Below are 252,248 nucleotides of genomic sequence, written 5' to 3'. Positions count from 1 at the left end.
CCAGGTCTCTCATGTGAGTGGCAGGGACCCAAATACCTGGGCCGTCTTCTGCTCTTTTTCCCAGGCCATTAGCAGGGAGCTGGATCAGGAGTGGAGCGTCTGGGACTCGAACCAGTGCCCATATGGGATGGTGGAGTCGCAGGCAGCAGTGTTACCTGCTGTGCCACAGTGCTGGCTTCTATTGACACATGTTTATGGAAATATTCTCTAGTTGCTATTAGTCATTGCCTCAGGTCAGTTTACATATTTAAAATAGCAGAATATAGCTGTTAATTCTCTGTAACATGTAGTAGGGAATGTTGGAGTAGAAGAGGTTCAAAGAATTAGTTTTTTTTTTAAGATTCTATTTATTTGAAAGAGTTACACAGAGAGAAGAGAGGCAGAGAGAGAGAGAGAGAGAGAGGTCTTCCATCCGATGGTTCACTCCCCAGTTGGCTGCAGTGCCCAGAGCTGCAAAGATCCAAAGCCTGGAGCCAGGAGCTTCTAGGTCTCCCACACGGGTGCAGGGGCCCAAGGACTTGGGCCATCCTCTGCTGCTTTCCCAGGCCTAGCAGAGAGCCGGATCAGAAATGGAGCAGCCCGGTCTCGAACCAGCACCTATATGGGATGCCAGCACTGCAGGCCAGGACATTAACCCACTGCACCACAGCACCGGCCCCAGATTTTTTTCTTTTAAGTTTTACTTACTTTATTTGAAATGCAGAGTTATACAGAGGAAGAGACACAGAGCCAGGAGCCAAGAGTTTCATCCAGGTCTCCTGTGTGGGTGCAGGGGTCCAAGCACTTGGGCTGTCCTCTGCTACTTTCCCAGGAGCACCAGCAGGGAGCTGGATCAGAAGTGGAGCAGCCAGGACTTGAACTGGTTCCCACATGGGATGCCAGCACTGCAGGCAGCAGGTTAACCCACTGTGCCACCGTGCCGGCTCTAAGAATCACTTGAGGCCTGAGCTTGGATTGTTTCGTGTAAGATGAAGTGGCTTAGCCCAAAGGTGGACATACAGGGCCTGCTCGTGACCAGCACTGTGTTGAGTACCAAGGGAGAAAGAAATTCGCTGAGCCTCAGTCGTTGCTGATAAGGTTTTAAAGCGGTAGGCGTTGTGGCAGAGCAGGCTAAGCTGCCGTCTAGGGCACCTGCGTTCCGTGCAGAGTGCCTGGTTCAAGTCCTGGCTACTCCGCTTCTGACCCGGCTTGCTGCTGATATACCTCCAGGAGGCAGTGGACGATGGCCCAAGTGCTGGACTTCCTGCCACTCGTGGGAGATCAGGAGCCAGTTCCATGTTCCTGGCATCTGTCTGGCCTAACCTTGGCTGTTGCAGGCATTTGGAGAATGAATCAGCAAGTAGAAGCTACCCCCTGCCATCTTCCTCTCTTCCCCCGCCATCACTCTGCATTTCAAATAAAATAAGCCTTTCGAAAATAGTAATAAGATAACACATGCTTGAGGTGCGATTTAGGGCGATGGAAGTCTCCTTTCTGTGTCTCAACTGTGGTCTGAATAGGAGACAGAAACCAGGCGGGTTAATTTGTCAGTATCATAAAGAATTGCTGATACAGTAACTGACTAGAGAACAGAAGCACTGGAGAATCAAGGCGGTGGCCATTCATGAAGAGCTGTGAGGTCGCCGTTGTCTATGGGGCACTGGTGTCAGGCTGCGTGGAAGCCGGCTCTGAACCGGTTGGAAGCGGCCTCTCAGGTCAGCTGCAGCTGTGGGAGCAGACTGTCCCGATGAGGGCAGGAAGGCCCAGGCCACATCTTCCTTGTTGCACGGAAGCCCCTCTGCAGTGCCCCCATTGGAAAAAGCCAGCAGCGTGCCGGCCGGTGTCTTCAAGGCAGAGTGGGTGGGTGTGGGGCAGGCGGGCAGCAGGAAAGTTGGTGCCTGGGCCCTGCGGCCCACATCGGAGCCCCTCTGCACTTCCATGCAGCTTCGGCTGATCACCGGGAGGAGTGCGCCGTGGCCCACATGCTCAGCTTCCTGCCACCCGTGTGGGAGACCCGGCTGGCTTCCTGGCTCCCACCTGTACCAGCCCCAGATGTCGGCAGAGGGAAGATGGCTCCTCTCTCCCTCTCTTAAGTTCGGCCTCTCACATAAATAAACGTTTGTTTGGTTGTTTAAGTGTGGGGCTGGAGACGGCACTTGGTGATCGCTGCAGCCCTCACTTTGCCCCTGTGCGTCCTGCCACACACGTGTGCGACAGAGCAGCACCAATTCTGCCTGGCAAGACCTCGCTGGTGGGAAGAGCTCACCCTCCCCCAGAAGGAGGAGGTGGGAAGCCAGCAGGCATGTGGTCGTTGTTGGCCTGCGCTGGCTCCTAACTCCATTACAGCCCATCTGAGTAGCCTGTGGAGTAACTGAATGTGAAGACAAGGTTAGCCTCCAGGGCGGCACGGGCATCCCATGCGATGCTGGTTTGAGTCCCAGCTGCTCCACTTCCCATCCAGCTCCTTGCTAATGCGCCTGGCAGTGCAGCAGAGGACGGCCCAAGTCCTTGAACCCCTGCACCCACATGGGGAAACTCGATGTTCCTGGCTTCGGCCCGGCCCAGCACTGGCCGTTGCAGCCATTTGGAGAGTGAACCGGTCGGTGGATGGAGGATCTCTCTCTAAATTTGTTTCTCCCTCCTCCCCTCCCTCCCTCCCTCCCTCCCTCCTTCTCTTCATAACTCTGCCTTTCAAATATATAAAATAAATCTTAAAGAAAAAATAAACAAGTTAGCTTCCAACAAGACTTGCACGAAATAAGAAGAAAATTTCCAGGCCCACAGAGCAATGAAGAAAGTCTGCGCGGGGCCTGTTGGGAGGTGGCGGTTGTTGTTCTCAACTCCCTGTTCCACTGCCTGCTCTCTTTCCTTTGCCCTCGGCCAGGATCTTAGCTGGTCAGATCAGGATTCTTTTTTTGGTATGGTTGACTCAACCTTCTATTCCCAAAGGGTGTGAAGTGATTGTCCTGCTGTCTTAGTTTCCATTTCTGCTGTTTCTAAAAGGGAGCCCAGGAACCCAGGTTCTAGACAGTTCTCCCTGTCCCTGTTACATAGCAGCAACTCACTTCCTCTTGGTGACCCCCAGCCCACCCCACCCATCAGCAGAACAGTCCCTTTATTCGCTGTTGTTGGTCAGCGCCCTGAAGAATCCAGGATCAGCAGATGCACCCCGGCTTGCCCTCCAGCCCGGCTGCACTGTGTCCTCGCTGGTCCTCCGAAACCAGTACAACTGCGAGTTGAGGGGAGGAGGACGAGGAAGGACTCCCATCTCCATCCTTTCAACTCTGGTCATGGGAGAAACAGTTCACGCAAGGCACAACCTTCGGGACGAACCCTTGGAGCTGCCTTGTGGCACCGTGCATATGCCGGCACCCTGTATGGGCGCCAGTCAAGTGGCTGCCCCAGCTCCCTGCTAATGCACCTGGGAAAGCAGTGGGAAATGGCCCAAGTGCTTAGACCCTTGCCAGCCACCCATGTGGGAGTCCCGGATGAATTCCAGGCTCCTGGCTTCAGTCTGGCTCAGCCCTCGCTGTTTTGGCCATTTGGGAAGTGAACCAGTGGATCAGAGTGTCTCTCTCTCTCTCTCTGCCTTTCAAATAAGTCAATACATCTTTAAAAAGAAAAATAAATAAATAAAAATGAACTCTGTCCTTTCAGGGGCTGTGGCTGAGCCGTCAGCCGGGTCCACTCCGCCCTGCCCTTGTCCAGCTGCCTGTCCTGGTGAGGTGTGTGCTAACGCCGGTGTCCCAGGACGCTGGCGGTGAGACCCGTGGCCCTGTGCTGCAGCTGACACTGGTGTTGTGTAGAAACGGTACAGGTCGTTGAAAACACTCTGTGCTGGGGCTCTTTCTTTCTTTTAAATTTCACAGCAGCCCAAGGGGCGCACTGTTGTCCCCATTTCACAGATAAAAACAGAGCGGGACAGGTGTGGGACCTGGCGGTTAAAATGCCGCTTGGTACGCCACATCCCAGATCAGAGTGCCTGATTCAGCTCCTAGCTCCGCTCCTCATTCCAGCTTCCTGCTGACGTGCACCTTGGGAGGTGATGGTGATGACTCGAGTAGTCGGGTCCCTGCCACCCACATGGGAGACCCAGGGAGAGCTGGCTTCAGCCTGGCCCTGCTCGGGCCGTTGTGGGCATTTGGGGAGTGAGCCAGCAGCTCTGTCTCTGTCTCTGACTCTCTCTGTCTTTCAAATTAAAGAAATTTTTAAGGCAGAAACAGGGTAAGTAGTTTGCAGAGGGTCACTCATTGTGTAAGGGCAAAGATGGGGCTTGACCTTGAATTCCAGAGTTCCTAAACCTAGTACAGGTAGGTTCCAGCCCACGCCATCGACAGATGCTCCTCCGCCTGCAGGGGGTTACCTTGTCCCCATAGACCCACCGTGAATTGGAAACGTGGTAAGTGGGAGTGCGTGGAACGCCCTCGCTCTGCGATGCAGCGCATCGTGGAGCCTCTGTGGCTTCCGCTGGGGACCCCTGGGCCGACTGCTGCCCGGTCACTCTCCTGGGAGAGATCCGGACTCAGAGTTCCCGGCTGCTTGTGTGCCATCGTAAGGTTGAAAACATCGGCTGAGCCAGCGTGAGCTTGGATTTGGGGGCAGAGGTCTCTGGATCAGGCCACGAATGACTCCTACTCTGCCGGGTGGTCTCAGTAGACAAGACCCCACACACACACCTGGCCGACCCCAGACGCAGGAGCCGGCAGGCAGGAGCTTCCCCTGCCGCCCTGGGTTGCCAGCAGGGTGGCATTTTAGATGCCTGCCCCACACCCCCTTCCCAACTCCAGGAAATCCGAGGTCTGACCTCACCACAGACAGCAACACATGGGTTCCAGGCATCTCTGTTCCATTTACACCGCTACGGAAAACCCCCTTTTTTAAGATTTATTTATTTATTTGAAAATCAGAATTCCAGAGAGAGAGATCTTCCATCCTGCTGGTTCACTCCCCAAATGGCCACCACAGCCAGGGCTGGGCAAGGCCGAAGCCAGGAACGACCTCCCACGTGGGTTCAGGGCAGGCCCAAGCACTATGGCCATCCTCCACTGCTTCCCCAGGCACACCAGCAGGGAGCTGGAAGTGGAGCAGCCGGGATACGAACTCATGCCCATGTGGATGTTGGCATCACAGGCAGTGGCTTAACCTACTGCACCACGGCGCCAGCCCTGTACCACAGGCATTTCTGTCCAGTCCCCTGCCCTCATCGTTCTCCATGGCAGCCCACGCTCCTTTCAGGCTCCCCACCGACTGTAGGAAGCAAAATGCCCACCCTGAGGGCAGTACTTGCCGTGTTCCCCTCTGCACGCCTCCCCCAAAGTGAACGTGGCCCTCCACGCTGACCCCTGGGCGGGGAAGTGTTGGTTCAGACCCCCCCCTCGTAACCAGGCCCCCAGTCAGGAACCAGCATGGACAGAGGGGCATGCAACAGGGAGATCCCCTCCCCTGTGAGCCCAGGAAGGCAGGCGGACCCTCCAGGGGATGGCAAGGGGACAGTCCATGTCCGTGCCCTTGGGGACAGCGGCCTCAGCTGCGACTTTCCAGGGTTCCTGCTCAGGACGGCTCCCAAGACACGGCCAGGGTCCCTGTGTGGATGGCCTGGCCTGGCACCGCCGGGCATGGTCTCTGGGAGGTCTGGCCTCCCGGCTCCGTGCTGTCGTCTCTGCCTCTGGCTCACGGCCTCATGACGCCCCAGCTCCAGCCACCCTGGCCGCAGTCCTGGCCAGCCCACTGCCAGGCCCCTGCTGTCGCTAACTCCTCTGCTCACTCCCGCCCCGCTGTGAGTACCACGCGCAGGCTCTTCTTGTGCTTGGCCGCTTGAGCCTGTAAGACCCTCGAGGAGGCAGGCGGCCGCTCCCTCCTGCATGATAGAATGGCCACAGGTCCTCACCTGGGAGCAGCACTCCTCGGAAGGTTCTAGTGGGCGGCCCAGGTTGGGACCACATCCTTGGAGGGACCCTCCTTCCTCACTGCCCCTGGCCTCCCTGGACGACTTAGCACACCCCTTAGTCTGTTTTCTTCTGGGTAGTTTACAGAGAACAGAAGTGTTCCCTGCGGTTCTGGCTGGGAAGTCCAAGGTCAAGCCCACATCTAGCAGAGACCTTGCTGCGTCAGCCCATGGCAAGGCAGCACTCGCGTGTGTGCACAAGCAAGACAGAGGGAGCTGAACTCCTCCTCTCATGGGCACTAACCCACTCAGGGGGTCAGGTGTGCAGCCCGTGACCTTTCCCCTCAGCTCACCCGTGTTCCCGCGCTCAGCCTGGCCCTGTGGGAGGGCTTCCCACCCTTCTTCAGTTACAGCCCTGCCACGCGGTGCTGTGGCCCCTCTGAGCTCCCGCGTGCTCTTCCTGCACCTGTGGGTTCCTCTTGTGCTGCAGAAAGCCGCCTGCCGCCATCAGGTGCTGCCCCTCGCCGGGGCCTCTCCTCCCCTTGTTCCTGCAGCACTGAGCCCACGTGACCGGAACCGCCGGAGTCCGTGCCTGTCCGTGCGGCTGGGACAGGTTCTGGGAAGGCAGGGGTGCACCTTCTCCGTCCCGGGGCAGGCCTGGTGTGGGCGCTTACAGGCTGCCCAGGAAGCTCCAGCTTGCACAACACCTACAGCGTCCCGTGGGGCTCCACGCTGCGGGGCTCCTGACCACAGGATACATTTTACTGCAAATGAAGGGCAGCAGTGGGCCTGTGCTCCTGGGTTCCCCGGAGGGGGTGTCCCATCATCCTGCAATAACACGGTAAGAGCTGTTGATTTCCACAATTGAAAGTTTGTAATGAATTCATTTATTTCAAAGACACCATGAGAGAGAGACAGGAGGAGACAGAGATCTTCCATCTGCAGGTCCACCCCCCGAATGCCTGTAACTTCCACCACTGGGCCAGGCTGAAGCCAGGAGCCCAGAACTCCATCTGGGGTCCCACGTGGTGGCAGGGACCCCAGTACTGGAGCCTTCGGAAGCCGGGTTGGAAGCAGAGCACCTGGAGCTTTAACCCGCACTCCCTTATGGAGCAGGTGTGCCAAGTGGCTGCGCGACCCACTGCACCGCAAGACTATGCCCTGCAATTCCTGCAATTCAGTGTTTTTTTGTGTTGTTTTTTTTTTTTTTTTTTTTTTTGACAGGCAGAGTGGACACTCAGAGAGAGAGACAGAGAGAAAGGTCTTCCTTTTGCCGTTGGTTCACCCTCCAATGGCCGCCGCGGCCGGCGCACCGCGCTGATCCGAAGGCAGGAGCCAGGTGCTTCTCCTGGTCTCCCATGAGGTGCAGGGCCCAAGCACTTGGGCCATCCTCCACTGCACTCCCGGGCCACAGCAGAGAGCTGGACAGGAAGAGGGGCAACCGGGACAGAATCCGGCGCCCCGACCGGGACTAGAACCCGGGGTGCTGGCGCCGCAAGGCGGAGGATTAGCCTAGTGAGCCGCGGTGCTGGCCTTGCAATTCAGTTTTTATCCTCTAGGAATTCATACATTTGTAGAGTTTCCAGATAATTTGCTTGTGTTTTCTGGATATATAGTCTTTTTTTTTTTTAAGATTTATTTATTTATTTGAAAGAGTTACACGGAGAGAGGAGAGGCGGGGGGGGGGGGGTGTCTTCCATCCGCTGGTTCACTCCCCAGATGGCCGCAACTGTGCCTATCCGAAGCCAGGAGCCAGGAGCTTCTTTTGGGTCTTCCACATGGGTGCAGGGGCCCAAGAACTTGGGCCATCTTCTACTGTTTTCCCAGACCATAGCAGAGAGCTGGATCGGAAGTGGAACAGCTGGGTCCTGAACCAGCGCCCATATGGGATGCCAGCACTTCAGGCCAGGGTGTTAACCTGCTGTGCCACAGTGCCGGCCCCTGGATATACAGTCTTATTTCCAAATTTTGCAATCATTATTTTCTCCTGTCCATTTTTATACCTCTATTTTCTGTTTGTGTTGGCCGATGACTGCAGTACATTGTTAAATCATACCCGTAGCAGTGAGCGTGCTGTCTTGTTCCTGACGCCGTGGGAATAGCTCTAGGAGTCTCCATTAAATTGAAGCTGGCTCTGGAGCTGGCTATTAAAAAGATGAGAAGGTGTTGTTAAAGAGTTGATTAGGGTGCAGTGGATTAAGCTGCCACTTGCAACCCTGGCTGCCTATATCAGAGTGCCATTTGAGTCCTGACTCCTCCATTTTTTTTTTTAAGATTTATTTTATTTGTTTGAATGGCAGGGTCACGGAGAGATGGAGTGAGAAGTCTTCCATCCTCTGGTTCACTCCCCAGGTGGCTGCATTGACCATAGCTGGGCTAGGCAGAAACCAGGAATCAGGAGCTTCACCCAGGTTCCCACGTGGGTGCAGGGTTCCAAGCACTGGGGCCGTCTCCTGCTGCTTTTTCAGGTGCATAAGCAGGGAGCTGGATTGGAAGAGGAGCAGCCGGGACTCAAACCTGCGTCTCTATGGGATGCCAGCATTGCAAGTGGTAGCTTAACTAATCCTTATGCCACAACTCTGGTTCGCTCCTCACTTAGGATCCAGCTTCCTGCTTCTGTGTCTGGGAGGCAGCAGATGATGGCCCAAGTACTTGAGCTCCTGCCACTCGTGTTAGAGACCACGGTGGGGTTCCTGGCTCCTGGCTCTGGCCTGGCTCAGACCTGGATGTTGAGGCCACTTAGGGAGTGAACGCAGTGGTAAACCTCTCTCCCTCTCACTCTGTCACTCTGCCTTTCAAATAAATAATTAAATAAATAAATCTTTTTTTTAAAAAAAAGGAGTTGATTGGGAGAGTATATGGATACATCATCTTTTTTAAAAAGATTTATTTTATTTATTTATTTATTTTAAAGGCAGTACAGAGAGGCAGAGGCATAGAGAGCAGAGAGGTCTTCCATCCACCAGTTCACTCTCTAATTGGCCAAAATGGCTGGAGCTGCACCAATCCAAAGCCAGGAGCCAGGAGCCTCTTCCAGGTCTCCCACGTGGGTGCAGGGGTCCAAGGACTTGGGCCATCTTCTACTGCTTTCCCAGGCCATAGCAGAGAGCTGGATCAGAAGTGGAACAGCCGGGTCTCGAACCAGCGCCCATATGAGATGCCAGCACTGCAGGCAGCGGCTTTACCGGCTACACCATAGCATCGGCTCTAGTTACGTTATCTTTAGTCCAAGGCTTTAACCCACTGTGTCACAACACCAGCCCCTGGATACATCATCTTTAAAAAAAAAATGTTACTTATTTGGGGGCAGGCCTTGTGCCACGGTGGGTTAAGCCAGTGCTTGGGACACCCGCATCCCATACCCGATGGTTTGTGCCTCAGCTACTCCGTGCTTATAGTCCAGCTTGCTGGTCGTGCACCTCGGAGGCAGCAGACGATGGCCCAAGTATTTGAGTTCCTGTCATCTGTGTGGGAGACCCGGATGGCGTTCCTGACTACTGGCGTTGGCCTGGCCTAGCCCAGGCTCTTGCAAGCTTTTGGGGAATAAACCAGTGGATGGAAGATCTATCTCTCTTGCCTCCGTGTGTGTGTGTGTGTGTGTGTGAGTGTGTGTGTGTGTCGCTCTGGTTTTCAAATAAATAATTTAAGAATAAGTGGTTGTTTGAGAAGCAGAGAGACAGAGAGTTCCTGTGTGCTTGTTCACTCCCTAGTGCGTGCAACAATTCCTGCGGAGTCTGAAGCTGGGAACCCAGAACTCAGTCCAGGAATCCAGGTCTCACCCGTGGGTGGCAGGACCCAGGAAGCTGAGCCATGGGCACTGCCTCCGGTGGTCTGTGTTAGCAAGAAGCTGGAGAGAGAAGCAGGAACCGGTGTCCTGCAGACCCAGGTGTTCTGATACGGGGTGCTGACACCTAGCCAGCATCCGAGCTGCGGGCCAAACACCCGCCCCGGCCACCTCGTTTTTGACCAGTGCCCCCGTTTAATGAAGACTTTGCTAACTGACAGAGTGGATACTGTGTATGCAGCCATAGCTCTGCACATCTGGAGGAGAAGCCCCAGTACTGGGGTGCTGGCTGTGCGGTGCTGACCTGGCCCGGGAAGCAGGCCCAGCAGTGGGTGTTTCCGGAAGAGGTTGGCCTCTGAATCCGCACACTGACCGGGCGGGCGGGCAGCAGTCACAGCGGATTCGCTGTCGGTTGGTGCTGTGCCCTCAAGGCCCTGAGCTCCCCGGACTGCAGGCTCCCCTGACATTCCCAGAGGCCTGGGGCGATGCTGTCTCTGCTCCAGTCACGTGAGCCAGGCCCCGCCCTGCATGTCCTCGTATCTGCACGTGTGTGTGCGCGGCCTCTGCTCCCTGCCTGGGAGACCTGGATGAAGCGGCTGGCTCCTGGCTTCAGACTGGCCCAGCCCCAGCCAGTGGCAGCTGTTTAGAAAGATCTTTGTCCGTCTGTCTCTCCCTCTCTCCCCCTATAACTCTGCTTTCAAATAAATAAATTTTTGAATTAAAAAGAGAGAGGGATCATTATAAAACTTGCCAATTTTTGCTAATTTGGTAGGTCAAAAATACTATCTCAATGTCATTCTTTTTTTTTTTTTTTTTTTTTTTTTTTTTTGACAGGCAGAGTTAGTGAGAGAGAAAGACAGAGGGAAAGGTCTTCCTTCCGTTGGTTCACTCCCCAAATGGCCACCACGGCTGGCGCGCTGCACCGATCTGAAGCCAGGAGCCAGGTGCTTCCTCCTGGTCTCCCATGCAGGTGCAGGGCCCAAGCACTTGGGTCATCCTCCACTGCTTTCCCGGGCCACAGCAGAGAGCTGGACTGGAAGAAGAGCAACCGGGACAGAACCTGGTGCCCTGACTGGGGCTAGAACCCGGGGTACTGGCGCCACAGGCGGAGGATTAGCCTAGCGAGCCGCGGCGCCGGCCCTCAACGTCATTCTTATTATGAGTGATATTGAGTCTGTTTTCATATATATAGGAACTATTTGTATTTGCTTTTCTGTTCATATCTTCACAGTTTTTGTTTGTTTGTTTTGTTTGTTTTGTTGTTCTGGGTCGTTTTCTCAGTTGGGTTGCTAATCTTTTTCTTGCTGATTTCCAGGCATTCATCCATCCAGGAGATGACGGGGCTCGGGCAGCGTGGGAACCGGGAGTCTAGAGGGGAGGTGGTACCCGGCGTGGCAGCAGAGGGCTTGGCTCGCCGGTGGCTGCCTGTACCGGCTACTGTGGAATCTCCAGAGACCGGGAGCTCATGACCCAGAGGGTGCCGCGAGTGGTTCTCTCTCCTCCCTGCGAAGGGGCAGCCGCTGCCTCCTGCCTTGTGGTGCGTGGTGACCGGTCCAGTGTCCGGCTCCACCACCTGCCTCCCGTCCCTCTGGTTTGCTTCGCTTCCTCCCGTTCCTCTGGGGACGATGCTCTGACCTGTGGTGGCGTCCTGTCTGTCCTTGAGATCACTGAGCAGGGGCCGGCGCTGTGGCATAGTGTGGGGGTGGGCGGAGCCCCCGCCCGCGGGGCCGGCATCCCGTCAGCATTATTCTGAAGTGGGGTGCATGAACGAGACAGGAGCAAGAGACCGTGTGCGCTCACCTGCAGCCCACGCACCTGGATTTCCTGACCCTCTCCTGGCTTCCGCGCGATCAGAGAGAAGCAGCCCCAGGCCAGGGCGGACCTGACTTCCCAGCCCCAGCCCTGCTGCAGCCACAGGGCAGATCCAGGAATGAGCCTGGACGCACAGCAGACGCTGCGGCGTGTGAGTGAGCTCATCTCCCGAGTCCAGGGTCAGGTCCAACGTGTTTGCCAGGTCCCGGGCGCCCCGCAGTCACGGGATAATTGCAGCTTCCCACGGCCTGCACGGCCAAGCCTGGTAAAGTTGCAGGGGAGACGAGAATCACCCCGCTGTGTGTGGAGTACCGTGGGAGAGCAGCCTCAAACCGCGCATCCTAATACACACACAGCGCACGGAGACACACGCGGTCGTGGGGTCCGTGCTCGGCTCTGCCCTCTAAGAGGGTCCCAGCCCAGCGACACCCGCAGCAAGGGGCCACCTCACACCCACATCGTGTGTTCTCAGTGGTGTGATCCCCACGATGAGAGGGCTGGGTGGGGACCGCAAGGGCGGCTGTTTAGTTTCCGTAGTTGGGGGGAGTAAAGAAGCGGTCCCGCAAATGAAAACACCCGCTGCCAGCCGCAAGAGCGCTCAGCGACAGGAGCTGCGAGGATTGGAGCAACGCAGCAGGTGGCACTGGACTGTGATCCGAGTGTGCGCACGTGTCTACAACAGGGAGCAGACGAATCGCCGCAGGAGACTCCCCGGGGGTGGCCCCACGTGTGGCCTGCAAAGCCCTCCCAGAGAGGATGGGATGGGGAGACGCCCAGCGGACGCTGGCTCGGCAGGTGAGCCAGGTCAGCATTGCCAGAGCGGACAAGTGTTACTTCGGATCCTTTTTGAAAACTTATTTTTAAAAAACTTACTTACTTTAAGTATTATTTATTTATTTGGAAGGCAGAGAGAGAGAGGAATCTTCTATCTGCTGGCTCACTCCCCAAATGCCCACACAGCCCGGGCTGGGCCAGGCAGAAGCCAGGAGCCAGCAGCTCCGTCTGGGCCTCCCACATAGGTGGCAGGGGCCACATACTCGGGCCATCGTCTGCTTCCCAGGCACAAGAACAGGAACTGAATTGGGAGCAGAGCGGCGGGATTTGAAATGCCACCGCATCCCATATAGGATGCCAGCGTAGCAAGGGGTAGCTTAACCCGCTGCACCCCGACGCCTGCCCCAGCAGGCGTCCTGGACGTGAGGGGACAAGCACGGCACTTGGCTTCTGCAATCTCCCTCCCCAGACTCCCAAGCCGCAGTCTAATCCTTGGAAAAGATGAGACTTCCAATAGAGAGGCATTCCACAAAACGCTGACCATGCCCTCGAAACTCGAGCATCAACAAGGAAAGTCTGGGGTGCAGGCTGGCACAGAGGGTAAGCCGCTGCTTGGGACGGCCGCCGGCTCCCTGCCAGTGCCGCCCCGCGAGGTGCTTGTGAAAGACAGGGAAAGAGCTAGAAACAGGTGACCGAGCAGCCCCCATGACTGCATGTGGACCCACTGGGGTTCTGGACAGGCCGCCCGTGGAGACCCCCGGAAGTCCACAGAGTGTCTGATATTTACGGGATGGGGTGTTCGGGTGTGGCCCGTGCGCCGTGTCTGGGCGCAGAGAACAGCAGGGAGGTTGTGCACTGCATCTGCAGGTCTCGCGCAAACCTAAAACTATTTCAAAATAAAAAGCTCCAAACTCCCACCCGGGGGATTCTTGGTGTAGGCGCCAGGCTCTTGCTCCAGGGCAGGCCCTGGTTCCCGCTCTCCGGAGGACAGCAGGGCATTGGCTAGCAGGCCTGTTACTCAGGAACGCTTTGCCCGTTGTCCCACCCCCGAGCTCCACCCTCCCCCAAGCTGGTCCTGGATCCGCACAGAGCCAGGTGCCCAGCTCTGGCCTGCTGTGAATGGTACGAGGGAAGCATACCAGGAGCTCGGGTCAGAAGGGGCCGTGCCCCTGAGGCTGAGTGGGACCCTGACCCCACCTTGAGCTGGGGCAAGTGCACACCAAGCAGCAGACGTGAGGGGACCCCCAGAGAGGGCAGGGCGCGCATGCAGCCCAGGTGTGGGAGGGAGGGTCTGCTTTGCCCATCACCAAGGCAGCACTGGCACCAGCTGTGGGTCACTGTTGCGGAGACTGGCCCCTGCCAGTTCAAGTGGTCACAGGCCAGCCCGGTCACGGGCAACAGGCAGCCCACAGCAGGCCCGGAGCCACAGCTTGCACAGTAGTCTAATCGATGATCAGAGGACGAGCTAACTGCCTCCTCACTTCCCACCCAGGATGCCATCGTGGGAAGGGCAGCTGGGCACCAGGGGTCCAACAGGAGCCTGGGAGATGGCGGATCCCCAGCACCAAGCATGCAGGTCATGGGTGCAGGGAAGGAGAGGGGGAGGGGCAGTGCAGGGCACCCTGCACAGGGCTGCTTAGTGCCCCCCCGGGGGTGGGGACCACCACAGCGGCAGCCCGACACCGTCCAGCCTGGAGGGGGCACAGTGCCAATGGCTGGCCTCAAACACCCAAACACCGGATCTTGGAAGATGGCCCTCCGTGTTGGTCGGGCATCTCCGGGCAAATGTTATGGGTGGACAGGCTTGGGTTTCAGAAAAGCTTCCTGACCGTTTGAGCCGTCTAAATACAGGGCACCGCAGGAACAAACAGGGGCCGGAAAGCCACTTGTTGGGGATTTGCTGAGAGGTCCCGGGGGCAGGTGGGCGGGCGGGTAGACCAGATGGCCTTTACAGCGCATTCAGCCATGAGATCTGAGGGTCTTGGAGTGAGGCTGGAGCCCGGCAGTGATGTCAGATGGGCTGTCACTGGCTAGCAAGTTGGGCCTGGCACTGGCATCACTTGGCAGATGTGAGGTTGGCCGGGAAGGTGCTAAATGGCCGGGCTCTGAGCCCCTGGCCTCCCAGGGAATTTGAGCAGCGTGTTTGTAAGAGCATGGCTCCATGGCCAGCTCTTCGAGACAGCAGCTGCCAGGAAGGGCTAGGAAGGGGTGTCTGAAACCCCCACGAGCTGGACGGGAAGTTCCTGAAGCCACAGGTCGGCATGCAGCAGCACCAGATCCCAGCGACTGCTGCACCTGTCACGCCGCGGCCCCCCCCAGGGAGGGCAGCCCCAGCTCAGCACCCCCGGCTGTCGCCTGTCTTCCCTCCGCACCCCGCTCCCGTCCAGGCAGCTGGCACCGCGCGCTCTCCCTAGCAATGCCCAGCTCTGCTCAAGTCCCTTCCTCACCAGGCCGCCCTGGCATGGGCACCCCACCTCCTCTCCCCACCCCGCCCCATGCACACTTTTCCCTTTGCCCTGTCTAAATGGAAAGGCTTCCCCCCCTTAATTTTTTTTATTTTTTAATTAATTAATTAATTACTTTTGACAGGCAGAGTGGACAGTGAGAGAGAGAGACAGAGAGAAAGGTCTTCCTTTGCCATTAGTTCACCCTCCAATGGCCGCCACGGCCGGTGTGCTGTGGCCGGCACACCGCGCTGATCCGAAGGCAGGAGCCAGGTGCTTTTCCTGGTCTCCCATGGGGTGCAGGGCCCAAGCACCTGGGCCATCCTCCACTGCACTCCCTGGCCACAGCAGAGAGCTGGCCTGGAAGAGGGGCAACCGGGACAGAATCTGGTGCCCCGACCGGGACTAGAACCCAGTGTGCTGGCGCCGCAAGGCAGAGGATTAGCCTAGTGAGCCGCGGCACCGGCCTCCCCCACCCTTAATTTAAAAACCAGATGGGGCTGGCATTGAGGCGCCGTGAGCTAAGCAGCAACCTGCAGATGCTGTCAGAGCGTGGGTTCGATTCCCGGCTACTCTGCGTCCAGTCCAGCTCCCTCTAATGCACCCGGGAAGCATCGGGGGGGGGGGGGCAAGGACTTGGGCCCCTGACACCATGTGGGAGACCCAGATGGAGCCCCAAGCTCCTAGCTTTGGCCTGGACAAGCCCTAGCCATTGCAGCCATTTGGTGAATGAACCAGTGGATGAGAGATCTCTCTCCCTCTTTCTCTATAACTCTCTCTGCCTTTTAAATAAATACATAGATCTAGCCGGCGCCGCGGCTCACTAGGCTAATCCTCCGCCTAGCGGCGCCGGCACACCGGGTTCTAGTCCCGGTCGGGGCGCCGGATTCTGTCCCGGTTGCCCCTCTTCCAGGCCAGCCCTCTGCTGTGGCCCGGGAGTGCAGTGGAGGATGGCCCAGGTGCTTGGGCCCTGCACCCCATGGGAGACCAGGAAAAGCACCTGGCTCCTGGCTCCTGCCATCGGATCAGCGCGGTGCGCCGGCCACATCGCGCTGGCCGCGGCGGCCATTGGAGGGTGAACCAACGGCAAAGGAAGACCTTTCTCTCTGTCTCTCTCTCTCTCACTGTCCACCCTGCCTGTCAAAAAAAATAAAAAAAAAAAAATAAATAAAAAAAAAAATAAATACATAGATCTGTGGGGGGAGGGGAGACAAAACTTAGACCAGTAAAAATTAGAAAACCTGTGATATGTCCATGTAATTCAATTCGGATATCTCAAAAAGCTCACGGAAAATAAAAGGTAATTAGGGGTGGGAGTTTGGCGTAGCAGCTAAGCTGTTGGTCAGGTGCCCACAACCCCGTCAGGGCGCCTGGCTTGGTGCCTGGCTGGATTCTGACTCCAGCGTCCCGCAAATGCAGACCCTGGGGGGGGGCATGATGGCTCGCATGGTTGGGTGGTTGGGTTCTGCCACCCCCACCCCCACCCCAACCCCCCAGAGACCTGGGCTGGGTTCCTGGCTCCCAGCCTCAACTCCAGCCAGAAGGCATGGTGGCCATGGGGGGAGGGAACAAGTGGATGGGACCTGCCTGTCACTTTCTCTGCCTCTCAAATAAATGAACCTTTTGGTGCTCAGTAATTTTGAAATTTAAGGATTTTTTCCCTATTATGTACTTTCCAGGAACTTATTGAGCCCCTCCTCTCCCTTCCCGTGTTACTCAGTGGTAAAAATAAAAGCTGCTGAGTCGTGGTGGCTGGAGACTTGAAGGAAGGGTCGGGAGACTTTTCAGCAACGAGCCATTTTTTTTTTTTAATTTCTTTTTTTATTTGAGATGCTGGATGTGTGGGGGGGGCAGGTCTTCCATCTACTGGTTCGCGCCCCCAAATGGCTGTGACAGCCAGGACTGTTGCAGGCCCAGGTCGCGAGGCAGGAGCTCCACCCGTCCAGGTCCCCCGCGTAGGCAGGGACCAAGTCCGCGGGCGCCCGGGCGCACTAGCCGAGCCAGAGCTGGACCGGGCGCTCTGATGCGCTTGGCGTGCGGCTGGCTCCGCGGGGAGCCGTTCTCTCTGTGTTTGGCGGTCACCAAGCCCCTGTCCAAGCCCACCGCGCAGCACCACCAGGGAGCCCCACTGTGACGATGGCTTTGTCATTTGTGCAACACACGCCCCACGTAGTAGCCGGCAAGAAAGGGGCGCCTGGGCACCGCGCAGTCTTCGCGCCGGTTCTCTGCTCCTTCGGACTGCGCGGGTAGCGGGGGAGGGGGGGGTCCTCAGCGCCTCGGAGGACCCCTCCCGCTCGCCCTGGCACACAGGGAGAGCTCCACAGGCGGCGGCGTTGTCACTTCTTAGTTCGAAATAATCGCAGACTCACAGGCAGCTGCAGCCGAGCAGCGGGAGAGCAATGTCTGCAGCTCCCAGGGGGACATTTCACACGGCCAGGGCCCAGCCCGCCCCCTGCCCCCTGCCCCCGGGGCGCTGGGACCCTGCCACCCCCTGCCGGGCGCGGCTCGGACCCTCCCCTGTCCTCAGGTGGGGGTCGCCGGGAGTCGGGGCTCCCGGGGCGCTGGGACCCCGCCATCCCCTGCCGGGTGCGGCTCGGGTCCTCCCCAGGTGGCGTTCGCCGGGGTGTCCGGGCCCCTTTCTCCTCCCTGCCCACCTGCCCCCTGGACAGGAGGTTCCAGGTCCGAAACGGGGCTCCCCTCCCCCTCCCTGCCAGCCTCCCGCCACACAGGACTTGGGGCCCGGGTGGCGCCCTCTGACCCCACGGGCCCCTCTCCCTGGTCCTTCCTGGCATCCCACTGCCCCGTCCCCTCAGCGCCGCACGTTCCTCCTCAGCCGGGAATGGAGCCAGACACCCCCTCAGCCCCAGCCCCCGGGCCTGCTGCGATGCCAGAGAATCAGGGACCACGCCCTCGGGGCTGTCTGCTCTGTGGTCCGCAGGGGGCCGCGCGCCGCTTCACGACAGGGACGGCTCCCCCACGACCCAGAGAGAGACGTCGCCAAGAGGGAAGTCTGCCACAGGGGCTCCGGGTGCAGGGCAGGTGCAGGTGGGCGGGCACAACCGAGCGGCCTCGGGCGGCCCCTGCGCCCCTCGGAGGCCGCGCCCCCCGTGGCTCCCTCCGCGCGGCAGCGCCCCCTGGCGGTCGCTCCTCTGCTTCGCCGAGTTCCCGCCCGCTCGGGGCTGAGGGCCGGGGTGAAGGGGGATTCGTCCGGGGGCGCTCGGGGCTGCTGCGGGGCTGGGCACCGCGCGGTTGCACGGCGTCACGGGGTGGCCGGCCCGGTCTGTTCTTCCTCTCCTGCTCCCCGGCCACGGCCTTGCGACAGACAGCAGCTGCGGGCGGTGTCGGTGGGGCGGGCGGCATGGCCCCGGACCGCCCGGACTCCGGTCACAAGGCCCGGGCTAGCGTCTCGGCTCCGTCTGAAGCCGTGGTCGTTAGTGTGCACGCAGGAGCAGCGAGGGGTGTAGACAGCAGAATTGGAAATGGAGCAGTCGGGAATCGAACCTGCGGTGCGCGTGTGTGCAGACGCAGTTCCTAGCTGTGTCCTCTGGGGGCACAACACGCCTGCGCAGCGAGCAGGCCCACCACAGGGTCCTGGCCTCTGTGCAGTCCAGGGTCGGGGGCCTCCAGATGCTGAACGCAGGGGCTTCCTGGAGGGGGCAGGGCAGGTCAGCGCCGTCCCCCCACACCTGTCCCAGGTGTCCGTCTGTAGCAGAGGCATCAACTGCTCCAGCAAATTGACCGAACCTGAAGAAGGCGTCCTGGGAACCCTAACTCGTACCCTGTCACGGGAAAAGCAGCCTGGGGCCTGTGATTGGCTCCTGGTGCCGTCCCCAGCTGGACAGTGTGGGGGACAGGTTGTCAGAGTCGCTGCGGAGCTGATGGCCTGTGGGTGGGGAGAGGGCACCCCCCACCCTGCGTTTTGGAGAGCCGAGGTTGGAGACGCCTCCTGGGTCGGGCCAGTGCAGCAGGAGACACAGAGGCCCCAGCCCACGTCCTCAGCCACCGGGCACTGCCCTCCACGCAAGGAAATATGGGCTTTTGGAGAAATGGCCAATCCCGGGACAGAGCAAGGACAGGATGAGTGACAGGGGCATGTTTAACCATAACAGAAAAGCCAGCTTCCTGGCGCTTCCAGGAGCCAAAGCTGAGACCCAGCAACAACAGAGCGACCGCTGCTAACAGCTGAGAACCCAGGACGCCAGCAACCAGGCGTCCATCCTTACCCAAGAATGAATGGAAGGTGCAGGGTCTGCCCCAGAGGGAAGCTGTGCAGTAGGACGCCCCTGGTTGGGGCCAGGATAGTGTTCATTGCCGCAAGAAACATTAAGGAGAGCCAGGAAAACAAATTTAAAAAAAATTGTTTTATTCTTGGAAAGAGTTACAGAGAGAGGTAGAGACAGAGAGAGAATCTTCCAACCGCTGGTTCACTCCCCAAATGGCTGCAACCACCAGAGCTGTGCCGATCTGAAGTCAGGAGCCAGGAGCTTCTTCCGGGTCTCCCACGTGGGTGCAGGAGCCCAAGCACTTGGTCCATCTTCCACTGCTTTCCCAGGAGCATTATCAGGGAGCTGCATGGGGAAGTGGAGCAGCCGGGTGTCGCTCCCCCTCTTCATGGAGGAATGACACTAAACCCTGCCTAGGCTTCATATCCGAGTCACGGCACCATTATGTCGCTCCCCGTCTTCGTGGAGGAACGACACAGGACCCTGCGCTGTTCTTTTGTCTGCTCGGCCCTTCCCGGGTTTGCTGCTGGTCCTTCCCGGGTTGGCTACCGACCCTTCCACCTCCGTGGAAGGGCGGTTCCCCCTAGCCACTTTCCCCACTTCCGCGGGGGAGCCGCACACCGCCGGCCGGCTCTCTCGGGGGCTGCACAGGTGTTCCTTCAGATAGATGTTCCTGGTGCATGTTGTCTCTCTCCTCCTTTATAGTCCTCTTCCACCAATCCCAACTCTGCTACCCACACGCCGAGCACGCTGCTCTCCTCCAATCAGGAGCAGGTCCTACAGTTTATTGGTTGAACTGGAGGCAGCTGTGTAGAAGCTTACTCCTCCTCTCCCAGCGCCATATTGTGGGAGAGCAGATGCATAGAATAAGTCTTAATTCCAGTAACTTAGTCTAGTCCGAGTTGCTCCCAGTTGCTCCCCACAGCCGGGACTCGAACAGGTGCCCCTAAGGGATGCTGGCGCTGCAGACAGCGGGTTTACCGGCTACACCACAGCGCCGGCCCCAGGAAAACAAGTTCTAAAACGCACGCGAAGACGAGTAGTGAAGAGGGTGACGAGTAGGCTGCTGCAGGTCTCAACGCCTCTGCCCGCAGCACAGCGACCAAACACAAAGGGAGAAACGGAAACTGCAGGCGAGAACCTGGCGCCGCCACCAAGAACAGGGCTCGTCCCCACCGGGCGCGGGACAGAGCTGGCAGGTGCCACGCGGGGGCTAGCCGGGGAAAGGCACCGCGTGTGTGCCGAGGGAGACCCGACGCAGGGCTGCTCTGCAGTCTCCGGCGATGCTAGATCCTGGAAGCCAAGGAGAGATGGAGGTCAGAAGGGACAGGAGAGGGGTGGGCGTTTGCTCAGACTCCTGCACCCCGTATCAAAGTGCCCGCCCGGTTCAAAGCCTGGCCCCTCCACTTCTGATCCGGCTTCCTGCTGATGGCTCCGGTGCCTGGGTCCCTCACGCCCACTTGGAAGACCCGGATGGCATTCCTAGCCCCTGCCTTCAGTCTAGCCTGGCCCCGACCACTGTAGGTATCTGGGGTATGAGTCAGTGGGTGTGAGCTCTTGCTACCTGTTAAATAAATTTTAAAAATTTTTTAAACTTTAAAAAGGGACTGGAGGGGGCCAGCACTAGGCAGATCGGAAGCAGGAGCTTCTCCCAGGTCTCCCACGTGGGTGCAGGGGCCGTTCTGTCTGTCCTCCCAGTCCAAGAACCACATCGGACCACAGGGACTCCCCTGAGGCCGCAAGTGTCCCAGCGTGGGGCTGACCAGCAGGAAGGAGGGCAGGTGGCAGGCGGGCAGGCCGTCCCAGGGGTCCCACTCACCTGCTGAGCGGCTCCACCAACGGCCGCGTGGCTCCCTGGAGTGGCCAGCAGGGGGCAGCCGTTCTGAGGCATCCTCCACCAGGTTCCCTCAACTTGGTGCAGGTTTTCAATAGAAAAGAGCTGGCGGCCAGCAGGGGTCAGGCAGCCGGCATGAAACCAGCCTGCTGTGCCAGGCCCCTTGTCCACCTGGCCCTGAGTGTGGGCACCTTCGCACCAGCCAGCAGCAGCGGAGGCACGGTCCGTATCACTCAGCTGGGTTTTATCCTAATGTTCAGGTGACAGCCTGTCATCTGGGCTTCCTCCCACTTTTGAGTATTTTATTGACAAAACCAAAACTGAACTTCAAAATAGCCCAGTAAGAAAATTGGAAGACAATTTGCAGACCTGGAGGAAATATCTACATATATCCGGCAAAGGACTTGTGTCTAGAGCGCATGTCGCACCTTAACACCTCAGGAAGAAGACACACAAGGCAGCAGAGACTGGCACAGGATTTTACCGCGGATGGCAGCCGTCCCACAATGCCGGCACCATGGGCAAGACTCGAACATTTCACCAAAGAAAATATATGGATGGTCCATGGAGACGTGAAACCCTGACCAGGGACAGGCAGTTTTTTTTTTTTTTTTTTTTTTTTTTTTTTTAGATATATCTTATTTATTTTGAAAGGCAGAGTTACAGAAAGAGAGAGAGAGAGAGAGAGAGAGAGAGAGAGAGAGAGGTCTTCTATCCGCTGGTTCACTCCCAAATGGTCTCAATGGCCAGGGTTGGGCCAGACTGAAGCCAGGATCCAGGAGCTTCTTCTGGGTCTCCCCCGTGGGCGCAGGGCCCCAAGCACTTGGACCATCTTCCACTGTTTTCCCTGGCGCATTAGCAGGGAGCTGGATCAGAAGTGGAGCAGCCAGGACTTGAACTACAGGTGGCAGCTTAACCCACGCTGCCACAGTGCAAGTCCCAAGACAGGCAATGAAGATGGCACTTAGTGGGTAGGCGGTGTGGTGCAGTGGGTTAAACCTCTGCTTGGGATGCCCACACACCATACTGGAGTACAGGTTCAAGTCTCAGACCTCTGCATCCAGCATTCCTGCTAATGTACCCTGGGAAGCGGAGGATGATAGTCCAAGAACCTGGGCCCCTGCCGCCCACCTTGGAGACCCGGGTGAGGTTCTTTCCTCCTGGCTTCAGCCCGGTCAGCTCTGGCTGCTGTGGTCATTTGATGAACCAGCAGACAGAAGATCAATCTTGCATGCTCTTTCCCTCTCTTTGCCTTTCAAATAAATAGAAATAAATAAACATTGAGTGATACTGTATCATTAGTCAATGCATTTAAAAACTGAATCAGAAACACAGAGTAGCCAGGGCTTGAACCAGGCTTTCCGATATGCGATGCAGATGTTCCAAGCGGTGTCTAACCCTGCTGCCTCTCTCTCTCTCTCTCTCTCTCTCTCTCTCTCTCTCTCTCTCTCACACACACACACACACACACACACACACACACACCTGCCTCTTTCTCTCTCTGACCATGAATTGTTCATTTACTGCATCCTGAGTCCTGGGCGGGCAGCCCGGGGATGTGGGACACTGAACCTCTGCAGGCTGCTGGTGGCCATGTCTGCGAGGTTAATTTTGTAGTCAACTGGAAGGTCACCGAGAGCCGGGTCCAACATTGCTTCTGGGTGTGTCTGTGAGGCTGCAGATCAGATCAGCATGTGAGGTGGTGTCTTCCCCTGAGGGCCAGACGGAGCACAGCAGGTAAAGTCACAGCGTCCCACAGGGGAGGGGTCGCAGTCCTGGCTGCTCCGCTCCCGATCCAGCTCCCTAATGGCCTGGGAAAACGCTGGAAGATGACCCAAGTGCGTGGGCCCCTGCACCCACATGGGAGACCCGGAAGAAGCTCCTGGATCCTGGCTGCAGATCAGCTTAGCTCCGGCTGTTGCAGCCATCTGGGTAGTGAAACAGAGGATGGAAGATCTCTCTCTCTCTCTCTCTCTAACTCTGCCTTTCAAATGAATAATCTTAAAAAAAAAAAAAAAGGGGGACAGAGGGGAGGAATTCTTCCTGGCTTTACTCTCTCGGAGGAAGCTGGGACACCCCGTCTCCCCTTCAGTCCTCCGGCTGGGATCTGTTCTGGGTCCCCGGCCCGCAGAGAGCACACCTCGGGCATTCTCCACTCTGTCAACACATGAGTCCGCTCCTCCTCGCCAGTTTCCAAATGTCTGCCCGCCCGTGGAGAGTACCTGCGTGATGTGGATGCATAGAGAGCGAGATCTGATGGATACGACAGGTGACAGTGTCTCCACGGAGATTTATATGGAGGCGGGGCGTATCTACAGCTCTCTACAGATGCACATCTCTCTCTAAATATATACCATCTACCCCTACTGGATCTGATTCTCTGGAGGACTCTAACGCAGTTCCTGCAGCACAGAATTCCTGTACTACCCAAGCAGTTCAGCTCCACGCCTGGGTACCCAGGCAAGGTGAGAGAAAGCAGACGTTCACACAGAAGTGCGTGGCTGAATGCTCACGGCAGACGTTCACACAGAAGTGCGTGGCTGAATGCTCACGGCAGCGCCGTCCCTAGCAGCTGAAGGGTGGGGGTGTCCCACCTGCCCCCGAAGGAGTGTGGGATACAAAAGAGCGGCCGCTGTGCAGGCTGCAGCTTGGGTGGACCTCAGGAGCGCCGGGGGACGGGGAGGAAGCCAGGCACACGCTCAGCTCTGTCCAGCAGGAAGCCCTTTGTGTGGAGTGTCCGGGCTGGCAGATGGGCTGCTGCCGGGGGCGGAGGAGGTGGGCGCTGGAGAGTGCCTTACAGATGTGCAGGTGTCTCTCTGGGATGGCGAAAAGGTATTTTAAAAAAAGGTTTATTTTCTTTTATTCAAAAGGCAGAGTTACAGAGAGAGAGGGAGAGACTGAGAGAGAGAGTCCTTCCAACCACTGGTTCACTCCCCAAATGGCCCCGATGGCCAGGGCTGGGCCAGGCAGAAGCCAGGGGCCAGGAGCTTCTTCCAGGTCTCCGATGTGGGTGCAGGGGCCCAAGCACTTGAGCCATCCTCTGCTGCTTTTCGAGGCCATAGCAGAGAGCTGGATCAGAAGTGGAGCAGCTGGGACTTGGACCAGCGCACATATGGGATGCCGGCGCTATGCCACAGTGCTGGCTGATGAAGAAGGTTTTTTTTTTTTTTTTTTTTTTTTTTTTAAGATTTATTTTAAAGTCAGAGTTACACAGAGAGAGGAGAGGCAGAGAGAGAGAAAGAGAGAGAGAGAGAGAGAGAGAGTCTTGCATCCGCTGGTTCACTCCCCAGTTGGCCACAATGGCTGGAGCTGCACTGATCTGAAGCCAGGAGCCAGGAGCCTCCTCCAGGTCTCTCACATGGTACAGGGCCCAAGGACTTGAGCCACCTTCCACTGCTTTCCCAGGCCACAGCAGAGAGTTGAATCGGAAGTGGAGCAGCTGGGTCTCGAACCGGCGCCCATATGGGTTGCTGGCGCTTCAGGCCAGGGCATTAACCCACTGCACCACAGTGCCGGCCCAGATAAAAAGGTTTTGAAACTAAAAAGAGGGGATAGTTGCAGAACACTGTAAGTGTGCTGAAGGTCACTAAATTATAACCTTGATTGATTGATCAATTTGAAAGGCAGAGAGACAGACAAAATTTCCATCTGAGGGGTCACTAACCAAATGCCTGCAACAGCTGGGGCTGGCCAGGCTGCAGCCAGGAGCCAGGAGCGCCCACACAGGTGGCAGGGACCTGAGAATTAGAGCCATCAAGTGCTGCCTCCCGCGGTGCACATTGCAAGAAGCTAGGATCAGAAGTGGAGCTGGGAGTGAAATCAGGCACTCTGATGTGGGCTGTTAACCACTGCACAAACGCCCGCCCCTCTGCCTCCACTTTTACAAAAGAACACAGTGCAGGGCATCAGCCAGCTCATCGGAAGTCTGCCTGTGATCACATCTTGGTCCCTATGCAAACTTGCTCTGCTAATTAGCATAATGACGTCAGAATATGCCTTATTGGTGGTGAATATGGTGGTCCATTGGCTAAACTGATGAATGTTAAAAATGGGGAGGCCGGCTCTGTGGCACCGTGGGTTAACGCCTTGGCCTGAAGCACCAGCATCCCATATGGGCACCAGTTCGAGACCCGGCTGCTCCACTTCCTATCAAGCTCTCTGCTGTGGCCTGGGAAAGCAGTAGGAGAGGGCCCAAGTCCTTGGGCCCCTGCACCCGTGTGAGAGACCCAGAGGAAGCTCCTGGCTCCTGGCTTTGGATCTGCTCAGCTCCAGCCATTGTGGCCAATTGGGGAGTGAACTGTCAGATAGAAGACTTGATCTCTGTGTGTGTGTGTGTGTGTGTGTGTAACCCTGACTTTCAAGTAAAAAAAATGGGTGCTCATTATTGAAATTCAATGTATTCTTCCAGACTTGAGGGCTGCCTACCGTTGAAAGTCCACGGAGCAGAGCCTGAAAACCCCTGGGCCTGCTCATCCCTGGTGGAGCGGTAGCAGCCGTTGCTTCAGAGGATCTCCCGTTCGATGCTGAGCGTGGAGATCACAGGGAACTCGTCTGCCTCTCCCTAAGGGTGTGATCAGATCTCCCAGAAGGGCCAGGGCCTGACTTCGCAGAACCTACAGAAGGGGCTGTGTGCTTCCTGTCTGCTTGCTGGGAGCGCTGGTTTAACGATTGTGCACTTGATCTGCACTTGATCTGAGAGTGGTTCTCCCAGTGGGGTGATCCCCGGTGGCTGCCTAGAAACTTAGGATTGTGCCGGATCTGGCTGGCCGAGGCAAGGTTGCAGCAGCGTCCTTGGAACAGCGTCACTGTTACCCAGTGATTTCTGTTAGTTTGCAACTCTTGATAGCAGCTTTGTAGGAGCCCTCCCCTGGTTCTGGATACTAGATCATTTGCTTGAAGATCTGTACTCTGAGGTTAGAATGGATCACTCTTAAATTGGAACTATAAATAGATCTTTTGTATGCTGGTGATTCTGAAAGAACCAAACCACCCCCTTCACCTCCAGACCCACAAGGCCTTTGAGCATGTGCCAACCCTTGGAAACGCGAGACTGCGTCCCAGATTGGAGACTGGATGAGGACTACAGGTTCTCCCTGGGCCTGGGCTCCTCTGTGAGGGAGGGGCCAGGACGGAGAGGAGGAAAGGGGACAAGGAGCTGAGCCTCAGAGAATTTGGAGTGCTCAGAGCAGTCGCTAAGATCATGACTTTGTAAACACCAAAATGAGAGGCAGGGGGCCGGCACTGTGATGTAAAGCCACCAACTGCGGTGCCAGCATCCCATATGGGCACCGGTTTGAGTCCTAGCTACTCCACCTCTGATCCAGCTCTCTGCTATGGCTGGGGAAAGCAGTAGGAAATGGCCCAAGTCCTTGGGACCCTGCACCCACATGGGAGACCCGGGGGAAGCTCCTGGCTCCTGGCTTTGGATCAGCCCAGCTCCAGCTATTGTGGCCATCTGGGAGTGAATCAACGGATGGAGGATCTCTCTCTCTGCCTCTGCCTCTCTGAAACTCTGCCTTTCAAATATATAAATAAATCTTAAAAAAAAAAAATCAGAGGCAGGCTTTTGGCACTCACCATATCCCACATCAGAGTGCCTGGGTTTCAGTCTTGGCTCTCTTCCCAGATGTGAGCTGTGCCATGAGCCCCCCCACCACCCCCGCCACCATGTGGCTCCTGAGCCCTTGCAATGTGGTCAGTCTGATATGAGATGAGCCGCAAGTATCAAACACCCCCCGAATTTCAAAGCCTAAACACAAAGTAAACGGATGTGAAGAGTCTTAACGTCTTTCATAGTGATGACATGTTGAGATGAAAATATCTGGCTCACCCTGAGTGAAACAAGATATGATTCAAGTTAATGTCACTTGTTTTATGTTTTTAAAACTGTGGCTTCTGGAGGCGGATGATTGGCACAGCACTTGAGAGGCCACTTGGGGGCACCTGGGCCCCCGTGAGTGCCTCCTGGAGAATCCCAGCTCCCTGCTAGTGCACACCCTGGAGGCAGAGTGAGCTCCAGTAGCTGTGCCCCGCCTCCGTGGGAGACTTGAGGTTCAGGTTTTCAGGTTCTGGGTTTCAGCCTGGCCCAGCCCAGCCCTTGTGGGCATTTGGGGAGGGGGAGGGGGAGGGGGAGGGAAAGGCTGATAGAAGAGTCTCTCTCTCTCTCTCTCTCTCTCTCTCTCTCTCTCTCTCTCTCTCTGTCTCAAGGGTTTGATGACTACATCCCTTACTGGAGTACTGGTTCCAGCCCCACCTACTCTGCTTCTGATCTAGCTTCCTGCTAATGCACCCTGGGAGGCAGCAGATGTGCCTGGGCCCCTGCCTCCCACATGGGAGACCCAGATGGAGTTCTCCACTACTGATTTCAGCCTGACCCAGTCCTGGTTGTTGGGGGCACTTGGGAGGTGAGCTAGTGGGTGGGAGATCTCTTTGTCTTCATCTCTCTCTGTCACTCTTTCAAGTAAGATGAAAAAATAAACATCACGAAAATGACATGGGGGCCAGCGAGTGCCTGCATCCCATGTGAACACCGGTTCAAGTCCTGGCTGCTCCACTTCTGATCCAGCTCTCTGCTGTGGCCTGGGAAAGCAGTGGACGATGGCCCAAGTCCTTGGGCTCCTGTACCCACGTGGGAGACCCGGAGGAAGCTCCTGGCTCCTGGCTTCAGATCAGCCCAGCTCTAGCTGTTGTGGCCATTTGGGGAGTGAACCAGCAGATGGAAGACCTTTCTCTCTCTTTCTCTCGGTCTCTCCATCTCTGTAACTCTGCCTTCAAATGAAATAAAATAAATAAATCTTTAAGAAAAATGAAAGGGGGGCAGGTATTGAGACCTAATGGGTAAGGCTGCTGCCTGGGACGCCAGCATCCCATATGGGCACTGGTCTGTGTCCTGGCTGTTCCACGTGTGATCCAGCTCCCGCTAAAGCACTTGGAAAAAGCAGAGGATGGCCCAGTGCTTGGGCCCCTGCCATCCACATGGGAGATCTGGAGGAAGCTCCTGGCTCCTAGCTTTGGCCTGGTTCAGGCCTGGCGATTTGTAGTCATTTGGGGGAGTGAACCAGCAGATCTCCCCTCCCCCCCATAACTCTAATTTTCAAATTAATAAATCTTAAAAAAAAAGAAAATAAATTTAAAAATCTCACTTTACAAAGCAACGTGGCATGTAGAAAACTCAGAACACAAACTGCAGCTGATGGTGTGCGTGTGCTCTGTCACAGAGCCCTGCGTGGGACGGCGCCTCCTGCCTGTGCGAGTGGATACAGGATGGTGCGCAGAGGGTTCTGCCACCTGCTGCCACCCCCAGGGACCTGCCCTGGCCTGAGGCAGGGAAGGAGTGGCGAGAGCTGAGCCAGGAGGGAGGGTGGAGCTCCTTAGGGCTGGGGTGGAGGACAGAGGTGGGGCCCTGTGAGCCGTCTGCTGAAGGCCAGGCCCAGAGAGTGCTCCGCCCCCTCCAAGCCGGGAGGAGTCCCTTTCACTCCGGAGCTCTGCGGCTGCTTTAATGGAGCCCTGCTCCGAGGCTGTGCGCTCCCTGAGCCTGCAGGGAGCTGAGGTCATCCAGGGAGCCCAGATCGGAGCTAAGCAGTCTCCAGCGGTGGAGGGGGGGGGGGCTCCTGCAAGTCCCTGAGCGCCCCAGCTCCCACCTCCCCAGATCATAGACCACGGATGTCAGGAATCAAAAGGGGCCCTGGGGACCTTGCCTGTGTGGGGCTGGCGGCTTCCAGACCTGGCCTGGAGCCTGGAGTCCCAGGTTTCAGAGCTCCCGCAGCTGCGCCAGTGGAGGGTCTCAGGGCCTATGCCGGGGCTCCGTGGGCACAGGGCGTGGTTAGCCGGGGAGGGGGCACTCAGTGAAAGTCATGCACTGGGAGGGAAGCACAAACCAGGAGTGCAGTGCCAGTCCCCACCGCCTTCAGGGTTTAACATAAACAAAGATCAGAAACTCGCCCCTGGGGAGCCATCCCTGCGGAACCACAGTCAGTGAGGGCCACCTGGGACCAGCCATGGGGGAAGGGGTGGGGGAGGATGCCACGGACTGTGCAGAAGTGGATTCTGGGTATGCGGCCCCACGATTCCTGCTGCCCAGAGCTCAAAGGGCACCTCCCCACCAGCACCTCCAAAAATGCCATTCATTCTCTCTCAAGTTTGCCCACACTCACCCCTGAGTGTGTACTTTTTTAAAAATAAATTTTTTCTCTGTTAATATATATATATATCTTTATTTTTATCTACTTTGAAGGCAGAGTGACAGAGAGACAGACAGACAAGAATGAGAGATCTTCCATCCTCTGGTTCACTCCCCAGTGCCTGCAACAGCCAGGGCTGGGCCAGGCCAAAGCCAGGAGCCAGAAACTCATTCTGGGTCTCCCATGTGCATGGCAGATCAGTTACTTGAGCCATCACCTGCTCTCTCCAAGGCACACATTAGCAGGAAGCTGGAGTTGGAGACGGAGCTGGGGCTCGAACCCAAGCCCTCCAACATGGGATGCAGCGTCCCGAGTGACAACTTAACCCCCAAGCCAAATGCCCACGCCTGTCCTTCCGTTTCTGGGGCTTAGTTCCCTTCTGGCTTCTTTGTGTCGTGGTGGTCTGCCCTTCCTTGAGGAGCTGGGGATGCTTAAGGACACAGCCGGGCTGAGAGACGCACCTGCTCTTGTCCAGACACTGCTGGTGTGGAGCAGACTCAGCTCAAAGGGCCTTTCAGAGTGATGGGCAGATGGTGTTGGGAGAAGACCACACAGTGTATACCCCCTCTCACTGTGCAGTGGGGCCACTCCCCCAGCAGGAGGCAGGGATCCGTGCCCCCGTCACTGAACTGTACGACTTCCCTGTGGTGACCACCTTGCCCCACAGAGTTCAGGACTTCTGAAGCTGCATGATCAAAGTGTATCCGGCTGCTTTCTGCCCTCCTCCCGAGCCTCCTCTCGCCCGTGGAACCCAGTGCCGGTGTTGCGAGGGAGGCAGACCCCAGGCAGAGACGTCCAGCCAGCCCAAGGCCAGAGGACAGCCTTGTGAGGGAGGAGCCGTCCCCTGATTTCTATCTCCTGCCTGCAGGCAGCCTCTGCTTCTGCAAAGTGGGCTGGAGAACCCCCCAAGAAGTTCTTCCCCCGTCACATGTTTGTGTACGAAATAAATGTCGTTTGGAGCCACTACGTTGGGGGTAGCTTGTTACCCGGCGGTAGAACTGGGAGGAAGTCTTGGAGTTAGAACAATGGTTTGGTTTCCTCATGAAAACCCAGAACCTCCTAACCGCCGCTGAGAATGTTCATGAAATAAATGAGCTCATGAGATGGCACAGGACCCGGCACTTCCGGCTACTGCAACCCCCACCCCCCCTCCCATACTCATTCATCACGAACAATTACATTTATTTTCTGAAACTGTAGACTAAGATTTAAAAAAAAAAGAATGGTAGTCATCTGGACTCAGCATTAAAAATGGTCAATAATTTGATTCTTTAGTTCTTTGCTTATTGGATTTTTAAAAAGATTGGTTTATTATTTGAAAGAGTTACAGAAGGAGAGAGAGAGAGAGAGAGAGAGAGAGAGAGAGAGAGAGATCGTCCATCCTCTAGTTCACTCCCCAATGGCCACAATGCCTGGGGCTGGGCCATGCTGAAGCCAGGAGCCTGGAACTCCATCCGGGTCCCCAACATAGGTGGCAGGGGCCCAAATAATCAAGCCATCTTCGGCTGCTTTCCCGGGCGCATTAGCAAGGAGCTGGTTCTGAAATGGAGCAGCCGGGACTCCAATGGGCGCCCATACTGGATGCTGGCAGGGCAGGCAGCGGCTGGAACACCAGCCCCTGCTCCCTGGTTGTACACACAGCAGTGCATCTGTTGAAGCGCGGGTCTGACGTCACAGTGATCCGTGCCCATCCTGCACAATGGGTTTGTCTTCTGTCGGGCAGCAGCTGGCCACTGAGGAGGGGGCTCTTCCAGCTGTGACTTCTGATGGGCGTGGTCTCTAGGCAGACACCCAGGGTGGCCAGGTACTCTCTGCGGAAGACCGCAGTCACCTGTTTTGCCGGCAGGGTGGGCTTAGGTAGAGGGGCACGCTATCTCCCAGCCCTTCCTCAGGGGCTGGGAGGCTGGGGGAGGCGAGTGGCCAGCGGAGCCCCCAGCCTCTGCCCCTTGCAGCTCCTGTGCCTTTTGAGTGACCTCTAGTGACACACGCACATTTTGCAAAAGTGCTTCCTCAATTGGAAACAGCTAAAAAGAAATGGGATTGTGTTCAAAATCTCTCATTAAGAATTTCCAACATTACATTCCCAAGTGAAAGGGAATAACTTGGATTCTTTGAATTTAAGGTGTACTGTTGTAAATCATAGCATGTAAAAAATGGCTTAAAATCTTTACGAAACACACCTGCCGTGTTTCTTATCCCTGGCGAGGGTTTTGTCCGTGTGTGTGTGTGTGTGTGCGTGTGCGTGAAATGCATTGCAGAAAACGCTGGAGGCAGACTCAGGACAACCCGGCCACTGCCACCAGGTCCCGGGCAGCGCCAGGTGCCGCTTCGTGCGTGCGTAAAACCTGTTTTCAGTAGCGATGTTAAAGAGATTTTTATTTCCTAAAAAAAAAAAAAAAGGCATTGTTTTTCCTAATCGGTTTGTAAAAAAAAGCATTTCCACCGGCAGGCACTAGCAGGTGCCCGGAGGTCCCTGGGTTTCTCGCGCGCTGCAGGCGCAGGCCGAGGGCGGGTCCCGGGCGCGCCCCAGCCCGCAGCCCCCAGGCCGAGTCTCCGTTACGCGGGGGACGAAGCCGCCATCTCCTGGGGGAGAACGCGGCCGCGCGTGTTTTTAATTCTCCTGCTAACGACACTGATTCCTGTGTTGGTTTTCGACTTATCGTCTTGTTTCACGAAAAAACGCCGGAGCCCCCGGGGCTGCACCCCCAGGGGTTTCGGGATCCGTCCACAACCCGCGGGCTTATCTGCGGGCCGTATTTTGGAAACAATCTCTTCAGTGCGTGTCTGCGCAGCGACCGCCCCTCCCTGCGCTCCCCGCCTGCCTCTCCCACTCCGGGACCTCGAGGGGCGCAGGGGCGCCCCCCTGCCTCGGGGTGGGGGCGCGCGGGGCCGCGGCGGCGTTGTCCCGGCTCAGCGCAGGCCATCGCGAGCCGCGAGCGCACACCAGAAAGCGCTCGCCCAACGGTCGCCCAACTTCCCCGCTCCCGTTTCCCGGCGACCGCAGGGCCCCCAGGGCCCCCGGGAACGGACGCCGGCGGCCGGGTCAGAGCCGCTCCGGGGTCCAGGCCAGGTGCGGGGGCGCGGTCAGCCTCCGGTGGCGAGCCGCGGGCGGGGGCAGCGGACAGCGGGCGGCGGGACGCGGACGCCCCGAGCCCGGGCGCCTCCTGCAAGCCGCGGCTCCGCCCCGCCGCCCCGCCCTCCCGCGTTCCTCCTAACTGCCCGGCCCGCGGCTCGCGGAGCGCGCAGAGCCACGAGCCCGCGAGGAGCGCGCCGCCAGCCGGGTGCCAGGTCCCCCCGAGCCGCCGCCATGGCCAGCGAGGAGCTGGCGTGCAAACTTCAGCGCCGGCTGCGGCGCGAGGAGGCCGAGGCGGGGGACCCCCAGCCCGCGCCCCTCGCCGCCCGGGTCCCGGAGCCTCCCGCCCCGGTGCTCCCGGCCAGCGCCGACGCCGAGCTGAGCGCCCAGCTGAGCCGCCGGCTGGACATCAACGAGGGCGCGGTGCGGCCCCGCCGCTGCAAGGTCTTCAACCCCTACACCGAGTTCCCCGAGTTCAGCCGCCGCCTCATCAAGGACCTGGAGAGCAAGTTCAAGCTGTGAGCGCCAGGCGGGCGGGGAAGGGGAAGGGGAAGGGGAAGGGGAAGGGGGCCGGGCGGGGAGAGGGCGCAGGGTTCGGGGGGTTGCGCTCGGCGTTGGACGAGGGGCCGCCGGATCCCGCGCGCCCGCGTCCGTTCCGCGCGGCGCGTGCGGCGTGGGGGACCCGCCCCAAGTGTCCCTGCGCGCGGCTAGGCTGGGGCCGCCCGTGCGGTCCCCTGCGCCCGCCCGTTCGTTGCGCGCCTCGCTTTGGAGCGCGACTTCGAGGAAAGGCAGCCCCCGCCGCGCCGCGCCCGCCCGCCGGTTCGAACTCGATTCCCCCAGGGGAGAAATTAGCCCCTGTCGCCCTTTTATCTTTTAAAACAAAAGGAGAAAGTTGATCCTTGGCTGCCGCGCGTTGTCTGCTACGCACGCGGAGGCTGGGAACCGAGACTCGGGTACACCCGGTGGAAAGCAGCCGGGTAGTCTCGCTGCTCGTGGGGCCCGAGGCGCGCGTTGGAACCGGCCCTGGCTGCCGGCTCGGGTCCCGCCGGGGCTCGTGCCCCCAGGGAGCGGCCGGAAGAGGCAGGCGCGCCGGGACCCCCGTCGGCCTTGTGGCCTGCCCGGCCTCCGGCCTCAGTCGCCCGCTCTGGAGAGTGGAGCAGTAACAGCGCCTGCCTTTTAAGGCCATCCAGTCCTTTGCCCACCGCGAGCTCCTAACCGAGCTATTAATATTATTTCCAGAATTGGGCCGAGACCGGAAAAATGCCCCGGGGAGCCGAGGCTGCCGGCCAGGTCACGCTTGGGGCGTTTTGAAAAGCGCCTGGAATGCGTGTCTGCCCTCGGCCAGGACGTTCTATTTAAAGGCGGCGTGGCGGGCGCCGCCCCCTGCCCTGGGGTCCACAAGGGCCGGCACCTGGGAACCCTGGGCTTGCCAACACCCTGGTTTCTCCAGCCCGGTTCTCTGCAGTTATTTCGGTTGGGGCCGCCAATGGGAACGCAGGCGTGGGGCAGTGGCTGGTGCGAGTTGCTGTGGCTCACCTGGGGTCCCTGGACTGCCCGGGCCGCCCCCTCCCCCATTCTCCCCCCAGCAGCTCCTCACAGTCCAGCTGGAATGGTGGTGGGGGCTTCATCTTCAGGCTGCTTTGTGGCGGCTCCGGATCCTTGTGTTTTTTCTGCAGAGCAAGCTTCGGGAAGAGAAGTTTGCTAGTTGGCCTGCAAGTTACAAAGGGATTCTGAGCAGCCAGAGGGCTTTGGGAGGCCCCGCCGGGTGCTGGCTGCCAGGGAGCAGGGGCTGGCCGAGTCAGCCAAGGGGGGAGCTACCTGTGGTTGGGCACCGCCACAGAGCTCCAGCCTGGCCCGTCCTGTGTGTGATCTCTCTCTCTCTCCCCCACCCCTTTCTTTCTGAAGATTTATCTTAATAGTTTGAAAGGCAGAGTTACAGAGAGAGAGATCTTCCATCCATTGGTTCACTTCCCAAATGGCCACCACAGTCAGGAATGAGCCAGGCTGGAGCCAGGAGCCAGGAGCTTCTTCTGGGTCTCCCACGTGGGTGCAGGGGCCCAAGGACTTGGGCCATCTTCTGCTGCTTTCCCAGGAGCATTAGCAGGAAGTTGGATCAGAAGTGGAGCAGCTGGGACTCGAACCGGCACACATATGGGATGCTGGTGTCACAGGTGGGGACCTTACCCGGGTCTCACATGTTTCTTTCTCCCAAGCTACGATGTTGGTCAGCATTTGGTGTTGGGTTTTCGACACTTGCAACCACGATCAGCTTACACCAAAAGGGAATGATTTTGCTCATGGAATTAGCAAGCATCGCCGGCTCCAGCTACGGCCAGGCCCATGTGGGCTTAGTTTCTCCTTACCTGAGGCCAGCTTGTGCTCCAAGTCATCCACATGTCCCAGTGGCTCACCCCTGGAGGTGGCAGTGTGGCCCAGCAGCTCCCGGAAGCCCCGTGGGAAAGAGAAAGAGCAGCCACAGAGAGGCCGGGACTCGAACTGGCACCCATATGGGATGCCAACACCGCAGGCAGTGGCTTTACCCGCTACACTGCAGCGCCGGCCCCCTTACCATTAGTTCTTAACCTGCCTCGCCGCAACACCAGCCCCATCCTTTTTGGTTCTTGCTGATTCTTCAACAGTTCCTGCCATCTGGGGAGTTCACTGTTCCGATGGGCCAGGCCTGAGCTTTGTGCCCTGCCCCCTGGAGTGAGGCGGGGCCGTGCCCTCCCAGACCCTGAACCCCACCTTCAGACCAGCCCCATCCTGTAAAAATGGGTGCCGTGGCCCTGACGTCTCTCCAAGCCCCCGTCAGAGGCGGCGTCCCCAAGCTGTGCTCCGTGCTTCCCCCTTCAGGGTGCTTCTGCCCACCTTCCTACCCCAGGAGACAGGTCTCCCACGTGAGTGCAAGAGTCCGAGCACTGTGCCGTCCTCTGCTGCATTAGCAGGGAGCTGCATGGGAAGTGGAGCAGCCGGGACACAAAACTGGAGCTCGTGTGGGATGCCGCCATCACAGGCAGCGGCCAAACCCACTGTGCCACCGCGCCGGCCGCGAGAAGCAGTCTTGTGAGGCCCTGAAGGACACGACCTTGGCGGGAGCCAGGCTTCCTGGGCTCAGACCCCGCCCCTGCCGCTTGCTCCCTGGAATGGTGCTCGGGTCAGTCTGTGCCTCGGTTTCCCCTCCTGTCGGGTAGCTGTAGAACAGGACCTGCCCTCCTGGGGTTACTGCGCAGATTACACGAGCGCGTGTGACGCGGGTAGATTGGAGCTGGCCCGGGGCGAGCTGGGTTCTGGTCGCTGACCGTTTAGATTTTCGTGTCGCTGGCACGCTAGTGGAGGTGCAGTTTCTGTGTTGCCCTCTTTTGTTCTGACACCGGTAACCCCTTTGCCGAGTCCGAGGTAACCTTGGACATCATTGACCCTGCAGTAATGCGCAGGGTTGTGGGTCCCCTTGGCACTGTGGGTTTTGTCCCTCTGGGTTCTGTTGAAGGGACGCGGATCAGTGGCCGCTCTGCTGGGTGAGTGTAAGACCACCATGACAAATAGCTCAGACAGGGTGGCGTAAGACCCCGGGGGTGGTGTGGTGCAGTGGGTAACGCTGCCGCTTGCTTGGTGTACCCACCTCCCACCTGGAAGCGCCGCTTGGTCCTGGCTGCTCCACTTCAGGTCTGCGTCACTGCTTATGTGCTAGGGAGGCGGCAGATGGTGATGGCTCAAGTCCTTGGGTCCCTGCCACCCCCGCGGGAGACTTGGATGCAGTTTTTGGCTCCTGGCTTCAGCTTGGCCCAGCCTTGGCTGTTGGAGGAATTTGGGGAATGAACCAGTGGATGGGAGACTTTTCTGTGTCTGTGTTTTTCCCTTTCTCTCTGTTATTCTGCCTTTCAAATAATAAATCTTTCAAAAGAAAAGCACAGGGGCTGGAGTTTCGGTGTGGTGGTTAGGCCACCTCCTGAGAGGCTGGCTTCCCATGTGAGCACTGGTTGGAGTCCCAGCTGCTCCACTTCCACTCCAGCTCCCTGCTAATGCACCTGGGAACGCAGCAGAAGGTGGCCCACGTGTTTGGGTCCCTGCCACCCACGTCTGGAAGGTGTTCCAGGCTTCTACCTTGGCCTGGCCCAGCCCTGGCCATTGCAGCCATTGGGGAGTGGCCCGATGGATGGAGGACCTCTTCCTCTGTCTCTTCCTCCCTCTATGTCCTCTGCACACACCACCACAACAGAAAGGGGTGGGTGTTTGGTGTAGTCATTGTCACTCCTTGGGACACCAGCATCCTGTATTGGAGCTCCTGGTTTGAATCCTGGCTTCGCAGCTTCCCATCCAGCTCCCTGCTAACAGATACCCCGGGAGCTGGCAGCTGATGGCTCAGGTATTTGGGGAGTGAAACAGCAGTGGAAGATCTGTCTGTCTCTGTCTTTCAAATAAGATGAAAATGAATTTAAAAAAAAAAAAAAAATGGAGGCCGGCGCCGTGTCTTAATAGGCTAATCCTCCGCCTTGCGGCGCCGGCACACCGGGTTCTAGTCCCAGTCGGGGTGCCGGATTCTGTCCCGGTTGCCCTCTTCCAGGCCAGCTCTCTGCTGTGGCCAGGGAGTGCAGTGGAGGATGGCCCAAGTGCTTGGGCCCTGCACCCCATGGGAGACCAGGAGAAGCACCTGGCTCCTGCCTTTGGATCAGTGTGATGGCGCCGGCCGCGGCGGCCATTGGAGGGTGAACTAATGGCAAAGGAAGACCTTTCTCTCTGTCTCTCTCTCTCACTGTCCACTCTGCCTGTCAAAAAAAAAAAAAAAAAATCGGGAAAGAAGAGATTCATTCTCTCGGAGTCCAGATGTCGGCAGGGCCCTGCCCACTCTGAAGCTCCAGGGACGACTCCATCCTCGTCCCTCCCGGCTTCGGGTGGCCGCTGGCTGTCCTCGGCGATCCTTGGCTAACAGACGCCAGCACTGTAATCTCGCCTCTGTGGCCAGCCCGTGTTCTTCCTGGGGGTGTGTCTGCGTCTTCCCACAGCCTTCTCGTAAGAATACCAGCCGCTGGACTTGGGGCCCAACCCCGTGGCCTCATCTTTAACACGTGTGTCCCCAGGGACCCAAGTGCGGTCGCGTTGTGAGGTTTGAGGTGGATGTGGGTTCTGGGGGCCACCGTTCGCCCCAGTGTAGGGAGCGAGAGGAGCTGCCCAGTCCTTGCCCAGGCCCCTCTGAGAAGGCCCAAGGCCAACCCTGATTCAGACGCATCTACCCCCCCAACCACAGGAGCAGCCACGGCGCCCCTCCCCCTCCCATGCTGGCGAGCCCTTGACTTTGGGCAGGGGTTCTACATGGAGCAGTTTCTAGATTTATATCCTGATGTCGCTTCATTCCACGCGGCCCCTCGCAGGGGAAACCTGATTAGACCAGGTACGAAGCAAGCCCATTCATTCCTTTTGTGCTGGCCTAGACAGATTCACTGATACAGGGAAGCCTGCTCTGAGCTTTGAAGTCTGACTTTGCTACTTGCAAGCAGTGGGCTCAGGGGTCGCTTGCATTTCCCAGGTGTTGGGTTCCTGGAGGCAGAACCCTGCCTTTGCGGGCGGGGGCCCTGTTAGGGAAGGGCCTGGCCCCGGCTGGGCTGCCGTGGGCCTGGTCGCGAGCGTGGGAAGCGTGCGGCGTTCTCGCTGTTTCCAGGCGCGTTACTGGATAGCCTGGGCCAGGAGAAGCGTGGCCTGATTTTGAGAGCAGTGTGAGGAGGCCAGAAGTAACCGAGTCCGCGGTGTGTGTCGGGGCTGTAACGCGAGCTGGCCGAGGCGAGGCGAGGCGAGGTGGGAACCTTTGCTTACTCCGGACCCGGGCAGGGGCCCCTCTGAAGGGGGCCTGAATGCAGCTGGGGTGTTTATGCAGAAGCCTGCGTGTCAGCTCCCCAAAGAGAGGGTGGGAAGAGGAGCCTTCGGCCACGGGGAGGCTGCCTCTGTTGTTTAGAATCCAAAATGGTGATGTCACTACACCCTGACACCGCGCCAGCGTGAGGAGGCGAGGTTGTCGTCTTGCTGGGACTCTTCGTTTCCCTCCCCGGCTTCTCCTTCTGGCCCCTTGGCCGAGGGGTGCTGGGGGGGGGGGGTGGAGGGAAGGCGCCCACCCTGGGCGGATCCACTTGAAAGACGGCAGAGGCGGGCGGAAGTCCATGGAAGTTCCGTGCTTTGCTTGCCCCTGGAGAAGACCAGGAGCCCCTTCTGAGGGTGGCTGCAGCCCGCAGTGTCACCTGGGAGGTCAAAGTCCCTCACCCGCCTGGGTTTTGTCCCTTTGAGAGGCGGACAAGGTGACGGGGGCTGGTCTGGATCCTTGGGGAGGCGTGGCTCCTGCTGGTGAGAGGTGGACAAGGTGACCGGGGCTGGTCTGGATCCCTGGGGAGGCGTGGCTCCTGCTGGTGAGAGGCGGACAAGGTGACCGGGGCTGGTCTGGATCCTTGGGGAGGCGTGGCTCCCGCTGGTGAGAGGTGGACAAGGTGACCGGGGCTGGTCTGGATCCCTGGGGAGGCGTGGCTCCCGCTGGTGAGAGGTGGACAAGGTGACCGGGGCTGGTCTGGATCCTTGGGGAGGCGTGGCTCCTGCTGGTGAGAGGCGGACAAGGTGACCGGGGCTGGTCTGGATCCTTGGGGAGGCGTGGCTCCTGCTGGTGAGAGGCGGACAAGGTGACCGGGGCTGGTCTGGATCCTTGGGGAGGGGTGGCTCCCGCTGGCCCTGTCTGGGTCCTGCTTCTCAGGTCGAGGCCATCACCTTTGGCGCTCCCGTGTCACGGGGTGCTGGAGGAGCTGAGAGGGGGCTCCCCAGCGGCTGACAGTTTAGTCCTTGTCGGGAGGTTTTCTCTTCCTCCTCCTTCATTGCTCCCCGCCTCCCCCTCTCTGGGACGTCGGCTCCGCCCCCGTGTTACGGAGCCATCGCGCTTTGGGAGAATTTGAATGACGCGGATTTGAAATCGCGTGATGGAATCGTTGGTCTTCCAGCTGGGAAACAGAAGAGCTGCTGCTGCCTTGTGAGATTCGCTGGAAGCCCCCTGATTTCAAAGCTCTGGTCCAGCGGCCCCAAACTTTACCATCCGAGCCCTGTGGCACCGCCCCCACCCCCTCCCCGGTCCAACTGGCCAATAAGAATACCTCTTCCATTGATTGACATGTGGCTTTGGCATGTGTGGCTGAGCTGGTGCATCTCCAAAGTCGTGCCGGATGACCCAAGCATCCAAGGGTCAGGTCTTGGGAGCTTGGGGAGGCCAGGCTGTCCATGACGGTCACGGAGAAGCCCAGGGCACTCTCGAACACACACCCTTGCACTCGCACACACATGGCCTGCACGTGTGCTCACAAGCGTGCACGTTCCGTCTCACACGTGCCTAGTGCCTGGCTTCCTCCACGTCTGACTCCCCTCCTGGGACAAGCCTCCACGGCCTCCTGCCTCTGTGTCCCTAGCGCTGGTGACCAGCGGACACCGTGGGGCTGAATCTTAGCTGCTCCTTGGAGGGCCTGCGCGTGAGGAGCTGGGTAAGCTGCTGGGGTGTGGAGCAGGCTCCTCTCCTGCAGGAGGAAAGCTGGCCTGTGGTCAGTCACTTGCCAGGGCACAGACCTGAAGCCTCTCGGCACCTTGGTGGTGCCAAGGCCGCATGGACCTTCTGTTGTGTGGCTGGGAGCCCTGCGATCCCATGACCAGCGTTGTCTGTCCGGTTTCTGGAGTCTGCTCCCGTGGTCCAAGGTGGTGAGGGTGGGGACAGGGACGAGGAGCCTCTTTCTCATCTGCTGGCTGGCCATTGGTTCACTGACCCATTTGTTTTTCATTCTCTCAACCTGCCAGGTCCTGGGTTATGCGGGAGGGTGCAGAAGGTTCTCTCTCAGCTTCTGAGCTGGACTGAACCTGATGCTGCGTGTCAGGAAGAGTGCAGCTCCCCTAACCCCCCCTCCCCACATTCAGGACGCTGCAGGGAGCTTAGCAGACCCTGTGAGATGCCAGGGCTGGGTCGAGGCAGAATGACTCCAGGCTGCTGCGCCCAAGGCGGGGCTCCCGGCCACCCTGCACACAGCCAGGCCAGGTTGCAAAGGGACTCGGGCCTCAGCTGGAGACAGCTGTGAAGTCCCTGGGGAGGACCCTTTGGAGACAGGGGTTGGGGATGAGCTGCCTTCCCAGGCCATAGTAGAGAGCTGGAGCTGGATCAGAAATGGGGCAGCCGGGACTCAAACCCCTGCCTAGACGGGATGTCGGCACTGCAGGCAGCAGCTTTACCCAGTACACCACCGTGCTGGCCCAGGCCCCATCTCTTAAATGTTCCACACCATCTCCCAGCATCATTGCCCTGAGGACCAAGCTGCCAGCACGTGACCCCTTGGGAGACACACTGGCAGCACAGCCAGATGCTAGCAGGCGGCCTTGCTGTTACTCGGCCTAGAGGTGGCCCAGGTGTGCTGCAGCTTAGAAACTCCTGTTGAAAAAGAAAATGAAAACTAATTCAGTGGCTCATAGGCCGTGGCGCGGGGGATCTGTGTCCTGGCGCCCGTGGTCAGAGCTGGAGCGTTTGGCTTCTTGCCTTTGAACCCTGGGGAATCCGGGGTGAACTTTCACTTGCACGTCTGCTGGGAGACCTGGTGTCTTATATGGATTTGTGGCTCCTTGCCACAGGAAAAGCTGGGATATGCTGGTTTGGAGGGAAGCAGGAGACGCTGCGTAGGTCACACTCATCCCTTATCAGGTGGTCTGGTTTGAGTCCTGGCTCCGCTTCCAACGCAGCTTCCTATTAACGCGCCTCCTGGGAAGGCAGCAGATGATGGCTCAAGTCCTTGGGTCCCTGCCGACCATTTGGGGGACCTGGTTTGAGTTCCTGGCTTCACTTGGCTCAGCCCCGTCTGATGCAGGCATTTGAAGAGAGAACCAGTGGATGGGAGATCCATCTCTTTCTGTCTCTCTGCCTTGCAAGTTAAAATGAAAATAAACGAAATTTTCAAAAGCTGTTTAAGACTTTGAGAGGGGCCCTTGTTGCAGTCCCGTGCCTGAGGGGTTGTCTCATGCCGGTTTGGTGCCTGGAGGTTGGGACATGTTGGGAGGCCTTTGGCCCAGGTAATGGAAAACTCTGCCCCAAACTCACTCATCAATAAAGAAATATAGCATCTCATGTAACAGGGTGTCCAGAGGACAAGGGTGGCCACAGGGCCAGCTTGGGTGCTGCTGTCATTAACACGTCCCACAGCAGCCTCTGTGTGGTGCTGGCGTCACCCTCGGGTGGCAAGACCCTCGGGTTTCCAGGCCACAGCCAGTGCAGCAAAACCCAGAGGCAGCAGAGAACTCGGTGTGGGTAGATAACAGGGAAACTGCGCCAGACTGTCCCGGTGTCAGTGCCGGCATCCCACGGAGCAGCCCAGCACAAGGGCGCGGGCCCCCAGGCCGGTGCTGCCCCAGGGAAGGCCCACTGACCCTGCTTGTGTTTGCCTGGGCTGGCAGCTGGCCAGGATGGGGCTTCTGTCGCTCAGGAGGGAGGGATGAGCCCCAGTGCTGTTCCTCTTGGGCCTTTTAACCAGAATTTTTTTTTTAAGAAGTGTTGTTTTGGTTTGCTTGTTTCAATGTGTGAGACAGACAGGGATGCATGAGCTACCATGTACTGGCCCGCTCCCCGAATGCCAGAGGCCGGGCACTCCATCCTGGTCTCCCACATGGAGGCAGGAGCTCAGGCCTCCCAGGGTCCACACTGGCAGGAAGCTGGAGTCAGGAGCTGGGGCTGGGAATCAAACCCAGGCACTCCGGTGCCGGAGGCAGGCGTTGTAACCGTTGGGCGGAATGCCCGCCCCGGTCTGGAGCTCCTTGGTGGAGTCGTTACCGTGGCTCTCACGTCCTCCTGTGTTTTGTGTGCCTCGGCCAGCAGCCCTGGGTTGTGGAGCCCAGGCAGCGCGCAGCCCATTACCGGGGGCTGTCGAAGGCCTGGATGTGGCAGTCCTTGTTCCGGGGACTATCACTTCTGTCTCTTTACTCCAGATCCTCCGTGGGTGTGGCTCGCAGGCTGCTGGGAGGGCTGGTGGGGATGTCCCTGTCACTTGTCTCCAGGCCACCTTTCAGTTAAACCCCCGCTCGGGCCTCCGGTGCCCTCCTACCTCCACGGCAGCCCCACACACTGCACCTGCCTCTGGCTCTGACAGCCGATCGCTGATGCTGCCCCATCTCCTCCCAGAGGGATGCAGGGGCAGGGACCTGCTCCCATTTCCTTCCCCTCTTAGCCTAGCAACCTAGCTGGGTTGCTGAACCAAAGGGAAATTTGATTTTGCAGATGAGACCCGGGTCACCATTCCTGGTTCAAGGGCAGGCAGAGCCCTGGGGCAGGGGACCGGATGGGGAGCAGTGGGCTGGGTTGAGCCCAGAGTGGCGGCCCCGTCCCTGGCTGGCAGTGTGGCTGCCTGGCCTCTCCCTCCCAGGCCGCCTCTGGGCCGCACTGGTAGCCCCGGCCCTCTGCCAGCTCGGATCAGGTTTGCAGGAAGTGAGAGGACGTTGTTCAGGACTGCTATGTGCCCAGGGCCGGCCCCTCTGCCCCTTCCTGGGGGAGAAACAACAGAGGCTCGCCTCCCACCCCTGTCCCCTCCAAGGCTGCTGTGGGCCCCAGCCCTGGGGTTGGCCGCCTGCACCCACCTCCACCCACCTCCGCTCACTGAGCACCCATTGTGCCTCTGTCCAGCCCTTGCCAAAAACACGCAGCCTCTGACAGCCCCAGCACTTTGCCCACAGGGACTGGGACAGTGCGGTGGCCTTGGAGAAGTGCTGGCCCCGGATCCTGCATGACTTGGCCTTGGTGGGGGTCTCTTCCCCTCCCTAAATGCCTCGTGCCCCCCTCCCCTAAAGAGCAGCTGGCTTCAGTGAGCCCCTGGCTTCCCTGGTGACACCTGACCGCCTCCATGTGCTGACCCTGTGCTTCGAGGTTCACACCTGTCCTGGGAACTCGCTCCTCATAGCTCTGGCACACAGGCGAGGCAGGTGAGGCACAGGGAAGCTAGGTAACTTACCTCAGGGCACACAGCTTTATATGTGTAAGGTTCCTTTATTTGAAAGGCAGAGTTACAGAGAGAGAGGGAGAGACAGAGATCTTCCATCTGCTGGTTCACTCCGCAAATGGCCCCAGTGGGTCTCCCAAGCAGGTGGCAGGAGTGACAGAGATGGAGAAACACACAGAAGAAGAGAGAGAGCTTTTCCATCTACTGGTTCATTTGCCAAATGGCAGCAACAGCCAGGGCTGGGCCAGGCTGAAGCCAGGAGCCAGGAACTCCATCCAGGTCTCTCACGTGGGTGGCAGGGGCCCAAGCACTTGATCCATCATCTGTGCCTCCCAGGCTCATTAGCAGGGAACCAGATCAGAAGCGGAGGAGCTGTGATGGGGGATGTGCGTGACCCAAGCCCAGCTTAACCCTACTGCACTACAACACCCGCCCCAACACCACACATCTCACAGTGATGCAGGTGCATCCTGAACCACGTGCCACCTGTACCCTTGTGCCCCGGGGCGGGAGCCTCTTTCAGGAGCGTCCTTCCTACCCCCCAGCCTCTCAAGCTCCAGATCTCAGCCACCCTTTTTTTTTTTTTTTTAACATTGATTTATGTATTTGAAAGGCAGAGGTACAGAGAGAGAGAGAAAGAGAGAGAGAGAGAGATCCTCCATCTGCTGTTTCACTCCCCCAAATGGCCATAATAGCTGGAGTTAGGTCTTTCTGAAGTCGGGCCCCCTCCTGGTCTCCATGTGGTGTAGGGGCCCAAGCACTGGGGCCGTCTCCCATTGCTGTCCCAGGCGCATTAGCAGGGAGCTGGATTGGAAGTGGAGCAGCTGGGACTCAGACTGGCATCCATGTGGGATGCTGGCACCGCAGGCTTTGCTGGCTACGTCACAGCGCCGGCCCCTCAGCCATCCTTGACGCTGCCCCTTGCATGGCCTCTGCCGGCTGCCTGGCCCCAGCCCTGGGTCGCCCCCTTGTCCCTGGCCTACCCTGTGCACCCTCCATGTAGTAGCCAGAGGCACCTCATTATGCTGCTTCCTCCTCAGACCCCCTTGTGGGTTAACTGCAGCATAGAACATGCAGTGGCTCCCTAATGCCCATGCACTAAGTGCAGACTCCCCATGCTGACCGGCTGCTGCTCTCCTGCTCTTGCTGGGCTGATGGCCTGCACAGCCTCTCTGCTGTATCCCCCAGTTTCCAGTCAGGTACACTGAGGCCAGTCCTCATCCCCCTTCCAGAGTTAGCCCTGGGAGAGCAGAGACAGGGTCTCCACGACTAAGTGTGGCTGACTCCTCCCTACAGTCCCTACGCCCACACTGGGGCTGGGCCCAGGGCCATGGGCAGGGCAGCACCTTGACCTCCAGAGGTGTCAGAGCTCTGCCACTGCACCCCGACCCTGATTACCCCCGGGAGGGCGCCTCCCAGCTCTCCGTGGCCAGCGGAAATAAGGTGGGCCTCCAGCAGGGTGAGAGAGGTGGAAAAAGGCAAGTGGCCACCGTCTCAGGTTGTCCCCAAGATCGCGTGACCACTGGGTGTGCAGTCACAGCCTCAATTAGGTCACTGGGCTCCAGCCGGCAGGCTGCGGGCTTCAGGGTAATGCAAGCCTGGGGAGCAACATGGGGAGGGGTCTGCTCTCAGGGGGCCCAGGGCTCTGCGGCTAGAGCAGGCGGCGGCCCAGTGTGCATTTCCTTCTCCTTTGGGACCACAGCCGAAATCCCTCATCCTCCTGGGGGGGCATGAGCCCTTGGCCACCGCCCCGCCCCCCAGACCTGTGCTCCCAGGGTGATTTCCTTCCCAGACTTCCGTGATGTGGGAGTGGTTGGGGGCCCTGCTGGGACGACGTGGAAACCCCATGGTGTTTGGCTGACCCCTGCCCTGGGGTCCACGAGGCCCCTGGAGAGTCCTGGAGAGCCAGGTTTACCCCAGTCCTATCTCCTGGTCCCAGGACCCTCCCACCAGAATTTTCTTTTTCTTTTTTTTTTTTTTAAGGCAGAGTGATAGGGAGAGAGGTCTTCATCTGTTGGTTGATTCCCCAAACGCCTGCAACAGCCGGAGCTGGTCCGGTCCTTAGCCAGGAGCCAGGAACTCCCTCCGGGGCTCCCACGTGGGTGGCGGGGGCCCAAGCTGCCTCCCACGATGCACTGGCAGGAAGCTGGATCGGAAGCAGAGCAGCTGGGACGTGATCCCAAGCACTCCGGTGTGGGCCGTGAGCCTCCCGGCTGCGCCACTTGCCGCCCCGCCTGTCAGGGCTTCTACTTCTCAGGGCAGCGCAGCGTCCAGGTCTCTAGGGCCACGTCCCCTTGCCAACACTCCCAGGCTCGTTAAGGTGGCCCGACGAGAAGAGCACTGTGCGCCTTGCTCCCGGCCTCACTGGCAGAGACTGCCCAGGGCAGGACAGCATTGCCCGTGACCTCTGCACCTGGCCCATCCTCTTCCCATCCATTCCGGTGAATTGCCCGGAACTCTGCCTGCATCTCCCTCACCATTCCGTTCCCAGACCTCATCCCCGGCCTCCTGCATTTCCCAACAAGGGTCCCGCATCTCCAGAGGCCAGGCGGAGACCCCAGGCTGAGGGCCTTTCTCTTCGTGAGATGCTGGCAGAGCTGGGTGCAGAGCCAGGGCTTACCCTGTTCCCTGTTACTTCGGGCTAATATCTTGGGCTTCCCACAGATCCACGGCTTCCGCATCTGTAGGTTCAAAGCAGCCATGGGTTGAAGATATTTGAAAACTATCATTTAAAAATTTTTTTTAAAGATTTATTTATTTACTTGAAAGACATAGTTACAGACAGAGAGAGAGAGGTCTTCTCTCTACTGGTTCACTCCTCCAGTGGCTGCAACAGCTGGAGCTGAGCCGATCCAAAGCCAGGAGCCAGGAGCTTCTTCTGGGTCTCCCACGTGGGTGCAGGGGCCCAGGCACTGGGGCATCTTCTGCTTTCCCAGGCCGTCAGCAGGGAGCTGGATTGGAAGTAGAGCAGCTGGGACCCGAACCAGTGCCCAAATGGGATCCCGGCACTGCAGGCGCATGCTTGACCTACTGTGCCACAGCACTGGCCCCTTGAAAGCTCTCAGAGCTAACAGGGCTGGTGCTGTGGTGTAGTAGGTAAAGCTTCCACCTGCAGTGCCGGCATCCCATATGGGCACCAGTTCGAGTCCCAGCTGTTCCACTTCCAATCCAGCTCCCTGCTGTGGCCTGAGAAAGCAGTAGAAGATGCCCCAAGTCCTTAGGTCTCTGCACCCACGTGGGAGACCTGGAGGAAGCTCCAGGCTCCTGGGTTTGGATCAGCTCAGCTCTGGCCATTGCGGCCACCTGGGGAGTGAACCATCCATGGAAGACCTCTTTCTTTCTCTGCCTCTGCCTCTGTAACTCCACCTTTCAAATAAATAAATAAATCTTTAAAAAAAAAAAAAAAACAGCTAACAGCGTTGGCATCAGCTGGGCAGAGGAGGAACTGAAGGCCCAGAGAGTTCAAGGTTCAAGTAACTCACCCAGAGACGCACAGCACAGCCCACGGTGGTGCCTCCCCACATAACAGGGTCTGCAAAGGCGGGGTTACGTGGGCAGGGCAGAGAACTGTAGGATCTGTGGACGGCTACAGGCGTGTGCTCAGGGGCTGAGCGGAGAGGGAGAGCCTTACCCAAGCCCCTTGGGCACCAAGCTGCTTGGTCTGGGAGACCCGAGGCAGGGGTCCGAGCACAGCGGGGCGCGCCCAGCCTGGCTGCCCTCACTCACCTTCCTCGGGGGGGGGAGCCTGTGGCACCCGTGGGAGGATTCGTGTGCAGCGGCCCCTCCCTGTTTGGGCTGCCAGGCAGCTGGTTTGGGAGCTTGAAGCTGGGGGAGGCTGGTGCAGTGAGTGGCCACCCTGTGTGGTCACCACTGCCCGCCCTCCTTCTGAGTCCACGTGACAGTCCCTGGCAGGGCAGTACACTCCCACTGCGAGCACTCGGGACAAAGCGTGTCTGTCTTGGAGGCCTGGGGAGCGGCCATGGCTCTGCCTTCCCTCTGCTGAGCACACAGTGGGTGGCCCTCCAGCTCTGCCCTGCCTCTCACCTTTTTTAAAATATAGTTTTTAAAAACTTTTTTTATTTGAAGAGAGAGAGCGAAAGAGATCTTCTGTCCACTGGTTCGCTCCCCAAAATGTCTGCAACAGCAAGGGCTGGGCCAGGCCAAAGCCGGGAGCCCAGAACGCAGTCTGGGTGAGCGGGAAGAACTTGAGCCATCATCTGCCACCTCCCAGGGTGTGCGTTAGCAGGAAGCTGGAGCAGAAGCAGAGGGGCTGACACTCAAACCAGGCTCTCCCAAGCAGTGAGCTAACTGCTGTGCCAAGCCCCGCCCCTCCCAGCTTTTTTTTTATGAACTTCCACACCTGCACAGTCAGCTCTTGGGACCCTCGGGGGCTGGGTTCTGAGACCCCAACCCATGCATGCTCAGGTCCCTTAGTAAAATGGCTTAGCATTTGCATGTCACCGGCATAACCCTCCCATACGCTTTAAATCACTTCTAGATTATTGAATACTTAGTACAAGGTAAATGCTGTGCTAATAGTTGTTATACTGTGTTGTCTAGGAAATAACGACAAGAACAAAGGATGCAGTTTTCCCCCCAAATATCTTCAGTGATTGGTTGAATCCGCAGGTGCCGACTCTGTGAACACAGTGGGGCTGGCTGTATGTGGGGGGCTGGCTATACCGGGGCTGACGGGGAGGGGTGTTGCAGCCGCCACTGGTTCCTGTGGCCTGCCAGAGTGTTGGGCTCTTACCAGGAAAGGGAGTTAGCCGGACGTGCGCCCGGGAGCACGGGCTCCGCCCAGAGCAGATGGAGCTGGAGTGGGGGGCTGCTCTGCAGCCACCCCCAGCCCCGCAGCGCCCCCTGTGGCTGCCGCCGTGGTACACGCGCAGCGAGATGCGCTCAGCCCCTTCAGGGAGTTCCAGTGCTGCCTCCCTGCTGCCCGGCCACATCTCCCCCAGACCGCCTTGAGCGGCCAGCCCTCCCTCCTTCTGGGACATTTCTGCAACCCTGGACGGGTGGCCGTGGCCCCTCCCCGGCGCTGTCCCTCTGCTGCTCTCCAGCTAGTCCGTGTCTTTGTCATCTGCCTGCCCCCTGGGACTGGTCTTTGTCCTTGCCTTCTGCTGGGGAGAGGCCCCAGGTAGCTGTGAGCCAGGTGGCGGAGGAGGGGATGAGTGGATCAAGTATTTGGAGCAGAACAGAGGGCTAGGGGCTCACGGGGCAGGAATGGCTGTGAGCCGTCTCCTGGGAAACCGAAGGCCTGGACTGCAGGTTTTGTCCCTGTCCTTGCTCTGAGCCTGCTTCCCCTATGCACACAGGCCTTCCCCAGCCTGCAGCAAAGGGGAGAGGGAGGAGCGGGGGGTTGCCGCGAGGGAAGGCCTGCACAGATGACGGGGAGCCAGGCACCCCCGAGAAGTGGGCAGGCAGGGAGGGTGACCGTGGGGAGTCCCTGGGACTCATCTAGAGAGAGACCATTGGAGACGGGCACGGGTGCCCCCGGGGGGGCTCCTACAGAGACCACCTGTTGCTGGGTGCAGCCTACACTGCTCTTCTCTGTCTTGAAACTGCTGGGCGTGCCCTTGGCTTTCGGCACAGCGGTTAAGGCATAGCTTGGGACACCGCATTCCCTATTGGAGGGCCTGGGTTTGACTCTTGGTCCCGCTCCCCCTTCCAGCTTCCAGCTAAGGCACCTGGGAGGCAGCAGGCGATGACCCGAGTACTTGGGTCCCTGCCACCCACATGGGAGACCTGGATTGAGCTTCAGGTGCCTGGCTCAGTCCTGACTGTTCCAGGCATTTGAGGAAATGGACGGAATATCTTTGTCTCTTTCTCTGTGTCTTTCACACACACGCACACACACACACACACACACTTTAAGAATGTGCCTGGGAGTCACGGAGGAGCTTGCACAGATGCAGGTTCTGAGTCAGCAGGGCCGGCCCAAGTCTCTGCATTTCCAGCACCGTTGGGCGATCGGCTGCTCTGGTCTGGGAGGCGCGCCGGGAGTGGCCAGCACCAGCTGTTTGAATAGGCAGCCCCTGGTTTTCCTACAAGGCCCTTCCGTGGAAAGAGCAGGGTCCTGGTGGTCTCTGGGGTGTTGGTGCCCCTTCTCCCCATCCCCCACCCCACCGCGGACTACTAGGCGGCTTCTGGGGCACCGCCCCATCCTGAGAGCCCGGGGTGAGGGAGGCTGGACCCCAGGCAGACAAAGGCAGGCTGGCCTCTTTCTTCCTTAGTGCAGGACGGCTCCGGGGAGCTGAAAACCAAGAAAACCCAGGGGCCCTACGCAGCCGCAGCCAAGAGAATGAGCGATTCATGGGCTGGGGAGGCCCCAAGCTGGCGACACTGGAAACTGGCCCTTGTCCCTTTCGGTGGGGTGGGGGCCGGGGATCCCGGTGGTGCCCCTCACTCTGCCATTTAGTGATGGCCCCAACCAGGGACCTTTGCCAGGGGGCCCTAGGGCTGGCCAGAGAAGCCCTCAGTAAGTGCTGGGTGGAGATCCAGCGCGAGGGGCCAGGGCGGGTCCCCCAGAGTGAGCTGGGGATGGGCAGTTGTTCCGAGCGGGAGCCCTGGACGCCGTGTGCTTCCTCTTGTGCCTGCAGACAAGTCTGACTTTGTCCAAAGAGCCTCCTCCCTGCCCGCTGCCTGGCGCCAGCCCCGCATGCGGGGTCACCTCCTCTGGGCCCCTGCCCAACTCTGCGAGGCACACAGGGCCCAGGCCGCCCCGCCCAGTACACAGGTGGGGTCGCGTCTGTGCTGGGTCTGAGCCCGCTCTGTGTCTGCAGGGCCACCCCGGGGGCCAGGGGGCCGGAGCCTCTCCCTGGCAGCGCCTGGGAGGACAGAAGGGACTTTACATTGTAGGCTCCGAGCGAATGGAAAGGGAGCAGAAAGCGCTCCAGTCCAGGAGGAAGCCCCGGGAAAGACACGGGCAGGGCCTTGGGATTATGGGAGGGTTTTCTTTACTAGGTTGGGTAGCTTTTCATTTAAAAAAAAAAAAAATCTGGTTTAAATTTTCGTTAGAAGAAAAGAAAAGGAGCTAAGATGTTGGCAGGGGCTCAGGGAAGCTGCGACAGGCGTTTGGAAGACGTGAAGGCGGGGAGAGAAGGAAGTAGTGTTTTGGTGATTTGAAATGTGGAGAAGGGGACTTAGGCCCAGCTTAGGGGGAGAAAGGAAGCCACAGCGAGTGGAGTGTCAGGGCCGGGGCCACCTCTGGGGTCTGTGCCCTGGTACCCGCCCCAGGCCCTAGGTCAGGATAGCCAGGGCTGTGACCACATCTGCCTCAGGGGAGGAGGCGAGGATGTTTCCAGAATGATGGAAACACGTCTGCCTGCCCAGGCCTCCCCTAGAGGTCAGGTCTGCTGTGACGTCACCTGTGTGCAGAGGGCTGGGAGGGACCCTCGGCACGGTAAAGACGGTTGCGCCAGAGGCCAGCTTTGTGGCACAAGCAGGTAAAAATCATGTGGGCACCATTTGTGTCCCGGCTGCTCTACTCCTGATGCAGCTCCCTGCTAATGGCCTGGAAAACAGCGGAAGATGGCTCAAGTGCTTGGGCCCCTGCACCCACATGGAGACCTGGAAGAAGCTCCTGGCTCCTGGCTTTGGCCTGGCCCAGCCGTGGCCATTGCATCCATCTGGGGAGTGAACCAGCAGATGGGAGATCTCTCTCTTCCTCTCTCCCCTCCTCTTCTCTGAAACTCTGACTTTCAAATACACAAATAAATCTTAAAAAAAAAAAAAAAAAGACATTTGCCCCCAGCCCCTTCCATAGGCCTCTGCTGGGTCCTTGTCCGGCCGTGGAAACAGCCAGGGGTGAGACGCGGGCTCTGATGTTGTCCTAAAGCCTCGGGAAGGCTTTATCTCGTTTCCTTTGCTGTGTCTCCTGAACACCTCCCTGCGCGGTTCCTGTGCTCGCCGCCGGGGCAGCCTTGGCCGTCTGGGGCTCATCGGGATTTCTCTCTTCCCTGAAGCCTGCTGCGCAGCGCGGCCCTGGGCCACAGCTGGGGGTTGGGGAATCAGGCTGGGACCACCTGCTCCACCCCAGGGGGGCCTCCAGGGGCCCCCACCCGTCCTCGGAGGAGTGTGGAAGCCTTGAGTGAGGTCCGAGCTTGCCGGCAGGCTGGCAGTGCGGGCCCTCCCTGGGCAGCGTGAGTGCTGTGCCTCTGTCCGGGCACCGTGCTCCGAGGCCGAACTTGGAGTCCGTGGGTGCCGACGACCCGGAATGATGACTCCTGTCCTTTCTGCTGAGGGCTCCAGGTGTGAACCCCAAGAAACATCCATAGTGATGCGTTTATCGGGACGTTGAGGGTGCTCTGCTCCTCCCCTCCCCGTCCCCATCCCGTATCGCAGCACTAGTCGGAGTCCCAGCTGCTTTGTTCCTCCTCCCCCTCCCCCCTCCTCTCCTTCCCCTCCCCCTCCCCCTCCTCTCCTCCCCTTTCTCATCCTTTTTTTTTTAATTTAAAGATTTATTTGTTTATTTGAAAGGCAGAGTTACAGAGAGGCAGAGGCAGAGACAGAGAAAGGTCTTCCATCTGCTGGTTCACTCCCCAAATGGCAGCGACAGCCAAAACTGGGCCAGGCTAAAGCCAGGAGCTTCCTCTGGGTCTCCCACATGGGTACAGGGGCCCAAGCGCTTGGGCCATCTTCCCCTGCTTTCCCAGGCACATTAGCAGGGAGCTGGATCAGAGGTGGGGCAGCTGGGACCTGAACCGGAGCCCACATGGGATGCCGGAGCGGCAGGCCACGGCTCTAACCCACTGAGCCACAGCACCAGCCCCCTGCTTCACTTCTTATCTGGCCTCTTACTAATGTACCTGGGAGGGCAGCAACAGATGACCCAAGCGCCTGAGCCCCTGCCACCATGTGGGAGACCCAGATGGAGTCCTGGGCTCCTACCTTTGGCTTAGCCCAGCCCTTTGGGGGAATGAACCAGGGAATGGCAGCTCTCTGTTTCTCCCTCTCTTTTGGTCACTTTGCCTGTCAAATAAACATATATTTGAAGGGAAAAAAAAAAAAAAAAGAGGGCTGGCACTGTGGTGCAGTGGGTTAAGCCTCCCCGGCACCTGTGGCACCAGCATCCAGTGAATGCTGGTTGGAGTCCTGGCTGCCCCACCTCCGATCCAGCTCCTTGCTAACGGCCTGGGAAGAGCAGTGGAAGATGGCCCAAGTGTTTGGACCCCTGCACCCATGTGTGAGACTCAGGTGGAGTTCCAGGCTCCTGGCTTCAGCCCGGCCCAGCCCCAGCCATTGCAGCCGTTTGGGAAGTGAACCAGCGAATGGAGTCTACCTCTTTCTTTCTCTGTCTCTCTCTCTGAAAATCTGAGGTTAGTTCAGATCCACAGGAATGGACTTCACACCCTTCTGTGTGCCCCTCCCACTGTGCAGGAGATAGCGCGCGGCGCCCAGCTGTTGGTGAACTGTCAGCAAACACCAAAGGCGGGCGGCTGTAATTAATTCCTCGCAGGACGGCGGTCAAGATCACAAGGGTGCATGTATGAGGCGATGCCCCGGGAGCCACACAGCCGGCCAGCTGGAGTCACCACCCCTGTGTGAGCCCTATTGTGTAGCTGGCCAGCGGGTGCCGTGAGAGGAGCGGGGGAGATGGCACGGTGGCAGACGGGGACGGCTGAGGTCGAACCCTGCCGGGCTCCCACCTGCACAACCGAAGGAAGGCAGTGACCGCAGACAAAGCCTCGCCAGGGGTCGCTTTGGGGAGAGCAGGATGCGCTTCTGGGTGATGGATCCAGCTCGCTCCCCGGGGAGGGAGGGGCGTCTGCCAGGACCTCAGTGAGTGGCACTTGGCCCATGCTTCCTGCAGGAACGTGAGAAGTGACCTCTAGGAGGCACCTGGGAGGGCAGGGGGCAGCTGGCCCCATTCCCTTCTGTCCTGCCCTCCAGCTCGGAGACGCCCCTCCACCCTTGCACACTCAGCCCGCGCGCCGGCTTTATTCCCGGGCCCACCCCGGGGATCGCAGCGTCTTCTGTCTTTTCCATTTGCTCCTTGGGCTCGGCTGCTTCCCACCCACTGAGAGAAACTGGAATTCCTGTAGCTTGTTGCCCGGAGCCTGCTGAGGTCCTTCCTGACATACATACATACATACATTTATTTGTTATTTATTTATTTATGGCCTTTTGAAGGCCTAAAAGAGAGGTTTTCCAAATCCTCCGGAGCACTGTGGACAGGAGCAAGAGGACACCAGTGCCTGCATCCGAGGGCGGCTCTCGCCCGGCCTGACCCCAGATCTGACGCCCCTTTGTGTCCGGGAGCCCCCGTCCGCTCCTCCCCTCCTGTCCACCCGGCCTAGGGCGAGAACAGATCCCTGCCTTGTTCCCTGACCTTTGCTTATCGCCCCTCCTCCTGGGCCGCCTCTCTCCTGTTCCTGAGCGTTCACCTGAGCCTCCTGACTGCTCCCTCGTCCTTCCCTTCTCTGCTAACCGGCAGGAGCCAGGCCTTCAGTGCGCGCCCTGCCTGGCTTCAGCCCTCCCCGCTGCAGAGCATGCTGGGATGCCCACCCACCGTGCGCCGTTTTCCCAGGATCTCAGTGTTGCCGGGACCCCAGGGTCGTTTAACTGGGCCACCTGCATCTTCTAACGCAGAATCACCCAGGTGTCTCCTGGGACGCTCCGTGGCCAGGATGCGCCTTCTCTGGTGACAAATCCCCACCCCAGAGCCCCGTGTGGCTGTGTCTGTGTGCTCTGTTCCCCTCTTGTCCGTTGTGGACACATGAGCATGGTTCTGGAAAGTTCCGCGCCGCTGAATCCGGTGTACCTCGTGTAACAGAGACTCGCGGCCTGTGCGTCAGAGCTCTCTCTACTTTTTGGGTCTCGTTCACGTTGGCCACTTTGCAATAAGCTTCCGCCCGTCTGTCATTCCCAGGCGTAGAGGGCAGCTCTTGGCCAGACTCTGGGCGCCCCCAGAGTGGAGCAGAGTGTGGGGTGGGTGTTGGGGGGGACTGCGGTGCCCTTTGCTTGGGGTTTGCAACTATTCATCCTTGCCAGTGTGATTTCATTTCTTTCTTTCTTCTTCATCTTTTCTTTTTTTTTTTTTTTAAGGTTTTATTTATTTATTTGAGAGGCAGAGCTACAGAGAGAGGAGAGACAGAAAGAAAGGTCTTCCATCCACTGATTTACTCCTCAAATGGCCACAATGGCCCGAGCTGGGCTGATCTGAAGCCAGGAGAAAGGAGCTTCCTCCAGGTCTCCTACGCGGGTACAGGAGTTCAAGGACTTGGGCCATCTTCTACTGCATTCCCAGGCCACAGCAGAGAGCTGGATCGGAAGTGGAGCAGCCGGGACTTGAACTGGCACTCATATGGGATGCCGGCACTGTAGGTGGCGGCTTTTACTTGCTACGCCACAGCGCTGGCCCCTCACCTGCTGTCGAGCCCCAAACCCTACATAAAACTCCGTACTCACAGAGCAATGACCACTGTCCCCTCCCCCGTCCCCTGAACGTGAGCACTCTGGGGTCCTCACACAGGTGGGATCACGCGGTGTGTGAATTCTCGCAGCCTTGCGTTCGCTGCAGGGCTCATCCGAGCTGTGACGTGGGTCAGACTTCCTTCCTCTCTCTGGCTGGTCGTGGTCTCTGTGGGCTCACCGTGCCGTGTGCCCCGTGGTGTTGGCTCCGTTCTGTGGCGGTCGTGAGCAGCGCAGCTCTGACCACTGGTGGAAAAGGCTGAATGGAGACCGTCCTTCCAGGCCTTCAGGGTCGACGTCCAGTGGAACTGTGGGATGCCCTGGCCAAGCTGTGCTCGGGGCCTGGCCGTCTTCCTCGCTGCATTCCATCCCTAGCATGCTGCCTGAATTGTGCCTCAACTCTGAGTGGCCAGCAGGTCTGCGGGGTGGTCCTGCTCCTGGGCGGCTAACTGACAGCTAATCCACCTGAACGTACCTGCACCTGTTATTCGGCCTCCCGTTGGGCCTTGCAAAAGTCAGCGGGCAGTTGGGGGCAGCGGATTAAGCCGCCACGTGTGATGCAGGCATCCCGCACTGGAGCGCTGATTGAGTCCCGGCTGCTCTGCTTCTGGTCCAGCTCCCTGCTGATGCACCTGGGAAGGCAGTGGAAGGTGGCCTGGGTCCTCGGGCCCCTGCCACCCATGCGGGAGACTAGGAGGGAATTCCTGGCTCCTGGCTTCGGCCTGGTCCACACCAGGCATTTGGGGAGTACACCAGTGAATGGAAGAGTTCTGCCCTTGTCTCTGTCTCTCTCCAATCTCTCTCTCTTTCTCTCCCATTTTGTTTGTTGCTCTGCCTTTTAAATAAACGAATAAATCTTCAAAAATAAAAAAGTAAGTGGCTGTGGACCCGGCAGTTCCACTCTGGGGTAAGTGCCAAGAGACCAGAAAACACGTGTCCATGGACACTTGTACGTTCAAAGACGAGAAATGGGAGCAACTCAGACGTGCATTGCGTGATGAATGAAAAAGCAAAATGTGGTGTATTTGTTCAACAGGATGACCTTGACAACAGGAGGTAGTAAATACCCACGGTCCCACGCTACAAATGAGTCAACGTTGACGCCATGACGCTGAGTGAAAAGGCCTTCTGTTTTGTGAGTCCAGTGTAGGGAGCGACCCAAAGAGGCAAATCTATCCCCACAGAAAGGCTGCCCACTGCCACGCGCCGGAGTGGGCACAGGTTCCTTTTGGAGAGGTGAAGTGTGCTGTAACTAGACAGTGGTGATGGCTGCACAACTTTGTGAATATACCAGAAGCTTGGGAACTGTACAGTTGTTTAAAAAGCCCTGGCCTGCGGCACCAGCATCCCATATGGGTGCTGGTTCGAGGTCCCAGCTGCTCCACTCCCTTTCTAGCTCCCTGCTAATTCTCCTGGGAAAGCAGTAGAAGATGGCCCAAGTGCTTGGGCCCCTGCACCCACATGGGAGACCCAAAAGAAGCTAATAAATTTTTTTTATTAAAAAAGATTTATGAGCCGGCGCCGCGGCTCACTAGGCTAATCCTCCGCCTAGCGGCGCCGGCACACCGGGTTCTAGTCCCGGTCGGGGCGCCGGATTCTGTCCCGGTTGCCCCTCTTCCAGGCCAGCTCCCTGCTATGGCCAGGGAGTGCAGTGGAGGATGGCCCAGGTGCTTGGGCCCTGCACCCCATGGGAGACCAGGAAAAGCACCTGGCTCCTGGCTCCTGCCATCGGATCAGCGCGGTGCGCCGGCCGCAGCGCGCTGGCCGCGGTGGCCATTGGAGGGTGAACCAACGGCAAAGGAAGACCTTTCTCTCTGTCTCTCTCTCTCACTGTCCACTCTGCCTGTCAAAAAAAAAAAAAAAAAAAGATTTATGAATTAGTTTGAAAGGCAGAGAGAGAGAGAGAGAGAGAGAGAGAGAGAAACCTTCCATCCACTGGTACTCCCCAAATGATTGCAACAATCAGGCCTGGAACCCCATCCAGGTCTCCTATGTGGGTGGCCGGGTCCCAAGCACTTCCCCTGCTTTCCTGGGTGAATTAGCAGGGAGCTAGGACAGAAATGGAGCAGCTGGGTCTCCAGTCAGCGCTCATGTGGGATGCAGGCAATGCCTTACCCTGCTGTGCTAGCCCCTGGAAATATACAATTTATTTATTTTTTTCTTAATATTTATTTATTTATTTGAAAGGCAAAGTTACAGAGAGGCAGAGAGACAGAGAGAGGTGTTCCACCCTCTGGTTCACTCCCCAGATGGCTGCAATGGCCAGAGGAGCTGTTCCGAAGCCAGGAGCTAGGAGCTTCTTCCGGGTCTCCCACGCAGGTGCAGGGGCTCAAGGACTTGGGCCATCTTCTACTGCTTTCCCAGGCCATAGCAGAGAGCTGGATGGGAAGTGGAGCAGGCAGGACTTGAACCAGCACCCATATGGGATACCGGCACTGCAGGCAACTACTTTACCCACTACACTACAGTTCCAGCCCCTGGAAATATACAATTTAAAAGAAGGAATTTTATGACATGTAAATTCTATCCCAATGAAATTACTTTTTTTAAGATTTATTTATTTGGGCCGGCACCGCAGCTCAATAGGCTAATCCTCTGCCTTGTGGCGCCGGCACACCGGGTTCTGGTCCTGGTCGGGGTGCTGGATTCTGTCCCGGTTGCCCCTCTTCCAGGCCAGCTCTCTGCTATGGCCCGGGAGTGCAGTGGAGGATGGCCCAAGTGCTTGGGCCCTGCACCCCATGGGAGACAAGGAGAAGCACCTGGCTCCTGCCATCGGATCAGCGTGGTGCGCCGGCCGCGGCGGCCATTGGAGGGTGAACCAATGGCAAAAGGAAGACCTTTCTCTCTGTCTCTCTCTCTCACTGTCCACTCTGCCTGTCAAAAATAAATAAATAAAATAAAACAAAACAAACAAAAAAAGATTTATTTATTTGAAAGAGAGAGAATTTCCACCCACTGATTCACCCCCCAAATGCGTGCAGCAGCCAGGGCTAGGCCAGGCCAAAGCCAGAAGCCAGGAACTTCCACCCAGGTCTCCCGCGTGGTGGCAGGAACCCAAGCACTTGGGCCTCCATCCCCTGCCTCCCAGACTCATTAGCAGGAAGCTGGATTGGAACACAGAATAACCAGGACTCGAACCAGGCACTGCAGTATGGGATGTGGGCGTCCCAAGCGGCAGCTTAGCCTGCGGCACCACGACGCCCATCCCTGTTATTTTTAGATGTGATCCATCACCGAGTCATTTTAGTAAACCCGTGGGAACCGCTCTTCCGCTTTCAAAGGCGCTTGCAGAGCCTGCCTTGAGCCCAGCAGCTCCTGGCCAGGTCCAGCTGCCGTTCACATGGGGGACTTCAGAAAGGCGGCAGGGAATGGGGCCACAAGATAAGTTTAGGGGCCAGCGCTGTGATGTAGCAGGTAAAGCTGCACGCTTGCAGTGCCGGCATCCCATATGGTTGCTGGTTTGAGTCCCGGCTGCTCCACTTCTGATCCAGCTCTCTGCTGTGGCCTGGGAAAGCAGTGGAAGATGGCCCAAGTGCTTGGGCCCCTGCACCCACATGGGAGACCCAGAGGAAGCTCCTGGCTCCTGGCATCGGATCGGTGCAGCTCCAGCCATTGCAGCCAATTGGGGAGTGAACCAGTGGATGGAAGACCTCTCTCTCTCTCTCTCCTTTTCCCTCTCTCTCTCTCCCTCTCCTTCTGCCTCTGCCTTTCAAGTAAATAAATAAATCTTAAAAAAGAGAAGTTTATGTTGGTGCAAAAGCTTGTGGTGCCCGTGCATAGTTTCTGAGAGCACACATTTTCTGCCGCTTTCTGAGTACCTTGTCTACCTCTCAGAGACCCAGGAGCACCTGGCTCATCTGCAGGCCCGGGACACCCATCTCATCTATCAGGGCTCTTCTGGGAGCTGGTCTGTGCCCTCCAGCACCTTGCCGTGGGACCCTTCCAGTGAGGCGGCCCCAGCAGAAGAGGCTGCTGCACGCTGGGTACCAGGCGGGATGGACAATGGGAGCTACTGGAGAGCGCAGAGGAAGTGGGCGGCTGCCGGGCCCACAGGCAGCGGGAAAGCCCTAGAGGAGGGCAGGCGGGGCACGCGGCTGGGAGGGAGGGAGGGAGGCTGTGAGGGGGTCGGGGTTACTGGGCCTCCTGCAGCCGGTCCGCGTGGGCCTGGAATGCCACAGCCCACGGAGCCCGCTGGCCACGTCTCTCTGTGGGAGGTGGGTGGGTAGTGGGGATTGTTCCCAGCAATCATGGGCCTTTGTTTTGGGGCTGGTAGGGAGTTGAGGTTTGCTGATTATTAAGTTAAAAAAAATCTGGGTTAAACACACGTGACCTGAATCCAAGCGCTGTAGCTGTGGAAGGGCAGTTAGCACGCTCAGATGCATGCAGCCTCGTGGCAGCGTGGAGCCGTTACAGCAGCACCGCTGGCGCCCGGGCCTTCCTTGTCTCAAACTGGACCTCTCCCCGCCATCGCCCCGGCCCCGACCCCGGCCCCGGCCCCGGACCCCTGGGAGCTGCTCTGCTCCTCTGGCTCCGTGAGTTTGCCCACTCCAGGAGTCTGACACGAGTGGAGTCGCGCGGCGTTGTCCCTCTGTGCCCGGCCTGCTCCCCTTAGCATAGTGTCCCCAGGGATTTCCCGAGCACGCTTCAGAATCCCCGCCTCCTTATTGCCGAGTGACACTCCAGCGTACCAATACACGTCGTTCCCTTGTGAGTACCTCGTTTGCTTATCTGCCCATGGACACTTGGGCAGTTGCCACCTTTTGACAATTGGGGAAAAATTTTTTTTTTTTTTTTAGTTTTGAAGCAAGATGTTCAGACTCGAGCAACCAAGGGTCTCTGGGTAGCAGAAAATAAGGGAGGGAGTTGGCTGGCGCCGTGGCTCAACAGGCTAATCCTCTGCCTGTGGCGCTGGCACACCGGGTTCTAGTCCCGGTCGGGGCGCTGGATTCTGTCCCGGTTGCCCCTCTTCCAGGCCAGCTGTCTGCTGTGACCCAGGAGTACAGTGGAGGATGGCCCAAGTGCTTGGGCCCTGCACCCACATGGGAGACCAGGAGAAGCACCTGGCTCCTGGCTTCAGATCAGCACGGTGTGCCGGCTGCAGCGGCCATTGCGGGGTGAACCAATGGAAAAGGAAGACCTTTCTCTCTGTCTCTCTCTCTCACTGTCCATTCTGCCTGTCAGAAAAAAATAAAAATAAAAATAAAAAAATAAGGGAGTGATGGGGGCAGAGCCAGGGAGCCTGTGGGGAAACCGTGGACGGCCAGGTATGCAGAGAAAAGGATGAGGGAGAGTGGCCAGCAGAGACAGGGAGGGGAGGCCACAGGCGGCTGACCCAGGGCCAGAAGCCCCCACCTGTTCAGGCTGGGGTGAGATGGAGGGACAGGCCCTGGCATGGCTGTGACTGTTCAGTCCTGGTGGGTGGTGCAAAAGCCAGAGGCAGGACCACGGGTGGGAAGCAGCTGCCAGAGACCTGCAGAGCAGGTGAGGGAGGGAACCTGTTGAAACAGGTGTGGGCAGAGGCGAGGGGACAGGGGCCCAGGTGAAGTAGAGTGGGGGAGGGGTGCTCCCCCACCCCCACCCTGTGTCCAGCACTGGGAGGGGCTCTGCTGGAAGCTGTTGATGGAAACTGGAGGAGATAAGGGTGAACAGGTGGGGCTTTTGTCCTGGAGACCTGAAGGCTAGCGAGGGTGGAACCCCGCGTGAAAGTCGCATCCGCCCCAGGGGTTTGCAGGAGGGAACAGTCCCTGCAGATGGGTGGCCGAGTGCCCTGCAAAGCAGATGGAAGGAGTTCTGGCTTGGGGGAGTAATGGCAGTTTGGTGCCTTCCTGTGACCCCGGCAGGTACGACGCCGGGCGGGACGGCTTCATTGACCTCATGGAGCTGAAGCTGATGATGGAGAAGCTGGGGGCCCCCCAGACCCACCTGGGCCTGAAGAGCATGATCAAGGAGGTGGACGAGGACTTCGACGGCAAACTCAGCTTCCGGGAGGTACCGTGGCCGTGGGGCGGGAGCCCCCCCAGGGGAGCCCCAGGCTACATTGCCCCCCAGAGCACACAGGAGAGCCCTGGCCTCCAGTCCTGTATCTTTGAGGCGAGAGCTGATGTCAGCGCTGGCCGTGGAAGATGTTCGGGAAGTAGACTGAAAATCAAACGGGCAGTGTAGCCTTGATTGGGTGACATGGGAAGGAATCTGGAAGGCTGGTCGGCAAAATATTCAAAGTGCATTTATGGGTGCATAGTTGGCCTGTTTTTTTTTAATTGCGTACTTTTCTATATGGTGAAACTTGCAATTTTTATGATAGGCCTTCACAAACAGGAAAACGGGGTGGGCGTTGGCCTAAGAGTTCAGATGTGCACATCCCGGGTCGAGCGTATGGGTTTGCTGCCTGCCTCCAGCTTCCTGCTAACACAGACCCTGGGAGGCCGCGGTGGAGGCTCAGGTAATGGGGTTCCTGCCACCATGTGGGAGAGCTGGGTTGTGTTTCTGGCTCCTGACTTCAGCCCCAACTAGGGGCTGTTAACGGGCATTTGGAGAGTGAGCCAATGGATGGAAGCTCTGTGTTTCTGTCTGTCTCTCTGCCTGTCAAATGAAAATACATTTTTTTGAAAGATTTATTTTATTTATTTGAGAGGCAGGGTTACGGGGGTTGCGGGAGAGGTCTTCTATCCATTCATTCACTTCCCTGTTGGCCGAAATGCTCGGGGCTGGGCCAGGCTGAAGCCAGGAGCCAGGAGCTTCTTCTGGGTCTCTCATATGAGTGCAGGGGCCCAAGCACTTGGGCCGTCCTCTGTTGCTTTCCCAGGCACGTTAGCGGGGAGCTGGCTTGGAACTGGAGTGGCCAGGACGTGAACTGTCACCCACATGGGATACTGGCATTGCAGGCAGCGGCTTTACCTGCTATGTCCCAAGGCCAGCCCCATCGAATAAAAAATAACTTCAAAAATTAAAAATAGTAAAACAGTTAAACAAAGGATCTTATTCTACCCGTGGAGCCCTCAAACAGTCCAAGAATGGGCTTCTTGGTCTTTGAACCCCGGAAATCCCAGGCAAAATTGCGTGTGCCTGAGCATCTTCCCAGGGAGTGCATGCGTGGCCGTCACAGCCTGGGCCCAGGTGGCTGAGCTCGGTGAAAACCCAGCTCTGTGTTCTGCAGAGCATGGAGCAAGGACGCGGCCCCACCGGGGGGGTGGGAGGTTGATGCCTTGGGTGTGTTTTGTGAGTTTTATTGCAAGGCCTGTGGACGTGGCAGTTCCTAGCCTCATGGGGGTTGAGTGCCCAGCCATTGCACCAGGTGTGCAGGGGTTGGAAGTGGAAAGACAGGTTGGCAGCCCGTCTTCTGCCTGCTGCTGGCACTCTGCAGGCTCACGCGTCCTGTGCTGGGAGCTGAGGCTGTGTTTATGGGAGGGTGTGGGCCCGTGGGCAGCCGCACAGAGTGACTCACGCGAGCAGGTTCTTTAACTCTGAGCCTCAGTTGTTCTACCTGTAGAATAGGGGCGTTGCCAGCTTCCCCCAGGACAGCCCGTGAGAACCAGACACCAAAGTTGCTAACGCCTTGGTCCTGGAATTGAAACCTGAGGTTATTTTTGGTGCAAAAAGTTTTTGAAATCCGTTGCATAAGTGAGGCCTTCAAAATACTCATTGTGTTTTATGAAAAAAAAACAGGGATGGATTTCAAAAACTTTTTGCCCCCAAATAAATTTATGTGTTGATTTCATTTTCCATGAACTTTTTGAAGTCCCCTTGTAGACATCTGTTCTTCAAAAGGCCCACACTGGGTATTTTGTTGGAGCAGCCAAAGTAGACGAATACTGACTGTGTGGATCCCGGCAGCCCTGGCTGTGCCAGTCACGGTTGATGGGACCGTGGGTGCAACCCTGGGTAGGCCAGTGAAATTCTGTCTCCTGGAATTTTTTTAAAAAGATTTATTTATTTATTTGAGAGGAAGAGGGAGAGAGAGAAAGAGAGGGAGAGCGAGAAAGAGGGAGGGAGGGAGGGAGAAGTCTTCTATCCTCTGGTTTACTCCCCAAATGGTTACAACAGCTGGAGCTGGGCCAGTCCCAGACAGGAGCCAGGAACCTCATCCAGGTCTCCCACACAGGTGCAGGGGTCCAAGGACTTGGGCCATCTCCACTGCTTTCCCAGGCCATAGCAGAGAGCTGGATCGGAAGAGGAGCAGCTGGGATAGGAACCAGTGCCCCTGTGGGATGCCGGCGCTGCAGAAGACAGCTTTACCTGCTACGCCACAGTGCCAGCCCCTCTTCTGGAATTTTGAAAAGGGGGCTGAAGTGATGCAAATTTTATTCTAGGTGGGGTGGCTGTTTTTCTGGCAGGTGCAGCAGATGTGAGAGGGGGGAGGGTGCTGCCTCCAGAGTGGAGAACTGTGCCTCTACAAGACAGTGCATCTCACCCTCGGGTTTTTTGGTTTTTTTTTTAAATACTATAGGGCTTCATTACCTGAGGTCTTTTTTTTTTTTTTTTTAAGATTTATTTATTGAAAGTCAGAGTTACACAAAAAGAGGAGAGAAAGAGTGAGAGTGAGAGAGAGAGAGGGAGGTCTTCCATTCGCTGGTTCACTCCTCAGTTGGCTGCAACTGGCCAGAGCTGTGCCAATCCAAAGCCAGGGGGCATAAGCTTCTTCTGGGTCTTCTACGTGGGTGCAGGGAACCAAGGACCTGGGCCATCTCCCACTGCTTTCCCAGGCCAGAGCAGAGAGCTGGATCGGAAGTGGAGCAGCCGGGACTTGAACCATCTCATATGAGATGCTAGCACTGCAGGTGGTGGCTTTACCCATAGGCCGCAGCGCTGGCCCCTACACTCCAGTCTTTGTAGACACAAATAGGAAGACGAACATGGCCAGGCAGTTGAAGAAGCTGTTGCTCGGGTGGAGAGAGATGGGAGTGAAATCAAACAGGAATGCTTGGTGTTCTTTTTTTTATTATTTTAATTTTTAAATTTATTTTAATTTTTTATTTAAAGATTTATTTTATTTTTTTGAAAGGTGAGTTACAGAGGTGGGGGGAGGGCGGTTGGGGAAAGAAAGAGATAGAATTCTTCCACTCACCGGTTCACTCCCCAAATGGCTACAGTGGTCAGGGATGTGCCAGGCCAAAGCTAGGAACCCAGAGCTTCTTCTGGGTCTCCTACGTGGGTGCAGGGGCCCAAGGACTTGGGCCATCATCCACTGCTTTCCCAGGCCATAGCAGAGAGCTGGATGCCGGGAGCAGGAACACTGTGCCCTGCACTGTAGGTGCAGGCTGAGCATGGGTGGTCTTCCTGTCCTCTGAGCTATCCCCACCCCCCACCCCCTTGCACTCTGGGAGCTTTGCTGGGTGACAGGCAGGGCCCCTGTAAAGGGAGTGCCTGCAGGATAGGAGGGGCCTGTCTGTTTCTGTTGCTAACCCCGTGGGAGCCTGAGTGAGAAGAGGAGAAGAGGTTCTTTCCGGCTCACGCTGGTGCTGATGGGGCAGGCCTGTGCTCGGCTTCCGGCTTCCAGGGGAGGCCTTCGCGGCTCCAACTCCTGCGGCACGTGCGAGGGCGGGCAGGCAGAACCTGCAGAAGCGAGAGCCTGTGGCGGCGGGACGGGACGGTCACCCAGTCCCAGGACCGAGGCGCTGGTCCTTTGGGGACCTGGTCACCTCTTTAGGGCTGCCACCTCTGCACCCTGGCCATGGGTGACCGAGCCCCCCACCCACACCACAGCGATGGGGGCCGAGGGACGGCCTGGCGCTCCTGGCTGCTCTGCTGTCTCCTGGGGGAGCTCAGTGCTGCTGTCGTCCTTTCTCCTGCCTCCCCCCCACCTGTTCTGGGGCCTGGCCACCTGTGACAGCCCTTGCTGGTGCAGGAAGATGGAGGGGCCGCCCCGGCCACCCCAGACCCACCTCACGTCCTTGGGCCCTCTGACCTCCTGGGTCTGTGCTTAGCAGGGTCCAGCAGGCAGAGCATCGAGGCCCCTGGGCTGATGAGCAGCACGGTGGCCCTGGGTGGTGTTGGAGGTCCAGGGTCCCCTGCAGGGAGACCAGGGCCCTGGCGGGAAGAGCCTCGTGCAGCATGTAGCCCGTCGCTCTACTGTAGGTCACATTCCTCTCCCTTTGCAAAGGCCCTTTTTCTGGGAAGATAAACATGCAAAACAGACCTAGAAACCGGACATTTCCTGCCGGCACCCATGCCTTAGGTAGCACCTGGAAGGCTGCAAGATGATTGACGTGCATCCGGAGGTTGGTTCTTTCCAATGGCACTTGATAGGAGTTGGTTTTTAAAAAGCTACGTATTTTCATTTTATTCCAAAGGCAGAGAGACAGAGAGAGCTCTTCCATCCCCCGTTCACTCTCTGGAAAGTCCACGGTAGCCAGGGCTGGGGCTCCGTCTGGGTTTCCCTGTGGATGGCAGAGACCCAAATTCTTGCCGTCACCCGCTGCCTCCTGGGGTGCACGTTAGCATCCTGCTGGATCGGAGCCAAGGCCAGAACTCGAACCCAGGCGCTCTGAAACGGGCTGTGGGCGTCCCACGCAGTGACTTGAGCGCTGCCCCAGACACCCACTGCGGGTGTCGTCCGTGGGAGTTGTTTGAGGACGAGAAGGAGGAAGCCGCAGAATGGCCTTGGGAGAGGCAGGAGGCTGGGAGAGCGCGTGTGTGACTCGGGCCAGCACGTGGGTTGGAGCAGTTAAGCCTGTGGAGGCCTCCGTCCAGCCTGCCTTCAAAGATTAGCTCGTTCAGGTCACGTTTTGGGTCTGGAGGAGGAGGGTGGGTTATTCAATACATGATGCAGAAATTCTACCGAAGCGTTGGGAAGAAAATGAGGTTAATGATTCACCTCACTGATGGGTCGGAATAAATTTCGGAGATTAAATATTGACATGTTTTTAAAAAAGAGGCCATAAACGAGGTAGACAGAAACAAAGGTGATTGTTTATATAACTTTGGCCGTGAGAAAGTTTTTTTCCAAGAATAAAACTGATGCAAGAGAAAAAGAGAGTGATGGAATTGATGTAGAACCTTCAAAAGTTAAAAATTACTGTAAGCACAGTTAAAAGGCAAGGAGTAGGGGCCAGCATTGTGGCGTAGTGGGCTAAGCCTCTGCCTGCGGCTCTGGCACCCCATATGGTCGCTGGTTCGAGTCCTAGATGCTCCACTTCTGGTCCAGCTCTCTGCTGTAGCCTGGGAAAGCAGTGGAGGATGGCCCAAGTCCTTGGGCTCCTGCACCCGTGTGGGAGACGTGGAAGAAGCTCCTGGTTCCTGGCTTCAGATCAGTGCAGCTCCGGCTGTTGCAGCCAACTTGGGGAGTGAACCAGCAGATGGAAGACCTTTCTCTCTTTCTCTCTCTTTCTCTCTGTAACTTTGCCTTTCAAATACATAAATATATCTTTAAAAAAAAGCAAGGGGTGAGCTAAAGTATTTGAAGCATCCCAGGTTCTATGAAGGAAGATCTCTTAGCAAACAGCAAGAAAGTTAAACAATCTAGTGCAAAAATGGAATACACAATCAAAATATAAGTGGTTTTTTAAAATGTCAAAAAATATTAAGTTTGTCATTTTTAAAAATACGTGCAAGGTCTATTTTTTTTCCACAGCTGTAGAGTAGGACATTGCCAGTTTTTCGTTTTTGTAGATAATACTTAAGCTGTCGTGTGAATTTTTAAAAAATATTTATGTGAAAGGCTGAGTGAGAGAGAGAGAGAGAGAGAGAATCTTCCATCTGCTGGTTCACTCCCAAAATGGCCACAACAGTCAGGGCTGGGCCAGGCTGAAGCCAGGAGCCCGAGACTCCATCTGCATCTCCCATGTGGGTGCAGGGGCCCAAACACTTGGTCCGTCTTCCACTGCTTTCCCAGGCATATTAGCAGGGAGCTGGATCGGAAGTGGGGCAGCCAGGACTCGAACCTGTGCTCATATGGGATGCTGGCGCCGCAGACAGTGGCTTACCCCACGGTGCCACAGTGCCAGCCCTCTGGGAGCGTTTCTGAGGGCTAGATCCCCAGCGGTGGGAGAGCATCCTGCACTTTGTTTTTGGTAGATATTCCCAGAGAGCCCACTAAAGGTTTGCCTCAGTTTACCCTCCCCTCATCTCGGCAGGCTGGTGCCCATTTCCCGACATCCTTGTGACAAACGGGCATGCTTTCATTTTCAACCCTCTAAGAAGGGACAAAACAACTCGCCACGTGCAAACACAAGCACCCTTTTGAGTGCTTGGCAGGAGGGACTGACTTGGGTGCGGGGGGTTGTTGGAGTCTCTGTGGCGTGGACCCCGACTCCATTCCCGTTCCCTGCCTCCTTCTGCAGTTCCTGCTCATCTTCCACAAGGCCGCGGCGGGGGAGCTGCAGGAAGACAGCGGGCTGATGGCGCTGGCCAAGCTCTCCGAGATCAACGTCGCCCTGGAGGGCGTCAAAGGTGCCAAGGACTTCTTTGAGGCCAAGGTCAGTGCTCAGCCCTTCTTGTCCTCTGCAGAAGGAGCGATCCCCCCACCCCACCCCATCACCTGCCTGTCTGGGGCGATCCTGTTAACTCAGCCAGGACGGGTGGCACAGCGCAAGGCTGTCACCTTCACGTACAGTCACAGACACTAGGGACCGGGGCTGAAAATCAAACACCACGCTGAAAAGCAGCCAGGTGGTAAACACGCGTGGTCGGCGTGTGCTGCTGCTCCAGGGTTCCGAGACCGGCTCCCGGTCCTGGAGGATTCTTCCTGCCCCGGACCACGGCGGATCTCCTCCCTCAGCTGCTGCCCCACTGCGTCCTGGGCCAGGGGAGGGGGAGGGGCAGCTTACCCCCAGTGGGTATGTGCTCCATTGCCGATGGTTGGGGTTTGGGGTGCCTGCTCCCCTGGGACACCAAGGAAGCTACCCTCAGCTGGGCGCTGTCGTCCGGCCTCTGCAGAGCTCACCTGCAGGTGCCCTTGTGTGCCCCCACCAACCGGAGCAGGGGTGCGCTGGGTAAGGGGACCAGAGCTGCAGCCGGGCAGCCTGACTTCAGAGCCTCCTCCTCCCTTCCCTGCCTCAGTTTCTCCATCTGCACAGTGGGTGTGAGGATCACGTCGCAGATTCTGTGGGTTTCCATGACTGAAGTGTGTAGCAAGCACCTGGGTCGCCCTGAGCACTCGGTGGGAGGCGTGAGCTGTTGGGACTCCTGACTGCTCCAGGCAGGAGCAGCCTCCAGGGGGTTTTAGTTTATTTCAGGAGCTCACCCAGAGACAGAGTGAACTTGGTGACAGATCCCAGCCTGCTCAGACCCCCAAGGCTGACTCATTTCACTTCCCTGTGACGCTGCTTGTGAGCAGGTTCCGTAGCCTTTCTACCATTCCTCAGCCTCCCTTCTCCTTCATCTTTTAAGGTTTATTTATTTATTTGAAAGGCAGAGTGATGGTGGTTGTGAGAGCAGAGAGAGAGAGAGAGAGAGAGAGAGAGAGAGAGAGAGAGAGAATCTTCTGTCTGCTGGTTCATTCCCCAAATGGTTCCAACAGCCAGGGCTGGGCTGGACCAAAGCCAGGAGCCTGGAACTCCATCCTGGCCTCCACGTGGGTAGCAGGGGCCCAAGCACGTGGGCCATCTGCTTCTCCATGCCTGTTGGCAGGAAAACGGATTGGAGGTGGAGTGGCTGGGACAAGAACTGGTGCTCATGTGGGATGTGGGCTTCACAGGTACCACACGCCAGCCCCAAGCCTAACTTCTTAGTGCTGTCATCTGCCAGGATCAGGGCAGGCTGACCCAGTGGCACCCTGAGTGCTGGCACAGTGCCCAGTCCTGAAGGTGCTGTGGCCTTCCCATCCTGATGTCACACGGATACATCTGAAATGCGAAGCCTCTGCCTTCCCCAGGCGCACACAGTCCAGGGAGGAAAGCAAACCCTGCATTGTCGGGGAGGGAGGAAAGAAGACGGAGGGGCTCATTCCGCTGGGACGGCTCCTCTCTGCTCATTGATGGGGTCTCATTGCGGATGCCTTGGCTGCCTTGCAAAGGCCCGTGGGTGGAGACTGTTAGCAGGTGATTAGCAGGACTGTTTGCAGTGGGTGCGCTAACTGTAGCAGGGCAGGTATGCGTGAGTCTTACCTGGTCACCCAGGATCTGTTGTAACCTGGCTCTGCTCCTGGCTGCACAGTCAGCCACCAACTTCAAATGCTGCCCTCAGTGCCTGCTGTCCCCTTGCCTGGCTGCCCACCCGGGTGCCCCTGCCTGGGCAGCTCTGCCCTTTGAGACCTGCCTGAGAGAGTCGCCCCCTCCGTGCGGCTTTGCCTGGCCTCCCTCCGCGCACCCTCTGCCCCGTGGAAGAGGGGGGTCCTGATTTCCTCAAGCAGCCCTGGGCACTCCTGGTAAGAGGATTAACTGAGCAGCGTGCTCGCAGAGCGCTTCGGGTCTGGCTTAGCGTTTTGTGCCTTTCGTCTCTGAGGTTCTGCCCCTGGAGTTTCATCTTTCAGGGGCGCTCATGCAAATGCACACACAAGGCTGCTTCAGAAAGCGTGTGGAAGGGGACAGGCGTTTCGCCTGCTGGTTAAGCCCCTGGTAGAGGCACCTCGGTCTCACAGGGTGGTCCCTGGGTTCGAGTCCCGGTTCTGCTCCCTGTTCCAGCTTCCTGCTAACACCCATCCTGGGAGGCAGCAGTGATGGCTCAAGTGACTGGGTCCTTGCCACCCATGTGGACACCCGGGTGGCGTTCCTGTCTCCCAGCTTTGTCCTGGCCCAGCCTTGGCTGTTGCAGGCATTGGTGGGAGTGAACCAGCAGATAGGATATATGTCTCTGTCTCTTTCTGTCTATCTCTTCCTATCTCTCTGCCTCTCAAAAAAAAAAAAAAAAAGTTCAAGGAAAAAATGGAATTAACTTAAGTATACCATTTAAGAAGATGGAGATGCTAACTAGCCTGATTTTATCATCATCTGTTGAATATCAAATTATCCTCCTGCACCCCATAAATAGGTATAGCTATAATAATTTTTAAAAAGATTTAATTTATTTATATGAGAGGTAGAGTTACAGAGAGAGGCTGAGACAGAGAAAGAAGTCATTCATCCACTGGTTCACTCCCCAGAGGGCCTCATCGGCTGGAGCTGAGCTGATCCAAAGTCAGGAGCCAGGAGCTTCTTCTGGGTCTCCCACGGGAGTGCAGGGGCCCAAACATTTGGGCCATCTTCTACTGCTTTCCCAGGCCACAGCAGAGAGCTGGATCGGGAGAGGAGCATCCGGGACACAAACTGGCGCCCATATGGGATTCTGACGCTGCAGGCGGAGTCTTAGCCCACTACGCCACAGTGCTGGCCCCTACAATAATAATTTTTAAAGTGTGTTTATTTTTGTGCAAAAAATTTTAAAACCATAAATACAAGAGATCTTCCAAAAATTTCATGGAAAATGTATATCATGAAAAAACTACACATGGATTTCAAAATTTTTTACACCAAAGTAAACATTTTTATTCCATTTTTCTACATACTTTTTTAAAAAAAGATTTATTTATGTGAAGGGGAGCGTGACAGACAAGGAGAAAAAGAGAGAGAGAGAGCTCTTAACCTCCACTGATTTTCCCCCAAATGGATGCGACAGCCCTAGTTGAAGCAGACAGAAGCCAAGAAGTCCATGTGGGTCTCCCTCCTGGGTGGCGGGGCTCAGGTGCCTGGGCCATCATCCACTGCCTTCTCAGGCACATTAGCAGGGAGCTGGACTGGAAACAGAGCAGCTAGAACTCAATCCCGTATTCCGGTATGGGATGCCAACGTGGCAAGTGGCAGCTTAGTTTGCTGTGCCAGCCTCTTTTCTTTCTTTTTTTATTTTTAGTTTTTCACTTATCTGAAAGAAAAGAGAGAAAGAAGCAGAAAAAAGATCTTCCGTTTGCTACTTCATTCCCCAAATGCCTACACCAGGCAGGAGTGGCCAGCCTGAATCCAGGAGCCCAAAACTCAGTCTGGGTCTCCCACAGGGGTAGCAGGGGCCCGAGTGCTTGAGCCATCACCTGCTGCTGCCCAGGGCTGGATTGGAAGCAGAGGAGCCCGGGCTCAGACTGGGTGCTCCGATGTGGGATGCGCCAAATGCCCACCGCCTGCTTTTTTTTTTTTTTTTTTTTTTTTTTTTTTTTTTTTTTAAGATTTATTTATTTGGGCCGGCGCCGTGGCTCAACAGGCTAATCCTCCTTTTGCGGCGCTGGCACACCGGGTTCTAGTCCCGGTCGGGGCGCCGGATTCTGTCCCGGTTGCCCCTCTTCCAGGCCAGCTCTCTGCTGTGGCCCGAGAGTGCAGCAGAGGATGGCCCAATTCCTTGGGCCCTGTACCCCATGGGAGACCAGGAGAAGCACCTGGCTCCTGCCATCGGATCAGCGCGGTGCGCCGGCCGCAGCAGCCATTGGAGGGTGAACCAACGGCAAAGGAAGACCCTTCTCTCTGTCTCTCTTACTGTCCACTCTGCCTGTCAAAAAAAAAAAAAAAAAAGATTTATTTATTTGAAAGAGTTAACACAGAGAGAAGAGAGGCAGAGAGAGAGAGAGATCCTCCGTCTGATGGTTCACTCCCCAGATGGCTGCAACGGCCAGAGCTGTGCCGATCTGATTTTTTTTTTAAGTTTATTTAATTTTTTTAAAAGATTTATTATTTATTTGAAAGGCAGAGCTATAGAGAGGCAGAGAGAGGGAGGGAGGGAGGGAGGGAGAGAGAGGGAGGTCTTCCAATGTTGGTTCATTCCCCAAATGGCTGCAATGGTTGGAACTAGGCCGATCTGAAGCCAGGAGCCAGGAGCTTCTTCCAGGTCTCTCACGTAGGTGCAGGGGCCCAAGCACCTGGGCCATCTTCCACTGCTTTCCCAGGCCACAGCAGAGAGCTGGGTCAGAAGCAGAGCAGCCAGGACTGAAACAGGCACCCATGTGGGGTGCTGGCACCACAGGGGAGGCTTCACCTGCTACCCACAGTGCTATTTCATACAGCGCTTTAGCAACAGGAAAAAAACTGGAGACAACCAAACCTTCCATTGTGGAATTGCGTTCATCAGGGTCTCTTCACACACGTGCACAGTGCACAGCCTTCAAAGAGTGAGGGCAGCAGTGTGCGGTGTGCACAGAGTCTAAAATAACAGAACAGGCATGGGAGCCCGGCCCAGGTACGATGCCTGCATCACTCATCAGAGCACCTGGGTCCGTGCCTGGCTCCAGCTCCTGACTCCAGCTTCCTGCTAAAGCAGACCCGGGGAGACTTGGATTGCGTTCCTGGTTCCTAGCTTCCGCACGGCCCAGTCCAGGCCATTTCAGGCATTTGGAAAGTGACCCAGCTAATAGGAGTTCTTTCTTTTTATTCCGTCTCTGCCTCTGTCTCTACTGCTTGTCAATTAGGAAAAAAAAAATTAAAACAATACACTTGAAATGTGGTCTTGTTAAATATGCAGCACAGCCTGGATATTTATGTGCAGAGGTTTTAGTAATAGTTCCGTCCGGGGTGTGTATTTTATATTTCTGTGATGTTTCAGACCGAGCTGCGTTCCTTATGTAGCCAGGAGAAAAGACGAAAGGAAAGGAAGAGCAATAAATTCTTTTTCCCACCTCGTCATGTTCTTACGTCTGCCTCCTCAGCCACACTCAAAGGCAGAGGCAGTGTGTCACCGTCGTAATTGCAGCGCCGGCCGTCCTCGCGAGTGACGCCGGCCGGCATCACCGCCTCCCTGTGGGAGAGGCCACTGAGCTGGCGCTGGTGACGCTGGGCCGACTTGAATGGGGACTCGGCTTGTAATCCAGGAAGGGAGGGCGTTCCGGCGAGGGAGGGCCCGCGGTGGCGGTGGCGGCGGCGCGGGAGGGTGGGGTGTGGGGAAGCGGCGGAGGTGTCCTGATGTGGTGAGAACAGGGGGCCAGCGCCGAGTGAGGGGCAGGGCGGGAGTGGACGCCCAGATCAAAGCGTGGAGCGCAGGGGACGGGCAACGCGGCGCGCGTGGCCCAGCCCCTGAGGTCAGGCGGCGCCTGGACGCTGACACACGCAGACACGAGGCTCCAGCCTCGGCTCGGCTGCAGCGAGTCCTTCTCTGGACAGCCCTTGAGGCGGCCCCTTGAGCACCAGCACCACCTCCACCCGGATCTTCCTGGGATTTCTCCAGGGTCAGGTGTAGGATGGTGGAATGGCTGCAGCTGGGCAGGTGGTGCCAGTGCCCAGCCAGGCTCTGCCAGCGCAGCTGCAGGTGCAGGGGGTGTTGCATGCTTGTGTGTGCATGTATGTGTGTGTACATACATGTGTTTTGTGTATGCATGCATGTGTGTGCGTGCATACATGTGTGTGTGCATGTGTGTGCGTGTGTGTGCATGTGTGTGCGTGTGTATGTATGTGCGAGCAGGGCCTTCATGTGATCAGGGTAGGCACTGTGGGGGTGGACAGGGGAGGCTCCCACAGGTGTCTGGAGTGAGGGTCTGTGGGGGTTGTACTCTTGGGCGCCTAGTGAGGCCTGTGCAGCTGTGAGGGGAGAAATTGATGACATTTTCAATCGGGGCAGGATCTCCTCCCTGCCTCCAGGATGGCAGTGGTTTGAGGAGAATAAAGTTAGAAAGGGGGTTTTGGGCCGGTGCTGCGGCTCACTAGGCTAATCCTTCGCCTTGCAGCGCTGGCACACCGGGTTCTAGTCCCGGTCGGGGCACCGGATTCTGTCCCGGTTGCCCCTCTTCCAGGCCAGCTCTCTGCTGTGGCCCAGGAGTGCAGTGGAGGATGGCCCAAGTGCTTGGGCCCTGCACCCCATGGGAGACCAGGATAAGTACCTGGCTCCTGCAATCGGATCAGTGCGGTGCGCCGGCTGCGGCAGCCATTGGAGGGTGAACCAACGTCAAAGGAAGACCTTTCTCTCTGTCTCTCTCTCTCACTGTCCACTCTGCCTTCAAAAAAAAAAAAAAAAAAACAAACAAAAAAACAAAAAGAAAGAAAGAAAAGAAAAGAAAGGGGGTTTTGATGCCAAGTCTGAGGGACCGGAGGCCAGTGCTGTGGTGCCGTGGGTTAACGCCCTGGCCTGAAGCACCAGCATCCCATATGGGCGCCAGTTCTAGTCCTGGCTGCTCCACTTCCGATCCAGCTCTCTGCTATGGCCTGGGAAAGCAGTAGAAGATGGCCCAAGTCCTTGGGCCCCTGCACCTGCATGGGAGACCTGGAGGAGGCTCCTGGCTTCTGGCTTCCGATCAGTGCAGCTCCGGCCATTGCAGCCAACTAGGGAGTGAACAATCTGGTGGAAGACCTTTCTCTCTCTCTCTCTCTCTCCCTCTCCTCTCTCTGTGTAACTCTGACTTTCAAATAGATAAATATTTTTTTAAAAAAAGTCTGAGTGACTCCAGGCACAACAGGGCACACCCCTTCATCCGGTGGGCGCTGTGTCCCTCCCTAGCAGCACCCGATGGCGTCCTGACGGACAGAACCGGGTCACCGAGCCTCGTGGACAGCTCTCTTCCTGCTACCGACTGTGTTCCTGGGGATCCTCGCGCCAGCTGTAAGCATGCTGCGGGGGAAGATGGAGGCAGCAGATAGCGACAGTCACACAGTGGTGTGTCTTCCACACCGCTGGCCAGGGCTGGAATCGGTCACTCCCCTGCCTGTGCTCTCCTGGAGGCAGGGGTGGGGTCAGTCTCCCCTGGACCCTCAGATGATGTGCCAAGTATTTTTTTTTTTTAAGATTTATTTATTTATTCAAAAGGCAGAGTTACAGAGAGAGAAGGAGAGATCTTCCATGCACTGGTTCACTTCCCAAATGGCTACAATGGCTTAGGCTGGGCTGGGCCAAAGCCTGGAGTCTAGAACTCCACCTGGGTCTCCTGTATAGGTAGCAGGGGCCCAAGCACTTGGGCCATCTTCTGCTGGTTTCCCAGGTGCACTAGCAGGGAGCTGCATTGAAAACAGAGCAGCTGGGACTCAATTCAGGGCTGACATGGGATGCTGGTGTCACAGGCAGCAGCCTAACCCATTGTGCCACAGCACCAGCCCCCAGGTATTTTTTTTTCTTTTTAAGATTTATTGGCCGGCTCCGCGGCTCACTAGGCTAATCCTCCACCTGCGGCGCCAGTACTCCGGTGCTAGTCCTGGTTGGGGCTCTGGATTCTGTCCCGGTTGCTCCTCTTCCAGTCCAGCTCTCTGCTGTGGCCCGGGAGTGCAGTGGAGGATGGCCCAAGTGCTTAGGCCCTGCATCCGAATGGGAGACCAGGAGGAAGCACCTGGCTCCTGGCTTCGGATCGGTGCAGCGTCGGCTGTAGTAGCCATTTGGGGGGTGAACCAAGTAAGGAAGACCTTTCTCTCTGTCTCTCTCTCTCTCACTGTCTAACTCTGCCTGTCAAAAAATAAATAAGTAAATAAATAAATAAAAATAAAAATAAAAGATTTATTTATTTGAAAGGCAGAGAGAGAATCTTTCATCTATGGGTTTACTCCCCAAATGGCCTCACCAGCCACGTCTAGGCCAGATTGAAGCCAAGAGTCAGGAACTCCATCCCACTCTCCCACGAGGGTGGCAGGGACCCAAGCACGAGGGCCATCCTCTGCTGCCTTCCAAGGTGCATTAACGGGACTCGAACTGGTGCCCCAGCATGGGGTACTGGCTTTATAAGCAGCAGTTTAATGTACTGCACCACAAAGTATATTTCTCATAGGAAAAATGAAAGGAGGAAACAGACATCCGCTAACTCTGACCAGAGGAGGCGTCTGGGTACCAGCTGGCACTCACGGACCCTGGTGACTGGACTGTGGCTGCTGTCCCGGCCTTAGAGGAGCAGCAAGCATGCTGCAAGGAAACGCTGGGGAAGATGCTCTTTTGGAGAACAGGGGCTGGTGCTGGGGCACAGAGGGTTAAAGCCCTGGCCTCCGGCGCCAGCAAATATAGGGGCGCTGGTTTGAGTCCTGGCTGTTCCACTTCCAATCCAGTTCCCTGCTAATATGCCTGGGAAAGCAGCAGAGGATGGCCCAAGTCTTTTGAGCCCCTATACCCTTGTGGGAGACCCAGAAGAAGTTCCTGGTTCCTGGCTGTGGGTTGGCCCAGCTCTGGCCATTGCGGCCATTTGGGGAGTGAACCAGTGAACAGAAGACCTTTCTCTTTCTATCCCTACCTCTCTCTGTAATTCTGTCTTTCAAATACATAAAATAAATCTTTTAAAAAAGAGAGAGAGATAAGGCCAGGGAGAGGGTGTTTGGCCTGGTGGTTAAGACGCCTGCGGTCCAGTGAGTACCTGGTATTCAAGTCCCGGCTCTGGCTCCTGACTCCCATTTCCTGCTGAGGTGCACCCTGGGGTGCAGCAGATGATGGCCCAGGTGAGTTCCTGGCTCTCCTGGCTTCAGTGCCAGCTCTGCCCCAGCTGTTGCAGGCCTCTGGGGAGTGAACCTACAGATGGGAGTGCTCGCTCTGTCCCTGAAATAAAGAAAATGTAAAATGATGATGAAGCCAGAGCAGAAGTCAGAGGCCCACCAGATGCATCAATAGAGTTTTGTTTGGGTTTGGGTTTTTTTTTTTTTTTTTTTTAAGATTTATTTTATTTATTTGAAAACAGAGTTACGGAGAGAGGTAGAGACAGAGAGAGAGAGGTCTTCCATCCGCTGGTTCACTCCCCAGATGGCCACAACGGCCAGAGCTGTGCTGATCTGGAGCCAGGAGCCAGGAGCTTCTTCCAGGTCTCCCATGTGGGTGCAGGGGCCCAAGGACCTGGACCATCTTCTACCGCTTTCCCAGACCACAGCTGAGAGCTGGATCAGAAGAGGAGCAGCTGGGACTAGAACCTGCACCCATATAGGATGCCAGCACTGCAGGCCAGGGCTTTAACCCACTGCGCCACAGCGCTGGCCCCATTTGTTTTTGTTTTTGAGACAGAGAGAAAGAGACGGGTACAAGGAGATGGTTTGAAGCCCAGAGTAGGAACTCAATCTAAATACGCATCAGCAGGAAGCCAGAGTCGGGAGTGGGGCCGGGCATGGAACTCCGGCTTGCCCATGTCATATGTCATGCCCACGTGGAATGCGGGTGCTTCCTCAGCTTGGCCAGATGCCCACCCCCAGCAGATATTTTCAAGGGAGGCAGTTCAGCAGGGAGGTCAGAGGGCGGTAGGACGAGCAGTGACCATGCACCAGGGAGGTGCGGCACCTCCCGTCTTGAGAAGCCCTGGGCAGGGGGGGGGGGCACCCCTCTAGTTCATCTGTCAGCCTGGTCCCAGGTCACAGAGAATTGTTCCGGGGGGAAGAAAACGTGGAGGTGAAGGAAGACTGTAGGCTCGTTGGTGGGACAAGGCCGTGGAGGTCAGAGTCCAGAGGCAAGATGGGCTGTGGGAAAGCAGACAGACCCCAGGGAAGTGACTGCGAGGCCCCAGTGTGAACTGCCAGGAATGGTGGCGGTCGGGGGTGATCACATCTGAGTGTCGCTCACTGGCCAGCCCCTCCGTGGAGCACTGTGGTTTTGTCTGATGCTTGCTCGCACCCCGGAGGTCGGTGTTGGTCCGCTTTGCAGATGAGGAGTTTGAAGCTTAGACAATGATTTGTTGGTAGCATTTTAGCCCCTGGCGCTTGGAACAAAGCATGCATGACTGCGAGTATAGGTGCGTGGGTCTATCACACATTTTATAAGGGGTGTGCCGCACTTGATGTATGACCAGTGAGATGGACGCTGCTTTTAGGGTAGATCCGAGACACCCCACTGCCCTCAGAGAATGCCCTGCCTAGTTTAAGCAGGACTTGCGCACCTGTGGCCGGCCCGGCACAGGTGCATCTTGGCTGACAGCATTGTCTAAATTCATTTCTAGGACAAAAGTGAGAGGCCGCGTGTCGGAGTGTTATTCCCCAGTGTTTTTGAGTGTTGGAAGAATTTTCTCTCCACCCTTTGGCACAATTCACCTCGAGGTCACGGACCACAGGCTTTTATGTGTAATCTGCGTTTTTGTTTTTTTTTTGACATTTTTCCTGCCGCTTTCTTAAGGAAACACTTTCTAGACAGTGAATCAGCAACACATCCAGCCCGAATTTGTAGCATCTGCTGGCTTATGTGATGCAAATGCGCCCATCCCAGGCTGCTCACGGGCTCCTGGTGGGGGTGGGTGAGTGTGGAGCAGGGAGGAGATTCGTAGTAACACGTCGCCGCCGTCCAGGATTCCCAAGTAGACGTAGATAACCCCTAGAGCACAGAGCAGTAAAATGTAAACTAATCAGGAGGTGATGTCTCTTTAGTACCTAGGACTTCGATCACAGAACGTACCGCGTGACGGTTTTGTGTAATTTCGTTGTTGATGGCTGGACACCCCAGTTTGGGCTTGATCTCTCCAACCAGCTCCCGGACTTCCTGTGAACAGAACAGCTGGCTTCCGAGCTGCGCAGGCTCCTGGGCCTGGAGATGGAAGTGAGCTTCCCAGCGCCTCGCTTCTCTGTGCGCCCTGAGCCCAGGGAAGGGGGAGAGGGTAAAGCAGGCAGGAGGAACCGGTGTGCAAGGACCAGCTTCCTCTGCCTCTGGCCACAGCCCAGAGAGAGCGGGAGGTGTGCCGGGGGTGGGGCAGGATGGCTGAGCTCTGTGGAAGGCCCAGCCCAAGCTGGAAGCCCTGACACCCCACGGGTGCAGACACCATCCTCGTCTTTAGAAAGTGTATCTTCTCAGCCTGGAGGCGCGGATGCAACATCATCCACGTGAAGGTAGGGGGCAAGGTGGCCGTGTGTTAGACAGATGCACAGCTCCTGGGGACCTCAAGGGACTGTTCGCCCTTTGGTGTCCTTGGGGGCTTGGTTCCAGGACCCCCTTGGATACCAAAACCCAGGATGTGGGCTGGCGTTTGGAGCAGTCGTTAAGTTGCCACCGAGGACTCCTGCCTCCCCTACAGAGTGCCTGGCCTGAGTCCGGGCTACTCCACCTCCCATCCCCGTCCTGGGAGGCAGCGGACGATGGCTGGAGTTCCCGGACCCCTGCCACCCACGGGAGATCGGGATGCAGTTCCGGGCTCCTGGCTTCAGCCTGACCCAGACATTTGGGGAGTGAACCAGCAGCTGGAAGGTTCTCTTCTCTCTGTCACTCTGCCTTTCAAGTGAATAAACAAACCTTTAGGATATTTAGGATATTTAGTGCCATCCGAAGTATCAGATCGCTCTGCAGAGCAGTAATGTTAATAATGCAGTATGGGTATAAGAATAAGTCAGCCCTAAATCTGTATATATGAAATACATGAAACTTGTATAACTTGAATAAAGTTTTTTTAAAAGATTTTTTAATTTGTTTGAAAGTAGTTACATAGAGCAAGAGGGAGGGGCAAAGACAGAGGTTTTCTATCCGCTGGTTCACTCCCCAGTTGGCTGCAATGGCCAGAGCTGTGCCAATCCGAAGCCAGGAGCCAGGAGCTTCTTCCAGGCCTCCCACATGAGTGCAGGGGCCCAAGGACTTGGGCCATCTTCTACTGCTTTCCCAGGCCATAGCAGAGAGCTGAAACGGAAGAGGAGCAGCCAGGACTAGAACCGGCGGCACCCATATGGGATGCCGGCACTTCAAGCCAGGGGGTTAACCCGCTGCGCCACAACACTGGCCCCAACAATTTAATACTCTTTATGAAAATAACCTTGGGGGGCCGGCGCTGTGGTGCACCAAGTTAACACCCTGGCCAGAAGCACCTGCATCCCATATGGACACCAGTTTGAGGCCTGGCTGTTCCTCTTCCAATCCAGCTCTCCGCTATGGCCTGGGAAAGCAGTGGAGGAAGGCCCAAGTGCTTGGGCCCCTGCACCCACATGGGAGAACCGGAAGAAGCTCCTGGCTCCTGGCTTTGGATCAGTGCAGCTCTGGCTGTTGTGACCAACTGTGGAGTGAACCAGTGGATGGAAGACCTCTCTCTCTGCCTTTTCCTCTCTCTGTGTGACTCTTACTTTCAAATTAATAAATCAATCTTTAATAAAAAAAAGAAAATAACCTTGGGGCCAGCATCATAGTGTAGCAGGTAAAAGCACTACTTGAGATGCCAGCATCCTATATGGGTGCCAGTTCGAGGCCTGGCTACTCCTCTTCCAATCCAGCTCTCTGCTATGGCCTGGAAAAGCGGTGGAGGAAGGCCCAAGTGCTTGGGCCCCTGCGTGGGAGACCTGGGAATCCTTCACTCTGTGTGTGTGTGTGTGTGTGTGTGTGTGTGTGTGTCCCTCTCTCTCTGTAACCCTGCCTTTCAAATAAATAACTCCTTTTTTAAAATTGTATTTATTTGAAAGTCAGACTTACAGAGAAAGAGAGGCAGAGGCAGATTCTCCCTTTCTCTGTAAACTCTGCCCTTCAAATAAATAGATAAATTTTTTAAAAAAGAAAAAGTCCTGGCAGGGCGTCATTTTGTCTGTCTTTTCCTCAAGACCTAAATATATCAAAGTGACATTGAAAGGATGTAAATGTGGGTAGAGGGGGCCGGGGCTGTGGTTCAGCAGGTTAGAGCCATACCTTGCAGTGCCGGCATCCCACATGGGCACTGGTTCGAGTCCTGGCTGCTCCACTTCTGATCCAGCTCCTTGCTAATGTGCCTGGGAAAGCAGTGGAAGATGGCCCAAGTGCTTGGGCCCCTGCACCGATGTGGGAGACTCAAATGAAGCTCCTGGCTTCGGCCTGGCCCAGCCCTGGTCATTGTAGCCATTTGGGGAGTAGGCCAGCAGATAGAAGCCCTCTCTCTGTCTCTCCTCCTCTCTCTGTGTGTAACTCTGCTTCTCAAATAAATAAATTTAAAAGAAAGAAAGAAGAGAGAAACATGGCTGATTAATCACGGATGGCGCGGGGGTGGGGGGAGGAAGTGGGTATGCGAAGATGAGGAGAGCCGGACGACCTGGCCGTGCAGGTGGAGACAGGTGGAACCCAGCTGCCGGGCAGGTGAAGGCGCCCGTGCCGGTGCCGCCAGACCCCAGGGAAGGAGTGTCGGCTGGGGTCCCGCCTCAGCGGCACCAGGCGGGGCCGGCTAGGCTGGCCGCACATTCACGTTTCTCTCCCTGCCCGTCCTCTGCTTCTCTGCAGGCCCAGGCCTTGTCATCTGCCAGTAAGTTTGAAGCTGAGCTGAAAGCTGAGCAGGACGAGCGGAAGCGCGAGGAGGAGGAGAGGAGGCTCCGCCAGGCGGCCTTCCGGGAACTGAAGGCCACGTTCAGTACCTAGTCCAGCCGACCTTGACCTCCGTCCACAGCTGTGCCTCACACATTCCCCTGGGAGACATGGCCGGGCGTGTCCACCCCGAACCAGCCACCACCCCCACCGCCCCATGCCAGCTCCTAGTCCTGGGGGTGGCAAGGGGCTGCCTTCCTCCTCCCCAGCGCCCTGGGATGGCCAAGTGCCCCGTTCCCCTCCCTGCCCTCCCTCCTGACCCTTCCTGGGGGCCAGACGCGGCAGCCTCCTTGCTTCCCGTCGTTGACCGTTCCCGGGCGGCCGGCACTGTCACGTGCGTCCACTCAGCTGCTTCTGTCTCCTGTGGTCCTCCAGCAAATGCCGCCCGTTTCCCTGGCGATGCCTCTCTGTGCGTCCCGCCCCACTGCCCTGTCCTCATCCCTGCTCCGCTTCTGCTGCTGCAGGGATGGGGAGGGGTGGAGAGGAGAGGCCAGGATGGACCCCTCCCCAGCCCCTCCCCAGCGGGGTCGAAGCACGCAGCCAAGGTGACCTCGAACAAAGACAGGAAGTTCTGGTCCTCCCAAGTGCCTCTGCCCTGGCCCCTTGGCCTCCTCCCAGCCCCGTCCCCGTGCCCGTCCCCGTTCATGTCTTCTCCTTTCAGCCTCTTTCCTACTCCTCACACCACGCTGCTTAACTGTAAGAATGAAAGAATCATTAGAAGTAATAATAATGAGTAGAAGAATGTCAATGCCGACTCTATGCAGATTCTACACCAGGCCCCTGGCATCCCTGCGGAACAGGTCCAGGCTTTTTAAGCCCCGGCTCGCTCCCAGGTGTCCGGGTGAAGGGGGCCTTCCCCTGGGACAGACTTTTACATCTTGCGATTTCTTGGGCTCGCTCTCAGATGCCAGGGGCTTGCTATATTTTTACAAAATATATTTCCTAATATCATATTTATTACTTCTCTTTTGTAACTGCTTTCTTCACAATAAAGCAAACGCCTGTCTTTCTCCCTTACAGCTAGCCATTTCTTTTTAAATAAACTATGCAAACGAACTTGGCCATCACACCAAGGAGCCTCTGGTCTTCTTCCGAGCAGGGGAGAGAGGGGTGATTTCCACGGGGGCCACGGCCAGCCCTGAGCTGCTCTTTGCCACCAGTCCCTGCCGTGCAGTTAAGAATGGGACCTAGAGGTTGTTTTTTACGCTGTGGCATCCGAAGCCACTGCCTGCTCCACTCCATCCAAGGATGCTTCCAGCTGCAGGCGGAATCCCTACCTTGAGTTCTGTTGCTTCCAGAGCTGTTGAAACCCTGACAAGGGCCAATGCCACTCCCTCCCCGTAGAGTCCACGACATCTGGGGACCTGTGGAAGGACCCCAGTGTCACCACACGGATTGGGCTCCCGCGTGTTTACCCCAGGGAGATGAGGACTCACACCCACACACAAAGCTGCACTCGGATGTTGCTAAGAGCTTTATTCATGATTGCCAAAACGCAGAAGCAGTGAAGCCACCCTCGGGCCAGCCTTGTGGCGCACAGTTAAGCCAGCACTTGCGACACTGGCAACCCAAGTCAGAGTGTCAGCTCAAGTCCCAGCTGCTCTGCTTCTGATCCAGCTCCCTGCTAAAGCGCGTGAGAAAGTAACGAACACTTGGGCCCCCGCCACCCATGTGGGAGAGCCAGATGGAGTTCCTGGTTCCTGGCTTCAGCCTGGCCCAGCACTGGATATTGTGGCCATTTGGGGAGTGGACCAGTGGATGGAAGATCTATCTCTCTCCCTGTCTCTCTCTGTCAGTCTGTCTTTCATATAAATAATAAGTGAACACATCTTATGGCCAGCGCTGAGGCCCACTAGGCTAATCCTCTGCCTGTGGCTCTGGCACCCTGGGTTCTAGTCCCGGTTGCCCCTCTTCCTGTCCAGCTCTCTGCTGTGGCCCGGGAAGGCAGTGGAGGATGGCCCAAGTGCTTGGGCCCTGCACCTGCATGGGAGACCAAGAGGAAGCACCTGGCTCCTGGCTCCGGATCGGTGCAGCGCGCCAGCTGTAGCAGCCATTTGGGGGTGAACTGATGGAAGGAAGACCTTTCTCTGTCTCACTGTCCAACTCTGCCTGTCCAAAGAAACCCCACATCTTTAAGAAAGAAGCACATTGGGGCCAGCCCAATGGCGTAGCAGGCTAAACCTCCACCTGTGGTGCCAGCATCCCATGTGGATGCCAGTTCGTATCCTGGCTGCTCCCCTTCCTCTTTAATTTATTGCATTTTTTTAAACATTGTTTTTCAAGATTTATTTTTATTTGAAAGGCAGAGTTACAGAGAGGCAGAGGCAGAGAGAGAGAGAGGTCTTCCATCCACTGGTTCGCTCCTCAAATGGCCGCAACAGCCAAAGCTGGATTGATCTGAAGCCAGGAGCCAGGAACTTCTTCCAGGTCTCCCACGTGAGTGCAGGGGCCCAAGGACTTGGGCCACCTGCTTTCCCAGGCCATAGCAGAGAGCTGGATCCAAAGTGGAACAGCCGGGACCTGAACTGGCGCCCATATGGGATGGCGGCACTGCAGGAGGCAACTTTTACCGGCTGTGCCCCGCCCCCCGCCGCCCCCGACTGCTCCTCTTCTGGTCCAGCTCTCTGCTATGGCCTGGGAAAGCAGAAGATGGCTCAAGTCCTTGGGCCCCTGCACCCATCACCACGTGGGAGAATCTGAAGAAGCTCCTGGCTCCTGGCCTTGGATCAGCCCAGCTCTGGCCGTTGTGGCCATTTGAGGAGTGAACCAGTGGATGGAAGACCTCTCTCTCAGTCTCTCCCTCTGTCTGTAACTCCGCCTCTCAAATAAATGAAATCTTAAAAAAATAAAACATGTCCCTCACTAGGTGAGTGGATAAACAAATTCTGGTGCATCCACTCCCTGGGTATTATTAAGCAGCAAGAAGAAATACTCGGCAATACAAATAAGTGAGCTACCAAGTCAGGAGAAGGTGTGCAGGAGATAAAGTGCATGTTGCTAAATGCAAGAAGTCAATCAGGATCAGGGTAAGACGCCACTTGATCCATCCACAGCCCGTATCAGAGTCGGTCGAGTCCTGGCTCCTCTGCTTCTGATCCAGCTCCCGGCTCGTGCACACCCTGGGAGGCAGAAAATGATGGCTCAGTGCTTGGGTCCCTGCCGCCCACATGGGAGACCCAGATGGAGTTCCAGGTTCTTGTCTTTGGTGCTAACATAAACCATGGACTTGAGTTAATAGTGTGTCCTTGGGAGTGTGTCAGTTTAATGAATCGACTACGCCAGCACAAGGCAGTGTTGAGGGGTCTGGGAGGGTCTCGAGAGATGCATGGAAGGACAGTGTGGTTTCAGCTTGGTTTTTCTGAAAACCTAAAACTTTGCTAAGAAATAAAATCATAGGGCCAGCGTTGTGGTGCAGCGGGTTAAGCCGCCACCTGCAACACCTGCATCTTACATGTGTGCCGGTTCGAGTCCTGGCTGCTTTACTTCCGATCCAGCTCCCTGCTAATGCACCTGAGCCCAAGTCTGGGCTCCTGCCACCCACGTGGGAGACCCAGATGAAGCTCCCAGCTCCTGGCTTCTGTCTGGCCAGCCCTGACTGTTGCAGCCATTTGGGGGTGAGCCAGTGGATGGAAGGTGTCTCTGTCCCCCCGCCCCTTGGTAACTCTACCTTTCAAATTAACAAAATATTTAAAAATATAAAATTGTGAAGAGAGGGACAGCAGTGTAATGACTTGAAACACATGTTTGCCTCTGGACAAGGAGACCCTGTGAGAGCTAAAACTGAATTGCAAGTGACAGTGTAGCAGGAAAGGGCTTAGGACAAAAAAAGGACACACATTGGGCCAGGTACCTTGCCAGACTGGGGGGCGTTGTCTTTGCCCCCTCGGCCACGGCGTCCTGCAGAGAGATGTTGCTTCCTCTAAGTCCAGGGCCAAGGCCATGGTCAGACCATCCGGACCATCACTAGTCCTTTCCCGGGTCCCTTAACTGGTTTTTTTTTTTTTTTTTTTTTTTTTTTGACAGGCAGAGTGGACAGTGAGAGAGACAGAGAGAAAGGTCTTCCTTTTGCAGTTGGTTCACCCTCCAATGGCCGCTGCGGCCACCGGGCTGCGGCCGGCGTACCGCACTGATCCGATGGCAGGAGCCAGGTGCTTTTCCTGGTCTCCCATGGGGTGCAGGGCCCAAGCACCTGGGCCATCCTCCACTGCACTCCCTGGCCACAGCAGAGAGCTGGCCTGGAAGAGGGGCAACCGGGACAGAATCCGGCACCCCGACCGGGACTAGAACCCGGTGTGCCGGTGCCGCTAGGCGGAGGATTAGCCTAGTGAGCTGCGGCGCCGGCCTTAACTGTTTTTTCTGCCCTTGCTGTGCCCTGCGTGATCTACCTTGGAGCTGGGACAATGCGTATGAAGTGCAAACCTGTCCGTCACGTCTCCCACCCACCCTTAAGGGTGTGGCCCCTGCTCTCGTGTCGCCCCTCCTCTTGCCGGTGCTCTCTCCTCTCTCCTTACACACTGCACAGCCCAGGTGTGCGCGATGCCTGGCAGCTGTCGGGAGGTGCCACAGCTCCAGGTTTGCACCAGGTTCCTCTGCCTGGTGCTCTCTCCCCTCGCCCATGGCAGACTTCTCATGGTTGCTGCTGCAACCCAGGGACCATCTTCACGGAGGCTAGGGCAGGGTCCCCACCCCAGGCTTCCATTTCACCCCAAGATTTTCTCTATTAGAACCTGACAGCGTTAGATGGCAGCCGTCTCTGTCCTTCTCTGCCTCTCTCTTTGGACCATGGACTCAGAAGGGCAGGGGCTCAGCCTGGCCGCTAACAGGCAGCCGCTGGGTGTTGGTTTACGAGGATGTGCCAAGTCTGTTGGAGCAGAGAGGTGAGGCACAGTCGCTACCCCAGGTGTCAGGGTTGGGATGGCTCTGAGAGTGAGGCCAGCAGAGACTGTGGGGACATCTTTCTCACTGGTCTATTCCCCGGAGGCTCTCCCCGGACTGAATTACAGGGAAAACAAACAAACCACAGCATTCCCTCGGGCCTGGAGGCCATGTGATGTGTCGGGATTCGGACTCGGACATTAGGCAAGGGCATCAACCTCCCCGAGCCTCGGTTTCCTGCCCTGTAGGGTGGGGAAGAAAATGATCCACCTGGCACATTCTGTGCCTGGCCTATGTTTAGTGCTCAGGACACATGGCGCCCTGTCCACCCTCCACCCTCTGTGACTGCAGCCCCGTCTCCTCCAAGGTCCAAGGAATTCCAGACCATGGAGGCCCAGAAATGTCCAGCTCTGGCTGCTGCTTTGCGAGTCCCACTCACCCAGCTTCTCCGTTCTTTCGAGGTCCCTTCCTCACGCCGCCCAGAGAGCCCCCTGTCTCTCTGCCTGCTCTCCTGCTAAGCCCCTCGCAGCCCGCAGTAGCCAGGAGCCCAGAACTCCATCTGGGTCTCCCAGGTAGCTGTCGGGGGCCCAAGCATGTGAGCCATCAGCTGCTGTCATCAGAGTGCACGTTGGCAGGGAGTTCGGCTGGGGAACAGAGCCAGGACTTGAACCCACGCACTCTGATGTGGGACGTAGGTGTCCCAACCTGCAGCTTGACTCCCGCACCACCCGCTCTCCCTGCTGTTGTCCTCTTGACGTGCACTTTGGCAGACTATTAAGATTGGAGGGGCCAGCGCTGTGGTGTGGCAGGTGAGGCCGCGACATCTCATATGGGTGCCGGTTCTAGTCCCGGCTGCTCCACTTGCAATCCAGCTCTCTGCTGTGGCCTGGGAAAGCAGTAGAGGATGGTCTAAGACTTGGGCACCCATGCGGGAGACCCAGAGGAGGCTCCTGGCTCCTGGCTTCAGACTGGTGTGGCTCCAGATGTTGTGGCTATCTGGGTAGTGAACCAACAGATGGAAGACCTCTCTCTCTCTCTCTCTCTCTCTCTCTCTCTCTCTGCCTCTGTCCCTCTGTAGCTCTGCCTTTCAAACAAACTAATTAATTTAAAACAATTAAGAATGAGAGTGGACGTTTGGAGTCGTGGTTAAGATGCTACTAGGGAAACCCACATGCCATATTGAAGTGCCTGGGTTCACGTTCCAGCTCTACTTCTGATGCCAGCTGTCTGCTGTTGGGTACCTAGGAGGCAGTGGGTGATGGCTCACGTGTTTGAGTCCCTGTCACCCACACGGGGAGCTCAGGTTGAGTCCTGCTTTGGCCTGGCCCAGCCTCAACTACCGTGAGCACTGGGGGGAGTGACTCAGCAGACAGAACTCTATTTGTCTCTCTGCCTTTCAAATAGACTAAATAAATAATGTTTAAAATTAAAAAATTGTACATATATTGGTTATTTGTCGTTATGCAAACAGAACATCACCTATGACTGAGCGGCTTTTTATAAGAAAGATTTCATTATTTATTTGAAAGTCAGAGTTACACAGGAGAGAAGGAGAGGCAGAGAGAGAGAGAGAGAAAGGGAGAGAGAGAGAGAGAGGGAGGGAGAGAGAGAGAGGGAGGGAGAGAGAGAGGGAGGGAGGGAAGGGTCAGCCACAATGTGCTTTAGGGTGCAGTCTCGGAGGTTGCTCCGTCACTTCCTCAATGCCCTACTGATTCCTGGTGAGACTCGCTGGAAGCAGCTGGAAACCACACAACCAGGGTCTTCATGGCAAGTAGAATCAACACCGAACTGAGTCCAGCGGAAAAGGAATGCCCTGGAAACAGGGGGGAGCTCCCCGAAACTCTTTGGGAAGTGAACCACCAGATGGGAGATTTCTCTCTCTCTCTCTGCATACACAAGTAAATGAATCTTAAGTAGTTGGTGGATCAGGAATTCAGTCTGAACGCTTGTCCCCGCTTCCGGTTCTCTCCGGCTTTATGCTGGCGAGGACTGGACTGCTCAGGCTGGAATCACCCGGAGCTTTGTTCACTCAGAGGTCGGGCTGCTGACCCTGACTGTTGACTGGGAGTTCACCTGGCGGGGAGGCGGGGCTGTTGAAGCAGCCATGACCCACAGAGCCTCTCCTATTGGCTGGGCTTCAGGCAGCCTCGGGTCATTTGGACTCACTGAGTGAGAGCCTCTGCTTCTGCAAGCCTGGTGACAGCTCACCTCCCAGGATCCTGCACTGGGCCGGAAGTCGATCATTCCACTTCTCTCAGCTTCCAGGAGTTCTAAGGGCCCAGGGGGTGGGGAAGTAGCCCCCTCTGCTAGGAAAGATGGGGAAGATTCTAGAAGGTCAAATGGAAGGTGACTTTAGAAAAACACCGTCTGCCACAGGTAAGGAACCTGCAATTATTACAAATTAGAGTCAAATTAAACTCCTTACCCTCCCATCCCCAAATGATCATTCGTCTCCACTTCTGTGTTTCCATGAATGATTCCATAAGGCTGACACTTGTTCTTTTTTTTTTTTTTTTTGACAGGCAGGAGTGGACAGTGAGAGAGAGAGACAGAGAGAAAGGTCTTCCTTTGCTGTTGGTTCACCCTCCAATGGCAGCTGCAGCCGGCACATCGCGCTGATCCGAAGCCAGGATCCAGGTGTTTCCTCCTGGTCTCCCATGGGGTGCAGGGCCCAAGCACTTGGGCCATCCTCCACTGCCCTCCCCGGCCACAGCAGAGAGCTGGCCTGGAAGAGGGGCAACTGGGACAGAATCCGGCGCCCCGACCCGGACTAGAACTCGGTGTGATGGCGCCGCAGGCGGAGGATTAGCCTAGTGAGCCGCGCTGCCTGCCTGACACTTGTTCTTTACCCTGACTTAAGGCACGCGCCTGTCCACTGTGTATCCTCTCACTATTCTGTGAGCTGTTGGAGAGGCAAGTGACCAAGAGGGAAAAAAAAATCCTTCCTAATGAGTAGAGATGGAGAACCTTTTTTTTTTTTTTTTAATTTATTTGACAGGTAGAGTTACATGCAGTGAGAGAGAGAGAGACAGAGAAAGGTCTTCCTTTTCTGTTGGTTCACCCTCCAATGGCGCGCTGCAGCCGGCACGCTGTACCATCCGAAGCCAGGAGCCAGGTGTTTCTCCTGGTCTCCCATGTGGGTGCAGGGCCCAAGGACCTGGGCCATCCTCCACTGCCTTCCCAGGCCACAGCAGATTGCTGGACTGGAAGAGGAGCAACTGGGACTAGAACCCAGCGCCCATATGGGATGCCGGTGCCACAGGAGGAGGATTAAGCAAGTGAGCCATGTCGCCGGCCCTGAACCTATTGGTTTTATTGGTGTTTATTGGACATTTACTGTACACCTGCGTCATGCTAGCGGCTGAGGATGAAAAGCCGACTAATGCCGTTACGTAGAATGGTTGGAAAGTATGAAATTTTGCCAGCTCTGCTCATCACCATCTCTTAGATTTGGTTTCTGCTCTCTGGAAACCTGTAGTTGAAGGGTAAAACATATGGCCGTGGCACTTGGAAAAACAGTGCGGCAGTTTCTGATAAAGTTACAGACACGATTGCCCGCCAGTGCCATTTGAAGGTGTTTACCCAGTGACATAAAAGCCTGTGTTCACACAAATACCAGTGCAGGGGCTTTATCAAGGAGCTCTCATCTCCTGGAACTGGGAACAACAAACATGCCCCAGGGAACGGACGACCAATCAGCGGACAAAATGGTGCTGAGCGCCAGAAAGGAGACAGCACTGAGACAGGCACCAAGGTGGACGGATCTCACGCGTGCGCTGTGTGAAAGGAGCCAGGCTCCAGAGGCCACGCGTGAGGCCCTTCTCTTCTGCAACACCAGAAAACAAGCCTGGAGCTGCAGGGACAGGGAGCCGGGCTGAGGGCCTGCCAAGGGCCACACGGGGAGTTTTGTGGTGTTAGGACCATTCTGTATCTAATTTCCATGGTAGGAATATCTACCTGTATACTTTCATCAAAAGTTGCCCGACTATACACTAAGATGCTGAATTTTTCGGCGGGTGGATTAGACCTTACTTAAACATACGGGTAATGTGCAGTGACAAGCTGGTTAGGGCCACAGGCTCTGCCATCAGCAAGCCTGGGCTCCGAAGCCCCAGTGAGGCTCAGAGAAGGGAAACACTGCTCTCGGATGTCAGTTTGGCTTTCTTAGTGCTGCACAGCGCGTCACCGTCACCATGGTTACAGGAGAAGATGCAAGTCAAGCACTTAATGAGGCTTTTTTCTTTTTAAAATGATTTATTTAGGGCCCTGGCACTGTGACATAGCAGGCAAAGCTGCTGCCTGTTACGCCAGCATCCCACATAGTGCTGGTTCGAGTCCCAACAGCTCCACTTCCAATCCAGCTCTCTGCTATGGCCTGGGAAAGCAGTAGAAGATGGCCCAGGTCCTTGGGCCCCTGCACCCACATGGGAGACCTGGATGAAGCTCCTAGCTCCTGACTTTGGCCTGGTCCATCCCTGGCCATTCTGGCCACTTGAACCAATGCATGGAAGACTTCTCTCTCTGTCTCTCCATCTCTGTCATTTTGCTTTTCAAATAAATACATACTTTTAAAATTTTTGTATTTAGTTATTTGAAAGGCAGTGTGACAGAGAAAAAGGGAGAGACAGAGCGATCCTCTGTCCGGTGGCTCACTCCCCAGACACCCACAGCCTGCTGCACAGCAATACCTGCCCCTCAGCGAGGTTCTTGACACCTAAGTATTAAGATTACTCTTATTTTTTAAGATTCATTTATTTATTTGAAAGTCAGAGTTACACAGAGAGAGAAGGAGAGGCAGAGAGAGAGAGAGAGAGAGAGAGAGAGAGAGAGGTCTTCCATCTGCTGGTTCACTTCCCAGATGATTGCAACAGCTGGAGTTATGTTGATCCGAAGCCAGGAGCCAGGAGCTTCTTCCGGGACCCCCACACGGGTGCAGGGGCCCAAGGACTTGGGTTATCTTCTACTGCTTTCCCAGGCCATAGCAGAGAGCTGGATCAGAAGAGGAGCAGCCAGGACTTGAACCGGCACGCATATGGGATGCCAGCACTGCAGGTGGTGGCTTTACCCACTACACCACAGTGCCTGCCCCTACTCTTTTCTTTTAAAGATTGTGCTCACGGGGACTGGTGTTGTGGCACAGAGTGCTAAGCCACTGCTTGAGACACTGGCTGGCATCCCACAGCGGAGTGCTGGCTCCAGTCCTGGCTGCTGTGGCAGACCTCTCTCTTTGTCTCTACCACTCTCTGTAACCCTTTCAAATAAATAAATCTTTAAAAAATTATTTTAAATAAAAAAATTGCTTCAAAGGCAAAGCAACAGAGAGACAGAGAGATCTTCCATCTTCTGGCTTGTTCCTGAAATGCCCCCAACAGCTGGTACTGGGCTTCTTGGGAGCTAGGAGCCCAAAACTCCACACTGGCCTCCGATGTGGGTGGCCGGGATCAAGTACCCGCTGCCTCCCAGGGGGGACATTAGCAGGAAGCTGCATGGGAAGCAGAGCGGGGACTTAAACCCAGGTCCCTCCAATGTGGACGCGGGCTTCTCCTGTGGTGTCTTCCCTGCCGCACCAAACGCTGACCCCAAGCCTCCGCATTTCTACCAAGCTCCCCGGCCCTGCTGAGGTTGTCCGGCCACTCACTCTGGGCATCAAGGGAATGAAGGTGAAGGGAAGGCAGTGTTTCAGAGAGCAGGAAGTGGTCAACATGTTGAAGACAGGGAAGCACCAGCCGGAGGTGAGAACTGCAGCAGGCACCTCGTGGGCTGCAGCGTCCTCAGGGCGAGGGTAGGGAGGTAGGTAGTTAAGGAGGAAGGGGGGGGGGTGTGTGGGTGGGGGTGTGAGGATTGCATTCCAGCCCTGGGAATTGAGAAACTGCATCTAAACAGCTCTTTGGGGTCAGTTTGGCTTTCAAAGGTAACGGAGAGGCAGGGAGGAAAGTGAAGGAGGAATTGGGGTTTTTAACATAAATGTTTAAGGTGGGAGACATTTGAGTATTTTTTTTTTAAGAGTTTATGTATTCGAAAGGCAGAGTTACCCGGAGAGAGCTCTTCCAACCTTCGGCCAGCTCACTCCCCAGATGGCCCCTGGCTGGGGCTGGGCCAGGAGGAAGCCAGGAGCCTGAACCTCCGTCCCGGGCTCCCAGGTGGGTGGCAGGGGCCCGAGCCCTGGGGCCATCAGCGGGGAGCTGCAGAGGGTGGCCGGCTGACCTGACGCGAAGGGAGAGGGTGCAGGCCCGGGAGGGAACGGGATGGCCTGAGAGGGGCAGAGTTGCCAGATTTGGCAAGTGAAATTCAGGGCGCCCAGCTAGGAACGGGGATTTCAGAAAAAGAACGACCGGCCGGCCAGCCTCAGCGGATCCCAGATACTGCTAGGTGTGCCGCAGCGGGAGACTTTCGCGTCAGCTCTGGGGAGGATCCCCCGTTCTGCCAGAGCTGTCACCCCGATGAGAAACTGGATCATCGGATCTCGGCGCTCTCCCGTGCGCTCCAGGACAGCAAACGCGCAGGGAAATGCTGCGCGCAAAGCGGTGGGAAAGTTCTGGTTCGGAAAGCCAGCTCGTCAGTGATGGAGAGGCTTCTGCGCTGCAGCTGGGCCGTGGCTTGGGTGTGCAGGACAGTGAGTCACAGGCCCCGGCCCGGGTCCAAGTCCGCACGCCAGCTCCACTCAACCCAAGGGCAGGCGCGGAGCGGCCGCCACGGGCCCCCCAGGCGCCTGCGCGCTGCCGCCGCCCCGCCCTCGCCCGGCCTCGCATCCGGGTCTCGGGAGGGGGCGTGTCCGGGCAAAGGGGCGGGAGGCGGCGGAAAGGGAAAGATGTCGTGGGAGGCTGGGGAGCGGGGAGGGGAGCGGGGCGGGCCGGGGGCGGGGCCGGAGCGGGGCGCGGTCACGTGATGTGCGTGGCGACGTGTCGGCCATCTTGTGTTGTTGAGGCTGAGGACTGACTTGGGTTCTGAGAGACTCCCTGTCCCGGACCGCAGGTAACCAGCGACTCCGTCCCGCTCCCCTGTCCGGCTCCGCTCTGCGCCCTGGCCCTGCCGCCGCGCCTCGGGCCGCCTGGCCTTGCGTCCGCACTCACGTCCTCCCGCTCCGGCCAGACCCGGCCCGGCCGCATGGGGACACCCACAGGCCGCCCCGGCGGCGGCCGCGGCCGGCTGGGACGTCAGGCGAGGGGGGACAGGTCAGGTGCGGGGCCGGAGGGAGCCTCCGCCCGGGCGAGAGGCACGGCGGGCCCGTGCGCGGCTCGGCCGCGGGACCCCCCCCCCCCGCCGGGCCCCCGTGGCACTGCGGGGCGAGCCGAGGAAGGGGGCAGGGTGGTGGGGTGGGCAGTGTCAGACCGGTCGCTCGGGGCCGGAGGGCTCGCCTTGCGGGGCCTGCCCACCCGCCCGGCCCCGGTGCCCCGGGGAGCAGCCGCTGCCGGCAGACAGCTGCCCACACCTGGCCCCCGGCGGGTGCGCCCCGGTGGTGCCCGCCGAGCATCTGGCCGGGGGAGGCTCCTTCCGCGGCGAGAGGACTGGGTCTGGACCAGGCCCGAGGCGAGGTGGAGCCATGATCCGAGGCTGGGCCAGGGGAGCCCGCGGCAGCTTTGGGGACTGGAAGGCGCACCTCCGGTGGAAGCGGGCACGGTGGCCGTAAGTGTCAGCAGTTTCCCACGAAGCACTCCGAACACTTCAGCGTGGTGGCCGACACATGAGGCCGCCGGGCAGGCCAGGAGGGTGTGAAGGCGGGTTGGTGACCGTGTGCGGAGAGCAGGAGCGTGGCTTTGCGCGCACCCCCCGCCGCCCCCGTTTTCCTGAAAGTCAAAGCACCTAGGCACACCTAGTCTCTGTAGGCAGGTAAGTATTGCAGTGGACCTCGCAGCCCAGTGCTGAGCCCTGGCTCCTAGGCGGCTTGATCCCCAGTGCTGTGTTCAGGGGAGATACTTTTTCCATATGTACTATTTCCTTTTTGGAAGCTGGTGACTTCCTAGGATAGAAGAAAAGATTTTTTTTTTTTTGGTCCTTCTGTACACGAACTTCCAACCTTCTGGCCGCATCGCTGGCCTTCCACGTTGGCCCGTTTTGCTGAGCGCACAGACGCCTTCTCTCGTTTATTGGTGTTTTCGTGTGTTTTCCCCGCCGGAGTAGCAGACTGGAGCGCTCGAGCTGGAATATGCACTTTGCTGTTCCGTCAGCCGTTGACGTCCGAAGAGGATCCTAGGAAGAACACGTAAATGTGGCATGTATTTGGAAAAAGGACACATGACCCTTCCTTGAACATCTCACGCTGAGGAATGCACTGGCGATGGTGGTGATTCACCGGGAAGGAAAAGCCTTCACACCCTCTTGACGCTTCAGAGAACATTTTAGGATTTTGAGGCTGGGAGGGAGAAGGGACAACCTGCTTATTTATTTACTCATTTATTTCTGCATTCATTTACTTGACAGTTCTTGAGCACTTAACTACAGTGTTGGGTGCTGGAAGCAAAACAGACCAATTCCTGTCTCAGTAGAACTCACTGGTAGACAGAAAATAAATTCTTAGGTAGAATATGAAGACGCTCCTTGCTTACTGTGAAGCTACAGCTCCATAAACTCATCACTAGTTGAAGATGCATTGACCCCACCTGGCCTTTACATATCACAGCTTGAGCACACAGAGCACTGTGAAGTGGGTTGTGTCCCTGTGATCTTGAGGTGACTGGAGTTTCTGCTTGTATAGTGAGAGAGAGTCGGACTGTGTTGCCAGCCCAGGAGAGGATCCACATTCAGGTTCCCAGTACGGTCTCTACTGAATGCATATTTCTTTCCCATCTTTGCAAGGTAGAAAAACTGTAAGTTGAACCATCGTCAGTCGGAGACTGTATATTGTGTAAGTGATGTGAAAAAATGACACAGGGAGGCAGGACGTTATTAAGAGGGCTGGAGAAGGCTTCGTGGGAAAGCCAGTATCCGAGGGGAGGCCTGGCAGGTAGAGGTGCTGTTCCTTTAGCAGTGTGCTGGAAGAGCGCTCCAAGCTGGGGGCAGCGAGCACAAAGACCCTGAGCCTGACGACCGAGGTGACCGAGGTGGGAGGTGACCGGTGACCAGCCAGGCCAGCCTACGCCCAGCGGCCAGGGTTCGAGGGAGGCTCGGAGCAGCAGGGTGGGTCTGCCCCTGCTAAGGGGAAAGGATTGCTCATGAGACTCGGAAAGGGAAATCGAGGTTCTGGAGTTCTGGGCCAGCAGCTCCACCCCCTTCCGCACGCTCTCCTCCTGCCACCTTCCCCTCCCCCCCAATTTGGAAAATTCAGATAATGAATATATGCCAGGCAGCTGTGGTGAATTTCCCCACTAAAAGTAAAACTTAAAAAATAAACAGTGTATTTTTCAGAAGGAATTTTTTTTCTAAAAAGAGGATCTTTGGACATTTCAGGATATTTGAAAATGTGGGGAAAGGAGGGACTTCCTGTAAAGTTTAGATGCAGATGATTAAGGAATGTAATTAGGAGGAATCATTGTAAACTCAAGTCTGCCATAATCTGGTCAGTAAAGAATTTTTCTGAATTCTCTGCTGTCCAGTCTAGGTTCTAGTATCCAGGGACCTCTATGAATTCGTATATCCTTTGTCGCATTTTACATGCATAGAACTTTGCTGGTTTTTATTCCTCCATTTGCCTCCTTTACCTTTCAGACTAGTTTTCTGACCAACCTGATACTTAATAGACTAGGAAATTTTTTTTTCCTAAATCCTTTTAGTTCTTTTCCCTTATTCTTATTGGTGAACTTTCATAAATGTCCCCTTTACCTGAGGGGTTTAATATTTTTGTCTTGAAATGTTTTACTGGTGGGTTGCACGTGTGAAAGGTAGTTTGTAGTAGGCTTGCCTCAAAATCGCGGAAAGAGGGATTATGGGGTCAGGTTGTGGATGGAGCGTCTTAGCTAAATGGGGACATGGTGATGAAGTAGTGTTTTAATGAATTGCTTTTCTCCTTTTGGTTCATTTGTTGGATTTGTGAAATACCTCCAAATTATAATGTCTTTGATGTTGTATCAGCTCATTTGTTCTTATGACTCTACATTTTAATACTCATGTCTAGTCTCTGTTGACCTTCACTCTGGAAGATGACACTGTTGATAGTGTTATCTGGGAGAACCTTTCTGGATGGAGAGATTCCTGCTGTCCCCTCTACTCTTTGCCTTTTGAAGGATCCTTGATTTGAGCCATTTTGAAAGACTGACTTTGCAGTTCTCTGTTAGTCCCTGCTGATTAAATCTTCCATACTTTCTTTTTTATTCTGTTTCTTTTATAGTGGGACCAGTCTCAAATAGGTTGCATCTACAGCCTATGTTGGTGTTGATCCAGGTATTTTAGAGGCAAGTTAAATGTCCATATTTCTTCAACAGTTTGAATTGCCTTCATTCTTTGGTTGTTGTGAAAGTGTGAATCCAGGCCTTTTTCCCCTCCCCTGGCCCTAACCAGGATTTTATAGTAATAAAGATACAGGGTTTCGATTTTTTTTGTGTTAACTTATTTTATTTTTATTTGTTAGAGAGGAGGGAGGAAGAGAGAGAGGTCGATTGCATCTGCTGGTTCACTCCCCAGATGCCTGCAGTGGCCCTTGGCTAGGGCTGAAGCTGAGACCAGGAACTCAATCCAGGTCATGTGAGTGGCAGGGACGCAAGTACTTGAGCCGTCCTCTGCGCCCTTTAGGGTGTGGGTTACCAGGAAGCTGGAATTAGTGTGGAGCTGGGACCAAGTGGTGTCTCAGCTGCTAGGCCGCGACTTTCCCAGGCAAACAGCTGCCACTCCATTTTTAATGCTATGAAGAATTACATACCTGTAAAAATATAAGGAGATTTTTATTTCATGAGTAAGTTCACCTGTAATTAGAATCCCAGCATTTCTTCAACATATTATTGTTTTCTCATGATGTGAATGAGAAATACACTAGATTAATTTTGTGGGAATGTAAAATGATACCTTTGTAGAATTGCCCATATTTTGTGTGAGGTTGAGGGAGAGAAGAGTAGAGATTTGAAAAAAAAAAAAAAAAAAAAAAAAAAACTTCTTTAAGTTACCAAACTTTATTTTATGAAAGTATTTTCACATACTTCTTTAAGTAGTTAAAATGAAGGAACACAGTTTTATATTTTCTTGTTAACTGCAGGGTTTCATTAACTTCAATTTAATTTATACTTAAAGTGGGAGATAGGCTGGAGCTTGTTCTGAGTGAGGCCCAGAGAAGCTTTGTTACCTGTCTCCCTTCCTTTCACAGCACAGCAGAGTGCTTAGGTAAAGTCAGGTGACCTTTGGGACAGACTCTAGCATGGCTCTTTTTCTGCAAAATTAAAGGCAGAAGTGACTTTCTCAAGCTTTCTTGCTGTTAATAAAATTGTCAGCCTTAATTGTTTTTGTAATACCATGAAATTTTGCACATTGTTCATTTAAGCATTTTTATTTTTTATTTCATTTATTTGAAAGAAAGAATGTCAGCTAGATAGTGTGCCGACAAAAATCTCCTATTTGCTGGTTTACTCCCCAAATAGCTATAAGCCAGGGCTGGTTCAGGCCAAAGCCAGGAACCTGGAACTTAATCCTGGTTTCCCGTGTGTGTGGTAGAGATCCAACTACCTGCTGCCTTCCAGGGTGTACGTTAATAGGAAGCTGGAATTGAGCATGGAGTGGGACTGGAACCCAGGCACTCCCGTTCGGGATGTGCGCATCCCAAGTAGTGTCCTGGCCACTGCATGCCCGATACCTGCCCTCTTAATTTTTAATTGTTTTTGACTTGATAGTAGCAGCATTCTTTAGAGCATCATTTGGTTTTAGCTAAGAAGCCACTTGAAGCAATTATACTTTGATTCACTCCTTGTTGTCACTTGAAATACCACTATCCTATGGATTTTTTATTTTTAAGATTTATTTGAAAGGCACAGTTACAGAGAGAAGGAGAGACAGAGATCTTCCATCTGCTGGTTTACTCCCCAAATACCCTCAATAGCCAGAGCTGGGCCAGGCTGAAACCAGGAGCTAGGAGCTTCTTCTGGGTCTCCCATGTGGGTGGCAAGGACTCAAGCAATTGGGCCATCTTCCTTTATTTTTCCAGGCACATTAGTAGGGAGCTGGATCAGAAGTGGAGCAGTTGGGACTTGAACTGGTGCCCATATGGGATTCTTGCATTGCAGGCAGCAGTTTAACCCGCTATATCAAAGTCAGCCTTATCCTGTGGATTTTTTTTTTAAGATTTATTTTTTGCTTTACATTTTTTTTTAAGATTTATTCATTTTACTTGAAAGGTGTAGGCACAGAGAGGGAAAAGCAGAGAGAGAGAGAGTCTTCCATCCACTAGTTTATTCTCCAAATGGCAGCAATGACCGGGGCTGGGCCATGGCAAAGCCAGGAGCTTCTTCCAGGTCTCTCATGTGGGTGCAGGGACCCAAGGACTTGGGCCATCTTCCACTGCTTTCCCAGGCACATTAGCAGGGGGCTGGATTGGAAGTGGAGCAGCTGGGACTCAAACCTGAGGACATATGGGACGCCAGCGTTGCTGGCAGCAGCTTAACCTGCTGCGCCACTGTAGTGGCTCCCATCCTGTGTGGTTTTTTTTTTTTTTTTTTTTTTTTTAAGGATTTATTTATTTATTTGAGAAGCAGAGGCAGAGGCAGCGGAGAGTAGTCTTCCATTTGCTGGTTCACTCCCCAGATGGCCTCAGTGACATGAGCTGCGCCGATCCGAAGCCAAGAGCCAGGAGATTCTTCCGGGTCTCCCACGTGAGTGCAGTGACCCAAGATCCTAGGCCATCTTCTGCTGCTTTTCCAGGCCATAGCAGAGAGCTGGATCAGAAGTGGAGCAGCTGGGACTTGAACTGGCGCCCATATGGGATGTTGGCATTGCAGGCGGTGGCTTTACCTGCTATGCCACAGCGCCAGCCCCTCCTGTGGATTTTTAAGATACTGTCTCCACACAGCATTAAAAGCAACTTGTGTTTTTGCAACTGAAAACACCTGGAGTTTTGCTTTGTGGTTATTTTGGCAGTGGTCATATATTTGGGACTCACTGCTTATTAGCATAGGATGCATGTTGCTGTGATGTGCTTTAAAAGTTAGTATCAAAGCCCTGTACTGTGGTTTTGAATGAAAACTTCAAATAATCACTTTGCTAAAAAGCTGTAGTGGTGTTCATTTGTGAGCTTCATCAGAATCATTTAGGACTTTGGTTAGAAGTGGGTGTTTCAGTCTTACTCTAGTGCTACTGAGATTCTCTAGATGTTAGAAGATATTAGTTTGTATATGCACCATGATTTCTAATATTTTGATCTTAAGACATTTATTTATTTAGGGGCTGGTGCTGAGGCACAGCGGGTTAAAGCCCTGGCTTGCAGTGCCCACATCACATATGGGCGCTTGTTTGAGTCCCAGCTGCTCCACTTCCAATCCAGCTCCCTGCTAATGTACCTGGGAAAGCAGTGGAAGATGGCCCAAGCGTGGGAGACCCGGAAGAAGCTCCTGGCTCCATTGCGGGTATTTGAGGAGTGAACCAGCAGATGGAAGATATCTTTCTTTCTCTCTGCCTCTCAAATAAATAAATAAGAACCTTTAAAGATTTTTATTTTACTTATTTATAAAGATTTATTTATTTGAAAGGCAGAGATTTGGGGGGGCCGTGGAGAGAGAGAAAGATCGATTGATTTACCATCCACTGGTTCACTCCCTGGATAGCTGCAACCGCCAGGGCTGGGCCAGGCCGAAGCCAGGAGCTTCTTCAGAGTCTCCCATGTGGGTGCAGTGGCCCAAGCACTTGGACCATCTTTCTCTGTTTCGCAGGTCATTGGCAGGGAGCTAGATTGGAAGTGGAGCACCCAGGACTTGAACTGTTGCCCATATGGGATGCTGGCGCTGCAGGCTGAGACCTAAACTTCTGTGCCACAGCGCTGCCCCCGCCCCTTAAAGATTTATTTATTTATTTGAAAAGCAGAGATAGAAGGAGGGGGCGGCGGGGGGGAGAAAGAGATTGAAGATCTTGCATCCACTGGTTTACTCCCCAAATGGCTGCAAAGGCTGAGGCTGGACCAGGTAGAAGCCATGAGCCAGGATCTTCATCCATGTCTCCACACGGGTAATAGGTGTCCAGGTACTTGGACCATCTTCCATTGCTTTCCCAGGTGCATTAGCAGGGAGCTGGATTGGAAGTGGAGCAGCTGGGACTTGAACCGGTGCTCATAGGAGGTGTTGGCTTTGCAAACGACAGCTTAACCCTCTGTACCACAATGCTGGCCTCATTTTGACAAGTCTTGGAAGCCATTCTGTGTAAAAGATACTGCTGATGAAAAATGATGCTTTTAAAGTTTTCCTGTGAAATTACTAGGTGATTTATAGTGATATTTTTATTATTTACAGTGTTAAAAGGACCTGAACAAAGTCTGCTCCAATCCCCTGCTGTGAACCAGCAGAACTTTTGAACAGGTAAGTGTGGAAGGGAGGATCACGCTGAAGCCTTATGCAGATTGGTGATTTTTGCTTCTGGTTTCAGTTATTTTCGTTGTATTATTTTTCCTGAGGTTACAGATTATTTTAAATAGAAACATCTCTGATTCCGCTCAGATCTTCTATAAACCATAAGATTAATACCCTTTTTGCATTGACCTGGTGTGGATTTGTGTTTAAACTATTGTAATGATTTTTGTTTATTTACTTATTTATCTTTTTTAAGGAATTTTTAAAAAAAGATTTATTTCTTTGAAAGGCAGAGTTACAGAGAGGCAGAGGGAGAGAGGGGTCTTCCATCTGCTGGTTCATTCCCCAGATGGCCGCAATGGCCAGAGCTAGGCCAATCCAAAGCCAGGAGCCAGGAGCGTCTTCTGGATCTCCAACGTGAGTGCAGGGGCCCAAGCACTTGGGCCATCTTCTGCTGTTTCCCAGGCCATAGCAGAGAGCTAAATTGGAAGTGGAGCAACCAGGACTTGAACTGGTACCCAGATGGGATGCCGGCACTGCAGGTGGTGGCTTTACCTGCTATGCCACAGTGCTGCCCCAAGGAAATTCTTTCTTTTCTTTTTTAAGGTTTATTTTATTTATTTGAAAGAGTTACCAAGAGAGGAAGAGCCAGAGAGAAAGAAAGGTCTTGCATCTGCTGGTTCACTCCCTAAATGACTGCAACAGTTAGAGCTGAGCTGATCTGAAGCCAGGGGCTAGGTGCTGCTTCTGGGTCTCCCACGCGGGTGCAGGGGCTTAGGGACCTGAGCCATCCTCCACTGCTTTCCCAGGCCATAGCAGAGAGCTGGATCAGAAGTAGAGCAGCAGAATCAAACCAGCGCCCGTATGGGATGCCAGCGCTGCAGGCTGGGGCTTTAACCCACTGCGCCACAGTGCCAGCCCCAGGAATTTCTTAATATATTAATTCTCAGAGTCATAGCAAATGCAATACAATGATAATACAACATAATATTCATGTTAATGTGATAGTAATACAAAGAGAACAGATTCTATGTAGTTCATAGATACAATTTTTTTTAATAAAGACATTCCTTTTTTAAAATATTTTAATTATTTATTTAAGAGGAAGAGTTACAGACAGTGAGAGGGAGAGACAGACAGAAAGATCTCCCATCCGCTGGTTCACTCCCCAAATGGCAACAACAACCAGAGCTGAGCTGATCTGAAGCCAGGAGCCAGGAGCTTCTTCCAGGTCTCCCATGCGGGTGCGGCACCCAAGCACTTGGGCATCTTCTGCTGCTTTCCCAGGCTCTGTCAAGGAGCTGGATTGGAAGAGGAGCAGTCGGGACTCGAGCTGGAGCCCATATGGGATACCAGTGCTACAGGTGGAGGATTAACCTGTGCAATAGCGTTGGCCTTGATAGATACAATTCTTATAATACTGCCCTTCTCTCTTTCCCTCCCTTGCTTTAACAATGATTTACAAAAAATTGTTTTATTTACTTGAGTGACACAGAGAAGGAAAGAGCACTTCCATCTGCTGATTCGCTCCCCAGATGCTTGCAGTAGCTGGGGCTGGCCAGGCTAATCCAGGTCTCTTACTTGGTGGTAGTAGGCGACTCAACTGCTTGAGTCATCCCTTGCTGCCTCCTAGAGTATGCATTCGCAGGAAACTGGAGTGAGGAGCAGAGCTGGGATTTGAACTCAGGCCCTCTGATAAAGGGGTGTGGGCATTCCAAGAGGTATCCCTCTGATAAGGGATGTGGGTGTCTTACCCATTACGCCCAATGCATGGCCCAGGTAACGATTTTCTAAGAAGCAACAGGAAGGTGCGTGCTTTGGGGACAGAGTGCTAAGATATCTCAGAGAACCCGGGAGCAGCTGGCTGCTGAGGGTGTGAGCCAGAGGGCACTTTTCTCCCAGCTGGTCGGAGCGTTCTGTCCTCGGGCTTCAGTTGTGTTTCTACAGTCTGGCCTTTTGCCCTGTAACAAGCACGTGGGAAAAAATGACGGGGCCTAGGTGTTCTGGCACGGTGGTTTAAGCGGCTGTTTGGGATGCCCGTGTCGTGTTGGAGAGGTGGTTTGAGTCCCAGCTACTCTGTACTTCTGATCCAGCGCCCTGCTAATGTGTCTAGGAGGCAATAGCTCAAGTACTTAAGTTCCTAACACCTATGTTGGAGATAGGATTGAGTTCCTGGCTTCCGCCTGGCCCTGCTCTGACTGTGGGAGCTGTTTGGGGAGTGAACCAGTGGATGGAAGATCTCTCTGTTACTCTTTCAAATAAATGATCATTTGAAAAAAAAAAGATCCCTTCATTCTTTGAGCCATAAATGAACTCAAGCTTTAACGCTGCTAGCTGATTACTAGCTGAATGTCTATAAATTTCAAACTTCTGTGACAAAGTTGATTGGTTGAATTTGGTTCTGTTCTCCATCAGTGGTCCAATTGTTTCTGGCCTTGTGGTTGGGATCTAGAAGTGCAAACGGTTACTTAAAGGCCTCACTCTTAAGGGTGGGGGCTGTTGTCGATAGACTTGTACAGAAAGCTGCTGGATGTTTTTTCTTATCCAGCATTCTAGAAAATTTTCCTGAATACAGCTCTGCAGTTTGAGCTTACATGCAAAACTTGTGGTGAATGAGGCCCAATGGGTATCACCAGGCATCCTTGTTGGAACTTCTAGTGCAGTTTTTAACAGATGCTCTTGATTTGGGGGATTCAGAGGAGTGTCTCAGGATAAAGATTTAGCAAATGAACGTAAGCAGATAAGCAGTAAGCAATAAGCACAGTTTGTGAAATTATTTTATTGTCTATTGATTTTGTCAATTTTAATTTCAGGGTGCTTTTTGTAATACTAAGCAATACTTGAGTGTTAGAAATTCATGTAGAATTTGAAGGGTGGGACTTCGTAGAGTGTTCATATGATTAGTGAATTGTGAATTGTGGTGTGGATCTTCCCTGGAAAGGATCAGTGAGACAGGATAAAGTTTTGAAGTGTATGTTTTTGTGTTCTAGAATTACTAGATAATTCTCAAGACTTTCTAACAGAGTATTTTGAAGTGCTGTTTACTTTTGAGACCACAGTTTGCCCCAGTATATCTAGATTTTTGATGCAAAGTTTAGGAATAACTATTAAAGTAACGTACAGAATGATGTGGCATGTCACAGATGTGATTCCAATGATAGTTTTAGCCAAGTTTTTTTTTTTTTTTTTTTTTTTTTTTTTTGACAGAGTGGACAGTGAGAGACAGAGAGAAAAGTCTTCCTTTGCCGTTGGTTCACCCTCCAATGGCCGCCGTGGCCGGCGCGCTGCGGCCGGCGCACCGCGCTGATCCGATGGCAGGAGCCAGGTACTTATCCTGGTCTCCCATGGGGTGCAGGGCCCAAAGACTTGGGCCATCCTCCACTGCACTCCCTGGCCACAGCAGAGAGCTGGCCTGGAAGAGGGGCAACCAGGACAGAATCCGGCGCCCCGACCGGGACTAGAACCCGGTGTGTCGGCACCGCCAGGCAGAGGATTAGCCTAGTGAGCTGCGGTGCCGGCCAAGTTTTTTTTTTTAAGAGATTGCAGCTGAGTTTATTTTTAAGGTAGAAGAGATCCTTCTCAAATTGTACACTTTCTTAAATATGGACATTGATATAAGACATATTCAGGACTTTTTGAGCTTCAAAAAGATATAATCCATGGGGCTGATGCTGTGACATAGTGGGTAAAGCCTCTGCCTGCAGCTCTGGCGTCCCATATGGGCGCTGGTTCAAGTCCCAGCTGCTCCACTTCTGATCCAGCTCTCTGCTATGGCCTGGGAAAGCAGTAGAGGATGGCCCACTGCAAGTGGGAGCTTTAATCCGCTGTACCACAGCGCTGGTCCTGTTTTAAATTTTTTTTTAAAAGACTTATTTAAATATCTGTTTGAAAGGCAGAGCAACAGCGGGGAAAGCGAGAGAGAGAGAGAGAGGAAGGAAGGAAGGGAGGGAGGGAGGAAGGAAGGAAGGAAGAAAGGAAGGAAGGAATCTTCCATCTGCTGGTTCACTCCTCAAGTGGCCACAACAGTCAGGGCTCAGTCAGGCCAAATTAGGAGCCAGGAACTCAATCTGTGTGTCTCATGTGGGCCAAAGCACCTGGGCCATCCTTTGCTGCCTTGCCAGGCACATCAGCAGGAAGCTGGATCATAAGCTGAGCAGTGGGTACTTTAACCCTAACTGGCGTGGTGATAAGGGATGCTGGTGTGGCAAGCAATGGCTTAATTTGGTGCCTCATAATGCTGGCCATTTAAAAAATTTTTTTAAACTTGATTTTTATTTATCTGAAAGGCAGAGTGAGAGAAAAAGATCTACTGAGACTTCTCTCCAGTGTTTCACTTCCCAAATACCTGCAACAACTTAAGCTGGGCCAGGCCAAAACCAGGAGCCTGGAGTTTATTTCGCTCCCACATTTCTAGCAGGGACCCATGACTTGTGCCATCACCTATTGTCTCTAGGGTTCTGTATTAGCAGGAAGCAGGACTTGATTTCAGGCCCTCTGATATGGGATACAGGCATCCCGAGGGGCAGCTTAACCTTTGCCACAACACCGACCCTCTAAAAATTTTTTTAATCCTGGGAATATTTGAAGTCTTGCTTTGTGCGACATGCTGGGCTAGCGTTAGTGGTGAGCAAAACACATATGCTATCTTCATGGGAATTACAGCCTCATGGGAGAGGCAGTCAATCATATAGTCACCTAAACTCTGGAAAGTCTGTCCTTGAAAAAGATAAAGTTTTAAAACCCTAGATTCTTAGTAAGTGTCACATTTGAGATCTTGGTGTTTTTAAGGTACACATGTTTAAGTCCCACATAGTGATAGGGACCCAAGTATCCAGGCCACCACCTGCTACTTCCCAGGAAGCTGGATTGGAAGCAGAGTGGCATCTCAGTCCCGGGTACTCTGATGTGGGACGCCTGCATCTCAAGTGGCGTCTGAACCGCTGTGCCAGACGCCCACCCCAACTGGTTCTTTTATTTGTTACTTTTTTCCTCCTTGACATAGACATCAACATTTATTTATTTGTCAGAGATTCAGAGAGAGAGTGAGAGAGCTCCCGTTTACTCCCGAATGCTTACAGCAGTGGAGACCGATGTCAGGAGCTGGGAACTCAGTCCAGGGCTCTCAAGTGAGTGCAGATTCAACCACTTGAGCAATCCCTTGCCTTGTAGGGGCTTCATTAAGCAGGAAGCTGGAATTAGGAGCAGGAGCCGGGAGTTGAACCCAGGTACTCTGAGGTGGGATGCAAGTGTCCTAACCAGTGTCTTAAGTGCCCCATTTCCAACTTTTTGGCTTTAGAACTTGTCTTAGTCTTTTTTTTTCCTGCTGCTATAACAGTACTTGAGACTGGTAGTTTATAATGAATAGAAGTTTGATTCATGGTTCTGGAGGCTGCTAGTCCAAGTGCACGGGGCTGGCATCTAGTGAGGGCCTTCTGGCCCCATCATCTCATGGAAAAAGGCTGAGAGAGTGAGTAAGAATGAGCTGGGGATGAGCTCGTTTTCATAACAACCCATGTTAGTGATTACTGTTCGCTTGATAATGACGGTTCTCTTCATGACCTGTTCACCTCTTAACAAACCCCACTTCCCAACACTGTTGAATTGTGTTTCCAGCACATGAGATTTGAGGGGCAAGCTCAACCATGGCAGGACCCTTTTATCCTCTTAAAAGTTATCAGAGCTTGGGGCCAGTGTTATGGCGCAGCAGATTAAAGCCCTGGCCTGCAGCGCCGGCATCCCATATAGACACCGGTTTGAGTCCCAGCTGTTCCACTTCCAATCCAACTCTTTGCTATGGCCTGGGAAAGCAGAAGAAGATGGCCCAAGTCCTTGGGCCCCTGCACCCACGTAGGAGACTGGGAAGAAGCTCCTGGCTCCTAGCTTCGGATCAGCTCAGCTCCAGCTGTTGCAGCCATTCGGGGAGTGAACCAGCGAATGGAAGACCTTTCTCTCTCTTGCTTTACCTCTCTCTGTAATTCTGTCTTTCAAATAAAGAAAATAAATCTTTAAAAGAAAGTTATCAGGTCCCTTGCTGTGCTGCAGCAGGTTAACTACCACCTGCAGTGCTGGCATCCCATAATGGAGAGCCAGATCAAGTCCCAGCTGTTCCCCTTCCGATCCATCTCCCTGCTGAGGCACCAGGGAAGACAGTGGAAGATGGCCTTGGTACTTGGTCCCTGTAGTCCATGTCGGTGAGCCAGATGGAATTCTAGGCGCTGGCTTTGGATTGACCCAGCCCAGACTATTGCAGCTGTTAGGGGGAGTGACCCAGTACAGGGACGAGAAAAGGATCTGTCTATCTTGCTGTAACTGCCTTTCAAAAAAATTTTTTTAATAGATTTATTTATTTATTTTGGAAGTCAGAATCAGAGGGAGGGAGACAGAAAAAGACATCTTGCATCTGCTGGTTCAATCCTAAAATGGCTGCTGGGCCAGGCAGAACCCAGGCGCCTTTTCTTCTGGCTCTCAAACGTGGGTGCACTTGGACCATCTATGCACTGCTTTTCCCAGGTCATTAGCAGGGAGCTGGGTTAGAAGTGGAACAGCTGGGACTTGAACCTGCACTCATGGGATGCTAGCATCACAGGCTGTGGCTTTACCTACTATGCCACAATGCTGACCCCTAAAATAAATCTTTTTCTTTTTTCAAAGATTTATTTATTTATTTGAAAGTCAGAGTTACACAGAGAGAGGAATGGCAGAGAGAGAGGAAGTCTTCCATTTGCTGGTTCTCTCCCCAATTGGCTGCAACAGCCAGAGCTGCACTGATCTGAAGCCAGGAGCTTCTTCCGGGTCTCCCACAAGGGTACAAGGGTACAAGGGTGCAAGGACTTGGGCCTTCTTCTACTGCTTTCCCAGGACATAGCAGAGAGCTGGATTGGAAGAGGAGCAGCCAGGTCTCGAACCAGCACCCATGTAGGATGTCAGTGCTTCAGGCCAGGGCGTTAACCTGCTGTGCCACAGTGTCGACCCCCAGAAATAAGTCTTTAAAAAAAGTTACTGCTGGGGCCAGTGCTGTAGTGTGGCAGGCTGAGCCACCTCCTGGCACTGGCATCCCATGTGGGTTCATGTCGTGGCTGTGCGCCTCTTCTGATCCAGCTCTCTGTTTACGGCTTGGGAAAGCAGTGGAAGATGGCCCAAGTGCTTGGGCCCCTCCCTCCACCCATGTGGGAGACCTGGAAGAAGCTCCTGACTCCTAATCAGCCCAGCTCTGACTGTTGTGGCCATTTGGGTAGTGAACCAGAAGATGGAACACCTTTCTCTCTCTCTTCCTCTCTCTCTAATAAATAAATAAAATAATTTTTTTTTAGATTTATTTATTTATTTGAAAGAGTTAAGGAGAGACAGAGAGAGAGAGAGAAGCCTTCCATCCGCTGGTTCACTCCCCAATTGGCCACAATTGCCAGAGCTGTGCCGATCCGAAGCCAGAGGCCAGGAGCTTCGTCCGGTTCTCCCACGTGGGTGCATGGTCTTTGGTCCATCTTCCATTGTTTTCCTAGGCCATAGCAGAGAGCTGGATTGGAAGCAGAGCAGCTGGGACTCTTATTAACATGGAATACCAGCACTGCAGGTGGCAGCTTTACCTACTATGCTAAAGCGCTGGTCCCGAATTGCCCGTTTCTAAAAATGATTTTGACAGGTCCTTAAGCCATACTTTATGAATTACTACTTTGAGGAGTGGAACGGTTTTCAGTGTTGTATATTACATTGATTTTTTAAAAATATTTTTTTAAATAAAATAATTGGGATTTTTTAATGCTGGGTACATATGAATTTATAACTTGTTATTAGCTGAGGTTCCATTAAAAGTAATCTTTTTTTTTTTTTTATTTTTTTATTTTTTTATTTTTATTTTTTGACAGGCAGAGTGGACAGTGAGAGAGAGAGACAGAGAGAAAGGTCTTCCTTTGCCGTTGGTTCACCCTCCAATGGCCGCCGCGGCCGGCGCGCTGCGGCCGGCGCACCGCGCTGATCCGATGGCAGGAGCCAGGAGCCAGGTGCTTTTCCTGGTCTCCCATGGGGTGCAGGGCCCAAGCACCTGGGCCATCCTCCACTGCACTCCCTGGCCACAGCAGAGGGCTGGCCTGGAAGAGGGGCAACCGGGACAGAATCCGGCGCCCCGACCGGGACTAGAACCCGGTGTGCCGGCGCCGCTAGGCGGAGGATTAGCCTACTGAGCCGCGGCGCCGGCCAAAAGTAATCTTCTACAGCAGCACTGTCCATCAGAGGTTTGTGCTGTGATGCAGGGAACCTCCACTGTCCAGTGCTGGGCCTGTTACCCACATAGCAGTACACTGACACTGGACCCTGAAGATGTGGCCCACGCTGAGGAGCTGCATTTTATGTTTTAAATGTTAAAAGCCGGGGCCGGCGCTCTGGCACAGTGGGTTAACGCCCTGGCCTGAAGTGCCGGCATCCCATGTGGGCGCCGGTTCGAGGTCCGGCTGCTCCACTTCCTGTCCAGCTCTCTGCTGTGGCCTGGGATGGCAGTGGAAGATGGCCCAAGTGCTTGGGCCCCTGCGCCCATGTGGGAGACCTGGAAGAAGCTCCTGGCTTCGGATCGGCGCAGCTCCGGCCATTGTGGCCATCTGGAGAGTGAACCATTGGATGGAGGACCTCTCTCTCTCTCTCTCTCTCTCTGCCCCTCCTCTCTCTGTGTAACTCTGACTTTCAAATAAATAAATAAATCTTAAAAAAAAATGTTAAAAGCCTTTACTTTTAAATGACAACCCAGTTTCCTTTATTTTTCTAATAGGCCTTTTTTTTAAGAATCGTTTCAGAATTATGGACAGTTGAGAAGATAGTTGTTTCCCCTATTTTTAACATATTACTATGATACATGTTATTTTTATTTTCATTTCATTTCTTTTTTTTTTTTTAAGATTTATTTTATTTATTTGAAAGTCAGAGTTACACAGAGAGAGGAGAGACAGAGAGAGAGGTCTTCTATCCGATGGTTCACTCCTCAGATGGCCTCAACGGCTGGAGCTGTGCCAATCCGAAGCCAGGAGCCAGGAGCTTCTTCCAGGTCTCCCACATGGGTATAGGGGCCCAAGGACTTGGGCCATTTTTCACTGCTTTCCCAGGCCATTGCAGAGAGCTGGATTGGAAGAGGAGCAGCCGGGACTAGAACCGGTGCCCATATGGGATGCCGGCACTTCAGGCCAGGGCTTTAACCCACTGCATCACAGTGCCGGCCCCTATTTTCATTTCTTTTCAAAGATTTATTTTTACTTATATGAAAAGCAGAGATAGAGAGAGAGATCTTCCATCTGCTGGTGCACTCCCCAAATGGCCACAACGGCCGGAGCTGCGCCCATCTGAAACCAGGAGCCAGCAGCTTCTTCAAGATCTCCCACATGGGTGCAGGGGCCCAAGTACTTGGGCTTTCTTCCACTGTTTTCCCAAGAGCCTTAGCAGGGAACTGGATTGGAAGTGGAGCAGCTAGGACTCAGAACTGGCATCCTGATCTGGGATACCTGGGCTGGTTTAACCCACTAAGCCATAGCACCCTGCCTCTGATATATTGTTAAACTCTGTGAACTGATACTGATACTTTGTTGCTAACTAAAGTCCTTTATTAATTTGTAATCCTTGTTTTACTTAAGAGTTTTTTCTGTTCCAGGATACTATCCAGAATACCATGTTACATTTAGGATTGTGTCCTTAAGCCTTCAATGACTATAACAGTTTTTTTTTACTTTTTTTTTTTTGTTTTGTTTTTAAAAATTTATTTGAAAGGCAGAGTGACTGGGGTGGGGGAGTGGGGTGGGAGGGAGGTGGCAGAAGGGGAGACTGGGGGACAAAGAGAGAGAGAGAGAGAGAGAGAGAAATCTTGATCGATCAGTCAGCACTAATCTTCCATCTGTTGGTTCACTCCCCAAATGACTGCAACAGTCCGGTCTGGGCCAGGCCAAAGCTGGGAGCCCAGAACTCCATCTGAGTCTCCCGTGTGGGTGGAGGGTCTGAGTACTTCTGCTGCTTTCTCAGGTGCATTAATGGGGAGCTGCATCAGAAGCCTGGACTAGAACCTGCGCTCCAATATGGGATGATAGAGTTACAAGCAGCTGCTTAACCCACTGTGCCACAACATTGGCTCCTGAGTTCTTTTGTTTTTTGACAACCTTGATAAGTTTGAGCAGTACTGGTTGCGTATTTAGTAGAGTGCCTCTGTTTCAGAATTTGCTGTTTTTCTCATGATTATGTTGATGGTATGGGTTTTTGGGAGTAAGTTTACAGAGGTAAAGTAGCATTTTTATCACAGATGTCAGCATGATTTTTTGCTTTTGATATTGACCTTGATACCTTGTCAGGTTTGTCCACTGTAAAATTATTCCCTCCGCCCCTTTGTGGGGTGGAATTTTAAATTTAAATTGTGCATATAGTGAGCTCAGGCTTTTTTTTTTCTTAGTTTTTCTGAGGTATGATATATATGTATATATAAAATATGCCTTCATTTGAAGTACACTCATTAAGTGTACAGTTTAAACTCTGTACATTTTGGTAAGTTTTGACAAATGTGCCTACTTGTATAAGCACTACAGTTAAGTAACATTTTCATCAACCTCAGAAGTTTCCTCCAGTGTTTTTTGCATTCATTTTCTCTCCCCCATGTATCTTCTGTGACTGCAGATTAATTTTACCTTTTCTAGAATTTTAACTAATTGGAGTCATTCAGCATGTATGGTTTCTGGATTTGGCTTCTTTTGCCTAGTTAATATCTGTGATTAGTCCATGTTGCTGCATCTATCAATGGTTTTGTTTTTTAATGTTAAGAATAGTCTGAGGGGCTGGTGCTATTGCATAGCGGGTTAACGCCCTGGCCTGAAGCGCCGACATCCTATATGGGAGCCGGTTCTAGTCCCGGCTGCTCTACTTCCCATCCAGCTCTCTGCCATGGCCTGAGAAAGCAGTAGAAGATGGCCCAAGTCCTTGAGCCCCTGCACCTGCGTGGGAGACCCGGAAGAGGCTCCTGGCTCCTGGCTTCGGATCGGCACAGCTGTGGCCGTTCCGGCCATCTGGGGAGTGAACCAGAAGATGGAGGACCTCTCTCGTCTCTGCCATTGCTCTCCCTGTATAACTCTGACTTTCAAATAAATCAATAAATCTTAAAAAAAAAAAAGTCCGGGACTAGTATAGCATTTATCTGTGGATAAATGTTCGTATTGTTGGCAATTTTCAGTGTTTAGGAATAAAGCTGATCTTAGTTTCATGACATGGGTAGTGGTTCAGAACTGTACTGGGTTTCAGTGTGTATCACAAAACTGTAAATTAGGAATTTTAATTCCTTTTAAGATGAGGAGAAAAGTCAGTGGAGCATGGGTAATTTTTAAAAAGTTTTCTATGGCTGGCTGGCGTTGTGGAGGAGCAGGTTAAGCTGCCATCTGCAGTGCCAGCATCCCTTATGGGCACCAGTTGAAGTCCTGGCTGCCTCCCTCTTTTTTTTTTTTTTTTTTTTTGAAAAGTTAGAGTTTACTTTTTTTTATTTTTTAAATATTTATTTGGAAAGCAGAGTTACAGAGTGGCAGAGGCAGAGAGAGAGGACTTCCATCCACTGGTTGACTGCCCAAGTGGCTGCAACGACTGGACCTGGGCCAGTACAAAGCCAGGAGCTTCTTTCACATCTCCCACGTGGGTGCAGGGGCCCAAGGACTTGGGCCATCTTCTACTACTTTCTCAGACCATAGCAGAGAGCTGGATCTGAAGTGGAGCAGCTGAGACTCAAACTGGCACCTGTATGGGATGCCAGCACTGCAGGCTGCTGCTTTACCTGGTATGTCATAGCGCCAGCCCCTGCTCCGCTTGTGAACGAGCTCCCTGCTAATGTGCCTGAGAAAGTGGTGGAAGATGGCCCCTGGGCCCCTGCCACCCAAATGGGAGGCCTTGGTGAAGTTCTGGCTCCTGACTAAAGCCTGGCCCAGCCCCAGCTGTTGCAGGCATTTGAGGATTCAACTAGCAGATGGTAGCTCCCCCCCCCCCCACTCTACCTTTCAAATAAAATAAATTAAAAAAATTTTTTCATTAAAACAGTAATTTACATAGACATAAATTCATTGTTTTTTAAGGTTTCATGTAATAATGTATGGGCCACATAGATGTGGACAATTCCTTGGCCTTTGCTGATTCCTGAAAAATAATTCATTGTTCCTTAGTTGAAATGCTTAGTAATAAACTGAATAATTGAAGACTTGTTTTTTGAAGATTTATTTATGTTTTACTTGAGAGTCAGAGTTACACAGAGAGAGGAGAGGTAGAGAGAGGTCTTCCATCCGATGGTTTATTCCCCAATTGGCTGCAACGGCTGGAACTGTGCCGATCCGAAGCCAGGAGCCTGGAGCTTCTTCCGGGTCTCCCACGCAAGTGCAGGGGCCCAAGGACTTGGGCCATCTTCCACTGCCAGGCCATAGTAGAGAGCTGGATCAGAAGTGGAGCAGCCGGGACTAGAACCGGTGCCCATATGGGATGTCGGCACTTCAAGCCAGGGTGTTAACCCGGTGTGCCACAGTGCCGGCCCCTAATTTTGTTTTATGAGATTTTCTCATCAGTGAGTGTATTAACAATCCTGTTTTGCTATATTTGATTTTTGTTTGTTTTTAAAGATTTTATTTATTTATTTGAAAGGCAGAGTTACAGAGAGAGGAAGAGACAGAGAAAGAGGTCTTCCATCTGCTAAATATCTGCAACCACTGGGCCAGGCAGAAACCAGGAGGCTGGAGCCCCATTCAGGGGTTCCATGCAGTTGCAGGGGCCCGAGCACTTGGGCCATTTTTGCTGCTTCCAAAGTGCATAAGCAGGGAGCTAGATCAGAAACTGAGCTACCAGGACTCAAACCAGAACCCATATGAAATGCCTGCTGCACCATGGCACCAACCCCTGTTTTATTTTTAAAGAAATCATTTATTTTAATTTTTTATTTGAGAAGCAAGCAGAAAAAAAATATCTCCCCCTTCTGCTGGTCACTTTCCAAATGTGTGTAGCTTCCAGAGCCATGGCAGGTCAAAGCTGGGAGCCAGAACTGAGCCCAGATCTCACATAGGCCACAGGAACCCAGCTGTTTGAACCTGCTGCCTTCCAGGGTGTGCAGTATCGGGAAACTGGAATTGGAATGGAGCTGGGACTTGAACCCAGGCACTCCTATATGGGATGCCATCATCCCAAGTGGCATTTTAACCATTGTGACAAACCCCTCTATAATTTGTTTATTTGTTTATCTATTGATGAACATTTACATTGATAGACATAATAGCCAAATGTCAGCTTTTGGCAGTTAATGAATGAAGTTGCTGCGGATCTTTGGTAGAAATATGAATTTGTGGGGCAGGCGCTGTAGCATAGTGGATAAAGCCACTGCCTGCAGTGCCAGTATCCCATGTGGGCACCAGTTCGAGTCCCGGCTGCTTCACTTCCGATCCAGTTCTGTGCTATGGCCTGGGAAAGCAGTAGGAGATGGCCCAAGTCCTTGGGCCTCTGCATCCGCGTGGGGGACTTGGAAGAAGCTCCTGGCCGCTGGCTTCGGATCGGCACAGCTCTGGGTGTTGTGGCCAGTTGGAGAATGAACCAGCAGATGGAAGACCTGTCTCTCTCTGCTTCTCCTTCTCTCTGTGTAACTTGTGACTTTCAAATAATAAATAAATCTTTTAAAAAAGAAATATGAATTTGTTTTCCTTGGGTATAGATCTAGCAGTGGGTTACAGGATCAACAGGTGAGCATATATTTAGATTATTAGATATGGCTAAGCTGTTTTGAAGTGGTTGAACTAGGTTGTGCTGTAAAATTATTAATCTTGTGATTTCTTAATCCAAATCTGGTAAGGTAGAAATAGCTGTCTGCTGGAGTAGGGATAGGAACTTCGGTTGTTTAGAATATATGAGTCTTAGGGGAGTCATTCTTCTGCTTGATGAGCATTGGAGGTTTTAGGGAGTGGGGTGGGGGCAAATTCAGGTTCTTTGGTTTTCACTCTGAGTTAGTCTTGCTGGCAGGCAATGCGTAGTGGTGGCTGCACTCCATCTAAGATCTTGCCTGATTTTTTTTCCAGGTGAGTTTTCATATTGAGGAAGTAGAGATTTGCAATAGTAGATAATTTTTACAGGAAAGATTCTAGGGACCTCAAAGGAGTACATTTGTTGAACTGTTGGTGGAATAGCGAGAGCTAGTCAATTTATCAAGACTGTTCCTAGGAATTAGTACTGGGCACGTTTTTTTCTTAAGATTTTTTTTTTTACTTGAAAGGCAGTGTTATAGATAAGGAGAGATAGATCTTTCTTCTGCTGATTCACTCCCCAAATGGCTGAAATAGCTGGGGCTGGCCCAAGCTGTGAAGCCCAGAGCCGCTCATGTGGTTGGCAGAGGTTCAAGCACTCATCTGACACTGGTTTCCCAGGTGCGTTGGTAGGGAGCTGGATCATAAGTGGAGTAGCTGAGAGAGGAACTGGTGCTTATATGGGGTGCTGGCATCACAGGTGGTATCTAAACCTGTTGTGCCACAATGCTAACCTCTAGGGGAGCATATTTAAAGTAGAAGTGTCAGACGCTGTATTGGGTTCTGTTTTCTTACTTCAAAATAAGTATTTATTGTAAATGTCTCCCTTTGTAGACTAATTTTGTTTTCATTTAATTAAAAGGTGGAGACAGAGGTAGGTAGGTAGGTAGGTAGAACTTCCATCCACTGGTTCGCTCCCTAAATGCCTGTAATAGCCAGGGCTGGGCCGGACTGAAACCAGGAGGCAGCATTCAGTCTGGGACTCCCATGTGGGTGGCAGGACCCACTCGCCGGCTCCCAGAGTGCACGTCAGTGGGAGCCGGAATCAGGAGCAGAGCCAGAACTGTAGCTCCGGCACTCCAGTGTGGGATGTGCACAACCCATGTGACTTTTTTTTTTTTTTTAAAGATTTATTTGAAAGGCAGAGTTACATAGAGATCTTCCATTTGTTGTTCACTCCCCAAATGGCTGGGGCTGGGCCAGGCCAGGCAGAAGCCAGGAACCAGGAGCTTCTTCCAGGTCTCCCATGTGGGTAGCAGGGACCCAAGCCATTGGCTATCCTCTGCTGCTTTTCCCAGGCCATTGACGGAGATAGAGGAAGTGGAGCAGCGGGACAGGAATCTGCACCCATATGGGATGTGGACGTGGTAGCTTAACCTGCTGTGCCGTGTGCTGGCTTCCCAAGTTTGTCTTAACCCTTATGGCAAATGTCTGCCCGTAACTAGATTCTGATTCTGTGTTAGCTTTGGCTTTTTTCCTGCTCTTTATGTTCAGATGGGACTGGTTTTGTGGCTTCTCTATATTGATAGTGACTGCCTGAGCCCAGGAGTCTGTCTCCCCATGCTGTGTTAGGTTGTAACAAAGTGATAGACTAGAGTCTAACTTTTCTTTGTTGCCGGACTAACAGTAAGAACTAGGTTGGTTTCTTTCTCTTCCTTTGGAAATGAACTCATAGGCACAGAGTGATAGATAAGGTCCTAAAGAGTAATAATGATTAAAATAACGAGGAAGCAGCAAGGAAAGCAATAGGAAAATATGGAGGGAAAGAAAAATACTGCACTAATAATCAGATAAAAGGTATCTTTTTAGAAATTGAAAAACTTTTAAATTTATTTTTTATTAATAAAAAAGGCTGGTGCTGGTGTTGTGGCACAATGGGTGAAGCTACTGGTTGTGACACTGAAATCCCATATTGAAATGTTGGTTTGAGTCCTGGCTGCTCTGTTTCCAGTCAGCTTCCTGCATATGTGTTTGAGAAGGCAGAGGAGGATGGGTTCCTTGCCACCCACCTGGGAGACCTGGATGGGTTTTCTGGCTCCCAGTTTCAGCCTAGCCCAGCTCTGGCTGTTGCAGCTGATGGACGGAAGATTCCCCCTGCCCCGCCCTTTGCCCTCTTCTCTGTCTTTCAAATCAGTCAATCATTTACAAAAAGAAAAGGCAGAGAGACAGATCTTCTACCTGCCAGTTCACTCCCCAGATGCCTACAGCAGTCAGGTGGCAGAGGTCCAATTATTTGAAACGTCACCTTCTACCTCCCAGGATGTGCATTAGCAGGAAGTTGGAATCGGGTGTAGAACTGGATACTCAATGTGGTCATCTCCAGTCACATCTTAAGTGCTACACCAAATGCCTGCCTCTCAGAGATAAAATAATTGAGGACTTAATTTATCTTGTTTTTTTTTTTTTTTTTTTTTTTTTTTTTGACAGGCAGAGTGGACAGAGAGAGAGACAGAGAGAGAAAGGTCTTCCTTTTTGCCGTTGGTTCACCCTCCAATGGCCGCCGCTGCAGCCGGCGCACCGCGCTGATCCTGGCAGGAGCCAGGAGCCAGGTGCTTTTCCTGGTCTCCCATGGGGTGCAGGGCCCAAGCACCTGGGCCATCCTCCACTGCACTCCCTGGCCACAGCAGAGAGCTGGCCTGGAAGAGGGGCAACCGGGACAGAATCCGGCGCCCCGACCGGGACTAGAACCCGGTGTGCCGGCGCCGCAAGGTGGAGGATTAGCCTATTGAGCCACGGCGCCGGCTTTGTTTTTTTTTTTTTAGTTGATAAAATGACCAGCTTGTATTATATTCATTGTGAAATACAAAGATGCATATATTTATTGATGATGGTAGACTTCTAGGTATTCATTGTGTAAGAGATGTGTAATGTATTCACTTAAAGCAATTTTTGAATAATAGACAAGATCTGAAATAGGAGTTGTTACATAGAATTTTTTAAAAAGATTTATTTTATTAATTTGAAAGTTTACAGAGAGAGGTAGAGACAGAGAGAGAGGTCTTCCATCCGCCAGTTCACTCTAATTGGCAGCAATGGCTGGAGCTGCACCAATCCAAAGCCAGGAGCCAGGAGCCTCTTCCAGGTCTTCCATGTGGGTGCAGGGGCCCAAGGACTTGGGGCATCTTCTACTGCTTTCCCAGGCCATTGCAGAGAGCTGGATTGGAAGTGGAGCAGCCAGGACTAGAACCAACACCCATATGAGATACTGGTGCTTCAGGCCAGGGTGTTAACCTGCTGCGTCACAGCGCTGGCCCTGTACATAGAAATATTTTTTTTTTTATTTTTTCATTTTATTTTGACAGGCAGAGTGGACAGTGAGAGAGAGAGACAGAGAGAAAGGTCTTCCTTCCGTTGGTTCACCCTCCAGTGGTCGCCGCGGCACTGATCCGAAGGCAGGAGCCAGGTGCTTCTCCTGGTCTCCCATGGGGTGCAGGGCCCAAGCACTTGGGCCATCCTCCAGTGCACTCCCGGGCCACAGCAGAGAGCTGGCCTGGAAGAGGGGCAGCCGGGACAGAATCGGCGCCCCGACCGGGACTAGAACCGGGTGTGCTGGCGCCGCAGGCGGAGGATTAGCCTAGTGAGCCGCAGCGCCGGCTCTTTTTAAGTCTACTCACTGTCTTTATTGAAATTCATGTGTAGATCTTTGCAGTCCTTGTCCCAGAACTAGAATAGCCAAAGAACAGAAAAGTCCCAAGCAGGGAGATACAACCTTATCATTACCCTGTCACTCTTGCTTTTGGCCTGAAGAAGATATGCTAATAGGGCAGTATTAGAACTAGCATTTTGCTCATGTTCACTCAGAAGCACTTTCTATCCTTTTCTGACTTCTTCCTCTCAAGTTTGAGTGCCCCATCTTTCTGAGATGCCAAGACAAATTCTCTCTGAATGAACTGTGTCGTTGTTCCTGCCTTCATCTGTCCTTGTCCACAATGAAAGACCATCTGGTTATTCGTCCTTTATTAAAAAAAAAAAAGATTTATTTATTTACTTGAGAGGCAGTTACAGAGAGAGTTAGAGACAGGGAGAAGTCTTCCATCTGCTGGTTCACTCCCCAAATAGCTGCAGTGGTCGGAGCTGGTCCAGTCCGAAGCCAAGGAGCCAGGAGCTTCTTCCAGTTCTCCCACATGGGTGCAGAGGTCCAAACACTGGGGGCATCTTCCACTGCTTTCCCAGCACATTAGCAGGGAATTGGATTGGAAGTAGAGCAGCTGGGACTCTAACCGGTACCCATAGGGTGCCAGCCCCACCCCAGGATGCTGGTGTTGTCATTGACAACCTAAACCACTCTGCCACAATGCTGGCCCCTCCCTGTTTAATAAATTAATTAATTTGAAATGTAGAGTGATAGAGAAAGAAGAGAGTGAGGGGGAAAGGCCAGGCTGAACAAAGAGCCAGGGAACTCCATGTGGATGGCAGGGGCTTAGGCACTTGGACCATCATCTGCTATTTTCCCAGGCACATGTAGCAGAAAGCTAGATCAGAAGTGGAGTGGCTGGAACTTGAGCCTGCCTTCAGTATGGGACACTTGTGTTGTAGGTAGCAGATTAAACTGCTGCGCCACAATGCTGGCCCCTCATCCCCTTTTTAAAATTTTAATATCTTGTAATCTAGGTCTAACCTTGTTTTAACATGTGAGCATTTTAATGCTTGCAATGTGTAACTGCTGTTATTATCAATGAGTGAAAGAAATAGTATAGTATGGAGTTCCTGTCTTTTAAAACATAAATCTATCTGGTTTTCAGTATATATTTAAATGAAAAGTTAAATAAAAATCATAGCATGAAACTTCACAAAGTACCATATTGAAAGCATAATGTGTGTTATCCAGAACTTACCGAAGTTAATGGCAAATAATTTTTTCTAAAGAAATTTAAAATCATTTTATTCTACATTATTTTAAGTAAAACTGTTACTTTGAAAATTGTCCGTGGTGGTAAAAGCCTAAGTGTAGAAGCATTGTTCAGAATGGCAAAAAATTGGAAGTCATCCATTTCTCATGGCGTTTTAAACAGCCTTTTTTTTTTAAATTTGAAAGGTAGAGTTATAGAGAGATACAGGTCTTCCATCTTCTGTGTTCATTGCCAAAATGACTGCAGTGGCTGGGGCTAGGCCAGGCTGAAGCCAGGAACCAGGAGCTTCTTCCGGGTCTCCCATGTGAGTGCAGGGGCCCAAGCACTTGGGCCATCTTCTGCTACTTTCCCAGCCTTGTTAGAAGGGAGATGGAGTGGAATTGGAGCAACTAAAACTTGAACCACCCTCCATATGGGATGCCAGTCCTGTAGATGGTGGCTTAACCTGCTACAGCACAACGTCGGCCCCTAAACAGCTTTTTCTTTCTTTTTTTTTTTTTTTAAAGATGTATATATTTATTTATTTGAAAGTCAGAGTTACACAGAGAAAGGAAAGGAAGAGAGAGAGAGAGAGAGGTCTTTCATCCACTGATTCACTCCCCAGATGGCCACAAACGGCCGGAGCTGCGCCGATCCAAAGCCAGGAGCCAGGAGCCTCATCCAGTCTCCCATGCTGGTACAGGGGCCTGAGGACTTGGGTCATCCTCCTCTGCTTTCCCAGGCCATAGCAGAGAGCTGGATTGGGAGTGGAGCAGCCGGGACTAGAACCAGCACCCATATGGGATACAGGCACTGCAGGCGGTGGCTCCACTCGCTACTCCACAGCGTCAGCCCCTGCTTAACAGCTTTTAAAGCCACAAATTAATTCTATATTTACTATTGTCCACTCAGATATATTGAGAGAAATGCATACTTCAGGGTAAAGTTTATAGGTTGATTCTAGTTTTCTTTCATTTTTTAAAAATTTACTTATATGAAAGGTAGGATTAGAGAGAGAGATCTATAGATCTTCCATCTGCTAGTTCACTTTGCAAGTGACTGTAACTGTCAGGACTTGACCAGAGAACTTCGTTGGGGTCTCCCACATGAATGACAGATGCCCAGTACCTGGGCCATCTTCTGCTCTCCCAGGCACATTGGCAGAGGGCTGGATCAGAAGTGGAGCAGCTAGAACTTGAACTGGTGCTTATATGGGATGCTGGCATCACAGGTGGCAGCATAACCCATTGTACCACAATGTCAGATTTTAAAGACAAACAGAAACCTTCCATCTACCTGTTCGCTTCACAAATGCCTGTAACAGCCAGGGCTGGGCCAGACCAAAGCCAGAAATCCAGAACTCAGTCTGGGTTTTCCATGGGGATGATAGGGACCCAACCACTTGACTGTTATCTGCTGCCTCCAAGGGTGGTCATTAGCAGGAAGCTGCAATTGGAAGGAGATCCAAGACTGAACTCAGGGAACTATGGGAAGTGGTCATCTCCACTGGTGGTCTAACTCGCTGCACCAAATCGCCACCTGATGCCATTTTTATGAAAGCAAGTGGCTAATCCCTGTTTTTCACCATATATATGTGAGTGCGTGTTTGTTTGAATGTATACAGAGGCATATACCCTGAGCTGTTAATATGCTTCCCTCAGGAGATGGGAAGGGGGCGGGGGAGGCGAGAGTGGGTATTAACTTAACTGGAGGTTAAGGTGAGTTGTACATATTATGGGTATGGTGACAGTCGTACATCCAGGGGAGAAAGGTAGTCAGTGACTGGACTTCGGGTGAAAGGTTTGCATGGTGTGGTGGTCTTGTATCCTTCTGCATTGTTTCCTGATGCTTTGTTCTTGTTGCTTCTTGATACTTGTTTGAGGTAGCCTAATTCAGTTTTTGGTTTCCACTGTACGAATTCACTTCCAAATTTATGTCTCTCTGTCCTGACTCTACTCTGGAGTTCATGGATTTTACCTCCTTAGGCACCTTTCTTTTGTGCAAAACCATACTCAGTGTCTTCTCTCTCAAGTTAGTGTCTTTTCTATTTTCTGCTTTCTTTTAAGCTTTATAATAGAGATTCCCACTTCCAGTATTGAATCCTATATATTTCATCTCTTTTCTGCATTCTCTCTTTTTGAGTTTCCTTTCCATAGGGTGCAGTGGTTTTTCTATTTTGGGAAATAGTTTATGCATTAAGTGGTTTGAATGGATCCTTGTTTTTTCCCCCAGACCATTCTCAGGGAGTAGGAATGGGTTTCTAGGGGAAGAGAATGGCATGAACAGAACTCAAAAGGGTAAATGCAGTGGACCATAGGAAGTTCTTATCTGACTTTGAGTTGGGAGGAAAGAAAGTAGGGGATTGAGTTGGGAAGGCATTAACTGTCAGATTGATGGTAGTCTGAAATACTTGGTGTTTTGACTATACACAAGAGAGTCCCTTTTTTAATTTTTATTTTTTGACTGGCAGAGTGGACAGTGAGAGAGAGCGACAGAGAGAAAGGTCTTCCTTTTCTGTTGGTTCACCCTCCAGTGGCCACTGCGGCCGGTGCACCACGCTGAGCCGAAGGCAGGAGCCAGGTGCTTCTCCTGGTCTCCCATGGGGTGCAGGGCCCAAGCACTTGGGCCATCCTCCACTGCCTTCCTGGGCCACAGCAGAGAACCGGCCTGGAAGAGGAGCCACCGGGACAGAATCCGGCACCCCGACCGGGACTAGAACCCGGTGTGCCGGCGCCGCAGGCGGAGGATTAGCCTATTGAGCCATGGTGCCGGCCACCCTTTTTTTTTTTTTTTTTTTTTAAGATTTGTTTATGTATTTGAAAGGCAGTTACAGAAAAAGAGGGAGAAACAGAGACAGATTTTCCATCTGCTGGTTTATTCCCTAAATGGCCACAATAGCCAGGGCTGCACTAGGCTGAAGCCAGGAGTCAGGCACTTCATCTGGGTCTCCCACATGAGTGGCAGGGGCCCAAATACTTGGGCCATCTTCCACTGCTTTCCTAGGCCTATTAGTAGCAAGGAGCTGTATTGGAAGTGGAGCAGCCGGGACTGGAACCCGTGCTCCTAAGTCATGCTGGCATCACAGTCAGTCAGAGATTTAACCTGTTGCATCACAATACTGGCCCCTATATGAGAGGTTTGTGAGCATTTTTGAAGAAAACTTATTTTATTTGAAAGGTAGAGCGATAGACAGACACAAGCTGGCTCGTTCCCAAAATGCTTATAACAGCCAGGGCTGAGCTAGACCTAAGCCAGGAGCCCAGAACGCAATCCCTAGCTCTCACATGGGTGGCAAGGACCTAAGTACTTGAACCATTGTCTGCTGGCTTCCCAGAATATCAGTTAGCAAGAAACTATATTGGAAGCAGAAAAGCTGGGACTAAACCCAGATACTGTAGAGTAGGATGCTGGAATCCCAAACGACAAGCTAATTGCAGTGCAAATTCCCACCCGTCAGTCATTTTCACAAGAGAGTTACAGGGCGTGACTGGGATTGTGCTTTAGGAAAACTGATCTGGAGACTGAGTGAGAGAAGCAGATTAGAGAGGGGAATGTTGTGGTGCAGGAGGCTAAGCTGGATTAAGCCACTGGGTTTTTTTTTTTTTTTTTTTTTTTTTTTTTTTTTTAAGATTTATTTATTTATTTGAAAGAGTTAGAGAGAGATAGAGAGAAAGAGAGAGAGAGGTCTTCCATCCGATGCTTCACTCCCTAGTTGGCCGCAACAGCCTGAGCTGTGCCGATTCGAAGCCAGGAGCTTCTTCCAGGTCTCCCATGCGGGTGCAGGGGCCCAAGGATCTGGGCCATCTTCCACTGCTTTCCCAGGCCATAGCAGAGAGCTGGATTGCAAGTGGAGCAGCCGGGACTAGAAGTGGCACCCATATGGGATGCTGGTGCTTCAGGCCTTGGCATTAACTCGCTGCACCACAGTACTGGCCCCAAGCCACTGCTTTGACACGCCTGCATCTCATATTGGAATGCTGATTCATGCCTTGTCTGATCTGCTTTGGATGAGCTTCCTGCTGATGTGTTTGGGAGCAGCAGATGATGGCTCAAGTACTTATGCCTCTCTCATATGTGTGGGAGATCCAGCCTCTTGCTTTGGCCTGTCCTATCCTTGGCTGTTGTGGTACCTTGATCAGTTGGTGATGAGATGGATGGCCATGGGGAGCGGGCATTTGAAATTACCATATTGATTGTGGGGTAAAATGTGAATCCATGGCAGAGGGTGGGGACTCTTGCTCCAGTCGGCCATTTGTGGAAGTCTTTATTGCTGCTGTTACAGTGACACCTGTGCTCCTTGCATGTCCTGTTGTCCTCTTCACCACTCCATGGTTTAGTGGGTTGAGATCTACCCATAGGGTTAGTAGAGAACATCATTGTAGATTAAAAAATCATTCATGACCGTGTTGATACAGCTCAATTCACAATAGCTAAGCTATGGAGTTAACCCAAATGTCTGTCAACTGAAGGCTGGATAAAGAAATTGTGGGATATATACACCATGGACTATTACCCAGTGGTTAAAAAAGGAGGGGGGGCTCTGGTGGCGTAGCGGGTAAAGCCACTACCTGCAGTGCCAGCATCCCATGTGGGTGCTGGTTCAAGTCCCAGCTGCTCCACTTCCAATCCAGCTCTATGCTAAGGTCTGGGAAAGCAATAGAGGATGGCCCAAGTGCTTGGGCCCCTGTACCCGTGTGGGAGAACTGGAAGAAGCTCCTGGCTTCTGGCTCAGATTGGCTCAGCTCTGGCTTTTGCAGCCATTTGGGGAGTGAACCAGTGGATGGAAGACTTCTCTTTCTGTCACTGCCTCTCTATAATTCTGGCTTTCAAATCAATCCAATCAGTCTTTTTTTAAAAAAAAAAGAAATCCTGTCATTTGCAACAAAATGGATGCAACTGGGATACATACTTAGTGAAGTAAGCCGGGCCTCAAAGGACAAATACCGTATGTTCTTGATCTGTGGTAACCTACAGAGCACCTAAAAGGTAATCTATATAGAAGTGAAATTGACACTTTGAGATGGGATGACTTTGAAAGCCCTCATCTGGACTGCTGAGGAAGTTTCTTTTATACTATTTGTTGAACTCTTAGTATTATCATATGTGTATAAAGTTAAATGAAAATAGATCTTTTAAAAATAAGAATGGGAATAGGAGAGGGAGGAGAAAGAAGGGTGGAAGTGTGGTTGGGAAGAATCACTGTGTTCCTAAGTTGTATTTATGAAATGCATGAAGTTTGTATACCTCAAATAGAAGGATTCTGGAGGGGAGGGGAAGACTGTATTGACCAGAATTTATAGTTAAAGTGTGGATTGTCTGAGGAAAGAAGATTAAATTTGAGCTGGATGCTGACTTCATAGGGAAATACAAGACAAACATCTCAAGATACTTACAGTCACAGAGGAGGAGGAGGAAATAGTTTCAAGAAGAAGAAATCCAGAGAGAGAACATCATGGTGGAACATAGTGTTCGGAGTGTGGCTCAGTCCTGAGTGGCTTTATACATTCAGAGGTGTTTTCTAAGGATGACAGGGTACTCTGGGGTTTGACTGACAACATTGCAGGAGGTGTGGGGTGGGGGAGTTTAAAATGTGATCGAGCCTGGGCTCATTTCAGTACCTTATTAAATTCTTTCGAAGGATTGTGTAGAAGCAAGGCAAAGTTCCTTCCAACTAATGGAAATTCAGAGGTGTAGACAAATTGCATGAGACAGTTGCTCCAGTACATATAACTCCATTAATCTTGGACTCGTTTAAATTGATTTGGAAGATCAGTCTGGGTGGGGAACTCAGTCAAAAAAGGATAATACTTAGTGCTTACGTGAGAGTTCCTCAACATTTATACCTCTTAGATTTCTTGCTTCGATTCATAAAGAGAATGAGCAGGACACTATTTGGAATAATTCCGGTCTCTTTAACTTAATTAAATCACTGGGTTTATTGTTATTAGGTTCTTAAGCGTTCTGCAGAAATATTTATACAAGGAAATAGTTTTCTTGTGGGAGCCATGTTGTAAATGGTGATTGACTTCCGAGCTGGAGGCATTGAAAACTTTCTGAGCTTTTGATATTTGCATTATGGTAGTTTTACAGTAGCACCTAAAGGTTTATAGGTGGCAGGGCCAAGTAGACAGGGACAGGATTTCTTGGCTTCTTGTTCCTTAGGTGGTATCCGATCTTGGGTTTCCTTGTGTTTCAGGACTACGACCTGCAGGTGGCAACTCTGGGGGCCCATCGTATCATTGGTGTTAATAGCACCCTTGAGGTTTTTTTTTTTTTTTAAAGATTTACTAATTTATTTGAAAGGTAGAGTCACGGAGAGACAGAGAGATGGTTCACTCCTCCAAATAGCCACAATGACCAGGGCTGGGCCAGTTCAAAGCCAGGAGCTGGGAGCTTCCTCCAGGTCTCCCATGTCGGCAGCAGGGCCTTAAACACTTGGGCCATCCTCCACTGCTTTTCCAGGCATATTATCAGGGAGCTGGATTTGAAGTGGATCAGCTGACACATGAACCAGTATCCATATGGGATGCCAGCACTGCTGCCTGTGGCCCAACCCATTGTGCCAGAATGTGGGAGGGCCCCACGCCTGGAGTTTTGTACTTCTTTTTTTTTTTGACAGGCAGAGTTAGACAGTGAGAGAGACAAAGAGAAAGGTCTTCCTTTTCTGTTGGTTCACCCTCCAAAATGGCCACTACGGCCGGTGCGCTGCGCCGATCTGAAGCCAGGAGCCAGGTGCTTCCTCCTGTTCTCCCATGTGGGTGCAGGGCCCAAGCACTTGGACCATCCTCTACTGCACTCCCGGGCCACAGCAGAGAGCTGGACTGGAGCAACCGGGACAGAATCTGGCGTCCCGAATGGGACTAGAACCCGGGGTACTGGCGCCACAGGCAGAGGATTAGCCAAGTGAGCTGTGACACTGGCCAGTTTTGTACTTCTAAGACTTGTGTGGCCATATGTTATAGCCTTACAGTAAGTTAAAGTGATTTTAGTACTTTGAAAATTACCGAGTAATTTTATTTTATTTTTTTTAAAGATTTATTTTATTTATTAGAAGGTCAGAGTTACAGAGAGGTAGAGCCAGAGAGAGAGAGCGAGCGAGAGAGAGAGAGAGCACGAGCAAGCGCGAGAGCGAGAGAGAGAGGGAGGTCTTCCATCCACTGGTTCACTCCCCAGATGACCACAATGGCCAGAGCTGAGCTGATTCAAAGCTAGGAGCCAGGAACTTCTCCAGGTCTCCCAAGGGAGTGCATGGGCCCAGGGACTTGGGCCATCTTCTACCGTTTTCCCAGGTCGTAGCAGAGAGCTGGATCAGAAGTGGAGCAGCTGGGACTTGAACTGGCGCCCACATGGGATGCCGGTGCTGCAGGTGGCAGCCTTATCCGCTACGCCACAGCACTTAGCCCCGCAGAATGCCTTTCTTAATGTAATAGTAGTCATCTTAGCTGTGATCATTGTCATAATTTTAATTGAATCTAATATGTCATTTGTAAGATTCTTCATTTATATATTACTTAGAAATTAAACTGTCAAGTAAATTCTGGCACTGTTTTATTAGACTTTTTAGTTTACATATTTAAAAAGGATTTGTTTATTTGAAAAACAGTGTTACAAAGAGAGGGAGAGAGAGGGAAAGAGGTCTTCCAACCGCTGATTCACTCCCTGAATGCCTGCAATAGCTGGAGCTGGAGCAGTCCAAAGCCGGGAGTGAGGGCCTTCTTCCTGGTCTCCCACGTCAGTGCAGGGACCCAAGCACTTGGGCCATCTTCCACTGCTTTCCCAGGCCGTTAGCTGCAAGAAGAAGAGAGATCCAGAGAGCTAGATCAGAAGAGGAGCAGCCAGGACGTGAACCAGGGCCCATGTGGGATGCGAGCGCCGCAGGTGGAGGATTAACCTGTTGCTCCACAGTGCTGGCCCCTTTATTTTACACGTTTAAAAAGAGCTCTTTTATGCTTACTTAAGAAATAAAGAGTTTTACTATGCATTGTGTCATTTCTGTGTAAGATGTGCCTTATTTATTTGAAAAGGCAGTGACAGGGAGAGAAAAAGATCTTCCATTTGTTGCGTCACTCCCCAAATGGCTGCATTGGCTGGGGTTGTGCCAGGCCAAAGCTAGAAAGCCTAGAACTCCACCTTGGTCTCCCATGTGAATGGGTCATCATTAGCTACTTTCCTTTTTGCCTTAGCCGGATTTGGAATTGGAGCAGTGGGACTTCAGCCAGTGCTGTGAGAGGGGTGCCAGTCTTGGGGTCACAGCTTAACCTGTTGCACCACAACAGCCCTGTGTGTATATTTTAAGGGAAATAGAAATGAAATAAATTGGTGTGTGTGGTTCTACTATTTCTAGTATTCAGAGTCTGACTTTTCTGTTATTTTCCAGCTTGTCATTGTAGAAGTCCCCGCGTTCCTTCGTCTATGAATACCTAAGGCAGGGCTCCATTAATTTCTTACCAGTTTACAATTCTGTGATTTGGTGTGGTGCTTGTGAAGATTTTGAAAGCAATATAAGCTGTTTAATTTGTATAGCCTTTAAGTACTTCAGGACTGCTAAATGTGACTGTATGGGTTGTGCAGTGGATGCACCAGTGGCATACCGTATATTAAGCTTCCTCATCAGCTTGTGCTTTCTCTGTCCCATTTGTTCTTTAAGTCATTTGGAATTATTCCGCCAATGAGAAATACTTTATCTAACATCCTATTACTGTATTTCCTTCCTTTTTTATTACACAGTAGATATTTTTGTTTTTATTTTGCTTTTTTCCCCGTCTCAGGTTTATTTGTACAAACAGCACGGGACAGTAGCCCCATGTAGACAGCAGCCCGGGGCCATACCAGTTCTACACTTGCATTGGTGGCAAAGGCTGTTACTACCCAGTTTTTCTGTGGGGCTGAGCACCTTTGGGAGAGGAATGCGGGGACTTCTACAGTGACATCATTCTGTGATGACACTGACTCCCTAGGGTGCGGCAGCAGTGCTGAGCCCTCACCTCTGCCTCCTAGGGTGCATTGGCAGGAAGCTGGATGAGAAGGGAGTATCTTGGATTGGAGTCTGTGCTCTGATATAAGATGAGTTTCCACGCAGCAGCGTAACTTGTTGTGCACAACATCTGGTCCCGTCCAAGCTTTTATCGCAACTTGGCAATCCAAGATATTTTTCAAAATACTCAGTAAGGTGTAAAGTACTAAGGAGAAACTGAGAACTGTGGCAAAAGCTGTGAGGTAGGTAAAGAAGGTCCTTATTTTAAGAATCTTGAGGGGTTGGTGTTGTGGTACAGCTGATGAAGCTGCTGCCTGTGACTTAGGCATCCCTCATGAGCGCCAGGTGGAGTCCTGGTTACTCCACTTCTGATCCAGCTCCCTGCGTCATGTGCCTAGGAAGGCAGCAGCAGAATACTCAAGTGCCTGGGCCCCTGTCACTTCTATGGGAGAACACGTGGAATTCTAGGCTCCTGGCTTTCTCCTGGTCCACCCTCTGCCATTCCACCTTTTGGGGAGTGAACGAGTGGATGGAAGATGATCTCTACCCCTGCCCGCAACTCTGCCTTTCAAATAAGTAAATGAACTTTTAATTAAAAAAAAAAAAACAAAAAAACAACAAAACTTTGATGTATCGCATGGTGATGTAGGTGCCATTATAAGGGAGTAAAACAAAGTGAAATTTTAATATATTAAACTGCATTCAGATCTCATTGCTCTGAGGCTAAACGAGAAAATCCTTGATTTGGTCCCCAGTGTCCCGCATGCTTCCTCTTGTGCATGCCTCCTTTCCCCTGCACACAGAAACAGACGGGGAGTTCTAGCGTAAGGATGGATTGATCACCTTGCTCACTGTGTTGTAGACAGACGGGGAGTTCTAGCGTAAGGATGGATTGATCACCTTGCTCACTGTGTTATAGACAGACGGGGAGTTCTAGCGTAAGGATGGATTGATCACCTTGCTCACTGTGTTATAGACAGACGGGGAGTTCTAGCGTAAGGATGGATTGATCACCTTGCTCACTGTGTTATAGACAGACGGGGAGTTCTAGCGTAAGGATGGATTGATCACCTTGCTCACTGTGTTATAGACAGACGGGGAGTTCTAGTGTAAGGATGGATTGATCACCTTGCTCACTATGTTATGAAGAGGAATTCAGATATCTCATTCTGTGACCTCACTGAGAGGAAAATAAACAAAATATTCTGTAGCTTTCTAGCCTGTATTTAATTCTTGACTGATTGTATGGAGATATTTTTCTCTTTAACAGGTTTCTCCAGATATAAAAAGTCTTGTGAAAATACGGAAAAGAATGGCAGCAGAAACACAGACACTGAACTTTGGGCCTGAATGGTGAGTTTTAAAAATCACATCCTCTTCAATAGTGGATGACTAATTTAGAAGGAAGGTCTTTGTACAGGTGCTGGGTGGTTTATAAATGGGCATGTTTTTGAGGCTTTGCTTTATGTGCCTAGTTGAAAACTGTGTGCCTAGTCTAAGAATAAATTATATATGGTAAATGACTATTCTGTACTTTGATAATTTTTTTTGCTCGTTTATGTAATAATAATGTCATTAAAAGTCCCCACAATCCCAACACTCTAGAAAGTTTTGTTTGGGTTCCTTGTCTATGTTCATAAACAATTTTATGTAATTGTAACATTTTTAGTGTTCATATATTTTCTGCTACAGTGCTATTTTGTGATTGCTATTCGTAGGCTCATTTGAAGAGTAGATTTGAATAGATTTTGAAATGCTATTTGAATTTTATTTTACCAATTGGCTAGGCAGGTAGTCTAGAATTATACTGGCTATTAGCAGTAGCCTATCTAGGATTGAGTTAGCATTTGCCATAATAACAATTAATTGACCTTTGAGTCTCTTACAGATGTGTTTGGACCCGAATATGGAATTCTCATGGAATTCTCATGGAATTTTGAGATCCATCACATTATAGTGTGACTTTTCCCCTCTCTTCTTCCTTTTCCCCCAAAGTTGGTGATTGAAGATCCTCTCTTCAGTGGTGTGAATAATGATAGTCATTTTTCCATTCAGACCTCAAATAATCCCTTTGGTAATGTTGTAGACAGAACCTAACATAGATAAATTGGATTAGTGTCTTAAATACTCATGAATGTTCAGGTGGTAGTGGTCTGGTAAATGATACAGACTTCCTATAGTAACTTTCTATTTGAGGACTCTTATTAAATTGCCCTACTGAATCTATTTTTTATATGTAATTATTAAATTTTCTTAATCCTTTATAGCTAACATTTAGAGACCCAGGAGAAGTCACTATTTGAAGTTCTGAGAACTGTTACAACTCCCACATATTGAGAGTTTATTTTGAAATTGTTGACATAAATAATACTGTACCTACATGTTTTATTTTCTGTTTTCAAAATAATTTTCATATTAATACATTTCTAGAAAAATTAGAATTGCAGATAAGTCAGAAAACATAATCACCATGATTTCACCATCCATGGTAACCATTGTAAATATCTTGGTATATCTTTCCAGTTGTTTTTATGTATCTTATTTTGTATATGTACATTTATTTTCATAAACGTGAGTTCATTCTGTACATTCCAATTTTGTAAACTGCTTTTGAAAAATAACCAGAATATTTTCTATCAATAAATGTTTTCTATTCTGTTAAATGGTTGCATTGTATGGATGTAACATCATTATTTAACTAGTCCTCTAAGTGTAACACATAGAGGCTGTTCTCAGTTTTTGATTATATTTCACGTGAACATTTTTATACCTAAATATTTATTCACATCTTACTAACTTCCTTTACCAGATGAATTTCAATTCATGTAAACTTTGTTGTGTGTAGCTCTTCTGCGTTTATCTAGAATTTGTAACTGCTTTTCTTGTATTTTTATATACTCACATGTCTTTTTGTAAAACATTAAAATTATCAACTAATTTTACTAAGGTTTTTTTTAAAGCATCCCTCTTTTAATAGGTAACAAAAAGACAATACCAGGAATTTAGCCAAAACAAATGAAGAAAAAAATGTTCCTATTCTAGACCTAATTTACATGTATCTTGATGCCCTGCATCCGGGGTTGGCAAACAATGGCCTGTGGGACTGTAAATAAAGTTTTTGTAGGTGAAGTTTCTTGGAATACAGACCCCTTGTTTCTGTATGATCTGATTCTAGTTGTCCTACTCGGGCAAGGTTAAGAGTTGCATCAGGCCATCTGCAATATTTTTCTCTGACCCTTTACAGAAGAAGTTTGCTGCTTCTCTCCTACACCACAGGTTTCCACACAGTCATCTCACTGTGTCATTGACCCAGCCTGTCAGCTACATCTTATACATCCTCTTCATTAGTACTCTGAAGCTTTGTTTGAAGGGATTTCATTTGGTCAGCCAGTGTTTCATAGAAAATTTAAATGGAGATGGTTCATCAGAGGCAGTCTCCTGTCCACCCTCTCTTAATTGTTGCCTCTGGTACCCTGTGGGCCTTAGAGCTTAGGAGCCTTCCTTTAATTATCTGACACACTGAGAAACTGAGGAATGGAGGTTCAAGCAAAAGGAGTATGTGAGGCCCGTGGAATGCAGAAGCCCTGGCCTAGAAACCTGCAGTATCTATGACTGGATATTGCTGCTGTATTTTCCTACATGTAACATTATGTCGTTGTGAAACAGGGTCAGGAACTGAGTCCAGAGTACTGGAAAACTCAAGGCATAGTGTGATGGCACTGAATCCCTGTGACACTCTGAACCCACAGAAACAGTGGTACTGTGTTTGCTGAGGTCATTTTTATAATGAGAAATGTAAAAAATATTCAATAAGAGATGTGTAAAATGAAAAGATTCATTCAGTTGTGAACATGGAAGAGCATTGAAAATTGTTGTTGGTACAAACCATGATTGCTGCAAGCTTGAACTTTTTAAGGTCTGTGGAATCATTAGGTCTTAGATCATATTTAAAGATAAGTATTACACGTAATCATCAAAGCACTTAGAAGGGCGTGATAGTTTTAATGGAGAAGTAAATCATTTCTGGGTGTAAGACAGCCACTTTCCTAAAATACCACCGCCTTTCTTGACCTTCTGTACAGTGTCCCCTGGCTACCCGCTTTTCCCTGTCTCCCTTCCCTGTTCAATTTTTCTTCATGATGTATGTCAATGTAACATGCTAAATATTTTGACATGCTTTTTTTTCCCCTTCTTTACACCCCGTCCTCTCACGTCTTTAGACTGTGCGCTCCACTGAGGGCAGGTACTTTGGTCTGAAGCTCTGTAGAGTCTGTTTACTGCTGTATCTCTAGTGTCTGGCACATAGTTGGGTACTCAATAAATACTTGTTCAATGAATGAATGAATTGTTGGGAAGCAAAATCTTGTTTTGCTACAGTAAATGATATATATTTATACCTTTGAACAGTTTTTATTTGTACTGATCATCTTTTTGGCATTAATTTATTAGAACTGGGATTATTCAGTCAAAAGTTTCATTCTTAGGGTTTTGGATGATGTATGACCGGTTAATCACCAGGATTATGTGAACTGATTTCCATCCTGTGCATGTTTCCTTTATTCTTGAGAAAACACTAGGCACTGTCTTGATAAGACATTTTTTGGTGCTAAACCTCTTAGATTTAGGCTTTTTAGAAATTTTGTTGCGATCATACTAACAAAAACTGAAAATCTGGAAGAATCTGTAGTACAGAAGGAAAAAGATAAGAGGTAAATTATCCTTAATCCAACCATCCAAAGAGCCTTTGCTAGTATGTTGGTTTATATCTTACTGTTTGCTTACAAGTGTGTGTCTCTCTTTTTTTCTTTAAAGTTGGGCCTATCTAAAGCCAGGATCCAGGAGCATCTTCTGGGTCTCCCACTGAGTTCAGAGGCCCAAGGACTTGGGCCTTCTTCTACTGCTTTCCTAGGACATAACAGAGTTGGATCGGAAGTGGAGCAGCTGGGCCTCGAACTGGCACCCATATGGGATGCTGGCACTGTAGGCGGTGGCTTTACTTGATAAGCCACAGTGCTGGCCCCTGCAAGTATCTCTTAAGACAGTTTAAAAAACCAAACTCATTATACTTCTTGTATTTGGGACTTTAAAATTATTTTGTCAGTCAAAGTGTACTCAGATAAGACTAGAGAAAGACTTTATTATAGGGAGAATGCAGATGGTGATCTGGCTTCCTGTGAGAGGAGCCAAGGAACCTGCTCTGGGGTCTGCTCCAAGGTCTCCTCCGTTACAGCTCCACAGCTTTCAGTTTTCTCGGGTCTTTTCTTGAAAAATGGAGTTACTTCTGTCCCCGCCCCCCCTTCAGTTTGTTTATACCTGTGTTAAAATAGTTACCACTTTGTAGTGTAGTGTATCTCTTTATATATGTGTTTGCCTTAGGAAAGAACCAATTCCATTAAGAAAGGCCCTGTATTTCTCAGTTTTGTTAAGCACATTATTTGTTGCTCCAGAAGTGGGTACCTAACCAAAGTTTGTTGAATTAAAGCATTCAAGAGAGTGCAAACTGAGACTCCTAGCTTATTATACATAATATTTGCCTTATTATGGAAGAATGAGAGAGAGTCTAAAGGATGGACTGCAGGTAATACTTTGATTTTTAAAAAGAGTAAAAGGTATCTATGGCATCTGAAAAGATAGTGAATTTGATATTATCTGGAAGTGTATTTTAGAAGAAAATTTTAAGATTTGTTCAGAAAATATTTGATCAGATTTTACCATGTTCTTTGTCTTGTGTTAGGTGCTGAAGCAACAAAGGTAAATTAAATGGTACCTACTTTGGAATTGTTTAGTGGAGCAGCTAAACAGTTTAGCTGACATTAAATAATTTACCACAAATTCAAGTACAGGATATTGAGCTGCTAATTAATTTTTCCACTTAGCTGTCTTATTGTCTCCTATTTTGCGGTTTTCTAAAAGTAACGTCACGAGTTTTGTGCTCTTCTATTTCATCTTCATGCCGTGTGTGTCCATTTATTCAAGTCCGGAGTCTTGGAGTTACCTTTTTTTTTTTTTAAGGATTTATTTATTTGAGAGGCAGAGTTACAGAGAGAGGGAGAGACAGAGAAAGAGGTCTTCCATCTGCTGGTTCACTCCCCAAATAATGGCAACAGCCATCAACAGCCATAGCTGGGCCGATGTAAAGCCAGAAGCCAGGAGCTTCTTCTGGGTCTCCCATGTAGGTGCAGGGGTCTGAGCACTTGAGCCATCTTTCATTACTTTCCCAGGCCATTAGCAGGGATTTGGATTGAAAGTGGAGCAGCTAGGACTTGAATCGGCGACCATATGGGATGCTGGCGCTGCACGCGGATGCTTAACCTACCGTGCCACAGCACTGGCCCCTGGAGTTATCCTTGATAATTTCTTTATCCTTGTGTCCAGTCCTTTACAACATCATGTCTGTTTATTTCCTAATTAAGTCTTTAAAATTTTTTTATTTATTATTTTTAAAATATTTATTTATTTGAAAGAGTTAGAAAGAGAGAGAGAGATCTTCCATCTGCTGGTTCACTCACCAAGTGGCTGCAATGGCCTGAGCTGGGCCAATCCGAAGCCAGGAGCCAGGAGCTTCTTCTCAGTCTCCCATTTGGGTGCAGGGGTCTGAGCAATTGGGCCATCTGCTGCTGCTTTTCCAGGCGCATTAGCAGAGAGCTGGATTGGAAGTAGAGCAACAGGGACTTGAACCAGCACCCATATGGGATTCTGGCACTGTAGGCGGCGGCTTTATCAGCTGTGCTGCTACAGAGATCCCCAAATTAATCCTTGGATCCGATCCGTTCATTTCTCTGAGGCCTTGTTAGAAATATAATCTTTTTACTCATAAAAACCCAGGTTTACATCTTGGTTCTACTGACTGGGCAAGTTTTTTAACCCCTTAGCTTAATTTTTCTTACTTGTTATAATGGAGTTGTTGTGAAACTTCAATGAGATTAAATGAGCTAATATATGTGTTAAATCCTTAGCTTGAGTTCTCAGAAGATGTTAATTTAATTTTACATCTGTAGGGAGGAGCCCAACTTTGCAGAGATCCAATAAGAAGCAGGTTCCTGGAAGGTCCTTTCAGGAGCGGTTGGATCACAACTTTGTGGGCATCTTGTTTCCTTATCTGGTTGTTCACCCTGTCTTATGGGTTGAGCTAAATGACCTTTAAGTCCATAAATAATTGGAAGGAACACAAAGGCCAGCTCTGTAGCAATGATCCTGTCTCTCTGTAAACTAAAGAAATTCAGTCTGCTGGAGAAATGGTTGATTCCAAGTCTTGCAGCAAGAAATAATACAAGATCAGCTTAGAAGATTTTGACATACCAGATGGAGAAGCCACTGTTAAAGACCACTTAATGGTCATGTCAAAAGGATCCAGGAGCCAATTTGAAGTCAGAATTTCCCACTGGTCAATGCTAAGACAATTTGAACATGGTTGGCTAACTGCAATGAATTGAGATCTGTTAAAGATAACTTGTCACTGTTGGAGGATGCTAGTGAGCCAAGTCATTGTTTTGAAACCTAATAAGAAGAAGGTGTTTAACTTCCTTTCCTTTATGTACTAGACTGTTGAGTAGCTATACCAGATAGTGTCAGAGGGAAGTGTCTCTGTAGAAATACCGCAGCTAATAAATACATGAGATGATAGAATGTCATCATTTTGCAAACTTAGTGAGCTTAAGGATTTAAACATTCATCATTAGTAGTTCCTAGGATTGCAAAAGGAACCAGGCAGTGTGTGCCTCTTGCTGGCATCATCCATCACCACAGAGGAGGTTTTGCCAGTAGAATGCACATCTCCATCCCTCTTTATGTGTATATATTTTCATTTGAAAGGCAGAGTTAGAGAGAGAGACGGATCTTCCATCTGCTGGTTCACTTCTCAAATGGCCCCAATGGCCAGGATTGGGCCAGGTGGAAGCCAGGAGCTTCATCTAGGTTTCCCATGTGGGTCCAGGGTCCCATGTGTGGACTGTCCTTTGCTGTTTTCCCAAGCACATTAGCAGGGAGCTGGATTGGAAGTGGAACACCAGGACTCCAATTGGTGCACATAGGAGATGACTGATGCTCGTATCGCAGGCAGTGGCTTACCCTGCTGTGCCACAGTGCCGGCCCCTAGGAGGCACATCTCATTCAGTCTGTACACCTGGTCTGCAGTTTACACGAAATGGAGAGGATGCAGAAACAGTAAATTACATCATGGGTATAACAAAAATCTAAACTTCGAAAAAATCCTTAATTTTTAGAGATAATAGGATAAAGTATTTACAGATAAAATAAGGCAACACTTCAAAATGATGTTAAAGACAGCTTTGATGGGGTCATGGGAAGAACAGCATTGGCCATGGATTTTGGGGCTCAGTGAAAGCACATGGAAATTTGTTGTGTTTTCTTTCTTTTAATGTGTTCAAATTGTCTATAATAAAAGTTGAAAATATTATGATAGAAACATTGAGGGGAAAAATCCCTATAGTCTCACTTTACTAATGCATACTCTTTCTTTTTAGTTAGATTTTCTATGTGTAAAAATATTTTTAGGGACAGGCATTTGGGATACCTCCCATATTGGAGGGCTGGTTTGAGTCCCAGCTCTGCTTCCCATTCCAGCTTTCTGCTGTGCACACCCTGGGAGATGGCAGGTGATGGCCCAAGTGGTTGGATCCCTGACAACCACCTAGGAGACACAGATTGAAGTCTAAGCTACTGGCTGTAGCCAATCCCTACCCTAACTGTTGCCATCATTTGAAGGGTAAACCAGTGGGTGAAAGCTCCCTTTGTCTCTGTCTTTCAAATAAAAGGAAGATAAACAAAACTTTAAGAAGCACTACTCTGTCAAGTGGGTACTGCAAAGATAAGAGCAGAAAATTTCATTTGGCATGCAGGTGCCTTACTTGGGCATGGTATTTAAAATTTTTTTCATTTCACTTTATTTCAACGGCAGAGAGGAGAGGGAGAGAGAAATCTTCCATGTGCTGAGCTCACTCCCAAAATGCTGCCGTAGCGAGGACTGGGTCAGCCTGAGTCAGAGCTGGACCCTCCCACGTGGTGGCAAGGGCCAGAGTCCTGGAGCTGTCATGTGCTGCTGCCCAGGGTGCACATAAGCAGGAAGCTGGAATCAGGAGTGGAGCTGGGACTTGAACCAGGCAGCCACTGTGGGGTATGCAGTCCAACAGCAGCTTACCTGCCGGGCCAGACACCTGCCCTCATGTGTAAATATTTTGTGGATCTTTACCTTCGTTCTTGGTTTTGTGAATAAAGCGTAGCAGTTTGGGTGTACATTTTAATGCTCCTGTTGAATTTTTCTTGGGCTAAGCTACTGAATTTATTTGAGTAAAGCATCTTGATCCTTTCAGCTTTGCTGTTTCCTTACTGGAACTTGGGCAGCCCCTCCAGATGATCAGCTGCGCCTGACATTTGTTTCCCCACTTGGGTATTTGACACCGTGCTGCAGTAGGATATTGTTATTGTTTACAGTTTTTTTTCCATTTTTTTAAAGATTTATTTATTTTATGTGAAAGCCAGATTTACACAGAGGCTGAGGCAGAGAGTGAGAGAGAGAGAGAGGTCTTCCATCTGCTGGTTCACTCCCCAGATGGCCGAAGTGGCTGGAGCTGTGCTGACCCGAAGCCAGGAGCCAGGAGCCTCTTCTGGGTCTCCCACGCAGGTGCAGGGGCCCAAGGACTTGGCCATCTTCGGCTTTTCCAGGGCATAGCAGAGAGCTGGATCAGAAGTGAAGCAGCCGGGACTTGAACCAGCGCCCATTTGGGGTGCCGGCACTGCAGGCAGTGGCTTTACCTGCTGTACCACAGTGCTGCCTGTCCCCCCCCCCCCCCCTTTTAAGATTTATTTATTTGAAGAAGTTACAGAAAGAGAGAGATGGAGAACACTGATCTGCTCGTTCGCTCCCCAGATGACCTCAATGGCCAGCACTGGACCAGGCTGAAGCTAGGAGCTAGGACCTTCATTTATGTCTCCTACATGGGTGGCAGGAGGCTAAATACTTGGGCCATCCTCTGCTACTTTTCCCAGGCCATTAGCAGAGAACTGGATTGGAAGTGGAGCAACTGGGACACAAACTGGCCCCCATATGAATGTTGGCATAGCAGGTGGCAGCTTTACCCACTATGCTACAACACTGGATCCTCCCCTTTAAAAAAACTGATTCATTTTTGTAATGTCTATTCATTTACTTATTTGAAAAGCAGAAAGGTGGGGAAAGGGGCTAGAGAATTGAGAGATACCAAGATTTCTTTCATCCTCTGGTTCACTCCCCAAATGCCCACAGCAGTTGGGACTGGACCAGACTGAAGCCAGGAACCTAGAACTCCATCTGGGTCTCCTCTGTAAGTGGCAGAAGCTCAATTACTTGAGCCATCATCTGCTGCTTCCCAGGATGTGTGTCAGAAAGTGGATTGGAAGCAGAGTAGCTAAGACTTGAACCAGGCACCCTGATATGATATGGGATGTGGGTGTCCCAAGGGGCAGCTTCACCTGCAGCACCATTGCCTGCCTGCTCCCTACCCCTTTAAAAAAAGATATATATATATATATATATATATTTAAAAATTAAAGTAGATTCTTTTTACCCAGTTCTATTCCTTGGAGGCAACATCTGTTTTTAGAGGATAGTCTTTATTTTTTTTCTTGGCAGTAAGTAGTTTTTGTTTTTATTTTTTCTATTTCACTGCATTTTCAAATTCTTTAGATTTCTTATTAATTGCCTTTATTAAAAATATATTAGGTAATATAATAGGTACAATTAAAGTTCCCTTTTTATTTATTTCCCTTTGCAGATACAACCTTATCCTGTTTTGTGTAGCAAACTTTCTATGAAATATTTTAACTATTAGCAAAATAACCTTATAAATAATTGGTTATGCCATATCACTTTTTCATGTAGTTGTTTCAATTTATTTATTTGTTAAAGATTTATTTATTTGAAAGGCTGAGGGAGAGAGATACAGATACATAATCTCCTAACTGTTGGTTCATGTCCCAAGTGGCCGCAATTGCTAGGTCTGGGCCAGGCCTGAGCTGGTAACCAGGAACTACATCCTGTTCTGTCATGTGGGTGGCAGTCCCAGTACTTCGACCATCTTTCACTGCATTCCCAGGCACGTTAGCAGGAAGTTGGATCAGAAGTGGGGAACCAGTGCTCTGATGTGGGATGTTGGCATTGCAAATGGTGGCTTGGCCCACTGAACCACAGTGCTAGCTTTGGTTTTTAGAGAATGTAATCTCAAAAGAACTACTTGAGAGTTTCTATTTTTTACATTGTTACCAATATTTGGTATTGTCAGACAATTTTTTTTCAGACATTAATTTTTAAAACATTTATTTATTGAAATCTCCCATCCACTGGTTCATTACTCTCAATGCCTACAGCAGCCGATGCTGGGTCAGTCTGCTGTTGGGAACTCGGAACTCAGTCCGGGTTTTCCTCGTGGGATCTGAGTCCCATCATGCTTATTAGCAGGAAGCTGGGTGGGGACCTGGAGCCTGAAGTTAGGCCCTCTATACAAGATACAGGCATATCCATTTGATGTACCAAATGCCACCCCTGGACATTCATTTTTAAGAATTAACAGTTGTGAGGCGTTATCTCCCTTTCCTTTTAATCACATGTAACAACTTACAATTTGGAGAAAGTGTTCTCCTTGCTCTCAAGCTTCTCAGGAATCTGCTGTGACACCTTTAAATTTAGGAATGGCTCTGTGGTGTCTGTGCCACTCAGTGAACTGTTCTGCAAGTGTGCTGTGGACAACAGCTTTCATTGTTGAATCTTTGATAGCTTGACTTAATGGAATTTCTTCCTGTTTCCCCAAAGAACTAACTTGAAATTTCTTTTGTATATTATATAAACTAAAACATAGTGCCCAAGTATTTGATGCTTCACTTTGTATTTTCTGTCCTATTCTAGGCTCCGTGCTCTGTCCAGCGGTGGGAGTATTACTTCCCCTCCTCTCTCTCCAGCATTGCCGAAGTATAAATTAGCAGATTATCGTTATGGCAGAGAGGAAATGTTAGCACTTTTCCTTAAAGACAATAAGGTAAGAAAGTACGGAAAGGTTCATCATTATGAAAGACATTTTGGACTCTGTATTGATGTACTATGTATCCAAGAATAATACATTCTAATATATTGTCCTATGCCTTTTCTCTCCATATTACCCATGTTCTACTTTGAGACCTGGTATAGTTAGCAAATGATCTTCTAAGTGTAACACACTGTAATTTTTAGAGAAAATTTAATCCTTATAGAATAGGCAGCATAGTGGAAACAGGAGAGTGGTAGTACTCAGCACCCTCTCTAACCTCCTTTTCATGTCTGTTTTCTAGCACAGTTTCATAGCTAAGAAATGAAGACTTTGTCCTATTTTATTACACCCCTTATCCTGTTTCTTGCAAGGAAGGAGAGGTAGAGCAGTTTCTCCTGTTCCTTCCTTTTATGAGTTAAATCTACAATTTTTAATAGGAAAGTCTTAAAACGTAGCACCACATTTGTGTAACTTCTAAGTGATCAAAACTGCAATGATATACACTATTATTTGAGTAGTGAGAAATTATATTTTGATTTTTTCAAAATACTTTTTCAATTTTATTCATGCATTGAGAGTCTGAAATTTTAATGATGGTTGTGAATGACTGATGTGCTTATCACTTTCCATGAGTTAGGTGTGGAGATTGTCCTCCTCCACTGTGCTGTCTGGAATAGCAGAGTTAGTGCTGGATCCAGATGTGGTGGTCTGGTGGAGGATGGGAATGGTGGCTGTAGCTTTTCATATTTTGCTCTTTCAAAATATATAAGCACGACTGAAGCTAATTCTGTCTGGATGTGCTTTAATCTGTCATCAGCAGTAGAAGAATCAGAATGCCTTTTCTTGGTTGTCGTTGTTGTACTTGGAAGAACAGCATTGATCTCCTGGTCATGTGCTTGGTCGTGCAGATACCTTCAGACCTTCTGGATAAGGAGTTCCTGCCTATCCTGCAAGAGGAGCCCTTGCTGCCATTGGCCCTTGTGCCCTTTACAGAAGAAGAACAGGTTGGTTCTAGCTCTGAGCTCAGGCCAAGCCCTCGTTCCCTCCTACAAAGCATGAGTACAGCGAGCCCCTCCTTAGGCCCCAAGGGTTCCCCTGTGTAGTCATGGATCTGCTTCCTTGTTAGTGTTTCTTGGTATGCGGATGCCATTTAGTTGATTAGATTTACCATATATAATGTGAAGCTGTTGTGTGTTCTATAGATATAAGAATGTTTCTAGATCCTAAGGACAATTAGAATCATCCCTTATAATTTATTTTAGTAGAGAAAATAGTTATTTTGGGGATGAGGGGGATGGCCATCTTTGCAGAAAAACAGATTTTTAGAAGTAATTGTTAGCCTGAAATTTCAGCAGTAATGGGAAATGTAGATTCTCAAATCAAAAGCACTGCTATTCTGCTGTAAACCTAGGTTTTTATTTTTATTTTTATTTTTTTTTTAAGATTTATTTATTTGAAATGCAGAGTTACAGAGAGGCAGAGAGAGAGGGAGAGAGAAGTCTGCCATCCATTGGTTCACTCCAGGTGGATGCAGTGGCTGGAGCTGGGCTGATCTGAAGTCAGGACCCAGGAGCTTCCTCCAGGTCTCCCATGTGGGTGCAGGGACCCAAAGACTTGGGCCACCTTCTGCCTTTCCAGGCCACAGCAGAGAGCTGGATCAGAAGTGGAGCAGCTGGAACTTGAACTGGCACCCATATGGGTATGCCACAGCACCGGCCCCTGTTTGTTTTTTTAATTTTTTTTGGGTGATGTGAGAAAGTAAAACTTCTGATCTGGAAAGTAGCAAATTTTGTGTTGTCTTTTTTTGTTTGTTTGTTTGAAGATTTATTTATTTATTTTGAAGTCAGAGTTAGAGGGAGAGACAGAGAGGGAGAGAAATCTTCAGTTCGCTGGTTCACTTCCCAGATGCCTGCAGTGGACAGCATGTGGCCAGGCCAAAGCCAGAAGCCAGGAGCTGCTTCTAGATCTCCCTGGTGCAGGGGCCCAAACACTTCGGCCATCTTCTGCTGCTTTCTCATGCTGTTAGGGAGCTGGATCGGAAGTGGAGCAGCCGGGACATAAACCTGCACCCATATGGGATGCTGGGATTGCAGGTGGTGGCTTTACCTGCTATGCCACAACACAGGACCCTGTGTTATCCCTATTAATATTATACTACCCATGTCATAGGAAAATAATCACTAGGTGTTTACAGTGATTGCAGTAAAGTAGGGAAATAAGTGTTTTCTTTTTTTGATGACTACCCCTTAAATGAATTGTGTATGTGTGTGTTTTTTTTTTAAAGATTTATTTCATTTATTTGAAAGAGCTAGAGAGAGGTAGAAAGAGAGAGAGGAGAGAGAGAGAGGGAGGGAGAAAGGTGTCTTCTGTCTGCTGGTTGACTTTCCAAATGGCTGCAACTGTTGGAGCTGAGCCAGCTTGAAGCCAGGAGCCAGGAGTGTGGAGCTTCTTCCGGTTCTCCCATGCAGGTGCAGGGGCCCAAGGACTTGGGTCATCCTTTCCTGGGCACATTAGCAGGGAGCTGGATTGGAAGTGGAGCAGTTGGGACTCAAACCAGCGCCCATTTGGGATGCAGGTGCTGTAGGATGGGGCTTTAACCCGCTATGCTACAGCGCTGATCCCATGTGTTTTATTTATTTATTTTTAAGAGCTTTATAAAACTCACCCTTAAAGTATACAATTCAGTGGTTTTTAGTCTATTCACTGAGTTGTATGACCATCAACCACCATTTACGTCTAGAAATTTTCATCATTCCTTTTTGTGATAACCCTGGGTGTTTTTTTTTAACCCTCTTATTTTTTTTGGACAGTCAGAGACAGTGAGAGAGACAGAGAGAAAGGTCTTCCTTTGCTGTTGGTTCACCCTCCAATGGCCGCGACGGCCGGCGCACTGTGCTGATCCGAAGGCAGGAGCCAGGTGCTTCTCCTGGTCTCCCATGCGGGTGCAGGGCCCAAGCACATGGGCCATCCTCTACTGCACTCCCGGGCCACAGCAGAGAGCTGGACTGGAAGAGGGCAGGTGGGACAGGACCGGTGCCCCAACCAGGACTAGAACCTGGGTACTGGCACCGCAGGCTGAGGATTAGCCTAGTGAGCTGCGGCGCCGGCCTTTTTTACACTCTTGCCATATTTATGGGAAGCTGCTCTAAAATTTATTAAAACTGCTCTCTTTGAGAACTTTTAGAATCTAAGAAAGATCTGATATTAATCTTTGGTGGTTTTCAGCACCATATTTTCACTACTTTTTTTTTTTGCTTCTAGCTTTTTCTAAATGAGACTCCTTCCATCTTACTGAAACTCAGTATCTCATCAGCAGATATTTTCACTGACTGAAGTGTTTATTACTATAAAAAGTACACAGAAGAGAGGATCCCGTCTCACATGATTTCTGAAAAGTTTTTGCCAAGTGTCAGATTGACACCTGACTGTATTTTGGCTTAATTTTCCTTAAAAGTATTTTTATTATGTGTTTCAAATATATAAGTATTAAGATTATTATTATAAACATGAATCTATTTACTATTCAGATATATCAGGTCTTAAGGTTATGACATGTGTCTTTCATTTATTTTAAGAAATAAGATTTCTGGCCGGCGCCGTGGCTCAATAGGCTAGTCCCGGTTGGGGCGCCGGTCCTGTCCTGCCTGCCCCTCTTCCAGTCCAGCTCTCTGCTGTGGCCCGGGAGTGCAGTGGAAGATGGCCCAAGTGTTTGGGCCCTGCACCCGTAAGGGAGACCAGGAGAAGCACCTGGCTCCTGGCTTTGGATCAGCGCAGTGCGCCGGCCACAGCGGCCATTGGGGAGGGTGAACCAACAGTAAAGGAAGACCTTTCTCTCTGTTTCTCTCTCTCACTGTCCACTTTGCCTGTCAAAAAAAAAAAAAAAAAGATTTCTCATATGATTGAAACTTTCTATGGTGTATCCTGGAATTACCACAAACTGATTTATTTTTCCTCATTTCAAATATTTTCATTATGTATTTATGTATTATGTAGTATATCAATAGTTTTATTTTCTAGAGTTATAATTTATTTTTTTGTTTGAGAGGCAGAGTTACACAGAGAAAGGGAAAGGCAGAGAGAAATCTTCCATCTGCTGGACAGTGACCAAGGCAGGGCCAGGCCAAAGCTCATCTGAGTCTTTCACACGGGATGCGAAGGCCCAAGTGCTCAGGTTGTCCTCTGCTGCTTTCCTGGGCACATTAACAAGGAGCTGGATTGGAAGTAGAGTAGCCAAGGCTTTCTCAGTGCCCATATGGGATGCCAGTGTCACAAACAGTGGCTTACATCTGCTCTGCCACAACATCAATCCCGAGTTATAGATTCTGTTTTGAAGATAGCATACTGTAGTTTTTTAATTCTGCAGCTTTTTCTATCAATGTTGATTTTTATGTTTTTTTTTTAAAGATTTATTTATTTATTTGAGAGTTAGAGTTACAGACAGGGAGAGGGAGGGGTGAGAGAGAGAGAGGGAGAGAGGGGGAGGGGGAAGAGAGAGAGAGGTGGAGGGGGAGAGAGGTCTTCCTTCTGTTGGTTCACACCCCAAGTGGCCACAGTGGCTGGAGCTGTGCCAATCCAAAGCCAGGAGGCAGGAGCTTCTTCCTGGTCTCCCACATGGGTGCAGGGGCCCAAGGACTTGGGCCATCTTCTACTGCTTTTCCAGGGCATAGCAGAGAGCTGGATCAGAAGTGGAGCAGCCAGGTCTCAAACTAGTGCCCATATGATATGCTGGTGCTTCAGGTCAGGTGTTGACCCGCTGCGCCACAGCGCCGGCCCCTGATTTTTATGTTAAATGTAGGTCTAGATCATTCATCTTTCTAGAGTATGTTCTTTTTTTTTCCTTTTTTTTTTTTTTTTTTTTGACAGGCAGAGTGGACAGTGAGAGAGAGAGACAGAGAGAGAAAGGTCTTCCTTTTGCCGTTGGTTCACCCTCCAATGGCCGCCGCTGCAGCCGGCGCACCGCGCTGATCCGATGGCAGGAGCCAGGAGCCAGGTGCTTTTCCTGGTCTCCCATGGGGTGCAGGGCCCAAGCACCCGGGCCATCCTCCACTGCACTCCCTGGCCATAGCAGAGAGCTGGCCTGGAAGAGGGGCAACCGGGACAGAATCCGGCGCCCCGACCGGGACTAGAACCCGGTGTGCCGGCGCCGCAAGGTGGAGGATTAGCCTATTGAGCCACGGCGCCGGCTAGAGTATGTTCTAAATTCACAATTTTTCCCCATCTCTTTTTGGATACTTAGGTTTCTTTTCTTTTCTTTTTTAAATGGTTTATTTATTTATTTGCAGAGTTAGAGAGGGAGGGAGAGAAAGATTGCTTGTCATCTGTTGGTTCACTCCCCAGATGACTACAGTGGCCATGGCTAGCTCAGGCCAAAGCCAGGAGTTTCATCTGGGGCTCCCACGTGGGTGGCAGGGACCCAAACGCCTGGGCCCTCTTCTGCTGCTTTTCCTGGGCCGTTAGCAGGGAGCTGGATGGCAAGTAGAGCAGTCAGGGCAGGACTGGCCAGTGCCCATGTGGATGCCTGCAGTGCAAGTGGCAGCTTCGCTGGCTGTGCCACAGTGCCAACCCTTCTTTTTTTTTTTTTAAAGATATTATTTATTTATTTCAAAATTTATTGTTTATTTGAAAGGCAGTGTGACAGAGAGAGAGGGAGAGATAGAAAGAGATCTTCTCTCTACTGGTTTGGTCCCCAAATGGTAAAGCTGGGAACCTGAAATTCTGTCCCAGTCTTCCACGGGGGTGGCAGGGCCCCAAGTACTTTGACCATCTTCTGCTGCTTTCCCGGCTTATTAGCAGGGAGCTGGATTGGAAGTAGAGCAGTCAGGACTCTCGTCCAATGTGGGATGCCAGCCTTGGGAGCTGTGAGTTAACCCTGTACACCACAGTGCTGTCCCCATCCCCTTTATAAGAAGACTGAAAAGACTGACTTATTTGAAAGGCAGAATAACAGACAGCCTTTAGCAGCCAAGGTTGGACAAGGCTGAATCCAGGAACCTGAAACTCAGTCCAGGTTTCGCACGTGGGTGGCAGGACCCAAGTACTTGAGCCATTATCACCTGCCCTCTCAGGTACACGTCAGCAGACTCAGGAGTGGATCCCAGGCTTCACCCCAGGCGCACTGATACGGGATGGCGGTGTCCCAAGCAGCCTCCTAACTGCAGAACTGGAAGCCTGCCGCCAGGAGGTCTCATTACCATGTAGGCTTCCAGGTCCTGATTTTAAATTTTGTCTGAAATAGTGATTTGGAGAGCTGCTTTAAATTTGTATTTCACCAATGACTGTTGAGATTGAGCATCTTCTCATACATGCATATCTGTCATGGTTTTTATCTGGCCTGTGTCCTTTGTCCAATGTTCTTTTGAATTGTCTTTCTTGTTGATTTTTATGATTTGTTTATGTGTTACGAAAATGAACAGAATAATTTTTTTTATAAAATTACTCATACTCATTGTAGAAAATACAGAAAGTTACAAACAAAGGACTCTTACCCATAAACTTACCAGGTAGAAGTAATTGTTAACATTTACTATGCTTCATTGTAGTCTGTTAATTTGGTCTATCTTTAGTTTCTTAAACGTACCAACAGAGATCGAATCCAATAGTGTAATAGCAGATTATACACTATACCCAGCTGGGATTATCCTTGGAATACAAGCTAGTTCAATATAAGAAAACAGTCTATTACACCATAGTACAAAGTAAAAAAACCAGCTAATTCCCCTCAATTGAAGCAGAACTAGTATTACTCAGAATAAAAGAGAACGTCCCATGATTAAAGAATATTTATGTCAAACCCATAGCTGTGGTGAAGGACGGAAGGCGTTTCTCCTGAGATCAGGAATAACAGGAGGATGTGTGCTTTCACCATTGCTGTATTGAATGCCGTGTTAGACGTTCTTGCTAGAATAGTTAAGAAAAAAGAAGTAAAAGGCATCCATATTGGAGGGGAAGAAGTAAAACTATCTCTCTTTGCAGATGACATGATCTTATGTGTATAAAATCCCTCAGAATCCAGAAAAAAACCTCCAGAAAATCCCCAGAGTATTAGCACAGCTGTAGGGTACAAGATTAATAATCAGAAGTCAGTTGTATTTGTTTATACTAGTGGTGAGCAGTCTGTAAAGGAAATTAAGAAAACAATCGCATTTGCAATAACATCAGAAAGCATATAGTAGTTAAGAATAAATTTGATCAGTTTTTTCTTTAACTTTTTTTCTCTAAAAACTGCAAGACATTGTTGAAAGAAATTGAAGCAGACTTAAATAAGTGGGAAGGGATCCGTGCACACAGTTTGGAAGATGGCAGTACTTCCCACAGTGGTGACTAGCGTCAGTGCCATCCCTGTCAAAATCCAGTGGCCTTTTGGGCAGACATTGATAAGCCATCCTAAAGTTCATTTGGAATTGCAAGGAACCCTAAGTGGTCAAAGCAGTTTTGAAAACAAACAAATAATAACAATGACGGCAAAATAACAGCCTTGGAGGACTCACACAGCCTCATTTCAAAACTTGCTAAAAAGCTACGGTAGTTACAACAGGTTGGAATAAGGAAAGACACATAGATTAATGGAATACAACAGAAAGTTCAGAACTAAAGTCAAATTGTTCATAGTGCTAGATTATTTATATGAAGATGAAAATGAAGATATCTCTTGTTTTATTACTGCCATACCTGTACTGATATTACCATTAGTTTTGTATGTTCAGTATTTTTATTTTTTCAGTTTTATTTACACATTTTTGTAATAAGTAGCAAATCCAAAAGTTTAGAGCCAAGATTTATAGAATAATATATAGTAGAAATCTATCTCCCTTTATTGTTTCCCAAGCCACCTATCCCTTTGTCCCAAATGTAGCTAGTGTTAATATATTCTTGTATATTTTGCCAAGTAAATATGTAAATGTATTTTCCTCCTCTTTGTACAAGTGATAGTATACACTAAACATTATTCTGTACTTCCAACATTGAATATTATTATTGAAAGAATTTTCTGAAAATTTGGAAAAAAATTCTTCCATTGTTTCAGTTTCTCTGTCTTTGCTCATGGGAATATTTTTCAGATGTTTATTCCTTATTTATATTCCCATTAATTTTTTTAAAGATTTATTTTATTTGTTTGAAAGACAGAGTTACAGAGAAAGGTAGAGACAGAGAGGTCTTCCATACGCTGGTTCACTCCGCAGATGGCCGCAGTAGGTCTCAATTTTGTTTTTATAATGGAAGTGCTTATCCTAAGGTCTGCATTCTGTTATCACAGAGGCTTGATTGAAGGATTCCAAAGTTTTCATCTTAGCCATAGAAGGTCATTGGAATTGGCATCCATGTTTTGAAAAATTTAAAATGATTCATTTAGATTTCCTGCCAGTTGGTAACCTTTGTCATTTGCCAGATTTACTGGAGTAGGGCACTACCTGATGGTGACAAAAGATTCATCAGACATTGATGTTTGTCTTTTGGATGGTCAGGTGTCATTCCCGGGATTGTTAGTTCTCCTGTTCTACAATTTTGTGTGCTTTTTCTTTCTTTCTGTACCTCCATAGGGAGGTAAATACTTCTGATAACCTAGAGCAAGCTTCTTGCTTCATAGTTTGAATTTCCTGAAGTTACTTGAAATGGTTATTTTATCCTTACAGTTTTCTCATCCTAGTTATCTTTAGACTCACACACAAATACAAACACACACACAGGTAATTCAAAAGTTTGTGGAAAATGGAATTAAAAGATAAGCTCACTTCAGTACAAAAAGTTTTTGAAATCCATGTATACAAAGTGGTGTCCACTTTAAAGTATATATTATATGAAAACTATGTATGTGTTTCAAACTTTATTTTGTGCCAAAATTATCTTTTCATCTATCCATGAACTCTTTGAAGTATCCTCATATATGTATGCATATGTAAAATATACCGGAGAAGAAGCTTTCCTAGAGCAAAATCCATACTCAAGAAGACCTAATTGTTCTTCAGATTTGCCGGTTTCCTTGGACATGCATCTCAGTTGGAGAAGCGTGGCTGTGTGGTAGCACCTCTGGTGTACGTAGCTGCTGCCTGTGGGTGTGTGTTGTTCCTGCCATCGAAGTAGACTGCTGGGTTGACGCGTTCATTACGTGTCTGTCCGAATAATCCAGAAGCACATTTCATGAAAGCCTGACTCACTTAAATCTGTTGCCTGTTACCCTTCCTCAGTAGTACCCATTGTTTCCATTGTTTCATGTTCCCCCCTCGGGCTATTTAAAGCATCTCCAGCTGTCTGTGTGTTCCTTTAAACACTGCGCATCCCCAGTAAGTGCTGGGACTTTGTGCATAGAATTATTTACTTCTCTGTTTTCAACCAAGCGTCAGTGTAGAAGATAATGGCAAATACTTAGCCTGTAATATGTCTCAGACATTGTTCTAAGCACTTGATATTCATCATGTTGTGTGGTTACCACAAACCATGAGGTAGATAAAAATATCCACATTATAAAGATGGGGACAGTAAGGCACAGAGGTGTTGGGCAGTGCAGTCAGAAGCCAGTCCTGGGTAGTCTGGCCGCTCTGTGCTTGTAACTCCAGCTGCACTCTGTGTCCCTGTGCTTCAGCGTGACCACAGGAAATTGTAGATTTTGTGAGTCAGAAATGGTTGAGTATTAAATTTTATGTGTTCCACTTCAGGAATAAAGTTACTTAAACATACATTTATTTGAAAGACAAAATAGAGCGGGAGAGACAGAGATTTTCCATCTGTGGATTCATTCTCCAAATTACAGAAACAGCCAGGCTACAGTCAGGAACCGAGAACTCCATCCAGGTCTCCCCACGTAGGTGTCAGGGGCCTAAGTAATTGGGCTAGCAGCCGAAGCCTTCCCAAGTGCATTACTGTGAAGCTGAATTGGAGGCAGAACAGCTGGGACTGGAACCAACACTCAGATGAGGGATGCTGGTGTCACTCGCTGCACCACAATGCTGGCCCTGTTCTCTGTTTTTAAACAGCTATATAAATTATGTACAGATGCCCATGATTTTTTTTAAAAGATTTATTTTATTTATTTGAAAGTTAGGGTTATAGAGAGAGGTAGAGAGAGAGAGGTCTTCCATCCGCTGGTTTATTCCTCAAATTACCGCAGCAGCCAGAGCAGAACGGATCCAAAGCCAGGAGCTAGGAGCTTTTTCCAGGTCTTCCACGTGGGTGCAGGCCAATCCCAAAGACTTGGGCCATCTTTTCCCGCTTTCTCAGGCACATTAGCAAGGAGCTGGATTGGAAGTGGAACAGCCAGGACTTGAATGGTGCCCATATGGGATGCTGACACTGCAGGTGGCGTTTTAACCCATAACACCACAGCACTAGTCCCCAACTTCTGCTTTTTTTTTTAAAAAAAGATTTATTTTATTTATTTGAAAGTGTTACAGAGAGAGCTAGAGAAAGAGAAGTCTTCCATCTGCTGATTCACTCCCCAGATGGTCGCAACGGCTCAAGCTACGCGGATCCGAAGCCAGGAGCCTCTTCTGGGTCTCCCATGTGGGTGTAGGGGCCCAAGGATTTGGGCCATCTTCTGCTTTCCCAGGCTATAGCAGAGAGGTGGTCTAAAGAGGAGCATCCGGGTCTCAAACTGGCGCCCATATGGGATGCTGGCGCTTCAGGTCAGGGCTTTAACTCATTGCACCACAGCGCCGGCCCCAAACTTACTTTTATAAAAGCATTGTAGGTGCCATTGCCGTGGCGTAGTGGGTAAAGCTGCTGCCTGCAGCGCCGGCATCCCATATGGGCGGCATCCCATATGGGCACCGGTTGAAGTCCCGGCTGCTCCACTTCCATTCCAGCTCTCTGCGATGGTCTTAGGAAAACAGTAGAAGATGGCCCAAGTCCCCTGTACCCGCATGGGAGACCCCAAAGAAGCTCCTGGTTCCTGGCTTCAGATCGGCAGAGCTCAGGCTGTTGCAGCCAGTTGGGAAGTGAACCAGTGGATGGAAGACCTCTCTCTGTCTCTCCTTCTCTCTCTGTGTAACGCTTTCAAATAAATAAATAAATCTTAAAAAAAAAAAACAAAAAACTTTGCAGGTAAAAACCTTTTGTTTAGTTATCTGTTACATCTTAAGTCTTCAGAAAACTTAAGTAAGACAACTTTATTTACATTGATGAAAGTTTTGAAATTTACCCCAGCAAATTATACTGTGTGAAATTCTGAAAAAGACATGTAATGTAGTAAGGAGAAGATAACTCATACTAAACAAGAAATTCAGTGGTGAAAGAAGTTTTTAACCGGTTACATGTTGACTGTTCTGAAATAAGGAGGTGTAGACAGCATATTTCAGTTGATTTTGAATCAAAATTGACAATCAGTGGGGACCATGGTAGACCAAACTATTTGTTGAATTGCAGGATTCTTTTTTTTCCGCAGGCTAACTGGAGATTTGCTTCTTGCCCCTCTGCCAGGATGGTCTTGGCTGCAGGCAGGATCCAGTTTCATTTCCTCTCTGTGCCCTGCCTAAACACCTTCACAGCTCTTTCACAGACTTCAGATGCACAAGTTAGGATATATACCAACATTTTCTCAGTTCAAAATTCTCCTTCAAATGTCCACAGGTTTTATACTTTCTAAGTTTTCAAGATTTTTATAAATACCTTTTGCTCTACTTTTTCCTAAGCCTCATACATTTTGTTTATCCAGAAGCTTTAAGTAGGGTGTTTTTGGCCCTCTGTTCTGCCTTTTTCATGTGTGGATGGTGCCCATCCACTGCCACCTCATTGTTACCTGACCCTGTTCCAGATGGGTTGTGGGTGCAACTGTAGGGTAGTCACTGAGTGATTGGGATTTCATTATTTATTTCAGGCATTCTCTCTCCCTTCCCCTTAATGTATCATTCAGATGATTAATTTTATGCAGAATCTTACTTGCTCATTCTCCATTTACTTTTTTTTTTAAAGATTTATTATTTTATTTATTTGAAAGGCAGAGTTAGAGAGGTAGAGACAGAGAGAGAGAGGGGTTGTCCATTTACTGGTTCATTCCCCAAATGGCTGCAATGACAGAGGCTGGACCAGGCGAAGCTAGGAGCCAGGAGTTTCTTCCAGGTCTCCTACGTGGGTGCAGGAGCCCAAACACTTGGGCCATCCTCTGCTGCTTTCCCAGGGGCATTAGCAGGGAGCTGGATCGAAAGTGGAGCAGCAGGACTGGAATCAGTGCCCATATGGAATCCGGGGATTTAACCTGCTGCGCCACAGCGCCGGCCCCTCCATTTACTCCTGATTCCTGCCATTCCAAATACTACTTGGAGTTGCTGTTTCACATTGGTGAATTGAATGAGGCAGAAAAAGATTGTTTTTCTCTTTGTCATGCTGCTGTTGTGTCATCTTTTTGTGACTCCATCTTATTTCTGCCTTTCTCTAATTAAAGGCTTACTGGACCCTTTCACATCAAGTCTGTTACAACGTTTGCTCTGGTCTGCAGCGTGTTTACCCTATCTGCTTTTGGATACACACTTATTTTGTCTCCTTGCTTAGTATTTTCTCCCTCCACCTAGCCTATTATAAGGCATTGGATGTCAGTTTTATTGATCTAAAATGTGGATTTGGAACTGTTTGGTGAAACTAGGTTTGGGATTGTCTCCTTATGTTGTGTAGTTACAGTTTCCCAATGCTGGCAGTGATGAGATCCTTTGGGAGGTGGGGAGAAGCAACGTATAGTTTTATCTGTTTTATACATTTTTCTTTCTTTTTTTCTTTCTTTCTTTCTTTTTTTTTGGCAGAGAAACTTTTCCATGTCTGTAAATAGTGCTGCTGTCCTGCGATTGACAGGACGAGGAGGAGGAGGAACAGTGGTGGGGGCTCCTAGAGGTCGAAGTTCTTCAAGAGGGCGAGGTGAGCTCTGTGTGAAAAACTGGTCGCAGAGGTGGGGGAGGAGGACTGCTGAAGCAGCCCCGAAGTCCCTCTGGGACGGTTTCTGGATGAGGGCCGTGTACAAGAGTGTTCCCCGCCAGAGAGGGACTTTTGCAAAAGCTGTCTCTTCAATACTAGGACCTTTGAGTGGGTAGAACATAAAAGTTATGCAGCATTCATTTATTTAATATAGACCCATGTCTTGTCTTAGATAATTGTTTTGATGTTACTTGGTTCTTTGATACCTGCTCCCTATTTTGGGTTTACTGATTTTTCTGCTTTTTTTCTTTAGAAGGGCATCCTTGATGCTTGTAATATAAATAGTCACTTGAGCATTTAACTCTAAGTTAGTTAAATCATTGCAGTACCCTAAGCATACCTTGTACTTAGGAAAAAGAGATGCTTTAGCAATGGAAAAAGTGGGTTTTGCCATGATAGAGGCCATTGACTTGACATCACACCACCAGGATTGGCACCCTCATGAGTGTGAAGAATCTAACTTTTTTTTATTAATGTGGTGCTTTTTGCATAGTCTTCCCCTTGTCCATTCTTGTGAAGAAGTGTTGTGAGAGTTAAGTACCGTTTCCTATTTGTATTTTTTCCTTCTGAATTTGTCTGTTTCTAGAGCAGTGGTTCTACAAATCTCAGCAGTTGGTAGATTTAGAATCACCTAATAATAAACATCCTGGGGCCAGTGTTATGGTGCTGTGGGTTAAGCCACCACTTAAAATGTTGGTTGCTCCACTTCAATCCAGGTTTCCTGCTGGTTTGCCTCAGAAGACAATCGAAGATGGCCTAAGTCCTTGTACCTCTGCCACCCACATGGGAGACCTGATGGAATTTCAGGCTCCTGGCTTCAGCCTGGGTCAGTAGCCTGGCTGTTGCAGTCTTTTGGGGAGTCAGCCAGTGGATGAAAGATCTCTTTCTTCTGTCTTTCCCTATCGCTCTGCCTTTCACATAAGTAACTAAATAAATCTTGACTAATAAAGGAAATATCGATGCCACAGAATTTTGGGTGGTGAGTTCCAGGTCTGTGTAAACGCTGCATAGGCAGTTTAGATTCACACTCAGGTTCCCCTGGCCCAGAATTTGAGATGCATACATCTTGGTGGTGTGATGATTTGGAAGGCGAGCATTTTACCCCTGAATGACCAATGCCTTGATGATGTTTTGAAGGTGAGATGAGCACTCATGGCTCTGGCCTCTATGTGAGCATTTCTTGTGTTGTCCTGCTGTAGGGTAGCAGCAAGGAAAGGTTGCTTGGGCAGCCTGGCCTCCAGGGCTTTTCTGGGCAAATCAGAGATCTTAATCATGAAGTGTGAGCCACGCTGACCTTGTGTGCACAAACACCAACCGGTCTCTAAACAGGCCTTTATTCTTAAAATCACTTATTGAGAGACAGGTGAGTGAATGATGAATTTCTCCTTCTGGTTTCTTTGAAGTGAAGTTCATCACATAGGAGAGAACTCCTCTTACAATCTGAATTTAAACAGGGATGTATAAAAGGTAGATGCAATTACAAATATAAGAAGCAGTGATGTAACACATTAATGTGAAAGAATGGCGGGAATCAAATAAATGACCTGACATTGTGGAAAATATTTCCACACCATTGCTGTGGTTACTTGTGATTCTTTAAGTGGTTTTAAAGACTCACTTTATAAAAAAAATTGTAATTGTAATCTGTGGTTTCTGATTTTGTCTTTAAATGTTTAATGTTTATTATAGCTTTTCTTTGTAAGGGCAGAGCTAAAATTGGGTGATTATCCTCTTTTACAACTTGAGAAAACTTCGATGTCAAAATTGCCTGACTTCCTCAGTTGAAAATATCACAAATTGGTAAAATTTAAACAGATGAATGGAAGAACAATATAAAATTATCATCTTTGTATTTTATTGGTTAGGATATTTAAAGATAAGGCAAATCCACACTGTCAACCATTTTCTCTGTCATCATTAGAAAGGAGTATATTTTAATTCTCAAAAAGAATAGGATGCAATCTCACAGTAGGACAGTCCATTAAATTAGACTTTATAAAAAACTCCTCATGTTACACTTGCTTGACTGTTACCATGTGGGAGCCACACTGCTAGATGATTAAATTGTGAAGTAGAAAAGCTCCTGTGTCTGGGGCCTTTTCTGTGTCCCAGGATAAAGCATCAGTCTCCTAAGCAGAGCGAGTGCTGGTGTTTGTTAGAAGTAGTGTGAAATATTTTGTGTGTATGTTGCTGGTTTTTTGGTAACCTGATGGCCATTATATTCATGTATTTCTGGATAAAACACCTTATTCAAGATGATAGATGTGTAATGATTTTCTTGAGACAGTTGTTCTCTGGAAAGAGAGGGGATTTTTTTCCACTCTGAAGACATTGTTGTAGATGATTACCCAAGCTGCACAAAAGTGTTTGTATTACATTGTTATTTTTAAAAAATATTTATTTTATTTATTTGAAAAGTAGAGTTACAGAGAGAGATTTCCATCTGCTAGTTCATTCCCCAAATGGCCACAGTGGCCAGGGCTGTACTAGCCCAAAGCCAGGAGCCAGAGGAGGCTCCTAGAATGTGGGTGCCAGGGTCCGAGGACTTGGGCCATCTTCCACTGCTTTCCAAGGCACATTAGCAGGATTGGAAGTAGAGCAGCCAGGGCTTGAACCAGCACCCATATGGGATGCCGACACTGCAGGGCGGCAGCTGAACCTGTGTGCCACTATGCTGGGCCCTGCATTCTTTTATAATCTTTAATAAAAGTGTACATTTCCTGAAGGAGAAAGGTGCTTAAACTGTGAGTTGACTTCAAGTTGAATTCATTTTAAGTTGATTTAAATTTATGGTGAAGTTGATACAACTGGCAGGCAATTTTAAGGTTATTATTCCACTGTGATCCTTACTTGCATTTTACTGAGGGAAGAAAAGGATGCTTTAATCAACAGGGTGCCTATTTTTCCTACAAGTAGCCATTCACAATCACGTGCCTTGGGCTCAGTGCTGTGGCATAGTAGGCTAAACCTCTGCTAGTGGCTCTGGCGTCCCATATGAGTGCTGGCTGGTTGGTGTTCCGGCTGCTTTTCCCATCCAGATCTCTGCTCATGGCCTGGGAAAGCACTGGAAGATGCCCCAAGTGCTTGGGCCCCTGCACCCGTGTGGAAAACCCAGAAGAAGCACCTGGTTCCTGCAGCTCCAGCCATTGCAGCCATTTGGGGAGTGAACCACCGAGTAGACGATCCTTCTTTTTCTTCTTCTCTCTGTAATTCTACCTCTCAAATAAAAATAGATAGATAGATAGATAGAGACTCTGAAAAAATTATGTGCCTTATTTGGTATTTCATAATATGATCATATAAAAGTACCACTGATTTCTGAGTCTGATTTTTTTTATTTAAAGATTTATTTATTTATTTATTTGAGGCACAGAGTTACAGATGGAGAGAGAGATAAAGGGGAAGTCTTCCATCTGCTAGTTCACTTCCCTAATGGCTGCAGTGGCCAGAGCTGGGCTTATCTGAAGCCAGGAGCTTCTTCTGGATCTCCTATATGGCTGCAGGGGCCCAAGCACCTAGGTCATCTTCCACTGCTTTCTGAGGCTATTAGCAAGGAGCTGGATGGGAAGTGGGGCAGCCGGGACTCGAACTGGTACCCATATGGGATGCCAGCACCTCAGGTGGATGCTTAACCTACTGTGCCACAGTGGCAGCCCCTCTGAATCTGTTCGTGATGAATTATAATCATGAAGTGGAAATTGCAGCATGGATAGTTGAAATGATTATGTAACTCTTGTATTTAGCTTTGGAATGCATTTATGCTTTTATTTAAGATCTACCATCATTTTCCTTTGGGTAGTTCTGTACTGAGCGAGAACTTGAACTAGGGATAATGGCTAAGATGTCATCTGGGTATAAATAAGTTCCCTTACTGCACTCTTTTGTGTTGGGTACAAATGCTACACCTTAGTTGAGGCCACTATGAAGTAGAAAGCTAAGAATGCACATTACCGGCCGGCGCCGCGGCTCAATAGGCTAATCCTCTGCCTTGCGGCACCGGCACACCGGGTTCTAGTCCCGGTCGGGGCGCCGGATTCTGTCCCGGTTGCCCCTCTTCCAGGCCAGCTCTCTGCTGTGGCCCAGGAAAGCAGTGGAGGATGGCCCAAGTGCTTGGGCCCTGCACCCCATGGGAGACCAGCATAAGCACCTGGCTTCTGGCTTCAGATCAGCGTGGTGCGCCGGCCGCAGCACGCTGGCCATTGGAGGGTGAACCAACGGCAAAGGAAGACCTTCCTCTCTGTCTCTCTCTCTCACTGTCCACTCTGCCTGTCAAAAAAAAAAAAAAAAAAAAAAAAAGAATGCACATTACCTTCTGTCTAAAGCTAGCAGTGGGTTATGTGTCCTGGCTCTTCCTAACTGTGCAGATAGAACAATTTTATATGGATTGTTCTATGGTAGGCTTTTGTCAGTCACAGAAAAATATTGATTTCTGTTAATATCTGTAACTTTTTCTTCTGTGGCTTTATAGTCTGCTCCATTTTATCAGAATTTATATAGCCAGTCCTTCATCGATCATATTGTTTCTAGTTTGTTTTTTTTTTTAATTGCGGTGTAGCTCTTGCATATATATTTGTATATTTATGTAAATATTTCTGTTAGATTCAAAGTACAATTGCTGAGGCAGATATTGATAAATTTAAATTGCCTCAACCTAGGCCAATTTTTTTTTTTTTTTTTTTTTTGACAGGCAGAGTTAGACATTGAGAGAGAGAGAAAGGTCTTCCTTCTGTTGGTTTACCCCCCCAAATGGCTGCTGCAGCCGGCGCGCTGCACTGATCCGAAGCCAGGAGCCAGGTGCTTCCTCCTGGTCTCCCATGCGGGTGCAGGGCCCAAGCACTTGGGCCATTCTCCACTGCCTTCCCAGGCCACAGCAGAGAGCTGGCCTGGAAGAGGAGCGACCGGGACAGGACCAGCGCCCCAACCGGGACTAGAACCCGGAGTATCAGTGCCGCAGGCGGAGGATTAGCCAAGTGAGCCGCGGCACTAAATCTAGGCCAGTTTATACTTGAACTACTGGAGCCTTTAAATTCCTACCTGTGTATCCTCTTACCAGCTCTGGGGTTAATGCATACTTTTCTTACCTCAAGATTTGAGTAGGGGGCAAAGGAAAACTTTGATTGCTGTACTTTTATTGAATGCACTGTAAGGAGCTAGTTTGTGAAATTGAAAGCTGTAGAGTTGAGTATTAAGTTATCCTTTCTCTGGGATTAGGTAAATTATAATAGCATTTGTGTTTTAGCTTTTCACAGACTCTCCAAATCAAGAGTTCTTCCATTTTCATTGAAAATAATCCAGTAAAAGCTTTAATTTACAGTAATGATGTATTGATCTTGGACTTTTGCTGTTGAATTGTTTATTAAAAAACTCATTGTTGACACTGTTTCTTGTTCAGGACTGGGACTGAGACCCTTTATTGGTTTATTAACTTGTTTCTTTCACCCTCCCATGGTCTAGCTGCGTCAGTGTCATCGCTGGTCTCACAGGTACACCTCCGTTGGCCTCAGTAGGTATTTAAATGTAGATATGCTGCTTTGTCTGGGGACAGACTTCAGAAACTGATGTTCGGAATTGAATGTGTGCCAGCTGTTGACATCTGTCATTTTTCCTGTTCTCTTGTTTTCAGGCAGAGGCAGAGGTGAATGTGGTTTCTACCAAAGAAGTTTTGATGAAGTAGAGGGTGTGTTTGGTCGAGGAGGTGGCAGGGAAATGCATAGATCACAGAGCTGGGAAGAAAGGTAACTAGAGGAGCCAGACGTTGGCATAAAGATTTCTTGGTATATAACACTTACTTATTTACTTACTTTTTCGCTTTATACAGAGGAGCAATTTCTTTGTACTGTCATATTGTTTCATATTTTATTTTATTTGAGAGGTAGAAAGGGAGGACTTCTATCTGGTGGTTTGCTTCCCAGATGCCCTCAACAGCTAGGGCTGAGCCAGGCTGAAGCTGGGGTTGGGAACCCCGTTCTGATCTCTCATGTGGGTGGCAGGGACCCCATGGGATATGCTGACAGGAAGCTGGAGTCGGGAGCAGAGCTGGGACTGAAACCCAGGCCTGTGATATGGGATGTGGGTGTTCCAGCTAAGGACAGCATTACAAATGCATCGCATAAAGCTGTGCCACGTATCGCATAAAGCTGGGCCACGTTGCAGCTTCTGGCAGCTGAGTGTCTTTGTTGTCACCTTTATGGTTTTCAGTATTTTCCAACTATTAAGCAATTGTTGTGGATTTGTTTTGTAATTTGAAAAAGAAAGAAATGCTACTGAAGAAACACAGGCAAGTGGCTGCCATGAAGGGAAGATTCTAACGTTGTTCTCAAGCCTTGTTTGAAATTTATTTTATCTTTCTAGGGGTGACAGACGTTTTGAAAAACCAGGACGAAAAGATGTAGGTAAGATTCTTAATTGTTTTGAAATATTTCCTGGACCTCCATGATAGTAATACTTTATGAAGTCCAAATAAGTGTAAATTAATTAGCTCAGTCACCTGCAACTCTCCAGTAGATGGGGCTGTAGCATTGCTTTGCAGCTGGACTTCTGTGGTTATTTGCAGTCTGCAGTGCATGAAACCAGGGATGACAAATAGAACCAGCAGGCCTCGGCTGACTTTTGTGTTCTCTGTGGGGTGTGCATCCATTATTAGTGCCTTTTGGTCACCTGAATTTCAAGTTAGGAACCAGTGTGTTGACTAAGTTCTAGTGTATATGGAACCTCACAGATGAGAGTCTGTGCTCCTGAACCAGAGGCCTCAGGCTAAGACTGTGAATGTCCTTAGTTTAGTTATGTGTCAGTTGGGTTGCTTTGCTGAATGGTCTTAATTTTCTTTCTCTTAAGATGAGAGCAGTCAAGGAAATTGCATAGCTGAGGTATCTACTGAAGAGGGATGTAATATGGGAATGGGGCTCAAGTGTTTGTGATGAATTAATGATAGTTTAAAGAATTTAAAATGTGAAGGTGGGACTTTGATTAATTAAGAGTATATTTTATAACTTGCCAGTAGATATTAATATCTGGGAGGCAAAAAAAGCCCTGATTCATAGTATCATTGGAGTTATATAAATTACCTACAAGTTCCAAATTCCTACAATTGCCAGCAAGTTCTCTAGAATATGATTGTAGCTGACAGGAGCAAACATTTCTCATATCAAATATGTAAATATTATTCATAGACTGATCTGCAGTTGTTTTTTGAAAACTAGTTTTAACAACTGGCTTTGCTTTCCATGTGATTTAAACATGTCAGTGATTTAACTTCTTCTTTCATTCACCTGGGCTCGCAAATACTTGGCTGCGTTTATATTGATGAAAGGCCATTGAGTATACCATGAAGAAATTTGGAACAGACTGGGGAAGTGTCTTAGTGATTGTCAGCTTTCCCCATTGGTGCACTATTGGATGTGTTGTCTTGGGGCACTTGTCAGGACCTCTGTCCCTGTCCTTGTTGGCTTCAGTACTTTTGCCAGTGAATATAAAGAAGTTGTTGAAATGTAGTTTAAAGAGTACAGGATTTGGAATCAGAAGATCGGGGTATAATAAGCCTTCAGATACTCATTAGTTTTATAATAAAATGTGATAGTGCCTTACTGAAATTTTAGGGTTAAAGAAGAACACACTAACTCATTTATTCCGTCAGTGACTGCATTCCTACTTGTGCTGGCCTTTGTGCTGGGCGTTAAATGACTGTTCCTTTTCTTTGGAGGACATTGTTGCTGTGCTCATTTGGTTTTCAAGTCTTTCAGTGTTGGGAGGGAGCTGTGGAGTGGAACTGTTAGAACTTGGGATCAGAAGTAAAGAGGAACAGAGAACAGGTCTAACCAAATTGAAATCTAGCAGAAAATACAGTCTTACATGAATAAATTACAGGACTTAACATAGGAAGTGGCTGTGTGTAACAGCAGTTCACTGGGAGAAGACGCAGCTTTTGGGGCCGACTCTTTGCTTCATGTTTGTCAGCAGTGTGATGGTTTTACAGCCAAGGGTACTAGAACTGAAGTGTTCTTAATGAGTCAGGTGATAGAGGAATACATCGATCTTCTTCATCATCTTTTTAATTAAATGTCTTTGGGGCCTCCAGTGTGGTGTAGAGGGTAAAGCTGCTGCCTGTGGTTCTTGCATCCCGTATGGGTGCCGGTTCGAGTCCTGGCTGCTCCACCTCTGATCCAGCTCCCTGCTAATGCACCTGGGAAAGCAGCAGAGGATTGCCCAACTACTTGGGCCTCTACACCCAAGTGAGCATGGGAGACCCGGAAGAAGCTCCTGGCTTTGGTCCTAGCCCTAGCCATTGGCAGCCATTTGGTGAATGAACTAGTGCCTGGAAGATCTTTTTCTCTTTGTCCCCCAACCTCACCATGCCCCCTGCCCCCTTAACTGTACCTTTCCAATTAATAAAAAATAAATCTTCAGGAAAAAAAGTACTCTGTAAGGTAGTGAGAGAGAAATAGAGAAAGAAAGAAATGTTCTGTCTGCTGATTGGCTCCCCAGATGCTTGTAAGAACTAACGCTGAGCTAGACTGAAATTGGGACTCAGGAACTTGGAGCCAGGAACTTCAGCTGAGTCTCTCAGATGTGGGTGGCAGGGATCTAAGTGCTGGAGCTAACACTTACTGCTTCCCGGGAAGCTAGATCAGACGTGGAGGCAGGACCCCAAAACCAGCTATTCCACTATGGATGCAGATGTCTCAAGCTGCAGTTTAGCCTGCTGTGCCACAAAACCTGCCCCCCTCACATTTTTTTTTTTTTATGTTGTCACGAGAACAATCTAAGTGGTACATTTAATTTTGGGTGCACAACTTGAAAGGATTGTTTAGGAGGAACAAGGTATTTGAATCCTGGGGATGGAGACTGTATGAAGGAAATGGCACTGTTTAGATAGGAGGCAAGACTGTGGACAGGACAGCATATGAAAGAGGGACACCGTCTACAAAATACTTGCATGATGATGTGAAAGAGGAGCTATATCAGTCTGCATTTGTCCCAAGGGCAAAAAAGGACTGAATGATGACAAGCTCAAGGAGGTGGGTGTTTGACATAATCTTACAAAGATCTAATAATCACAGTTATTGATATATATCAATATATATAATATATGGATATATGTATATAATATATGGGTTGCCTTGACTAGGGTTCTCTTGGCAAAGCGGTGATTTCTCTGCACAAGAACACCTCTGTTAAGAGTAAAGATTCTTTTTGTTGCACCCCATTGGTATATCTTTGAAAAGGTACATTCCATAAAACTAAATGGAAACAGTCTGTAAGAATATTAAGGAGGTTAATATATTAACTAAAACATGACAGTTTCTCTACATACTGCATATTCTAATATATCCTAGTGGCTTTTATTGCATATATTTGAAGAAGATGCTCACTTCAGGTTTCCTCTGCTCAGGATTTTGAATTTCTTCTTTTCATATGTGAGTCACTTTTGTTGAAAGTAGTGAAGATTAAAGAAATTGTCGATAGTCAGTATCTTGCACACTCCAAGAGCAGCAGTACTTACTAACTTGTTGAGACACAGTGATATAGTCATTGATTGTGAAATGCCCTATTACATCTGATTAAAATCATTCAGGTACTGAAGGTTTCAGAATGATTTGTTCTTGTTAAAATTAGAGATGGTCCATATAGTGTTGTATTTGCCTTTTTTTAAATAATATTTTTTTAAAAGTGAAGCAACAGCTAGGGCTGGACCAGGCAAAAGCCAGGAGCCTGGCACTCCACACAGGTCCCTCACATAGGTTACTGAGGCTTACACACTTGGGGTTACTGAGGCTTACACACTTGGGGTACCTTCTGTTGCTTTCCCAGGCCCGTTATTGTGGAGCTGGATCAGAAGCGGATCAGCCAGGGGATGAACTGGTACTCTGGTATGACATGAAATTGTTAGAGGTGGTAGGCAACTTAGCTCACTTTGCCACAACTCTAGCTCCACGTATTTGCTTCTTAAGTGAAGACAAATGGAGAGAATTACAGACATCTGGGTCAGAGTCATCCATCATCCCTGTGAACCTCTGTGGAAGGATGTGGAGGTGGTAAAAGGCCTGTGAGGGTGGGATTATTATTGGTGGTCAGTAGGAATTAATGGCTCTGTAGGGGAGATAGTTCTGGTGATCATCTTGAAATATGACTGTGAGGAGGAGGAAACTGAAGGAATGATTCAGGTGATATCTGTAGACTTAGCCCAGTGACACTAAATAGTGCATTTTGGGTGAAAAATACTGGGAATAGGCATAGCAATTTTGATTAATTAGTGTTTTCTGGCAGTTGGTGACATGAGCTTTTCCCAAGGTCAAAGACGGAAAGGACTGCATGATGGAAAGACCCTTAGATGTTTGGTAACTGTTTTTCTTCTTTTTGTTGAGTCTGTCATGCTGTCTGTATTAGTTTCCAAAAAGCACTTTTTTTTTTTTTTTTAAATAAAGGGGTTTATTTGTTTATTTGAAAGGCAGAATTAGAGGGTGAGAGAGAGAAAGAAAGATACCTTCCATCTCCTGGTTTACCCCACAAATGACTCCAGTGGCTCAGGACTGGGCTAGGCCAAAACCAGGAGCCTGAAATTCCATCTGAGTCTCTCCTGGGGGTGTCAGGGGCCTGGGCACTGGGACCATCTTCTGCGTCTTTCCCAGACTTGGTAGCAGGGCGCTGGGTCAGAAGTGGAGCGCGGGGACTCATATGGGACTCATATGGGATGCTGGCGCTGCAGACGGCCACGTAACCTGCCGTGCCGCAAAGCAGCTCCGGAGTACTCGTTATGATCTCATCTACCAGATGCCAGGAGTGAATCCCAGGTTGCTGAGTTAGGCAGCCAGGAAGGCAGAACTGCGAAATTTTCCTTGATCACTCCTCCCCCGGCTCCCCCTTTTCCTTTGAACTCCACATTTTCGTGAGAAGGTGGTTATCTGTCTTTAGAGAATGTAATCATGGAGCTTGCATTGTGATGTCGTAGGTAAAGTTGCTGCCTGCGGCGCTGGCATCCCATATGGGTGCCGGTTGGGGTCCTGGCTGCTGCACTTTCTTTTTTTTTTTTTTTTGACAGGCAGAGTGGACAGTGAGAGAGAGAGACAGAGAGAAAGGTCTTCCTTTGCCGTTGGTTCACCCTCCAATGGCCGCTGCGGCTGGCGCGCTGCGGCCGGCGCACCGTGCTGATCCGATGGCAGGAGCCAGGAGCCAGGTGCTTTTCCTGGTCTCCCATGGGGTGCAGGGCCCAAGCACCTGGGCCATCCTCCACTGCACTCCCTGGCCACAGCAGAGAGCTGGCCTGGAAGAGGGGCAACCGGGACAGAATCCGGCGCCCCAACCGGGACTAGAACCCGGTGTGCCGGTGCCGCTAGGCGGAGGATTAGCCTAGTGAGCCGCGGCGCCGGCCGGCTGCTGCACTTTCAATCCAGCTCCTTCTGATGGCCTGTGAGAAGCAGCAGAGGATGGCCCAAGTGCTCGGGCCCCTGCACCCAAATGGGAGACCCTGAAGAAGCTCTTGGCTTTAGATTGGCCTAGTTCTGGCTGTTGCAGCGACTTGGGGAGTGAACCAGCGAATGGAAGGCCTCTGTAACTCTGCCTCTCAGATAAATAAATAAATCTTTAAAGAAAGAATGTAATCTGTACCCTAGAAATTGTGATTCTTAGAAACAAGTGGAAGAATGATGAACAGCACTTGCAGAAACTTTCTATTCTCTTGACAGATGTTTTGATCACGCTTCTTAATTATAAAATACTTTGTAAAATATCAAATAGCATTAGTCTACCAACAGTTTTGCAGTTTCGTTGAGCATGTGTGAGGGAAGTCACATTTAATTTTCAGGTGCCAGATGTACGTGTGAACAGTGAAAGTGCAGTTACCACTCACCTGACTCAAGCAGAGACTGCCCTGCGTCAGGGGCCCGGGGCACAGGGCTCATGCAGCTGTTTTCATCACCTGGGGGAGTCTCACTTACTCTTGATGCCTTTTGACAAGCTTTTCATCTATTTAAGTGATATGGTGCTTTTAGGGGGAAAAACATACCATGTCAGTGTTTGATACTACTTTATTTTCACAGGTTAGGTGAGTCTTGTTAGTTTAGTATAGAAATAAGAATTCGTGTTTTCTTTATGTGTTATAGTAGGCTTGGGTTAGGAAAAAAATCCGTCTATCAGGCTGCTACTTAAGAATGAATGCTGGCCGGCACCGTGGCTCACTAGGCTAATCCTCCGCCTTGCGGCACCGGCACACCGGGTTCTAGTCCCGGTCGGGGCACCAGATTCTGTCCCGGTTGAGGCCAGCTCTCTGCTGTGGCCAGGGAGTGCAGTGGAGGATGGCCCAAGTGCTTGGGCCCTGCACCCCATGGGAGACCAGGATAAGTACCTGGCTCCTGCCATCGGATCAGCGCGGTGCGCCGGCCGCAGCGCACTGGCCGCGGCGGCCATTGGAGGGTGAACCAACGGTAAAGGAAGACCTTTCTCTCTGTCTCTCTCTCTCACTGTCCACTCTGCCTGTCAAATAAATAAATAAATAAAATAAAAAGAATGAATGCCTAAGATTATCAAATAGCAAAAGTTTTCAGTAGTTAATTTTTGATGTTACATTTTCTGGTATCATCAGATAGATGATAACTCCAGACAACTCCAGAGTTCTTTATTTTCTTTTGCTTTTGGTCAAAGAGTAGAAAAATGTGACCTGCTGCTGTGCTGTGCTCTTCACCACTGCTTGCCTTGACTCAGCTACGAAGAGCGGGTTCCTGCCTGGGTCATCACCAGGGGGGACATCAGTCTCTCCCTTGTCTCAGATAAACCCCGATGAGGGGAATTTCAGATCTGTGTGGAGCCTGAGAAGCTCACTAAAGATGCCTCTTTTGTTTGAAGACAGTTTCATTTTTTAAGTGAAGTGAAAATCAGCAGTGGATTCTCTTAAATTAAGCTGGGCATAGAAGAAGAGGTTCATCTTAGTATATAGAAAATAAAAAATGAAGCAGAGAAAGCATAATTTTCATAGAGTATTAGATTTGGGAAGAAATAATAGAGTTCATCTAGTCCAACCTCCTACTGGTGAATAAACATTCATTTTGTGTTTATAGAAAAAACTATTTGAAGTTGGAGGCAGGAATTTAGGTTTGGAAATACTTTGTTGCCTAATTACTTTTTGCTTTATCTGTTGGAGATTATTTTCCTAGTTGGGTTATATTTAGCTAAACCTTTATATCTATAAAAACATATATTTGCCTTCTATTGCTTTTAATGTCATTGAATGGTTCATAGGTAGGAAGGAAAGGCTTTTGGTTAGATAGGCAGTCATTCAGTTGAATAGGTGAGTATAGTTTTAAAATTATTATCTTTAAAAAAGATTATTTATTTATTTATTTATTTGAATGGCATGACGACAGAGGGGGAGAGGCAGACAGTGAGATCTTCCTGTCTGCTTGTTTGCTTCCCAGTTGCCACAACAACCAGGGTTGAACCAGGCTGAAGTCAAGAGCCAGGGACTTCATCTTGGTCTCCCATGGGGGTGACAGGGGCCCAGGTATTTGGGCCATCTTTTGCCTTCCCAGGTACATTAGCAGGAAGCTGAGCACCCTGATATGGGATTCCAGCATTGCAAGCAGTGGTTTACCCTGCTGTGCCACAGTGCTAGCCCCTGTACAGAATACTTTCAAAGTAGATATAGTTTTTCATCTCCTTGCTGAAAATGGTAGTAACTTCCTTTTGGACTGGAGCTAATCTTATTTTTTCCTGATCACTCTCTGACAAGCATACATGAATATGTGTGTTTGGATGTCATGATCTAATCCTTATAGAGCTATGTGGAAATCCATACCTTGTTGGTTTTCTCAGGAATTTTTGTTCTTAGCTTTTATAAACTAAAGAAGTTAATGCTAACCCTAGTTTTGTAGCATAAAGAACCAAAGGGATGATCTTTGCTATCTTCAAAAAATCGCAGTTTTTAAAGGATGTTTACCAAATATTGTGACATCATTACTGCACCCAGGGAAGTAAGTTTGATATTAGACCCTGTTTGAATTTGTAGATAAAAAAGAGATTTATGGTTGGTTTTCTTGGAGTTCAACCGTGTTAAACATTACTGTCCGTTTTACTTTCAAACTGATACCATACCATACCCTTATAAATTCATCAACATTTCTGTATAAATATCTGTCAAATTGAGTTGCATTGATTTCAGCAGATAAACATAGACACAGACTTTGTAAGGTAGACTGTTATGTTTTAGAACGTGTATTGTTAGCTCAGCCATTTATGTGCACACAGGTATGACTACCATAATGTAATCTGAGAGGTAAAATCAGCATTGTAGAAAGAAAAACATGAGATACAGTGAAGGAAAGGTAGCTATATAACTGGCTAGGAATATTTAATACATTAAAAAATAGGGTGCTTGGATATGTCTTACTCTATCAGTCCTGTTTCAGAGATCTGAAAATTGTCAAGGCTTCGTCCATTGATACGGATGTCCAGGTCAGTCCTGTTTGGGCTCTTAGAGATCAGAGGAGTTGGAAGTTCAGGAACAGTCTTGTCAAAATTCTCCATCTTGATTTGATATTCACCTTTAGAACCTCGGGTCAGCAAAGATGCAAAACAGTGATGTAGCATGATCTCAGAGGGCAGGTAGGATGTCCTCCGCTGGCATATCTCTCCAGTGCCTTCCTGCATTGCCGAAAGGAATACAACCAGCTCAAAATGGGGAGGCTTTTCATGCTGGAGCAGAGTGGCCAGAGGACTTGCTGGTGTGATAGAGTGATAGTAGGTGAGTGGAAAGATAAAGAACGGGCATTCTTCAGAACTTATGCCATCAAGGTGAAAGTCCACACTGGTCTGGTAGAGTTCTCCATTTGCTTTTTCCTGATAGAGTACAGCTGAGACCCGGACACTGGTTAAAGGGCTGGGGCGGGTGTTGGCCACTTGGAAGATCAGATTCGGTTTGCCATCCATGTGAGTTACTACTGCGAGGTCAGTAAAGCGAATTGAAAAAGCTCGATTTTTGGGTCGGGCAATCTTCGCCACAAAGGCACCTAAATTAGAAACCATTGAAATTTTTTTAGAATGAATCTTTGAATATGAATACCTTTTCTAATGACCAGGGTATATCAAATGTACACATATCTTGATGCCATGCCATCCAGTGAGTCAAGAATTTAATTTATTGCTTGTTAATTTGGGTAGTCTCATTTGCTTTGGAAGCATTTTTCAGCATACACACACACACACACACACACATATATGTATATATGTATATATATATATATTTCTATTCAAAATCCGTAATTTCAGAATAGATAAATCTGGTTTTGTTACATAAAAATGTAAAACTTTATCCTCTAGATTCTTAGAGTCAAAGAATTGGTCATCTCTATATTTCTGATGACCCTACTCTAAAAAGAAGTAGTAGAAAACAAGTACAGTTAGGCTACTGTCAGACTACCTTAAGTTGAAGTGGAGACTTGATTCAGGGTAGAATGATTTGGGATGGACGAGGAGCAATAGTATAAGTGATATATTGAAGGAACTTGAAACTGATACCAACCTTGTTTTTTCAGGAGGATTCTGGCCCTAAGGTGATTCAGTGTACCTTCCAAGTATGCCCTCCTGTGCTTCAAGCCGTAATGGGGGCCTCTTACCCACATATGTGCCCCAGAGCCTGTTGCTAGGCTGCCGAGGCCTGTGCAGCCCTTATGAATTAAGGTCTAAGTGCTTAAACGTAAAATATACACAAAGGAAACCATATATATTGGAATTTAGTTGAACATTAGGAAATTGTAACTGTTGTGTGTGCTTTATTTAGTGCATTAAATAACGATCTAGTAGTATGTTTAGTACTGTGATTTTGAAGTATTGTAGTTTCTCATGTAAATATCTGTGACTTCTCTTTGTATCAAAGTTACTGGTATTGCTACTGCTATTGTTTTTTGCTGTCTACATTCAGAATTGAAGGAAATGCCAAATTTTAGTAAGAAGTTAGTACAAAAGATGTAAAATTTTTCATTTCTAAGTTCACACAGATACCCTAGATTTTGCCAAAGGCTTCACCCAGGTTAAGAATGCCTGCTGTAGAGGTGAAGTGATGTCTTGCATTCTGTAGAGCCAGGTGGGAGTCCATTGCAGCTTTGACCCAGGTCACCTTTGCTTACCTTCTCAGATTATTACTGGGTCATACATTGAAGCCAGGTTTTCTTTTCTTTTTGCTTTTTTAAATTTTATATGTCACATCAAAAGGGCAGGAACGTTACTTTATTATAGAAGAGAATCTTACTTGTTGCCAGGATTATCAGCCACATTTCACAATTTTTATAGCCATGTTTGCAGTGCATTTTGCCAAGGCTATGCTTATGTAACTTTTCTCGGACATAGTATGTTGACCGTGGTACTCTAGGCTCGCTAGTGCTGAGTAAATGTTGAAAAGATGCACTCAGTAGAAATTTTAGCCCAGTGACAAGGAAGCGTAGTCAGATATCTTTCTTGGGTAGAATGACTGTCAAAATATGCTTTCAAACATATTTATTTACTTACCTAACAATATGATTTGCTTCTTTGAAAAACTTCTCTTAGACTTTTTGTTAATTATTTTGGCATAGGATTTTCTTGCAGGTTCGTGTCACAGTGATGTCTTTTTACAAATAGTATTTCCAATAGATAAAATTCTAGTATTGAGTCAGGTTCCTTAGACAGCTGAATGATTTGTCCCTAGACTTTTTTTCTTTGATCTTAGGTATTACCTTCTAATAGTAAATAAGTTATTTTTTATCAGAATTACTTTTACTGACTTTACCCTTTCCAAAACACTTGCAGTATTTTTTTAAGAATAAAGACAATTACCTGTTATAAACGCCTCTAGCATGAGGCCTAGGAGCATTTGTATGGCAAGTAAGGCGATTGCACTTGGACAGTCACCACTGGGGAACATGGTACCATAGCCAATTGTGAGTTGTGTCTCCAGGGAGAAGGAGAATGCAGCTGTGAAACTGGTGATGTACTTGACACAGATAGTGTGGTTTTCAGGTGGGGCATCATGGTCTAGTTCCAGATCACCATTCATCTCAGCTAGAACATACCAGAGCACTGCAAAGACAAGCCAGTGGACAACAAAAGAAGCAGAAAAGACCAACATCATCCAACGCCAGCGCATGTCCATTAGGATCCCCCAGGCATCTCGAAGATACACGAGGCCTCTCTGAGCACCGTCCATCTGAAGTGTGCTGTGGCCATCCTTGGTGACCATCCTCCGGTGTCTGTGACTTAGGAGAGGAGCAATAACTTTGCAATTACTGTTGTCCATCTCAGGCTATAATTCTCTGAAATCAAGAGTAAATTAGTCAGCTCTGAACTATTTTGCAGTTAATATTTGTGAATTCTGAGACCTCCCTCTCTTTCTGCTTGCTTGGCAGAGCTTCTCTGAGTGTAACTCAGGCGGGGTTTCCCAGTTTGCTCTCTCCTCTTTACACAGGGACATGGGGTGACTAAGTCATGTATTCTGCTAGCTGGGATGTGTTACCTTAGAATTGGTCTTTTGTTGCTTCCTTGAATGACTGTTGAAATCTTGTTTGACATTTTAACATTGTCTGAGTACATTTTAGAATTCATTAGAGTGGGGCCGTGATTTCTACCTGTTTGACATTTTTCATATCTTCTTGCACAAGCTTAAGCATCAGGTATTGATTTGACCACATATTATTTATGTAATAGTTTTTCATAATTTGTAATTGTGAATAATCCATAATTAAAAAGCGAAACTTTAACTATATAATTGTTCTATGTAAAGACATGGAAATCACTTGGGAGCTTAGTCTTAAACTACCTGCTAACCTTTTGAAGCCAGACTTAACACTAGAGCAAGACTCATTTGCAGTAAGGTTTTAGAGATCCACAATTCTTTTTATTTATTTGAAAGGTGCATGCACACACACAGACACACACGCAGGCACACAGATAACACACTGACAGAGATCATCCATCTGCTGGTTCACTCCCTAAATGGGGCTAGATCAGGCTGGAGCCAGGGGTGCTGCATTTACTCCAGGTCTCCCATGTGGGTGGCAGGGACTCACGTACTTGAACCATCACCTGTTGCCTCCCAGAATGCAAATCAACAGGAAGCTAGAATTAGAGCCAGAACTTGAGTCCAGGCACTCTGATATGGGATGCAAGGGCCCCAGGGGTGTCTTAACCACTGCACCAGTTACCCCTTTAAGATCCACAACTCAGATTCATACTTTATGATTAGCCTGTTCAGGGTTTTTACGATTAAGCTTTACTGTTTTTGTCACTTTGTGAACATTTTATAGATTCTTTCTGCCCTAATAGATCACTTTATTAACATTCCAGGCTCTGATTAGATTATGGGTTTGGGGATGAGCTGTTCCCTTGGCAAAATAAGAAATTCCAGGTAGACATTTTAGATAATGTTAGTTTTGAAAGCAAGTAAACCAGAAAAAGCTTTTAAGAGTTGAATGAACTAAAATGATCAGTTAGGAATCAAATGGCAGTTTTGATAAAAGATAGGTAGCATAATTTTCTGCTATAAACAGTTTTCATCAGTGGTTCTGCTTTTCTTTGTGTAGTGAATAGAAACAATGTGTGCTTCCCTGTGGCCGTCCTTGCATGTGACAGGCCATCTAAGACTTTTCTATGAGGCTGCCAGGAACAAAATGGGATGTGGCTTTGCTTCCCTGGAGTGCTCTCTTTGCTATGGTCCAGTACTACGAGGAATTTGCATTTGACTCCTCTCCTTGCCTCTTCCTTCAGAAGTAGACACCCTTGGAGTGCTGTATACCTACTTCTTGCCTTTTAAATGGTACTTAAGAAGGCACGTTGAGGGGCCGGGGCTGTGGTGCAGTGGGTTAAAGCCCTGGCCCGAAGCGCCAGCATCCCATATGGGCGCCAGTTCTAGTCCTGGCTGCTCCTCTTGCAATCCAGCTCTCTGCTATTGCCTGGGAAAGCTGTAGAAGATGGCCAAGTCCTTGGGCCCCTGCACCTGCATGGGAGACCTGGAAGAAGCTCCTGGCTCATAGGCATTGTGCTGCGCTCTTTCAGGCTGTATCATCTCTATAATTCTTTGCTTCTCAGCAAGAGAGACATCGTTGTTCCTGTTTTTCAGATGAGGTCACTGCGGCTCTGACAGATGAAAGAAGTGTACACAGAGGGTGGGGAGACTCTGGATTTTGGGGGTTATTACCCAAGTCTAGCTGACTCACATTAAGCTATTTCTTCTTTTTACCACAAGAAGATGTTGTCTATTCAGATCTGGTGAAATAAAATCTTTCCCAAGGTGATTGATGACTGCCTTCTAAAGATAGTCTTTGACAGGTTTTTAATACCTGCAGATCTTTTCTTTGCCCCTGTAACTATCTTCAGTATTGATCTTAAGTCACTTATTTATTTATTTATATTTATTTTTTTATTTATTTGAACATCAGTTACACAGAGAGAGGAGAAGCAGAGAGAGAAAAAGAGGTATTCCTTCCGATGGTTCACTCCCCAGTTGGCCACAGCGGCTGGAACTGCGCCAATTTGAAGCAAGGAGCCAGGAGCTAGGAGCTTCTTCTGGATTTCCCATGTGGGTGCAGGGGCCCAAGGACTTGGGCCATCTTCTTCTGCTTTCCCAGGCCATAGCAGAGAGCTGGATTGGAAGTGGAGCAGCTGGGTCTCGAACCAGCACCCATATGGGATGCTGGTGCTTCAGGCCAGGGCATTAATCCCCTGCGCCATAGCACTGGCCCCAAATCACTCTTAACTTTAGACATGATTTTTACAGATACAGTTATTATGTGTCAGGAATCATTCTATACACTTTGCCTTCAGTCACGTGAAGCTGAAAGGCAATAGCTGGCACAGAGTAAGCATTCAGTGAGTATTAGTTGCTTAAATGTAGTTAATACAGTTCTTTACTAAGTTTCACAGTAATAGGTACTACAGTTATTGCCATTTTATGGATAATAAAACTGAGGGTGGCCGGCACTGTGGCGCAGTGGGTTAATGCCCTAGCCTGAAGTGCCAGCATCCCATATGGGCGCCAGTTCGAGACCCGGCTGCTCCACTTCCAGTCCAACTCTCTGCTGTGGCCTGGGACAGCAGTGGAAAATGGACAAGTCCTTGGGCCCCTGCACCCGCGTGGGAGACTTGGAAGAAGCTCCTGGCTCCTGGCTTCAGATCGGTGCAGCTCTGGCTGTTGCAGCCAACTAGGGAGTGAACCAGCGGATGGAAGACCTCTCTCCCTCCCTCCCTCCCTCCCTCCCTCGCTCCCTCCCTCCCACTCTGCCTCTCCTCTCTGTGTAACTCTGACTTGCAAATAAGTAAATAACTCTTAAAAAAAACACCAAAAAACCTGAGGCGTAGTAAGTTAACCTAAGATGGCAGAAGTATGAACTCAGTGTCCAGAGTTAGTGCTAGATTACCTCAGAAAGAGACACTGGACTCTGGTTAGCCTCTGTGAGTCACGTTATGTTCTCTCTGACCAGTTTTATTGAAGAGGTGCTACAGAGTATTTGTTCTTCAGGAATGCTTTTTAGGTTCTGACCTGTGATTTGTAGTGAGAAATAGGTTTTCAGTGAAAGACATCCTTGAAGACTTATTAGACGTTATTAGACCCTCTAGTGGTGGTATGCAGACTAATAAAATTAAATTGTGGACAGATCTTAGGTAGCATTGCTAAACTTATATTTTCCAAATGACAAGACAATTAGAAAACATACTGTCATGCTTTTGTAAGAGAAGATTTTGACGCTTGATGAGGAAAAAGAATATGACAGCGAAAGTCTAGTTGAGAGCTCTCAGGAAGCTGTGTGCACAGCTCTGTTGTCTCATCGTTTCTCGCCTCCTGCCTACGTGAAATGGCTCTTCCAGCCTGGACACTGGTGTGTTCCAGTTGTGGAGCCACTGTCCTGTCCCACTCGGTGATTAGTGTCTCACAGACACTCAGGATAGAAAAAGCCACGTGCTGTTTGCTTAGGAAATTCTAAAATTACCTGGAGAGACAAGCTTTCTATATATATTACAGCTAACAAAGATTAATGATTCTTACTTGGATCCTTTCAGGATTGTTCTTGCTAGCTCCAGCTTCTATAACACTCCTGCTTGAGGCTCTGTACAGTTTCATTCCTTTCCCCTGGCAGCCAAGTTCACAGAAAAACCTGTGACCAGGGCAGTCAGAAGGTGAGCATCGAAGCCGTGCAGCAGTGTTTTTGTTACGTGGGTCTTTGCTGCGTCCTGTTTGGATGATGATGGCAAGTGGAGTGGTCGAGAGAAGTAATGTTGTGATCCCCATTTAACAGGTTAGCCTAAGTGAGTATCCTCCGGACACCAGTCATTGTGGTTTAGTATAGCGGATATAAGATGGAGATGCCTCTGCTGATAACATGGCCGTATCATTCTGGACAGACTACCCTTGGCTAGGCATTTGTAGATTAAAACAGAGGAAAACAATAAAGAGCGAATTAAGTAATATTAGCATGCCCTTAAAGTGCTACGAGTTTGTAAACTTATTTCCAGTTTCAGGTTTCTCTCATGATTTCTTTTTTCTACATAATTTGATGTCTGTCTGCTTGTTTGGGTTTAAAAAACTTATATTGTTGCCTGATATATATAGGATTTTCTTTCCATCAAATTTAAAAGTGTGATGGGGGCATTATGTTCATGCTATTATATTTCCAAGTAATTTTCAGGTCTCCACAGGCACATGAGTACGTTCTGAGTTTATTTGTCCTGGTTTCTGTTTATATGGTTCTCATCATCTGATCCCAGTAGAAAGTAGAATTGGATTATTGGAAAGGTTTGCCTGTTATCTCTGTGTGTGGGCTGTGTAATATTTGACAATTTATAAATTGTTTACTGGAAAAAATAGTACTTATTACAGAAATGATAATTTGGCAGTTTCATTGGTCATCAAAATAATGAATCCATTCTACTCATTAGGTTGTAGCACATAAAAAATTCATGTTATTCTTTTGCCATGTTTTAAAATAGTAGTGTAGCTCATACTAAACTTTTAAAATACAGGCTGTATTTACCAATGTTAAATAAATCCAGTATTATATGTATTTGTCATATCTGGCATACACACCTTACTTGATTGAGAGTCTTGCAGTCATCTCTCCTGCCCACTATAATTGGGACAAGCAACTTGAATTCTGTCCCTATTATATAAGCTCAGATCCTTTCATATTTTAATTTCTTATTTGCAGAAACCTTGACTAATTTCAGTAATAATTCCATGCTTAAGCAAAAAAAAAAAAAAAAAGTTTAAAATAATGATACTTAGCACATTTTTTTCATAGATTAAAAAAATAAAAGCCAAGTGATTTGTTCTTTTGGCATTTGTTTCCATATGCTCATTTTGAGTTTCTTTATTCCCTTTCAAAAGAAAATAACACTTGAAAAAAAAAGCCACTGAACTTTTCCTAGGGCCTTTCTCCTTTACTCATTTGTATTTTATCATGGAAAATTAATATATATTTACTGAAATGATTGAAAAAATTTCCAGTAGTGCTTTTAGTAGGGTATTATTCCATTTTTTAAATTTATGGAAAAAAAAAACAAAGAACCTTCATGAATGACCCTATAGAAGATGTGTTTGCTTTAAAGATAGACTGGAAGTAATCCAGCTCTGTCCCTGTATGACAGTCGCCTTCTTTGCCTGTCGCGCTCGAGGAGAGAAGTAGGAATGAGTGATAGTCGTGTACTCACCGGTTCCTTGGCGGGGGCCGCCTGTGCACCGAGGCAGGTCTGGAGGAGACTTGCAGAGTCTGTCTTTTGATCAGGTAACTGTAATCTACACGTCCAGTTTGTAGGTTTTCTTCTTGGACTGGCGTTACAGCTTACATTCCTCTGTTTATAATGTCGTGGGGCTGGTTTCCGCTGAAGCTGATGTGATTGGTCACATAGTCTGCAGGGGGGCCAGTTAGCTCTGATCATGTGGAAAAGAATGCTGGTTTGTTAGGAGGTCTTTCTTCACCCAACACAGACCTTAACAGCTCTGGAGAAAGCCTCCAGAACTGATTTGGAGAAGGAGTGCATTTTTTCTCTCTAATCAGGACCGGTTTTCAGTAAGTTTGCATAATCTTACTTAAGAGTTTATTTGAAAGTTCAAAGGGATAAAATTCCCTGCAAGATTTCCTTTCAGCGGTCTTTCCTTATATAGCATGTTGAAGTGTGAGATACTCCCTTTTACTAATCTTCTTTTCCATCATTTCTTTGGGAAGATTTATTTGTCATAAATTGATGATTTTTCTAATTTGCTTTTCATATCCTATCTCATCAAAATGGCTACCATTAGTTCCAGAACTAGTAATGTCGGCAGTCGAGTTACCTCAAGTCCCTCTTTTTTTGTCAAGGAAAGACTTTTTGAAAAGATTGTAACCAATGACTTTGAATATAAAGAAAATTAATGGTTAACTACAACTCACTAGGGGAGGCGTTGTGGCCCAGTGGATGCGGCCTCAGCTTGGGACACCTGCATCCCTATCATAGCACCTGGTTTCCGTCCTGGCTGCTCCGCTTCTGATCCAGCTTTCTGCCAGTGCGCTTCCTGCAAGACCACAGATCATGGTCCAAGTACTTGGGTTTGTGCCACCCACGTGGGAGACTGAGATGGGGCTCCTGGCTCCTGGCTTCAGCCTGGCATAGCCCTGGCTGTTGTAAGCTGTTTGGAGAGTGAACCAGCGGGTGGAAATTCACTCTGTCACTTTGGCTTTCAATTAAAATAGATCTTAAAATGCACACGCACACCCGTGAATGAACAGAAGAGCTTTCTTTAGGCTTTCCTTAGTGATGTTTAGAGGCAGTTCCCTGATCAGTGTCTTGCAGTAAAGCCGAGTGTTGAGGGTATATAACATTTAATTCAATAGTGAAATAGTGTCTGGTTGGAAAATATCTATGGTCCAGCTTGTAGCCATGTTAAAATGAACTGTGGTATGGCTTTGTTTGATGCCTTAGTGAGCAGTACTTTTCTCCCTCTCTGTTAGCTGCTGATTTTAAAACTTTGATCAAATGGCACATGTAAGAGGATCTGAGAAACAAAGGCTGTTATTGTTCAAAGTAAAATCATGGACGGCTTGCTGGGAAAATTATTAATGTAGATCAATATAATGCTGCTTAGAAAGGGAAATCCGCCTTTGTAGATTCCTCTCCTTCCCCCTGCAATTTAAAAAATACATTAATTCCTTCTTTGTCTTATTAATGCCACACATTTCAATACAAGTTCAGACACAGCACTGGAAATTTTGACCTTCAAAACTAGGGAAGGTAAAAGCATAAAAGAGGGACTGGTGTGTCGCTTATGCCTTGTGTGTACTAGCAAGAGTTACACTTTACATCAATTCCCTGATGGCTGCTTGTGGAGCAAAATAAAACAACAGAAATACTACAGCAACTATAGTGTGCCACTGCCTTCCAGAAAGAAGCACTTGAGTATATCAGCTATGTTTCTTGACATTGTAGTAGGCAAGATAGTAAAGGATTTTATGTAGCAAATTTAGAAACCTCTTTCCATATTGTAGTCCATTTCAGAATACATTGAGATAAAAATGATTTGGCAAAAGTGATCATCAAGAAATATCTCGAGTGAAGAGGCTTTGTGATTTCTGCAGTTTGAAAGTCACTGCAGAGGATTTCTGATGGCTGTGTGTGTTGTTAGCCAGCTGTGGAGTGTCCACTCAGAATCATAGCACACCCGTGATGACAGCCAGAGCATTGAAACCCCTTTGTGGCTGAGATCGCCACATTAGCCTGATGGACATTAATCTTGGCACAGATGATTTGCCAGATTCACTGTGTAACACGTTGCCCCTCCCATCTAAATAGAATTTATGATTTCTGCCCTGGGTATTTCACAATACAGTGATTATAGGTAGCTTTAAAACATCTCTTCTATGATGGCTATAATACTAGATACTGTGCATTGATTAATAATTTTTTTACTCAAAATTATGATTAAGCACGATGTCAAAACCAGGTAAATTCTTTTTTTAAAAAAGATTTATTTATTTATTTATTTGAAAGTCAGAGTTACCCAGAGAGAGGAGAGGCAGAGAGAGAGGTCTTCCATCCTATGGTTCACTTCCCAATTGGCTGCAATGGCCAAAACTGCGCCCATCTGAAGCCGTGAGCCAGGAGATTCTTCTGGGTCTCCCAGGCGGGTGCAGGGGCTCAAGGACTTGGGCCATCTTTTATTGCTTTCCCAGGCCATAGCAGAGAGTTGGACTGGAAGTGGAGCAGTCGGGACTCGAACTGGCGCCCATATGGGATGCCAGCACTTCAGGTCAGGGCGTTACACTGCGCCACAGCGCTGACCCCTCTTTTTTTTTTTTTTTTAATCCAATTCTCTGTCCCCGAGGGTGTTTGATTTTCTTTTTGGCTCATGTAATCCAGTATATAAACCACAAACATACCACACTGTTCTTGAAAACAATAAAACCTTCGTTGGAGTGCAGTGTCTTGCCTGTGTATGTCGGTAATCTACCATTAAAACGTTAGCCCTGGCCTCCTCGTTCTTTTTAGGTAGGGTACTTACTTAGCTTTCTTTTCACTCTCTCTGCACTTTGGCATCTTCAAGCCCAGTTGCTGATTGGTCTCCCCAGAGACTTCAGGCAGCTTCTGGGTGTGTCCCAGCAGACGGTAAGCATTCGGGCTGTATGACTATGGGGCGTATCCCAACTTGCTGCAACCTCCCCAGGCTGCCTCCCACCAGGAACTGCTATGTTTTCAGGACCTGTGTTAACCTGTGGAGCAGGGTATTATCCATTGGGGGTTAGTTATGCAGGGAGAAAAGTTGAAAATCTCTGGATATAGAGTATACCCTACTCTATCCTAGCCCACCCTGAGTTTTGCTTATAAGAAATTGGAGGAAGAAAATATCGATGCTTAAGTGGATTCTCTTTCACAGTTTTCTTTGGTGTTAGAAAATATTTTAGTGTTGATCAGATATATTTCTGAATAGAGGACTACAGAGTGACTTGTTAGAAAAGTTTGCAAATAAACAAGCTTCAAAGTCTGTCCCATAATTCCACTTCTGCTTTTGGAGGTTGGGCACTTGTAAGCTCCAAGTCTCACAGCTGTAGATTTTGTTGGCTGAATGCCTCTTTGCTCCATCTGAAGTTTTCCATAAACACCATTTTTGGCTGTGAGTCAATCATGCACACAGGTGCCCTTTTACTGCTCTTTCTCCTTAGGAAGTCCACTCAGTTAGACTAGGCAAAACTAAACACAGCATTTTAATTGAATTTTTAAAAGAACCTTATTTAGACTTAATACATTAAGAAAGGAACAATCAAGTATTTATTGTCCTTGGGGAACTTGTTTATATACCTAGTACTACATACATATTTAGCACTTTTTATCCTTAAGTCACTGATATTGTAAGAACATAAAATATATAACATTGGTAGTATAGTTGCCTTATAAAATTGTTATGTTTGGGGCCAGCACTGTGGCATAACAGGTTAAGCCACCTCCTGCAGTGCAGGCATCCCATATGGGCACTGGTTAGAGTCCCAGCTGCTCCACTTTGGATCCAGCTCTTTGCTATGCCCTGGGAAAGCAGTAGTAGTTGGCCCAAGTCCTTGGGCCCCTGCACCTAGGTGGGAGACTGGAAGAAGCTCCTGGCTCCTGCCCTCGGATCAGCACAGCTTCGTCCTTTGTGGCTAATTGGGAAGTGAACCATCGGATGAAGACTCTCTCTCTCTCTCTCTCTGCCTCTCTGTAACTCTGCCTTTCAAATAAATAAATAAATCTTTTTTAAAAAATTTGGCCAGCGCCGTAGCTCACTAGGCTATTCCTGCGCCTTGCGGCACCGGCACACCGGGTTCTAGTCCCGGTTGGGGTGCCGGATTCTGTCCTGGTTGCCCCTCTTCCAGGCCAGCTCTCTGCTGTGGCCCGGGAGTGCAGTGGAGGATGGCCCAAGTGCTTGGGCCCCTGCACCCACATGGGAGACCAGGTTAAGTACCTGGCTCCTGCCATCGGATCAGTGCGGTGTGCCGGCCTCAGCGCGCCAGCCGCAGCGCGCCAGCTGCAGCGGCCATTGGAGGGTGAACCAATGGCAAAGGAAGACCTTCCTCTCTGTCTCTCTCTCTCACTGTCCACTCTGCCTGTCAAAAAAAAAAATTTTTTTTTAAATTATTGTTATATTTGGTTCACTCCCCAAATGGCTGTAGTGGCTGGAGCTGCGCCGATCCGAAGCCAGGAGCCAGGAACTTCTGGGTCTCCCACATGGGTGCAGGGGCCCAAGCGTCTTTTGCTGCTTTCCCAGGTCATAGCAGAGAGCTGGATCGGAAGTGGAGCAGCCGAGACTTGAACCGGCGCCCATATGGGATGCTGGCCCTTCAGGCCAGGGCGTTAACCTGCTGTGCTACAGCACCGGCCCCATAAATAAATCTTTTTAAAAAATTGTTATGTTTGCTGTATTGAATAGAAACAAATACATTTAAGATTTATGTTCATCTTTGGAATGTCAAAGACACTTATAAAACTAATGAAAGCCTCAGGCCTTTTTCTCTGAAGAAAGGGAAAGGAGCTGCCCAGCTCAAAATGTGATTTTTTTTTTAAGATTTATTTATTTTGATTTGAAAGTCACAGTTACAGAGAGAGAGGAGAGGCAGAGATAGAGAGAGAGGAGTCTTGCATCCGCTGGTTCACTTCCCAATTAGTTGCAACGGCCAGAGGTGCGCCTATCCAGAGCCAGGAGCTTCTTCTGGGTCTCCCAAGTGGGTGCAGGGGCCCAAGGACTTGGACCATCTTCTGCTGCTTTCCCAGGCCATAGCAGAGAGCTGGATTGGAAGTGGAGCAGCTGGGTCTTGAACTGGCGTCCATATGGGATGCCAGCGCTTCAGGCCAGGGCGTTAACCTATTGTGCCACAGCACTGGCCCCTCAAAATGTGATTCTAGTTCAAGAATTTACAGCTGTGGGCTCGTTTACTGATTGTAGTTTGTGAACACTTAATTCAGGCATGAATATGTAAATTACTTATTAGTTTTGCTTTAAAATCTTCTTGTTTATACATTAATTTGTTAAGGTTTCAAAAAGAAGTTGAGTGAAATATTTGGTTATTCAACTTTGTCATGGTGTTAATGTAACAGGAGGGACAAAATTTTGATTCTGAATGCTAAGAATGCTAAGAAAGGCTGTGTGGGATCCCGCACTCGTTAGCCAGGGTCACTGTGGAATACTGGAATTTTTATTTATTTATTTAAAAAGTTTTATTTAAAGGTGGAGTGACAGAGAGAGAGGGAAAGACAGATCTTCCGTCTGCTGGCTGGTTTCGCAAATGCTCACAACAGCCAGGATTGGACCAAGCTGAAGTCAGGAATCAGGAACGCCATTTGTGTCTCCTGTGTGGGTAGCAGGAGCTCAAGGATTTCCTCATTTCCCAGGCACATAAGCAGGAAGCTGGATCAGAAGTGGAGTTGGGACTGTCATGATCCAGGCATGCTGGTGTGGGATGTGAGCATCCCACATGGCAACTTAACCTACTGCAGCATGAAGCCTGCCTCAAATAATGGGATTTTTAGACTTGAAAGGAATATTAGATACCATCTTCTAAATTGCCCTTAAATGGCTTATGATGAATGTTTACAGCTTATTAAAAATTACATTACGAATACACCTGTGTATTATTTATTTGAAAGGCAAACTTGGAGGGAGTGGCTTAGGGAGGGGGAAAGAAACAGACATCTTCATCCTCTATCTCACTTCCCAAATGGTCTCAGTGGCCTGGGCTAGGTCAGCCTGAAGCCAGGAACCTGGAACTCCATTCCAGTATCCACATGGATACAGGTGGCCCAAGCACTTGAACCATCATCTGCTGCCCTCCCAAAAGCAGTGTCAGGCAGCTGGGTCAGAATTGGAGCAGCCAGGATTAGAGTCGGTGCCCACATGGCGTGCTGACATTGCAGGCAGTGACCGACTTGTGCCACAACACTGGCCCCAGAAATACATACTTGTTTTTTTCTCTCTCTCTTTTTTTTTTTTTTTTTTTTTTTGACAGGCAGAGTGGACAGTGAGAGAGAGAGACAGAGAGAAAGGTCTTCCTTTGCCGTTGGTTCACCCTCCAATGGCCGCCGCGGCCGGCGCGCTGCGGCCGGCGCACCGCGCTGATCCGATGGCAGGAGCCAGGAGCCAGGTGCTTTTCCTGGTCTCCCATGGGGTGCAGGGCCCAAGCACCTGGGCCATCCTCCACTGCACTCCCTGGCCACAGCAGAGGGCTGGCCTGGAAGAGGGGCAACCGGGACAGAATCCGGCGCCCCAACCGGGACTAGAACCCGGTGTGCCGGCGCCGCTAGGCGGAGGATTAGCCTAGTGAGCCGCGGCGCCGGCCCATACTTGTTTTTAAACTTAAATTATATAGGGCCGGCGCTGCGGCTCACTAGGCTAATCCTCCACCTTGCGGTGCTGGCACACCGGGTTCTAGTTCCCGTCAGGGCGCCGGATTCTGTCCCGGTTGCCCCTCTTCCAGGCCAGCTCTCTGCTGTGGCCCGGGAGTGCAGTGGAGGATGGCCCAAGTCATTGGGCCCTGCACCCACATGGGAGACCAGGAGAAGCACCTGGCTCCTGCCTTCGGATCAGCGCGATGTGCCAGCCGTGGCGGCCATTGGAGGGTGAACCAACAGCAAAGGAAGACCTTTCTCTCTGTCTCTCTCTCTCACTGTCCACTCTGCCTGTCAAAAAACAAAACAAAACAAAAAAACAAACAAACAACTGTAGGTATTCCATTCCTGACAGGAACAGTTGAGATGATTAGGTTTGACTGAATCTCTTGTGATTATTATGAGGGTCAGATGAGCTCCGTGAATGCATTTGGTCAACTGTGATGTATCAGGTCATCTGTACATATGTATGGATCTGAAGGGCAGGTGCTATGTTCAAGTCTTTGTAATCCTGTGTCTCCATAATTGTGTTTGTTTATAGAAGAGACTGTCATATTAGTGTTGGCTAGAGGTTTGAGTAAACAAGCCAACAAATAATAAAGTAGTACTATTTTATTGAGAAAAGTCGATGGTAGTTAACAAAAGTTGAACCTAGGGGCTGGAGTCAGGACACAGCGGGTTAAGCTACTGCTTGTAATGCTTGCATCCATGTGCGTGCCAGTGTGAGTCCTTGCTGCTCCATGTGCAGTCCAGCTCCCTGCTAAGCACCTGGGCAGAACAGCAGAAGATGGCCCACGTGCTTGGGCCTCTGCCACACATGTTCGAGATCAGATGGAGTTCCAGGCTCCCGCCTTTGACTTGGCCCAGCCTTGGCTATTGTGGCCATTTGGGAAGGGAACCTGTAGTTGGAAGCTCTCTGGCTCTCTCGCTCTAACACTATCTTGGTACTTGGGTTCCTGCCACAAACATGGGAAACCTGGATGGAATTTCAGACTCCTAGTATCCAGCCTGGACTGTTGTGGGAATTTGGTGAGTGAACCACAGTCAGATCGATCTCTCTCATTGTCTTTCTGCCTTTCAAATAAATAAATCAATAAAACATCTTAAAAAAAAAAAAAAAAGATGGGGCCAGTGTTCATGTAACGTGGCTGCTTCACCACACACACACACACACAAACACATTTTCAAAGAAGGAATTGAGTGTTCATCAATTTAGGTAAATAGATTAGAATTCAAGCCAGAATTTCAAACAAATCTAATGTAAATTCTTTTTGGAGCAAGGAATGACATAAAAGTCATTCAGACATTTTACGTGGTCTGTTTTCCAACAGTGTGAGAATCACAAGATAGTTTTAAGTAGGAAAGCCAATTTTTTTTTTTGCTATGGCTTTTCTGTTTTTATCTTATTCTGTCTTTTATTCTTTTTTTTTATTCCTAGGTACTAAGATGAAATGTATTTGGAAGACTTGACAGTTAACAAGGTTAAATAAGCTGTTAGGTTAGGGAAGTTACTAAACTACATAAAAAATTCTTTTCATTAGAAATTCAGATTTGAGGCATATTACATTTTGCACCATTTTACAGCTGTTAAGGTAGAGTTGTCAGTATAGCAGCACTTAGTGTCAATGATATGAAAAATGTGAAATACTGTGGGGTTGAATTTGTTTTTGTTTTTTGCTGGGGGTGGAGCAGGTTAACTCTGTCATTTGACCTAGCAATTTCATTCTTGAAATTTTGTTCAGAAATAGTTAAAAAAAAAAAAAAAAACAAAAAGCATGCACACAGATATTTCTAGCCTTATTTTCTATAGCTGGCAAAAGTGAGTTGTACAGTGGATGTGTAGAGAACAGTCTGGTACATCATTCTACAAAGGCAAGATAGAGCTACCGTGTGCCCTCCTGTGTTACCATGAAGACATAAAGTCACAGAGAAGAGTTTGCTGTCACACGAGAATATGAGTAACAAAGTGTAATTATATAAAAAAATATAAAATTATGTGAAAGCCAGTCGCAGATAAATGGATTTCTGTTTTTAAGATTGTGGCATTACTAGTATTTTAATTTTAATACTTTGCAGTTTATGATGTTAGAAAAATAATGATAGCTGGTTTTTGATGAGTTATGTGTTTTGCTGTTAGCACTATTTTGGTTTTTTTTGGTACATGCATTACTTTTTGGAGGCTTGGTGTAGAAGTAGAGGATGAAAATGAGCAGTGCAGTTAGCTCATCCTTCGTGTGGTTACTGCTGTATTTCCGGTCATAGCATTTGTTTGTGACTGAGTAGGTTGAAAATGGCGATTAGTTGTAAATTTGTTTCTCTTTTGTAAGGATAGCTGCCGTTTTCAGTGAGTCCTGTAATGGAAATGGATGGATCTGTCTTACTCTAACACAGGAACCTCCAATAGCCATGGCGTATGTCTGCCTTGAGTCGTCTACGACTTGTCCCTCAGTGTGCTCTACATGGTGAACGTACCAGGAATCACCACTCGAATCCTTTATACGTTCTTTCATAGTGATGTGTGATCTAAGACAGTGCTCTTACATTGTCTTTTTGAGCCTCGTGTTCTTAGTTATAAAATTGTAAAAGCCATATCTAATACTGAAGATTGCTTTGAAGATTAAGACAGATAAGTAAGTGTTCTTACTGTCTGTGACTGTTTAAAAAATTACCCCAAAACTTAGTGGGTGAATGTAACAAATGTTTATTATCTCAGTGTGTGTGGGCCACAAATCTTGGGGTAGCTTAGCCTGGCTGAGTGGTTCTGGCCCAGGTTTTTATGAGGCTGTAGCCATCTCAAGGCTCAGCTGGGCTTGGGTCCACTGTCGCAGTCACTGTGTGCCTGGAGACAAGCCTCAGTTCTCTGTTACGTGAGCTTCTCCACAAGGGCTGTCTCACCACACGGCCTCTGGCTTCCTCAGGAAAGTGTGCAAGGTAGGAGCCTTTGGCTTTTTAAACTTGGCATCAGAAGCTCCACCTCAGCACTGCAGCTGTGTTCTGCCTGATAGGAGCGAGTCACAAAGTCCAGGCCACACCTAAGTGGGAGAGTGACAGAGTCCAGCAGGTCGGGCTTGTTGGAGGCTGCCTGCCACAGTGAGGAAGAAGACAGCATCGCCTCCAATATACTGCACTTGCAATAGAGTGAGATCGGGAACAGCCTAACAACCATATTGGGCAGAAGTGCTGCTCATTGTTGATGTGTATAAAATGGAATATAAGAGGAGGACCAGAAGTTAGAATCTCAGAAATTATCAGAAGCAGTCGCTTTTTTGTTTGTTTGTTTATTTGAAAGAGAGAGAGAGAGGGAGAGACAGAGACAGAGGTCTTCTGTCTGCTGGCTTACTCTCATCAGTGTATGTCGTTTTGGATTTTTCAACTGTTTTCATGTGAGATTCTGTATAATGTTGTGAATAATATGGCAGGGTGTGTGGATGGTGATTAATGAATTTGCACTGTTTGGAGTTACTTGTCCTTTTCAAGTACCAATCTAGTTCACTTTATACCAGACTTTGTTTTATCATTAGTGTAACTCTTGAGACTAAGCTAGAGCTTAGCTTTGAATTCTCTCCAAAAGCCATTTGCTGTGTGAATATATTGCAATAAGCAGTAGAGTTAATGAAAAACTGTAACTCGTAGTCTCTACTTTTGCATTTACAGCCTGGTTTGGAATAAAAGGTTGAAATGTATAGATCTTGTATTTAGGTAGAGTTGTTAGAGGTTGGTTATACAAAGGTGCTTTAAAAAGTTCATTGAAAATTAACAAAATGTATTTTTTTTAAAGATTTATTTATTTACTTGAAAGAGTTAGAGAGAGAGAGAGAGAGAGAGAGAGAGAGAGGTCTTCCATCTGCTGGTTCACTCCCCAGTCCCCAGTTGGCCTCAATGGCTGGAGCAGTGCTGATCTGAAGGCAGGAGCCAGTAACTTCTTCCTGGTCTCCCATGTGGGTGCAAGGGCCCAAGGACTTGGGCCACCTTGTACTGCTTTCCCAAGCGCGTTAGGAGGAAACTGGTTTGGAAGTGAAACATCTGGGTCTCAAACCAGTGCCCATATGTGATGCAGGCGTCAGCTTTACCTGTTATGCTACAATGTTAGCCTCAGAAGTGTGTCTAATATTAAATATGAATATCCACATTTATTTTATTGATACTTCCTGAACATTGAAATGGACACATTGGAGGCTGGCATAGTGGTGTAGTGGATTAAGCCACAGCCTGTGACACTGGCATCCCATATAAGCACTGATTTGAGTTCTGGCTTCTCCTCTTTTGGTTCAGCTCCCTGCTAATGTGCCTGAAAAGGCAACAAAAGATGACCCAAATACTTGAGACCCTGCCATCCATGTGGGAGACTTGAATGGAGTTCAGGCACCTGGCTTCAGTTTGGTCTAGTCCTGGCTGTTGCAGTCATTTGGGGAATTAGCCTGCAGATGAAAGATACCTATGTACACATTTCTGTCTCCCCCTAGTCCCGTCCCTCTCTGTAACTCTGCCTTTCAAATAATTAAATCTTTTTTAATAAAAGAGTTGGACACACGTGGGAAAGCTTGATTGGAGTTGTCAAGTTTCTTTTTCTCTTTATTTTTAAAGATTTTATTTATTTGTTTGAAAGTCAGAGTCTCTTACAGAGAGAGGTCTTCCATCTTATGGTTCGCTCCCCAAATGGCTGCAACAGCCAGAGCTGTGCCAATCCAAAGCCAGGAGCCAGGATCTTCTTCCGGGTCTCCCAGGCAGGTGCAGGGGCCCCAGAACTTGGGCCATCTTCTACTGCTTTCCCAGGCCATAGCAGAGAGCTGGATCGGAAGTGCAGCAGCCGGGTTTCAAACAGACGCCCATGTGGGATGCTGGCGCTTCAGGCCGGGCGTTAACCCAGTGCACCACAGCGCCAGCCCCGTCAGTTTTGTTTTTCAGAGTCTTTACTGATAGAGGCTAATGTTCACTTACCAGGTTTCCTTATTTTCTTCACAGGGAGACCAAATTTTGAAGAAGGTGGACCAACATCTGTGGGGAGAAAGCATGAGTTTATACGGTCAGAGAGTGAAAACTGGCGTATCTTCAGAGAGGAGCAAAATGGTGAAGATGAGGATGGAGGCTGGCGACTAGCTGGGGCCAGGAGAGACGGTGAGAGGTGGCGGCCTCACAGTCCTGGTAAGAATTTTGTGGAATGAAAGCATGGAGGGCCTGAAATAAATGAGTTTGTTGGAAATTCAGTGGAAAAGACAAATTGGTAACAAAAAAGGTTCTATTATTTGTGCATCATTCTCAGTCCTATGACTGGAAAAATGTTTCAACATAAAAATCCTTCACCAGGTCTATTTATCTTGTTTTTCTGGGGTGAATAATATAGTTTAATGGGAAGCACCTGCCACCAACTGCAAAAATGGGAGCGTTTCATGCAGTTTTGTCTAAATCTTAATCTTTTAATCTATTTTTAGTGTTCTTTAAAACTTTTAACTGTGTAATTATACGTTTGGGTTGTGTGTAGCCACCTCTACCCACCCCCTAGGGTATTTTCCCCAAACAAGAAAGGATTTATTCTTTTTTTTTTCCCTTCTGAAATGTGATTTATGCTTATTTCAAGAACAAACTTTAAACCCAGGTCAAAAACATAATCACAAGTCATTCTTTTGTCCCTCTAACTTTAGAAAAAGGAGACAGAATAGTCGTGATTAGTGGTTTTTAAGGGTTTTTTGTTTGACTCTTAAGAATGCTTCAAACTGTTCTTCTTGGACATTAGATATGCTGGTAATTGAAGACACTGGTGCTTTGTGTTAAAGTTCATTTCCTATCAAAGTGCTGATTCTGTGCCTCATGATAATCAGACGCAACCTTAAGCATGCAGCCATCCCCAGTGAATTTTCTATGTAACATTTGCCAGCCATGCACCACAGAAGCTTGCCTTTAATAGAGGAAATTATGATGTAAATAGCTTTCACTTTGTATAATCAAGTTATCAGCAAAGCTGTTAGTTTTTGTCTGAATAAACCTTATCCCAGGCATTTAGAGTATTCTATGGTGTTGTAGGTAGGTGGAAACATAGTAAAATTAATCTTTGAATGCAGTTATGATGTACTTATGCCAACCTGTCATAGCTACCCCTTGGGCAGGTTTTCTGTCATGAGTGGGCATTGTTTACATCACAGAATCTAGGCAGTTCTCATCAGTCTGTGTCCTGGACAACCAAATACTATAGTTCTCTTCAAGGCCTCTGGGTATTTTGTGCTGAGCTTGCCTGTAAGAAGAAGGGTTTGTAGACTGTGTTCCCAGCCAGCATTCAGTGAAGAATGGACAGGATCTGGGCTGAGGGAGAAGAGAAATTCCAGCTGATCAAAAACAAACAAGGTGAATGTTTGTAAGACAGTGTTTCTGAGCCCCGGTCTGATGTTGATTCTATTGAAGAGAGTTACACAAAGAAACATTTTAGAGTAGTTGTCTACCATTGACCCTCCTCCAGCAGCTTGGAATTTGATTATATATTCTCATTTTCCATCTTTTTCAAATCTTTATTTCTCCCTAATAATGACTTGCATATCAGTTTTGTCATAAACTTGACAGCCCTCAAATTTTGGATCCATTTAAAAAATATATTTATTTCAAAGGCAGAGCATCAGAGATGGGAGTGGGATGGTGGTGATAGGGAGATAGATATTTCCATCTACTGGTTCACTCCCAGGTCTGGGCCAGTCTGAAAGGAACTCCATCCTGGTCTTCCACTCTTCCATGGGTGGAAGAGGCCCAAGTTCTGCTACCTTCCCGGGTGCATTGACAGGGAGCTGGATTGGAAGCAGAGTAGTCTGGACTCAAACTGGCACTCCATTGTAGAATGCCAGTGTCATTAGTGGCAGTTTAACCCATGGCACTACAATGCCAGTTTCACCCATATATTTTTAAGACATTTTGGGTATAAATGAAGATATAATGTGTTTGAAAAAACAACTGTAAATGCATTTTTTAAAACCCAGCATATTGATAGTTTAGCTTGATTATAATGATTTTTAACTCTAAAAATATTATCTTTGGGCCAGTGCCGTGGCTCACTAGGCTAATCCTCCACCTTGCTGCGCCCGGCGCGTCCCGCTGATCCGAAGGCAGGAGCCAGGTGCTTCTCCTGGTCTCCCATGTGGGTGCAGGGCCCAAGCACTTGGGCCATCCTCCACTGCACTCCTGGGCCACAGCAGAGAGCTGGCCTGGATGAGGGGCAACCGGGACAGAATCCGGCGCCCCACCAGGACTAGAACCCGGTGTACCGGCGCCTCAGATGGAGGATTAGCCTATTGAGCCGCGGCGCCGGCAGATTATAATTTTTTCTTAGAATTTTGAGAATAATTCTTCAAAGATTTTTTTGGTTTGTTTTTTTTTTGAAAGGCAGAGTTATGGAGGTGAGATGGGAAGATACCAAGATATCTTCCATCTGCTGATTCACTCCCCAAATGGCCGCAATGGCTGAGGTTGGGCCAAGCCAAAGCCAGGAACAAGGAGCTTCGAACTCTTCTCTCTGCATCCCACATGGGTGGCAGGGGCTTAAGTACTTGGGCCATGCTCTGATACTTTCCCAGTCATATGAGCAGTGATTGGAGGTGGAGCATCTGGGACTTGAACATATATTCATACGAGATGCCAACATCGCTTTTCCTGCTGTGCCACAATGCTGGCCCCTTGAGTATAATTATTTACATATAATTACTTTGACTGATTTTATTTTATAACAATGGTGTCCAACTTAGTTCAAATGCAAGGTTTATAAGGCAGTGGTCAGCGTTAATAAGTTGTGGATCTGCCTTAATATACCACATTTAGTTTCATGAATGAAATTTTAACTTATAAGGCAAAAATAAAATTATGGGATACAGTTTTATTAAAGTGCTTTTCGTAGCTGAATACATATGGAGATGTGAGCATTAAAGGCAGCCAAGCACTCACGCGGGAACTGAGTTTAAGAAATACAGTGGGAGGGGAGCGGGGGCCCGGGTGTAGGAAATACAGTGGGAGGGGAGCGGGAGCCCGGGTGTAGGAAATACAGTGGGAGGGGAGCGGGAGCCCGGGCCTGGAAGGGAGGATTCCTTCTTGGTGCACACGCAGGCTGCTCAGACTTGATAGCAGGCAGAGGCTCTGGAGCTCGGCCTTTGCTCACAGACATCCCTTTCGTTGTGTAATGGCTCTAGGCTTACATTTACGCAATCTGGGTCTAGAATTCTCCAGTGTGGGTAAGAGGAGATAGAGGTTTTGTTGTCAGTAGGGTAGTGTGTGTAGGAATAGGTCTCCTTTTTGTGAGCGGCTTATAGGCTGCTACCTTTGGCATCTTAACGGTTTACCCTTTTTTTTAAATTTTATTTTGATGTTTAGATTGCTAGTTTTAGCATACTGGACCTCATTTCTTTGGTGTATATTAGAGACACAGAAATTAGGGATAGGAGATTCTTACAGGTTAAATCCTGTGCTTCTTTCAAATACTGTTTTAGGCTTGTCACATTTTAATAAGAACTTCCCTTTCTTTTTTAGAGGAATACTTTAAGTAGGATCTTTCATTCTTAGGCATTCTTTTTATGTTGGAAAGAAACGTAATAAATAGTATGCTAGGGTGGATCTAGGAATGTCCCTGGGGGTGTAAAATAGAAATAAAAGCTCCCTGGGGAGAATTAAGAGAATAAAGGGAAAGCAGAGTAAGTGTGTTACTGCGGAGAAAGGGGAGAGGATGTGCAGTTAGATGCTAGCTCTCCTTTGCCATTGTTCCAGCTACTGCTGTGTTCACAGTTTTAGATTCTTCTTTTTTAAAAGGATTGTTCTATTTATTTGAAAGGCACAGCTTACAGAGAGAGAGAGAGAGAGAGAGAAAGAGAGAGAGATCTTGCATCTGTTAGTTCACTCCCCAAATGGTTGCAAGGTTGGAGCTGGGCTGGTCCGAAACCAGGAGTCAGTCGATTTCTTCCAGGTCTTCATGTGGGTGCAGAGGCCCAAGCACTTAGGCCATCTTCTGCTGTTTTCCCAGGCCATAGCAGAGAGCTGATGTGGAAGTGGAGCATCAAGGACTTGAACTGGTATCCATGTGAGGTGCTGGTGCCATCGGCAGCAGCTTTACCCGGTGCTCCACAATGGCAACCCATAAAGAGTTATTTTTTATTTATTTGAAAGTCAGAGTTACAGAGAGAAAGAGGGAGAGACAGAGACCTTCTTGCTGCTAGTTCACTCTCCAGATGGTTGGGAAGTGGAGCAGCCCGGTCTTGAACCGGTTGCATGTAGGGGATGTTGGCATCTCAGGTAGAGGCTTAACGTGTTACACCACAATGCCGGCCCCACTGATCAGCCTTTTTTTTTTTTTTTTTTTTTAAGATTTTTATTTATTTATTTGAGAGTTAGAGTTACAGACAGTGAGAAGGAGAGAGAGAGATCTTCCTTCCATTGGTTCACTCCCCAAATGGCCGCAACAGCTGGAGCTGTGCCGATCCGAAACCAGGAGCCAGGAGCTTCTTCCTGGTTTCCCACATGAGTGCAGGGGCCCTAGAACTTGGGCCATTTTCTACTGCTTTCCCAGGCCATAGCAGAGAGCTAGACTGGAAGTGGAGCAGCCAGGACTAGAACCGGCGCCCATATGGAATGCTGACAGAGGATTAACCTACTGCACTATGGTGCCGGCCCCTGATCAGCCTATTAACCAAGCACCTCAAACTTACTATCTATAGAGACTGGTATTTGGTGTAATGCTTAAGACACTTCTCGGGATGCCTTCATCTTTTTGGAATGCTTGGGTTCTAGTCCCAGCTCCAGTCCCAGCTCCAGTTTCCTGCTAGTGTGCATCCTGGGAGGCAGCGGATCATGGCTCAAGTACTTGTGTCCTGGGCCAACACCACAGTGCCGTGGAGTAAACCACTGTTTGTGGTGCTGGCCTCCTATATCAGAGTCTTTCCTGCTCTTCTTCTGATCCAGCTCCCTGCTGATGCCCCTGGGAAAGCAACAGATGATGGCCCAAGTACCTAGGGCCCCTGCTAACCATGTGGGAAACCTGGATGGAGTTCTTGGCCCCTAGTTTCTCATTCCTGCCCAGCCCTGGCTGTGTAGGGCATTTGGGAAGTTAACCAGAAGATGTGAAAATTGCTCTTTGCCTCTCCACAGAAACCTAAAACAAATACTCCAAGCTCCAAACTTCATTTAATTTGCCTACTTTTCTTTTTAGCAGGTTGATCATTTTGAATTTTATGTTGATTATTGTTTTATTTCCTATCGTGATTTTCTTTTTCAAATATTGTCATAAAACTTACTCAGTGTTTGTATCCTCCTTATTCCCAGATGGCCCTCGTTCTGCGGGCTGGCGGGAACACATGGAACGGCGTAGAAGGTTTGAGTTTGATTTTCGAGATCGGGATGATGAGCGGGGCTACCGCAGGGTGCGCTGTGGCAGCGGAAGCGTAGATGACGACAGGGACAGCTTGCCAGAATGGTGCTTAGAGGATGCCGATGAGGAGATGGGCACGTTCGACTCTTCAGGAGCGTTCCTGTCTCTCAAAGTAAGGCCTCTGTCTCCAGTGTGGCGGCAAGCACTGACCGCAGACCACATCCAGGCGTGGGCTCCTGATGTGAGGCTGGCGTTTCCTTCTCTTGTTTTGCTACAGAAAGTGCAGAAAGAGCCTATTCCAGAGGAGCAGGAGATGGACTTCCGACCCGTGGAGGAGGGGGAGGAGTGTTCGGACTCTGAAGGTAGCCATAAAGAAGAGGCCAAAGAACCTGATAAGATAACCAAGAAAGAGGGGGAGAAGACAGATGGTGCAGGAGCTGGTGAGGCCCGTTTTCTACCACCCCTTTATTCCATCAGACTAAACATTACTTTGTTTATTTAAGATGATTTTGTGTTTCAGAAGCTAGTGAGGAAACATCTCAGACCTCATCCTCGCCTGCCAGACCAGGTACTCCCTCCGGTCACCAGCCTCAGGAAGCATCACAGTTTGAGAGGAAAGAGGAGCCCCAGACTGAGCAGGTGCAAGAAGCTGAAGAGGAAAGTCGGACGGAAAGCAGTCTCCCAGCCAGTGTGCCCAGCAGAGGGGATGGTATGTGTGTGAGAGCAGCCAAGTTAAAAGAGGATTCTGCTGAGGCTAGTAATCACAGATATCATAGGCTTTTATTTATGCCTTTTAGAATGGCTTCTATGTGAACAGGTTGTTTTTCCAGTAAACCCATTCAAACAGAGCTTCTCACATATGATGCGTCCATTCCAGAATTCACCAAAATAGAGTTAAATCTGCAAGGGTGGGGCTCAGGATTCTTACTTCACAGGGTGTTAGGTCTGATCCACCTTGGCGTACTCCAGCAAATTGGTTTTGACATCCTCTGCGTTATTTCATTCCCATTATCAGACAGTTAACTTCCTTTCATGTAATGTCTGTCTATGTAGCGAGCTTTAATTACCAGACACGTGAATGTTATTGTCCCAAAAGAGGCTGTAAAGAGAACATGGATGAATTCGGAAGTCCGTTGCCTTCACCAGAGAATAATGTGTGTCTCTACTGATATTGCTGTATTGATTTAAATTGTTCACACACCTTATTGCCAATGTCAGTCATTTCCGTATTTTTTTTTACTTTATTTAAAAAATGACATTATAATGATTGATGTTAAAAGGTTACTTGGTTCATTCTCCATAAAAATGTAGAAATGGCCTGTGAGACCCTGCTTGATAGAGCATCTGCCTCCCTCTGTGCAGTTTCAGGACTTGTCTGTTTCCCTCACACTCCGTTCATCAGCCTCAAAGCCTCTTTGGTCCTGAAGCATGTCCTGTGGTCTGTCCACGCCTCAGTGTTATAATGAGAACTCTTCCACCCAGAGCTCCCAAGCTGTACGTGTCGTACCCCCTTGTTTCTTAAACAGTGAGCATTATTCCTAACATAGCATCACAGTAGTATAAAGATCTGTGTTTTATCTTTTTACCCCAATAGACTAAGATTTTGAGAGCCTGACAGACATTTCTCTTCCGTTTTTTATTTCTAGAACAAAGCTAAAAGAATATACAAAGGAATTTAGCAAGAATTTTAATCTGTGTATCAGCTACTGTGGGATCTGCACATCTCGAGGCCTGATTGATTTGTAGTAGTTGATTCTCAGTTACAATATGCTGCATGTGCATTCTGTTGAATGCACATGCCTGAGGCTTTAGGAAACTCTAGGGAACTTTAGTATTGAGTTCAAGTGTGTGTGTGTAAAAAGCTTAATTTACTTATTTGAAAGGCAGTTAGAGAAAGAGAGGGAGAAACACACAGAAATCTTCCATTCACTGGTTTACTCCCCAAATCGGTGCAATGGCTAGGCCTGGGCCAGGCTGAAGCCAGGAGCCTGGAAATAAATCTGGGTCTCCCCACATGGGTGGTAGGAGCTGAAGCACTGCGCCATCTTCTTCTGCTTTTGCACGCATATTAGCAGGGTTCAAAAGTGGGGCAGCCAGTCCTCCAACCAGCACCCTTATGGGATGTTGGCATTGTGGACAGCAGCTTACCCCACTGCACCACAGCATTGGCCCCAGACATGTTTTTTTTTTTTTTTTTTTAATTTTTTAAATTATTTATTTGAAAGTCAGAGTTACACAGAGAGAGGAGAAGCAGAGAGAGAGAGAGAGAGAGAGGGAGGGAGGGAGGGAGGAAGGGAGGGGTGTCTTCCATCCGATGGTTCACTCCCCAGATGGCTGCGATGGCCTGAGTGCGCTGATTCGAAGTTAGGAGCCAGGAGCTTCTTCTGGGTCTCACACGCGGGTGCAGAGGTCCAGGGACTTGCGTCCATCCTCTTACTGCTTTCCCAGGCTATAGCAGAGAGCTGGATCAGAAGTAGAGCAGCCGGAACTAGAACCGGCGCCCATAATGGGATGCCGGCACTTCAGGCCAGGGCGTTAACCCACTGCGCCACAGTACCGGCCCCCCCAGACATGTGTTTATTAATAAAGCTTCAGAGATGTGTATTAAAGTTTGAAATTCTAGATTTACAGTTTATAGAGGAGATAAAGCATCTGTGTGTGTATCAGAAAGCTAGGGCAAAAAGAAATTATCGGAGTCCACTGTGGGCAGACTCTTGGAATGCTTCAGAAGCTAGTGAACTCATTGGAATAATGAGTAGAATTTGGATGTAGATGTAGCTAGATATATTGGGAGAGAGCATTTCAGCACCATGGAACCATGAAATCTAAGGTGAGGAAGTGGAATGATTTAGCCATGGGTAAGAATGAGTTCTTGTTTAGTTAGATGAAGTGTGAGTTGTGAAAATCAGGCTGGTAAAAAGCATGGTTGGACTGTGCGGTTGATAACTGTGTAGTGAACAGCTATGACACAGGCGGTTCACTGTGACCTGTTAAGTCACCCTGAGTGGCCAGGATGAGAGAGGCAGTGCACTTGTAAAGGCAGGTGATGGCAGGTAATATGACAGAGTAGAAGTTGACGGGCCTGTGTTTGTGACACTTGCATCCTACATTGGAGTGCTGGTTTGGAGTCGTGGTTGCTATGCGTGTGATACAGCTTCCTGCTAATGCACCTGGGAAGCAGCAGTTAATGGCATAAGTGTTTGGGGCCCTGCTACCCTTGAGGGGAGACCCTGTGCAGTTTCTGGCTGCTGGCTTTGGCTTGACCCAAACCTGGGTGTTGTGACCATTTGGGGAATGAACCAGTGGATGTAAGGTCAGCTTCTCTTTGTCTCTCCCTTTCTGTAGCTCTGTCTTCCATAGAAATAAACAAATATATTTCTTTAAAAAAAAAATGACAGGCTTGTCATTGTGTATCAGGATTAAGAAGAGGGAGGAGGGGCTGGGGCTGTGTCACAGTAGGTTAAACCTCCATCTGCAACACTGACATCCCATATGGGTGCCGTTTTGAGTCCCAGCTGCTCCACTTCCGATCCAGCTCCTTGCTAATGCACCTGGGAGAGCAATGGAAGATGGCCCCAGGTACTTGGGGCCCTGCACACATGTTGTTGACCCAGGACTTGGAAGAAACTCCTGGCTCCTGGCTTTGGATTGGCCCAGCTTCAGCCATTGCAGCCACTTGGGGAGTGGACCAGTGGATGGAAGACCTCTCTCTGTCTCTGTCTCTGTCTCTCCTTCTCTGTAACTCTGCCTCCCAAATGAATGTTTTTAAAAAAATTGCTGATTAAGAAGAGGGAAGAGTGAAATTATACGATCTTAGAAAGGACTGTGGTGTCATCCACAGGAAAGAGTGAAAGCCGAGGAGTGGAGGATAAATGGTTTTGAACATTGATGCTGAGGTGTCAATGAAAAATGAACGTAGAAATGGCCAGAGAGCAGTTGTGAATAAGTAACTGACTAAATGGGAGTAGTTTTAGGCCATGGAGAGAATCAGAGTCTAAAAGATGACATGCACTTATTTAGGGTGAGAAGAAAAATGGACTAAACAAAACCTTGTGTCATTACTACTTTAGAGGGTGGACAGAGGAAGAAGCAGAGAAACACTCTGAGGGTACCAGTGGAGCCAGGTGGGATCCAAGGAAGCTAAGGAAGGAGGATGTTTGAGTGCGGAATTGGGCTGACAAGGTCGGATGCCACTAAGAGGTCAGATGCAGATGAGGAGAAATCATTGAATATGGCAACTTTGTTTCGCCACTTACTGTTGAGAGGAGCTGTACTTGGGAGGTGGAGAGTGGGAGTCACATTTTGACAGATTTGGTAGTGGTTGAAACAACATGTATAGGTTGTCCTTTAAAATAGTTTGGTAGAGAAAGAGAGTAACAGGTATTTGGGGAGAAGCTGTCTGTAACTGAATCAACAAGATTTCCCAGGAGAGACTGCAGTTGTCTGTAGTTATTTCTTTCCCACTTTTATACTAAGAGCCTGCAGACTGAGAAGTTAGAAACAGGAACCAAGACAGAACCTTGTGCAATTTTTATTCATTTTGAGAGGAATGTCGCACAGTGCAGGTAGGCTCCTAGTGCTTTGTAGTATCCTAAATGCATATCCTAAAGCACATACTATTGAATTATATTAATTATGACTGAAGTGTGTACTTTTTCAAGATAATTGCTTGTAGATTTCATAAAGGTTTTGATGAGGCTTCATTATTTTTGAGAATATGTGGGGTGCTTTGTTTATCATTTGGAAATGTGTTATGAAGAAGGGGTTAGACTGAGTCCAAAATGTTGACTTACACGTATTGGATAGGTACTCTAGTGACAGACACGTAAAAGGGCTTTTACCTTTTAACCCTTGTCTTTGTCATTCTGCCCATGTGGAGAGAAATACTGCACTTCTCCATGGGGTAGCGGCAGCGCTCGTGACAGGGCTCACGTTGCTCTTGGCCCCTAGCAGGCTGCCTAGCCTAGTGTTGCTCTGCCCGAGAGTCTGTATTTCAAAGGAGTTTCATCTGTTACAATTTTTTTCTCTAGAAATGGTTCCTGATGTCCAGCAGCCCCTGTCTCAGATTCCTTCAGATCCAGCCTCTCCTCTTCTCATACTTCCACCTCCTGTTCCCAGTCCCAGTCCTGCCCTCCGGCCAGTTGAAATGCCAGTCGTGGGTGCTCCTGGTATGGGCAGCGTTTCCACAGAGCCAGATGATGAGGAGGGTCTCAAACACTTGGAGCAGGTAACATTCTGACATTCCTCTGCCTTCTCTTAAATTGCTATAAAAAGTTAAAAAAAAAAAGCACTAAATAAATATTCAAGTATATAACTTTTGCATACTGTATTTACAGGAAAAGTTGGTTATTTAGTATTTATTTGTGTCAGTAATTGCCTTTTAATAATTTCATGCTTATAAGTTTCTGCTATGTAGCAGTTAGTATGTCAGGTTATTTTTTCCTTTTCTGAGGTTGCCCTTAGCTGTTTACTTTTCTTTTTTCTTTTTGGACATTAATGGAATGCCAGAAATGGCGAATACAAACAGCTGTGCATGGGCACTGTGTCTTCTGTGTTTTTGCCTCAAATATAACAAGAGAAATAGTTAAACTCTCCATGTTAATATCGTATTCCTGTCTCTGGATTTCCCTAAGATTGTATATACTATTTTTATATGTAAAGTAAATAATAGCTTGCTTTTTGATGAAAGAATTTCTCTTCAGCTTGAGATAGTGGCAGGAAACGTTGAAGACAGGAAGGATAAGATAGTGTCTTAGTAAAGCTTGTCAAAACTTTATTTCTAATTGTGTTAACTGAGCCTCGTGTTCTTTCAACATCCCTGTTTTTATAAGTTTAGTTTATGCAGTTAGAGTTGATCGAGGCTTATTAGTTTAAAAAGTACCTTGTTAATATGTGGATTAGAATCCTGGGCTTTGATCTGTACCCATTTGTATTTCAATCTCAGTTGGTTTGCTTAATAATTTTTTTTTTTTTTTTTTTTTTGACAGGCAGAGTGGACAGTGAGAGAGAGAGACAGAGAGAAAGGTCTTCCTTTGCCGTTGGTTCACCCTCCAATGGCCGCCACAGCTGGCGCTCTGCGGCCGGCGCACCGCGCTGATCCGATGGCAGGAGCCAGGAGCCAGGTGCTTTTCCTGGTCTCCCATGGGGTGCAGGGCCCAAGCACCTGGGCCATCCTCCACTGCACTCCCGGGCCACAGCAGAGGGCTGGCCTGGAAGAGGGGCAACCGGGACAGAATCCGGTGCCCCGACCGGGACTAGAACCCGGTGTGCCGGCGCCGCTAGGCGGAGGATTAGCCTAGTGAGCCGCGGCGCCGGCCTTCAGCTTAATAATTTTGAGACCTTGAGTAAGACTTGCTGTCTCTGATCTTTAATTTCCCTTATGCAAATTAGGGATAGTACCTATTTCATGACATTGCTGGAAAATTGTTAAATGCTGTCTTCCTCGCATAGTGTCTTTCACTGTTCAAGTAGTCCAAAACAACAGCAACCTAAGGTCAGCATTATTATTAGGTGTACAAGTATTATTTTAGGATTATTTGTTTGCTTACTCCATTTTTTGTTTTTCTGTTAATAGCAAGCTGAAAAGATGGTGGCGTATCTCCAAGATAGTGCTCTAGACGATGAGAGACTGGCATCAAAGCTGCAAGAGCACAGAGCTAAAGGAGTGTCAGTTCCATTGATGCATGAAGCGATGCAAAAGTGGTATTACAAAGATCCTCAGGGAGAAATTCAAGGCAAGTTGTTCCTTTCTACTTCCAGTACTGAAGTGTTTACCATTGGTTCCAGAAGCTCTGAAAAGACAATTGGTTAAGGTACATTTGCATAAGAGGAAAGTGTATAAGGAGAGAAGAAAAGATATATGAAAATCATTTGGATACAAGGCAGATGTCATGACTAATGTAATGGGCCTAGGGACAGAATGTTCTGGATGCTGTCAGTTGTGGCATCCCAGCTTGTTAAGAGGGCAGGTCATATCTCCTCTGTTCTCGTCTCCTTCACTATGTAAAGGTGACAGCAGTCATGGTTGGGGACTTTAATGTTAGTTTAAGGGGATGGGATACAAATACTAAGAACTATTAGCAGTGTCTGAGGAAAGATAGGGCTGTGTAACAGGTTTGTTTGGTGCCTAAGTTGGATTAGAATAGAGGAGAGTGCTCTAAATGATATTTGTTGATTCTTCATTTCTGTTTTTTTTTTTTTTTTTAAAGATTTATTTCTTTATTTGAAAGGATTAAACAGAGAGAGGAGAGGGAGGTGGCTTTACCCGTTATGCCACAGCACCAGCCCCATTTCTGGTTTTGCAATATTTGTTTTTAACCTGCAAACTGTTGTTGAGGATAATAGTGTCAGTCTCAGGATGGCACTTCCTCAAGCTCTCTCCGATGTGTTTACTCCCCGTTTACTCTTAGAGCCCTTGCCTTGTTGTATTTTCCTTCATAGCATTCCTGCTGCATATCTTTTCTTTCTTTGTTTTTTTGAAAAGATTTCTTTATTTATTTGAAAGAGTTAACGCAGAGAGAGATGTCCTCCAACCGATGGTTCACTCCCCAGATGGCCGCAAGGGTCGTGGCTGCACTGATCAGGAGCCAGGAGCTTCCTCTGGGTCTCCCACGTGGGTGCAGGGGCCCAAGGACTTGGGTCATCCTCCACTGCTTCTCCAGGCCACAGCAGAGAGCTGGATGGGAAGTAGAGCAGCTGGGACACAAACTGGCACCCATATGGGATGCTGGCACTGCAGGCAGTGGCTTTGCCCACTATGCCACAGCGCCGGCCCCCCTGCTGCACGTCATTGTATGTATATGTTCACTGTTAAACGCTCCAGTCTCTGCCTGTGGCCCCGACATCCTGTATGCTCACTGGTTCATGTACCAGCTGCTCCTCTTCTGATCCAGCTCTCTGCTATGGCCTGAGAAAGCACTGAAAGATGGCCCAAGTGCTTGGGCTCCTGCACCTGCGCCGGAGACTTGGAAGAAGCGCCTGGTTCCTGGCACCGAATCAGCTCAACACCAACCGTTGTGTCCAGCGGATTGGAAGACCTTTCTCTCTGTCTCCCTCTCTCTGTAACTCTACTTCTCAAATAAAGGAATAAATCTTAAAAACAGTGAAATACATGAAATACATGAAAGCAGTGCTTTGTGTGTATGTGCATGTTTCATTTAAATGTCTTTGAGGATAATGGTGGCTTTGCATGGGTTTGTGAGATATAATAGAGAGTCCATGTACCTTTTACCCAGTTTTCCCCATGGCAGTCTCTCGCCTGCCTATTGTACAGTATCACAACCAGGGTGTCGACAATGAGGCAGTCAAGATTCAAAACTTTTTTCATGAAGATTTATTTATTTATTTGAAAGGCGGAGTTACAGAGCAGAGGCGCATAGAGAGAGGTCTTCCACTTGTGGGTTCACTCCCCAAATGGCTGCAATGGCTAGAGCTGTGCCAATCCGAAGCCAGGAGCCAGGCGTCTCCTGCTCGTTTCCCATGTGGGTACAGGGGCCCAACGACTTGGGCCAGGGCCATCTTCTACTGCTTTCCCAGGCCATAGCAGAGAGCTGGATGCGAAGAAGAGCAGCTGGGACTCTAACTGGCGCCCACGTGGGATGCTGGCACAGTAGGCGGAGGATTTAACCTACTGTGCCATGGCACCGGCCCCAGAATGTTACATCTTTAAAGGGAATCGTAGACATGTATTCTTTTGGGATTGGCTTTGTTCATTCAGTGGAATGATCTGGAGACCCATCCAAGCAGAGTTGCAGAGAGACAGAGACAGACATAGACAGAATAAGAGGTCTTTTATGCTGGTTCACTCCCCAGATGGCCTCAATGGCTGTGATGGGCCAGGCCAAAGCCAGAACCAAGGAACTCCATCTGGGTCTCCCATGTTGGTGTTAGGAGTCCAAGCACGTGGGCCATCGTCCATTGCTTTCTCGGGTACATAGTAGGAAGCAGATCTGCAGTAACTGGGCCTCAAGCCAGAGCTGTGATAATAGGATGCAGTGTAACCTGCTGTGCCACAACACTGGTCACTGTGTTCAGTTTTCTGGTTCTCTTGCATTTTCCTATAATTTTTGGAATAATCTTGTCCATATAAAGATCTTGCTGAATTTTGCTATAAATTGTTAAACCTTCTTATAAATTTGGGAATTGACATGTTTGCCATGTTGAGTTTTCAGATCAGCAGCCATATTATGTTTATCAGTTTATTTAGCTCTGCCGTCTTTTATCAGCATTCTGTAATTTTTAGCATAGAATCTGTATGTGTATTATTAGGTTTACACCTAAGTGTTTTATCTTTTTTTTTTTTTTTTTTTGAGTGGTTATAAATGTTAGTGTATTTGTTTAAAGGTTTTTTTGTTGTTGTTGTTGTTTTTTTTTTTTTTTTTGTTTTTTTTTTTTTAATTTGGAAGGCAAAGCTATTAGAGTGAGGGAGAGACAAATCTTCTGTCATCTGGTTCACTCCCCAAATGGCTGCAGTGGAAGCCAGGAGCTTGGAACTTTATCTTGGTCTCCCACTTGGGTGGCAGGGACTAGCATTTGCGGCATCCTCTGCTGCCTTCCCAGGTGCACCAGCAGGGAGCTGAATCAGAAGCAGAGAAAGCAGGACTTGAATCGGCACTTACAGGACATGTTGCCACGGCAGGTGGCAGCTTCATCCGCCAGCCCACAACCCTCGCAGCTGTGTGTTTTTAACATCAGCGCCTGTGTGTCTGTTGCTGGTACACAGAAACAGAATTCAATTTGGGGCATTTATCTTTCATTCTGTTTACCTCTCTGAGCTCGTTTATTAGTTCAAGGAGATATTTTGGTTTTCTGTTTCTGAGGTAGATTTTTGAGATTCTGTGTACACAATCATTTCACTTTTAAAAAATGATTTTATGCATATCAGCATACATACTTTCCTAAAAATATTTATTTATTTTTTTGAAAAACAGATTGCCCAAGAGAGAAGGAGAGGTAGAAGAGAGAAAACCTTTCCATTTGCTGTTTTACTTCCCAAATGGTTGCTCAGCCAGGTCTGAGCCAGGCTGAAACCAGGAGCCAGGCACTCCATCCTGGTCTCCCGCGTGGGTAGCAGGGGCCCAAGGACTTTGGCCAACTGCTGCTGTCTTCCCAGGTGCGTTAGCAGGGAGCTGGAGTGAAAGCTCAACAGCAAGGACTTGAACCAGTGCTCTGACATGCAGTGCCAATGACTGCGCCAGAACGCCGGCCTGTCATTTCACCCTCAAATGGGACACTTTGCTTTGCTTCCAATGTGTATGCCTTTTATTTTCTTTTGATACCTAAAAATTTTTTTAGATTTATTTATTTAGTTTTGAAAGTATCCAAGAGGGAGAGCAAACAGAGAAAGAGCCAAGAGTAAGAGCGAGAGAGAGAGGAAGAAATATTCTTTCACTGGTTCATTCCGTAAGTGGCTGCAACAGCTAGGTCTAGGCCAGGCGAAAGCCAGGAGCCCAGAACTCCATCCTGGTCTCCCACATCAGGAGGTAGGAGACCAAGTACTCGCCATCTTAAGCTCCTCTCCTAGGTGCGGTAACAGGAGGGTGGATTGGAAGCAGAGCAGCTGGGACTAAAACTAGCACTCTGATACGGGATGCTGGCATCATAAGCACCACAGCACCGGCCACCTCCAGTTTTTTTTTTCTTTTATTCATCATTATATTTGAAAAGTAGAGAGCCAGAGAGTGAGACATTCCATTTACTGATTTACTCCCCAAATGCCTGCAACTATTGAGGTCGAACCAGGCTGAAACCAGGAGCCCAGAACTCAATTTGGGTTTCCTTCATGGGTTGAGTACCCAAGTTCTTAGGCCATCAGCTGCTGTCTCCCAAAGTGCACATTTGCAGGAAGCTGGAGTTGGTAGTAGAGCTGGGACTGGAACTGGGGATTCCAGTATAGGATGTGAGTGTCCCAAGGGAAGTCAGCACCTGCTTGCTTCTCCCTTGTTGCTTTAGTGTGCTTTCCATCACTGTGCTGAGTCCGAGTGGTGGGAGCAGACATCCTGCTCTGTGCTCCTGGGAGCACATTCAGTCTTTCATCACTAAATGTAATGCTGGCCGTAGGGTTTCTGTAGACAGTCTTTGTCAAGGTGAGGAAGTACTCTTCTGTTCTTGTTTTCTCAGAGTTCTAATAGCGAATGGGTGTTGGATTTTGTCAAATGCATTTCCAGCATCGATTGGTAGAATTGTGTGACTTTGCTTCTTTAGTGAAGACGACTCTGGTAGTTTACATTGATTGTGTCTGGACATTGAATTGCATCCTTGGAATAAACCCCACTTGATCGTGTGTTTACTCCTTTGTATAAAGTGCTGAACCTTATTTGCTAGTGTTTTGTTACAGGTTTTTGTATCTGTATACATGAGAGATTTTATTTTGTAATTTTCTGTTTTTGCACATTTGTTATCTCTCTCTCTCTCTCTCTTTTTTTTAAAGATTTATTTTATTTATTCGAATGACAGAGTTAGAGAGAGAGAGGTAGAGACAGAGAGAGAGGATCTGCTGGTTCACTCCCCAGATGGCCACAGTGGCTGAAGCTAGGCCAGTCTGAAGCCAGGTTCCAGGAGCTTCTTCCAGGTCTCCATGCAGGGGCATGGGCCCAGGCACATTAGCAGGGAGCTGGATCAGAATTGAAACAGCTGGAGCTCATATGGGATGCTGGTGCTGCAGGCCTGGGTTTTAATCCCCTGCACCACAGCGCCTGCTCCTGTTGTCTTGTTTTATCGTCATGTTAATCTTAGCTTTGTAAAATGAGCCAGGAAGTATTTCTTCCTTTTTCATTGTTTGGGAGAGATCATTTAGAATAAATGTTAATCCTTTAAATCCTCAATGAAATTCTCTAGTAAAATTGGAGAGTCTCTTGGGAATTGAAGAGTTAAAAAATCAGTTTTCTTCATAGTTATAAAGCTATTTCAGTGATGTATTTAATGTGGCTGAGTTGTGGTAGTTTGTATTTTTTTGATGTTAGTCTGTTTGGTTTAATGTACCAATTCATGTGTGTGGAGTTGCTTTCAGATTTTATCATCACTGCTATCTGAAGGTTTTGTAGAGAAACCGTTTCATTCCTGATATTGATACTTTGTGTATTTCTCTTTTCTCTTTGTCTTTGTAGAGATTTGTCAGTATTTTATTATCTATTCAAACATTCAGCTGTTTGTTTGATTTATTTTTCTGTTTATGTTTTCATTTGCTTTGGTTTATGCTCTTTTCTTTCCTTCTGCTCACATAGGGTTTATTTTGTTCTTTAATAGGTTCTTGAGGGTGGGAGCTTTGTTTATTAATTTGAATGTGAACTTTTTTCCTTTTTTTAAGATTTAATTTATTTGAAAGGTGGAGTTACAGAGTCAGAGAGAGAGAGATCTACACACTGGCTCACTCCCCAAATGGCTGCAATAACTGGAGCTGGGCCGATCCAAAGCCAGGAGCCAGGAGCTTCTTCCAGGTCTCCCACGTGGGTGCAGGGGCCTAAGGACTTGGGCCATCTTCCACTGCTTTCTCAGGCCATAGCAGAGAGCTGGATCAGAAGTGGAGCAGCTGGGTCTTAAACCGGCGCCCGTATGGGATGCTGGCACTGCAGGCATGGCTTTACCTGCTGCGCCACAGCACCAGCCCCTCTAATGTGAACTTTTAATATAAATTTCTCTCTTAGCACTTCTTTGGTGCTAGTAATTTAAAATACATCATTCAGTTCTGTGTATTTTCTTTTTTTCCCAAGATTTATTTATTTGAAAGACAGAGTTACAGAGGGGAGGAGGGGGGAGAGAGGTCTTCTATCCACTGGTTCACCCCTCAAATGGCCACAAAGGCCAGAGCTGGGCCAATCCAAAGCCAGGAGCCAGGAGCTTCTTCCAGATCTCCAAGGTAGGTCCAGGGGCCCAAGGACTTGGGCCATCTTCTACTGCTTTCCCAGGTTATAGCAGAGAGCTGGATCAGAAGTTTAACAACAGGGACTTGAACTGGCACCCATATGGGATGCTGGCACTGCAGGCAGTGGCCTTACCTGCTATGCCACAGTGCCAGCCCCTGTGTATTTTCTTGATTTTTTTTTTAACCCGTGGATTATTTTGAAGTGTGTTTTTTAGTTTGCCAACCATTTGAGATTTTCCTTAATTTTTGATTTCTGGCTTGATTCTGTTGTGGGCAAAGAAAATACTATGTGTGATTTCAGTTTTTAAAAAATTGTTGAAGTTTGTTATATGTCACAAAAAATGATCCATTATTGTTAGACGTTCTGTGGGTACTTGAAGAATGTCTATTTTCCTGTCTTTGGAGCTCTGTAATTGTGTGTTTGCCTCTGTTGGTGATGGGATTGTTGAGTTCTGCAACACTGCTGCTTTTCTGTCTAGGTCTGTGAGTTGCTGAGAGAGGAACGTTGTCTTCAGCCTGTGAATCTATCTACTGTTTTCAGTTCTGTCAGATTCTGCTTCACGTATTTTGCAGCTTTTTGTTTGGAACATAGGTGTTTATGATTGCTATGACTTCTTGGTTGTCTATCCTGCTTTATTATCTAATGTCTCTGGTAATTTTTGTGTTCTAATGTAGCCAGATTTTCATTAGTGCTTATTATGTGATTTAGTTTGTTCCTTTTACTTCAGTCTGTCTACTTGGTTATATTTGGAGTGACTTTTTTTTTTTTTTTCTTTTGATGGATAGAGTTAGATACAGAGAGAGAGACAGAGAGAAAAGTCTTCCTTCCGTTGGTTCACTCCCCAAATGGCTGCTACAGCCAGCGCTGCACTGATCTGAAGCCAGGAGCTAGGTGCTTCCTCCTGGTCTCCCATGCGGGTGCAGGGGCCCAAGCACTTGGGCCATCCTCCACTGTCTTCCCGGGCCACAGCAGAGAGCTGGACTGGAAGAGGAGCAACTGGGACTAGAACCCAGTGCCCGTATGGGATGCCGGTGCTGCAGGATTAACCAAGTGAGTCACGGTGCAGGCTCAGGCCCCTGTAACTTCTTTTTCTTTTTCTTTTTCTTTTTCTTTTTTCTTTTTTCTTTTTTCTTTTTTTCTTTCTTCTTTTTTTTTTTTTTTTGAAGATCTGTTTATCTATTTTGAGAGGCAGAGTTACAGAGAGAGGGAGAGACAGAGAGATCTTCCATCCACTGGTTCACTCTCCAAATGGCTACAATAGCTGGAACTGGGATGATCTGAATCCAGGAGCCAGGAGCTTCTTCTGGGTCTCCTATGTGGGTGCAGGGGCCCAAGGACTTGGGCCATCTTCTACTGCTTTCCCAAGTGCATTAGCAGGAAGCTGGATCTGAAGTGGAACAGCCAGGTTTCGAACCAGTGCCCATATGGGATGCTGGAGCTGCAGGCAGAGGCTTAACCTGCTGAGCCACAGCGCTAGCCCCTAGAGTGACTTTCTAATAGACCACACATACAGAAACCCCTCAAACTTTCATTGGGATTAAATTCCAATAAGTTCGTCATTAGTGAAAATACTACAAACTAAAATGCATTTAATACACTCCACCCCCTGAACTTCATCATTTGGTAGCACAGGTGGCTTCCCCTCCTGGGTTGTGTGGCTGCTCGGCACTGTGGCTCCCTGCTGCTGCCCCACACCACAGCAGAATTTGTGTGGTGTCACCTATTAGTAATTTGGAAAAAAAATCCAAACTTGAAGTATTGTGTCTACTGAATGTGTACCACTTTTGCACCATTTTCTCGTTGAACTATCCTGCAGTAAGATCATGTTTCTGGCTGCTAGCTGCTGCTTCTCCAAACCTGGGATAGATGAGGGGAGAAGAACACCCAGAGAACTCAGCATTGTGTCGGTCTTCAGGCCTGGAGGCATCTGGTCAACTGTCTCTACCTTTTGGAATGTTCTTTTGTTTGTTTTATATTTATTGCCCAGGGTTTCCACGTATACTTAGGAGTTAGGAAAAAGTATATCAACTCCATCTTCCTGAGTAGAGGTCTCCAAGGCTTTGTTTTGTTCATTGCTATATCCCTGCTACCTAGATCATATAGTCAGTGTTTGGTGAGTATTTGATGAATGAACTAATTGATGTTTTATTGAATAGAGTACATTTCTTTGTTAAATTTACACATAAAATACTTGATTTTCAAACATTTTATTTATTTTTACTTACTGAAAAGTCAGACAGGCCCACCTTCCATTTACGAGTTCGTTTCTGAATGCCCACAAACACCTGGGACTCAGCCAGATTGAGGCCAGGAGCCTGGGACTCTGCCTGGGCCTCCTGTATGAGTGCAGCAACTCAACATTAGAGCAGCCATGTGCTGCCGCCCAGGGTGTGCATGTTAGCGGGAGCTGGATTGGAGAGGGAGCAGTCGGGACTTCAGCCTGGCGATCCAGCGTGGGATGTGGGCCCCTCAAGCAGTGTGCTAACTGCTGCACCAAATGCCAGACTCTTGATTGTTTCTTACTGTAAAACGCGTAGAGAACATTAGCTTTACCAAGGCCAGATTGAATTTGGGAACTTTACAAGTTAAAGTTACCTTTACCAAGGCCAGATTTACCAAGGCCAGATTTAGTCTTAGCTGGCTGACTTGTAATTTGCTTTGGTTTAACTGATCATTATTTATATTTTGCCTCACCTTCAGTAATCTCTAGCAGAAAATGAGTTTGAAAATGTACTTGGTTCTATACTGTGTTCTCTATGTATGAGTGATACAACGTCTACTAAATACTTACTCTTCAGTTGTAATATACTTTCCTGACAGATTCTTGTAGTGACTGAGAGAGAGAGAATTATGTTCCTTGTACTGATTAAAACACTGCTGAGAATTTGGATGTGTAGAGGGCTTATTTCAAAGTTGTTTCTGTTGTGTTTTATTTAAGTCTGTTTTCTGCCTTCCGAGACAGAGTAAGATACCACAAGGACTTTTGATAGATGCCCCCAGTGAGGATCAGACCAAGAAATACACTTTTCCTCCGAGTCTGGAAGTATTCTTACTGTCTCTTTAATTGGTGCTCTTGTAGGTCCCTTCAATAACCAGGAGATGGCGGAATGGTTCCAGGCTGGCTATTTCACTATGTCTTTGTTGGTGAAGAGAGCTTGTGATGAAAGCTTCCAGCCCCTTGGTGATATCATGAAAATGTGGGGAAGGGTTCCTTTCTCTCCAGGTCCAGCTCCCCCTCCTCATATGGTAAGTACCTTACAGCTCACCCAGAATCCTTATGTGTTAGAAACAGTTGCTTCTCTTGGAAAACAGAACTCAAGTATTACATCCACTGAGGAAGGAATTACAGTTCTTTGAAAGTAATTGAAATGGTCATGGGAAGTCCAGATTACAACTGTGTTCATCCTCTTACACACACACACACACACACACACGCTCGGGTGCACACATGTACGTGTGTACTCTGGGGACACAGAATGCTCCCATAGCTTTCTAGCAGGTAAAGAATTAGGACCAACATCCTGTCCTGAGCTTCCAGCAGGTCCTGAATGTATCGGCTCCTTACCTTCCGAAGCTCCTTTAGGAGCCTTTGTCTGTCTTTATCTGCTGTGCTTCAACATGGTCGGCCTTTCCAAGTTCTTGGCTGCCTCTAGCTAAAATGTACACTCTTCTCCCTTCCCCTCATTGAACTCTTTCTTTAACTTGTAAAGTTCCCAAATTCAAGGCTTTCCTTCAAATAGTGCTTCAGAATTTTTTGAAGACTTAAACTTAACTGCTGATATTTTAATAGAGAAATGGTACCATAATACTACTGACCTCCACAGGACGCTGGCGCTGGAGTACCTCCTCTTGCAGCAGCTCCTGGCCCTCTCCCAGTGGGCTTCCTTTGGAAGTCTCTGCATCTGTCCTTCTATCTTCCTTCTGCAGGTTAGAGTGGCTGGTGGCTGGCCATAGGTCACAGTAGCCATAGTGCAGGAGCTGCAGTGTGAGCACTAGATTCTGCAGTAACGTCCTTCATTGGGTTGTTCCTCAGCTATCTGCCGAGAGCCTGTGAGGCCTTGCCTAGGTCCTTAGGAGATGCAGATGAGTGAGACATGGCCTCGCTAGGCAGAGGGGTTCGCAGGTGAGGACAGCAGCCACCAGCCTTTCTTGACCGTGACTCGCAGCAGAAACAAAAATGAGTTTTGCATTGCTATGTACATTCCTGTGTGTATCTGTGTGTGCATGACAAATAAATTTCACATTTTGTGCCATGTACTTGTTTGTTTTGAACATATTAATTGATTTCATAGTGTACTGATGGGTTGAGACCTGTAGTTTGGAGAGCAATGGTCTAGAATGGAAGGTTTCATTCATTTATTTATTCGAATGGCAGAGAGACAGAGGCAGAGATTTTCCATCTGTTGGTTCACTCCTCAGATGCCTAAAGAGCTGCGGCAAAGGCAGGCCCAAAGCCAGGAGCCCAGACTCACCCCTGGTCTCTCACATTTGTGTCAGGACCCAAGGACTCGAACCATCACTGGCTGCTTCTCAGGAATCCGAAGCTGGAATCTCAAGTGGCATCTTAATGGCCTTGCCAAGGGGGAATTATTTCTGACATTCTCCAATTTGTTTTAATTAAAAAAAATAGACTTTTTATTGTATAGAAATTTCACTTAAGTTCCAAGTTTGAGCCTTGTTTCCCTTCTCTGAAATTGAGATGGGTTTTTGTCGTGGCCTGTGTCGTATCTGAAAGCTCATTGCGTGGATCCTGGCGCACGCTGGTCCCCAGCTTCCAGTTAGGCTGAACTCAGTCACACCCATTGGAAGAAGAGCTGTGAGAAGGGCTGCACCTTCGCAACGAGTGCTCCCTGAAACTGAAGTTTTCATATAGAAATTTTAGATTAACCTAGGGTGGCTTCATGTGCTGTAAGTTTTGATGATTTACTCCTTTTTGTATGATCCTGTTTCTCTTTTTTTTATTTCTCTGTTTTCTTTTTTTAAAGATTGTATTTATTTATTGGAGAGGTAGAGTTACAGTGAGAGGGCGAGACAGAGAGAAAGGTCTTCCTTCCATTGGTTCAGTCTCCAAATGGCTGCAATGGCTGGAGCTGTGCCGATCTGAAACCAGGAGCCACGAGCTTCTTGCCAGACTCCCACGTGGGTGCAGAGGTCTAAAGACTTGGGCCATCTTCTACTGCTTTCCCAGGCCACAGCAAGAGCTGGATTGGAAGAGAAGCAGCCGGGACTTGAACTGGCACCCATATGGGATGCTGGTGCTGCAGGCGAAGGATTAACCTACTGCGCCTTGGCGCCGTCCCCTGTTTCTCTATTTTTTACATGACCTCCAGACTTAAAAATTGAATATTGGGAGACTTATTCAATATTTCATTTACAGTAGTAACTCTGGAGTACCGTTCCTCATTCAGTGTTAAGAGCAGGAGTAGAGAATAGCGCTGAAATGAAGACCTCTTCTCAGCTTAGACTCTCAGGATGTGTACAATTAGATGTGTTCCACTAGATGGCAGTGTTTAGTTTTTAACAATGTTGGATTTTTAGTTACTGATTTGGAAAAAAGGTTGGAGTGAGAGGTAAAGATCTTGGAGTGATTTTGCTTTCTGATATACGTACCAAGAGGCTGTTAAGTTCTTTGCATTTTATTTAAGAGTATTTGTTCCTTTCACTCCAGGGAGAATTGGACCAGGAACGACTGACCAGGCAACAGGAACTCACAGCCTTATACCAGATGCAGCACCTCCAGTACCAGCAGTTCTTAATACAGTAAGAGCAGGGATGCAAAGTGGTGTGCTGAGCTTCCTAAGGGGGCTGGAGATGACATCTGCTCCCGAGTCTCACCTTGTACATCAGAGAGAGCGGAGTGCTTAGATTGTGCCTGCTTCATTATCTAGCCAGTGACATCCTACATGCATATTCTAATCACAGCCTTTTTAAATACCAGAAGTTTGCAGAAGATCATACGTAATTATGATTTTCAAGCACTTTAGTTACTAAAGGAAGAATCAGGAAATATTTCAAGAAGCATGTGTCTCCTAAGTGGCTAGCTTTGAGTGTCAACAGGGGGAAAACAGATGAGAAAGTGGCAAAGAAGTTAAAAGTTCATACTGCCAGGGTTGGTATGGCGTCTGGCAGAATGACAGATGATGCGCCCCTTAGATTGTGCGGGAAGAAGTAGGATGTGGAGTGGAGCTTGGTAAGGTCTGCTCTCAGGCCAGGTCCCCTGCTGCCTGGCACAAAGCAGTGTGCTGTTGGAACACAGACCACACATTTGTTTACAGACCGTCTGCGGCTGCCTTTGCCTTAGAATGGCAGAATTGAGTCTGTGTGACCCACAAAACTGAAAATATTTCCTCTCTGGCCATTCTCAGGAAAAGTTTGTCCGTCTCTGATCTAGTGGAAAAAAAAAATTACCTAAAAATTTCCAAGTCCAAACATAGTTTGAGAATTTTTTAGGAATAAGTTTGAGAAGTAATTGTATTGTTTGGAAAGCTAGCTTTGTATGGCAGTAGCTCTTGTTTGACTCTTACGGTTTTCTCTTGTTCCTAATAAAAGGCTTGTTAGCTTAAGGGGATTTGCTGACATTTAGAGGGCTTTTAAAATTCATTCATTTATTTATTTTTGCTGTCTTCTTTCAAAAACATGCTATCTCTGAGTGTAGTTCTTTCTTTCTATTTAAAGATTTATTTATTTTATTTGGGAGGCAGAGAGAGAGGTCTTTCATCCACTGGTTCAATCCCCACATGGTCGCAACGGCTGGAGCTGTGCCGATCCGAAGTCAGGAGCCTCTTCCAGGTCTCCCATACGGGTGCAGGGGCCCCAGAACTTGGGCCATTTTCCACTGCTTTCTCAGGCCACAGCAGAGAGCTGGATTGGAAGTGGAGCAGCCTGGACTCAAACTGGCACCCATATGGGATGCCGGCACTGCAGGCTTTCCCACTACACCACAGCATCGTCCCCAATAGAGTTCTTTCTGCAGCCAATGGTAGAATTGCTGTGTGACTCTTATCATGAATTGTAAAGAATATTTCATAGCTGTTTCTCGTGGTGTGTTTTGAGGGGATGCTGAATGAACTTTGTCTTTTAAACATTTCGGTTATGTCAGCTGAGTGTGGATGGATGGGTTACACCTTTCTGTCTGTTTTCTGAAGACAACAGTACGCACAGGTTTTGGCTCAACAGCAGAAAGCAGCCTTGTCCTCACAGCAGCAGCAGCAGTTGGCACTTCTTCTCCAGCAGTTCCAGGCTCTGAAGATGAGGTTGGTGGTTGTCCATTATGAACCTCATTTTGTGTGTGAGAGAGAGAGTGTGTGTGTGTGTATGTGTGTGTGTGTGTGTGTGACAGAGAGAGAGAGAATGTGAATGGGGGGAGGGAGAAGAAAGGAAAGCCGGTAAAATGTGTGAATTCTGGCCTCAGCATACCACTATTTCTATGTGTTCTATGTAAAAATAATATAGTATACAAAGAATTCGATGGTGATAGCATTTAACTTATCTTTCAGTCATAAAGGATACATTTTAGATAGTAACCTGGAAATGATGAGGAGAGAAACAATATAGTCTTACAGCACTTGTAGCAAGAATAAAAATGCAGCTTAGAACTTAAATTTCATTTTTGTCTGTGATTTTTCAAAAAAGATAGTGACAGTGCTGTACAGGGTTTTAGTTTTCTGGACCTCAGAAGCTTTTAAGGTAGGCCTGGGGAGGAGGAGGAGGTTATGCTGGAATCTTGAGTTTATGCTGCTTCACATTATCACTCAGAGCAGTGTTCGTCTTGGCTCCTGAAAAGCTATCAGTGCCTCTCAGAAATCTTCCTGTCCACTTTAATTAAAGCCATTCACATTTCCCTTCTGAGCCTTCATCTGGCCTGCGAGGAAAGCAGGTTAGGTGGTGGGGTCTCCATTTCACAGATGGGCAGGCCTGGACTCAGAGGCTCAAGGGCCTGGTTTGGCCATCATAGCACATGGAAGCTTCAGAATTAACAGGTCACCTCCATGGCTTTTATTGAGATAATCTGCATTTTTTTAAGGTAGTAGGTATCCACTAATACCATAGAAGACTGCAAATGCGCCATTGTGTCTGTCTTTGTTCCTTTCTCAACTGCTTCGGTAATGTTAGGCTTTAGTCCAAACAATGAAGGACTTTTCTGACTAGCTAACCTAGAAAACCTGCAAGTCTGGAAATTCCTCTTTATCTTAATTTTGCAAATGGATAAGAACAAGTTAATTTTTCTGTTTCCCTTTTGCAGAATATCTGATCAGAACATCATTCCCTCAGTAGCTAGGTCTGTTTCGGTGCCGGATACTGGCTCTATCTGGGAGCTTCAGCCAGCAGCCTCACAGCCTACAGGTAAAAACTTAAGATTGGTCTTTAGTACAACCCAGGACAACCCAGGCATTTAGAGTATAGTAATAATTTTATAATTCAACTTTTTAAAAAATGTATTGGGTTGACACTTGGCCTAGTGATTAAGGCCCTGCTTGGGACACCTGCGTCCTGTACTGGAATGCCTGATTCCAGTCCTGGCTGTTGCAGTCGAGCTCCCTGACAGTGTGCACCTTGGGAGACGGGTGATGGTTGGAGCACTCGGTTCCCTGTCGTCCATGTGGGAGACTTCAGGTTGCGTTCTTGGCTTCTCGCTTCAGCCTTGTCAAGCCCCTGCTATTGCAGGTTCTGAACCAGCAGATGGGAGATTACTCTCTCACTCAAGTAATATAATAAAATGGAATATTAGTTTTTAAAAATTCACTTTATATTGAATATTAATAATAAGTCACATTTTTAACAATAGATCTCAGCAAAAGATTCAAGTTATTGTTAAATGCATTCTTAAGGAATTTGTAGAAGTTATTTAAGATGAATTTTTCAAATTTGAGTCAGGTTCTTTTCCTTAATGTTGCTCTAAATAATGCAGAAAAATCTCTTAAACTAGTTTTGATCTCTTTAGCTAAGTTTAAAAAAACCAAAAATCCAAAATTAAAACATAAGTAATGATCTCTCCTTTGACTCAGGGATTGATGCACACATTACGGCACTGAAAGTGCACAGAGGTTCTGGAAAGAGAAAGCCTGCTTTGAAGTGAATCCCTTCCCTCATTCTCTAGGTCTTTTGCATCAAATTAAAAAATCGGAATTGGGATATTTTAAAAGTTTTGATAGTGGTGGAGCACCTATAGAAGTAGTTAATTTAAAAAAAAAAAAGCCCTTTATGTATTTATTTGAGAGGTAGAGTTACAGACAGAGAGAAGGAGAGACAGAAAGGTCTTTCATCCATTGGTTCACTCTGCAGATGGCCATAATGGGTACAGCTGAGCCGATCCGAAGCCAGGAGCCTCTTCCAGGGGCCCAAGTATTTGGGCCATCTTCCATTGCTTTCCCAGGTCATAGCAGAGAGCTGGATCAGCCTGGACTTGAATTGGTACCCATATGGGATTCCGGCACTGCAGGTGGAAGCTTAGCCCACTATGCCACAGTGCCATCCCCAAGAAGTAGTTAATTTTTGGTTCTTAAGATTTATTTGAAAGGCAGAATGATGGAGGAAAGAGAGGGAGAGAGCGATATCGTCCATCTACTGGTTCATTCCCCAAATTCCTACTACAGGTATGCCTGTGCCAGCCTGAAGCCTTGAGCTAGGAACTCCATCCTTGTCGCTCACGTGGTGGCAGGACCCATCATGTGCTGCCTCATAGGCTCATTAACAGGGAGCTATATTAGAGGCATGGAGTAGCTGAGACTCGAACCAGGCACTCCAGTGTAGGGTGCAGGTATCCCACGTGGCACCTTAACCTACTACATCACAGTACCTGCCCCCAAGGTAGGTAATTTGGACCATGGGTAGTCCTTACAAGAGAGTATAGTTGGTGTTTAAAACCCTCAGCCACCACGGACACTGATGAAATTTTCTTAGAGCCATTCAGTCTCTTATTAACATTGGCCCTATAGTTTATGACAATAATTTACATATGTAAACAAAGTCCTTTACAAAATGTCCATTGATTGGAAACAGACCGTATTTAATCGTTCATAAATAGCCTATAGTAGGAATGTAGAAAATGGAGAATCCCGAAAAGTGGTGTCAGTGAACTTCACTGGCAGAAAAACATGGACTCAGAAGCCTTTACCTGTTTACTTCCACATCCGAACCCGCACTGCGCTTCAGGTCAGCAGAACCAGTGGTCACTTGTGAAGCCTGCCCAGCCTTTCCGGAAGCCACTCCAGTTCTTGTTCTTTCTCTTTCTCTCTGAAATTTATATGCACAAAATTAGCCATTTTAAAGTGTTTAGTTCAGTGGCATTTAATATATTCACAACGTGCACCTGCCTAGTTCCATGAGGTCAGTGTGCCGTCAGAGGCTCTGTGGCTCCTGGAAGTCTGGGGATGAGGATCCTGGGGTGGCCGCATGCTGCCGTGTGCCCGTGACAGTGTTGCAGAGCTACCTCTGACGCTTACTTTGTTCATCTGTAATGTTGGGATGGACATTTGCTGGATGGACAAACGCATTGTGCTCATTTTCCTTCTAAGTGTGTTGAAGGATACTGATGGAACTAGAGCTTGCCAACAGTCCACTCTGCTGAAAAGCGGCACAGTTGGTGATGCAGCTCATTGAGGCAGCTTATTTCCTTCGTGACCCTGTGTGTAAGCTCTGACATCCTCGTTTTTCTCCTCTCGTTCTCCCAGTTTGGGAAGGTGGTAGTGTGTGGGACCTCCCCCTGGACACCGCGCCCTCAGGCCCTGCCCTGGAGCAGCTGCAGCAGCTGGAGAAGGCCAAAGCTGCCAAGGTGGGACGCTCGCTCCTTCACGGCCGCGCCCGCCTTCTGCACGCGGGTACAAGCTACAAGCACTTCGTGTCTGTTCAGCTCTGTTTCTAGCTAGCGATGCGTTCTCCTTTTAGTTTCCTGCGGGTGCCTTCATAGCCTAGCCTTGTTGTGCCCTCCCTCCCCAAAAGGACCTCAGAACAGAATTACAATTAAACATTGGTGTATTGGTTACTCACTGCGTGAATGATCAAGGTCATATGTATATTTCAGTTGGGCTATTTTTTTAAGATTTTTTTTTTTCCCATTTATTTGGGAGGTAGAGTTATAGGCAGTGAGAGGGAGAGACAGAAAGGTCTTCCATCTGTTCACTCCCCGAATGGTCGCAACAGCTAGAGCTGCGCCCATCCAAATCCAGGAGCCAGGTGCTTCTCCCAGGTCTTCCATGCTGGTGCAGGGGCCCAAGGACTTGGGCCATCTTCTACTGCTTAGCAGAGAGCTGGATGGGAAGAGGAGCAGCCGGGACTAGGACCGGCACCAATGTGGGATGCCGGCGTGGCAGGCAGAGGATTAACCTACTGCATCATGGTGCCGGACCCAGTTGGACTATCCTTTTTTTTTTTTTTTTTTTTTTGACAGATAGAATTAGACAGAGAGAGACCTTTTCCATTGGCTCACCCCCCCCCCCCCCCATATGGCCGCTACGGCTGGCACACCGCACCTATCGCACTTGGGCCATCCTCCACTGCACTCCCGGGCCACAGCAGAGAGCTTGGCCGGAAGAAGAGCAACCAGGACAGAATCCGGCGCCCCAACTGGGACTAGAACCCCGGGGTGCCAGCGCCGCAGGCGGAGGATTAGCCAAGTGAGCTGCGGCGCTGGCCCGGACTATTCTTGATATGATACCTGTTATAACTAAGACTGTGAGAAAATACCCACTGTATTATTTATTAGATTCCTGATCTGTGGCTTGAGTGCCCATATGGAATCTTAAATTTTTTATTTGAGTGGTAGAGTTATAGACAGAGAGAGGGAGAGACAGAGAGAGAGATCTTCCATCTGCTGGTTCACTCCCTAAATGGCTGCAACTGCTGGAACTGGGCTGATCCAAAGCCAGGAGCCAGGAGCTTCTTCAGGGTCTCCCACATGGGTGCAGGCGTCCAAGCACTTGGGCCACCTTCTACTGCTTTCCCAGTGCATAGCTGAATGCTAGATTGAAAGAAGAGCAGCCAGGACACAAACTGGTGCCCACATGCGATACCGGCGCTGCAGGCGGAGGCCTAGCCCACTACGCCACAGCTGGCCCCCCACATGGAATCTTTATTGGAGTTGATTTGCATTTCCTAGTATCTCTAGACTCAAAACTGCAAAGCTTCATGTTAACATTAGGAGAACATGTGTTCTGCATGCACATTTTCTGGGGGATTTTGATTTTGGATGTCGTGCTTGCCAGGGGAGGGTATCTGTACCCAGGATTTGTAATCATCTCTGGGTTCCCATTCCTCTAAGAGTTTCTTGTCAGTGTTTACACTAAGTGTCTTCTTATCCCGTGAGGAAGTGACAGCCTCCTTAGAGTGTGCAGAATGTGGACAGGTTTATGTTTAGGGTCTGTCTCCATAAATGAATGTGACACCATAGTTCATACAGTTCTTGGATGTCTTCTAGTCCCCCGCTGCTTTGTGTGGGGAAATCATAGATGATGACAGCAAGGCATTTGGGTGTTTATGGACAAGGAAACAAAGACACGTCCCTTCCAATTGCAGGGTGGTTGAATGTATTGAGGGTTCTTCAGAAATGTCATAGACAAATGGAAGGAAAAGATAAGTTTGTTTTGGTACAGAAAATGTTGAAGTCCACATCTATAAGGGGTCATCGAAAAGCTCATGGGAGGGGCTGGCATTGGGGCATAGTGGATAAAACCATTGCATGGGGGGCTGGCATACCATATGGGTACCAGTTTGAGTCTTGGCTGCTCCACTTCCGATCCCTACTAATGTGCCTGAGAAAGTGGCGGAGGATGGCCTAAGTGTTTGGGCTCCCTACTCCCCATGTCTACTAATGTGCCTGAGAAAGTGGCGGAAGATGGCCTAAGTGTTTGGGCTCCCTACTACCCATGTGGAATACCCAAATGAAGCTCCTGGCACTTGGCTTCAGCCTGGCCCAGCCTTGCCCATTGTGACCATTTGTGGAGCGAACCAGCAGATGGAAGATCAATTCATTCATTCTCTCTCTCTCTCTCTAACTCTGCATTTCTAATAAATAAAAATCTAAAAAAAAAAAAAAAAACAGTTAAAAGGGAATGTGTGTTATGAAAAATATGGATTTCACAATTCTTTTGCACCAAGATAAGCTTTTAAAAAGTTATTTACTTTTTATTGATTTGAGAGACAGCTGGAGCTCCCATCTGCTGATCCCGAAATGCCCACAACTACCAGGACTGGGCCTGGTCAAAGCTGGGAGCCAGGAACTTGATAATCCAATTGTCTCCTACCTGGATGGTACAGACCCAACTACTTGAGCCATCCACTGCCTCTCAGGGTATGTGTCAGTAGGAAGTGGCATCAGGAGCAAGAGTTGGGCATCAAGCCCAAATACGTCAGTGTGGGTCAGAGAGAGAGATCTTCCATCCACTGTTCACTCCCTAGATGGCCACAATGGCTGGAGCTGAGCTGATCGAAAACCAAGAGCCAGGAGCCTCTCTTCCAGGTCTCCCATGCGGGTGCAGGGCCCACGGACTTGGTCCATCTTCTACTGCTTTCCCAGGCCATAGCAGAGACTTGGATCAGAAGTGGAGCAGCCAGGTCTTGAACCGATGCCCATATGGAATGCCGGCACTGCAGGCAGTGGCTTTACCTGCTATGCTACAGCCCTGGCCCCATGGGTCAGGAATGTCTTAACCACCAGTCCAAATGCCTGCTCCAAGCTTATCTTTTAATTCCATTTTTCTGTGTACTTTGAAATACCCTCAGTTTTGGGCCAGTTACCCAGTTGGAGAGGTGTAGGGATTCAGGAATTGGGTGATATTTAAAAAAAAAAAGAGAGGCCGGCGCCGCGGCTCACTAGGCTAATCCTCCGCCTTGCAGCGCCGGCACACTGGGTTCTAGTCCCGGTCGGGGCGCCGGATTCTGTTGTGGTTGCCCCTCTTCCAGGCCAGCTCTCTGCTGTGGCCCGGGAGTGCAGTGGAGGATGGCCCAAGTGCTTGGGCCCTGCACCCCATGGGACACCAGGAGAAGCACCTGGCTCCTGCCTTCGGATCAGTGCGGTGCGCTGGCCGCAGCGCACCAGCCACAGCAGCCATTGGAGGGTGAACCAATGGCAAAAGGAAGACCTTTTTCTCTCTCTGTCTCACTGTCCACTCTGCCTGTCAAAAAAAAAAAAAAAAAAAAAAAAAGAGTGTGAGTTTATTTATTTACTTGATAAACAGTGATAGAGGCGGGGAAGAGACAGATGTTCCACTGCTGATTCACTTTTCAAAAGGTGGGAACTGCTGGGACTCAGCTAGTCCAGAACCAGGAGTCTAGAACTTTTCTGGTTCTTGCACTTGGGTGGCAGGGGCCAAGTACTTGGCCATCATCCATGGCCTTTGCAGGTATGTTAGCAAGGAACCGGATCAGAAGTGGAATCCCTGGGACTAGAACTGGGGGTCAGATGCACGAAGCTGGCATCAGAAGCAGCGGCTCAACCTGCCGCACTACAATGCCGGCCCCTGGGTGATCCTTGATGAACAAAAATACTTGAGCTAATTTTTACCTGAAGGATAACAGGAAAAGGTTTGATGACGACAAAGTACAAGGAAATGACAATTGTCTTTGAAGGAAATAGCAGCAGGAGAGACTCAGAAGTACACAAGCACATGCTGAACTTGGAAAGTGTGAGAGTAATTTGGTCTGCCTTGGAGCCAGATGCTTCTGAGGGATCGAGTTGAGAGAAGACTAACAGGATGAGGCAGGCCCATCGTGAGGTTCCTTGCACGTGTTGTAGGGTGAAGATTGCTGAGATCTAAGTCTAGGCGTGTTGGTTGTTTTTGTTTTTTTGAGGGGGTGGGGATTGGATGTTGCTGGTGAACACTGGCAAAACTGGACGCTGGGAAACGATAAGAGACTCCTAGGAGTACGGGTGAGGAAAGTGAGGGATGAGCTGTAGCTCTGGAAATAGGAGTGGAGGCCGGGGCCTGGATCTGACTAGAATTCGGGTGCTATATATGATAAAATGTGTTAAGTGATTGGTTTTCCAATTTAAATAATCGTAGTTTTTCACACTACTAGCTTTATAACATTGCAGCCTTGTAGTCCTATGTTAGATGTTCAATTAGAGATTCATTTGTAGGGATGAATAAAGGAATACCACCTCGAGAGAGGTCCGACGCGCCTCCCAGCAGAGGTGGGAGGGCCGGACGCTGCTGTGGTTCCGGGGGCTCAGAGGTCTCGCTGTGCTTGCAGCGCGAGGGACTGAGCGGCGAGGTCCGCACCGCTCAGCTTCCTCTGACACTGCCCTCAGTTCTCTTGGAGTGCTCTTGTGCGGGTTCCAAGTCTCTAAACTGCTCTCGTGTGATGACAGCTGGAGCAGGAGAGAAGAGAGGCGGAAATGCGGGCAAAACGGGAAGAGGAAGAGCGGAAGAGGCAGGACGAGCTCCGGAGGCAGCAGGAGGAAATTCTCCGGAGGCAGCAGGAGGAGGAAAGGAAGCGACGGGAGGAGGAGGAGCTCGCGAGGAGGAAGCAGGTACCTGTGGGCGCTCTGGTCCCTGGGGTGCCCGTGGAGCAGCTTCACTTCGCTCACTGTCTTCCAGAATTTCTGGCTCTCTACCCCCACAAATCAACAGGGAGTTAATGGCAGGACTGGGATCAGAACTTGAGGAGCCTCTCTCACCTTTAGAAAGACTATTCAGTTTCTAGCTGTACCCCATGGAGGGATAGTCTTCAGTCCTAGTGACCAGTTGGAGTTGATTTCCTTTGTATACTTCGTGGTATAAACCACTTAGAATTCGTAAGTTCTACCCTTCCTACTAAAAAGAATGAGAAAGTAACTTTGCAATCCAGCATTAAATGTCAAACTTTTTTTTTTTTTTTTAGATTTATTTACTTAAAACGTAGAGTGACAGAAGGAGAGACAGAAACAGAGCGAGGGAGAGAGAGCGCGCCAGTAAATGAGCTTCCATCTCCTTGTTCACCCCCAAATGGCTACAATGACTGCTGGGCCAGGTCAAAGCTAAGGAGCCTGGAACTTTATATCCAAATACTTGGGTCATCTTCCACTGCTTTCCCAGGAGCATTAGCAGGGAACTGGATCAGAATTGGAGCAGCTGGAATTCACTAGCATTCGTATATGGGATGCTGGCTTAACCTCCTGGGCCACAACTCTTGTCCCACTGTCAAACTTTTATATCCAAACGGACTTTCAGAAAAAAATTTTGGTAACATTATAATGTGAAAATGACCACTTGAGGTGTCTGCTTAGGGGCAGTACATGTGTCCACATTGCCATGCAACCCTCACCACTGTCCATTTGCACAATTTCTATGTCTTTCCCAACTGAAGCTCCATATGCATATCCCAGGAGCTCTATTCCCTTCTTCCCCTAGTCCATTGTACCTCTCAGCCTTGCTGTGTCTGTGAACTTGACTACTCTAGGTACCCTAGAGAAGTGGAGTCATACACTGTGTGTGTTTGCCGTTTTGTGACTGGCTGGCTTATTTCACTCAATTTCAGCCATCTTGAAGCATGTGTCAGAATTTTGTTCCCTTTTTAAGGCTGCATAATATTTCATTGTATTTTTAGGTTACATTTTGTTTATCCATTTATCTGTTAGTTGCCATTTATTGTGAAATATGTGTAATGAACATGGATATACACATATTTGTTTGAGTCCTTGCTTTCAATTCAACTCCTTTGGGCCCCCTTACGTGAAATTTCTGGACCAGAGGGTAATTCTATTTTTAATTTTTTTTTTTTTTTTTTTTTTTTTTAAAGGAAGTACCATATCATTTTCCATAGCTGCTGTACCATTTTACATTCCTACCAGTAGTGTGCAGGGGTTCCGTTTCTCCATGTTCTTGCCAGCAGTTGTTATTTTCTTTTTAAAAAAGGGTGTGGAGTGATAGCTCATTAGGGTTTTGATTTTGCATTTCCTTAATGATCAGTAATATTGGGCATCTTTTCATGTTCTTTTTGGCTTATTCAGATGTAGTTTTTACAAGTTTATTTATCTTAGAAATCTCTATTTTCTGTTTATTTGTGTCCTTAAAGAACTTCTACTTGTACTTCAGTGACTAGGGTTTCAGAATAGGGAGGAAAAGATTCTGAGTGTGTAACTATTTGTACAGAGACACGTATCACTCGTACCCAGTGTTGCGTAAGCTGCCTTTTGACAATACTGATCTGTGTCATCTTTCCACGATAGGCAGGGGGAGCCCCCTGTACCTGCAGTTCCTCACCTGCAGATCAGGAGTGCTTGGAGGAAACCACTGCGTCTGGACTGACCCTGTTCAGACTTTCTTCCTTGTCGTTACTCTGCAAATGCAGTGTAACTGTTTTCCTAAGATGTGCATTGTGTTAGGTATTATGAATATCTGGAGGATAGGATACACAGAGAGTATGTGCAGATACTGCACCATTTTATATGAGGGCCTTGAGCATAAATGTTTTGGTGTTTGAGGGAGTCCTGGTACCATTTTCCTGAAGATACCAGGGGACAGTTGTGTACATCTGCAAATCTACATCATCATCATCAGCAGCATCATCATCATGTTTGCTAGCTAAAATTATATTTGTATTACAGATAATAATAGTAATTCACCCAGTTTTCTATTAGATGGGAGGGTTGTTGGCAGTTTCTTACTGTTAGGTGAGAGTGTGTTTAAAAGAAAATCCTAAAGCTAAGCCCTGCATACGTGTTTATGACCAGTGAGGCTTAGCATTACTCACATTTTTTATGATATTTGACCGTTTGTATTTCTTTTTTGACAACTCACCACCCATTTTTCTATTGGGGTTCTTGTTGGTTCTAATGGAAAAATTCTACTCTGTAGTAGTTCCAAAGTCTAGCATTTACCTCACTTTTCCACTTGTGCCCAAGAGCTGCTCTGTGGAAACAAGAGTCCATGCTGAGATGATATTAGAGATATAGGAATGTTTTCTTTTTGCACTGGAAGAGGAGCAACCGGGACAGAATCCGGCGCCCCAACTGGGACTAGAACTCTGGGTGCCGGCACTGCAGGCGGAGGATTAGCCAAGTGAGCCGCGGTGCCGGCCAATGCTATAAATTCAATACCAGTTCTCCAGCCACATCAGTTATGAGCATAAAGTACATCATGTAACCTCAAGTCTCGAATAGTGGAAGGCTAAACTAGAGTGGACGCTGCTAGAATAATGCTGCTTCCTTTGTTGTGCCTGCTGCCTGTCCCTCCCCTCCCTCCCAGATGATTCTTCAGCACGTTAGAGCAGTGAGGAATGGTTTTAGTCTCATAACCAATTAGAGTGAAAACATTGGCCACATAATACACATGCTCCATGTTTTAAAAAAATTCTGGAGAGATACGGGAATTTCTTAGTCATACTTTCCATCAACATAGGAGGGCTCTGAGAAGTATTGCACTAAAGAAATCCATTTAATTCTCTGTTGCTCAGTGTTCTCTAAATGATTTTGACAAGGGCACCTCTTTGTGGATATGCCATAGATTCCCGGTTGATTAAAAATTAGTGACTAGTAGTGGCAGTGGAGAAAGTAAAGCCTGCATGCTAATATGGCCCTGTCTAATCAGTAAATAATGTGGCCAATATAGAAACCAGGATCGACTACAGTGTATTGCAATTTACTATTTCCTTAAATAGTCTTTTTTTTTTTTTTTTTTTTACTTTGTGCCCACTTCCCTATCAGACCCATTTTACTCTAGATCCTGATTATGTGCTTTTTATATTTCCTGGTTATAGAGTATTAGCAGCATATAACCTATACCTTTTCAAAGTGAGACATACTATATTGAATGGTGTACACTGGATTTTACGTTCGCTTCTTCCCTTTCTGTCTTCAGGAAGAAGCTCTGCGACGCCAGAGGGAACAAGAAATTGCTCTAAGGAGGCAGCGAGAAGAGGAGGAGAGACAGCAGCAAGAAGAAGCTCTCAGAAGACTAGAGGAGAGGAGGAGAGAAGAGGAGGAGAGGCGGAAGCAAGAGGAACTGCTGCGCAAACAGGTGACCAGTCTTCTGGTTGCTCCTTGAAGCTAGGAGTTGGAGCTAGAGACAGGGCGCGTGGGTGGCGCAGCGCATCCCACACCGCAGGGCCGGTTTAGTCCTGGCAGCTCGGCTTCTCACCCGGCTCCTGTCAGTGCTCCCGGGAGGCAGCAGACGGCGCTGCAGCTTGAGTCCCTGCTGCCCACATGGAAGCCCTGCCGGGGGTTCCTGGCTTGTCTCCGCCCTGGCTGTTGTGGCTGTTTGGGGAATGAACAGACAGGTGGACGATCTCTCTCTGTCATCGGCCTTTCAAATAAATAAATTAGTCTTTAAAAAATGATAAAAAGGAAAGAAAGCATTAGAACATTGGAGCTGGTATTTGGCCTAGCAATTATGCTTGTCTCAGACATTGGGAATGCCGGGAATTCTACAGTTTCCTGCATTATAATTTAAACAAAGGGTTAAAGTATTAGGATATTGATAGCCTAATAGCACCTTTCAGGCTACTGAAAGTTACTAAAATAAACTTAATTGGCTATTAATTACTTCTATGTAAAATTTTTTTCCTCAAAGGAAAAAAAGGTTTTTTTGTAGAGGGAAATAGTTTTGTTTTTTTTTTGTTTTTGTTTTTGTTTTATGTTTCTGGTTCTTCTCAGCTATTTGGTAAAAAACATAAATATGTAAGTATATTTAGCAAGTTTCAGATTTAACACAAACTGTCTCTTTTGATAGAGATTTTTGAATTTTGATGAAATCCTACTTAACAAGTTTTTATTTTATTACTATTTTTTGTTTCTCTTTATAAGAAATCTTTGCCCAACTACAGAGCATTAAGACACTCCCCCCCACCCAAAGCTTTATAGTTTTAGTTTTAGAAGTAAGTTTGAATTATTTTTTGTATGTTGTGAAATACTAGCTGTTCCTTTTTCCATTGAATTTCTTTGTTTTTAGCCCAAATCAATTGTTTTATAAATACAGTTCTTGGCCGGTGCTGCAGGTCACTAGGCTAATCCTCCGCCTGCGGTGCCAGCACACTGGGTTCTAGTCCCAGTCGGGGCGCTGGATTCTGTCCCCGTTGCCCCTCTTCCAGTCCAGCTCTCTACCGTGGCCCGGGAGTGCAGTGGAGGATGGCCCAAGTGCTTGGGCCCTGCACCCCATGGGAGACCAGGAGAAGCACCTGGCTCCTGCCTTCGGATCAGCGCGGTGCGCCGGCTGCAGTGGCCATTGGAGGGTGAACCAATGGCAAAAGGAAGACTTTTCTCTCTGTCCCTCTCTCTCACTGTCCTCTCTGCCTGTCCAAAAAAACAAAAAAAAACCAGTTCTTTTCTGAACTCTGTTCTGTCCATCACTTTGCCTACCATGTCATGACCATATCATGATCAGCTGCCCCACGCTGGGCCTTGCACCCAGACTCTCTCCCCTCTGCTCCCAGCTGCTCCTTCTTAGTTCAGCACCCAAGGTGAACCTGGTGCATGTAGTTGATGGGTAAACTGAAGATCCTAGCAGATCTGGGAGCCCATCTCTTTTTGTGATTCCCTTCCTTCTGCTGTTCCTTCTTCCAGATTTCTCCCCGACATCTGTGCGTATTTCTTCATCCCTTTGGCCATTTTAAGCTTGTAAGGCTTGGAGCCCTTTGTGATTTGGAAAATGTCCTCGGACTTGCATACTTATTATTTGGTTTCTTAAGAGGAAACTGCTTCTCAATTTCTCTTTAAGATTCATTAAATTTTTGAAAGACAGAGTTACAGAGAGAGAGAGAGATCTTCCATCCACAGGTTCACTCCCCAGATGGCCGCAACGGCCGGAACTTTGCTGATCCGGAGCCAGGAGCCAGGAGCTTCTTCCTGGCCTCCCACATGGGTGGAGGGGCCCAAGTTCTTGGGCCATCTTCTACTGCTTTCCCAGGCCATAGCAGAGAGCTGGATCGGAAAAGGAGCAGCCAAGACTAGAACCCGTGCCCACATGGGATGCTGGCGCTTCAGGCCAGGGCTTTAACCTGCTGTGCCATAGTGCCAACCCCCAGCTTTTGTGATTACCTGAGACATTGGTCTGACTGTGGTCCTATGCCATTAGAGGAAGCAAGAACCCACAAAGCATTTCATTTTAATGTTCAAGAACATTTTTTTACATTAGTAGACTCTCCTTTTAGAGTGGTTTTAATTTTCACATAATTGGGGAAATAGCAGGGGGCTCTACATCTCTTGCATTTACATGTGGTTTCCCTTTTATTAATCTCTTACATTAGTGTGGTATATCTGCTATAATTGATAAGCCAGTATAATACACTATTACTCATTAGTCCATAATTTATTAAAATGTCCTCAGATTTCTCCCTGATAGACTTCTTCCGTTGCAGGCTCACGTTCAGAGTATCCCTTCACTTTGAGCTGTGTTGTCTTGTTAGGTCTGTCTTGGCTGGGACAGTTTCTCAGACGTCCTCAGTGCTGGTGACCATGACAATGTTTTGTTCTTACTGGTTTTATTATTATTATTATTATTATTATTATTTTAATTAGTTTTTAACAGATTCAATATGGTTTGTAGATACAGTTCTAAGAGCATAATGATATTCCCTATTCCCTTCTCCTCTACCTCTTTTGTTTTTGCCTTTTTTTTTTTTTTGGATGAGGCAGAGTTACAGACAAAGAGATGGGGAGAGAGATCTTCGATCTGCTGCTTCATTCCCCAAATGGCTGCAATGGCCTTAGCTGAGCCGATCGGAAGCCAGGAGACAGGAGCTTCTTCTGGGTCTGCCACAAGAGTGCAGCGGCCCAAGCACTTGGGCCATCTTCTGCTGCTTTCCCAGGTCATAAGTAGAGAGCTGGATTGGAAGAGGAGCAGCCGAGATATGAACCAGTGCCCATATGGGATGCTGGTACTGCAGGTGGAGGCTTAGCACACTGTGCCATAGCACCTGTCCCCTTTCTGTCTTTTTTAATTCTTAAGATAACATATTTTAAATTTACATTACAGTAAAAATGCTTAATACTTCACCAAATAAAAAGTTTAACAAGTAAAAAAGCAGAAAGACTCTAGTTTAGTGGGAAGATAGACAATAGCTATAAACGATAATTTTTTCAAAAATTTATTTATTTGAAAGAGTTACATAGACAGAGAAGGAGAGGCAGAGAGAGAGCAAGGTATTCCATCGCTGGTTCACTCCCCAGTTGGCCTCAACTGCTGGAGCTGTGCTGATCCAGAGCCAGGAGCTGCTTCGGGGTCTCCCCCGTGGTTGCAGGGGCCCAAGGACTTGGGCTATCTTCTACTTTTTTCCCAGGCCATAGCAGAGAGGTAGATAGGAAGTGGTACAACCAGGACTCGAACTGTTGCCCATATGGGATGCTGGCACTGCAGGTGGTGGCTTTACCCACTACACCATAGTGCCAGCCCCTATGAACAGTAATTGAATGGAAAAATGACCATTTCATCCCTTTTATTTTTTTAAATTTTAAAGTAATCACAGATCATTAAAAACAATAGTAGTATATATAGTACATTCTTAAGCATTAGTTTGACAGAGGTATAAAACAGTTTCACCAAACCATATTTGCAGCAATACTGATACACACAGGCTTTTCTTTTCTTTTCTTTTCTTTTCTTTTCTTTTCTTTTCTTTTCTTTTCTTTTCTTTTCTTTTCTTTTCTTTTCTTTTTTTTTTTTTTTAATTTTAGCTCCCACATATAAGGGAGAACGTGAGGTATTTGTCTTTCTTTGTTTGGCTTCTTTTAGTCAATCTGATGTCCTCCAGTTGTGTCCATTTTGCTGCAACTGGTAGAATTTCGTTCTTTTTCATAGGTGAATAATATTCCATTGTGCATCTATACCAGATTGTCTTGTCCCTTCATCTGATAGGGGACACCTTGGTTGACTGCAAGTTTTGGTTACTGTGAAACAGTGCTGCTGTGGACATGAAGACAAGGCAGCTTTAAGGAGTCCAGTCAAAGTATTGTTGACTACCTCACTCCTGGCATTTGTCTAAGGGTTTCTCCTGATGGGCTGGGCGTGTAGGTACATGGGAGGAAGATCACGGAGGCAGTGTGGCGTTTTTGTAGCTTCATACGTAGCGAGGTCACGTGCTATCCATGTGATTTTTACCTCAGTTCTTGGTTGAAACTCTCAGAAAGCTGAATTCTGGTGGAGGTAGATAGCTCTCAGGTTAAACTGAGTGGCGATTCACTCTTCGATTCATTCATTTACTGCATACTGTGTTTAATTATATGCCAGCTGTTAGGCTGATTCTCCTAAGACTCTTCAGGAAGCTGTTTCTGTTCTCGGGAGGCTCACAGGCCGTGGTGCACGTGCAGTAAGTGCTGCTGCAGGATTCGTCAGCTGCGCAGTCAGTGTCCCCACTAGCAGTGGCTCAAACGAGATGGCGGTGTTGCTTCACCTGCTGGGAGCTCTGGCGCTGAGGCTGTTCCACGTTTGCTTCAGTGACCCCAGTGCCCGAAGGGTGCAGGTGCTTCCTGTACTTTTGAAAACCCTTCTATTGCTTGGCCTGTTATTTTGAGTTCAGATTTTCACCCTGAGGTTTGGCATTTCTAGTATCACACCATTGTACACAACCTGTATGCAAAATGGGAGTGGCCTTTCTTCATGCTTTGTTCCTGTGGATGAGAGGAATTGTATTCTTAGAAGTCTTGTAACAGGCCGGCGCCGTGGCTCACTAGGCTAATCCTCTGCCTGCGGCGCCGGCACACCGGGTTCTAGTCCGGTTGGGGTGCTGGATTCTGTCCTGGTTGCCCCTCTTCCAGGCCAGCTCTCTGCTGTGGTCCAGGAGTGCAATGGAGGATGGCCCAAGTGCTTGGGCCCTGCACCCGCATGGGAGACCAGGAGGAAGCACCTGGCTCCTGGCTTCGGATCAGCGCAGTGCACTGGCCGTAGCAGCCACTTTGTGGGGTGAACCAATGGCAAAAGGAAGACCTTTCTCTCTGTCTCTCTCTCTCTCACTGTCTAACTCTGCCTGTCCAAAAAAAAAGTCTTTTAACAGACATCCCTTTGGTCTACATCAGATTACATTGCTCCTCTAATTCTGTTGGAGGCTTGAAGGTGAAGTCTCACACTTCAAGCCCCTGATACAACAGGAGACTTTGTCTTCAAGGAAGAAGGTGGAAAAGAGTGGTTGTTGGACAGGTAGATACTGGAACTGCTGCAGGTGGACCACAGTAAAATAGAGAAAGACAGGGTACAGTTGGCCCTAATGAGATGCAGAGGTGCAGTCTACCCCCTGAAGACGAGGGAAGCCCTCTGGAGTGGCTGGCCCCTGGCCTGAGATTTGGACAGTGGAGGTTTTGGCGGGGAAATGTGTTACCCTGGTGATATACTTTTCAGGATCAGCGTGATGCGCTGGCCGCAGCGCACCAGCTGTAGCGGCCATTGGAGGGTGAACCAATGGCAAAGGAAGACCTTTCTCTCTGTCTCTCTCTCTCTCTCTCACTGTCCACTCTGCCTGTCAAAAAAAAAAAAAAAAGAAAAGAAAAAAAGAAAGAGCTAGAGATTATAGAGGGAGACACAGACAAAGAGCTCTTCCATTCGCTAGTTCACTCCCCAGATGGCTGCTATGACTGGGGCTGGGACAGGCCAAAGCCAAGAGAGTCCGGAATTTTGTCTGTGTCTCCCACATGGGTGGCAGCGGCCCAAGCGCTCAGGCCATCTGTGACTGCTTTTCCAGACATATTAGAAGGAGCTGGATTGGAAGCAGAGCACCTAGGACGCAAACTAATGCCTTTTCGGGATGCTGGCATCACAGGTGGCTTAACCTGTTCCACCAGAATGCTGGCCATGTGGTTCAGATTTTTTCCCTTTAATTAATAAAAATGGTTTTCTCTTTCTGGAAATTTTTCCTTCTGGAAAGGAAGAGGAGGCTGCTAAATGGGCCCGAGAAGAAGAAGAAGCCCAGCGCCGATTAGAAGAGAATCGGCTGCGGATGGAGGAGGAGGCAGCCCGGCTGCGGCATGAGGAGGAAGAGCGGAAGAGGAAGGAGCTGGAGCTGCAGCGGCAGAAGGAGCTCATGCGCCAGAGGCAGCAGCAGCAGGAGGCCCTCCGCAGGCTGCAGCAGCAGCAGCAGCAGCAGCAGCTGGCGCAGATGAAGGTAGCGCCTGCGCTAACGGTCGCCACTTGCGGGTTTGGTCATGAGCAAAGTAGAACGTGAGCGTATCCTTTGTGTTAGGCAGGGAAACCAGAAGAAACAGAAGAGGATAGGACAGGAGCCGAGGTGCTGGAAAGTCAAGTCAGTCTGCTGACTCTTAACTTGTCTCCGCAAACGTTGTAGACCAAGGTAGATCAGAGAAAGCAGTTGCCGGCAGACGTACACACTTGGATGTGTAGATATGAACCAGAATGTAAGGCTTGAAACACAACTTGACCTTGGGGGTTTATGGAAGATTGAATTAAGAGATGATGTACGCAAGGTGTTGTTTTAGGAGGAATCAAAGCATTATTTGAATTAAGGAGAAGGTGAAGACAGGAACCCAGTAAAAAGAGTGTGACGGTTGGTAGAACAACTAGTGGGAGGGAACTGGTCTTGTAGCAGTTAGCAAGCCTTAGTGACCAAGGCGGAGGAGGCTGGGGTGCCCCCAAGTGTATAAGCCTTAGTGACTGGAAAGTGCTGGAACTTGATGAAAACAGAATGATGGGAAAGGAGGAACAGATTTTTTTTTTAAAGATTTATTTTTTGGGCCTGGTGCTATGGTGTTGTGGGTTAAGGCACCGCCTGCAGTGCCAGCATCTCATATGGGTGCTTATTTGAGTCCTGGCTGCTGCTCTTTATGGGGCTGGCAAAGCTCAGTTGTGTTGAAGTTGTTTGCTTGGAGAACTGTGGTAATGTCAGTGACAGTTGAGACATTTATGTCCTTGATCCTTGTCAGTTACACTCAGATTCCTGCTGTGGATCTGTTCTTTTTTTCAGACTGTTTGCACTCAAGCTCATGTCGTACATTTATTAAGCATTTTAAAAGTAGTTAGATTAGTTTTTGCTTATTTTAGAGTTGAGCCACAAGATACCTCAGAATTAAAGTGTGTCGTCTTCTGACCAGAAAGTGTAAGGATTCTCTTGGATTGGCCAGACTTTGAGAATATTAAAGTATTCAGGACTCAGATATTGATCCTCTGTTTTAGTCAATAATTTTAAGGGATGAGGAAAACAGACTTATTGATTAAACCAGCTTGATGCTTCTGTCTGGAGATGACAGTCTGGGTAACAGGGAGTTCTTTCATGAAGACTGAGAACTGTGCCTTGGTGTGCTGTTAGTTGCCTGCCTCAGCTCTTCCTTCAGAAATCTTGTCCTTAACCTTTTCCCTAGACATAGCATACTAAGCCCTTTGTTGCCTTCTTGGATTAAAAATTCTCATACTGGGGCAGGCATTTGATGCAGTGCTGGCATCCTGTGTCAGAGTGCCTGCTTTGTTTCAGATCCAGCTGCCTGCTGATGTGCCTGGGAAGGCAGCAGGAAGTGGCCCAAGTCCTGGGGCCCCTGCACCCTTGTTGGCGACCTGGATGGAGTGCTGGGCTCCTAACTTCAGCCTGCCTCAGTCCCAGCTGTTGTAGGCATTTGAGAGTAAATCAGCAGATGGAAGATCCCACCCCCACCTCTCCCTCTCCCTCTCTCCCCCTCCCTCCCCCCCCCCCTCTCTTGGTCTCTGTCTCTCTCTCTCTCTCTGCCTTTTCAAATAAATTAAAAAACAAATGAAAAAGCCCCCCAAAAAACACTCAATTAAAAGAAATTAATCCTCAAGCCAGTTTGGTGATTTCTTTTGCTTGCTTCTTTCTCTTTATGTTTATGGCTGTTTATGTACTTCAGTGCCAGATTTAACAAATTTGCCATTCTCAAATAGTAGCTCAAACTTAAGTATGTGTATTTTAAGTTGTTTTAAATAAACTTGGGTTTGGGGCAGTGACAAAAAATTAAGAAGCTGAAACAAACCAACAGAGAGAATATGTATAAGAAATGAAGTAGGAAATTTGAATTGAGTGTTGCATATGGGTTGACAGAGTCCTGGGTCCTGACCGTACATAATACATCATTGCCTTTTTGTTTCAATCATTTCCTTATGCACTCTCATGACTTCTGTGTGTGTTAGCTCCCCTCATCTTCAACGTGGGGCCAGCAGTCCAATACCACAACCTGCCAGTCTCAGACCACGCTGTCATTGGCTGAAATCCAAAAACTGGAAGAGGAACGAGAACGGCAGCTCCGAGAGGAGGTAAGTGAAGTAGAAGTGGTCTGGTCACAGTGTTCAGAATACCTCGTGTGCTTTATGGGTTGGTGGTAACTGAAGACCCAGAATTGCTGGATTTCTGACTTGAATGTTTACTATTAAACTCTTTATCTTATAATTTGGTTAATCTAAATATAAAACATCTAGTGAGAGTAACATTAATTTTGGATAACATAAATGTTCAGTTTCCTTAAACATTTTACCATAGTTCTTCGGAAATAGAACGTAGGGGCCGGCCCTGAGGGGTAGTTAAGTGAAACCTGTACCTGCGGCACTGGCATCCCATTTGGCAGATTTGAATCCCGGCTGCTCCACTTCCCACCCAGCTCCCTGCTGACAGTCTGGGAAAGGCAGCAGAAGACGGCCCAAGTGGTTGGGCCCTGCTACCCATGCGGGAGACCTGGAAGAAACTCCTGGGGCCTGTCTTCAGATCAGCCCAGCCATGAATCAGCAGATAGAAGACTTCTCTCTTTGTCTCTCCCTTTCTCTCTCTGTAATTCTGCCTCTCAAATAAATAAAAACATAATAGAACATTGGTAAAAGTAAATAAATTGTTAAAAATTATGGGTGAGATGCAAGCATTTGACGCAGTGACTTAGGTCACCATTTGTGGCACCTGCATCTCATATAGGCATGCTTTGTTCCAGTCCGGCACTCCCAGTCCAGTCCAGTCTCCTGCTAACGTGCGTCCTGGGAGGTAGCAGGTGATGACTCAAGTACTTGAGTCCCTGCCACCCACATGGGAGATCTGGATGCAGTACCCAGCTGCTGGCTTTGGCTTGGCCCAGCCCTGACTGTCGCAGACATTTAGGAAATGAACCAGTGGACGGAAGATCTCTGTTTCTGCCTTTCGGAAAAAGTGAGAAAAAAAAACTAGATAAAATTGTTTAAAAGAACTATGAGTTATGCACACATATTCTTTTGTAATTTTTATGTTTAGAATGTAGAGTACATTTTTCTTTCAAGGGTTTTATGGTTCCCTTCTGGCTTAGAAAAACTTAAAATATGACAGAAAAATAAGTATTCTGTTTTAAGTCAGTAAGTCTATGTCCTATCTTAGGATAGAAAGGATACAAAAGAGTGGGGAAAGTAGGGAGAAAGACATCACATAGCATTTTTGACAGAGAAAATGACGGATTCATGGTTTGGTTCAGCATGTCATTATCTGTCTAAAACTGGTAGAAATTCTCTTTCCTGAAGCTTCGCTGTCTGGTTGAGGAGAGTGGGCCCAGAGAATGTGGAGCTGGTGTGTTGGAGGGTGACAGTGGCAGAGAGAAGAGGCACACAGGCTAGGAGAGGGCACTGGGGCAGGTGAGACTGGCCCAGGGTTAGGTTGGGTGGTCTCAGAGACCCTCTCTGGAATGGGGGTGATGCAGCAACGCCATGAAGAACAAAGATGTGGTGTGAGGCAGAGCAGTGCGTGCCGTGGAGACGGCAGTTGTGTGTAGACTTTCACCAGGAGCACGCCCGCTGTCAGCATCACGCTGAAGTGCTTCTGCACCTTGAAAACTCTGGTGTTTCCCACCTTCACTTAAAAGTCATGATTAAACTTTGTTTTGAAATCGTGTTTTCTCTAAAAGATTATAAAATGTGGATGCAGAGCATAGCATACCTTTCCCTTCAAGGCCAAAAATCTTCCAATTATTTTGGACTCCGCTGAACCAAAAAATAACAATGGAAAGAAGTAGGGATCACAGGCGTTTCCTTGTTTCTCTTGGTATACCGGAAGTTGCTGATTGCTTCATTTGTGTTTTCGGTGGATTGTCTTTAAGTCTTCTTATACCCTCTAAGGCATAAAGTGCCAGCTAAGTCCCCATTTCTGATGTGGAGAGCCCTAAGCTAAGTTCGTCCAGCTTTTCCCTTCCTTTGTGGGACCCTTGAGCCTCTCCCAGGCTGGGTGTGCAGCTTGCTGCACAGCTGTTCCCTGTCTTGCATTCCTGTTTTAGCACATTGCCCCTCCTAGACTGATGTTCATTGTGTTTTCTCTCCAGTTTTCCATCTTCTTCTCTTCTTGTGTAAAGGGGGCATTTCCTCTATTCTATGTTTACTGAGATGTTAGTGTAGCTATCTTAGTTATTTTGAGTCTTTATTTGGCTGAGTATTTTTTTTAAAGATATATTTATTTATTTAAAGGGCAGAGTTACAGAGAGGCAGAGGCAGAGAGAGGGAGAGAGAGAGAGAGATCTTCCATCTGCTGGTTCACTCCCCAGATGGCTTCATTGGCCAGAGTTGGGCTGATCCAAAGCCAGGCGCTTCTTCCAGGTCTCCCACACAGGTGCAGGGGTCCAAGGACTTGGGTTGTCTTCTGCTTTCTGAGGCCACAGCAGAGAGCTGGATCTGAAGTGGAGCAGCCAGGACTCAAACCGGCACCCATAAGGGATGCTGGCACTGTAGGCGGCAGCTTTACCCACTATGCCACAGTGCGGACCTCTCTCTTTTCTTTGCATGTACCATGTCACCTCTAAGGATGTTACTTACTGATAGGGAGAGAGAGATGTTCCATTCACTGGTTCACTCTCCAAATGGTTGCAATGGCCAGAGCTGGGCCAGACTGAAGCTGGGAACCAGGCAGTTCTCCTGGGTCTCCCATGTGGGTACAGTGGCCCAAGGACTTGGACCAACTTCCACTGTTTGCCCATGCTTTTAGCAGGGAGTTGGATCGGAAGCAGAGCAGCCGAGAGTTAACCAGTACCCATGTGCGATGCCGGCTTCACAGGCAGCAGCTCTGCCTGCTAGGCACAGGCCTCAGCCTACTCGACTCCATAGCCGTTCTGCATTTAGTCTTTCATTAACTGCGTTTGGCGTACTAGACGTTTAGACTGTGACCTGAGAGCCTGCTTCTCTCCCTGTGCAACAGCAGCGGCGACAGCAGAGGGAGCTGATGAAAGCGCTCCAGCAGCAGCAGCAGCAGCAGCAGCAGAAGCTCTCGGGCTGGGGCAACGTCAGCAAGCCCGCGGGCAGCGCCAAGTCCCTGCTGGAGATCCAGCAGGAGGAGGCCAGGCAGATGCAGCAGCAGCAGCAGCAGCCGCCGCCGAGCAGAGCCCGGAGCAGCACAGTAGGTTCCTGTCCTCGCTCCCGCTCCTGCTCGCGGGCTGGGTGTTCAGTTTTCTGACTCGTGGACTGTCTTCTCACCTTTGCAGCATTGCTCACCACAGCCATTGTTCTTTTCTCACAGCATTCCAACCTGCACACCAGCATTGGGAATTCTGTCTGGGGCTCCATCAACACTGGCCCTCCTAACCAGTGGGCATCTGACCTTGTCAGCAGTATCTGGAGTAATGCTGACACTAAAAACTCCAACATGGGATTCTGGGATGATGCAGTGAAAGAAGTGGGACCTAGGAATTCAGCAAATAAAAATAAAAACAGCGCCGGGCTCAGGTAGGGCTCAGAGTGATCGCGTCTGCGCACCGTGGTTGGCTGCGGGTGTTGGTGGGGAAGTGGGAAGTTGGATGGGCAAGGCGAGGTAGCTTAGTTCTCATTTACTGTTTTCTTCTGTGTCCAGGCACAGGGAATCATAACTGTAGTGACTGAGTTCCCCTAGAAAACTCTGTGTTATTTCCAGAGGCTCCTTCTACTGCTGAGCACTTAATCCATTGTTCATTGTGTAAGAACCACTCACTGTATATCAAGATAGTATAATGTTTTCACTGAACATTTCTCCAAGGTATTCTCTAAATATCCTGGCATTTTTTATAAATGTGTGAAGGTCTTTGCGCTGCAGAGAGTGTTATACCTTACAGCTGTTTTTATGATCGGTCGTGACTCCCTTTCCTCTTCCGTCAGTGCACAGTGCTAGGGATGAGTGTGGGATTGTAGTTTGAGTGCATGACCTCTGTCCCAGCACCCCCGCTTATAGCTGTGTGACCTTGGGCAGGAGGGAACCTTGGGCCTCAGTTCCCTCATCGGTAAAATGAAGGCGACAACTTCGGGCTGTGGGGTGAAGATGAGCATGTGTGAAGGAGTCCTTAGCGCGCCTGGCACGTAGTAACTGCTTAATCCATGGTGGTGGTCTCAGCTTGTTCTGGATTGACGGCCTCGTAGACTGTGAATGAGACGTGGCGTATCTGCTGGCTTACCGAGCATCTGCCAGGCACTGTGCTCTAGGCCTCTGTGAATAATTCTTTTATTCGTAATGATAACTCAGAGAAATGTTAGTACCATTTTACAGATGAGGAAACTGAGGCTTAGTAACGTTAAGCAGCTTACGTAAGACTCATAGGAAGGATTTCATAATTTTCTCCAAGTTGAAGCCCTTTGTTCGTAAACTAGGATATATTAGCTGAGGCTAGAACTTTCAGGAATTTCCAAACCAAATACTTAATTTTTTTTTTCTTTTTTGGAGCCACATAGTGGATTACTGGACAGCCATCCAGTAGTACCAAGACATTATACATTTATGGTGTTGTACTATAATCGTATAGTAACAGTTCTGGGAATATAATATCGCCCTGTTGTTTTGCTTTAGTAAATCTGTAGGTGTGTCTAACCGGCAGAATAAGAAAGTAGAAGAAGAAGAAAAGTTGCTGAAGCTGTTTCAGGGAGTAAATAAAGCCCAAGATGGATTTACCCAGTGGTGTGAGCAGATGCTTCATGCCCTTAATACGGCAAATAACTTGGATGGTAAGAATTGGGGCGGGAACCCCAGCATGTGAATGACAGGGCATCCACAAAGCAGACTGGGACAGTAGGCCAAGACTCAGGAGAAGTGAAATCTGAGGAGTTCAAATCTTTTTTTTTTTTGGACAGGCAGAGTGGACAGTGAGAGAGAGAGAGAGACAGAGAGAAAGGAGGAGTTCAAATCTTGAACCTGCCATAGGAACCTGACTCACTCACTCACTCACTCACTCACTCTCTCTCTCTTTTTAAGGTTTGCCTGTTTATTTGAAAGGCTGAGTTACAGAGAGAAAGGGAGAGACAGAGAGAGAGCAAGCTATCTTCTTCTCTGTCTACTGGTTCACTTCCCAGATGGCCACAGCGGCCAGGGCTGAGCCAGGCTGAAGCCAGGAGCCAGGAGCTAGACCCTTGGGCGCTGCTTTCCCAGATGTATTAGAAGGGAGCTGGATTGAAAGTGGAGCAGCTGGAGCTGGAACCAGCACCCGTATGGGATGCAGGCTCCACAGGCAGCATTTCATCTGCTGTGCCACAGTGCTGACTCCCAGGAACTTGACTCTGAGTAGTATTGTGAGGAGAGCCCTGTAGTGCTAAGCTCAGATAGCTTGCTACAGAGTCAGTGCTGTTTCAGGCTGCCTTGGTGAGGTACAGGACCCTACTGTGCTGCCCATTTTATTGGCACATTGTTTGCTGTATGAGGTCCACAAAGAAGGTAATTGCCATGGTGAGGACAAAGGTCAGCTTGGGCAGGGAAGGCTGACGTGATGGACATCATCCCTTCCTTCCTTTGGGGGAGGGGTGGTACTCATGGCAGACACAGTGGACTTGTTCTGTGTGTGCTGTGATCAGGACTTGTGTGGAAGTGAAAAGCTCTCCGCACAGTTCGAAGAAATGTGCTCACGGCTGGCTGTTTCTGGAGGGAACTGCCTGCCTGCCTTGGCAGTGAGGCGTCCTGTCCCACCCAGAAATGTCTGGGCAGAGTCTGAACGAGGATTCCCACTGCTGCTAGATTCAGCTGAACCAGCTCAGCAGTAAAGGAGTTGAGGGGTTCCTTGGTAGCACTCTCCTAGTACCTGCTGATCTGAAAGGCCACAGAGAATGACTGTACAACAGTCACAGCTACCATCCATTAAGCACCTACCATGTGCGAGGCACTCCTGAAGGGTTAACATATGACGCTCAGTTATTTAATCTTTGCGGAAATTTTTAAAGATACCTTTACAGGTAAGTCATGTGAGTGTTATCCCTGTTTTATAAATCAGGAAACAGACTGCGAATGGTCAGGGAGCGCGTCAAGGTCACACAGCCAGCAGGTTTCAGTCTGGGGGAGACCCGTGTCTAGCTCTGATGACTGCGTTCGCTGACACCACATTGCTTGTGTTTTGCATTTGATTTCTCTCAAAGTGTATCAGTGGATTGAAAGTTCCAGATGACAGTTGTATCTTTAGTATGTATCTGTCACAACGCCTGGCGTATATCATGACACTTAATACTGATTGAATTTAAGGAAAGAATGAGTTCCCCAGTTACTTTGGTTTTAGGCAAGTAAATGTTTCAGTCAGCATAGCATTTAGTCAGGTTAAATCCACATGGTGTTGTTTGACACTGCTACCTCAGTTAACGCAGGGGACTGTGTGATGGTATCAGTTCTGAGGGTGGATCACGGGATCTCTCACAAGGTGGTAGCTGCATATCTTGCACGTTCCTGTCGTAGTGTCTGTATTGGGGTGACTGTATATTAGAAACTGAAACTGGTATCTCGAGCGTGTGCATCTGTTTCATTATTTCTTTGTTGCTCTTTGTCTTCTTCTCTCCCGTATTGCAGTTCCCACATTTGTTTCTTTTCTAAAAGAAGTAGAGTCTCCTTATGAAGTCCACGATTATATCAGGGCCTACTTAGGGGATACTTCTGAAGCCAAGGAGTTTGCCAAGCAGTTCCTTGAGCGCCGTGCCAAACAGAAAGCCAGCCAGCAGCGCCAGCAGCAGCAGCCACCGCAGCCGCAGCCACAGCCACAGCCACAGCCGCCGCAGCCGCAGGTATGAAGTAGCACAGTATGTCCAGCACCTCGGTGAGAGATGGAAATGGAAGCTGACCATTTGTGTACATCTTGCGGCAATAAAACTTCAAAATGTACTAAATTCCTATATTTAAATTACATGTCTAGAGGCCTTTGTGACTCTCCCAAATAGCAAATAGAATCATTTATTCTCTGCTAGTCATGCCGGTAGCATTTTTCTTGATTCATGTGTATGTCTTTGTGAGATTGCGGATTCCAGCATCACAGACCAGTAAGTGTGATTTTGAGAGGTTCCTCCCCAGGTGCCTGCAGTAGGTGGAGCGGGCAGCTCCATCCGTGCCTCCCACATGGGTGGCAGGAGCCCAGGGGCTCAGGCTTCACCACTGCCTTCCAGGGTCTACGCTGGTAGGAAGGTGGAATCAGGAGCTAGAGCCAGGCACCACATCTAGGCATGCCGGTGAAGGATGTGGCCTCCCAGTGCTGGTCCTGACTGCTAGGCTGCACACCAGCCTGGAGGACCATTTCACAGTGAAGTCACTAATAAAAATCACCACAAAAATGTGAAAAACGTGACACTAAATTTAAAAAAAACAACAACACTACCTGTTTACAGTCTCAGCTCTCATGGGAGCTCCAGCTGGGGCCGTGTGCTCGAGCACCTCAGGTGTGCGGCTGCACTCTTCATGTGCATGTCCAGAGTGACCCTGGCCTTGATGGCTGGGGCAGAGCCAGGGGCTTGGAACTCCATCCAGATCCCCATGTGGATAGCAGGGCCCAAGGCCTCGGCCCTCTGGTACTGCTTTCCCATGTGTGTTAGCAATGAGCTGGATGGCAGGTGGAGCAGCTGTGCTCGAACCCGCGCTCTTAAAGGATGCCTGCATCGTGGGCAGTCACCTAGCCCACTGTGCCACAGTGCCAGCCCCCACGATTCTGCTGCTGGACAGGAGTGTTTGTTGTAGCACACTCTTGGGGGAGTGGATGGACTGTGAAGTACAAGGCTTTGAAGTCCAGCTGAGCAGATGGGCTGACAGGGATAAAAAACTGAAGGAAGATGAAGGATGTAGAGCCTGGAGTAACACTAAAAAAAATAGTATAAAGAATCAAAGGAGAAGGCATTGTATTGCAATACAGATGGCCCCCAGCCTCTGTGACATGGCTTCCTCCGTAGGTGGGGCCTGGAAGGTGGAGGCCCGGGCAGGGTTCACACACACCCCTAGCCCCACACCTCTTCACATACCCTTACACCAGGCTCACCCTGACCCATGCTTTTTGCACACCTCCTCCACTGCTACCACCTTGCTGTCAAGTGATCATTGAAATACATCCCACTTTAAAATAAATAGGTCTCCTCGGAGCACCAAGTGAGTGCAAAGGGCTAGTAGACCACTAGAGAGTGTGTAGACAATGTTTTGAGGTCAGAAAACTTCTGGGATTGCTGAGAGCAATAATGTACATGACTTTGACCTTGATTGGCAATATGCTGCCAGCTAGTCTGGAGCCTGCCCTTTCTGTCCTGGGGCACAGAGAACAGAGACCTTCTGCTTGGATAGGTGAGTGTGCACACTGTTGTGGAGCAGAGCTTTGTTGGTAATTATTTGCAGTTTCCTCCGTTGCCTGTGGATAGTACAGATCCACGGATACTGAGAAGCTCCCGGAGTTACCAGGAAGGGCTTGTGGAGGCGTTGAGCTTACGTGGGATGTCTGAACCTGTAGCAGGGGTTGGCGGCTGTGTGGCCCGCTCTGGATTTCATCATTATCAGAACCTGGAATGGGCTTTGTGTTTTCAAACTCATACTTGATACAAGTGAGGGCAAGTGGACTGGGGCAGGTTCACTGTGTCATCTCTCTGCTGTCTCTTTCCACAGGACTCTGTGTGGGGGATGAACCACAGCACACTCCATTCAGTATTTCAGACCAATCAGAGCAACAGCCAGCAATCCAATTTTGAGGCTGTGCAAAGTGGCAAGAAGAAGAAAAAGCAGAAGATGGTCCGAGCAGATCCCAGTTTATTAGGTGAGCACAGTCCCGGCGGGGGCGGGGCATGCAGGTGGCAGCAGTGACGTCTAGGAATCCGTGGGCCTTGTGTTTCAAGAAGGGACATAATTCCGCATAAATTACTTTTGTACTAAGATGCCGGTATTTCCTGGTACAGCAGAGCAGCAGCGGAGCCTCACGGGCTCTGTGACTTCCAGGGTGCTTTCAGCTCTCAAGCGCTGCTTCCCTGAAGGCCTTCGGTGTAGCTGGGGTAGAGCTCACGGAGGTCCGGCAGCAGGGGGCAGGGCGGGAAGCCCATCGGAGGCTCCACGCTGTGTCCTGACACGCAGGATGCTCTTTGCCGTGAGGCGGTGTCACAGCTTCGCAAGCGAGCGGCCCAAGGCCGGAGGAGCTGAACACTGCCAGTGTCCCAGGCTCTGAGCGGGGAGCTGCGACGGTAGAGCAGGCTGTTCTCCCTGCATTCGTCCCTGTTACACACAGCTGTTCTCATCCGACATTGAAGCCCAGTGTCTCCATTTAAGGCAGCTTCCTGGAAAAGACGACCTCTGGGTTGGGGCTTGGAAGACTGGCGGGAACGATGAATTTTCGGGAATAACAGCACAGGCTGCCCGTGGTTCTTAAATGGCCAGTCAGCCTCACAGACGGTAGGACTGAAATGATCTTGCGTTTGTGAGTGTAAACCCTGCTGTTGTGAGCCGTGCTGTCTGCAGCAGGAGTGCATGGCACAGGCTCAGGTTGGGGGTTGGCCTGATCGGGGACTGCAGTACGGACCAGGTGTAAGACGCAGGCGGCCTGGAGAGAGGTGTGGCTGTGGGGAGGGAGAGGAGTGAGATGGATATTAGAAAGGTGGGGGGTGGAGTTAGCTGGAGCGGAGTGGGAGAGCGAGCTGCCGGTGCTGCCGTTTGTTGAAATGGTTTCACCTGAGGAGGAGTGGGTTGGAAGGGCTCCTTGGGAGAGCGTGGGAGCCGCACCGGCCTGGGGAGCGTCCTGCTTTCCTTCGGGGTTTCCTGCCTTGGAGGAAACCTCACCTCCCAGCAGGAGAACTGTCCTTTGGAGTTGGTGCCTCAAGGCCAAGGCCAGGAACAGGGAGGTCTGGTGACATTCTGTTTGCTTCTGCTTGTCTGGAAGTTAAGGAAGAATGGAGGTCCAACATGTTGCTCAGTTTTGACAGAGTAAGTCACTAGATGTCTGACTGGATTCTAGCCTAGACACCCTTGCCCTTTCACTGTGGGAGCTGAGGGCTAGGCTGTCTGCCAATGAGGTCAGCCTGTTTGGACTTAAATAATATCCCATCGGGTCTTGTCTCCACTTACAGATCTTAGGAAGAAAGGAACTTTAAAAAAAAAAATTCTCCTTTACAAGGGGCGGGAGTTGGATCCTTTCACGTCCTAGGGATAGTGTAAGGAATCCTTAGGTCTTATAGGGATAGTGTAAGGAATCCTTAGTCTTATAGGGACAGTGTAAGGAATCCTTAGTCTTATAGGGACAGTGTAGGGAATCCTTAGTCCTATAGGGGCAGTGTAAGGAATCCTTAGTCTTATAGGGACAGTGTAAGGAATCCTTAGTCTTATAGGGACAGTGTAAGGAATCCTTAGTCTTATAGGGATAGTGTAAGGAATCCTTAGGTCTTATAGGGACAGTGTAAGGAATCCTTAGGTCTTATAGGGATAGTGTAAGGAATCCTTAGTCTTATAGGGACAGTGTAAGGAATCCTTAGTCTTATAGGGATAGTGTAAGGAATCCTTAGGTCTTATAGGGACAGTGTAAGGAATCCTTAGTCTTATAGGGATAGTGTAAGGAATCCTTAGTCTTATAGGGACAGTGTAAGGAATCCTTAGTCTTATAGGGACAGTGTAAGGAATCCTTAGTCTTATAGGGACAGTGTAAGGAATCCTTAGTCTTATAGGGACAGTGTAAGGAATCCTTAGTCCTATAGGGGCAGTGTAAGGAATCCTTAGTCCTATAGGGACAGTGTAAGGAATCCTTAGTCCTATAGGGACAGTGTAAGAAATCCTTAGTCTTATAGGGATAGTGTAAGGAATCCTTAGGTCTTATAGGGATAGTGTAAGGAATCCTTAGTCTTATAGGGACAGTGTAAGGAATCCTTAGTCTTATAGGGATAGTGTAAGGAATCCTTAGGTCTTATAGGGATAGTGTAAGGAATCCTTAGGTCTTATAGGGATAGTGTAAGGAATCCTTAGTCTTATAGGGACAGTGTAAGGAATCCTTAGTCTTATAGGGATAGTGTAAGGAATCCTTAGGTCTTATAGGGACAGTGTAAGGAATCCTTAGTCTTATAGGGACAGTGTAAGGAATCCTTAGTCCTATAGGGACAGTGTAAGGAATCCTTAGTCTTATAGGGATAGTGTAAGGAATCCTTAGGTCTTATAGGGATAGTGTAAGGAATCCTTAGTCTTATAGGGACAGTGTAAGGAATCCTTAGTCTTATAGGGATAGTGTAAGGAATCCTTAGGTCTTATAGGGACAGTGTAAGGAATCCTTAGTCTTATAGGGATAGTGTAAGGAATCCTTAGTCTTATAGGGACAGTGTAAGGAATCCTTAGTCCTATAGGGATAGTGTAAGGAATCCTTAGGTCTTAAAGGGGAAAGAAAAATGACAGATGTACAGGAAGCAGAGCTGCTGAACAGATAACTTGGGTGTGCTTTTGCCGTGGAGCATTTTATGAAAGATCCTGCTCGGCTAAATCTCACTCTGGTTCTAGTTGCTGTCTTAGACCTGCGTGTTTCCATTTGTTATGTTTCAACTGATAAATTCCTTATGGTTTTACAGACAGAAAAATCTTCAGTCCAAGTGTCCTGTGCACACAGTGATTGGAAGAGAATTTTGCTTCTAAAACAAACCAGCAGGTGGCGCCCTGGCCTCACTCGGGTCTCACTGTCCCTCCTCTTGCTCTAGTTTGTAGAGCTTCTAGGCGGCCACTGGGAACCAGTGACCTGCACTTGTGTATGATAGATATAACACAGGGTGCGGTCTCCTCCAGTCATCCCTGCCTTACAGGAACTCTTCACAGACCTTAAAGCAGTCCAGCAGGTTTGCCCCAGGGACAGTGGTTTTTAGAGCCCAGCGTGGCGAGTGAGGTCCTCATCTGTGTGGCTTTGGAGTTGATGGTATTCCCTCCTGTGACGTGAGGGCCGTAAGTGCTCGCTCCGCTGATTCCTGACGTCCGCAAGAGTCTCAGCCTGGTAGTCCCATTCTAGCATCAAAGAAGCAACTGTTCATTGTCAGGAAAGAGTGGCCTCAGACTTCTCCCTTCCTCTCTCTGTATGATTGTAAGAAATTGTTCTTAAAAAGTTGTTTCTCGGCCGGCGCCGCGGCTCACTAGGCTAATCCTCCGCCTTGCGGCGCCAGCACACCGGGTTCTAGTCCGGTCAGGGAGCCGGATTCTGTCCCGGTTGCCCCTCTTCCAGGCCAGCTCTCTGCTGTGGCCAGGGAGTGCAGTGGAGGATGGCCCAAGTGCTTGGGCCCTGCACCCCATGGGAGACCAGGAGAAGCACCTGGCTCCTGCCTTCGGATCAGCACAATACGCCGGCCGCAGCGCGCTGGCCGCGGTGGCCATTGGAGGGTGAACCAACGGCAACAAGGAAGACCTTTCTCTCTGTCTCTCTTTCACTGTCCACTCTGCCTGTAGAAAAAAAAAAAGTTGTTTCTCCATTTTAATTGAAAGAGAGACAGAGACAGAGATCTTCCGTCTTCTAGTTCACTCCCCAAATGCCTGCAACAGCTAGAGCTTGGCCAGGCCAAAGTCAGGAGCCAGGAACTCAGTCTGGGGCTCCCACGTGAGTGACAAGGCCCCAGGTACTTGAACCATGACCTGCTGCCTCCAGGGTGCGCATTAGCAGGACACTGGAACAGAAGTGGAGCCTGGACCCAGACCCAGACCCAGACGCTGTGATACGGGTGCCGGCATCCCAGGCAGTGTCCTGACTGCGCCAGACTCGCGCCCCGTAGCTGGATTTTCAGTGACATTCCTACTTGCTGTTGCATGTAGCTCATTCCTGTTTTTCCTCTTCTTGAGATATACGTGAAGGCCAAGTAGCAAGAGTTATAGTTCATTTCATAGACTGTTTGGCCTTTAGGTTCTTGTGCTCACCAATTAATCTGTTACTTTAAAAATAGGAACACAGAGCCTTTCATTATTTTCAAGGGAAAAAAGGAGTCTTGTGGGTAATGGAAACAGAGTTGTAGGGGCAGAACTTGGGACAGGGTTTGGGACGGTAGCCTTGCTCTGTGCGAGGCCTCACAAGCGTCCTGTACCATGGCCTCCTTGCTTAGTAAACAGGGAGGTTTATTTGTTTGAGGTCATGATATTTTTGAGTCAATTGGTAGGCTGTTCTTCATTATGTAAGACATATTTGTTTATTACTGGTACATTTCAAATGAGTAAAATTAAAGAACAAAGAAGTGGCGCAGAGAAGCCTACAAGGAATAACAGGGCCGCTTTGCCTCTGGTATTTGAACCACAGCTGAAACCGGGGGCATTCGTTCTGGGGAGGTGACCTGGAATGCTTCCCGGGCACTCACTCCCAGGCGGCCCTGGGCCTTCAGCTTTGCGTCAGCCTCTGGTTGTGGAGTTTATTGTAGAGCGGCCTGCGACCGTTGTCGGCGGTGTCGGTACTGCGTGCTGCCTTCTCGGCTTGCTGGCTCCGTTTTGGTGGATCAGATATCACGACTAAAAGCCTTTCCCTCGCAGGCCTGCTAAGGGTAGAGTGAGTTCAGTAAAGTAGGCTTTCTATTCTGTCTGTTGTCCAGGAGAAAGCGCTTGTGCTGGCTGAGTTTCACAAAGTTTAAAGGGAAAAATATTCCCATTGAAGTGAGTCAGGGAGTTTTAGTGCTGCTCAGATTAGTAATTACAGAGTACTTAGTGTATGCGTGCCCACCTCAACTTCTATGCAAGTGCCCTTCTAAGTGAACTTGTCGTGGGCCAGCCAGCAGCAAGGCCTGCCCTCAGCACACAGGCTCCTCCAGGGCAGCTGTGTGCTATTCTTTTTAAAGGGTGATGCCATTTGGTTTTGGCTTTTTCTCCTCGGTTAAATTTTTTTTCAAAGATTTATTTACTTATTTGAAAGTCAGAGTCACACAGAGAGAGGAGAGGCAGAGAGGGAGAGGGAGAGAGAGAGAGAGAGAGAGGTCTTCCATCTGAAGGTTCACTCCTCTATTGGCCACAACGGCCGGAGCTGCACCGATCTGAAGCCAGGAGCCAGGAGCTTCCCACGGGTCTCACGCAGGTGCAGAGGCCCAAGGACTTGGGCCATCTTCTTCTGCTTTCCCAGGCCACAGCAGAGTGCTGAATCGGAAGAGGAGCAGCCGGGACTAGAACTGGCGCCCATATGGGATGCCAGTGCTTCAGGCAGGGCATTAACCCGCTGCACCACCATGCAGGCCCTTGATTAAATTTTTTAAGAGAATTCCAAGAAACAAAGCAGGGAAGAACAGATGCTTTCTGATTGGGTTGCCCCTGTGGTATGCTCAGGAACAAGAGACTTGAATTCTAGCCCACTACCTGGAATTTGCGCCACTCGGTTGCCTGAGTGTGGTCACTGATAGCTTGTGTTCTTCTGCAGGGTTTTCAGTCAACGCCTCATCGGAGCGACTCAATATGGGTGAAATCGAGACTTTGGACGACTACTGAGCGTCCGTGGTAGCCTGGCCCTCCCTCTCCTGCTGCTGCCTGTGGATTCTCCACCTTGGGACACAACAGTCACTCACCATCTGCTCTTTATCTCTGCAACAAATCACAGAACCCGTCCTCTCAGGCGTTTTCTCCCAGCCCTTTGTGTCCAAGATTCTTTAAACCATGTGTGTTGGTGAGCATCCGAGACTCGCTGCGTGGACTGTCCCTTTGTCTCGGGGTGGCAGGTGGGGTTCCTCCCCAACCAGGCTGATTGTGGGCGGTGCTTCCATCTGCTGTCTCCCAGAGGGGGTCCTGGGCTCTGCCAGGAGCAGCTTGCTTCTGTCACTTTTCCCTCCTGTTCTGTTTTTGGTTGTTCTGTTTTGTTTTCTTTCTTTTCATTTCCCTGATAAGGGCACGAGGTCTACCTGGTGCAGTTGTGAATGGTTAACAGACCCTGGCCAGCCCGAGCGCCCTGCGGACTGTGGCTCGGATGTCCGCCAGAGACGGTCAGAGCTCCCCCGTGTGAGGGTGGCCGCCGGGCCGAGCGGGTGGAGCTGAGATGGGACTGGCTGGACGGTGCACGCCCTCGCCCGCTCTTCCTCAGCATCTTTTTGGAGAAAGGACCTGTTCTCCTCACTAGCTAGCGACTTCCAGGCAAGCTCACGTCTCCCGGCTTTCTCCAGCCTGATTGGACAAAGGAAACCCTATGGCCTGGGAGAGGGACTTACTCTTAATTTTTCTTTCTTACAAAAACTGATTTTTCCCATAAATATTTTTACTTCAGAGGACTAGGACCAGTTTGTTTTGGGCCCTTCTGCTGAAAATTTGTCTCGTTTAAGAGGCAGCTAGGATCTTTACCATATGTATGAATTTGTATAATTTCATTTTGGATAGGGATAAACTTTTGCTTCCGATAAAAGCCCAGAATTTCATCTGGTTCCTCAGAGTATTTGCGTGTGTGTCTTGCTGTGGCCCCAAAAGTGTTCTTTTTAAAAAAGATTCTGGGATGGCAAGTTGCTTGCCTTTTCTGGAAAGAACGTGCAGACTTGACTGCCTTTCAGGACTTCATCCGTGGAAGCCGCTGTCCGCGAGGACGCAGGGGCTGGAGGGGACGGGCGCGAGGGGGCCAGAGCCTGGCTCTGCTTCTGCTCAGGGCCTGCTCGTGCCTTGCACTCCGGGCAGCTGTGTGCTCAGGCTCCATGTAAACCAGTCCTCTTCCTGCCGCCACCAGACCCCCCAGATCATCGCCTGGGTCGCTGGCACGCTGCGGCGGGCGCATGGTGGGAGCCGCGGTGCGCAGCTCCTGGCCGGAGCACCTGTCTGTCTGTCTGCATCGCCGGGAGGAGGCGGGAGTCCCTGAGAGCAGTCTGGTCTCGGGAGCTGTGTTCCGTTTCTGCTTCTGTTGTTTTGGATCGCCATTCTCCCAACCCTTCCTGCCTCCCTCCCCCCTCCCCCAAACGTGTACAATAACTATACAGAGACTGCTACGAACTTGTATATAGTTTTTGGATCAAATAGCATGAGGAGATGAGGAACCATTAAAAACTGGGACTCCTGTTCTCCCTTGCTTTGTAAATTCAAAAGGGGGGGGTGGGGAGAGGGATAGTTACAATGTTTACAGAACTTTAAGCTCCCTCAGAACTTTCGCCAGTGTGGAGGAAATAAAAGAGAACTTCAATAAAACCTGGTGGTGTTGTGTCCGCGCGCGCCTCTGGCCTCGCCTCTGCCAAGGCCCTGCTCCTGGCCCCCAGCGCCAAGACGTGGAGGCGGCCACCGCTTCTCCTGCCAGGCTGCGGGACACTGGCTGCTTGTGTTCGAGAGCGTGGAGGTCAAGGTAAACATGGGTAAGTCCGACCCGCTGGCTTCCTCCCTTCACTGTCCCTTTCTGCTGACCTGGGCGTCGGTTTCTGCTCACACCACAGACACCTCCCACCCCACCCCACCCCCGGAGCCTGCCCCACAGCTTCTGAACCGGACTCCACTGTGTGTGTTCAGGAAAAATAAAAATAAATTAAAAAACATGGAGAGTGGAGGGGGCAGGTTAGGGGAACGGAGTCATTATCGTTGTGGAACCTTCCATTTGCTTACCCAGAAGACTGGCTTCTGATGAGGCATTCCCACTTAGTGCAAGGAAGCGCTCTTCCCCGGGAACACCGCTTGCAGGGCCGCCGTCCGTGTTCTCAAGCGCGCGCTCACCTGCGTCCGCCACCACCCTCTCCTCTGAACCTGGCTCCTTAGCTCCTGCAGAGGCGCCCTGGTCATCCCCCAGAGTCCTTCGCACTCCAGCCCTTTGTGTAAAATGGCATGGTGTTTGCATAGACTCTGTGCCTGCCCTCCCCTCTGGAACAGTGTAAACGCTCTGAACATGTGTGGTTCTGCGTTGTTCAGGGCATGATGGTGACAAATGCCATGCTTGGTGCAGAACAGTTGTTCTCCATGAAATACTTTTGATCTCTGGCTCATGGAACCCATGGATACGGAGGGCCTACTGGTTTTTTGTTTGTTTGTTTTAAGATTTATTTATTTGAAAGGGTTACACAGAGAAGGAGAGGCAGAGAGAGAGAGAAATCTTCCATCCACTGGTTCACTCGCCAATTGGCTGCACTGATCCGAAGCCAGAAGCTAGGAGCTTCTTCCGGGTTCCCATGCGGGTGCAGGGGCCCAAGGACTTGGGCCGTCCTCTGCTTTCCCAGGACACAGCAGAGAGCGGGATTGAAGAGGAGCAGCTGGGACCTGATCCAGTGCCATATGGGATGCCGGCACTGCAGGCGGCGGCTTTACCTGCTGCGCCACAGCACCAGCCCCCCTACTGTGTTTCTTTACACCATTTGCTTTCCACTTTTTACATGCAGAGATTTAAAAACACATCCCAGAGAAGGCACTTGGAACGTGGAACCTCCCCGGGAGACAGGTCACCGAGAGGGCCCCGCTCTTCCATGTGGTCTGGTCTCTGGTCAGGTCTGAGGCTTTGTCCTTGGGGAGGCTGGGGTAGCAGGCGGCTGTGTGACGGCTCTCCTGCAGCTGGCTGGTGGCTGGAGCAGCGGCATCCGTGCTGTCGAGCATGGCAGTGCCACGTAGTTCGACTTAGATGGGGGTTGGCTTCTCATGGGAAGCCGATTGGTTCCTCCCCGCGAGGCAGGGCACACTGGAAAGGCCCCGTTGGTGGGATGGGAGGTATTGTTGGGGTCATTCTGGGGAACGGTTTACAGAAAAGGAGTTTGTTGATACACATCAAGGTTTTTTGTTTACATTGGCTCCATACCTTGAGCCCTCATTTTTTTTGTTTGTTTGTTTGTTTGTTTTATAAATTTAGTCACCATTTGAAAGATAGAGGTGGCCGGCGCCGTGGCTCAGTAGGCTGGTCCTCCACCTTGTGGCGCCGGCACACCGGGTTCTGGTCCCGGTCGGGGCGCCGGATTCTGTCCCGGTTGCCCCTCTTCCAGGCCAGCTCTCTGCTGTGGCCAGGGAGTGCAGTGGAGGATGGCCCGGGTGCTTGGGCCCTGCACCCCATGGGAGACCAGGAAAAGCACCTGGCTCCTGGCTCCTGCCGTCGGATCAGCGCGGTGTACCGGCTGCAGCGGCGGCCGTTGGGGGGTGAGCCAGCGGTGAGGGAAGACCTTTCTCTCTCTCTCTCTCTCTCGCTGTCCACTCTGCCTGTCAAAAAAAAAAAAAAAAAAAAAAAAAAAAAAAAGAAAGAGGTAAAGTGAGAGAGGGGGAGACAGGGGTAAGAGCCCGTCCATCCGCTGATTCCCTCCCCACATGGCCGCTGTGGCCGGGGCCGGGCCAGGCCGGAGACAGGCGCCGGGAGCTCCATCCAGTCTCCTGTGTGGGTGCCGGGGCCCCAGCACTGAGACGCCTGTGTTGCAGGAGGTGGCTTATCCTGTCACACCACAATGCCAGTCCCTTCTTTGGTTTTTCTATTTCTAGGTGGATGATGATACTTTTGACTTTATCTAAATAAATAAAATTTTTAAAAAATGGACCTGGTGACAAAATTGGTAATTTTACGCGTGCCGCCCTTGTCTGAATTATTAATAAATGGTCTGTGTGTGACTGATTGAACAGAAGTGGTCCTTTGAAATGAACGTGTGTGTGTGTGTGTGTGTGTGTGTGTGTGTGTGTGTATTTTAAGGTTTCACTATCTGAAAGGGCTACAGAGGCAGAGAGAGCGAGGTCTTCCATCTGCTGGTTCACTCCCCAAATGGCTCAACAGCTGGAACTGTGTCCATCCAAAGCCAGGAGCTTCTTCTGGGTCTCCCACACGGGTGCAAGGGCTCAAGCACTTGGGCCGTCTTCTACTGCTATCCCAGGCACGTTGGCAGGGAGCTGGATTGGAAGTGGATTAGCCAGGACCTGAACTGGCGCCCATATGGGATGCCAGTACTGCAAGTGGCGGCTTTACCTGGTACGCCACAGCACCAGCCCTGAATATATATATGTATACATGTGCGCACACACACACACACACACACACATATATAAAAGATGTATTTATTTATTTTCCAGATCTCCCATGTGGGTGGTGGGGACCCAGACACTTGCGCCATCTTCTGCTCTCCCAGGCCACTAGCAGGGAGCTGGATCAGAAGGGGAGCAGCCGGGACATGAACTGCTGCCCGTTACGGGATGCCGGCAGTGCAGATGCTGGCTTGACCCGCCATGCCACAGTGCTGGGCCCACAGTGAACATATTTGTTTACCGTGCGTCCAGTGTATGAATGGGGTAGAACGAGGCACAATAGAGCGTGTTCCACATGCAGGTGGTTCTTGAAGTGGATGGGTCTCTTAGAACAAAAGCCCCCCGCCTGTTGGGTCAGTTCCTGGTGAGGGAGTTGCAGTGCCTGCTGGGACTTGGAGCCACCAGGTGTGTGATGCTCACTCGACTTGTGTCACCAGTCCCTGAGCACTGGGGCCTGAGGACCTGCAGGAGGGAGGTTCCCTGCAGGGATTGAGCGCTGGGATATTGCAGCGGAAGCAGTGGCTGTTTACGCCACGGTGCCCCATGTGGGAGGACGCAGCACGTCCGTGTTGGGCGGGAGGGAGGGAAGTGGGCTTTCTCCCCAGCAGCTGCTCTGTGGCCTAAACGCTGCCATTGCTGGCAGAGTGATGAGGTTGTGGGCGGAACGCGGGATCGCTGGTCTCAGGAAGCAGTGACATCACTTCTTGGGGTGCTCTCTTGTCCTCCCAGCGTGAGAGCGGTGTAGTTTCCCTTGGCTGCTTTCTCTGCGTTCCTCCTCCAGCATGAGAAATGGTCCCGGATGAGTCAGTGGTTCAGGCTGGGTTTGCTTGCATGTGACGCAGGTGACTTGGAGGTGGTCAGTACCTCAGGTGGAAACTGAGGTCCTCAGTACAAGGCTCCAAGGAACCTACTGCTTCCTGTTCCACTGCCTGACCATGGCTTCCATTGTCAAGGTCAGAGCCAAAGGTGGCTGCCTCAGCAGCAGCCATCTTGCCCATATTCCAAGCTCTCTGAGTGGCTTGTTTGGGGTCCTACCCAGTTTTACTGACCAGAGTGGTTACTGAACTAGTTACTGACAAGACCGGACATTTTAGGGTTCAGTCGAGTGTTTTGCCATCCCAGATGCCATTAGGGTTCTGTCCTTGAGAAATGGGGAGAACGGGCGTTGGCTGTGAGTTGCCCACCCCCTTCGTCCTCTTCAGGGTTCTCGTGGGAGCTGGGGACATCGAGAGGGCTGAGTCCGTGTGCGCTGACCGGGAAGGGGCGGCCTGTGCCAGGGACCCGGGTCTTCCCCAGCGAGGACTCGGGAACAAGCTCTGGTGTCGGTCCTTGTGCAGATCCGGGGACCTGGAGCGGCCTCGGCGGTTCCGCCCTGCTCAGGGTGGGGGGCTTTCCCATTCTGCGCAGAACACTTGGGCCTGTGAAGCGACCCCGAGCAAAGTGGTTTCCTGAACGGTGGCCCTGGGGTCCGCCTGCCAGGTTGGCAGGTGCCGTCCCCTGCATGGGGCAGCTTTCGGATCAGGGAATTGTGGTCGGTCACTTGAACTGGCGTGACTGGTGTGCTGTGAGCGGGCCCTCCTGCAGGCCGCTTTGCGAGGGAGGGGCGGCCTAGGGGGCTGCTCACCCAGATGGCTCAGAATCCCTGCCCGGCTTTGACCCTCGGGAGGCCGTGCACACCAGCCTGAGCATTGAGTTCTTCCTGCCCTGTCTCCTGTCTGCTGGGGGGTCACGGGGTTGGGCTGGGGCGACCAGATCCTCGGAGGGGCTGGAGACAGAAGCCCCACCCCCACCCCCAGCCC

The 252,248-nt window shown here is 49.4% G+C and overlaps 3 protein-coding genes across 15 annotated transcripts; 2 read left to right on the top strand and 1 right to left on the bottom strand.

Moving 5' to 3' along the window:
* The first annotated feature begins 31,972 nt into the window (after positions 1 to 31,972).
* EFHD1 (EF-hand domain family member D1) lies at positions 31,973 to 81,416 on the top strand. The gene is made up of 4 exons (XM_002721459.6): positions 31,973 to 32,505; positions 60,213 to 60,360; positions 66,648 to 66,782; positions 80,269 to 81,416. Exons 1-4 carry the CDS (start codon positions 32,222 to 32,224, stop codon positions 80,401 to 80,403), a joined length of 702 nt encoding a protein of 233 aa, XP_002721505.3. The 5' UTR covers positions 31,973 to 32,221; the 3' UTR covers positions 80,404 to 81,416.
* Positions 81,417 to 92,078: 10,662 nt separating this feature from the next.
* On the top strand, positions 92,079 to 247,674 carry GIGYF2 (GRB10 interacting GYF protein 2). 12 transcript variants are annotated; one of them, XM_089329717.1, is made up of 31 exons: positions 92,083 to 92,196; positions 93,343 to 93,424; positions 95,486 to 95,549; positions 99,573 to 99,638; positions 128,463 to 128,545; positions 139,089 to 139,218; positions 140,115 to 140,210; positions 151,929 to 152,040; positions 157,721 to 157,832; positions 158,449 to 158,489; positions 186,388 to 186,567; positions 191,701 to 191,918; positions 192,024 to 192,186; positions 192,267 to 192,455; positions 196,777 to 196,973; positions 198,321 to 198,480; positions 207,686 to 207,852; positions 210,275 to 210,366; positions 211,752 to 211,859; positions 212,849 to 212,949; positions 215,277 to 215,377; positions 219,911 to 220,072; positions 223,380 to 223,538; positions 229,369 to 229,605; positions 231,594 to 231,716; positions 234,589 to 234,786; positions 234,907 to 235,112; positions 236,200 to 236,354; positions 238,171 to 238,382; positions 240,229 to 240,376; positions 245,942 to 247,674. In XM_089329717.1, the coding sequence occupies exons 5-31, from the start codon at positions 128,505 to 128,507 to the stop codon at positions 246,007 to 246,009; spliced, it is 3,876 nt and encodes a 1,291-aa protein (XP_089185843.1). In that variant the 5' UTR covers positions 92,083 to 92,196; positions 93,343 to 93,424; positions 95,486 to 95,549; positions 99,573 to 99,638; positions 128,463 to 128,504; the 3' UTR covers positions 246,010 to 247,674. The 12 variants fall into 12 exon arrangements, with proteins under 12 accessions (XP_089185846.1, XP_051690141.1, XP_051690144.1 ...); XM_089329720.1 differs by lacking the exon at positions 93,343 to 93,424 and having other exon boundaries at positions 92,079 to 92,196; positions 234,592 to 234,786; XM_051834181.3 differs by lacking the exon at positions 93,343 to 93,424 and having other exon boundaries at positions 92,079 to 92,196.
* KCNJ13 (potassium inwardly rectifying channel subfamily J member 13) lies at positions 166,281 to 174,901 on the bottom strand. 2 transcript variants are annotated; one of them, XM_002721434.6, is made up of 3 exons: positions 174,754 to 174,901; positions 168,892 to 169,367; positions 166,281 to 167,090 (listed from the first exon to the last, which is right to left on the bottom strand). In XM_002721434.6, the coding sequence occupies exons 2-3, from the start codon at positions 169,349 to 169,351 to the stop codon at positions 166,468 to 166,470; spliced, it is 1,083 nt and encodes a 360-aa protein (XP_002721480.1). In that variant the 5' UTR covers positions 169,352 to 169,367; positions 174,754 to 174,901; the 3' UTR covers positions 166,281 to 166,467. The 2 variants fall into 2 exon arrangements, with proteins under 2 accessions (XP_002721480.1, XP_089185847.1); XM_089329721.1 differs by lacking the exon at positions 174,754 to 174,901 and having other exon boundaries at positions 168,892 to 169,486.
* Positions 247,675 to 252,248: the final 4,574 nt, after the last annotated feature.

Source organism: Oryctolagus cuniculus, chromosome 3 (genome assembly GCF_051225735.1).
Source record: "Oryctolagus cuniculus isolate XC-2025 breed Fujian yellow rabbit chromosome 3, ASM5122573v1, whole genome shotgun sequence".
Classification (NCBI taxonomy): Eukaryota; Metazoa; Chordata; class Mammalia; order Lagomorpha; family Leporidae; genus Oryctolagus; species Oryctolagus cuniculus.
Note: the sequence above shows the minus strand (reverse complement) of the source record. Positions and strands in the feature narration are given on the sequence as shown.

Excerpts from the sequence above, each read along its gene's own strand:
- KCNJ13 (XM_002721434.6), bottom strand. The coding sequence starts at position 169,351 with ATGGACAACAGTAATTGCAAAGTTATTGCTCCTCTCCTAAGTCACAGA. Across the intron at positions 167,091-168,891 it reads GCTAGAGGCGTTTATAACAG|GTGCCTTTGTGGCGAAGATT; the intron begins GTAATTGTCTTT and ends TTTCTAATTTAG.
- GIGYF2 (XM_051834180.2), top strand. The coding sequence starts at position 128,505 with ATGGCAGCAGAAACACAGACACTGAACTTTGGGCCTGAATG. Across the intron at positions 191,919-192,023 it reads GAGCGTTCCTGTCTCTCAAA|AAAGTGCAGAAAGAGCCTAT; the intron begins GTAAGGCCTCTG and ends GTTTTGCTACAG. Across the intron at positions 192,456-196,776 it reads TGTGCCCAGCAGAGGGGATG|AAATGGTTCCTGATGTCCAG; the intron begins GTATGTGTGTGA and ends TTTTTTCTCTAG.
- EFHD1 (XM_002721459.6), top strand. The coding sequence starts at position 32,222 with ATGGCCAGCGAGGAGCTGGCGTGCAAACTTCAGCGCCGGCTGCGGCGC. Across the intron at positions 32,506-60,212 it reads CTGGAGAGCAAGTTCAAGCT|GTACGACGCCGGGCGGGACG; the intron begins GTGAGCGCCAGG and ends TGACCCCGGCAG. Across the intron at positions 60,361-66,647 it reads GCAAACTCAGCTTCCGGGAG|TTCCTGCTCATCTTCCACAA; the intron begins GTACCGTGGCCG and ends CTCCTTCTGCAG.